Raw genomic sequence first — 288,358 nt, 5'->3', positions numbered from 1 at the left:
TCCGTGTGTGTGTCCTGCAGTGGAAGTGCTGTGGGGTGGTAGGGTACACAGATTGGCACGAGGCCCTCAAGGAGAAGGTGGTGCCCGACCGCTGCTGCCAGGAGCACTACCAGGAGTGCGGACGCAACTCCACCAACATGTTCTGGACACGGGTGAGTGGGCACACTGGACACCAGGCGGACACAGGGCAGTCACTGTCATGAGATGTGGATCCTCTGGAATAAATTGGAGGCTTATAGGTCATATATTAAACAATCAAATGTGATCAATGTCACAAGCATGGGAAACCAAATAGCATTTTAACACCAGAAAAGCCTGGCCCTTTGACCCAATGACCCTTTGACCCAACAATGTAATAAATACATTTCATATACGGTATCGGAAAAATATATATATTTTTTGTGTTTATGAAGGTCTTGGGTAACATCAGAATATGACAACAAAAAAATTGAACACAATAGCATTTTCAATAGTTTAGGTTACTGAGGCACATGCTCATGTTTGGAGTGCATGGAACAGTGGCTATCATTGGAAAACATTTTATTGGGAAATAGATCTTATCTCTTTACTTTTGAGAGTTATTTGGCAATGGTAAGTGTTTTGGTAACCTCATAATCTGATCTTTCTGATAATATATAGAAATCAAAACATTTTACCTGCATGTAACTATGTAGGAGGATTTGAAAAAGTTATTTTTTTGCGCTCAAAAAAAATAAATACAAGAAATCCTCTTGAATCTGCTTATAACACATTCCGTTTGTGATATCGAAATATTTTTTTGTTACAACATATGTGAGTTAAATAGACTTATATAGGAAAAGTCAAGGACGGAGGGTGGCATGACGTAAACATGGACTCACTCGGCTCTTCTAGTGCCAATCGAAGAGTGCACAGATTCTTTCTGCTCAGACAAAAGGTGCATCTAAAAGAAGTATATATTTCAAATGACTATACAATAGTTACTTTGCAAGTGCGTTGAGGTAAGGCTTGTATTGTTTTGAACATCATTTTGATTTTAAGTAGCCTAACATTGCTTACTTTGCATTTTGGTCACCCTGCAAACTTTTGCTTTCATTATGCCTAAAACAGCAGTTTGATTTTACAGCACAAAACTTCAGGGTCTACATGTTCCCTATATTTCTGTACTGCAGAATGGGAGATTCCCTATAATAAGAGGTGTGCAACCTGTGCCTAAGGATGGGTTTGAGTTCCATGTAAATCTCTGCAATAGAAAGTTGGAGACTTTTATTTCCCTCACCAACTTCAAACATCAACTATCTGAGCAGCTAACCGATCGCTGCAGCTGTACATAGTCCATCTGTAAATAGCCCACCCAATCTATCTACCTCATCCCCATACTGTTTTCATTTATTTACTTTTCTGCTCTTTTGCACACCAGTATTTCTACTTGCACATCATCATCAGCTCATTTATCACTCCAGTGTTAATCTGCTAAATTGTAACTATTCGCTCCTATGGCCTATTATTGCCTACCTCCTCATGCCTTTTGCACACACTGTATATAGACTTTCTTTTCTCTGCTGTGTCATTGACTTGTTTGTGTTATTGGCTTGTTTATTGTTTACTCCATGTGTAACTCTGTGTTGTTGTCTGTGTCACACTGCTTTGCTTTATCTTGGCCCGGTCGCAGTTGTAAATGAGAACTTGTTCTCAACTAGCCTACCTGGTTAAATAAAGGTGAAATAAAAAAATAATTTAAAAAAGCCCCTTTTCAAATGTTAACAAACGGTTTGTGTTTTTAACTAATGCAAACATCACCATGTGAAGATACTTGTAAATGTGTGTGTATGTATGTGTGTACAGTATACTATATATTATAGGTATTTTGTTTTATTAGTTGTATTAATAGTTCTAGTTGTATTATTCGTTCTAGGTCTATTAGTAGTTGTACAACAATGTACAACAATGTATTATTATTATTATTAAATTGTTATTATTATTAGATACTAGTTGGCAATACATTTGCAGAATGACCACTTGTCTCTCAAATACATCATTACAGTTCGCTAGCTAGTGAATTTTTTGCCATATTAGCATTGACATGAAATCAGTCAAAACACCTCAAAAGCTGACTCTGCCCCATGGAAGCACGCACATTGTTTTCGTGACATTGTCAGCCAACCCATCTATTGCAACAGCTGAAACTGTCACTAACTTCCCCGCCACATGGTTGTCACTAGTTAACACAGCTACAATGTCATAATTATAATAATACATCATAATAAGAATACATTTAATTTGAATAGAGAATTTCATTACAGAGTTGTCTCATCATTAGATTGCTACAACCTAGCTTATAAATGCAAGTTTACAACGTACACTAGGTTCACAGGTCGAGAGAAATTTGAGTAACCAAGTTGACAGACATTGACACATTCAATACTGCCTTGCACACCCTTGCCTGCATCTAGATGATCTAGGGTGTAATCATTAGTCCAACAGTTGCAACGAGAGTTTCTATTGGGCAAATTCAGGTATGTTCATCCCCGTTTCGTTCCGTTTGCTTCCTTTTAAGAAATGTTTTTCAACAGAATTGATTTAATGAATACACCCCTGATCACACGCAAACATAATTCACTTTCATAGCAGCCACATACTGTAGCATGATCCCTTTGGTAATTGTATCATTTCATCTCGCATCTATGCGCTCTCCTCCTCACCCTTCGCTTGTGGACTTCCGTGCACAACATGTCAGCTGTCTGTGACCGCTACACACAGCCTACATCACTGTCTCCATATTATAACGTCATAGTCAACATAGCTACTAGAACTAACACGTTAGTAAACCCGCAACAATCATGCAGTACAGTGTACAGTCAGCAAGGAGGTTAGCAGTTACAACGGCAGGCCCTGGTGGCAAGAAATTAATACAACCAAAAGCTTACATGGCAGAGTAAAAGTGTTGGAAAGCCATAGGCAGCTAGCTAAATAACGTAGCATCCCTCTCTGTTTGAGCCGGATGTTTGAGTAGGCTAAACTAGCTAGCTGCATTCGCTAGCTAAGTAAGGGAAAGTGAAAAAAATATGAAATATACAGTAGCTAACTCTCTCGCTTCTCCTTCCTTTTTGAAAAAAATAATTTACTCAAAACTGTTCAACTATTGTCTTTCTCTCTCTTTGAGTCAAGTACTCACCAAATCTTATGCACTGCACTGCTGTGCTAGCTAGCTGTACTTTTGCTTTCAGTACTAGATTCATTCTCTGATCCTTTGATTGGGTGGACAACATGTCAGTTCAAGCTGCAAGAGCTTTGATAGGTTGGAGGATGTCCTCCAGAAGTTCTGATAATTACTATGCAAATCTATGGAAAGGGGTGAGAACCACGAACATCCTAGATTTTGTATTGAAGTGAATGTACCCAGAGGAGGACGGAAGCTGACTGTCCTCCGGCTACACCATGGTGTTACCCTACAGAGTGTTGTTAAGGCTACTGTAGATCTTTATTGCAAAACAGTGTGTTTTAATCAATAATTTGGTGACGTGAATATGTTTAGTTTTATATAGTTTTACATTTAGTAGAGTGTATGGCTTAAACAATTTTCCGGGCCTTCCTTCCACACCGCCTGATACAGATGTCCTGAATGGCAGGGAGCTCGGCCCCAGTGATGTAGTAAGCTGTCCGCTGTAGTGCCACGCGATCGATGGCGGTGCTATTGCCATACCAGGCAGCGATGCAGCCAGTCAATATGCTCTCAATGGTACAGCTGTAGAACGTTTTCAGGATTTGAGGGCCCATGCCAAACTTTTTCAAGTAGTAGTGACCTGTGAATGAACCTGTGATTGATAACATCTAACAATATACATGAACCAGAGATGATAGCTACAGAAGGGCCACTTCAGTGATTTTACTATCTTTCCTCCCCAACAACCTTGTGCTTCCGAAATATTAAATGTCTTGCCATATTCAAAATTGAACGATCCAAAGTGTTTTCCATTTGCTGTTTTTGACAGAACGTTATTTATCTCCATCGAGTGACTCTTACTATTCTTCCATATTTCCTCCATCACCCCCTATTCTATCTTTCTTCTATCTCTCTCTCTCTCTCTCTCTCTGTCAAGTGCTAGTGTCCGCTCACACTTCTATTGTTGTCCCTCTGTCCCCTAGGGCTGCTATGAGAAGGTGGAGGAGTGGCTCGATGACAATAAGCATCTCATGGGAACCATTGGCATGTGCATCTTGGTAGTGCAGGTAAGCAGCAAGCTCTCTCCATGAAGTGTGTGTGTGTGTGTGTGTGTGTGTGTGTGTGTGTGTGTGTGTAACCTCACAGCCATACACTCCCTCTCCCTGTGAGAGACAGGCCAGTAATAAAGTCCATGCTCAGTGGGCGTAGTAGTATCTACACATTCTGCCGTACTGAAATATCGAAGATGGTGTCTGCTGTTCCCTGGTCCTGTCTGAGAAAATCAAAGCACCTTGGCTCTGTGCCCAACGCTGGAGCCAGACACCAGGAAGTGATATAAGACCTGATAAAGAGATCTCAGCATGCTGCATCCCTATGTTCCTCCTGTCTGTCCTTTCTGTCTGACTCTCTGTCTACCATAAAGTACCTGTCTGACTATCTTTTCTCGTGGTATGTCTCTCTGACTACCCTAAAGCACCTGTCTTCCCAACCTGTCTGCCTCCTTGTCTACGCTTCCTGTCTTGCCTACCTGTCTAACTCCAGCTGCCTCTCTGCTCTTCCCTACCTACTCTGTGTCAGAGGCAGGAAAGCCCAAGCTCTTTAACGTATAGAAGTAGAGTTGTCACCATGATTTTAGACTGTACCACAGGGCTGGTCTGCACTCTCTCTGCTCACACACATTATCAAATCCCAAACACGCCTGTTGCATAGGGTGTTTTTGAGAGAGGGATAGAAAGAGAGCAGGAGAGAAGTAGAGAAAGAGAGAATGAGAGAGATATAATGAGGAAATATAGAAGGCTGAGCCTGCAGCAGCAGAAGGATAATATACTGTACATAGTTTACTTTTCCTTTGACCTTTGGCCTGACCCCACCAACTAACATTCCCCAGCCTATTACTGAGAGAGTAGCAGAAATGGGTCTCATTAAAAGGCAGTCTGCAGAGAGATGGCCTGTGTGGTCCAGCGGTTAGTGTTGGCACACGTGTATCCCTGTGCCGGCATGGGTTTGAATCCGGTCCACTGCCTACTGCCCTTTGACTCAAACTCCTGTCTTTTCTGTATTCACACTATTGTCCTATCTGCTTAATAACAAACTATGGAACCTAGAATTATAGATAGACTTTGCTTCAGACCTCTACTTTGCTCTGTAGAGTAAGCTGGAGAAAGCTGGGGAGAGTCCGCATGAGTTAAAAACCTCTCTGGGATATGTGGGACGGTAGCGTCCCACTTGGCCAAATGCCAGAGAAAATGCAGAGCGCCAAATTCAAATAAATTCCTATAAAAATCTAACTTTCATGAAATCACACATGTAAGATACCAAATGAAAGCTACACGTGTTGTGAATCCAGCCAACATGTCAGATTTCAAAAAGGCTTTTCGGCGAAAGCAAACAATGCTATTATCTGAGGATAGCACCTCCATAACCAGAAGAGAGAAAACATATTTCAACCCTGCAGGCGCGACACAAAACACAGAAATACAGATATAAATCATGCCTTACCTTTGACGAGCTTATTCTGTTGACACTCCAATATGTCCCATAAACATCAAATGGTCCTTTCGTTCGATTAATTCCGTGCACATATATTCAAAATGTCCATTTATTTGGAGCGTTTGATCCAGAAAAACACCGGTTCCAACATGCGCAACGTGACTACAAAATATCTCAAAAGTTACCTGTAAAGTTTGCCAAAACATTTCAAACTACTTTTGTAATACAACTTTAGGTATTTTTTAAAGTAAATAATTGATAAAATTGAAGACGGGATGATCTGTGTTCAATACAGGAAGAAAACAAACTGACGCATGCTTTCTGGTCATGCGCCTCTATCAAACAGTACACATGAAGTGACCCTCGTTCAAGATGGCCGTACTTCTTCATTACACAAAGGAATAACCTCAACCAATTTCTAAAGACTGGTGACATCCAGCGGAAGCGGTAGGAACTGCAAGAAGGTCCCTTAGAAATCTGGATTCCCAATGAAAACGCATTGAAAAGAGAGTGACGTCAAAAATAAATGGTTTGTCCTCAGGGTTTCGCCTGCTACATAAGTTCTGTTATACTCACAGACATGTTTCAAACAGTTTTGTAAACTTCAGAGTGTTTTCTATCCAAATCTACTAATACTATGCATATCTTATATTCTGGGGATGAGTAGCAGGCAGTTGAATTTGGGCATGCTTTTCATCCAAAATTCCAAATGCTGCCCCCTATCCTATCCAAAGCCTCTGCCCTACAGGTGCATCCCTAATGCAGACATACTGAACAGGGTGTGTGTCTGTGTGTGACAGGGTTGGGGTTGGAGTTTGATCTGTGATGTGTGCTTGGCATTGCTCAAGAGCCTGGTATAATAACTGTTAGCTTTTTTCACCACACTGTGTTAGATATTAGGTGGGACTGGCAGGAGTTTAAGAAGGTATCCCTAAGCATATGGACCCAAGTTTGTCTGGAACGAAAGGGAAAGTCAGCAGCAGCTTATGCTAATCACAGTAGCAAAATACTTCCTACGGTAGCTAGCGAGCTAACTTCCGGCTACAGTAAGTGTGGTCTGCATGTGTAACTGACCTGGGTTCAAATACTACTTGAAATAATTTATAATATTTTATCTGGGCTTGACTGAGCTTTCCTGGCACAATGGAACCAATAGAATAGTAAAAAAAAACACAAACCCCGCCCATAGGGCACTCTGGGCAGGCTAACGTTGTTTTTGAAAGATTTCAAATAGTATTTGAACCCAGTTATGTTCTGTAATAAAGAGTTTTACTCACTCCAGTCCTGACTGCTTCAGATAATGGCTTTAGGATCAGCCTCCCGACTTTGATGTGAAAGTAGTCCTACGTATCACAGGCTATTCCTTAATGGAAAACTTCAAAGAATAAACTTTTTTTTCATAATTTACCTCATTGACATAATGTGCTCACTTATCTCACGGTATTTCATCAGTGACATACAGAGGCATGTTGTTATATTTGATGTTTCAAGACGGCCTGAGAGAGAGAGGTGGTAGCCAATCTCTATCCATGGTTTGGAAATAGGAAAATGTGGGTTGTTTTCAAACTCTGCTGGAGGATTTTTCTTCAGTGTCATAAACTCAACACAAGCCCAGAAGCACTAACAGTGAATGTATTTCACCTAGTGTAGCAGAGTACATAACACAGGAGTTTGCTCACATCACTCAGAACTGGCTGCACTGTACCATTCACTGTGTCCTCTGACTTTGATACAGTAATGATAAAACATCTTTATAGAGACTTCAAAGACCAAATTCATTTTTCTCCCTCTCCTTCTCTGCAGCTCCTGGGAATGGCGTTCTCCATGACACTGTTCCACCAAATCCACAGAACAGGGAAGAAGTATGACGCTTAGCGTGGGACAGACAGCACACAGGGAAAGGAGCCCCATGTACTGCCTGATGGGATAGACTCTGGATGCCCCCCCCTCCCCCATACCTCCTGTATCACAAAGCCTCCCACTCCCCACTCTTCCCAGAAACCCTGTACAGACTGCAGCTATGTCACCCTTGTCCTCTTCTCTGTCCACTCCACCATTCATTTGCCAAAGATAAATGGGACTGGAAGATGTCTTATGTCGTCTCTCTCCTGTTCAGAAGTAAATATAAATGTTTTGGGCGCTTGGACTAATAGTTTTGCGGGAGGCTTTACTAATGCTCACATCCTCCCCCTGCAAGGCGAAGAAAGCGGTGAAAAGAAAGATTAGATTGTAGTCTCCAGGTTTTCATTGATTTTGTCGTGTTGATTGTTCATGTTAACTTCCTCTTTCCCTTGTAAATGATGAAAGGCTCCGACATGCTATGCTAGTTTTCTACTCCCCGGAACCCTTTTTCATTGAAAATGTCAGACAACATTTTTTCCCCCAATACAGTATGAATTGTTTCTTCTAAAGGTGTCCTTTATGCTCCTATGAAATGGAGTGTTTGATATGCTAAGTCAAGACTCTCAAACCCTGTTCCTGGAGAGCTACCATCCTGTAGGTTGTCACTCCAACCCTGTTCCTGGAGAGCTACCATTCTGTAGGTTGTCACTCCAACCCTGTGTCCTGGAGAGCTACCATCCTGTAGGTTGTCACTCCAACCATCATCTAGTGCACCTGATTTGTATAATTGGCTGGTTTATAAATTGAATCAGCTTAGTTACAACTGGGGTTGGAACAAAAACCTACAGGAGGGTAACCCTCCAGAAACAGGGTTGGAGAGCCCTGTGTTATCTGTTGTCAGAGGTGTGGAATGGATGAGATGCACAGGAGGCTGCTGAGGGGAGGACGGCTCATAATAATGGATGGAATGGAGTGAATGGAATGGTATCAAACTAATGGAAACTATGTGTTTGATGTTTTCGATGCCATGCTATTTAATCCGTTCCAGACATTACGGCCACCTGTGATGAGATGTGATGAGTTGCTGTGGATCAGGGATGGGCAACTCCAGTCGTAGGGGGGCGAACTGGTGTGACACTCTTCTCCTAGCCCTATAGCTAACACACCTGATTAGACAAATTGCATGAATCTAAACTGAAGACTATGGGCGCGTTCCTCTGCCCAGGCGTTGCTGACGCATGCCAGATCTTACAATGCCTGGATAGGTATTTTACTTATCAGCTAAACACATCATATGGTAAAGCAATCGGTCAGTCTATGACACAGTCAATGATCAGTTGATTATTGGAGTCTGGTGTTAGCAGTGGCTGGGGAAAACGTGTGTCACCAACCAGGCCCCCGAGGACTGGAGTTGCCCATCCTTGCTGTGGATGGTCAGGGGTTGGGGTGGGTCGTAGGTCAAGGTTGTAATGCCATGAGCCCTAAGTGGGTGGTGCCCTGGATTCGTAGAGGTGTTTCCTGTGATGGAAAGAATTACACTTCAGAGGAATCAAGTTAAGAGTGCAGGGCTCTCCAACCCTGTTCCTGGAGAGCTACCCTCCTGTAGGTTTTCGCTCCAACCCCAGTTGTAACTGACCTGATTCAGTTGATCAACCAGCTAATTATTAGAATCATCTGCACTAGATTAAGGTTGGAGCAAAAACCTACAGAATGGTAGCTCTCCAGGAATGCCTGAACTCTTTAGTTTTTATTCCCTCTCTTTCTCCATCTCATCCTTTCGCTCTCTCTCTTACTTTTTACATGTCGGAACGGCAGGGGGGCGAGACAAGCTCTTCACAGTCCACATTTTCACTGACATTCCTGCTAGACTAAGTGATGATGTGTCTACACCTGTAGTCTGGATTCTGCTGCTGTAGTTTTCAAAGCGCCTTCCCTGCGTCAGTCAGTCACAGAGTGGGTGGAAGGGAGGGAGTCTGATCAGGCGAAGCTGTGGTTCGGATATGGCAACGCGCCCTGTGGTGGCCTATGTGCGGTTCAACAGCAGGAGTCCTGTTTAGTACAAGAACAAGGGTAGGTTTCAGGGTACGTAGATAACTACACTCTAAGCTGCTTGGGAGGGCTTTACCAACAGGGTCATGTTCATTAGGCACTGGAACAAAATGGACTGAAACAGTTTAGGACTACCTGGATAAGAAACATTTTTGTAGCATAAACATTTTCCTTTACATGCCCTAATGAACATGGCCCCGTTTTCCTTTAACATGTCAACATGCAGAAGTAGAGGGAACTTAAAGAAGCATTCACTTGCAACCTTCTGCTTGTAGTAATCAATTCATTGACTTATCGTTAACATAAAGGAGGGGAGGTTGGCTGAACTGACTGGATGTTTACTGTACTTTGGGGAATTTGGTTAGAAGTTCGATAATCGGGACCAGAAGTGTCTCAGTTCTAAAATCTCATCCTACAATTGCAGGAGGGTTAGAGGCTAGGATGCTGCTTGGGATAAGAGGTGTAGGAACTCTGACATTGCTGCTACATGCAGATGTCGTGTGAAGGATCGAGGAGGCGGCAGGAGGTAAAGGACATTTAGCCAAACGCAGTGACACTGCGTCCTTCACACTCTGTCTGCATTAAGGATCATCTTCAGGACCATCTAAGGTCATTCATTAAATCTTCATTTGAACATATTGGGATGTACAATACTCTACATGGTGGTAGATGGCAGCAGATGTGGGTTTTGTGCATGGCTGTGTCACAGGCTCAGATAGTTGTTGTTGACCTTTCTGTCTCTGATTCACTGGATGCCCCATCATAATCCATGTTTTACAACCACAGGAAAAACATGACAGCTGCTGATGTAAAGCACTGGCATGAGCGCTTCACGTCCTCTGCCTGGAGGCATCCACAAACATTCGGCACAATTTATCGCTCCAGCAAATGCCGCGAGGTACACGCCAGGGTCGACATTTGTAGAGATGTGGTTCGTACCCTGTGTACCTACATCCGTGTGCCCTCTGCCACTTTGCTTGCTCCCAGAAGTAATACTGCATCTGATAATCATAGACTAAAGAGCACATTCATCTCAGCTGATCAGATCTGTGATCATTATTGTATTGTGAAAGTCTGACATTGCGACATTGTGTGAAGTGATTTGGGGTGGAAGGGTTAGATGTTGAATGAAATGCAGAATAGCCACTCCAGCATGAAGATAAATATACATGATAAAATCCTGATACAAAACCGGCTTTACACAGTCCATATGTCAGACTTCGTTCAAGAATCATTTCAAAATCCCAAACAGTTTTTCCCGTTGTCATTCACGTAACGTGTAACTGCCATCTCTGAAGTGTCGGTTTTCTACCGTTTGACATTTTTCTGTTCTTCGGAAAGGAATCCATTCAAGTCTTTGCTTCCTGCATTCTCCCACCGTCAAGTGGTTTTTCAGTGTTTTATCAAACATATGTTGTTTGTTCATGTTCATGGAGGAGAAGAAGTCTATCACTTTAACACTAGTGTTTTATGATGTTGTGTCGTTGTACATGAGCTGTTTTTGTCTCTTGTTTTCATACGATCTGCTCTTTTACTGTGTTCTACTTGGCTTTGTTGTGTCAGAAGCTCACTGTCAGTCATCTGGAGAACATTAGGATTATATCCTTGGGATTATAGACAGATAGTTAGACGGGGGAATTGAAGACAAACAGGAACGTAACATTATTCCTTTTTAAGGTGCAATTAAACCACCTTCCTGTCTCGACTTCGCCGCAGGCATTTATTCCAGTCCTGTTTTGAGGGAGGAACATGCCGTCTGAGTAGGAGGATCAATACATACTGCATGTTTGCTGGTTTGTTTTCTCTATACGGAGAGCTGGATCCAAACCGCATCGTAAAAGTATTGCAGAAAATCAGAGTTTTAGGTCGATTTAAATTTAAAGTCAATATTCCCGCATTCACATGTCGGGTCAATCTGAAATGACCTTACAAATGTCATCCATTTTGTGTACATTAGGATGTGCTATTCTATTATCTGCGGTATGTCTTTAACCATGCCTGTACCGTTCTTGTAAATGCCTGCCCAACTCTGCCCTATGGAATTCTTCTTACTGCATTACTGTTATTCTAGTCCTGGGAGTAACTGATCAACAGTTCTTGTTGCACCTCTGCAATAGGAAGGACCCCATTAACCTAATGCCCATGATATTGACAGAAGATGATATGAACATCCACGCTCTCTCTGAACTGTTTATTTTTGGACGTAATTTTCTTAGCTGTACGGGCGTTAACTAATTTCCTACCCATTAATTCATGTTGTTCATCTTTTATTTGTTTGATAGATTGTTTGCATTTGTACTTTTTAATTCAGGAGCATTGTAAAAGAAAATGTAAATGTGTTTTTTTTTGGGGGGTTAGTACTGTATTGCTAGTTTAATTTACAGTATTGCAGCTTGTAGTGAGAAATAGGATACATTTGATTCGTGGATTTGGAATGAGCAATAAGTATTTTTTTCCCCCTCTCTTCACATGGAAACACTGCCACAGACTGGAGATGGAAAGGGAAGAATGGTTATTGGGGGTTTTGTCTGCTATGGAAGCAGCTCATTTCTACCACCTTTGACATATTTTTATAATCTCATCACTAATCCCTCACAACTAAAGCTGACTATCTGAGCGGTTCTGAAATGTAAGCTCTTGAATGGTGTGTTTGATGTAGTGTCATGGCAAACCGCAGTATTATCTGCTACATGTCAGCCTTGTCCTGTGGATTTTTTTTGTTTTGTTGCTACATGTAAAAGAACTCTGAATATCTATATTAGGTGGTGCACTACATTTCATTCTTTAAATCCTAATCTTTTCTAAATAAAGGAAAGTGTGTCGCAAAATCCCACTATACCCTGTACGCTCATTTGGCTTTCATGTTTGAAGACTGACGTCATTGTGTTGCTTTTTTCTTGGCACCGCTAAGTATAGTTTTTAAAATTACGTTTTAATTCGGAATCATTTATAATATTTTGGTATATTGAACGGAGCGAATCAGTGAGCTGTCAGAAGTTAGGCTACATCAAGGGGGGAAACCGTGAACAGCATCTTCCCTTAAAATGTGTGCTCGTTTAAAGATAATGCAACCTAAAGGGCAGCTACTGCAGACAGTGTGATGAACTAATCACAATAGAAACTCAAATGACACAGTCGTCAGGCTTTTAAGTTGTATTAGTGGTATGTACGGGATGCGCTTGGTATACATTGTCCAGTGAAATGCTTACTTGCAGGTTCCTTCTCAACAATGCAACAATAAGAAATAATAAAAGATATGAACATAAAATAAATTACAGCAGAATAGAATAAACATTTTAGCATAAGTATAATACAGGAAAGCACAATTTATAGTCCAATATTTACATGTGTATTGGTGAAGGGGGGAATGGGGAGGAAGTGTATAAATTGAGCAGTATAATAAGTCTGAGCCATATATAGATATCTCTATATACTGTATCTCACTATATCTATGGCTCTGATTTTCTTCAAGTTGGTTTCTACAGATGTGTCCTATAAAATTGGCAATTTTATCTAGTATTTTTACTGTTTGATGTGAGCACAAGAGTATTTTTCTACTGAGCTTTACCCCCTGAGTTAGGCGTAGATTCAATCCATAGCACTGAAGATCCACACTACAGCGTGGTTCAAATATAAAGGCAATGCTCCCACGTCACAGTAAACGCAGCATATGTCGGCTCAATAGGAAATGACCTTAACATTTTAATCTCGGGAGAGCACGGATCATTATCGCTACAGATTGAATCTAGGCCTTGGCCTATCTGTTCTCCTTCTCTCCTTTCTGTTTGGTAGTGAGTAGAGTTTACTGTGCCATTCCATTCTGGCTTTCTTTAATCTCACTGATCCTTCTATGCAAAAAAAAATACCTATTTTAGCCTTTGTACAGACCATTTTGTATTAGTAATATGTACTGAAATAAAGTGATTAGTGGTGACTGGGGATATTCTGTTTGATTTTCCAAAATACATTATTTGATATCTTTAAAAAAAACACAAAAAAAACATACTTACACAATACCAGTCAGAAGTTTGGACACACTTACTCAGCTTTGCATTCTCTCAACTAGCTTCATGAGTTAGTCACCTGGAATGCTTTTCCAACCACCTAGGAGGAGTTCCCACATATGCTGAGCACTTGTTGGCTGTTTTTCCTTCACTCTGCGGTCCAACTCATCCCAAACCATCTCAATTGGGTTGAGGTTGGGTGATTGTGGAAGCCAGGTCATCTGATGCAGCACTCCATCACTCTCCTTCTTGGTCAAATAGCCATTTACACAGCCTGGAGGTGTGTTTTGGGTTATTTTCCCGTTGAAAATCAAATGATCGTTCCACTAAGAGCAAACCAGATTGGATGGCGTATCGCTGCAGAATGCTGTGGTAGCCATGCTGGTTAAGTGTACCTTGAATTCTGAATAAATCACACAGTGTCACCAGCAAAAAAACTCACACCATCACACCTCCTTGCTTCACGGTGGGAACTACACATATGGAGATCATCTGTTCACCCACTCTGTGTCTCACAAAGACGAGGCAGTTTGAACCAAAAAATCTCAGATTTGGACTCATCAGACCAAAGGTCAGATTTCCACCGGTCTAATGTCCATTGCTCGTTTTCTTGGCCAAAGCAAGTCTTTTCTTATTATTGGTGTCCTTTAGTAGTTTCTTTGCAGCATTCGACCACAAAGGCCTGATTCACACAGTCTCCTCTGAACAGTTCATGTTGAGATATCTGTTACTTGATCTCTGTAAGGTTCAATCTGAGGTGCAGTTAATTGCCGATTTCTGAGGCTGGTAACTCTAATGAACTTATCCTCTGCAGCCGGTGGCGTCCTCATGAGAGCCAGTTTAGTTTCATCATAGCGCTTGGTTTTTGCGACTGCACTTGAATAAACTTTCAAAGTTCTGACCTTCATGTCTCTTTGCTTATATGAGCTGTTTTTTCCATAATATGGACTTGGTCTTTTACCAAATAGGGCTATTTTCTGTATACCAACCCTATCTTGTCACACAGCAGCAAACTTTGTGAAAATGTATATTTGTGTCATTCTCAAAACTTCTGGCCACGACTGTACATTAGTGTCTAGTTTGAGAAACAGATGCCTCACAAGTCTGGCAGCTTCATTAAAGAGTACCCGCAAAACACCAGTCTCAACATCAACAGTGAAGAGGCAACTCCGGGATGTTGGCCTTCTAGGCAGAGATCTTCTGTCCAGTGTCTGTGTTCGTTTGCCCATCTTAATCTTTTCTTTTTATTGGCCAATCTGAGATACAATTGAAGTCGGAAGTTTACAAACACCTTAGCCAAATAGATTCAAACTAAAGAGAAAGGTGGCCATTGTTACTCCCGGTCCTAGTGAAAAGCCAACTGTCCCGGTTGATATATTATCAAATAGATATTTGAAAAACACCCTGGGGATTGATTATAAAAAACGTTTGACATTTTTCTGTGGACATTATGGATATCATTTGGAATTTTTGTCTAAGTTGTCGTGACCGCTCTTTCCGGTAGATTCCTGGGCATAACGCACCAAACTAACGGAAAAAATATCTTTATGGAACATTTGTTGTCTAACTGGGAGTCTCGTGAGTGAAAACATCTGAAGATCATCAAAGGTAAACGATTAATTTGATTGCTTTTCTGATTTTCGTGACCAAGTTACCTGATGCTAAGTGTACTTATTGTTTTGTCGAGCGATCAATAAACTTACACAAACGCTTGTATTGCTTTCGCTGTAAAGCATCATTTCAAAATCTGAGACGACAGGTGGATTAATAAAAGGCTAAGCTGTGTTTTGCAATATTGCACTTGTGATTTCATAAATATGAATATTTTCTAGTAATATTAATTGACTGTGGTGCTATGCTATTCAGCGTTGCTGATGACAATTACACCGGATCCGGGATGGGTGGTTCAGAGAGGTTAACAAGTCACATAAGTGTCTTTAATAAATGGTGTTTAACATGATTTTTGAATGACTAGCTCATCTCTGTACCCCACACATACAATTATCTGGAAGGTCCCTCAGTGAAAATGTTTGTACATTTATTGAAAATTAAATACAGAAATATCTCATTAACATAAGTATTCACACACACGAGTCAATACTTTGTAGAAGCACTTTTGGCAGCTCTTATAGCTGTGGTTCTTTCTGGCTAAGTCTCTAAGAGCTTTCAACACCTGGATTGTGCAGCATTTGACCATTATTATTTTCCAAATTCTTGTGAACATGCAAATGGAGGGCTGAGGGGAAGGGCGTGATTTAGGATTCAGCCAATGCGGATACAGTGGACTTATAAGAGACATTTTACTACCATATGTAGATGCAACAGCTACAATGTGGGCACAATCAAAATTGTTCCAGTTGCCTGAGTGTGAACTGCTTGATGACCTCACTACCTTTTCCTGTTCAGTCTCAGACAGGGTCACCTGTCAACCAGCCAGGATGAGCCTAAGAGCATCCAGGGCAAGATCCAATAACCAGCACAGAGGGAATCACACACTGGGGTTCAAGGGGACCACAACACCCCAACAGCAGGTGTTAACTTATGTCTACAGGGAGAGAGAGCAGGACATGAGGATGCTTTTTTTAATAGGTCAAATGTACATTTCCACATTGTTGAAGGCCACTTTCATTGGGTAGGCCCATACTAAGAAATCAGAAAATGTGATACAACACCAGAGCATTCTCTGTAGGCTAAAACTTCGGCCAGGATTCCATCAGAGGCCCTTTGTCGTCAAGCACATTGCAATACCATGTGCCTTTTAAAGGCAATTTCCCTGACATTCACAGAGATCGCATTTACGGTAAAACGCTGAAGACTAAAAAAGCAATTGCTTTAGATTCCAGCCCCACTGTCAATTCACAATGTCCAGCCCCTAGGGCCTAGACAACCTATATGTACTGTATATACACTGCTCTAGAAAATAAAGGGAACACTAAAATAACACATCCTAGATCTGAATGAATTAAAATTCTTATTAAATACTTGTTTCTTTACATAGTTGAATGTGCTGACAACAAAATCAGACAAAAATTTTCAATGGAAATCAAATTTATCAACCCATGGAGGTCTGGATTTGGAGTCACACTCAAAATTAAAGTGGAAAACCACACTACAGGCTGATCCAACTTTGATGTAATGTCCTTAAAACAAGTCAAAATGAGGCTCAGTAGTGTGTGTGGCCTCCGCGTGCCTGTATGACCTCCCTACAACGCCTGGGCATGCTCCTGATGAGGTGGCGGATTGTCTCCTGAGGGATCTCCTCCCAGGCCTGGACTAAAGCATCCGCCAACTCCTGGACAGTCTGTGGTGCAATGTGGAGTTGGTGGATGGAGCGAGACATGATGTCCCAGATGTGCTCAATTGGATTCAGGTCTGGGGAACGGGCGGGCCAGTCCATAGCATCAATGCCTTCCTCTTGCAGGAACTGCTGACACACACCAGCCACATGAGGTCTAGCATTGTCTTGCATTAGGAGGAACCCAGGGCCAACCGCACCAGCATATGGTCTCACAAAGGGTCTGAGGATCTCATCTCGGTACCTAATGGCAGTCAGGCTACCTCTGGTGAGCACATGGAGGGCTGTGCGCCCCCCCCCCCAAAGAAATGCCACCCCACACCATGACTGACCCACCGCCAAACCGGTCATGCTGGAGGATGTTGCAGGCAGCAGAATGTTCTCCACGGCGTCTCCAGACTCTGTCACGTCTGTCACATGCTCAGTGTGAACCTGCTTTCATCTGTGAAGAGCACAGGGCGCCAGTGGCGAATTTGCCAATCTTGGTGTTCTCTGGCAAATGCCAAACGTCCTGCACGGTGTTGGGCTGTAAGCACAACCCCCACCTGTGGACGTCGGGCCCTCATACCACCCTCATAGAGTCTGTTTCGGACCGTTTGAGCAGACACATGCACATTTGTGGCCTGCTGGAGGTAATTTTGCAGGGCTCTAGCAGTGCTCCTCCTGCTCCTCCTTGCACAAAGGCGGAGGTAGCGGTCCTGCTGCTGGGTTGTTGCCCTCCTACGGCCTCCTCCACGTCTCCTGATGTACTGGCCTGTTTCCTGGTAGCGCCTCCATGCTCTGGACACTACACTGACAGACACAGCAAACCTTCTTGCCACAGCTCGCATCGATGTGCCAACCTGGATGAGCTGCACTACCTGAGCCACTTGTGTGGGTTGTAGACTCCGTCTCATGCTACCACTAGAGTGAAAGCACCGCCAGCATTCAAAAGTGACCAAAACATCAGCCAGGAAGCATAGGAACTGAGAAGTGGTCTGTGGTCCCCACCTGCAGAACCACTCCTTTATTGGGGGTGTCTTACTAATTGCCTATAATTTCCACCTGTTGTCTATTCCATTTGCACAACAGCATGTGAAATTTGTCAATCAGTGTTGCTTCCTAAGTGGACAGTTTGATTTCACAGAAGTGTGATTGACTTGGAGTTACATTGTGTTGTTTAAGTGTTCCCTTTATTTTTTTGAGCAGTGTATATATACCCACATATGAATATTGATCACAGGGACTTGGTTTGACTAGATGTTTCTCTGGTTGTAGGCTACTCATAAGGCTACACTGTAGTCCTTTACTGCAGCCTGGTCATGCTATGGATCAAGATGGTCATGCTATGGATCATTTAGCTATTTGATTTAGTATTTTAGGACCCATTTAGATATCCATATATATTTTTTTTAAAGACCAGGTTGTTTATTGAGAGTGACAGGCAGCCTCAGTGACAGACAGGCTGACAATACATTAAAGCTCCTGGGCCAATGGGCCATTCAGCAGCACTGAGGCCACAGATATTTTGTGTAACCTGATTCCTGGGCTTGCAGGACAGTTCTGGTGCTTACCAGCCATGGCAGGGCAGCGTCACAGCTGCTAGCCCCCCTTTTTAGGCAGCAGCTACTGCAAACTTTACACAGGGGGCTGATTTGTATGGTGGTCAAATATCTCTGGGTTGGACTAGGCATTTCTGTGTTCGCTTTTGGAGGTTTTTATTTCATTTATGAACTTTTATTTAACTGGGACGTGCCATTGAGGTCAGAAGACCTCTTTCCCAAGGAAGACTTAAGTTTTCTGGGTATATTTACTTTTTTTTTGGAGCATAGAAGAGAACAAAAATGGATAGGAAATTGAATCTTAACCGAGCCGAGACTTTTTCCTTCATCAACCCTTGGATAAGGTACTTCCTGTTCTTTTTCAGCTTCTTGTTCTGGGTAAGTGGAGCCACTCGGCTGAAGACCTCTAACATACTCTAACAAACGTAAGCCCTAAGCAGCAGTGATCTGGCTGTGGATGTGTGTAATGTACAGTAGGCAGTGTACAAACCACTGAGCAACAGAATGCTGCACTTCTAAAACACAGAAATACGCTCTCAAGCTAAGCACTCATGAATTAAACATGCAGAGATATAACTCAGAAAGGATTCCTGGGCTGCAAATAGCTGGCAGACGCTCCCTGTTCAGATGATTCACAACTGTAAAATGTCGACATTCACAGCAACAATATATCAATCTGACACGTTGTAGGTGAAATTTACTGTCTCATTTCAATGGTTCTTCATGAACTTTGCACGATTATTTATTCCTCAAAACTTGCTGAAAGTCTTAGGGGGGGGGGTGTAAAATGTCCACTAAATTGTTAAATGTGATGAGGAATGGTTATCTTTTACATGACCAAAAGTTCCACGTTTGTTGTAGTGTAGACCTAAAGCCTACAGTCTAAGCTATTTAGCCAGTATTTTATTATTTTATTGTTTATTCAATGAAGAGCTTGTGTGTCTGGTAAATCTTCAACACCACCCGTTTGTTAAAGAGCATATTGTCGGATGTCTCCTATAGACTGATTATCTCTTCTACCAAGCACAGGGGCTGAATGGCTGTCCTAAAGCTCACATGACCATGTCGTCATTGTGAGTGTGCGGCCACGCGGCAGATAGACAGGGGGCTTGATGCTGGTGCATGGTGTTGAAGCCATAGAGATAACACTGGGGTTTTATCTCATTGGGTGAGCAGACAGCCACAATAAGATAGAGGATAGGGGAGAGATTATGTGATAGAGGAGAGACGAGGACACTCACGGGATGGGAGTCGCATTCAAGTTCCATTGGCTCTTTGTGCAGGAGCAAATCCCATCGGGAATATATTGCAACCTGTGATATCACCGCTCTATCAATCCTTCTTTATCCATGTCTAGGAAAACAGAGGACAGAGATGTGCAGAGTGTGTTATTGAACCGTCCAGGCCAGGGGACCGGTGGCAGCCAAACAGCACTGGGCTAGTTGTGTGTGTTTATCTGGACAGGCCCTGAACTGCAGTGCTACAGCCTTTTGTTCCAGTCTCGTCCCCCTGGCTTGGCTCAGCTGAGTCAGGGGCTCAGGCCGCCCCAACACAATCCACCCAGGATACAGGACCGTTTCTCCCTGTTCAAAGCCTGGGAACATATCTGGAATACTTTCACCAGTGTACCTTATTCCCAGCACAGACCAACATTTTTTTATTTGATTTTGTCTCCCCAATTACGATCTTGTCTCATCCCTGCAACTCCCCAACGGGCTCAGGAGAGGCGAACGTAGAGTCATGCGTCCTCCAAAACATGACCCGCTTAACCAGACTTCTAAACACCTGCTCTCTTAACCCAGAAGCCAGCCGCACCAATGTGTCGGAGGAAACACCATTCAACTGGCGACCGGGGGTCAGCCTGCAAGCACCCGGCCCACCACAAGGAGTCGCTAGGGCGTGATGAGCCAAGTAAAGTCCCCCCGGACCAAACCTAACCCGGACGACGTTGGGCCAATTGTGCGCTGTCCTATGGAATGAACCCGGGTCTGTAGTAACACCACTAGCACTGCGATGCAGTGTCTTAGACCGCTGCATCACCCAGGAGGCCAGCACAGACCAATTCTATACAATAGGCATGTTTCAGCCAGCCAGCCAAGAGGGCATCACAGGCAACCTAAGAGCAACAATTACAGTACTAATTCATTTGACGATCTTGAAAACACTGGAGCTCCAATCAAACTGTGTTGTGTGTGGATGTATTATCTAGAGGTCATAAATGGAAAAGTACACTGTTGCTAGGTATTGCTCTCCAACCAAGGCGGTTATGACAGCAACTCTTTTCAGACGTTGATGATTCCATGACTGAAAGATAGCGCACAACAAACCATTTTAATTCTCTCATGTGTCCTCCTCGCAAACAAACCATACTATCTATCAAGCAAAGACATCTATGATTGTTAATGGTCAATGCAAGTCTCTCTTGCAAAACACATTTTTTTATTTCAACGAGACAAAGCAGTATGAGACAACCAATTTTGTATGTTTAAATAGGAGCTTGTGCAATTAATTTCACAGAGAGATCCTACGGTGTACAAGCTCTCTCAGAACCACACACTATTGGCCATCAGGAAGCCAATCAAGGGGTCTGTAAACTAAAGACAAACCATACAAATCATCATTCAAGGTGGTATAACAATCATGTAGGGAAATAGATTTTGAAAACAGAACTCTTAACGCCTTCAGGGCTGTGCTTTTTGACAGAGTACACATCACCTACTGACACGGGCTAGCTCCAAGGACTCTAGCTCCAAGGACTCTAGCTCCAAGGACTCTAGCTCCAAGGACTCTAGCTCCAAGGACTCTAGCTCCAAGGACTCTAGCTCTAAGAATAGGGTAGCCAAATGTCTGTCTGCCAAAAAAGAATAGAAATACAATGACGAGCTGGAACAACTATCAAATCTTCTGTCTGAGATTAGTTTGGCAAAGAAGAAACCACACAGCAAAAGCTGACAAATGAACTAGACAATTCCCCAAAAATAAATGGAGAAAAATTGAAGGCAAGCCTCGACTGATTTGATGAATAGCCCTAAGCCCAAGGTTGAAAACCATAGCTGCAAAAACAAAAAACAGCATTTTAAGGGCTCTATTCAATCTGTCAGGCGGAAGCGTAATGGATTCCACCATAGAAATGTAAAAGGTCATTTCGGATTGAGCCGACATATGCAGCGTTTATCATGAATGCGGTCTCCGCTAAAGCGGGAACATTGCCTTTAAATTTCAATCACGCTGTGAAGCTGAGCGTCTGTGTTGCGGATTGAATAGAGCCCCAAGTTATTAACTGTTAAGGGTTTCCTGATCTAAAAAAAAAGTTGTATTAATACTATTTTAAGGAGATTATATGCATATCTGATTTATTGTCCTCTTTCAGGTCTTCTCCTTGCTGATTGTTGCTATAGGGGTATATGCAAAGGTTCAAAAAGCAACAGGTATGACCCATTTTATTCGGCATATTCGAAGCCATACATCTGTATCTGAAAATATGCTTTCTGCAATCTTAACTTCATGACATGGTTTGCCTTTCATTCATTCCATAATCACTGTGAAACGAATCCCCAGTAGAGGTGCCCAGAAAGATCCCCCCCCCCAGCTCATAGTAGGTTGTGCTAGTGTGTCACACCACACGGTTGTCTGTGTTCGTCTCTTGCAGACACGGTCAGAGACACGTTCCTGATCGACCCAGCGGTCATCCTGATCGTAGTGGGCGTGGTCATGTTCTTCATCACCTTCTGCGGATGCATCGGAGCCCTGCGAGAAAACATTCACCTTCTGAAGACGGTAAGGCCAAGCTTTTCATATTCAAGCCACCTTTAAACAATACATATGAAGACGGTCGGAAGAAGGTGCTCCTAAACGATATTCAGTTCAACAACGTTTTCCCTCTATTGGAGAACGTTAAAAGGTCAGGACTGGAAATAGCACTTATGGGAAACTCTGTACCTACCTGCCTCTGACAGAATACTATCTCTGTAACGTCTCTTCTTCTCCAGTTCTCCTTCAGTCTGACTCTGGTCTTCCTCACTCAGCTGGCCATAGCCGTCCTGGGCTTCTTCTATTCAGACCAGGTACTGTTTCTACACTTCCTGGGGTCTGGTACTGCGCCTACAGCCTGGTGTCTGTCTAGTTCCTACTCTCTCTCTCTGTGCTATCTTCGTGTCTGCACTCCAGTCGCTGCTAAAACAGGGCAGTTTAACCACCCTCCCAGCATCCTCTCCCCATCCGCTAAATGATTCAAATGCTCTGTCACTTCAAAGTGGAACCAAATGTTCAATTTCAACAAGATCTCTTCTAGGACGTTTGCCGTTAATGACATTCGGGAGGTGCCTAGAGGCATACTGTGGGTGACAGACAGAGAGGAAGGGAGGTAGGGGGAGAAGGAGGAGATTCTCCAGGGGGACCGTGGGTGTATTACCACTCTAAAGCATATGTTATTACAGCCGTCATAGCACATTAGGAGCCATCTATTCCAGCCCCAGGGCCCCATACTTAAAGCTCTCTCAAAACATCCCCCAGGGGCCATTCCCATAATCAAACAAGCCGATTTACATGAACATAGTACTTTACATACCTATCCTCCTTCTACTCTGTAACCCCAGACACGAGACGCTCTGGGGAAGTTTGTGAATAAAGCCATCGTGCACTACAGGGATGACCTGGATCTGCAGAACCTCATGGACTACATTCAGAGAGAGGTAATCTATTCCACTACATTCAGAGAGAGGTCATCTATTCCACTACATTCCACACTTACATAACATGCTATGTTCTCTTAAGTTAAACCACATCACACCCGGGTTGAGTTCATTACAGCGAGTCCCAATATGCACACAACGCCATTTTGAAGTCTTTGCAACTGACCTGTTCCCGTTGGGGAGGTTGACTTAACATGTTAACCAGGACACCACAGAGTGACCTCAGATCAAAAGTTCTGTTACCCCAGCTTCAATCAGGCTTCCCACATGAAAGCCCCTGAGTAACATGCTGTTCAACGCATTCTGCATCTCCCCTCGCGTGTTCACCCATCTGCACGTACGGGCACACTTCGGCTGCTGGCGTGTTCACCCATCTGCATGTACGGGCACACTTCGGCTGCTGGCGGGTTCACCCATCTGCACGTACGGGCACACTTCGGCTGCTGGCGGGTTCACCCATCTGCACGTACGGGCACACTTCGGCTGCTGGCGGGTTCACCCATCTGCACGTACGGGCACACTTCGGCTGCTGGCGGGTTCACCCATCTGCACGTACGGGCACACTTCGGCTGCTGGCGGGTCCTCCCAGGAGTGGAGAGTGAGAGAATGTACCAGACAATGTTTCTAATGATCCCTTTTCCTTATATTTCTCCTTCTCTCAGTTCAAGTGCTGCGGCTGGAACAACTACACTGACTGGTCATGGAACCTGTACTTCAACTGCACCCAGGGGAACCCCAGCTCTGAGCGCTGTGCGGTCCCTTACTCCTGCTGCACCCCCGTACCAGGAGAGGTGGGTGGGGGCTCAAAACATACATACAGTGCATTCAGAAAGTATTCATACCCCTTTACTTATTCCACATTTTGTTGTCACAGCCTGAATTCAAAATGTTTTAAAATATATATATATATATATAATAATAATAATAATAATAATAATAATCTACACACAATACCCCATAATGAAATGTTTGCCAACTTATTGAAACTGAAACACAGAAATCCCATTTACATAAGTATTCACAACCCGTTAGAATTACCTTGGGCATCGGTTACAACTGGGAGTCTTTATGAGTAAGTCTCTAAGAGCTTTGCACACCTGGATTGTACAATATTTGCACATTATTATTTTTTTAGTTCTTCAAGCGCTCTCCAATTGGTTGTTGATCATTGCGAGACAGTCTTGCCATAGATTTAAGCCGATTTAAGTCAAAACTGTAACTAAGCCACTCAGGAACATTCAATGTCGTATTGGTAAGCAACTCCAGTGTACACCTTAGTGTATAAAACATTAAGAACACCTGCTCTTTCCATGACAGACTGACCAGGTGAATCCAGGTGAAAGCTGGACATTTTATTCTGTACAGGCTTCTTTTCATTCTGTCATTTAGATTAATATTGTCAAATCAAATTTTATTTGTCACATACACATGGTTAGCAGATGTCAATGCGAAAGTAGCGAAATGTTTGTGCTTCTAGTTCCAACAATGGATTAATATCCAACGAGTAATCTAACCTAACAATTACCTTATACATACAATTATAAAGGAATGAATAAGAATATGTACATAAAAAACTATATGAATGAGTGATGGTATAGAACGGCAGAGGCAACATGCAGTAGATGGTATAGAGTACAGTATATACATATGAGATGAGTAATGTAGGGTATGTAAACATATGAAGTGGCATTGTTTAAAGTGGCTAGTGATACATACCATATACTGTATCTTGCCATCTTGATGTAATGTATCACTAGCCACTTTAAACAATGCCACTTCATATGTTTACATACCCTACATTACTCATCTCATATGTATATACTGTACTCTATACCATCTACCACATCTTGATGTAGAGTACAGTATATACATGAGATGAGTAATGTAGGGTATGTAAACATTATATGAAGCGGCATTGTTTAAAGTGGCTAGTGATAAATTGATGTAATGTTTCCATTATTAAAGTGGCTGGAGTTGACAGCAGCAGACACTCAATGTTAGTGATGGCTGTTTAACAGTCTGATGGCCTTTAGATAGAAGCTGTTTTTCAGTCTCTCGGTCCCCGCTTTGATGCACCTGTACTGACCTCGCCTTCTGGATGGAAGCAGGGTGAACAGGCAGTGGCTCGGGTGGTTATTGTCCTTGATGATCTTTTTGGCCTTCCTGTGACATCGGGTGGTGCAGGTGTCCTGGAGGGCAGGTAGTTTGCTCCCGGTGATGTGTTGTGCAGACATCACTACCCTCTGGAGAGCCTTACGATTATGGGCGGAGCAGTTGCCGTACTAGGCGGTGATACAGCCCGACAGGATGCTCTCAATTGTGCATCTGTAAAAGTTGAGTGTTTTTGGTGACAATTTGAATTTCTTCAGCCTCCTGAGGTTGAAGAGGTGCTTGCTGTGCCACCTTCACCACGCTGTCTGTGTGGTTGGACCATTTCAGTTTGTCCGTGATGTACGCCGAGGAACTTTCTACCCTCTCCACTACTGTGGAGTAACTACAATGTTGTTGATCCATCCTCAGTTCTCCTATCACACTCATTCAACTCTGTTTTAGTCACCATTGGGCTCATGATGAAATCCCTGAGCAGTTTCCTTCCTCTCCGGCCACCGATTCGATGGACGCCTATATCTTTGTAGCGACGTAGTGTATTGATACACCATCCAATGCGTAATTAATAACTTCACCATGTTCAAAGGGATATTCAATGTTTGCTTTCAAATGTTTCTACCCATCTACCAATAGGTGCCCTTCTTTGTGAGGAATTGGTTAAATCTGTGTTTGAAATTCCCTGCTCGACTGAGGGAAATTGCATGTGAGGGGTACAGAGATGAGTTAGACATAAAAAAATTGTGTTAAACACTATTATTGCACACAGAGTCCATGCAACTTGCGACTGCTTAAGTAAATGTTTACTCCTGAACTTATTTAGGCTTGCCATAAAAAAAAGGGTTGAATACTTGACTCAAGACATTTCAGCTTTTCATTTGATTACCTTGTAAAAAATATTATTCCACTTTGACATGTTGTATGTGTATTTTGGGGGTATTTCTGAATGCACTGTATGTACGTTAACCGAATGACCAGGCTGCTGTCGGGTTTGGGTCCCTTGGTGTAACAGTTAAGGTGTTGGGTTGACAGTCGCTGGACCTGGGTTCGTGTCCCGGTAGGGGCCAATCCCTGAATTCGCAGCGTTGGTGTCAGAAGTGGGATGGGTTAAGGTCACTAAACTTACATAGCTATAGACTTACACACACACACACACACACACACACACACACACACAGGTCAGTATGTATAAATGCTGACATCACCCTCATTACTGGAGAGAATTAAAACACTTAAATGGAGATCTACAGACAAAAGCATAGATGATTTCTCACTCTGGATAGAATTACACTGACCGTTTACAACGCGATCAGAAACCCAGTAACTAAACACAAGAACCAAGGTAGTGCTACAACCTGCAGTTCACATGCTGTAACTACATGGCAATTATAACAGATGAAATGAATCACAATTCATTTAAGTCGATGCGGTTGATTTATAATTCAACTCGTATGTTATTACAATGTAATTATCTGTTTTGAGTCAACAGCGCATCACGATTGCTTATGTATGAAGTCTTAATGTTATTTTGTCTCTGTACAGGTTGTGATCAACACCAAGTGTGGCTTTGGGGTCCAGACTCAGAACTACCTCGAGGCCACCAAGTCCATCTATCCAGTGGGTTGTGCAGACCGGGCGGTTCGGTGGATTGAGTCCCACCTGCTATTGGTGGGGGCTCTAGCTCTGGGTCTCTCCCTGCCTCAGGTAACCCATGCACAAGGGCTACATACAGGAGGTGGAGTGGGGAACACCAGCCTTCTCATAGTGGGTTTGCATACAACAGAAATGAGGCACAGGCAGATTTTAGATTCAGGTTGGGATGATAAAACCCACCACTGAGTTGGTGGCCTACTTACCACATCATGTAAGATATTATCCATGCCTATATTCCCTCACATCCTGAGTGTGAGACACTCATGAATCACATCCCTATAATAGCCTTGAAAGCTTTCAAAATGTGGGATAATTTAAGTTGGTGTTTAATTAAGTTGCATGACTCACCCACTCTTGTCTGCTGGTACAGTAGCTCATTTCTCAGAGTGCTGTGTGCAGTTTGTACAGTCACTAATGAACGGGGCTGCTCACTACTCTCATCTGTCACTTCTCTCTCCGCCTCCAGTTTCTCCATCTATCCCCTTTTCTCTCTATCCCTCGCTCTGATATTCCACTGATTTGGTCTCTCCTCCGAGAGGGAAGTGTGCAAATTACCCACGAGTCACGTCAAAACAATTGCCTTACAATTCCGACAGCTTTGATGTGACGTCGTATTGAAGAGCAGGAGTCAATGCCTACTTTCCCCGTCTCTTCATTTATTTAACTGTTGTTTACATCACCCGATGCTGTGATCACTTGCACAAAAAAAGCTCCTATTGATGCATGTTAAAACAAACACAATGTGTTAAGGTCAAAGAATAACTATCAGACTCTGCAGTCTGTTTTCATGCAGATGTTAGATGAAATTTGCTAAGCAATAGAATTGTATCCACTGTGCATGGTAAAGCCACGCAAGTTTTGACCTTCAGAGACTGTTCTTAGTAAGCCATATTAAGCTTTATCTAAGAGTGGCGGTGTTGGGAGTGAGTTAGCACCCAGCCTGCGACTCAAATGAGACCCTATTCCACATACTGGGCTCGGAACAAAACTAGTGCACTGTGTAGGGAATAGGGTGCTATTTGGGACGCAGACAGAGTGTGTTCTTGTCTCTGTCAGATTGCAGGCATTGTGCTCTCCCAGATCCTCATCTCTCAGATCCAGGATGAGATCAGCTCAGTGTTGTGAGAAGAGGATGGCCCGACCGACACAGAAAATAACAGAACAACTAGGAGAGAACAGAGAAGAAGTACTGGCCACCCCAGTTAACAAAGGGCATCCATCTACGGTTACATTACACAGCCTTCGGAGCATCTGATTTAGTGGTGTGCTGTATAGACCGGATGGAAGTGTGTCATTATATGCTGGACTTAGATGACTAGGCTGACATTGGAAGTGTTTATTTATTACATTATTTATACATGATTTTAAAATATGATTTATATTGACATGAGGATATTATTTTCTGAAAAGGATGTATTATTTATATTTCAAAGTGTGATTGCTAATATAATTTGCTATATGACACTGTAAATGTTGTGTTACAGAACATTCAATTGAACATACTTTTTCACAAATGTTGAAGTTATAGAAATCATTGGATATTGAACATTTTGATAATGGACCATGCTGATGATCATTTCTATTAGGTCCACGTAACTGAAGAATAAAGGCCACATTCTTCAGCCAAACATCCAGTCAATTTGGGGAGGGTACCTCTGCAGTAGCCCCTGGTCCAGACTCAGTGACATCCAGCTTTAGGCCCTCTACCCAGGCTACCCAGGTTAGGCATGCAGGACATGGGCTCTCTGGATCAGCCGGTCAGTGAGGGGCGAGTTGGGCTTCGTTGCCTCACGCTCCACCAACAAACATCTCCAGAAGGACAACACAAGACAAAAAAGGACAGTTCTAGATTGAGTTCTTTAGAGTAGAACATCTAACTGGAGAACAAAAGGCACTCTGCAACGGTAATCAGTATATACAGTACACTGTATACAGAAAATTGTGTACTGTATTGCACCCAGACACACTTGCATTTCACAGACTTCAGGGGGTGTCAATAAGGACAAGCTTAGCCATGAGAACATACTGATGAAATTCAACAGTCAAGATATTGTTTCTTCTACTCCCCTAACGAGGGAGCACAGGGAGCAGAAGACGAGAGAAAATAAAATCTTACTGGACAGAGGACCATTTTCTTCAGTCATGTGTATTATATTGTACAGAGAAATCAATATTGTGTATTTTAGCCATTCGCTTTTGTTGGGTTCTAACTTGAAAAACGTATTCCTGTCATTATATTAGAACTTATTGATTATGTTGCATGTATAATAAATGCACGTGTCACGGATCAATGAAAGGGTGAATAGGAACTCTGTGTATGAAAAGTTACTATGGGAGAAAAGGGAAACAGAGTATGACATCACTTGTAAACATTCTGGAGAAGTGACGGGATAAAGAGCAGCTGCTACCAGGCGGCTCGATCAACGAAGACGACAGCACAACCGTTAGGCAGTATTGGGCAACAGATAGCAGTTGAGAAGTTGCACCCCTAATCTCATCTGGACATATAAATGGTTGTTCAATCATGTGCAAAGTGTGATTGCAGCTGAGGCACCCAGTGGGTTGAATAAAATGGGTTAGAGCTTTTACTAGTTGTGCGTTTGAGTTAACTCCTGTTTGTTCAGAACCCAACACTTTTTTTTCTCATCGATGTCTATTTTGAGAAAGAAACATGCTCGGCATCTACGTCATTGTCCAATCACAGTGACACAGCATTGAAGTGACCTCGGGGTTAATAACACAGCAAATCGGAGTAAAAAGCCTTTCAATTGGAGGCAGCCCATCAATGTATTTTACCTGGCTAATTTCTGGTGATGAGTCACTCCTGACTTCATTGCTGCGTGAATCAGCAGCAGATTAAAGACGTCTCTCTGAGAAATGGAACAAACAAGGCAATTACAATACACACTAGACCCAACACATGTTTTTACCACCGAACATACTGTGTCTACCCCTCTGGATCAGGTTCACTAGGGCACACCATTTCAAAAAGGTTGTGCAACGGAGAAAAAAACATCTTATTGGACAAGTTCGGGTGGCACCTGCCCGTTTTCTTCCGGTTCTTCCCAAGTGAATACGACCCTGCTGTTGTACCCATAGAAATAAGAATGAATAGAAAGGGCATCTCCATTCAGGTCAATGATAACATAATGGGTATACTGGCAGCCATTTTGAGTGTACAGTACCCATGCCAGGAAGAGTACCCTTCAATCTGTGCTGTGATTTGTTGAGTCATCTCTACTGACATTACATGAGCCACATCGGTTAGCATCATTTAAAATGTCAATCCAGCATCAGTTGATGGAACATTCCAAATTACCATGGAAATGATTGCATCACAATACCAGGCCGCCATTGAGTGTACCCATGAGTTTACCAGTAATTGCCAGGGTAAGAGCTTCCAAGCCCATTCATTCTTAGTTCTATGGTTGTACCTAAATAAGGATCGTTTCCCTATGAACAGCGCCTAAGGACGATTGTATTGTGGTTAAATTAACACCGGGTTAAATGATTTATCACTCATTGCATTGTGCTTTACATTCCCATAGGCCTATTAGAAACACAGACTGCCATAGCCTGAATGCCTCAGTGAGTGTTCGTCAAAGGTCCTTTTTTCTGACATAGATTATATCTATTCCTGGTCTAAAAAGCACTTCCAAAAAGGACATTCCCCATTGAACATGCTTTTCACTCCAGGCGTAGGTTTGAAAGCCCAGAAAACCCCCCGATGGTTCACAAAATGGGGGCTCACCTGCGCGTCACTGCCTCCTATCTCCATCATGCGGTAGCGTATGGGCTGCAGGAGCTCCACGGCACGGCTGTAGTTGCCCTGGTCGTACTCCAGCAGGGCCTGACACATGGGCAGCCCCACGCTGCCAGCCAGCAGGTGCTGGTAGTTCTCCTCTGGAACACTAGACACACAGCAGGAGAGAAGATCGAAGACAATAGAGATGTCAAAAGCCCTATTATACTTACAAAAAAAATAAATGTATGCTCTCACTGAACTGTATGTGATCCCTGCAGAAATGGTATCACCATGGTGTTACTAGCAAAATGAGTTCTGAGGTTTATTCTGTACTGTCAAATACAGTTCATGACCAGAAGCTTCAGGGCATCACCCACACACAGCCAGACTAAAAGGTAAATTGGCTTTACAAAACGTTGTAGGATTAACATCTGATAATAGATACTGTAGGGCATTACTGCATGTGATTGCAGAAGAGAGAAACGCGTGAAACTGTCTAAAACGACAACACATCCCACCAGACAGAGTTGCTTTCATAAAATCTCAAGACTAGACCATGCATTCCAATATGACTCCTAGACATTGGTGTGAAACAGGGTTTGCATTTGATCACCTATTCTGTTCTCAATGTATATTTATCATTTTACTCTGGCCATCAAAGCCCTAGAAAAAGGTGTCCGTCTAAACTATTTTATATGAAAATGGCATCGTATTGAGCTCTGAAACTGAAGATGAGCTTCAAGAAAATGGTAAATATTGTTAACTGGTGTGAACAATGGAAACTGAATATCAATGTAGACAAAAAGCAGTACTCTATAGAAAGAAAAAAAACCTAGAACACCTTTAAATGTTCTCTTGCCATATTAACGGTGTCAGTGAGCACAAGTATCTGGGGTTGATTATTAATGCATTTTTGGATTACAATGTGTCTGTTAAGTATGAAGCTAACCATGTGAATTGTGCCCTTGGTGCCATCATTACAAAGTGTAAAGCCATGAGTGGCCTACCTTTTAAATGTGTATGTACTTTCTGTAATGATGGTTCCGTTGAAACCGAAGCTCGTACAACGAAATAAGGGATGATCTTTGTCAGCTGTCCAGCCAAAATTAACATTTTCACGGTCTTGATGAAAGTAAATAGTGACGTTTTATCCAGTAACAATAATGGAAATGCCCGCGCCAAAGCCTGCCACCGTATCCTCCAACGGAGAGGTTTCTTTAGAATTGTCCTTTCATTCACTTTACTTTGCTTATGCAAACATGTATAGATGATGTAATGCATTATAGATGACGTCTGTACCATGTTTGATTTTTGAGACACTATAAACTCAATTTGAGTGGTCTACAATGTGGTTTTAAAGAAATCAGGTTTTTTTTTGTATAATAGTGGCGTGATGTTTTCTAACTCTGCATGCATCACTGTTCACAAAAACGGAAACAAAGGAAGCCTCAAAGGAATCAAATAAACGATGAGTATCATTTTTGGTAGCCTACTCTGTCACAGTACTTATATTTTGGTATTATTTGGGAAATTACACTCGACCACTAGGACCAGACAAATGGTGGTGGTAAACATCAGGCCATCTGTAAAGACACATGGTGTGTGTGGCTGGGGATCTCACCAAACAACACAAGAAACACCAAATAAGATAAAGGATTTTACTACAGTCAACTCTACGGCTCAACACACATTTAAGATCGCAGTAGTGGTTAAGTTTGAGGCTCATAAAGAGCAAGTCTATTAGCTACCATCCACTCACCTGGTGACATTGGCTAGTTAGAACTTTTTTATTTTCCAGAATTTTATTTGACCTTTATTTAACCAGGTTGGCCAGTTGAGAACAAGCTCTGACAGCTGCTGCTTAAAGTTAGACTCCAGCTTCAGTGATTTTTGCAATTCGTTCCAGTCATTGGCAGCAGAGGACTGGAAGGAAAGGCAGCCAAAGGAAGTGTTGGGGATGACAAGTGAAATATACCCGTTGGGGCGCGTGCTACTATGGTGACCAGTGAGCTGAGATAAGTCAGGGCTTTGCCTAGCAAAGACTTATAGATGACCTGGAGCCAGTGGGTTTGGCGACGAATATATAGTGAGGGCCAGATTTGGGTTCGCGCCCAGGCTCTGTCGTAACTGGGTTCGCGCCCAGGCTCTGTCGTAACCGGCCGCGACCGGGAGGTCCATGGGGCGATGCTTAATTGGCCTAGCGTTGTCCGGGTTAGGGAGGGTTTGGCCGGTAGGGAAATCCTTGTCTCATCGCGCACCAGCGAATCATGTGGCGGGCCGGGCACAGTGCACGCTAACCAAGGTTGCCAGGTGCACGGTGTTTCCTCCAACACATTGGTGCGGCTGGCTTCCGGGTTGGATGGTGCTGTGTTAAGAAGCAGTGCGGCTTGGTTGGGTTGTGTATGGGAGGACGCACGACTTTCAACCTTCGTCTCTGTGATAGCAAACTGGATGTAGTCTGAGTAGAGTGTTGGAGGCTATTTTATAAATGACGTCGCTGAAGTCAAGGATCAGTAGGATAGTCAGTTTTACGAGGGTATATTTGGCAGCATGAGTGAGGGAGGCTTTGTTGCGAAATAGGAAGCTGGTTCTAGATTCAATTTTGGATTGGAGACACTTAATGTGAGTCTGGAAGGAGAGTTTACAGTAACCAGACACCTAGGTATTTGTAGTTGTCCACATATTCTAGGTCAGAACCGTCCAGAGTAGTGATGCTAGTCAGGCGGGGGGGTGCGGGCAGCAATCAGTTGAAGAGAATGCACTTAATTTTACTAGCATTTAAAAGCAGTTGGAGGCCACGGAAGGAGTTTTGTATGGCGTTGAAGCTCGTTTGGAGGAGTCCAAAGAAAGGCCAGCTGTATACAGAATGGTGTCGTCTGCATAGAGGTGGATCAGGGAATCACCAGCAGCAAGAGCAACGTCATTGATATATACAGAGAAAAGAGTCGGCCCGAGAATTGAACCCTGTGGCACCCCCATAGAGACTGCCAGAGGTCCGTACAAAAGGCCCTCCAATTTGACACACTGAACTCTGAGAAGTAGTTGGTGAACCAGGCGAGGCAGTCATTTGAGAACCCAAGTCTATTGAGTCTGCCGATAAGAACGCTGTGATTGACAGAAAGCCTTGGCCAGGTCGATGAAGACGGCTGCACAGTATTGTCTTTTATCGATGGCGGTTATGACATTGTTTAGGACCGTGGAGCGTGGCTGAGGTGCACCCATGACCAGCCAGGTGGAAAGCATGGCCAGCCGTAGAAAAATGCTTATTGAAATGATCGATTATCGTAGATTTATAGGTGGTGACAGTGTTCCCTATCCTCAGTGCAGTGGGCAGCTGGGAGGAGGTGCTCTTATTCTCCATGGACTTTACAGTGTCCCAGAACTTTTTGGAGTTAGTGCTACAGGAAACCATTTTCTGTTTGAGAAAGCTAGCCTTCGCTTTCTTAACTGACTATAAATCGGTTCCTGACTTCCCTGAAAAGTTGCATATCACGGGGGCTATTCGATGCTAATGCAGAACACCACAGGATGTTTTTGTGCTGGTCAAGGGCAGTCAAGTCTGGGGTGAACCAAGGGCTATCTCTGTTCTTAGTTGTACATTTTTGAACGGGGCATGCTCATTTATTTAAGATGGTGAGAAAAGCAGTTTTGAAGAGCAACCAGACATCCTCTGTTGACGGGATGAGGTCAATATCCTTCCAGGATACCCGGATGCAAATTGTCATAACAGAAAGCATTACGCAAGCAAAATTAATTGACCAAAAGCGCATCTGAAAGAGCCCAGTCGGCCAATTCAAAATAGAATTGAGTTTCTCTCCTCACTTTGGGAATTGATTTTTCCCCTCTCAAAAAGCTGCATTGGCCCAAAGGTGCCTTGGCTGCCGCCACGCTACATTTTCCTGTTACGTAACAATCAGAAACATGACAACTGCCCAGGATTGGATTTTTTGGCAGAAGGGGTTGTTCGCTGAGGAACATAGTGTATAGAGCCTGTGGTCAGGGGTGTCAGAACACATTACAGCCACACACGTAAACACCACAACCTGTGGGAGAGCGCAACAGAGAGCGAGCAACCCTGAGCTCTCTCTCCACTCTGAGGCTTATCCCTCTCACCCCACCAGTCATACTCCCACTCGTTTTCTCCTCGTGTGTTATGTAAGGGGGCTGTGTAGGAGTTTCATAAGCCAGCGGTGGTGTGGTGCTCACTTGGCCCGCTCCCGGAGGCCCTCCAGCAGGCGCTGGGACTGGGCCGCTCCCCCGGACTCCTTGGCTCCCAGCGACGACATGAGGAAGTGGAGGTCGTTGAACAACAGCACATGGTCGTCAGTGTGGGGCTCTGTGAGTTGTTGCAGCTCCCGCCAGCGGTCCTTCACGCACACACCTGACACACAGGAAGAAAGTAAATCAAAAGACACAAACATTGAACACAAGCCTATCGATAAGACACACACACACACACACACACACACACACACACACACACACACACACACACACACACACACACACACACACACACACACACACACACACACACACACACACACACACACACACACACACACACACACACACACACACACACACACACACTAGATACTATGTGTAAGTTGAGTGCACGTAACAGTAAACTTGAGCAGTAAGCATGTCTAACCCTCCATCTCCAGTCTGTAGAGTAGAGAGCAGGCGTCCACAGTGTCCAGCATGGCCCCTGAAGCCCTACCGCGCCGAGACACCTGAGGGGAAACAGTCACTTCTGTTCAGTACACAGCCGTATGTCACAACCTGTGACTTCAGCCGTATGGGTAACTATGTGTTTAAATGCCTCTCCAACAAGGGAATATCAATTTGCTCATTTTTTTATATTACCTTTATTTAACTAGACAAGTCAGTTAAGAACAAATTCTTATTTTCAATAACGGCCTAGGAACAGTGGGTTAACTGCCTGTTCAGGGGCAGAACGACAGATTTGTACCTTGTCAGCTCGGGGATTTGAACTTGCAACCTTTTGTTTACTAGTCCAACACTTTAACCACTAGGCTACCCTACCACCCCATACTTGCTTTACTTTCTAGAATTGATACAGTAGTTCCCTATCCATTCCCAATGTACCAATAAAATAATAAGGGCAGACTTGACTGCTGTATTTAAGCAATAAGGCAGGAGGGGGTGTGGTATATGGCTGTTCTTATGCACGACGCAACACGGGGGGCTTGGATTGGCCATATACCACAAACCCCCGAGGTGCCTTATTGCTATTATAAACTGGTTACCAATGTAATTAAAGCAGTAAAACTATACGGTCTGATATACCACGGCTGTCAGCCAATCAGCATTCAGGGCTCGAACCACCCAGTTTATTTAGCATATTATACATTTACAGCATATGTTCCAGAGACACAATGTAGCTTTACTGTTCATATTTTCCAGGGCCGTAACTACATACGAGGACACATGTTTTCTAATAAAAATAACAGAATATATAACACACAGTCAATAGACACACCTAATCATTCAAGGGCTTTTCTTTATTTTTTACTATTTTCCACATTGTAGAGTATGAAATAACACATATGGAATCATGTTGTAAGAGGAAAAAATATATATATAAAAAGTGTTAACCAAATCAAAATATATTTTACATTTGAGATTCCTCAAAGTAGCCACCCTTTGCCTTGATAGCTTTGCACTCATTATCTCAACCAGCTTCATGAGGTAGTCACCTGGAATGCATTTCAATTAACAGGTGTGCCCTCTTAAAAGTTCATTTGTGGAATTCCTTAACTTCTGAATGCGTTTGAGCCAATCACTTGTGTTGTGACAAGGTAGGGGTAGTATACAGAAGATAGCCCTATTTGGTAAAAGACCAAGTCCATGTTATGGAAAGAACAAATAAGCAAAGAGAAACAGCCCATCGGTCAGTCAATACGGAACATTTAAAGAACTTTGAACGTTTCTTCAAGTGCAGTCGCAAAAACCATCAAGCACTATGCTGAAACTGGCTCTCATGAGGACCGCCACAAGAAAGAAGAGCCAAATTTACCTCTGCTGCAGAGATTAAGTTCATTAGAGTTACCAGCCTCAGAAATTGCAGGCCAAATAAATGCTTCAGAGTTCAAGTAACTGACACATCAACTGTTCAGAGGAGACTGCATGAATCAGGCCTTCACGGTCCAATTGCTGCAAAGAAACCACTACTAAAAGGACATCAATAAGAAGAGACTTGCTTTTGCCAAGAAATACGAGCAATGGACATTAGACCGGTGGAAATCTGTCCTCCACATTTTAGGTTTTTGGTTCCAACCGCTGTGTCTTTGTGAGACGCAGAGTAGGTGAATGGATGATCTCCGCATGTGTGGTTCCCACCGTGAAGGTGTGATGGTGCTTTGCTGGTGACAGTGATTTATTTAGAATTCATAAGGCACACTTAACCAGCATGGCTACCACAGCATTCTGCAGCTCTACGACATCCAATCTGGTTTGCACTTAGTGGTACTATCATTTGTTTTTCAACAGGACTACTACATGATTCCATATTTGTTATTTCATAGTTTTGATGTCGTCAATATTATTCGCCAATGTAGAAAATAGTAAAAATAAAGACCCTGGAATGAGTAGTTGTGTCCCACCCACCCAAAAGTAAGTACATCCTCCCCTCTTTTGGGAAGGCTTTCCACTAGATATTGAAACATTGGAGTTTTAGTGAGGTCTGAAACTCTCTGCAGCAACCTTAGTTACAGCACTGATCCCCCCCATTCGCTTTGGATTTACTCTTTGCCCATAAAAATACCACACCGCAATCATGTTGTGAACAAAAACCGATTGAACTTCTATTTTTGACTTTAGACCTGAATGACACACATTGACCCCCAGTCTGCAGCACAACATAACCACACCATATAGCTTTAACTCTGCTCCCATACAGTAAGTGCTGCTACAGTAGGATTCTTGGAAGGCCTTTGGTACGCCATCTGCGAGGCCAAATTAGTCTTGATGAGAACTTATTAAGAGCACTAACCTGGCTGTCAAATATGTTCAGAGCTGCATCATAATCTCCCTGCGGGGGAGAAAACAGAAACAAAAACAAAGTCTTAAAGTTAATTACACAGATAATGCACACTAATACAAACATGTCCAACTGTAATCAACTTCACACTTCAGAGAACCCACGGAAAGGTACAACAAATATAAATTGCGATTGGAGTATCTCATTACAATCTGTACCTTTTCGATGAAGTATAGTGCCCAATGCCAGTAGTTGTGACAGGCTAGCATGTCACATCCCTGCAAATTAAAACGTCAAAGTTAATTACGTATTTACACAGATAGTTGAAGCCTAGCCTGGTGCCAGAGCTGTATGCATTGGCATGACAATGACTATAGGAGTTGGGACGGCAGGTGGCCTAGTGGTTAGAGCGTTGGGCCAGTAACTGAAAGGAAGCTGGATTGAATCTCCGAGATGACAAGGTAAAAATCTGTCGTTCTGCTACTGAAAAGGGCAGTTAACCCACTGTTCCTCAGTAGGCCTTCATTGTAAATAATGGATTTGTTCTTAACTGACTTGCTTAGTTAAATAAAAAAGGTGGGTTTTTTTTTCAAGGAGCTGGGAAGTCAGCACAAACAGATCTGGTACCAGGCCATATTGAGGTGTTGAATGACACAACATGCAGCAGATGGACTCGTGATGAAAACCCACCGCCCAGTCTTTCTCTGTGCTCTCCATGAACTTGAGGCCCTTTTCCACCTCAGCCTTCATCTCGTAGACGTGGGCTACAGAGTGGACACACCAGGCATCCTCCGGGGTTAGAGCCAGGCCCTGAGGGTTAGAGGAGAAGATTGTAGATTGAACTACCTCATGGTAGCACATTGGTCAGTCTAGTTGATTGCCTACGCAACAGAAACGTCTGCACAGTAATAGACATCTTCTGAATGTGGTTTGATTGCCATCAAGGTTGGACAATTTAACCAGCGGAGGTCATCGTTGCATGACGACAGAATTAATGATTTACAGCTCCAAATCATTTCCATGGCAAATTGACACCGCCAGAAACATCTCACCTCTTTAGCTATTTTCTCAGCCTGGTCATAAAAATGAGTCTCCAGAAGTCCAAAGGAATATAAGCCCTTTAGGTAGCTGCAGGAAAAAGCAAAGAAAGTGCAAGTATTAAAGCAGTGCTACAGCAATAGCAGACCCGAGGCAAGCTAGCTAGGTCAATATTCGTGTAGTGCATTTAAGGATGAATTATAACGCCCTATAATAAAATAGCCATCCATTTGTTTTCGGGGGAAAAAAGAAAAGAGAAAAAAAAAAGGTTGAAAATGGGATCATTCGATTTGAAATCGACTGTTGGGACTCATGGTCTGACTGCCAGCGGTGATTGTTGATCACAGTAAACACTTATATACAGAGGCAATTACTGTCTAGCCGAGAGGGAGCCTATGATGAAATACTAAGAGTTATTTAACAAGAATGGCCCTCAAGAGTTCACATGATATGAAAAATACAGTATTACAAAGGCTATATCTGACTGAAACCTTGCATCTCAGTACTTGAAAAAAACATATATATAAGGAAATCAGTCAATTGAAATGAATTCATTAGGCCCTAATCTATGACCTTCACATGACTGGGAATATAGAGACGCATCTGTTGGTCTGATCCCTTAAAAGCTACACGACATCTCCTTCGCATAGAGTTGATTAGGTTGTTGATTGTGGCCTGTGGAATGTTGTCCCACTCCCTTCAATGACTGTGCGAAGTTAATGGAAACTGGAACACGTTGATCCAGAGCATCCCACACATGCTCAATGGGTGACATGTCTGGTGAGTATGCAGGCCATGAAAGAACCACTATTTTCAGCTTCCAGGAATTATGTACAAATTCTTGCGTCATGGGGCCGTGCATTATCGTGCTGAAAAATGATGTCAGCGGATGAACGGCACGACAATGGGCCTCAGGATCTCATGATATCTCTGTGAATTCAAATAGCCGTAGCTTATGCCTGCCGATACCATAACCCCACTGCCACCATGGGGCACCCTGTTCACATCAGCAAACCGCTCAATCACACGACACCATACACACTGTCTGCCATCTGTCCGGGACATTTGAAACTGGTATTCATCCATGAAGAGCACACTTCACCAGCGTGCCAGTGGCCATAGAAGGTGAGCATTTGCACACTGAAGTCGGTTACGACGCTAAACTGCAGTCAGGTCAAGACATTGGTGAGGATGGCGAGAAAGCAGATGAGTTTCCCTGAGACGGTTTCTGACAGTTTGTGCAGAAATTCTTTGGTTGTGCAAACCCACAGTTTCATCAGCTGTCCCGTTGGCTGATCGCAGCTGATCCCGCAGGTGAAGAAGCAGAATGTGGAGGTCCTTGGCTGGCGTGGTTACACGTGGTCTGGGGTTGTGAGGACAGTTGGGAATACTGCCAAATTCTGTAATACAATGTTAGAGGCCGCTTATGGTAGAAAGAGTTACATGAAATTCTCTGGCAACAGCTCTGGTGTGCATTTATGAAGTCAGCATGCCAGTTACACAGTCCCCCAAAACTTGACAAAACTGCACATTTTTGACTGGACTTTTGTCACCAGCACAAGGTGCACCTGTGTAATGAGCATGCTATTTAAAATCAGCTTTTTGATAATCCGTCCACCTGACAGGCAAGGAATATCTTGGCAAATGAGAAATGCTCACTAACATGGATGGAAACAAATTGCACAAAAATCAGAGAAATAAGCTTTTTGTGCATATGCAACATTTCTGGGATATTTTATTTCAGCTCATGAAACCAACACTTTACAAGTTGCATTTATATTTTTGTTCAGTGTAAATGCCATGACCCTCTTGGTACAGCTAACAATTGCATATCCTCAGAGTAAAAAAAAGACCCATGTGCAATTGTGTAATGACTACCTATAGAGAGGGGGGGGCTTCCAATGAGGCAGCACCTACCTATAGAGAGGCATGTGGGGCTTCCAATGAGGCAGCACCTACCTATAGAGAGGCATGTGGGGCTTCCAGTGAGGCAGCACCCGGGCCACGGAGTCTCTCATCTGGATCTGGGCCCCTAGGTAGAAGAAGCCGTCGTGGGCAAACTTCAGGGCGAGCAGGTCAGTAGGGTGTTCCACCAGGATCTCCTCCCAAACATCACACGCCTTAGGGAAATTCCTACAGGGGACAGACAGTAGTTATTCTCTGTTGTCTTAAGTCACATTAAAACCACAGGAACGCAATGAAAGCAAATCAACATCAGATCAAATGAGAGATGTTACCTTGGTTTTAGATTGGAGTTGTGCTACTTAATTGTGCTCTTGGAGATTCATATTATTTCTCTATAGCTTAGATGTATTTGTAGACTTAAGGAAGGAACTGTTTTTAGAAGCATGTGACCAAGTCATAAGGCCGAGTCGCCTGGTAAAAACAAAGATACTGGTGTGTGAATGGTCTGTTTTGCTGGGTGACCTCAATTCTCCAGGGTATTCCTTTGACCCTGTTCCAAGGCTATTACACAAGACGAGCCAAACAGATGTGGTTTTGTTTTCGCTTGTGGAATCTCTTCTGCTGTCCAAAATTTGGACCTCAATATCAGTGCAGGTACAGTTCTATTGTCCCCTGGGAGCAATAAAGTAAATCAGGGCCCGTATCCACTAAGAGTCTCCCGAGTAGAAGATGGGAGGATAGAGACATTTTACTCTTACGGGTAAAAATCTATGCATGAAGCTTCTTTCGTCATCAGCGTCACACCTAGTCAGATATTTAGGAGACCACATGAGCTATCCTAACCAGTTAAGTGTTACTAGCAGGTGTCTTGATAATAGAAAAATGCAGCGAGTCAGTGGTTCCTCCACCACATGCAAATTCTTTGGAGTTCTTAAAATAATGGTTTTGATACTTCTATATGATCAATCCATAATTAACTTAGACCTACAGTACCAATCAAAAGTTTGGACACACCTACTCCAAGGGTTTTTCTTTCTTTTTACTATTTTCTACATTGTGAAATAATAGTGAAGAAATCAAAACTAATGAAATGACACATTTGGAATCATGTAGTAACCAACAAAATAAGTGTAAATCAAAATATAATTAATATTTTAGATTCTTCAAAGTAGCCAACCTTTTCCTTGACAGCTTTGCACACGAGGCATTCTCAACTAGCTTCAACTGGAATGCTTTTCCAACAATCTTGAAGGAGTTCCCCATATGCTGAGCACTTGTTGACTGCTTTTCCTTCAGTTGTTCAACTCCTCCCAAACCATCTCAATTGGGTTGAGGTTGGGTGATTGTGGAGGCCAGGTCATCTGATGCAGCACTCCATCACTCACTTTTCCTGTTGAAAATGAAATGATGCACAAACCAGATGGGCTGACGTATCGCTGAGGCGGCCATGATGGTTTAGTGTGCCTTAAATTCTAAATAAAATCACTCAGTGTCACCAGCAAAGCACCCCCACACCATGCTTCACAGTGGGAACCACACATGCGGAGATCATCCATTCACCTACTCTGAGTCTCAAAAAGACACGGCGGTTGGAACCAAAAATCTCACATTTGGACTCATCAAACCAAAGGACAGATTTCCACCGGTCTAATGTCCATTGCTTGTGTTTCTTGGCCCAGGCAAGTCTCTTCTTATTATTGGTGTCCTTTAGTAGTGGTTTCTTTGCAGCAATTCTAACATGAAGGCCTGATTTACGTAGTTACCCCTGAACAATTGATGTTGAGATCAGTCTGTTACTTGAACTCTGAAGCATTTATTTGGGCTGCAATTTCTGAGTCAGGTAACTCCAATGAACTTATCCTCTGCAGCAGAAGTAACTCTGGGTCTTCCTTTCCTGTGGCGGTCCTCATGAGAAACAGTTTCATCATAGCGCTTGATGGTTTTTGCAACTGCACTTGAAGAAACTTAAAAAGTTACTGAAATTTTCCGCATTGACTGACCATGTTTTAAAGGAATAATGGACTATCATTTCTCCTTGCTTATTTGAGCTGTTCATGCCATAATATGGACTTGGTCTTTTACCAAATAGGGTTATATTCTGTATACCACCCGTACAACACAACTGATTGGCACAAACGCATTAAGAAGGAAAGACATTATACAAATGAACTTTTAACTAGGCACTCCTGTTATTGAAATGCATTCCAGGTGACTAACTCATGAAGCTGGTTGAGAGAAAGCTTTGCACACTCTTGGCAGTCATCGATTTAGATTTGTTTAACACATTTTTGGTTACTACATGATTCCATGTGTTATTTCATAGTTTTGATGTCTTCACTATTATTCTACCATGTAGAATGTAAAAGAAAAACCCTTGAATGAGTAGGTGTCCAAACTTTTGACTGGTACTGTACATCTTGCACTTCCGACTATGATTTCACGAGGCCTATTAAATTATATATATACCTGAATACTTATAACCACTAAGCTAATAAACATGTCTGGCTTTTTTATTATTTAATTAGCTACATCATGTTATTTCAAATTATCCTTTTGGAGCACAACATCATTGTTAAAAAAAAGATGTCTACATTGGGTATGCCTAGAAGTTGGGCAATTGAAGTCATCTAGGGCTTATGTTAACGTTGTATGCAACATTATCGGCAAGTGTAATCATTATGCCGATTTGCAAAACATCTTGCAACAGAAACCAGTCACTCCAAATGGAAAATGCAAACAAGAGTTTCTATTGGACAAACTCAGGTAGGGCCCTCCCCGCTTCGTTCCGTTTAGTTCTTAAAACGGTAAACAGTTTCTTTAATAAATACACCCCTATTGTACCAAAGCAATTTGGAGATGTTAAACGGGAGTGACAAGTGTGTTGACGGTATTATTGTCCAAATTCTGCTTTTAACAACCATCAGCATTGGTTATGCAGGCCAACATATTAGGCAATAATTAAGAGTAGGCAAAGTGATCGTGCCAGGTGACAATTAGATCAAACATTTTACCATTGCAACATTTGATGTAGTCACATTCACGTGGTTGTCTGAAGAACATTACCTATAGAGTCCACAGATGGCGATGTCGTACAGCAATTGGATATTCCCCATCATTTTGCAACAAAGTCAGAGCGTCATCACCAGCTTTCCTTTGCGGTAACTCAAACTGTCGGGATGACCAGCTGAGAAACTTATAGGAGTTGATTTTACTCCTGGCTTAGAGTTTGTCTGGGCAGTGTACTTCCATCAGCCTAAAAACCTACCGTTAGCTGGGTGTTTGTTGTCGTTTAGGACTTTTTCTGAGATGTTTTGTGGCTACAGACCCAGATCGCTCTCAGATCTCCAGTGGTTCCCTGGTTCTCACCCCTTGGAGAAGTGCTCCATGGCCCTGACGTGCAGCCTCTCCCTGGTGGTAATGTCCTGCTGGATCTGGCCGAGCTCTACAGTCCTCTTCACCGCGCTGGCCAGGCGCTCGTTCAGAAGAACCGAACTCCCTGTCCCCACCAGCTCCATCCCCGTGCTGATCACATGACCCATCACTACAGGGCACAGGGACACTTTTGGTAAGTCTGAAGGCCTAGTCAACCCCTAGATACTCATTCACTATTCTCTCCAAAGCTACAGTAGTCGTGATAAATGTAGACCCTCAGACTTAACATCGGATAGTTGGAATTCAACCTCATAGCTCCAATCCTAGACACTTCTCAATGATCTGAAAGAATTGTATGGATGTAAAATAATATGACCATGCCTCCACCTCGTCATCTGAAAGGAAGGTAGAATTTCCACCAGATTGGTTACACCCATCCGCTCCGTTCAGATCTATGAGAAGTGTCCTGACATAAGGCTAGGGTTGATTTCAGACTGGGACGCTCACAGCACTGTACTACACTTCAATGTTAGCTTAGTCCTCAATGTTACAATGTTGTACTGTATTTAGACTGAAGTCCTGAATGTAGCCTAGTGAGTGTCATTGCTATAGCCTTAATGCTCCAGTAACCTTTCGAGTGCTTGTTAATAATGTATCTTTATAGGCTGAATAGGATTCTGTGCAGGCCTACTAAGGGTTTAACACCCATACAATGCTATCTTTTTATGAGGAAAAATTGATTACCAGAAGTCTATGTTCTTACATACCAAAGTCAGGGTCAGCGGACTTGACTGCAGACATGCATCCCTCGACTCCTCCAAGGTTCTCATCATTGCGCCAAGTTACATACTGGGATTTAAGATAACGCACAAACCCCGAAAAATTTAACAGAATGTGTTCAGATCACAAAAAGGAACATATGTCTCTCTCTGGTAAGTTGTAAGGTTTATGTCAGCAATTATACACAATGACCATTGTTACTTTTTTTTGTCCACAAGGAAAAAGGCCATTTTAGGCTTAGGGGTTAGATTCAAGGTTACAACAGTGTAGGCTCCTTAGAGGAGGTAAGGGAGGACCATCCTACTCAGTGAATTTCACAAAAATGTAAAGTGAAACATTAAAAGTGATCCTTTTTACATTTTAGTCATTTACCAGACGGTCTTATCCAGATCGACTTACAGTTGGTGCATTTAAGATACTGTGATGTGTGGTTGTCCCATCTAGCGAAGTACATTTTATTCAATAAAGTAGCTATCAGCAAAGTCAGTAAATTGTGAGTGTTAGGTCACAAAAGGCTATTTTTGTTGATACAACTATACTTAACAAAAATGTAAACGCAACATGTAAAGTGTTGGTCCAATGTTTCATGAGCTGAATAAAAGTCCCCAGAAAGGTTCCAAATGCAATGAAAAGCTAATTTCTCTCACATTTTGTGCATACATTTGTTTACACCGATTTAGTGAGCCTCTCTCTTTTGCCAATATATCCATCCACCTGACAGGTGTGGCATATAATTGTAATTTTTATTTAACCAGGCAAGTCAGTTAAGAACAAATTCTTATTTACAATGACGGCCTAGGAACAGCGGGTTAACTGCCTTGTTCTGGGGCAGAACAGATTTTTACCTTGTCAGCTTGGGTTTTCGATCTAGCAACCTTTCGGTTACTGGCCCAAAGCTCTAGCCACTAAGCTAATTAAACAGCATTCTCATTACACAGGTGCAACTTGTGCTTGGGACAATAAACAGATGTCTCATGTTTTGAGAGAGCATGAAATTAGTATGCAGGAATGTCCACCAGAGCTGTTGCCAGATAATTTCATGTTAATTTCTCTACCATAAGCCACCTCTAACATCATCTTGGAGAATTTGGCAGTATATCCAACCGGACTCAAAACGCAGACCACGTGTAACCACGCCAGCCTAAAACCTCCACATCTGGCTTCTTCACCTGCGGGATCATCGGAGACCAGCCACCCCGACATCTGATGAAACTGTGGGTTTGCACAACCGAAGAATTTCTGCGCAAACTGTCAGAAACGGTCTCAGGGAAGCTCATCTGCGTGCTCGTCGTTCCCACCAGTGACTTGACCTGACTGCAGTTCGGCGTTGTAGCCGACTTCAGTGGGAACATGCTCACCTTCGATCGCCCCTGGCACGCTGGAGAAGTGTGCTCTTCACGGATGAAGTCCGGTGTCAACTGTACCGGGCAGATGGCAGACAGCGTGTATGGCGTTGTGTGGGCGAGTGGTTTGCTGATGTCAACGTTGTGAACAGAGAGCCACATGCTGGCGGTGGGGTTATGGTACGGGCAGGCATAAGCTACGGACAATGAACACAATTGTATTTTGAATGCACAGAGATACAGTGACGAGATTCTTTGGCCCATTGTTGTGTCATTCATCCGCCGCCATCACCTCATGTTTCAGCATGATAATGCACAGCCCCATGTCACAAGGATCTGTACATAATTCTTGGAAGCTAAAAATGTCTGAAAAAAGAACTGCATTGGGATGCTCTGGATCAACATGTATGACAGTATGTTCCAGTTCCTGCCAATATCCAGCAGCTTCGTTCGCACGGCTATTGAAGAGGAGTGGGACAATATTCCACTCTATGCGAAGGAGATGTGTCACGCTGCATGAGGAAAATGGTGGCAACACCAGATACTGACTGGTTTTCTGATCCACGCCCCTACCTATTTTTTAAGTTATCTGTGATCAACAGATGCATATCTGTATTCCTCGTCATGTGAAATCCATAGATTAGGGCCTAATGAATTTAAATGGACTGATTTCCTTATATGAACTGCAACTCAGTAAAATCGTTGAAATTGTTGCATGTTGCGTTTATATTTTTGTTCAGTGTAATTATATTCAGGTCATCAAATAACTGATTAAAACAGTTGCAATGAAAGTCTACAGCAGCCTCAACAGAACCCTCTAGGGTAGCACCATGGTGTAACCGGAGGACAGCTATTATCCATCCTCCTCTAGGTCCATTGACTTCAATACAAAACCTAGGAGGATCATGGTTCTCACCCCTTTCCATAGACTTACACGGTACTCATGACGACTTCTGGAGGACATCCACCAACCTTTCAGAGCTCTTGCAGCATGAACTGACATGTTCATCCAATCAAAGGATTTAGAGAATGAATCTAGTTTTGAACGCATGAGCTACAGCTATCTAGCACTGAAGTGCATAACGTGTGGTGAGATGACTCAAAGAGAGAAAGACAATAATTGAACAGTTAAAATAATTTCTTAAATTAAGAAGCAGCAGCGATGACTGAGAAAGCGAGAGCTAGCTATATTTCATTGTATTTTATCTTACCTTTCACCTTCTTACAGTAGCTAAATAATGCAGCTAATTTAGCCAACTCAACAACTTGACTCAAACAGAGAGGAATGCTATTCATGTTAGCCAGCAAGCTAAGACTAGCCAACACTGCATCTCTTCTAAGTCAAGGTAAACTTTCTATTTTATTAATTTATTGCCACGAGGCCCACCGGTGTAATTGCTAAACTGTTTGCTATACTGCATGATAGTACACATGGATTGGATTGTGGGTTTACTAACGTGTTCGTTCTAGTAGCTATGTTGACTATGACGCTAGCTAATACGGTGAGAACGATATAGGCTGCGTAGTGGTTAGCGTTAGCAGTTATGGTATGAAGGTTGGGCTTAAGAGAGGTTTTTCACCTGGTCACAGACAGCTGTTGTGTTGGGCATTGAAGTGACAAGTGAAGGGAAAAGGTGAGAGAAGGAGAGAGTGTAAATGCAAGAAGGAATTATACAAGAAGCAAAGTGATGACGCTGCATGCGGCTGCTACGAAAATGTAATCTGTATGTGCGGATGATCGGGGGTGTTTTTTATTCCAAAACGTTTATTAAACTGAAGCAAACGGAACAAAACGGGGATGGACCTGCCTGAATTTATCCAACAGAAACTATCGTTTTAGTTAACTGTTTGGACTAATGATTACACCCCAGATCAGCTAGATGAAGGTGGTATTGAATGTGTCACCTTGATTACTCTAATTTGTCTCAACCTTTACTTTATAAACGTTCATTTGTAGGCTAGGTTGTAGCTACCTTATGATGGGTATTGGGCAAATTCAAGTATCATGTAGTAGCATAAACCTATCGATTGTTACATAGAGCTGAGTGAATGGAATATCCAATATCATCCAATATGCTGTAATAGAAATAAGGCTATCCTCCCTAATCTTAAACGGCACCAACCGCCGCTGGGCTACAATTAGGTTTAGGGATAAAGGTTAAGGGAAAATAGGATTTTTCATGGGAATCAATTGTTTGGTCCCCACAAAGATAGTAAAACAAATGTGTGTGTGTTTGTGTGTAGACAGAGCTAATAAAATGACTACCTGTGTGAGTATAGCATCATACATTTTGCAGGCCTCATTGCTGGATGTGGACAATGGTAGACCCTCTGCCCTCCAAGCCTAAGGAAATAGAAAGCGTTTATCACAATAACCTTACGTCCCTTGAGAGGAAACTAATCGGTTTGCCTTAGGAGACTTTTGTTATCAAGCGGGATTTTAGTGTGTGGAGGAAATTGTCCCTCGGCCAAAGTCTATCTAACTTCAACAGTTCATGAAACTCTAAACATTTTTATTGCCTACAGACACCTTCACTGCCTAGGCTACTGCAATAGAAAATCGTTTATCGCGATAAAAATGTAGCCTACAAAGGTTACAGTAGCCTATGCAGCTTGCCGTCATGCACATTGATGTTATCGACAAAAGACAGGACAATAATGTAAAATGTCATTTATCCATTGTAAATAAAACAGTTAACCTCTATCTGAAATTTGGCATGGCCAATCAACAGCGCAGTAGCTTAATGGAAGGAAACAACCTGTGGGATGTAGCCTATTTTCTACTTTCCCGATAATCATAGCCTATTGAATTTAAACAATAATAATATGCAATCCAATACATAACACGCAGCTCTGGTCATTGGTTAATTTACCTGACAATCCCTGAAACTAGACGCAATCATTTCTGCTAACTGCAGCGGTCTTCTTTTTCCTTGCGCGACTAAAAACTTTTCCGTTTCGACTGCACACACCCGCCCTTTGTACTGAGGAGATAAACACAAATACCGGAGTGGACATTTCAACCAGCAAGTGGCTTGGGTCTAAATCTGTCAGTGTGTAGAGACTAGACGCCAGGTTTCTTCCTTGACGCGCCTATATCCCAATTGGAGTACAGCGAAAGGGAAAATTAGGCTACCTTTCAGCAAATATGTCACAGGTAAATGTTACACATTATGTAGGGTAGATTCTGAGAAAGTTGCCCTTATTTGATGTAGCCTCTATGTCAAATCAAATCAAATCAAATTTTATTTGTCACATACACATGGTTAGCAGATGTTAATGCGAGTGTAGCGAAATGCTTGTGCTTCTAGTTCCGACAATGCAGTAATAACCAACAAGTAATCTAACTAACAATTCCAAAACTACTGTCTTATACACAGTGTAAGGGGATAAAGAATATGTACATAAGGATATATGAATGAGTGATAGTACAGAGCAGCATAGGCAAGATACAGTAGATGGTTTCGAGTACAGTATATACATATGAGATAAGTATGTAAACAAAGTGGCATAGTTAAAGTGGCTAGTGATACATGTATTACATAAGGATGCAGTCAATGATATAGAGTACAGTATCTACGTATGCATATGAGATGAATAATGTAGGGTAAGTAACATTATATAAGGTAGCATTGTTTAAAGTGGCTAGTGATATATTTACATCATTTCCCATCAATTCCCATTATTAAAGTGGCTGGAGTTGTGTCAGTGTCAGTGTGTTGGCAGCAGCCACTCAATGTTAGTGGTGGCTGTTTAACAGTCTGATGGCCTTGAGATAGAAGCTGTTTTTCAGTCTCTCGGTCCCAGCTTTGATGCACCTGTATTGACCTCGCCTTCTGGATGATAGCGGGGTGAACAGGCAGTGGCTCGGGTGGTTGATGTCCTTGATGATCTTTATGGCCTTCCTGTAACATCGGGTGGTGTAGGTGTCCTGGAGGGCAGGTAGTTTGCCCCCGGTGATGCGTTGTGCAGACCTCACTACCCTCTGGAGAGCCTTACGGTTGTGGGCGGAGCAGTTGCCGTACCAGGCGGTGATACAGCCCGCCAGGATGCTCTCGATTGTGCATCTGTAGAAGTTTGTGAGTGCTTTTGGTGACAAGCCGAATTTCTTCAGCCTCCTGAGGTTGAAGAGGCGCTGCTGCGCCTTCTTCACGATGCTGTCTGTGTGAGTGGACCAATTCAGTTTGTCTGTGATGTGTATGCCGAGGAACTTAAAACTTGCTACCCTCTCCACTACTGTTCCATCGATGTGGATAGGGGGTGTTCCCTCTGCTGTTTCCTGAAGTCCACAATCATCTCCTTAGTTTTGTTGACGTTGAGTGTGAGGTTATTTTCCTGACACCACACTCCGAGGGCCCTCACCTCCTCCCTGTAGGCCGTCTCGTCGTTGTTGGTAATCAAGCCTACCACTGTTGTGTCGTCCGCAAACTTGATGATTGAGTTGGAGGCGTGCGTGGCCACGCAGTCGTGGGTGAACAGGGAGTACAGGAGAGGGCTCAGAACGCACCCTTGTGGGGCCCCAGTGTTGAGGATCAGCGGGGAGGAGATGTTGTTGCCTACCCTCACCACCTGGGGGCAGCCCGTCAGGAAGTCCAGTACCCAGTTGCACAGGGCGGGGTCGAGACCCAAGGTCTCGAGCTTGATGACGAGCTTGGAGGGTACTATGGTGTTGAATGCCGAGCTGTAGTCGATGAACAGCATTCTCACATAGGTATTCCTCTTGTCCAGATGGGTTAGGGCAGTGTGCAGTGTGGTTGAGATTGCATCGTCTGTGGACCTATTTGGGCGGTAAGCAAATTGGAGTGGGTCTAGGGTGTCAGGTAGGGTGGAGGTGATATGGTCCTTAACTAGTCTCTCAAAGCACTTCATGATGACGGAAGTGAGTGCTACGGGGCGGTAGTCGTTTAGCTCAGTTACCTTAGCTTTCTTGGGAACAGGAACAATGGTGGCCCTCTTGAAGCATGTGGGAACAGCAGACTGGTATAGGGATTGATGTCATAGATAAAACAAGCACTCCTGGTTTTAATTGGGCAAGTATTCAAACTGATATTTTCATTAGAGAATCCAGACCAAGTTCAGTAGCCAAAGGTCGCAGATAGAAATGCATAGAGCAGGGGTGATTTCATATTCTACATGTCCGAGAGGCATATTTGTTCTACATAGCACATTTATCTGATTGTTGCCTCCTGCTGAATTTACACCAGATGTGCTAGTTCTGGAATATACAAAATAATTGGAAATGACAGGGGGCAGCATGCTATGCAGGACAGTTCTCTTTCAAGTATTCTTTTCGGCATTTCACTTATAGCGTGTTTGTCAAAAGCCTTTATTGAGTTGTGTGTGTCGGGAAAGGGTGTCCCTCCTATCCCACAAAAAGGTCAAACGCAGCATCTCTGGGTCATTCAAAACCTTCTTCTCATCAGAAAGCTTACTTCAACATGACAGCATTTTCCACAACTAGCTGAACTGTCCAGAGAAGTGAGTTTACAACTCGCTCGCTGGGCGCTATTCTCGGGACTGGTGGTGACAATTTTACTTTCCCTTCACCATAGTTAGAGAAATTATTTGAGGGAGGAACGGGTACAGCTGTGACACGGCTAACTCATTCAAGACCAAGTTAGCTGTATCGAAACACTGACTAGTCGTTAGCAAGTTAGCCACCACGCTAGCTAGCTTTTGTGGTTTTACTTCGACAAGAAAAGTTTTTAGTAACTACACCAAGCTATCTTTTCTAACTTCTTGTTTCGGAAACGGTATCCGGCCATCACACTGGAGATAACCCACTAATTGCTAGCTATCGGACTAGCCTACCACGCTAGTTTTTTTCCAACAGCTAAAAACAGAGCATCCAAGCTATGGCGACAAAAGCATCTCCCACCCCAAACAAGGAGGAGCTCCCAGCACGAATCTGTCCCTGTGGAAACTAGATATCAGTCAAAGACACCCACTTGGTGTGTTCAGCTTGCAACGTGCCCAGGAAGCCTTAGCCACCCTTGGCTCCTGTCCACATTTCACTGTGAAGAGCCTCTGTTGCAGGCTAGCACGCCAAGCTAGCCTGAGTCAACAGGACCTCAATATGGAGGCTGGAGCCCGCGATGGCTCACCAGGGACAATGGACATCCCCACAGGGAACTGTGGAGGGACTGCTAGCGCTCGCTGGGCTGACCAGCTCAACGCCACTGCCCCGCTGTTGGAGGACTCCAACAATGACCTCCCGGCCTCCCTGATTGGAGACGATAACAACGGCACAGGGTTTTTCAACAGCCTCCTTTTGGAATCATCGGATGGAGACAAAGACTCCTTCGTCCCCTCAGGCCAGGCTACCAAGCCTCCTGCCGGGAATCCAAAACCGGTCAAGTAGGCAGGGCGCCATCCCCACCAGTTCTCAGTATAGACCTTCAGGTTGTGTGCAAACGTGCTGCGAATAAACTGGTGGCCCATTGCAGTAGCAGAGACCCCCATGTCCCGCTATGAGGGTAAGAGGCTACCCAAACGGGTAGCCAGGCAACTACTACCAGTCTTCCCAGAATGCCTGGAGGAGGTTACCCATACCTGGACTACACCTTTCTCCTCCAAGAACCCTGTCCAAGGTAGGTTGGTGTTAGACTGTGTTGACATGGCAGGGATTGGGCTTGCCCACATGGTCCCCCATCGAAACCCTGGTGGCTTCCCATCTGCATCCCAGCCAGAAGTCCTCCATGACCTCGACTACTGGCCCCACCTTCCCAACCAAGTAGGAGCGCTTCCAGTCCTCTGCGACAGAAAAGGTCTACAGGTCAGTCGCCACAGCGGTGAGGGCTCTCAGTACACACACGGAGCTGGGTCTGTGGGATAAGATCTGTATTGACCTCAACCTGCGTCTGCTGAAAGCCGCTGTCTAGGTGTCAGGAAGAGCGACGGGGCTCATGATATCCCAGGAGAGGAGCAACCTATCCACAGTGTCTGATAGTGAGAAGCTGAAGATTCTGGATACTCCAGTAGACCCTAAAGGCCTTTTCGGTCCCACTGTCAAGATGATGCAGAAACGGTGCAAGGAGAAAGAGGGTGAAATCCTCCAGCTCTGTCTGCCCAGGAAGACAGCCCAGTGTCTCTCCTGTGCCGCACCTTTGCCCAGGCTGCAGCAGGTCAACCCCCCTTCGACCTTTAAGATCCCCAGATGCCCAGCCCCCCAGGCTGCGAGCCCAGGGGAGCAGAGAACCTTAAGGCCCCTTGGTCTAAGAAGCATCCTATCCCATCCATGGCACCAAGGAGCCAGCCTGCCCCTAACCCCACCCAGGGGGTGAAGAGGAAGAAGCGGATGGCCTGACAATGTCCCCATCGCCAGAGAGGTGAGAACGGCCTCACCCAAGCGCAGTTCTACCTCCTCCGCCAAGCCTGAGTACTTGGCGTATCGGGGGTCACAGGGTACAGACCAAAGAGAAGAGACAATGTTCGGGTGGATGCTCCTACAAGGCCCCCCTTTTGTCTCCAACACTACTTGTAATAGGTTTTATATAAAAGGAGACAACATATTTTTTAAAATAACTGCATGGTTTTATTGCCGTTTCAGCATACATCCAACACTCTATGCATTTTCGCTACATGAATAAGCATTTACATATCTGCCATGTGTTTTAAAAATTAGGATTCATTTTTCTTTACATATGATACATTTTTGCACACATGTTAATAAATATCAATACAATCTGTCAAACGTATCACACACCATCTAAAACACCAAGCCTTGAAATGTTGTAACTTTTTAAAATCTATTCACAGCTCCGTTTAATTCTTACACATATTCTCACGGTGTGTAACTCTATACAGCAACAACAACAAAAACGGTGACCAACCAAAGGTTTACAGTTTGGCAGAAAGGCCAGTAGGTTCGTATGACAAACAAATGTACATGCTCCTGTGACTGAATAGAAGCGGTTTACTTCGAGCAGTAGAGCAGCCTCGTGTCTCCACTTCTACTCATGACTGCTGTTTGGCGAACTGTAGTTGTATAAAAAGGATTAACAAAAAAGTTAAATGTACCCTGGTGGGATACATACAAGTTTGAAACTCAAAAGAAAACTGTAAAATATTAAAACAAATGAAAAAGGCATTTTGCTCCAAAGCAGGTCATATACCTCAGCCCCAGGGATAGCGAAGCCAGAGGCTGTGTTTGAGTTCTGTGGTTTATCCCCTTTGATATTGCAAAATATTCACTGACACAACTGTACTGTGACACCAGTTAGTGACGTGTCAGTTCACTTCTGGTATTATGATGATAACACGATGCACTGATATACTGTGTAAGTCCAATAAGACAAGGCCTCTTCTGAGATCAAACTAACTCGACTGCTATGTCTTTCTCTTTTTAACATTTCATCTACACTGAGGATATTTCACGGTACAGTATATGCCAATTAGTATTGAATAAGGGCAACTGATTATATAAACTGACATTTTTATGTGATATACAGGGAAAGGCATCGTATGGAGAAGGACACATTATCACTCAGAACTAGGAGCCTAAGAGATGTGTCAAGTGGGTTGCTTGCTGAAGTGTGCATGTGTCAATTAATCTATGCTACAGGTTAGAGCATCAAAACCGTGATGTATCATGGGTAAATAGTGACTGACTGAGCTACAAATAATATTGAGTAGTTATTTATGATGCAAGTTGATTTGTAGATCAGTCAGTCCCGACTCGCCTTTAAAGTCGGCTGCAATGACAAAACGTGCACTTTAACACATGATATGCTTCTATATGAGTCTGCAGCAGCATACAGTCCTGACACGCACTGGCTTCTGGGTGATGGAGTTTTCCATTAGTTTCCTTGCTGTCAATGTCATAAAGAGAGCACAAGTGCATTCTGTTGAGCCACCAGTTCAGGCACTCTCTTCCATGAACGAAAATGCCAAAAACAGTTAATTCAGGTTCTTTGTAAAAACAATGCTAATAAATACACAATTGAAAACGACTAAGTGACCAGATTCCAATGATCCTTAGCGTTGACTCTTAGTGTGAATCTCTGTGCAAAACAATTACGGGCCTTTTAGAGTGTGATCCTCATTGGCTCCTCAGAACATGGAAGCCACTGTGTAATTGGAGAGAAAGCCAGCTTATGCAGAGGATGTCCCTCCCTCAGTCAGCATTCACAATGGCAGAGGATGTCATGAGGTTAGGATGAGAGAGACCAGAGGCTTCGGTCCACTCCTCCCCTTTCTACAGAAACTCTAACAATCGATAGATAAAGGGCCTACCCTCATCTACAACCACAGCTTCTTTAATGTGTTGTGTTATGCACATTCAATACACAGAAACTGGTATCATATATTGAATTCCTTTACATCAGCAGGACCAAACCTCTTTCTTCCCTTTGTGTGATCGAGATTAAAAGAAATAAAAAATAAAAACATTCTTCCTAGAGGAGGTAAGTTCCCCCGTTCTGGAGAATCACGTCGAAAGACCTTCTGAGGTTTTGAGAAAGTCCAGGCTGTAGTTGCTCCTCCCACCGTGAGGTGAGATATCACTAGGTAATGATGCCTGCCTGGTGGCAGAGTAGATATGTAAACATTTTAGACTGCTCCAACAGAGGAGCCATGATAGGACAACTCTGCGCACATTCGCCAACAGAAGGGCCGTGAAAGGACAACTCCGTTCTGTACGCATGGAACCGTGATTTAGGTCTTCACTGAGCCCGGACACAGGGGAGGGGTAGTGTATTATCTGAGTGGGGGTGGATGGTGCGTCTAGTGTCAGGCCCAGTTGAGGTTGAAACCCTTCGAGAGCATGACAGACTCCAGGTCCTTATCCTCCTCCTTCTCCCTGAGCCTCTGCTCCTCCAGGAGGGCTACCAGGGAGTCTCTCTGCTCCACCACCTCCAGCATCTCATTCAGGATGTGCTTCTCCTGCGCCAGCTCCACCTCCGTCTTCAGGTGGTCTGAGGATGAAAAAGAGAGAAAGAGGGACAGATAAGTCAGGAGCTCACATGTGGAGAGGAAAGTGAAAGGAGTCTCACTGAAATTTGATGAAACCATGGATGTTGTTTCACATTGTCCCGCTTTTCCATGTTTTTTTATGCTGCACACAAATTGCCCTTTGGGTACAATAAAGATGTATTGAATTGAAAAATGGCGATCCTCACCTTCAATTGCCATGCGCTCCCTCAGGTCCTGCTGCAGTCGACTCTGACGATCCTCCAGCTCCAGTTCTCGTGCACTGGGGGACAGAAAGACAGACTTACGGCCCAACTATTACACCCGTGGACCTGTATTATGTCTGAAGTCTAAATGATGTCGGTCTACTTTTTGTTACAGTAGCGTATTTGGATGCAGAGTTAACATTCAGTAGGCCTATAACAAAGGATATCAATGGTCAACTCACAATATCATCAGCTCAGATTCGTATCGCACCAGGGCGTTTTTCTCCTGGACCAGTTTGAACCACTCCTGCATGAGCTTGGGGTCGTCCTTTTTCCCCATCCCTGGAAGAAGCAGCAACACGGAAAGGGGAGTGAGGGAAACGGCAGGGCAGAGGAAGCTCTAGGTGGTTCTGATGCAGACACCGACACGGGCAACGCATTGACAGCCAAGCCAAGATGTCTTTGTAATGGGAATGGATGATGAGGTGGGTATGATTGACCGGACTGTTGAGCAGGGGTCAGGATGGTCTGGCCGTACGGCTCACAGAAGATGGCGTGGAGGATATTTCAACTTTGGGTGTTGCAAAGTTGAGAATTTGTGTGTCACTCAATCTGGACTTCTGAGACAGACACCCCTGCAACTGTACTATGATATAGTAATAATAATAGTAATAAATGGCATTTAGCAGATGCTTTTATCCAAAGCAACTTGCAGTCATGCCTGCATACATTTTTATCATTCGGGTGGTCCTGGGAATCAAACACACTATCCTGGCGTTGGAAACGCCATGCTCTACCAACTGTCCTCCAGAGGACCACTGTATGTTCAGAGCAGTGGACGTCTCCTACCAGTGTGTGTGTGTCCCTTACAGAGAGGGCCATAGGTAGGGAGTAGAAAACCTGGCTATTCCACCACATTGTACCCATGGAACCTATGGACTTTTTACACAGAGATACAACTATTCTGGTGTTCTATCTCAATGGAAGTTCGACATCCCTACATGCAACAATGAACCACCAGCAGAAATAAAGGATTTTGTCGGATCCTATTTATGCGGAGTGGTTTCATAACACCCATGTTATGAATTATTTCATACTCCCCACAGCTTCTACTGGGTCAAATGGTGACGCCGATCTGTCATTTCGACCAATAGTGAAGCTATCACACTCTCCTATTAGGTCTGCCTGAGAGGGAAGCCTCTACCGGCATTTGGCATGCATTACTGCAGTCAAGGGCCAATGCAGCCAGGGGCCGCAGAACCTTTTTCCTTGTGCCACTGTAAAGGCGGCCAGTCCATGCTATGCTATCTGTCGCACGCAGGTGGAGCCAAGCGGTTTCAATGAGACACTGGGGGGGGGCAAACCATTGATGCAGCATGACGTACTTAGCTGGAGTGGTTGAGTCTCTTGCAAAACGAAAAGGAAAAACACAGTACACACATAAATCGAATGGCTGTGCTCTTGGGTGCTGCTGCCGGTTTTCACTGATTAACAGACAAGGACAGAGAGAAGCAAAGCAGGGTTCCTCAGACAGGACAAAGAAGAGATGGAAACAGGTGGATTTGCTAACTTATCCAAAAATGTGCTTGCTTTTCTCTCCCTCTCTCTTTGCGCCTCGTCCACCACCACCCTCAGCCCAGGTTCCCAGAACACAGGAGAGAAGAACCACAGAATTAGCAATAAAAACACACCAGCCTGAAAACCCGATCGCACAGAACACACACAGGCATGTTTTGTTTGCTACATTGATCAGCAGGCTTCTCAAGAAGTTCCACTTATCTCCTAATCTGTATGTTGGTAGAATATGCAAAACTGAGACGTGTCAGACGTAAGCATTTCGTTTTCTTTCCCACAACCACGTCACACACGGTCTAGTTGCAACACACTATAGTCGAGGGACAGAGGCTGTCTGACAGCCTTCACACACTATAGAGAGACTAGACCATTCAGTCGTGCAAATGTCCATTAGTTTTACAGCAAACAGAGGACATGCTGTTGATTGAAAACACTTCACACTGAAGTAGAGGAGGTTTCCCCTTTAGCTTTAGCTGCAGCTACTTAGAATGATGGAAAAAGGTGTGTACGATAGTTGTTTACTAGGGTTGAGGGCTTTGACCCATGTTCTGCCTGAGACTGTTAAACTCAAGGGCAAGATCATCTGGGAGAGGGTCTATAGAAACGTCAATGTATATATGGTTGTTTCATGACAGTCACTATATAAACCTTTTAAAAGTACTATTGTTGGCAATGTGAACTAGGTTTCTGAGTATCCTTAGCTCAACAAACCAAAAGTACATCAGTAGCATAGACATGTCCTGTCCTTATGTTCTACACCGTTCCAGCAAGTTCCCAAATATCTACATAACAGTGTGTACTGTACTGTTGAATGTAGTGTGATACGACTATGGCAGATACACAACGGTGACATGAGGAAATCTACTGAGCCTGGGCACACAGAGGGTGAGGAGGAGGAGAGGGAGGAGTAGTTTCAGGAGACCAGGTGGGAGGAGCCCGGCTCTGTGGATCCTGGTGGTCGGTTGCCATGGTAACCCGCAGCAACCGGATGCAGCGGAGGCAATAGATTACGTTACCTTCAGGGGAACAGCAGGGGCAGAAGGAGATAGGTCTTCGGCGAGGGGTCCCGACAAAAGGCTCAACTACTTCCACAACGTGGTGAAAGAGTGCCAAGGAGTAGAAGAGTGGAGGAAGAGGAAGAGGTGATAGACACAGAGAAGAAAGTGTAGAGGGCATAAAGCGTGAGAGGAAGTGAAGGAGGGGGGAAGGTGAGGAAGAAACAACAGTGAGGATAAAAATCTAAAAGAGTGAGAGCACTAGGGGGGAGAACTGAAAACACCTTGAGAGAGGAGGTGAGAGAGATCAGTTGTGTGGAGGGAGGGAGGGAGAGTAAAAATAAAGGGCTAGAGAACGGAGGGAAAATAATCTTGTTCTTTCATCTGTTCATCTGAATAATACCCCTCAAACTCAGCAAGACAGTATTGTGTCCACAGAGTTCTATGGTGCTATACAGGAGCTTTTGCAACATCAATGTTGTGTGATGTGTTGACAATGCTCTGCAAATTGGATTCATCCAAATAAAAACAGCTTTATATTCATCATCACTCGAAGGTTTACAGAAATAGAAAATAACTATTTCCCGCTCAGATGATTTCATTATTCCATCCTTGAAAATATTTCAGCTCTTCCAGGTAAACATAACTTGTATTTTTTGACGCTATTGCGGCTATTTTGAAGTGCAAATTAGCATTTCGTAGAAATGCATGTGAACCTCTATGAGAATGTTCTCACAGAAAATGAGTTCATACTATCTGCTGGATATAGTAGAGTTAGTAAAGTGGAAAATAGACAAAATAATTGAATTTTCTCAACAAGGAAGAGCCTTCTATCCCAGGAACACACAATGGGAAGGATCTTGATAGGACACGTGAAGAGGAGGGATGGTGTCATCGACTGTCACACACCGATACAGACAGGAAACTCACACAATGTACTGAAAAGTCTGAGACCTGGGGTGAAAGAGCTGGGAGAGAATGGAATGCGGGGAAATTGAACCACAAGGGACTATCACAGAGGATAGGAGGAGGATGTGTCGGAAGAACTACCATGTAGAATCATCGTAACTCTCGACTCAAACAAGAAAGGCTATCGCTTATACACTCACTGTGGGCAGATTTTAGAGCGAATTACTTCTGCCTCGCACCTCATCATGAAATCAAAGTTATGTAACAGAACATGAATATGAATTTCCAAATCATTGAGAATCAGTGGAATGTGAAACTAGCATGCCTATTGGAGGTGATTATGGTCATAAATGGAGTGATAGACAAGATGTGTCGCTGCAGTCAACCCTGCTGGCCAAAAGCGAGAGCATGACAGTTTTGTTCGCTAGCTTTTAGCACCCCCTGCAGGGCTACTACACACACAGCACAGCCATGCTGCTTCTCACAACAGCCTGTGTCGCGGAGCACGACTCAGCCAGAGCCAGTCCGATGGATTGCCAGCCCACATCACTTTACCAGACAGGCCAACACTGCCAGACCAGCCCCAACCTGCAGAATGCAGACCATGCACACCTTCTCCTCCACACAGCCCAAAAGCTCGAGACCACGGAATTCAGTTTGGAGGATCAAACCAAGTGTCAATGGTGTCTTCCAGAAATACTTACCTTCTGTGCAATGGATTCCTTATCTCAAGAAACTAAACATTTATGATGGTGGCATGCAATTGAACCGAGGCACGATAAACCACAAAGTGAGAAAGTGAAGAACAATCGTCAAAGGGGGCATGAAATTCATGAATGTGATCATATTAAAATCGGGGGGGACAACAGCCAGATAGATTTTTCCCGGTGTTACAACACTCCACACCATCTCCTGTCTAATGGGTGGGGACAACGACAACATGGCTGGACAGCATCATCACAGAGAGAATAACAGTCCAACAGTCGGATGGACACACACCACATCCACCCTGGGTCAATAAGACGGAGACTCTGTTGGACAATCACAGGTTGTGTCCCAAATGGCACCCTATTCCCTATGTAGTGCACTTCTTGACCAGAGCCCTATGGCCCTGTGTGGTGCACTATTTTTGACCAGGGCCCAAACCCTTTTCCCGATGTAGTGCACTACTTTTGACCAGCGCCCTATGTGCCCTGGTCAACTGTAATGCACCATATAGGGCCCTGTTCAAAAGTAGTGCACTATATAGGGAACCGGGTGCCTTTCAGCACGGACACATACAGTACAGGGAGTTATGCAACGGGGCAGGTATGGTAGAGGCCGAGGAGCAGTAGCACCAGAGCTGGGACTACAGGGATGGATTTAGTACCACTGCACACAGCTCTAAGGTAGTAGGGATGGGCTAGGGGCTAGTCAAGGGCCAGGCCATGGGTTTAGTTAGGAGTTTAGGGGTCAGTAAGAGGTAGGGCTGCACTACTTTCCAGTTGGGTGTTGGCATGCGTGAATTTTTATTTTGTCGATGTGATCATTAACTTGTACACAAAGCATAAAGGCGTTGACGTTTACCACCGCCGTAAAATCATATGTCATCAATGCAGTGGCGTTAACGTTACAATGTTCAAAGAGGCTTTGAAAATGATCAGGCTATCTTAAGAAGACGAGATAAGTGTGTGATCTTTCGGACTGTGTGTGCTGGAAGTACAACTGAAGGGATCAGAGGGTGAGTCGGCTACTGCAGCAGCAGGGGACGTAGCTAAGAGGAAACAAGCTCCAGACCGATAGCATAGCTGGGGGAAGACAAATAGGTGGGTTAGCTGTTAGTTAGTTGGAAGCGACAGATTTGAAATACATACCGCCCAGATGCAAGTCCAGGATTTCACTGTAATTAGACTCTCCCCAATAGTCTACAACAGGGATATATTAGAGATATGAGTTATTGTACACACACACACACACACACAGCCACCACTGGGCTACACCAATCCTCAACAACAGGGTCATGCATGTGATTGCATACACGTCACATTCACACACAAACACACACACACACTACAACATACACCCAAGTACTCACCACAAAACAAATGCAGTCAAGTACACATATTGGCTTGTACTACATGGCATTTTCCGTAATGACAGGATGGGTACATAGATTTGCTGTATGGCTGGGTACTGCCTCTGTGTACAAGTTATGAACAGTGTGTGTAGGAGGCAACACCAGCTCTGGAGAGTCATTGTGATATAACCCAAAGGGTTGGTGGGTTCAAATTTCTTGTAAGTATCCCCACTTTTGATTATTGACCATACCAACAGATAAAAGACAATGTTGCACGATATGGAAGCCCTTTGGGGCAAAATTCAACTCAATCTTGGCGCATATGACCCCTTCTAGAAAGAGGCTATGTGGACAACCACATCCAGTGTGAGCACACACAAATCTATGTTGAAACAGACATCCTCCTAATCGCATGCAGCTCAAGACGATGACCGACAGAAAATAAATGAGAGTACAAAGATCAAATGTTCAGAGATGGAAGACTGTTGCAGGGTCACCACTAATGGCATGTACAGTACGGGTCTTGTGTTAAACTACAGTGAGTCTAATACCTGATCGTCTTTTGTGTTGTTTTGGTATAGTACAATAAGTCCCTTTATACAATCCTTTAAAAGAGTAGACAATAGAGAGGTTAAAGTCAATTTGAGAGAAACAGTCAATTTGAGAGAAATTTGATGGGGGAAAAAAAGTTTTAGTAAAATAAGAACAATGACCAATCAAGATCGACTCCTACACCTCAAGGGTTGTCATTCAATTGGTCTCATTCTTGGGGGGGTGTAGAAAATCACCATAACTATTTTATAAGCAAACATTCACCAGCTTGTGTCGTATTCAGCAAGCATCATGTAGATGACAAGTAATTAGAGATTATTGAGACTCAAATGTATCCCTCGAAAAGTGACCGATTATGTTCTAGCTATGCTATACTTTACATGCATTGAAACCCTCCTAAAGCTGGGCTAGCATTGTATGTTCATGTTCTACAGTAACCAATAATGACTTCTTCACCGAGCGAAAGTACAGATGTCTGTGATAGTCCCTTGTCGTGCACGGTTTGAATGCATCGCTTCAGAGTAACAGATACCGCAGACGCTGCATATCCGAGAGTAGGATTTCTATAAATGTAAGACATACTTTCATTCATTACAAAACCTGGGTGACTGGGTTTGTGAAAAGCATCACTTTTAGAAGTCTAGTCTGCTGCTATCAAAACCACTTTTATTACGTAAAAGGGAGGTCAACGCATGTTTCGAGGAACATTGTTACACGGTCAAGAAACCCTCAGTAACAGCGTTTGAGAGTGGTTGAGTTGATTTAGAGGGCAAACAGTCAAATCTGTACTTGCAGAACAATAATGTATTTAGTATACAAGCAGCGTATAGTAGCATTTAACATATAGAATTGTAAAATAGAGATGAACATATTCATCAACATATTGCTGAAGAGCATCATCTCCGCCCAACTAGGACACTCGTACATCAACAAACTGAATGAACATCTCCAAACTCTTTCCCCAATCCCAACATTTAAAATGCATGACCACACCCCACAGGCGGGCCCTTGGGGTATGTAACTCAATCAGAATAAGAAGACATAAGAGTGACAGATATATACCTGCTTCCCCTCGCAGGGCTTTCTCCACAGCCACACCCCTCTCCTCCAGCTGTCTCTGTTTCTCCTCCACCTGCTCCAGCTGCCTCTGGATGGTCTGAAGGAGGAAACAAACAATTCAGCACACACACACACACACACACACACACACACACACACACGGTCTGGGAGCCCACAGATCCAAAACATTTGAATGAACCGACACAGTTCCAACAGGCAATATTTTTTTTTGTATGAGAAGAGTTTAAAGGTCGTGTCTGAAACCCTCTTAATAATTACCGTCTCAAAGTTGGATCCGTTTTTGTTCTTCTATAAATAGGCTTACTTTTTGTCTTATCAAATATTCATGAGCGGCAACACCGAGGATGCATAGCTAATTAGTATTGTCTTGATCTCTGCATGGGAGTTCTGTTTTGATGATCTTCAAAGACATCAAATTGGGGCTTGCTAAAATCATTCATAATTCACAGCGGTCTTGGTTCACCGGTTAAACACTCCTGTGCAGTCTGGACTCATACACAAGTTAGTTAATCCACCCACAAAGTCCCCCCCCCCCGAACACAAAATATCCTATTGGCTGCTTACCTGGGCTCTGTGCAGTCTCTTCAGCTCCTCCTGCTTGGCCTGTCGCCGGGCAGCTTTCTGTACCCTACGTGTCAGCTTGGCATTGAGCTCCTCCTCTGTGTAGGTTTTCTGAAACAGCATTACAACCATGTCAGAGGCCTTTGACTGATGGCCCATCCAGCTCTGTGGGAACTAGGCCCTTCACAAGACAGGACAGTGGAACCGCTCTGTTCACAGAACGTTCAAAGAACATTCACAGATCATTTTCTAAAGTGAAGAGTCCAGCGAGCGCTTACAGGGGTGACTGATATGGTCTAATGAAATCAACAATCTATGACATCGCAGGAAAACACCAGAGAACAATAGCACTCCTCCTCCACAGTGGAATTAAATAGAAAACTGGTGTTTCTTTCTAGGAGGTGGCAATCACTTATACCAAAGTCTACCATTGAGAGTACGAGAAGAGCTCGTCAATTCTAGAAATGGCATAATTAGGACAGGGCTCAAAGGGTGAGACTAACTACAGGGATCTTATAGATGGGGCAGCTACCACAATCTGCTCTAGTACAACCTGAAGTTCACAACACACAATCCAAACTGAACAGACAAAACTACAAATATATGATATACCTTAGATTTCCTTCTATCACTTCTCCAACTCGCAATATTTCCCCAGTCTACAAGCCTATAAATTATCAGAAATGTATGGAACATTTTCCAACACATTTTATGAGTTGGTCTATGTACGTTTAACGAGGTTCTTGTCCTCTTTCAGCTCTTACTTTTATGCAATAAACATTTGAATTTGGAGTGGGTAAAAAAAAGTATAAAAACAAATTAAACATTTAATCTTTTTTTTTTTTTTTTTTTAACTGGAGTGATCGAGGAAAAGAGATAGTGGTAAAGAAAAGGAGCAGACTGCAACAAGGAGAGGGAGCTAGAATCCAAGTGGATCTGACAGCAGCGCTGGAGAACAGTGGGTTAACATCAGACCAGTAGAGACAAAACATAAGGTGATCAACAACAGACCGGAGCAGACAGAGGAACAGCACGGGTAGGCATATTGAAAAGTTGTCATTCATTGTGACCCGAAGACTTAGGACTGCAGTAGTTTGGACCTCCAGCAGAGGGTGAGGGCGCTGTGGCATGCATCTGAAGAGTAATGGTTAGTTATGCGGTCACGGTGGCCACTGTGGCAAAATGGACGTAGATGGTTAGGGTAGTAGTGCAATGGTTGGCGCATGCGCTGGGGTAATATGACGTGGGCCAATGGACATGTGTGTACACACTACCTTGGTGGCGTACGCTCTCTTGAACGCCAATGCGTGAGGGACATAAACAGACTTGGGGAAAACAAAACAAACAGAAAAAACAAAACAAACAAATGGAATGATTAAATGGGTACAATCAAACAGGCAATGTTAAAAGCCCCCCCCATCAACACAAAGATGAGGGTGCAGTGATGAGTGGTGAATCTACATTTCTACCATGAATTATTCATCAAACATTGAACTCAAATCATTTGTATTTAAAATAGATACCCAAGTGGTCCAGAGACAACGTGAAGAAAACATTGACGCAAAACAGCTGATTGTATTCATGAGAAGAATTTGCTCAAAAATATACTGAACTAAAATACAAAAGCAACAACTTCAAAGATTTGAATTACAGTTCATATCAGGAAATCAGTCAATTGAAATAAATGAATTAAGCCCCAATCTATGGATTTTCACATGACTGGGAATACAGATTTGGGGTGTGGGGGAGTCGGTATCTGGTGTGACCACCATTTTCCTCATACAGCGTGACACATCTCCTTCCCATAGAGTTAATCAGGCTGTTGATTAAGGCCTGTGGAATGTTGTCCCACTCCTCTTCAAAAGCTGTGTCAAGTTGCTGGATATTGGCGGGAACTGGAAAACACTGTCGTACATGCCGATCCAGAGCATCCTAAACATGCTCCATGAGTGACATGTCTGGTGAATACGCAGGCCACGGAGGAACAGACATTTGGTGATGGCAGCGGGTAAATGGGGCGATGGCGGCGGGTAAATGGCACGACAATGGACCTCAGGATCTCGTCACGGTATCTCTGTGCATTCAAATTGCCATCGATAAAATGCAATTGTGTTTGTTGTCTGTAGCTTATGCCCACCCATACCATAACCCCACCACCACCATGGGGCACTCCGTTTACAACGTTGACATCAACTAACCGCTCGCCCACACGACACCATACATATGGTCTGCGATTGTGAGGCCGGTTAGACATACTGCCAAATTCTCTAAAAAGACGTTGGAGGCGGCTTATAGTAGAGAAGAAAACATTACAATTATCTGGCAACAGCTTTGGTGGACAATCCTGCAGTCAGCATGCCAATTGCACGCTCCCTCAAAACTTGAGACATCTGTGGCATTGTGTTGTGTGACAAAACTGCACGTTTTAGAGTGGCCTTTTATTGTCCCCAGCTGTGCAATGATCATGCTGTTTAAACAGCTTCTTGATACACCAAACCTGTCAGGTGGATGGATTATCTTGGCAAAAGAGAAATGCTCATTAACAGGGATGTAAAAACATTTGGGCACAGAATTTGACAGAAATAAGTATTTTGTCGGCTAATGAAAAATGGGACCAACACTTTACATGTTGCGTTTATATTTTTGTTAAGTGTAGATTAATCTGCACTGCTACTAGCAGAGCAGTCTGAGACAAAAATAAGTGACAATTACATACAGTAGACTTCCTATATCAGTGAGAAGTAAAGGTACTATTTCACTCCACAGAACTGACATTAAACTACTCAACGTCTCTAAAAAACAACAAAACACTAAACAAACCACAGAACACCAAAACTAATTGAGACTATTCTGGATAAATGATCCCTGATGTTCCTCAATGAGCGTCATAGGGCCAGATCCCTTGTAGTGAAAAGATCCACTGTTAACGAACATGAAATTACATTTAGTTATTTTGTTGTTGTTGCTAAAAACACGTTTTATGCTGTACTATCAGACATATTCAGTGTTGGAGCCATGAGCGAAGTCATGCTTGCCATGCCCATTGAGGCTCCGATACACGTTCAGAGTCTGTTGAAATCAGAACCGCGGGCAACACATTAACGACGAGTTGTTTTGGAAAGTGTATAAAAAAGGTTCGCATGAGGAATGCTTGCCTCTGGCCCTGAGCTCCATCCATTCTAATGGATAAACCTCCACAGATACAGAGCAGCAGCAGCTGTGGAACTAAACACTTTTGAATTTGCCAGACACTGCATATTTTGACTGTTCACTGATACAAGTAAAACTAATTCAATTTAACTCCTGTCCTTGATCAGGATTTCACAAACTCGGTCCCGGTGTCCCCCCTGGCTGCCCGTTTGTGTCAACTCTACACAGTTCTGTGAGTGTCACTGGGTAGGCTGATACTCCATTACATGGGTGCAACATCCATAGGTTAGGCTGTACAGTGCATATACACCGAGTGTACAAAACATTAAGGATACCTTCCTTATATTGAGTTGCACCCCCCCCCCTTTTGCCCTCAGAACAGCCTCAAATCGTCAGAGTATGGAATCTACAAGGCGACGAAAGCGTTCCACAGGGATGCTGGCCCATGTTGACTCCAATGCTTCCCGCAGTTGTGTCAAGTTGGCTGGATGTCCTTCGGGTGGTGGACCATTCTTGATACACACAGGAAACCGTTGAGTGAAAAACCCAGCAGCGTTGCAGGTCTTGACACAAACCGGTGCACCTGGCAGATGCTACCATACCCTGTTCAAAGACACCTACATCTTTGGTCTTGCATATTCACCCTTTGAATGGCACACACACACACAATCAATCTCAATTGTCTCGAGGCTTAAAAATCCTTCTTTAACTTGTCTCCTCCCCTTCATGTACACTGATTGAAGTGGATTTAACAAGTGACATCAATAATCGATCATAGCGTTCATCTGTATTCACCTGGTCAGTCTATATCATGGAAAGAGCAGGTGTTCTTTATGTTTTGTATACTCTGTGTACACGGTCAGTATGCCCCCAATGCAATTACAAAGTCTAATACTTTCACAGTGCGATTTCAACTGATTTATATGTCAAATTAACAAACTATTGTATTTTGTTGAACTTTCAATGGCGGGCTTTTATTTTAAAGGCAAATCGCAAATTCCACTATTGTGGCTAATCCTTATTGCGGCTAGCTTCACACAGGCAGAGTTGTAACTGACAAGTAACCTGTAAGTCTATGTCGTTTTTTGTTTGAATTGTTTACGTGTTCGCTATGCGGGGGAAATGATAAGACAAGCGGAACTACGTAGCTGTAACGTAGTTGTAACGGGGACAGTATTGTAGCAACACACCTTTGGAGGGGAGGCAATCCCACGCTGTGTTAGCTAAGTTTTCATGTCATCGGGTGAAATTCGTAAAGGTTGAAGTGTGTATGTTAGGATGGTAACATTATAATAATTAAGGATGAAGTGTGAATTCATGCCAGGAATAATAAGTGTGAAGTTTGATTTCCTCCCTTCTGTAATAAGCAGCCAATGAGGTATTTGTCCTTTATTCATGTGTTTAATCTGATACTGTTATAGCTCCGGCTAAACTGTTTATGTGTGTAAGCACTTCAGAGTTATACCAAGCTAATAAGTCACTCGTAAGATAAGGTTGTAAGAGTGTGCTTAACTGTATTTTCATTTACTTTATAGTTCTCACGGAAGGTGATAATTCTGACTAAAACTACAGAATAAAGCCGCCAGTTAAAATCAAGGAACGGTTGTGCTCGTGGTTACTGAAGGGAGCTACAAGAGTTGTTGAACATTTTCATCAACATTGGTGTCATATTGGCTTTGATATGATGGTATGGAGATTTTCATTTAACATTGAACTTCAACCAATCCCTACTATTAATACCAATACTATACTAATAGTTTGTTACTTTGCTTGCAGACAGAATAAAATGGCAAAAAAAATCTTCAGACCTATCTTGATTCATTTTATAATACTGTTTTAGGTTGAGTTAGGGTGTCTGGGATTCTAACCAGAAAATAACCCAAAAATGAATAGTAATTTACATTCAACATTTGAATTGTTATGCTTGTTTGAAATTCAAAAGCATTCATCCCACTGTAGCACCAAGTATAGTACCTCCTCTTCCTCTTTTTCTATGATTCGATCAAGGTCCCGACCTCTTTCTCTTTCTTTTCCCCTCTCCCTTATTTTCTGCCCTTTTCTCTCCCCCGCTTTTTCCTCCTTTGTCGTTTCCTTCTGAATGCCTGACACTAGGTCAAAGATGTCCGTATGCCGCTTGGAATATAAAGGATTTAAAACAGCATATGAAAACACAACAAAATGACCACAGTTGGGGTGAGGTTTTCAAGTGTGAACCGGTGATGGATGAAAATAAAACTCTGAGTGACAAGCATGACTCACGTCTGTCCTAGACCTCTGAGAAGACCTTTCCAGCACATCATCACATGACAGATCCGAGTCCTCAGAGAAGCTCAGGTTTCTGCGCGACTTCAAATCTGTAATGGAAAAAACAAAGACAGCATAACTAACTTATTTCTCTCTGGACTTGATGTGACCATAACTAAAATAACTAGCCAGGAACATATAACCAAAGGCCGACATCAAGACTAAATGCCTTGCTCTAAGCAAGTGGTATATGGTAAACTACAGGCCATGGTATACCATGGTAAACTTTAGACTCCATGACATCCTGTGTTTCTCTGTCAGTCTCACCTGACGACCTGCCGAGAGGCGACAATCGCTTCTTCCCTGAGTCGTTGGTGTTGGAGCTGGATGGCGTGCTGGGACATGACTTGTCCTCCTTATTCTTCTTCTTGTCTTTCTTGTACCCCGAGAACACAGCCTTCCACAGGGACTTGTGTTTGGGCGGCGACGGCGTCTCGTCTGTGCCGTGCTTGACCGAGAGCTGGCTTTCATTCTTGGCTTTCTTCTCCTTCTTGTTCTTGCGAGGTGAGAAAAGCGAGCCGCGCTTCTTGCTCTTGCCCCCCGAGGCGGAGCCGTCGGAGGAGACGGTCGAGCTGTCCAGACTCTTGTTACCCTGACTGCTAAAGAAACGCTCTGATAGAGTCTCAGCCTTCTTTGACTCAAGAGATTTCACTGCATACGTCTTTGGAGAACCGGATGACTTCTTAGTACTTTTCCCGAAAGTCTCTGATGAGGCCACGTTCCACACCACTTTAGCCGTGGCGGCGGCGCCCTTGGCAGTGTCCGTCTCTTTCATCTTGTTGAGCTGCTTGGCCATGGCTTCCTTCAGAGCTTGGCTCTTGATGGACTTCTCTCTGGCTCTCATCCGTTCCTCTGCTATTTCCTTGGCCTCAGGGGAGAACTGCTGGGCCTTCTGGCTCTTCGAGGCCTGCTGGTTCACAGGAAAAATGGGCTTTCCGTTTTCCATGGCCAGGGCCAGGTGCAGGGGACGCTTCTCCCTCTCCCTGTTGGGCTTGCTGCTGGGCGGAGTGTAGAACCTGTCCATGGTTGTGTCCGGCGTCCGCTCGTCGTACGTGTCCTCCACATCGTCCGCAAACGGGATCTCCGCCACACACTCCACGAATGACTTCCTCACCTCCTCCCGACGTGTTTTGCTGCTCTTCTCCCGTCTCATGACCACCAACGGAGTGACCGGAGCTGTGACCGGCGAGGTGACTGGCGAGGTGACCGGTGTAGTCCTGGGGGCAGGCTTGGGCGCAGATACTGGCATAGACACAGGGCTGAGTTGGGTCCTTGGTGAAGGCACAGGGCTGTTGGTCTTGGTGGGTGCCACCTTGGTTGGCTTCTTGGCTGGCTCAGGTGTAGTGGGGCCATCGATCCCATTGTCCCAGGACACCTGGTGCTTCTGCTGCTGCTTGAGAGTAGCTGGCTCCTCGTTGGGCGGGGGCGGCGGGGGGCTGGATGGTGGGGTGAGCATGGTGGAGTCGGAAGTGTGGTAGCTGTCACTGGCCGCCTGGCTGGTCTGGTTGGTGGCCATGCTGCCGTTGAGGCCTAGGCCGGAGCTGCTGCTGAGGTCCCTCCGTTCTGAGCCAATGCTCTTGGGCTCCGCAGGGGAGATGACCTGGCCCTCCACCGTAATGTTCAGCCTGCGAATGACCGAGCGACCGGTGAAGGGAGAAGGGGAAGGCCTAAGCTCCTCTGAGAGATCCTCTGGGGTATAGGACTTGGTCGAGGGGGAGTCCGGAGTGGGCACCTTACCCACAGTAACATGACACTTCTCTGGGGCTTTGCTGCTGCTGCTACGGTCCAGTGGGGTGAGACCCAGGCTCTTCCTGATCTCGGCACTCTTCAGCCAGAACTCCTCAATGATGTCAGTCTTCTTCACCGGGGTTTCGTCTGTGAGGTCCAGAGATTTTTGAGGCTCGGGGGTAGTCCTGTCAGAGGAGGCTGGTTTGGCTAGTGGAGTGGAGGTGATGGCAGGGACAGGCTGAGTTCTGACAGGGGAGTCCGAGGTGAGGGGTGAGGAGGGCTCGTGGCAGGGCAGCGGCTGGGCACAGATGGGAGACAGCGGGTTCCCTGTCGGGGGGCAGGAGCAGGGTGGAGAGTTGACAGGGGATTTTAGGGTGACCGTCTCAGGCAGTGGGATAGGCTGGGAGCGAATAGGGGATTGAACAGGGGAGTGAATGGGGGACAGGGCATGGGTAGCGTATTGGGGGCTCTTGGCATTGGGAGTCTGAACTGTCCTCTGGGGTATTGTGACATTCTCCGATGCCAAGGGATCTGGGAAAAAGCGCATTCCGGGTGATTTGACCAGGTAGGAAGGAGACGTGTGAGACATCTGGAACACAAGCAGAGGAAGAGGAGCATTTAGCCTTTGACGAAGTCATTAAATGCCAAGAACTAATGGCTAACAAGTAGATGAGAGGGAAACATTTCTTACCTGTAAATCAGGCTGTGGAGTCGGTGGTTTGACTGGCGAGAGCACAACTTCCGCAACTAACTTCACCGGACTGACACTAGGTTGTTCAATGCTATAGGTGATCCCCTGACTCTGCGACTTCTTGTCCTCTTCAGGAAGCGCATCACTGAGCTCTGACTGGTGCAGACGAGCCTCCGCCTCCGCGTCAGAGGGAATGTCCTCTGTAATAATATAGGCAAGATCAGTGTTGTTAATAAGCCTTCTGTGACGCCTCAATAAAGTATTAGATACGAAATAGTAGAGATTTGCTGAATAAGTTGGTTTAATACCCTGGTCCATCTCGGTGCCTGGCTCAAAATCATGGCTACCCACTTCTGCTTCCGGGTCATCATCCTCACAGGGCTCTGAAGGCACAGGAGAGATACAGTTAAACAGGGGTATCAACTGAGCTTTCAGTTAGGTTCAAACAGTCTAATGGGTCGTTCCATGTCATTTCAGAAAGTCATGACACCCACGATCACAGATTGTTCTGAAAAAGTTTCTGTAGTTAGCAACAGATAAGATAAGCATTCCTACAACATGATTTCATTTAAATATAATTTGATCTGAGAAATGAAGCTATTGATTGCATCCAAATTGGCCATTTGAATTTATAGATCATATAATATTCAATAAATATAGTACACAACATCCAATTTCTACCAATAACAAATACATTACATAGTATTAAAAACAATACCACAAGCCGCAGCTCCATACTACTTGTCAGAAATATACAGGTTTGTTGGGGTGGGATTGTCACAGGTGTGGGGGGGGGGCAGTGGGTGGTTTTCAAATTATTTATGTTTTTGATTACCCATGTCTTACACATTGGTGGAAAAAAAGTTTGGTCCAAATAGGATGTTGGGTAGTATATTTATTGAATATTATTTGAATCCTATACATTTAAAATGGCCAATTTGGTTGCAATACAATTAGCTTAATTTCTTAGAGATCAAATTATATTTCAACAAAATAATGTAGCAGGAATTCAGAACAACTTGAGAGGGTGGGTGTCAAAGTCCTCTTTCTTGTTGCTTTTTGAAGGAACCCTAATCTGAACCCTCTCCATGTCTGACCTCCGAGTAAAAAGATAAGAAACAAAGTGTTATTAAACAAATACTTAAGAAAATGCCTTTGGGTAAATGTGAAGCTTGAAGAACAGGAATGAGATAAAAGCAAACGAAAGGGGATTATTGAAAACTATGCTATAACAACTACTACAGACTAGGCTAAGGAAAGGTACACTTCTGGGACAAACTTTAAAAATAGATTTGTGGTTAGATATTAACAGACACGTCATTATAACATGTAGACATAGTTGCACATAAACACTAAGACAAAAAGAGGAGCATATATCATGGCATGATTAGTGGTATGAGACATGCACTGATCCATTTCTGCAAAACATGATGCTTGCATCAAGCAATTGCACAACCAAAACGGGTTAATGGCATCACATGTCAGTGGACAAGCAAAAGTATCCCTCCTCCAAAGCGGCCTTGTGAGCTCGATACACTACAGGTGTAGGCGAGAGAGTTACTAGTTTGTATGTTTTTTTTGTGTGTCAAGAACGAAACCCCTCCAAAAAGCTTCAAATGTGAGTCACCCGACCTCAGAAACATACAACTGTTAATATCAGAGGAAAACAACTATTCCAGAGAAATGACTGCGCTCTAACTGTCAACTCCACCCTCATTCATTCCCCACCTAGTGACACCATTGTGCAGGCAGAGGCAACCTACCATAGACTTGCAACAGCTCTGGTGAGTGTGACGTGTAGCCTACAAGAGAAACTCATTCTAATGTGTTATCAGCACAGCTTAAAGAGAACTTTACCCTGGCTGGCCTGGCACACTGTGAATGATCTGACTCTCAACCCCAAACACATCCTGACCTCCGACAGACAGGCTTTAACACGACCTATACCCAACCCCAGGCAGAATAACACTTTTTTAAAAACTTTTACCTCTTTTTCTCCCCAATTGGTAGTTACAGTAGCTGCAAGTCCCGTACGGACTTGGGAGAGGCGAAGGTCGAGAGCCATGCGTCCTCCGAAACACAACCCAACCAAGCCGCACTGCTTCTTGACACAATGCCCGCTTAACCCGGAAGCCAGCCGCACCAATGTGTCGGAGGAAACACCGTACACCTGGCGACCGTGTCAGCGTGCATTGCGCCCGGCCCGCCACAGGAGTTGCTAGTGCGCGATGGGACAAGAACATCCCTGCCAGCCAGACCCTCCCCTAACCCGGACAATGCTGAGCCAATTGTGTGCCAACCCATGGGTCTCCCGCAGCGACGCCTCTTGCACTGAGATGCAGTGCCTTAGACCACAGCGCCACTCGGGAGTTCATTCTCTTACATTCTTGATGGTGCTTGCCGCTATAGATGTGTCAAGTCTAGAACACCTTATGCAACTCGTCTCCACTTCTACTCCTATTTGCTGTAGTTACTGTATCGTCCGATGCACAGGGAAGCAGGGTTGGGTGGTGAGTGAAGTGGTAAAGGTAGTGCAAGTGTTGGCTTCACCCCAAGAGAGATGTGTGGCATCATTCCGGCATGCATGCTTGTGAGTGTGGGTCTGTGTGAGTGTGTGCTGCCATGCAAGGCCGGTATACAGTAGCATAGAGTTACGAGCTAAAGTATATAGGGATCATCATATAGAATGATCACATATATCGCTCTGCACTACCTCCGGACACCGACTCCAACCAGACTCGCACAGCCTCATGACGAGTGGATGTGTGGGCGGGGGCTACATTCAAAACAAACATTGGGATAGGAAATGAATGTAAAACAACAGACACTTGGGAAAGAAACAACAGAACAAAACAAAGCCAAACTAGACAGTATAAAAAGAATGAGAAAAATAAATGAAGGAAGCCGGGGTGTGATTGTTGACCTTTGACCTGACCCAGTGACACCGGTGTCTTTGTCCACCAAGTCACAACCCCAGACCCCCGCAATAACAATTAGACACAACATAAAAGGCTGGACAAAAATTAGACACAGAAAATAAAGCAGGTCAATCAAAACAAATCACAGACGATTATAGACAATATGTTTGTTAATGTTGGGGTTAACAGGGTGGCTCCTCCTGGCTCAGACACACAGAAGTAGCCGGTCTGATGAGAAACACTGGTCTCTTCCCTCAACCTGGAGACCCACAGCCAAGAAGCCACGGGGCCAGGTCTGGTAGTGTACCCAGGGATCAGCTCCTCTGGGCTGGGTTACCTGTGAAGGGGGACTGGGTGAGTGTGGTGGATGGCTGGGAGGCTGAGGCAGGAGGCTCCTCCTTGTCCCCCTCTGACAGTGTGGAGACTCTTCTGAGATTCTTAATGCCCGTCGGATCCACAGGCTGCAGCACCTGCTGGATCTGCAGGTTTCTGGCTGTATGGAGGTGTAGGGGTTGGGTCATATACATGTGATGGTGGTGTGTGTGGATTTGAGTTGCAGAAGGGTGAGAGAGAGTAGAGGAGAGACAGTCGTTGAGGAAGAAGGGTGGGAATACAAAGGGAAAGGAGAACAGACAGAACGGGAGAAGGAGAGAGAAGGCAGAGGGGTGATTAAAGACCAGTAGGAGACAGTAGAGTTGTATATGATATACCACAACCAGGAAGGTGGACGCTGCATGCACTAGCATCCTGGAACAAGAGTAGCAACTTAAGAGTAAAAGTATTACATTAGGAACAAGACTTTAACAATGTTTATCATCACACCACTCTCTATCATGCTAAAACTGTAACGACTAAAACTGACTCTGTACATTTTCTTAGTATTAGTCGATTAGTACAAAGTTGAAAGATAAAAATAAAAAAAAGTTCATTTGAAAAACGTTAAAAGTTAGGGTAAAACGGGAAGTCATATTTCAGCTTGAAAATGTAAAACAGAATGAAAAATAAATCACTCTTACTCTCTTCGAAATAGCAAACATAAGCAAATCAGACAACATAATAATGCAAACAAATCACTCCTGGAGAAAGCCTGGTAAAAAGAAACAAATTGATGAGAATGTTTCTTCACTCGTAGTTATTATGTTCAGTGTACAAACTGCAAAACTCATCCGCAGGCAGTGGTGCTACCTTTAAATCTACAGGTATCCTCTTCGTCTTGGAGATTCTCCAGCCATATGCCTGACTGGAGCTCCTGCTCCCACGGGCAGTACTCCCCCTCTACCAGTTGGGGGAGACATCGCCCACATAATAACACACACACACACACACACACACGCGGGAAAGACACAAACGCATTCAGACACAGACGTCACACACACAGGAAGGGAGACACATGGTGGGAAAGAGGAGGAGAAGAAGAGGGAGGAAGAGAGATGGAGAAGATGAGGAAAACAATGACTTTACAATGACAGGTGAAAAAGGTACACTTTTCTACAAGAAGCAGATTCAGTCTGTTTTGAGATAAATTGTCACAGAGCTGGGATGAAGACTGAATGCTCACATACATATGGGGAGGAGGGATGAGGAAGACCTCATAAGGGAAAACATTGACATCCCTCTGGCTCTGACACCAGTTTACTGGAGGCTACCTCTCAGAACCCACTGACTGAACACCTAGAAACAGCAGCTACATTCAGAAATGTCATATTACTACCTTGACATTGAATCAGAACAGACAGAATATCAGGGATCGGCACACCAACAGGACATCTGAAAACATCAGACAAACTGCATAGATGTTTGTGAAACTTCAAAAAAATTTTTACCATCAGTCGATTCCGCATCATCGTCCTCCTCTTCTTCGTCATCTTCCTCCTCCTCCACTTCTAGATCCCTAGCGATGTGACCATGTGTCTCGTCCTCTCCCTCACCGTCCTCTCCCTCACCGTCCTCTCCCTCACCGTCCTCTCCCTCAGCCCCTGGGTCGCTGTCAGTCTTCAGCTTGGCATGGAGCTCCACTGCCTCCTTCCAGGGTACTCCTCCCAGGTCTGAGGGGCTGGGGGGCTCCTGCTGCTCCTCCTCATGTTGCTCCTCTTCATCCTGGTCCTCCTCCTCCATGTCAGACTCTGAGCTGCTGTATGAAAGCAAGGGAGGGAGGTGCAAGTTAGAGCAGGCAGGGTTGGAGTCATCATGGAAGGGGCTATATACCAACAACACTTACTGGCACTGTATGTATCCAGTACTAGAAAACCACTGACCATAACGATCATCACATACGAACATGCAATATTAAAATGATCATTTAAGTATCTGCCATGCTTTGTATACATGACTATATATAGACCTATGTTAAATTGCTGAGATTCAACAGTTGTTGCCACAGTTCACCCCATGCAGAGTTGACTGTTCCTCTGTGGTCTCACCTGGAGCCCAGGTCTGCGTGCGCGTCCTTGTCCAACACACTGCTTAGGTTGTGTTCGGCCAGCGTCTCCTCTGGCACCTCCTCTAGGTCCTCCTCCCGCTGCAGAGACAGACGGTAGTTCTCCAGCTCGATGCGCTCCGGCGTGCCCCGCAGACGCTTAGCCAGGCTGGGCTCCTGCAGCCCGTTCACCTCCGGGACTGGGGTGGACCGCGGAGGGGGAGAGAATACAGACAGGCAACTGAGAAATCATAGGTAGCATGGTCGAGGAGAGGAGCAGGAGGGATACCGCAGCACAAGAGCCATGCGAGGCTTGTAGACACTAGGCAGGCTCAGCTTTCATTCAAACTGGGGCTATGCTCCTCTGCAACTTCTCTCAAGGTTTGCACTATACCATCGGACCAGTATACTGTGTCTACTGTATAACAACGTGCTACCAGAAACCAGATCTCTTCCATAATCACGTTTCCATCCATGTTTCTTCCATGACTATAGTTGGGCACGGATTTATTGTGGCTCATTTTCTATCAACTGATTTGTGTCACGTTTGAGACACTTTTGTTTGGTTTATATACACATTTCTTTTGGAATCTAGGAAAAACAGACAAAAACACAGCCATTCTAATCATTTATTGCAGAAATGTTTGTTTCCTACAGTGTCTCACAAATCCAATATATATATAGTGTATATTATTTATACTTTATAGAATTATATAACATTCTATATGCAACAGGGTAAAGGTTGGTACTACTTTGCCTGTTTCCCATCCCAGGAAGCAACTCTTAAAGCTGACAGACACTGAAAGTCTAAATTTGAGGTGAGATTATACAATAGCACAGATGTGGTAAAGATGTCAATGGAACACAGGACACTGACGCCGTCATTGAGGCACATTCAACAAACCTGATATAACAAAGTGGATATTCGTCAAATCCGTAAGGATTTATACACAGAGTGTACAAAACATTAAGGACACATGCTTTTTCCATGACAGACCAGGTCAAAGCTATGATCCCTTATTGAGGTCTCTTGTTAAATCCACTTCAAAAATCAGTATAGATGAAGGGGAGTTTAAAGAAGGATTTTAATGCCTTGAGACAATTGGAGACATGGATTGTGTCTGTGGGCCATTCAGAGGGGGAATGGGCAAGACAAAATATTTAAGTGCCTTTGAACGGGATATGGGAGTAGCTGCCAGGCGCACAGGTTTGTGTCAAGAACTGCAACGCTGCTGTTTTTTTCCACACTCAACAGTTTCCCGTATGTACCAAGTGTGACGACCCTCCCACTCTGTCTGCCAAATTCTTTCCCTTTGCTCTTGTTTTCCTTAATAGGATGTCGGTGGGCGGACAAATGGGACACACCTGGGCTTGGGTGTGTCCCAGGATAAATGTACCTCTTCCCCCATTCATTGAGGAGACTCTCTCCATGCAGACACTGATAGATTTTGGTCGTGGCATTTTTGTGGCTGTTTTTCTTTGTTTGCGTTGGCACCTTTTAACACCCCTCATTATCACATTTATGCACGCAACCACTCACACTACTGACTACTGACTACACATACCATTGTTAATTGTATTTAGGTTACTTAAGTTAATAAATATATTTTGTTATTCCTTATCTCCACGTTGTCTCCCTTTTTTCCCGAACTTTGAGCCGGTTCGTGACACAAGAATGGTCCATCACCCAAAGGACATCCAGCCAACTTGACACCACTGTGGGAAGCATTGGAGTCAACATGGGCCAGCATCCCTGTGGAACGCTATTGACACCAGAGTACATGCTCCTGATGAATTGAGGCTCTTCTGAGTGCAAAAGGGGAGGGTGCAACTCAATATTAGGAAGGTGTCCTTAATGTTTTCTACACTCAGTGTATATTGTAAAAGGCCCACAATGTGGTTACTGAAGTCAGATTGTGATATATTTGGCTATTTTCACTGCATAACATTTAGAAGTGACCGCTAAATGCTAACATTAACTCCCGTTCATATGAGCTAGTAGGATAGCTAGCATACCTAAATTAGTCGCGGTAGTCAAAGTAGTTTAACTGTAATGCAGTTGATAAGTGATATTGACATCCATACAATCATTAAACTCAGATTTTTACCTCAAAATATTGTGAAATACACATACAGTATAATCAACAGCCTAAATGACGGCTAATTCTGCTGGTGAGCAATGAGGGGATTGGGGATCTCTAGCCCACGCATTTCCAAAGCGTAAAAATGGTTTGGGTCATGTTCCATTGACCTTTTTACCACATCTACAGGGCACAGCAACCCTTAGAAATGTGTTCTTTAAAATTCTAAATGTAGCTTATAAGTTAAGGGAGTGAGAAACTTACCAACAGACAATGTGTTGTAAGCAATGACCTTACGCAACACTCACCAAAGCATGGTGTGGTAGTGAGTGTGATATTTGATTTGTTTTCATGAGCTGGTGCTAGTGGTGACAGTTCATGTCAGATGAGTGAAACTGAAGAATGCAGAACTCAGGTATCACAGGGGAGCATTTAGAGGGCAATTACACTGTCTGCATCATGAGACGATAGATTCTCGAGCCAATTCGTCTTATTCCACTAACCTCTAAAGACTATAACAGAAATGATAGGGATTCCCAAAGGTCAGCATGTGTTACGAGATGATCAAGGTCATTGCCATTATCAGGTAATATATGTCATGTCTGCGGCCTGCCTATATCTTATATAATATATCTTAGTTCCAAGTATAAATGTGCTAGTAGTTGGGGGGTGAAAGCCTTATATTTACCTAAATTATAATACTGGCATAGTAGGCCTACAGATGACCTATTAAAGTAATCTAAGATACAAACTTCCCACCTCGGATCATTCGCCTGACATTAGATATATCAAGCTACACGTTTCAGCTATTACATCTATGACCCCACAGTACATGCAAGAGAAATGTAACATTTTAGGAAAGGCAGTAGAGGTGTTCGTATGCAAAGAGAGAAGGTGGGAATGCAGGAGGACAGACAAGACAGCCACTGACAGTATGGTCAGAGAGGAGAGGGTGGATCTCACAAGGGGCCAATCACAAGCACTGTTTCAAGCACTAGCTTTTGGCTTCGGGCTGCTCTGATAGGAGGGTGAAAAGGTAAAGCTTACAGAGAACCAATCACAAGCACTGATACAGGCACGCTCTAGTCAGCGGGTCAAAAAGGAGAAGGTAAAGCTAAGAAAGTCACAGGCCACTACAGGTTACAATCACAAGTTTGGCTATCGATTAAAGCACAGGCAGGCAAAAGAGCACATCACTTCTTGAGTAATATAACATGTTAAATAAATGTAGATAAATACGACTATGTATTTAATGTACATAACTACAGGTTACAATTCAACAGGTTACTGTTAAATTACTAATAACCTGTTAAATTACTATAAGTCAGTGAGAAAAGGTAACTGGAGTATAATGGTCTTAAAAACCACAGAGGAAAACAGCGAAGGCTCATCATTTTGCCTGACTGTTATTTTAATTTCCAGGCCGAGAAATGAAGAAGAAGAAGATGCACCATTTGTTTCAAATCTAGCTGACAGCCGGGCTACTTTACGAGCCAAAATCAATCCCAAATTGGATGCGAATGAGAGGGAATGCTGCATCTTCAAGAAATAAATAACACCACACACACAGAATCACAAGATTTACATCAACAGGACAGCAAGTCAACAAGCTATATGAAAGACGGATAGAGGATGCTAGCTTAGATCTATACAGTTTCACTCAGAGTAATTAGTTGGTGAAGTGAAGTCAGAGGTCATAGGGAGACGGGATATGTTATACAAAGCATTGTGGGTACTGTAGTACACCATGCTACAGGTCATGCTAGGAGATTGAGCAGGGCGTTGAGGGTGAAACAGCAGAGGAGGTAGACACAGTAGGTACAAAGGAATGGCGAGTCGAAGGGGTTTAGTGCCACCTGGTGGCAGGTCCAGGACAGGGTCCGGCGGAGGGTGCGCAGGGGCCACTCCCCACTCCCCCGGGCCAGCGGGGCCAAGCAGGGCAGTGGCACCACAGCTAGAGGTGAGGAAAGCGGGATAGTGGGGGTACCTGAGGACCGGCGCTCGGTGGGGGAAGGGGATGCCATCGCCCCCCTCCCAGGGGAGTCCACAGTGACCGCCGCGGGCAAGGAAGCCTGGTTGTCCTGGAGACGAGACAGAAGTGCAGGGGAGGAGGGGGTCAATACACATCCTACACTTCCTGATTATCCTACGATCCAGTGTGATAGTGAGAGGTTGAGAGGAATCCATTTACAGAGCTGGAGAGAGACATGGTAGAGCTCAGAGAGCTAGTCCACACAATACAAACAGAACAAACCCACAAAACAGACCCCCCCCAACAAGACCTGGAGGGCAGAAGGTGGAGATGGACGGCCGTCTGAGAGAGCTGGTCGCTCTACGGACTGGGGAGGGAGAATTTAAGAGTCACACATGGCACTGAAGGAGGAGGTGAGAAACCTGAGGTGTGACAGAGAGCAGGGACTCTCTCCCAGAGAAGCCAGCGGAACAGCCCACCCCAGACCCCAACACAACAATGGGACAGGACCCACCAACCCCTCCTAACAGCCCCCTGTCAACTCCCCTGATTGCTCTCTTGACAACCCCCACACATCCACTGAGGACACACAAAAGCCAGAGATTGTGCTCCTCATTGACTCAAATGGCAAATGCATTCAATACACAAAGTGGCTAAGCTCTGGTGCCCAAACACTAGGCATGCCCTGGAGCTGTTGTCAGAGGACAGACTAGGGTCCCCCAGCCACATCATAATTCACACGGGCACAAATGATCTGAGGGCCCAGCAGGAAAGGGTAGCCACAGCACCCTGCTACCACGAAAAGACGTTTACCCTGCCATTACCATACAGCGGGTGAATGCAAGAATTTCGCGAGACTGTTCCTCAAAACCTAATGTCTACCTGGCCCACCACTCCAGCCTGGACTTGAACAGCCTTTACAACCAGGTCCACCTCTACAAGGCAGCCATCCCAACTTTTGCCAGGACCATGACGGACGTCACCCTAAACTGTAGCCCCAGCACTTCACAAAGGAGCAACAGAGCAACGGACACCCCGCCGAGACACCCTCCCAGACCTGCAAGACCCCCTCCTGAAGGACCTGCACTGAGAGAACCCACGCCAAGAGGACCTACACCCAGGCCACAGCATCACCAACCACACCCCAACCAGCTAAGACCACCCCAAACAAACCCTGGCCACACTCTATATAGGCCCCCCCATATCATACCTATGCCCCTTCTGTCCACCCCATAACCCCCACCCCTGCGGCAAAGACCTCAACATGATAGCAGGACATATGCCCAGGCTGTGAGCAGAGCAACAGGTCCAACCCCCACTATTACACCCGCCCAACCCCCATCCTGCTACCTAAGAGATATGTATCAGATGCTCAACATGCTCTGCTCACACCTACTGTGATGGTCCGGGCCTAAACCACACAAAAACAGCACTAGACACTACGGAACACAAAGCTTTTACTCTCTCATCCTGGAATATACAAGGTCTGAGGTCATCTGCCATTGGCCTAAAGAGCAGGAACCCAGACTTCATCAAAGAAATTGGAAATACAGACATTGTCATCCTACAAGAAACATGGTGTAAAGGAGATGGACCCACTGGTTGCCATCTAGGTTACTGAGAGCTGGTAGTCCCATCCACCAAACTACCAAGTGTGAAACAGGGAAGAGACTCCGGGGGTATGCTAATTTGGTATAGAGCAGACCTAACCCCACTCTATTCAATTAGTCAAAACAGGAACATTTTACATCTGGCTAGACATAAGGAAATTCTCTCAACAGAGAAAAATATCCTCATGTGTCCTACCTATATCCCCCCCAATAGAACCCCCATTAACGATGGCAGCTTCTCCATCTTAGAGGGGGAGATCAACAATTTCCAGACCCAGGGTCCTGTACTAGTTTGTGGCGACCTAAATGCCAGAACTGGACAAGAACCTTACACCATCAGCAAACAGGGGGACAAGCACCTACCTGGAGGGGACAGCATTCTCTCCCCCATATGCCCCCCTAGGCACAACCATGACAACATAACCAACAAAAACGTGTCACAACTCCTGCAGCTCTGTCGCACACTGGGTATGTACATATGGACCACAAAGCTTCTACCATCTCATCCTGGAATATACAAGGTCTGAGGTCATCTGCCTTTAGCCTAAAGAGCAGGAATGGTAGGCTTCGAGGGGACTCCTACAGTAGGTACACATATAGCTCATCTCTTGGCAGCAGTACTGTAGACTACTTTATCACTGACCTCAACCCAGAGTCTCTCAGAGCGTTCACAGTCAGCCCACTGACACCCCTATCAGATCACAGCAAATACACTCTACTTGAACAGGGCAATACTCAAATCATGAGCCAAAGGAGGTGAATAATATATATTTTTTAAATGCTATAGATTGAAAGAGAGTAGTGTGGAAATCTACCAAAAAACAATCAGGCAACAACAAATTCAATCCCTTCTAGACAATTTCCTGGACAAAATGTTTCACTGTAATAGTGAAGGTGTAAACTTGGCAGTAGAAAACCTAAACAGTATATTTGACCTCTCAGCTTCCCTATCAAATCTAAACATTTCAAACAGAAAACCTAAGAAAATGAACAACAACGACAAATGGTTTGATGAAGAACGCAAAAACCTAAGAAAGAAATGTAGAAACCTGTCCAACCAAAAACATAGAGACCCAGAACACCATGGAGTCTACACCTTCTTTATGGTGAATCACTAAAACATCACAGAAATTCACTACAGAAAAAGAAGGAACAGCACGTCAGAAATCAGCTCAATGTCATTGAAGAATCCATAGACGAACCACTTCTGGGAAAATTGGAAAAAACTAAACAAAGAACAACAGGAAGAATTATCTATCCAAAACGGAGACGTATGGGTAAACCACTTCTCCAATCTTTTGGCTCTATAACAAAGAACAAACCGCAAAAACATGAACAAATACAAATCTTAGAAACAACTATTAAAGACTACCAGAACCCACTGGATTCTCCCATTACCTTGAATGAACTACAGGATAAAATAAAAACCCTCCAACCCAAAAAGGCCTGTGGTGTTGATGGTATCCTCAATGAAATGATAAAATATACAGACAACAAATTCCAATTGGCTATAATAAAACTCTAACATCATCCTACAGCAGCACCTAGATCTTCTGCACAGATTCTGCCAGACCTGGGCCCTGACAGTAAATCTCAGTAAGACCAAAATAATGGTGTTCCAAAAAAGGTCCAGTCGCCAGGACCACAAATACAAATTCCATCTTGACACCGTTGCCCTAAAACACACAAAAAAAAACGATAAATACCTTGGCCTAAACATCAGCGCCACACGTAACTTCCACAAAGCTGTGAACAATGAGAGACAAGGCAAGAAGGGCATTCTAATTCTGCAAAAAATATCCTCCGTTACAACGGAGCAGAATTAGGCCGATACCCGCTAATGATCAAAATCCAGAAAAGAGACATTAAATTTTACAACCACCTAAAAAGGAAGGGATTCCAGAAACCTTCCATAACAAAGCCATCACCTACAGAAATTAACCTGGAGAAGCAAGCTGGTCCTGGGGCTCTGTTCACAAACACACCCCACAGAGCCCCAGGACAGCAACACAATTAGACTCAACCAAATCATGAGAAAACAAAAAGATAATTCTTTCCAATGTGTCAAGTAATTAACAAAAAAAACAGGACAAACTAGAATGCTATTTGGCCCTAAACAGAGAGTACACAGTGGCAGACTACCTGAACACTGTGACTGACCCAAACTTAAGGAAAGCTTTGACTATGTACAGACTCAGTGAGCATAGCCTTGCTATTCAGCCTATAAGCTCACTGCCCACAAAATTAGGTGGAAACTGAGCTGCACTTCCTAACCTCCTGCCAAATGTGTGACCATTTTAGAGACACATATTTCCCTCAGATTACACAGATCCACAAAGAATTTGAGAACAAACACAATTTTGATAAACTCCCTTATCTATAGGGGAAAATACCAGTGTGCCATCACAGCAGCAATATTTGTGACCTGCTGCCACAAGAAAAGGCCAACCAGTGAAGAACAAAAACCATTGTAAATACAACCCATATTTATGTTTATATATTTTCCCTTTTGTACTTTAACCATTTGCACATCGTTACAAGATTAAATGTACAAAATATGACATTTGTAATGTCTTTATTATTTTGGAACTTCTATGAGTGTAATGTTCACTGTTCATTTTTATTGTTTATTTCACTTTTGTATATTATCTACTTCACTTGCTTTGGCAATGTTAACATATGTTTCCCATGTCAATAAAGCCCCTTCAATTGAATTGAGGGAGAGAGAGAGGGTGAGAGAGAGAGAGGGTGAGAGAGAGAAAGGGTGTGAGAGAGTGAGAATGAGTGTGTGTGAGGATGTGTGTGTGTGTGTGGGGGGAGATGATGGGTCAGTAGTACCTTAGCATTGAGCAGAGCAGGGGTCGGTGCTGGCCTCTTCCTCTGAGCCTGACCAGACGAACGGTAACAGTAGTGGGGCTTGCAGTAAAACTTCCCTGTAGGAGAGGAGACAGAAACAGAGAAGTACTAAACCAGTGCAAAACAAACATACTGCAGACTGCATTAACCTCATCTGACTGTTGCATACTCTTCAGTACCGTGAAAGCCTGTGTGTGTGTGTGTGTGTGTGTGTGTGTGTGTGTGTGTGTGTGTGTGTGTGTGTGTGTGTGTGGGTGTGTGTGTGTGTGTGTGTGTGAGAGAGAGAGAGAGAATGCTGTACATAGAAAGACAACATTTTGTCCTCCCTCCCTCAGTTCCTACTGGGCATTCTGGAGTCTGCTTTACCAGTGGGATGACTGGGATCACAAACTAAAACTGGGAGAAACAGCCACTCTTGTCATTGCGAACAATTTGCTACTTGTTCAATGAGCACAAGAGAGGCCTTGTGACACTCAGAGAGAGAAAATGAATAAATCATGCAGCAGACACTGAGGACAATATGATGACTCTTACTGTGACCACAAGGACAAGGCTTGGCATAGCGCGTGTGTGCCTATGAGTCAACACTTTTTACAGTACCTTCATCATGTAACAGGTGCCTTTGAGTCTAAATTGACCGTATTGTGTGTCAGAAATGTCTGTGCCCTGTTTGAATTTAGTCAAAACAAAGTGATTGTGTCATTCAGCGGGATGTTTCGGTGAACATATCAACAGTGTATGCAAGCTATATCTATTCACATGTGCACTCAGTGTACAAAACATTAGCAACACCTTCCTAATATTGAATTGCACCCCCCTTTGCCCTCAGAACAGCCTCAATTCACCGGGGCATGGAATCTACAAAGGTGACGAAAGCGTTCCACAAGGATGCTGGCCCATGTTGACTCCAATGCTCCCCACAGTTGTGTCAAGTTGGCTGAATGTCCTTTGGGTGGTGGACCATTCATGATACACATAGGAAACTGTTGAGCGTGAACAACCCAACAGTGTTGCAGTTCTTGACACACTCAAACCGGTGCACCTGGCACCTACTAAAATACCCCGTTCAAAGGCAGTTCAATCTTTTGTCTTGCCCATTCAGCCCCTGAATGGCGCACACATACAATCCATGTCTCAAATTGTCTCGAGGCTTAAAAAACCTTCTTTAACCCGTCTCCTCCCCTTCATCTACACTGATTGAAGTGGATTTAACAAGTGACATCAATAAGGGATCATAGCTTCCACCTGGATTCACCTAATCTACCATGGAAAGAGCATGTTTCCTTAATGTTTTGTACACTCCCAGAACTGTTTGTATGACGTTACCAACTCCTACAGTCATTCAATGGGAAGACAGCACAAACATATCTGTACTGAGCGAAAAGCACACTACACATTGTAACCACAACAGGTGGCTTTAAAGTAGGGTCTTCCTCCACGTACCGTCCTCCACATCGAAGGCGTAGGACGAAAGTCGTAGTGTGGTGCCGCAGTAGTCACACTTGAAGCAGCTGCGGTGGAAGAACTTGCCCTCGGCACTCAGCCGCTCCATCACGTACACACGCTTCCGGCAGAAGAAGCACACGTCACTGCCCCCGATGTTCTGGGGGAACTCCTTCCTCAGGGAACTCTGTAAGGGTGAGAGGACGAGAGGAGACAGTATTAGGGGCTGGGGAGAGGTAAAGAGAGATGAGGAGAGTGGGAGGCCATTTTCCTGAAGCCCCCGGCTTCACAACTAAGTGGGAAAAATCTAACTGGTAGAGAGTTAGGGGATATGGGATCAAATGTTCCATTGATATCAAACCATTCACAACCTAGTAGATTATGGCTGTGAATTAGCCACTGACATTTTATTTATTTATTTATTTTTAACACCAGGCAAAAGATTTTCAGAAACACCTGAGATTATAGCCACCACAAAAGGCCACAACGCTTAAGTGGGGTCAAATGTTTCACACACACACACACACACACAATTACAATCCGTCTCTAGAACTAGAAGGAAGTCCTAGTTACACTCATCATCACCAAACACCACATTTACGTTCTCTAGCTGGAGTCACTTCACTCTTGGGTCTACAACATGCCTAGTGTCCTACGATGCCATTGGCTCTTACCAACTCCCTTTTGTCAAGTAAGGGCTTAGGTTCCTCTTGAGGCTGAAGCTGATTGGCTATCTGCTCAGCCAATAAGCTCACTTCCCCTGTGTACATCTTTAAATAGCTCTATCGAAGGCAGAGAGAGAGAGAAAGAAAGGACAGTAGGATGAGAAAGATAAAGAGAGAGGAAAAAGAAAGACATGCCAAGACAAAGGGATACTTCGGGATTAGTGCAATGACTGGAAGTCTATGGTATCTCCTAGCAATGTAGACGATACCATAGACTTCCAGTCATTATGCTAAGGCTAGTTAGCAATTGCGCTAGTGCTAGTTCACAACTTCCTTCAAACTGCATGCCAAGACATACAAATGGTATCCACGAGTTCATCTGACTCTGGGGAAGGAGATAAAAGGGCCTCATTGCGAACATCCCGAAGTATCCCTTTACGGATGAGAGAAAAGACATGCAAAGGAATGTGAGCAAAACCAAATGGCAGAGTAGAAGGAGTTGTATGAGGAAGAGGGGTAAACTATGATGGGAGGTGAGGTAGTACACTATGTAAGGCACTAAAGGACAAAAATATTCAACTGATCGTGAGAGGGAAACTAGGCCATGTTCGGTTGATCGGCCCACCAGCCCCACCCAATGAACTGCTTCGAATGAGTGTTTTCAACAGAAGAGAAATACGTGCAAACCAACTGCATACAACTCTTGAACCCGCACAAAGAAAGCCATTACCAACACCGCGCCACATGCAGTGTCCGACAGAAAGCCTATTTGATTTGAACCAATAAAACACATGTGATGTGTACACACCATTACTTTAATGAGGAGCCAAAGCTGTTGACTGGCTCTGTTAGGCTGAGTATGATCCTGGACTTTGACTGTGGCTATATGCGCTTATACCCATATACACAGGCACACACACACACACACACACACACACACACACACACACACACACACACACAGTCAGATTTATGGTGTTAATGTTTCCTGCGCTACCCTTTGGCTAATAAAACAAGAAAGATAGTTGGTCACCGTGGACACAGGAAGTTAGGATCAACTGTGCACATTCAAAAGAGCAGAGATTCACTGTAATATCTCAAATGCGCTTCAGCTGTAACCCTAAAATGGCCCGGATTAGATCAACAAAGATCCCAAAATAACATTTATCCTGCAGAGAGACAGAATTGAGGTCAGTTAGCACAGCGTAAGCCATAGAAAAGAGATTGAAATATTTTAAAGTATGGCTGATTTACCGTAAATATACCATGGTGTATTATAGTGGCACATCTCTGGGGCGTGATTACACCAGCCCAGTTGGAACAGAACAGGGCTTATAAACATGAGGATCAAATTAAACTGTATTGAGGCCAAAACATCAGGCAAGGACTCCCCTAAGCACAGAGACCACAAAACTGAAATGCAATGCAGGCCACACCTAAGGGACTACTTACAGCAATCTATTGGAACATAAATCAATCGTATGGCTATGACTACAGTACACTCTCTTCCACATTTCAGTGTCATCACACTTTTCACCACAGCAATCTAAGTAGTATCTTTGACTAAAACGGCAGGATGCGTTTTTACATCCATACATCATATGAACCATTCCTGTATGCAGTGTGAACTTGCTTGTTAGGACACACATTGGAGATCAGTTCAATTACATATCACAGGCCAGGCAGTGAGTTATTTGGCCCGTCTTCAAGAGCCAGTGAGTGTTAGGGTGATTTCAACTGTCAATCTTCCCAGAAGGGAGGGGCTACCGGTCTCAGAGTTTCAGGGGAGGAGAGGGGGCTCTCTGGGTTCTGGCTGTGGGACAGGTTCCCCTTTTGTATACAGAAATGCAAGTTTTTTTTCCGTGTATTCCAGGGGGAAAAAGAGGGAAGAGAAAGGGCAGTTATTGCAGGATGACTTGGTTAGAGAAAAGACAAATGAGGAAAGATGTAAAAGAAGCTGATATGAAAATCCCTCATATTCCAATTCTACAGAACAGTAATGACCGATACTGAGCAAATAGTATGACTAATCAAAACCTAAGTGTTTTTTATTGATCAGTTTATCGCTCCATCTGACATTCGTGATAAATTGTAAAGTGACTAAAGAGGTCAGAGACTAGGCCGGTTCCTTGGTAGTCGTAAAGTCCTTGACTTGGAATTTGGACTCGGGGCTATCGAGCGGTGGTGGCGTACAGTATATCACCTGTGGATTTGCCAGCTTGCCTTGAAACTGCGAGGCTCGCTGCTCAGCCCTCTCCTGTACACTAAAGGCACGTCGTGACAGTTGGTCATCAGAGCGCAGCGGTTCCATCTCCTGCAGAATAAGTCATTATTCGTTTACAAAAGAATAGCATAGAAATGGAAAGGCAGAGTTTAGACATGGAATGGCATTTTTAGTGCTGTTCTACAAAACAGCCCGTGCTCCACACAAGACCCTGACGTTATTTTGCTTTTATTTAACCAGGAAAGATCGTCGAGGTTTGCGTTAGTGGTTGAAGTGATTTTTACGTGACAGGTTTGCCTGACCTATGCATACTAACAAGGATGTCACGAATGCTGCACCTTCACATCCCTTATCAACCATTTTTCATTGATCTCCATTTGCCATGCAGTAGAAACACAGGGGCAAATTCAGCCTCGGTCAACTTATGAGGTTAGCAGTCAGAGAAATGTTACAATGCAGCGGTCCTTAATGGCAGTAGATCTATCTTAGAGATGAGTGCTGTATAATTCTAATCGAGCCAATCTATGGAAATCAGTGTAACGGTGGTCGTGTTTCCAGGAAGCAGAGGTGTGTTAGTGCCAGCTCCACACTGCAGGTCTTTAGTCTCCAGGCACCTGTCCAAGAGCTTCAGTACCTGTCCAAGAGCTTCAGGGGGGGAGAAGAGGCTTTGTGTGTTCTGGCTGAGGGTTCTGGCTGACAGGTGCCACTGTTCTACTAAGAAACACGAGGGCTTTTTCTTAAGCTCCAGGGCAAAGGGAGAGGACAGAGAAATGGGACTGTTAAGAGAAGGCAACAGGAATGAGAATGATCAGAATGATGAAGTGTACTGGAGTAAACCAACACTAAAGACACAAACTATTCACAAATGCAATACATCTAGTAGGCCTATCACTTACAGATAACGGATTCACTGATTCTAGACAGCACGGTTTGGTATTCACCTTTAGTTTCTCAGGTTTACCCTTAAACTTAGCGACTAGCCACGCAGACCTCTCCTGGATGCTAGGGATGTGAATAGGCTCTGGTTCCTCAAGCTGCACGGATTCCAATTTCTGCAGAGCAAACCAAGGTAAGCCTTGTGTGTGTTTACAGTCTGTTTTCCCCAAAACTCGATGACACTGGTTTGATGCAGTTAGCTGGTATGGTTGGCCTAGAACCCTATGAAAGGCTATTAAATATGAGACCATTAACGACAAAAAGGGCAGACATATTATGTATTCATACTGTATATGAGTTAGCATGGAAGCACTGCTATGGTACAAGAAAACAAACAACAACCGTGCCCAAATGAAACTAGCCCTGAAATGGCACAAGTCATCACCTGCTTAACCCTTTGATTGTTGTTCGTGCCAACCATTATAGTCTGCTCACAATAATTCCTTCCGTTCTCCCCCACACAATCCGTAGAGACATCCAGTCACACACACTCTGTCTGGGTTGTTCGTTCCCCAATGGTTAGTATTGATTACAGCAGGCCCATGCAACCATGGTTGTTACCCGGTGAGCTTGAGGTGTCTGGACCTGTGTGGTCCCTTCCTCCTCCAAACCTTCTCTATCACAGTGCTTAAGGACACACACACAGACACACACACACACACACACACACACACACACACACACACACACACACACACACACTGAGAGCTAAGACCATATTTCTCCGATCTAGGCCTTCATAAGCAAACCACAGCATGCTATATACAGTATCAGATCTTCCACTGCAGAAAGTATGGCAACAAGGCCCCAATCTACACACTGGTCAGCCACAACATAAGCAAACCCTCTTAAAGTTAACAAAAAGCAACCCACTGACGGGAAGAATGTAAACTAAGACTAGATAGTTTATTTTAGTTAGATTGGAAGTTGTCTAAGAGGAAGGGGAGGAAGAGTCAAGCTTTCTACTTTGACAGCACATTTGGAGAACTTATACAAAGGTAAGACCTGAGAGGAAAGGTATTGGATCGACAAGGAAGAGGACAGGGGAGTATGTCTGGTCTGGTAGGGCACAGACTGGTCACCTGTGAGTGAAGAGAGAGCGAGGAGGTGGAGGAAAGCAGAATGGTTTTCTTAGGGCAGCTCCGTGAGCCCGAACACCACTCTGTACCGCTTCTTGGCTTGAGTGAGGAGAGGAGGACAGGCCGTCACTTGCTGGTGTCACCGAAGTCCACCATTTAACACGCACATTCAAATCGATACCATTCAAGGTATCATATTACCTCATCTGAATTCACTTTTGAACACACACATTTACATTTTAATATCAATTTAACTCGTGATTCACATCCACTAGGCTAAAACAATCATCTGCTACAGGGCTACCCTCACCCACACACTCATTCACATTACTACCAGAGGCATTCTACTACACTAAACACTCACGCAAACACTGTTGAACGACACACCAGAACACACACAGTGCACAAAGACCACCCACTGGATGTATGTGGAAAATGATGGCGAATAAACCACATTTCCCAACTCTAGTTAGAATACAGTTAGCAAGCATGAGAGCAAGCATTTTTTTCCCCTTCAACAGCCACAAAAACCTTGTGGATGAATGGGGGAAAAGAGGGTTGAGGGAAAAAAAATATTATAATAATATATATATTTTTAAATCGCATGAGGAGGAAAGCATGAAATACTGTGGAGAGTGAGAGTATACTTATGCGAGTCTAAAGAGCTACTAAAACAGGAGTACTAACCACTGAAAATGAGTGTGTGAGATGGAAATGTGGTATTGGAAGGTTCTCACTGTCCACTCAGTCTAAATGTTAAAGGTAAACTTAGCTAAAGTACTTTGCCACGAGCAGCACCGCAGATATTGAGATGAACGAGATGCAAGATATCATACACGTATTCCTATAGAAAACTACCGATGGCGTATGAAGCCGGAAGTATTTGAATTTGAAGCGCCATATTGCTGAATGGGGCTGAATGGCACAACAACAACAAAAAAAACGCTAAGGATCATGATGAAAGTGGCCCTAACTAGCAAAGGATCATGGTCGATGTCGTTTTCATCCTGCCTGAGAGACACGTACAAAGAGTGTGAATGAACCTCCTCGTAGCCTGCCGGCCTTTGATTGGTCTGTGTCTGTACGTGGTCCTGTGTGACGGCAAATGTAGTAGTCAGAATGGATCAGTATTTAATTAAATATCTCAATTTATAGCAAGCTTTTAAATAATTCACTGTGGGGATCGAACTTGATCACAATAAAACACATTTTAGAGCCCAAAACAGCAGTCAAAAAAGGGGCACCAAAACACCAGAGAAGTTGAGCCTCGCACTTCAACACTCTTAGTTGTTGTGGAAACTGTTCCACTATGCTGTTTACTTTCTGCATCTACATCATAATCGCTGAGTCTACCTTTAATGGCTTAATGGTGTGTTAACTAATATTTCCACAAAAAAAATCTATATTTTTTTTAATTGCAGACTATATCCAGCAAATTAACTGAGGATTAGTTTTCAAGGGTCAATCAAGCACAGCTCTGAACTAGCCATGTGTCTCAAACTATTAGACTCTGCATCTATCATTTAAAAATAACTACACAGAAACGACAAAGAAGCTACAATGATTAGCTAACTAAGCTACATCTTTGATTATTAGCACAATTAAGCTAACTGAGCTCATCTAAAGTGAAAGCATGTCTGTCTATGAAGGCATGAGATGCTAGGCTAGCTAGTAGCTAGCACTGATAGCATGGTTAGCTGGTAAGCTGGAGAGGGGAAATGGCCTACTAGGCATGGACTACTACAGCGTCAGCCAGGCCAGCAGTACCTGCTCCCCTCTGATAGGTAGGATCTGACACTTGACCGTCTCCTTATAGCAGAAGCTGAGCTGCTCCTGCTGCTGGGTGCGTTTCTGAGACAATACGGAGGGAGTCCGAGAGGGGAGAGGGAGAAGGATAATCCACACGAGACAAGAGAAAACAGGGGAGAGAAAGAGATCGGGACAGGGGAGATGGAGAAGAAGATGGAGAGGGACAATCCACACGGGACAAAAGAAAACACGACCGTCACGTCACACACCATCTGGGCCGAAAAGTCAATGGACGGCACCCACGCACAGCTGCTTATTCTGGCAATACACACAAAACTATCAGATCCAGAAGTTTTAGAACACATACTCTGACCTTTTCTTGTTGTTGTCATTAACAAAATCGAAACTACTGGTTTCACCACTCCAAAGTCTACAGAAAACAAGACATGCTATGTCTATGATCAATAACAGTTAGTAAGCTACAATCTGGACACAAAGCTATACAACTGTCAAACACAGCAGAGGCAAGGTTGCTTAGGGGTTAGACTAGGGTCTAGGGGAGGGAGGTGAGGCGTCCACTCTTTACCTGTCTCCATGCAGGGACCGGAGCTAGGCGGACAGGCTCCCTGGGGGGGCCCAGGGAGGCAGGGGGAGGGGGCAGCGCCAGGACGACACCCAAACTGGGCAGAGAATCCCCCTTTGACCAGTGGAAGATGAGTGGAAGATGAGTGACAGCCAAAATGGTCAATAACAGACCAGGACACGGTGAGCAATATCCCCATGAGTCACAGTCATGATCCATGGTGGGAGGAGAGGAGATGTTGGAAGAGAGGAAAAATAGAGAGAGGGAAGTGAATCACGAGGAGACATGCTGGTTGGAAAAAAATGTAACTGGGAGAAAAAGACTCAAAAGGAAATGGAGTTTGTCATAAGAATAGCATGCTGCCTGTGTGTAACGTAATATGACTACAACATGACATGCATGATTATTGTACCAGCTGGACCCATCTTAGGCTTATAATTGACTACAGAATTAAGAACTGTAATATGGACACTGTGGCAAATACATTATCAGTATTTCATGCAAAGAGCAGAAGGGTCAAAGATGGGGTGAAAAAGTGAAGCCCACTGGTTGGAAACACACACACACACACACACACACACACACACACACACACACACAGGCTCATCTTTCAGCCATTCTGGTGGAACAGACACAATTCAATTCAACACAGCAGCAGCAGAATACAATGTGATATTACCACCAGTGGGACTCATTGTAAGTAGGGCTTAGCTCCTATTAAACAACATGTACATCGTCTTTCGATGGGCCATTTGTAGCTGGTTATTATACCATTAGGAAAGATGACAACTAAAGACTGGTGAATCAATCATATTTTACATTGTACAAATATGTGACCAAAAGAGAGATCTTTCAAACGTTCGGCACAAAGCTTGTTCACTCGGCACACCACTTGACCTGGGCCATGCTATTCACTTCTAACGTTTCATCTATTCAATTTACATGAACCAAGTGGTCCTCAGTATCAGCGATCTTAGCAGTTGTAGCGATTGCAAAACGCACAGCCCAAGCAGGCATTGTGGAATGGCAACACTCTGGAATGCTGCCTGTGTCTTTCTATGTCAACAATAGTGGCTTGTGTTCCACTAACCCACATAGCCTTCCCACAGCTCCAGGCCAGCAGTGTGGGCCTCTCAGGGTGACTGACCCAGGATCAGGTCTTAGACTGGCTCTGTAAACCCCATTCACGACCTAGTCCTGGAGGAGCAAGCCAGTCAGCACAATCAGCACTTCTGTTACCAAGGAACTATATCCTGCCAGGCCTGGGACACGTTAATATTAGCATTCTGGGCCCCGTATTCACAAAGCGTCTCTCATAGTAGGAGTGCTGATCCATCTTTATATCAGAATTATTCATGACCTAAAAAAGGGAAAACTGATCCTAGATCAGCACTCCTACCCTGAGAAGCCTTCTTTATACAGGCCCTGGTGTTCAACACAATAATACAGTTGTACAGTGCTCCTACACACTCGACATCACGAGACTATTAGTCATGTTAGACGCCGTGAGATGAAATAGATCTGCATATTTACTATTTGACAAACACAACACTGTGTGCAAACAGAGCCGTCACCATGTGATCTACCATCCAGGAAGGCCAGATCCCAAGCAACAGTTCTCATGTTTAAAACAGTTCACTGTCGTCTCTTCCCACATCCAGGCAAGCAAGACTACCCCTTACACCCACCAGACACATAGGAGTCTCTCCATACCTGTCTTTTGAGGCCCTTGGATTCGGCGGGGGCGTTCTCCTCAAACTTGGCGAGAAGCTGGGTGGCCATGGACTTGACTTTGTTGTGGTTCCCTAGAGCTGCTGACTCTTCCTTCATCTTCCTTTCTGTCAGAGCAGTACTGTTAGATGGCCTGTCGTCACGGTTACCCCTCAAAACCTCTTCCTGTTACAAACACATGGACAGGAAGAGACCAGTCGGAGAATAAAGTTTACGTGACAGTTTCTCTCAGTTTGCAAAGCTCCGAAGTGGAGTTCAGCGTCTGAGTTTGAACCCTTGAAAGTGTTACCCACGTCTTCAGAGTGGTCAGCCTGGCTGGTCTTCCTCCTCTTCCCCACACCATCCACCTCCTTCTCCTTTTTGTCCTGTCCATCACATGATGTCACTGGTTATTTCAGGCAGACACCTACTGATTCCTACATTAGCATTAAAACGTGACAGAAACACAGTAATCCGTGTTAAAGGGAATGAGACTGCTGACATTGATGTAATGGGCTATGAGTCCTGGCCACTGTGCTTTTCCTACTGCTGATGTAAAAAGGGCTTTATGAAATCCATTTGATTGATTGATTTGAGTCCTGACCTTGGGGTTACGCTTCCGTGAGATAGCGATGCTCTGGCCCAGCTTGCTGAGGAAGGAGATGGGGGACTTTGTACTGTTGATCAACGCAGCCTTCTCCTCAGGGCTCATGTTCTGGTCCCCTGAAAATGTAACAGACAGAGAATGTAAGGCCGTACACCAGGGTCACATTCAATAGGGCACACTAATTTAAACAAGTATTTCTCATTGGACAAGTTCAGGTAGGACACTCCCCAGTACAGTCTGTTTGGTGCCGAATGAACATCGAATCAAAGTCTTCTTTTTTGTCACATACTTCGTAGACAACGGGTGTAGATTAACAGTAAAATGCTTACTTAGGTGCTCTTTTCCAACAATGCAGAGTTAAAACATTATAACAACATATACAAATAGTTATCAAATAAAATAACATGGCTATATATAGGTAGCAGAAAATATGTATGCATGTTACGTTTACATTTACGTCATTTAGCAGACGCTCTTATCCAGAGCGACTTACAGTAGTGAGTGCAGACATATTTTCAGATTTTTTCAAACTGCTCAACCAACTGAGCCACACAGGACCTGTGCGTGTGTGTGTGTTGGGGTGTCAGTGTAAGTATGTGAGTGTGGGGGTAGAGTCCAGTGTGGCTTGGGGTAGAAGCTGTTCAGGGTCCTGTTGGTTCCAGAGTTAGAGAATTTGTACTGCTAGCCGTGAGGTATGGGGCTGTGCTCTGCCCTCTGTTTCCTGATCAGCTCCTTTGTCTTACTGACGTTGAGGGAGAGGTTGTTGTCCTGGCACCACACTGCCAGGTCTCTGACCTCCTCCGTAATACACTGTATCACTGTCGTTGGTGATCAGGCCTACCACTGTCGCGTCATCAGCAAACTTTAGGATGGTGTTGGGGTCGTGCACGGCCACACAGTCGTGGGTGAACAGGGTGTACAGGAGGGGACTAAGCACGCACCTCTGAGGGGACCCCGTGTTGTGGGTCAGCATGGCAGATGTGTTGTTGCCTATCCTTACCACCTGGGGGCGGCCTGTCAGGAAGTCCAGGATCCAGTTGCAGAGGGAGGTGTTTAGTCCCAGGGTCCTTAGCTTAGTGATGAGCTTCAAGGACACTATGGTGTTGAATGTTGCACTGTAGTAAATGAACAGCATTCTCACGTTCCTTTTGTCTAAGTAGGAGAGGGCAGTGTGGAGTGCTATAGAGATTGCGTCATCTGTGGATCTTTTGGGGCGGTATGTGAATTGGAGTGGGTCCAGGGTGTCTGGGATGATGGAGTTCATGTGTGTCAGGACCAGACTTTCAAAGAATTTCATCATCGCAGTGCTAGCTGTGCCACTAGAGATTCTGGGTTCGAGTCCAGGTTCTGTCGCAGCCGGCCGCGCCCGGGAGACCCATGGGGCGGCACACAATTGGCACAGCGTCGTCCGGGTTAGGGGAGGGTTCAGCCAGCAGGGATGTCCTTGTCCCATCGCGCACTAGCGACTCCTGTGGCAGGCCGGGCGCAATGCACACTGCCACGGTCGCCAGGTGTACGGTGTTTCCTCCAACACATTGGTGCGGCTGGCTTCCGGGTTAAGCGGGCATTGTGTCAAGAAGCAGTGCGGCCTGGTTGGGTTGAGTTTGGGGGACGCGCGGCTCTCGACCTTTGCCTCTCCTGAGTCCGTAGAGGACAAGGCTGTAACTACCAATTGGATACTACATAATTGGGGAGAAAAAAAGGGAGGTAAAAGTTTTTTTAAATAATTTTAAAAAATAGCATTTTATGGATACAGATGTGAGTGCTACGGGGGCGATAGTCATTTAGGCAGGTTACCTTGGCATTCTTGGGCACAGGGACTATGGTGGTCTGCTTGAAACATGTAAGTATTACAGACTGGGTCAGGGAGAGGTTTAAAATGTCAGTGAAGACACTTGCCAGCTGTTCAGCGCATGCTCCGAGTATGCTTCCTGGAAATCCCGACTTGTGAATGTTAAACTGTTTAAAGGTCTTACTCACGTCGGCTATAACATTTCATTCAACCTGCACCCCAAAAAACGAAGTTACAAAACCAGCCAAATACAGTACTTACCTCCGGCCCCAGGGGGCACTGTGTCCTTGAACATCTCGTAGAACTGGCTGAGGTACATGACCATGGAGAGCTTGTCAGGCTCCGCCACCTGGGACATCTCCTTGCCAGTCATGCAAGGTGAGATGCCAAACTCCCTCTCGGCCACGTCAAAGCCCAGCTGATTGTTCTTCTGCTGGTCCCGCTCATCCAGGGAGTCAAAGTCACTGTGGGGCAGAGAGAGTCAGGAAAATACCTGGAGTCAAAATGGGAGTCAACACAACCATCAGCACTGTGAATGTAAACATCACTTGACTTTCCCCAATAAACATGACAAACATACGAAGCAGTGGATGCTGTGGTTGTATAATCTTTATACACTGAGTGTACAAAACGTTATGAACACCTGCTCTTTCCATGATATAGACTGACCAGGTGAATACAGATTAACACTATGATCCTTTATTGATGTCACTTGTTAAATCCACTTCAAATCAGTGTAGATGAAGGGGAGGAGACAAGTTAAAGAAGGATTTCTAATAAGCCTTGAGACATGTGCCATTCAGAGGCTGAATGTACAAGACACAAGTTAAGAGCCTTTGAACGGGGTGTGGTACAAATCAGCTGATGTACGAAGGGCTATATAAATACATTTGATTTGGATTTGATTTGGTAGTAGGTGCCAGGGCCGCACCGGTTTGTGTCAAGAACTGCAACGCTGCTGGGTTTTTCACCTTCAACAGTTTCCCCTGTGTATCAAGAATGGTCCACCACCCAAAGGACATCCAGATGACTCGACAGCATCCTTGTGGAACGCTTTTGACATCTTGTAGTCCATGCCCCGACAAATGAAGGCTGTTCTGAGGGCGGGGGTATTAGTAATAATTAAGAATGTCCTTACTGTTTTGAACATCTTCAATTGACATCCACTAATGATGTGGATGTCAAAGGTTGTGGGTGATAGCATTGCATATGAAAAGAAAAAAAAACATTTAGTATACTTGAAACATCTGTATACAACCTCACCTCTATCTATATAACCAATTTAAAACCATTAGCATGTTACCCCCCTTCTTTGTATGTTTAGTGCTGCAGCATTAGTGATGGGAAGTGGGAACCAATCAGAGTTGTATGGGAGTGATTGTGAGAGCATATTTCCCCATCCATGTAGCCCCCGATCATCCTCCCACCATCATCTGGACTATGAAAGCCAGCAGAGGAGAACAACCGCGTGGTAAGGTCAGTCAGAAGACAAATGGGTTATAATGCTAATTGCTGTGGAGCCAGGAGAGGGTAACAACCCCATCTCACCCCTCGTTAGGCAATGTGTCAGTCTCTGCTGTGTGTGTGTGTGTGTGTGTGTGCACATATACACCCTTTTCCCTGACTCATCAGGCAGTTTGACTGTGAGCTGTCACGTCATTTAGTATGATATACAGACTGAACCAAGGCCTGGACTGCCAAAGCCAGGAGATAAATAACACATGCTACTAACAAACAACGTCGTAAACACAGCAGATAGGACATTCCAGTCCAAGGACCATGACAGTTTTAACCCTTTCCCGCCATCCTGTATATATCTGTTGAAATTGGCAGATTAAGTCATTGGTAAATCGCCTAAATTGGAACGCAGTGGCTGTACAGTAAAATGCTATACATGACATCAGAGCTCAGGTTCTCCGTTTAACAGTGCTGTGTGGGTTTTGACTGACAGCCATTATAAACTTGAGCACAGCGCGCGACAAAGAGATGCCCCCATCCCTCCCGCCAATTTTGCACATTTGTCGTCTGAGTGAGGGAAATGCTGTAAATCGAGAGGAGTTGATGTGCTCTCAAAGATGAGACATTGAGGATTATAATAAATACAGGCGAAATAAGTTCAGAAATACAACATCCAGATTAGAGGTCGACCGATTATGATTTTTCAACGCCGATACCGATTATTGCCGGACCAAAGGGGCCGATACCGATTAATCGGCTGGTTTTGTGTTTTTTTGTAATAATGACAATTACAACAATACTGAATGAACACTTATTTTAACTTAATATAATACATCAATTTAGCCTCAAGTAAATAAGGAAACATGTTCAATTTGGTTTAAATAATGTAAAAACAAAGTGTTAGAGAAGAAAGTAAAAGTGCAATATGTGCTATGTAAGAAAGCTAACGTTTCAGTTCCTTGCTCAGAACATGAGAACATATGAAAGCTGGTGGTTCCTTTTAACAGTCTTCATTATTCCCAGGTAAGAAGTTTTAGGTTGTAGTTATTATAGGAATTAGGACTATTTCCCTCTATACCATTTGTATTTCATTAACCTTTGACTATTGGATGTTCTTATAGGCACTTTAGTATTGCCAGTGTAACAGTATAGCTTCCATCCCTCTAGTTAGCACGCGCTAGCCATTTCACTTCGGTTACACCAGCCTCATCTCGGGAGTTGATAGGCTTGAAGTCATAAACAGCGCAATGCTTGACGCAAAACGAAGAGCTGCTGGCAAAACGCACGAAAGTGCTGTTTGAATTGATCTTTACGCGCCTGCTTCTGCCTACCACCGCTCAGTCAGATACTTGTATGCTCAGTCAGATTATATGCAATGCAGGACACGCTAGGTAATATCTAGTAATATCATCAACCATGTGTAGTTAACTAGTGATTATGATTGATTGTTTTTTATAAGATAAGTTTAATGCTAGCTAGCAACTTAACTTGGTTTACTGTATTCGCGTAACAGGCTCCTTGTGGAGTGCAACGAGAGAGAGGCAGGTCGTTATTGCGTTGGACTAGTTAACTGTGATGTTGCAAGATTGGATCCCCCGAGCTGACAAGGTGAAAATCTGTCGTTCTGACAATGACCAAGGCAGTTAACCCACCATTCCTAGGCCGTCATTGAAAATAAGAATGTGTTCTTAACTGACATGCCTAGTTAAATACATTTTTTTTTTATTTTTATTTTTTTAATACCGATTTCAGATTGTTATGAAAACTTGAAATCGGCCCTAATTAATCGGCCATTCCGATTAATCGGTCGACCTTTAATCCAGATGTGTATATGTGACTCACATGAGGTCAGGTCTGTAGCGGTGGATGAGGGCACACAGGGCCATGCCACTCTTCCAGGACATGGTGAGATCAGTCACACTGACTTTTCTGTAGCCCTCAGTCTGCCTCTGACACCAGCTTAGCAGCTTGCTGGAGCGAGCTATGGATTCTGCGAGGGGAAGAGCAGAGGATTTTTAGACCACTTTTGGTTATTGGAGATCATTGTCATACATGCAGTGCATTGGGAATGTTTTCAGGCCCCACGACTTTTCCCACATTTTGTTACATTACAGCCTTATTCTAAAATGGATACAATCAAATACATTCCTTGTCAATCTACACACAATACTGCATACTGACAAAGCAAAAACGGGTTTTTAGAAATTTTTTAAAATTAAAATGATTAAAAATTAAAAAACAGAAATACCTCATTTACACAAGTATTCAGACCCTTTGCTTTGATGCACCCTGTTTCCATTGATCATCCTTGAGATGTTTCTACAACTTCATTGGAGTCCAGCTGTGGTAAATTCAATTGATTGAACATGATTTGGAAAGTAACATACCCGTCTATATAAAGTCCCACAGTTGACAGTGCATGTCAGAGCAAAAACCAAGCCATGAGGTTGAAGGAATTGTCTGTAGAGCGCCCAGGCAGGATTGTGTCAATGCACAGATCTGGGGAAGGGTACCAAACAATGTCTGCAGCATTGAAGGTCCCCAAAAACACAGTGGCCTCCATTATAAAAGGAAGAAGTTTGGAACCACCAAGACTCTTCCTAGAGTTGGCCGCCCGGACAAACTGAGCAATCGAGGGAGAAGGGCCTTGGTCAGGGAGGTGACAAGAACCCGATGGTCACTCTGACACTCTCCTCAGTAAAAGGCACATGAAAGCCTGCTTGGAGTTTGTCAAAAGGCACCTAAAGACTCTCAGACCATGAGAAACAAGAATCTCTGGTCTGATGAAACCAAAATTGAACTCTTTGGCCTGAATGCCAAGCGTCACATCTGGAGGAAACCTGACACCATCCCTACAGTGAAGCATGGTGGTGGCAGCATCATGCTGTGGGGATGTTTTTCAGCGGCAGGAACTGGGAGACTGGTCAGGATCGGGGGAAAGATGAATGAAGCAAAGTACAGAGATCCTTGATTAAAACCTGCTCCAGAGCATTCAGGACCTCAGACTGGGGTTCACCTTCCAACAGGACAACATGGACACATGAATACAAGAACATTCATGCAAACACTACTCACCATTTCGGGTGAGCTTGGGTGTTGACGAGTTGACTACATTCTCCATTTCGATAAGCATTTCCCTACTTGAATCCCCTGTGTCTATGAGGTGTCGTACCTGAAAACAGTGGGGGAAGGGGCAACATACCATTAGGATTTCACATTGGAAGATGTCCTTAGGTCAAAGCTAGGGCCAGGGTTTTTTACCAGGTCACATATCTGAGCCGGGAAAAAAACTCTGGTTCTTAGTTACAACCTAGGCTGGAGTATCCCTGGTCAGGTCAGGTGGTCAAGATAAACTCCTGGCCCACCTCAAATGGGATATCATGCACAGAAAGGTATGGGTACTTCAGTACTAGAGGTTGACCGATTAATCGGCATGGCCAATTTCATATTTTCATAACAATCGGAAATCCGCCTTTTTGGACGCCGATTATGGCCGATTACATTGCAATCCACGAGGAAACTGCGTGGCAGGCTGACCACCAGTTACGCGAGTGCAGCGTCAAAAGGAACTTGTGGCTGAAAAGATCCATGGTAAGTTGCAAGCTAGCATTATACTTATCTTACAAAAAACAATCAATCTTCACATAATCACTAGTTAACTACACATGGTTGATGATATTACTAGGTTAACTAGCTTGTCCTACGTTGCATATAATCAATACAGTGCCTGTTAATTTATCATCGAATCACAGCCTATATCAACTTCACCAAAAGGGTGATGATTTAACAAAAGCACATTGCAGAAAAAAGCACAATCGTTGCACAAATGTACCCAACCATAAACATCAATGTCATTCTTAAAATCAATTTTAGTTCAAAGAAATGAATGTTAGCAGGCAATATTAACTATGGAAAATGTGTAACTTCTCTTGCGTTTAGTGCAAGCAGAGTCAGGGTATATGCAACCGTTTGGACCGCCTGGCTCGTTGCCAACTGTGAACTAATTTTCCAGAATTCTACATAATTATGACATAACATTGAAGGTTGTGCAAGGCAACAGCAATATTTAGACTTAGGGTTGCCACCTGTTCGATAAAATACAGAACGGTTCCGTATTTCACGGAAAGAATAAACGTTTTATTTTCGAAATTATAGTTTCCGGATTTGACCATATTAATGACCAAAGGCTCGTACTTCTGTGTTTATTATATTATAATGAAGTTATGACTTGACATTTGATAGAGCAGTCTGAGCGGTGGTAGGCAGCAGCAGTCTCGTAAGCATTCATTCAAACAGCACTTTCCTGCGTTTGCCGTTTGCTTGAAGTACAGCGCTGTTTATGACTTCAAGCCCATCAACTCCCAAGATTAGGCTGGCAATATTAAAGTGCCTATAAGAACATCTAATAGTCAATAGACGCGTCAATATTTTATTGGGAATATTGAAGAACTGGAATATTGAATCACCAGCTTTCATATGTTCTCATGTTCTGAGCAAGGAACTTAAATGTTAGCTTTCTTACATGGCACATATTGCACTTCTACTTTCTTCTCCAACACTTTGTTTTTGCAGTATTTAAACCACATTGAACATGTTTCATTATTTATTTGAGACTAAATAGATCTGATGTAATATATTAAGTTCAAATAAAAGTGTTAATTGTTCATTCAGTATTGTTGTAATTGTCATTATTACAAATACAGTTGAAGTCAAAAGTTTACATACATTGGAGTCATTAAAACTCATTTTTCAACCACTCCACAATTTTTTGTTAACAAACTATAGTTTTGGCAAGTCGTTAAGGAGAGCTACTTTGTGCATGACACAAGTGATTTCTCCAACAATTGTTTACAGACAGATTATTTCACTTATAATTCACTGTATCACAATTCCAGTGGGTCAAAAGTTTACATACACTAAGTTGACTGTGCCTTTAAACAGCTTGGAAAATTCAAGAAAATTATGTCATGGCTTTAGAAGCTTCTGATAGGCTGATTGACATCATTTGAGTCAATTGGAGGTGTACCTGTGGATGTATTTCAAGGCCTTCCTTCAAACTCAGTGCCTCTTTGCTTGACATCATGGGGAAGTCGAAAGAAATCAGCCAATACCTCAGAAAGAAAATGTAGACCTCCACAAGTCTGGTTCAACCTTGGGAGTAATTTCCAAACGCCTGAAGATAATACGTCCATCTGTACAAACAATAGTACGCAAGTATAAACACCATGGGACCACGCAGCCATCATACCGCTCAGGAAGGAGACACCTTCTGTCTCCTAGAAATGAATGTACTTTGGTGCGAAAAGTGCAAATCAATCCCAGAACAACAGCAAAGGACCTTTGGAAGTTGCTGGAGGAAACAGGTACAAAAGTATCTATATCCACAGTAAAACGAGGCCTATATCGACATAACCTGAAAGTCCTCTCAGTAAGGAAGAAGCCACTGCTCCAAAACCACCATAAAAAAGCCAGACTACGGTTTGCAACTGCACATGGGGATAAAGATAGTACTTTTTGGAGAAATGTCCTCTGGTCTGATGAAACAAATATAGAACTGTTTGGCCATAATGTCCATCATTATGTTTGAAGGAAAAAGGGGGAATCTTGCAAGCCGAAGAACAGCATCCCAACCGTAAAGCGCAGGGGTGGCAGCATCATGTTGTGGGGGTGCATTGCTGCAGGAGGGACTGGTGCACTTCACAAAATAGAAGGCATCATGAGAAAGGGAAATGAAATGGATATATTGAAGCAACATCTCAAGACATCAGTCAGGAAGTTAAAGCTTGGTCACAAATGGGTATTCCAAATGGACAATGACCCCAAGCCTAATTCCAAAGTTGTGGCAAAATGGCTTAATGACAACAAAGTCAAGGTACAGGAGTGGCCATCACAAAGCCCTTACCTCGATTATATAGACAATTTGTGGGCAGAACTGAAAAAGCGCGTGCGAGCAAGGAGGTCTAAAAACCTGACTCTGTTACACCAGCTCTGTCATGAGGAATGGGCCAAAATTCACCCAACTTATTGTGGGACGCTTGTGGAAGGCTACCTGAAACGTTTGACCCAAGTTAAACAATTTAAAGGCAATGCTACCAAATACTAATTGAGTGTATGTAAACTTCTGACCCACTGGGAATGTGATGAAAGAAATAAAAGCTGAAATAAATCACTCTACTATTATTCTGACATTCCATTTTCTTGTGAAAAAAAAGTTGTGATCCTAACAGACCTAATTTTTACTAGGATTAAATGTCAGGAATTGTGAAACTGAGTTTAAATTTATTTGGCTAAGGTGTATGTAAACTTCAGACTTCAACTGCATATAAAAATTGGCCAAGTAATCGGTATCGGCGTTGAAAAATCATAATCGGTCAACCTCTATTCAGTACATCATGCTCCAATCATAGTCATACAGTCATATGTTCTCAGTGTATACCCTACCTGGTTGGGCCTGAGGAAGTGGAGGCTAATATTAGGGTAGCGCGTGGTGGGGTCCACACTGTAGTGACTGAAATTCTTATTGATGTTCTCTGGCGTTGTCTGAGGCAGCAAGCGATATATGCTCTCCCTAAAAAAAGAAAAAAAGGGGAAACCATGATAATTGAATTATAGAAAAGGCACATGGGAGAAGAACAGACAATTCAACACATTCCATTCAGAGCTCTAAAAGCTCTTATTCTATTAGTAGTACATTAATAGGGGAGGGGCTGACAGTGGAGCCTAATGCAGACGCTTTTCCTGGTAGAGCACTCAGAGATAACGGAGTGTGTGTATATATATATATATATACAGTGCCTTGCGAAAGTATTCGGCCCCCTTGAACTTTGCGACCTTTTGCCACATTTCAGGCTTCAAACATAAAGATATAAAACTGTATTTTTTTGTGAAGAATCAACAACAAGTGGGACACAATCATGAAGTGGAACGACATTTATTGGATATTTCAAACTTTTTTAACAAATCAAAAACTGAAAAATTGGGCGTGCAAAATTATTATTATATGTCTGTGATTTAATTTAGAATTCAAGGCACACTTAACCAGCATGGCTACGACAGCAATACACCATCCTATCTGTTTTGCGCTTAGTGGGAATATAGTTTTTTTCCCAACAGGACAATGACCCAACACACCTCCAGGCTGTGTAAGGGCTATTTGACCAAGAAGGAGAGTGATGGAGTGCTGCATCAGATGACCTGGCCTCCACAATCACCTGACCTCAACCCAATTGAGATGAGTTAGACCGCAGTGAAGGAAAAGCAGCCAACAAGTGCTCAGCATATGTGGGAACTCCTTCAGACTGATTTGTTTAACACTTTTTTTGTTTACTACATGATTCCATGTGTTATTTCCTAGTTTTGATGTCTTCACTATTATTCTACGATGTAGAAAATAGTAAAAGTAAAGAAAACCCCTTTTTTCACCGCTATTGTATATATTAATATGAGAGAGTGATAGAGAGAGGGGAATCATTTGAAAGCTTATTATTATATTGCCAACATGGCTAGCTAAGTTATAAAAGAAAATCTTACAGTGTTAGGCTTACAAAAGTATGTGTGTGTGTGTGTGCGCGCGCATGTATGCGACTGTGAGCATGTGGAGTGCGTGTGTGTATAGTATGTGTGTGAGTTGAAGTATGACGTGGGAGTATAATGTGTGTGTTATAACATGTCCACTCCCTCACCTCTCAGCCAGCACGTCCAGAGATGTGTTTCCCTGGGCCCAGCTCTTCACCATCCAGCCGGAGTCCATGGCTGCCAGGAAACCCCGAGCTATACCAGTGCCCATGGGCCAGAAGGGCTGGAGAGAGGGACAAACACAGTAACATGGTGAAGTACGCATACACTTTTTTGGTTACTACATGATTCCATATGTGATATTTCATAGTTTTGATGTCTTGATGTCACTATTATTCTACAATGTAGACAATAGTACAAATAAAGTAAAACCCTGGAATGAGTAGGTGTGTCCAAACTTTTGACTGGTACTGTATACAGTATACACACACGTTACATTTTATATATAAAATTGTCTGTTTCAAGCAAGCAAACGTCAATACTGAAATCGCTCTCTAAATTCACTGACATTTTTCCCACACTCTTAGTCACGCTGATTTTCACTCCCTTTCCCATTTATTGTAAATAAATGAGCCAGTCAGACTCTACCTTATCCACAGTGACTGAGAATATACCTTCTTAGTGAGACTGAAACACCCTCCACCTGGTAGACCCCCCTCACCTCCAGTAGACTGTCCCCCACCAGAGACACCAGTAGCTGGCGCCCGTTGCGTTGGCGTACCAGCGCCGCGTTCTCGGAGGCGTACATGCAGGTGAAGTCGAACATGGCCACGTCGGGCTGGCCGTAGTGGTTGATGGCAAAGTCCAGCGTGGGCAGCTGGTGGTTGGTGGAGAAGTCTGCGGCCTCACGGGCGTAAGATAGCAGAGCTGCCTGGTCCACGTTAGCCCTGGAAAGCAGCATCTCTGTGTCCGCGTAATCCTGGAGACATGAAGAAGTGAAGACGGCTCAGATGACGAGAGGAAGGGAGAGACACTAATAAGAGACTGTCACGCACAGAGAATGAGGCATGACATCCATGCAGTGGTATTTGGAGGAGAAGATATTTTCCACAGGAGGTTAGCCTGCACCACCAAAGCAGAACTTTGATTCCGAATCAAGTCAATAACATTCAAAAGTTATATTGAATTGAATCACTTTTGGCCCATTTGCAATGTCTCCAAAAACAAGTATTTTAATTCCCAATATAAAAATCTAAACACCCCCATAGTCAATTATACTTTACTGTCTCCGATATGTCGCATGAAATGAAGGCATGCTCTAAAGGGACTGTTCTTGGAAAGAGACCGGTAAGAGGCACATTCTTTTCCTTTGACTTTCCCTGGCTAGGCTGGGTCTGGCAGTGTCAGGCTGGCTGACTGGTGAGCCGGATGGGTGGAGGGGAGGTGAAGGGTGGAGCATTTGGAAGATCTGAGAGAGTGACTTTCTATTTCACGGTGCTAGGGGGAACAGTGTTGACCCGACCCAGCGCACCCCTGCCTGCCAACCCCCATTTATTTAAATGGTGCATTAAAAAAAAGGGACTATGGAGTGATTTCCATTGATATGAAAGGACCATGACTGGAAGCAAGTCGTCTTTTAGGAAACTTATCTATGGGCTAGGATACATACCGGTACATCAAACCACTGAAAACTCACCGGTTTGTTATGGTCCTAATCACGGAATGACATATAGAACCCCTATTCCTTCAATAGGATATCTATGGGCCTAGTCGGTAAAGATTTGTCATGTAACTTCTAATATGTATGACCTTTTATTGTGGCATAAACACAACCGGTCATGATGTTGTCATCTGATTGTCAAACAATAACTTCAACGTTCTCCTTTACTAAGCCACCTGCTCCCGTTCATCTACCGGCATCATATTCCAGCCTCCGAACACAGTGATGAATAGAAAGAGACATCTGTTACACCAAACACCACAAAGTGTCATCGGGCCAGGATTTATGGGTCCGCTGTTGTCCGTGCGCGTCTCGGTGTCATCTTTTGCCACGTTCACGTGCTAGTCAGAACTAGGACATTTCCAAACATTTTAACTGGTTGTAGCTGTGCCGTGTTCAACCAGTTAGCAAGTCGAACGATTCTGAGTTCCTTTGTTCCGACTAGCACGTAAACGCGACATCTGCCTTGGCAAAAATGTCATTGTCCCCATCGAACCACATTGCATTTTGGAGCATAGGAAATACCACCCGTTTTCAAGTCCATTCTCTCATTTTTCATGCCTCTGCCAAAATGATAAAAAGTGGTGTAATAGCCTACAGCTTTCTTGACATTTTGTTTAAATTATTGTGATAGGCTCATGTTTTGCCAGTACGGTGAACCCCCAATATTTATTTTGCCGGGATGCCGTACCGGGCCTCCTTACTTTCACCCTTGATCATGTCCCTGCTCAGCCTGCAGCCTGACCCGACTCATCAGGATCAGATTCATTAGTGCACACTGTAGCAAAACTTTTGCAACGGAAAAGTAAAACAGGCGTTTGTTATTGGACAAGTTCAGGTAGGCCCTCCCTGTTACAGTCCATTTTCTTCCCTTTGGTGCCTAATGAATAAGACCCAGCACTGGACCTACAGAGCCTGTTCAGCCATTCAACCTCCTACTGTACTGGCCCGATGACCGCTGATTAAAACACACATTCGGGTGCCAATCTGATTATCAAAAGGGTTAGCATTCCCAATTACTCAAATGCCTTCATAACGAGTGTTTGATTGGGTCTGTAAAATATTACCAAACCCTTTTTTCCCTCCACAAAGTCAGATCGAAATACAGCGGCAACTTTACTGGAACATGAAAGCTGAACTTCTAAAAGAGGTCCTGATGTCCTAAAAGCGTCCTAGAGTGACTGCCCACTCTAGTCAAAGGAAACAGCAGTGTTATGAAGTGTGGGGACACAAACTCTCATTAAGTGTGGTTGAGCTGGCAGTTTGTTCCTGGTACAGTTTTGGCTTGGTCTGGCCATTAGGCAGGAACACAGGCACACAGAGACGGAAAGTGACTGAGTGAGTGTACAGTTCTGAATGTGTGTGCATGCATGTGTACGAGAGAGACATCTCCAGACGTGTGTCTCTCTCTCACCCTCTGATCACTCACATGCAGAATGACTCCCTTCTCCAGCAGACTCTGTTTCTTGGCGGTCATGACAAAGTAGTGCGTGTCATCCTTGTAGTAGACAATGTTTTCCAGGTCAATTCCTATCAAATCAATAGAAAGAGAATTTTGCGATTTATTTTTGGTAAACCAATGTATTTTCTACGGTTGCTCCTATGGCTCCTCCATTGACAGTCTCTCTGGTTGTCTTTGTTAGAGGAATGTTGGACAATGAACCCGAATACCCAACCTGGGACCCGAGTGGTTCCGGCTTCAAATTTCTAACTTTTCCCTTGGGTCTGGGGTCGGGTCCTGTCCTGTCCTGATTGTTATCGGATCTCAGGTCCATGTAACTACAGCTGATAAACGAGAGGACCCGAATGGACCTGGCCACGGCTCTGCATAGCTTATAGCATATTTATTTTATGCTACTAAGGTGAATTTATTGACTTATAGAAGGCCTAGCCAACATATAAATATCTATTTGTTAAGCAGAAGAGCAACTTAGCTGATAATGTTTTTTTGTCACTCTGGTCCAATCGGGTCGAGGACTTCTCTCTAACCCATGGATGAACCATGCAGATAGGAACTGACAGGCTCTCAGAAAATACATGTGTATCACCTAAATCCATACACTCCTAATATATAACAATCTGTAAAATGTTACTTAGAGCCTACAGCTGTAATGCTTAATAACTTATTATAAGCACCTATGAGCCTTTATAATATCTCATAACGACAGTTATTACATGTAGTCTCCCTATGGAGCAATAACTGACCCGTGGCTTCCCGGAGGTCCTGGAAGAACTTCTGATTGAAGATGAAGGCCACTCCGCTGATCTCCTCCACCTTGGCCTCGGCTGTGGTGTTCCTGTTGATGAAGTTGGCTGTAATGGCGATGGCCAGCTTGCCCCGGAACTCCTTCCTCCTGAACCCTGTAGGGGAGAGAGGCGGGGGTCAAGGGTTCATTATGTAGACAGTGAATGAGTCAGGGGTCAGACGTCGAGAGAACAAATGAGCCACGTTAACAGTTGCCTTGTATTACAAACTCACGTTCGTAAAAGAGAAGAGAACAGGACAAAAAAAAGGTTGCACCTGTTAGGCTTTGATGCACACCATCAGTGTCTGTTCGATCAATACAACCAGCCATTCTTTTAACCATCTCATGTAAGACTGCAGGCTGAGAACGATCATTGCATGCAGTGACTACTGGAAGCAGTTTCCCTCAGGGCTAGATGGGTCACAGCAGTCCACACACTACAGGGCACCCAGAGCGGTTGTGAGGGCTGTTAGCTCATACAGCTCATACAGGAAACAATTCACCCGTTCATGCTTTGCTCCAGAGAGAGAGGCCATGGAGGAGTGCTCTCTAAAGATGGATGGAGTGAAGGAGGGCACAACATGTGCACAACAAAGCAGCAGGAAAAGTGGAGGGCGAGAGAGAGGGGGGAGAGCAAGAAAGAGGGGGAGAGAGAGAGAGAGAGAGAGAGAGAGAGAGAGAGGGAGAGAGAGAGAGAGAGAGAGAGAGAGAGGGAGAGAGAGAGGGAGAGATAGAGAGGGAGATGGAGAGAGAGGGGGGAGAGAGATGGAGAGAGAGGGGGAGAGAGAGATGGAGAGAGAGGGGGAGAGAGAGATGGAGAGAGAGGGGGAGAGAGATGGAGAGAGAGATGGAGAGAGGGGGAGAGAGAGGGGGAGAGATGGAGAGAGAGATGGAGAGAGGGGGAGAGAGGGGGAGAGAGATGGAGAGAGAGATGGAGAGAGAGATGGAGAGAGAGGGGGAGAGAGAGAGAGAGAGAGAGAGGGGAGAGAGAGAGAAGAGAGAGAGAGAGGAGGAGAGATGGGGAGAGAGATGGGGAGAGAGATGGGGAGAGAGATGGGGAGAGAGATGGGGAGAGAGATGGGGAGAGAGATGGGGAGAGAGATGGGGAGAGAGAGAGAGAGGGGGAGAGAGAGGGAGAGGGGGAGAGAGAGAGGGAGAGAGAGATGGAGAGAGATAGGGGGAGAGATAGGGGGAGAGATAGGGGGAGAGATAGGGGGAGAGAGATAGGGGGAGAGATAGGGGGAGAGAGGGGGAGAGAGGGGGAGAGATAGGGGGAGAGAGGGAAGAGAGAGGGAAGAGGGGAGGAGAGGGAGAGATGGAGAGAGAGATGGAGAGAGGGGGAGAGAGAGAGGGGGGAGAGAGAGGGGGGGGGAGAGAGATGGGGAGAGAGATGGGGAGAGAGATGGGGAGAGAGATGGGGAGAGAGATGGGGAGAGAGATGGGGAGAGAGATGGGGAGAGAGATGGGGAGAGAGATGGGGAGAGAGATGGAGAGAGAGATGGAGAGAGAGAGGGAGAGAGAGAGGGAGAGATAGGGAGAGGGGGGAGAGAGAGATGGGGAGAGGGGAAGAGGGAAGAGAGAGGGAAGAGGGAGGAGAGAGGGGGGAGAGAGGGAAGAGGGAGGAGAGGGGGGAGAGAGAGGGAAGAGGGAGGAGAGAGGAAGAGGGAGGAGAGAGAGGGAGGAGAGGGGGGAGAGAGGAGAGGGAGGAGAGAGGGAAGAGGGAGGAGAGAGGGGGAGAGAGGGAAGAGGGAGGAGAGAGGGGGAGAGAGGGAAGAGGGAGGAGAGAGGGAAGAGGGAGGAGAGCGGGGAGAGAGGAGGAGGGAGAGGGAGAGAAAGGGGGAGAGGGAGAGAAAGGGAGAGAGATAGGGGAGAGAGATAGGGGGAGAGAGATAGGGGAGAGAGAGAGAGGGGAGAGAGATAGGGGGAGAGAGATAGGGGGAGAGAGAGATAGGGGAGAGAGATAGGGGAGAGAGATAGGGGAGAGAGATAGGGGAGATAGGGGGAGAGAGATAGGGGGAGAGAGATAGGGGAGAGAGATAGGGGAGAGAGATAGGGGAGAGAGATAGGGGAGAGAGATAGGAGGAGAGAGATAGGAGGAGAGAGATAGGGGGAGAGAGAGAGGGAGAGAAAGAGGGGGAGAGAGAGAGGGGGGAGAGAGAGAGGGGAGAGAGCGAGGGGAGAGAGAGAGAGAGGGGGAGAGAGAGAGGGAGAGATAGGGAGAGAGAGAGAGGGAGAGAAAGAGGGGGAGAGAGAGAGGGGAGAGAGCGAGGGGGAGAGAGAGAGGGGGAGAGAGAGGGGAGAGAGAGAGGGGAGAGAGAGAGGGGAGAGAGAGGGAGAGAGATAGGGAGAGAGAGAGGGAAGAGGGAGGAGAGAGGGAGGAGAGAGGGAGGAGAGGGAGGAGAGATAGGGGGAGAGAGATAGGGGGAGAGAGATAGGGGGAGAGAGATAGGGGGAGAGAGATAGGGGAGAGAGATAGGGGAGAGAGATAGGGGAGAGAGATAGGGGAGAGAGATAGGGGAGAGAGATAGGGGGAGAGAGATAGGGGGAGAGAGATAGGAGGAGAGAGATAGGGGAGAGAGATAGGAGAGAGAGATAGGAGAGAGAGAGGGGGAGAGAAAGAGGGGGAGAGAAAGAGGGGGAGAGATGGGGAGAGAGAGAAAGGGAGAGAAAGAGGGGGAGAGAGAGGGGGGGGAAGAGAGAGAGAGGGAGAGATAGGGAGAGAGAGAGAGGGGAGAGAAAGAGGGGATAGGGGAGAGAGAGGGGAGAGAGCGAGGGGGAGAGAGAGAGGGGGAGAGAGAGGGGGAGAGAGAGAGGGGGAGAGAGAGAGGGGGAGAGAGAGAGGGGGAGAGAGAGAGAGGGGAGATAGGGAGAGAGAGGGAGGGAGAGGGAGGAGAGAGGGAGGAGAGGGAGGAGAGAGGGAGGAGAGCGGGGGAGGGAGAGAGAGAGGGGGGGAGGGAGAGAGAGAGAGAGGGGGGAGGGAGAGAGAGAGGGGGAGAGGGAGAGAAAGGGGGAGAGAGGGGGGAGAGGGAGAGAAAGAGGGGTCGGAATCGTAAACGAACCACAGCTGTGTTTGAGGGCTTCAGCTCTCAGTGTTTTACACAACTCATTTTAAAACATCTGTTACTTTGTTACTTTCTACCTGCCAACGTGTTTCTCCTCCCATCTGCCCCAATGATGACATCAAACTCCAACTCGTTGACTGGGTGTGTCCTGGGGAGGACCTCAGCCCTCCACCCTATCCCTGCAGGAACACCACACGGGGAAATACACAAGACGTGTAACTGTGTCTTATTTAACATACGACTTGACTTCACTGACAGCAATGGGAATATTTTCCAATAGAGACCACTCAGTTAGCACTGTCACATACAGTAACATATGGCCCTTCCTTATCCCCTTAATGAGAAGTCGTGTCTTGTGATGGCTCTTAACGCAGTTCCATAAACACATCTCTTACTCTCGTTCTCCTGGTCCTCGGGGGGCTCGATGAGACCCTTGAACTCCGCGTTGACGTGGATCTCGATGCCCAGGAGCAGGGCCACCTTCAGCAGCATCAGCTGGAGCTGCCGGATACCTGCACAGAGAGTCAGACTAGATTAGAGGAGAACGTCAAACAAGAACTATTTATTAGCTTGGACGACCGAAAAGACTGCAACGTCACAGCTGATCCATGGTCCTGGCAAGCACCAGAACTATTCTCTTCATAGATCATATTAGATCACAAAGCAAAACGTGAAAGCAGTTCAACCGTTTGATAAAAGATGGAGCGCAGGAAATGGGCGTAGTCTTATCCACTTACTGATATGGTCGATGGCTCCGGCGCAGAACTTTCCATAGAACTTTTTGGCCCCGAGTCCCCGGAGGTCCTGGATGGTGAAGGGCCACAGGTGCAGCACATTGTTCCTGGAGAAGGCATCCCTCTTCTCCAGCAGCACCACCTTGGCGCCCAGGAAGCCCAGCTCAATGGCCGTCCGCAGGCCACATGGTCCTGCCCCGATGATCAAACACTGTGGAGGGGGGAGCATGCCGTATCTCATATACAAGAGTGGGCTGATATTACTGTTAATCACAAAATATAATTTAAATCGCAATATTTAACAAGGGAAAATAGACAACATGAAAATGTGGATATCGCCCTACCCTATTATATAGAGAAATAACTCTAACTCTCTATATACAGAAATAATACTCTCTGAGGTACTTTGAACAAGGATATGAGACAAGATACATCATCACATACCTTAGAGTTGGTACATGCACGTCCTTTCTTGTACTCCTTCTGGCCGGCCCGCTTGTCAAGCTTAGCCCAGAGTGCCTTGGCCTTCCAGTAGTTGAGACGGGACTTAAGCTTGTGGTAGAAGACCCGGTACTCACAGGGCTTGAGCTCCAGATGGTCACAGAGCTCCTGGAAGGCCTTGAGTGTGACCTTGCAAGTGGAGGCCTGGACGAAGCGGTCAAACAGGATGTGGGCCGGGTTCACCCTCTCCCCTGTGGTGGTGAAGCCTCCCAGGTCCCCCATGGTCCCCATGGACCTCCCCCCCAGTTGGGGGCCTCTGGGGGTCTCTGGTCAGGCCCCAGCCCCTGGCTCTAGCACACACTCTGCTCCGGTGAAGTCTTTATCTCCCCGTCTCAGGCATCCTCATTCTGTCAGGGAGAAAGAGGAGAAGCGTCGTGAGTTATGACAATGTTTGCATATTTCACAAGTTTATCATGACACATTACCGAGTTTGATTTGGAACGTCCTTGAATGATCTTCCTTAAACAACTTGTTAGAAAGACCTCTGGCTACAGTGTAGACCAGTGACGTGTAGTCAGTGCTTACTCTGTAATAATCTCATTTTAAAAAGCTGCTGTGAAAAGCCAAATCTAAAAATGTTATTATAACGAAAGAAAATATATTGATATCTAATCTGTTTCTGAATGATTCTGATGGCTGTTATGCTCAAAATCTCAACATTTTCTAAAACTGCAACAAAACCTCCCGAATAATAGGGTATTCATGAATAAAGGTTATATCTATGTTTAAAAATTCATGACTTTCTTTCCATCCATTTGAATCCATTAAAATCCTTGACGTGCGCGGCCTTCATTAGTCCAGTCACCGTAATGGACAGGGTCTGCATTTGGTGCTGAACAAAGATTGCTAGCATCCCTGAACTGCTAGATTTCTAGCAAAAACAACTTGACATACGGACACTACCTCTATACTGCACCTCAAACAACTTTCCAAGTTGGAATAATCATGGAGGTTTCGAATAGTGGAACATCAACTATAATGAAAGTTAAGACCAGACAAGGGGAGCATACAGCACGTGACTATATTCATGACAATGCAAGGCAACCACCATCTCCCTCGCGGTCAGGCAGGAGAAACAGCGAGTACTGGACTGTCCACTTGTGGGAAACATTTCAACATGTACTTTGTCGACATATTGGGAACGGGGCTTCTCCGCCACTCAGTGCGGGCCCGAGCCTTGGCTTCTACAAGATGGATGCGACTAAATATGTGTGTAATAATATCACACGGAATATTATTGTGTGTGTGCACGCCGCGCATTGGAAGAATTGTAAATCCATTGTGAAAGGCGTGTGTCCATATATGTGTCCATATATTGGTCTTTTAGTACCACACCTATCAGTTGTTACTCTGCACGCTACAACGGGTCTATGGCTGAGCTGAGTCGAGCAGTGTGTTATTTGGTCGCTTGTGTATCTCGACTACATTGGGATTTACATTTGGTGAAAATGTTTGTACAGTTAATGTTAATAGCCTATGTCACAATGGTTGTCGGTTTTATGGTAAACCTGGGCTTCATCAAGGTTTATTTGATTAAATCTGGCTTTGATAATAGCCAGTTCCTACCCAGCCACCGACCTCACCACACGTCACTGGTGCAGCCTATCCCCTATGTTGTTCTATTGACAGTCTTGAAGAAGTGATCCAACAGGATCCAATGGGATATCATATCCGCTGCATCAAAAACAGGAAATTCATAGATTAGCCGAATCAGCTATAAACGCCAGAACATCAAGCACAACAAAATATCCAAGCGCTGATTGTGTACCGCAATTCAATTCCATTGACGAATCCATATTCACACAGGTATGCAAGGATGAAGAGAAAGCATGAGACAACGTAATCAGGTCAGCAGTGAATGACAGGCAACAGCCTCTGTACTGTACTGCGTGTGATCCAACCATTTTTGCAGAGCAATGGGTATATTGTGATGTGCCCGGTTCGCATAAAAATCCCCAGAGGCAACAGGGAAGAGAGCTGACGTCCCTGGTTAGAAGTTGGAGCAGGGTTCACAATTATGTTCACAGATAGTGCTTCAGTAGGCAGTAGGATGGATCACATTTCAGACCAATCTGACCACTGGACAACTAATACATGTTTTAACCTCCTGAATGGCAAATTGCATTGTGAAGGGCACAGTAAAGAGTTTTAATGTCTCAGTTCAAAATGATCGTTGACTATTATACAATGTGGTGATAGTTGCGCATTAAGAGTGATACACACTTCACATAGGCCTATATCAATTTCGTGTTGAATGTGTCACGGCAAGGCTATTAGCTACTGATATAAAACGAGGAAGACACAGTTACTGAGATACCGTTAAAGCGCTTTGGACTGTATCGGTTGTCTGAGAGGTCAGTGCGGCAGACTGCAGTGGGTATGATGTCTCTCAATCCTTTGATCCACACAGCAGGGATCTAAGTCGTCAGATCATATTCCAGGACAGAGCTTGCAGGCAGGAGTGGACAGAGACTGGACACTGACCTAGAGCCTGTAAGTGTCCAACTTCCCAGTGAGGGGACGGATGTGACAAATTCATCAGAATTAGGCTAGCCCATATAATTCCAGAATTCAAAACCTTTTCAACAATAATATGAACCGCCATAGTTCATTCCTTAACAGATCTAGAGTAAAGTCCTGCATCTGGTCAGATATCCACGGTTCCCTGCAGTTGACCCGCAAAAACATGAAAACATTATTTTAACCCGTGGGTCAACTCCCAGTTTAGAACAATTATATTGAGTGTCGGGAAAACGTTTTAAATCAATCATTCATTTTTACAAATCCAGGAGCTTGTTGTGTTGGGAATTCCATTCTGTGGGCAGCGAGGCAGACATGTAGGCTACCAGCCACGAATGCAGTGGATCAGGGAACTGTCCATTATTTGTGTGGTGCTGAAACTTATGGATTCATCCCCCCCACGTGAAAATATGTTGCCAAGTAAGTTTTCTTGGCTAGCCTAGCTCATATGAAAATGGCTAACGTAGGTCTAACCGGAAAAATAAAAAGAAAGGTTATGAACAACACCATCTAGGAAACAGGTGCTGTGTGAGTGAAATCCCCGGTTTGGTTTGGAAGGTTTTTGGAGTCATTGTAGACAAAAACCTGGTAGATGGATACACAACCTGCAAATAGTGCAAGCAGGTATGTTTACGATAGGCTAATTCAGTTTATTATCAGTTCATTATTCAGGCTTTCGTTCACTTAAACCATAGGCAGAGCAGGCCATATCAAGTTTAAATTGGTGCAGCTGGTAATAGTTTGAGTATAGCCTACTAAATAAATGTATTTTTACAGCCTATATTCAATGCTGGAAATTGTTCATTTAACTTTGGATTAAAACTATACTGAACAAAATATAAACGCAACATGGAACAATTTTACTGAGTTACAGTTCATATAAGGCCCTAATTCATTAGGCCGTAATCTATGGATTTCACATGATTTCCCACTGGGGAGCCAGGCCCAGACAATCAGAATGAGTTTATCATCACAAAAGGGCTTTATTACAGACAGAAATACTACTTAGTTTCATCCGCTGTCCGGGTGGCTGGTCTCAGACGATCCCACAGGTGAAGAAGCTGGATGTGGAGGTTCTGGGCTGGCATGTTTATACGCTATTTGCAGTTGTAAGGACGGTTGGAAGTACTGCCAAGTTCTCTAAAACGATGTTGGAGGCAGCTTATAGTAGAAAAATGAACATTCAATTCTCTGGCAACATCTCTGGTGGACATTCCTGCAGTCAGCATGTAAATTGCACCCTCCCTCAAAATTGAGACAACTGTGGCTGTTAGCGTTGTGAAGCATAAACTAAATTAACTTCTCTAGGGTAGGGGGCAACATTTGGAATTTTGGATGAAAAGCATGCCCAAATTAAACTGCCTTCTACTCAGGCCCAGACGATAGGATATGCATATAATTGGTAGATTTGGATAGAAAACACTCTAAAGTTTCCAAAATTGTTAAAATAGTGTCTGAGTATAACAGAACTGATTTGGCAGGCGAAAACCTGAGAAAAATCCATTCAGGAAGATGGATTTTTGTTGTTGTTGCAGTTTGATTCAATGCCATTACAGTATCCATTGACTTAGGACTCAAATGGCAGTTCCTATGCCTTCCACTAGATGTCAACAGTCTTAGAAATGGGTTCAGGCTTGTAATCCGAAAAATGAGGGAGTAAGAGCAGTCTGAATGAGTGGACCCTGACGTGTCACAGAGCTTTTTCATTCGCGCGACCAAGAGAGTGCCTTTCTTGTTTACCTTTTATATTGACATTTTATATTGACGAAATATTATCAATTATTTAGGCTAAAAACAACCTGAGGATTGATTATGAACATCGTTTGAAATGTTTAGACGAACTTTACGGATACTATTCGGATTTTGTGTCTGCCTGTGTGACTGCGTTTGAGCCTGTGGACTACTGAAGAAAACGTGCAAACAAAACAGAGGTTTTTGGATATAAAGAGACTTTATCAAACAAAAGGAACATTTATTGAATAAATGAATGTCTTCCGAGTGCAACCATATGAAGATCATCAAAGGTAAGTGATTAATTGTATCTCTATTTCTGACTTGTGTAACTCTTGTACTTGGCTGGTTACTGTTTGTAATGCTTTGTCTGCTGGGCTATGTTCTCAAATAATCGCAAGGTATGCTTTCGCCGTAAAGCATTTTTTAAATCTGACACCGTGGTTGGATTCACAAGAAGTTAATCTTTAAACCTATGTAAAATAGTTGTATCTTTTCTGAATTATTAAAATGAGTATTTCTGTATTTGAATTTGGCGCTCTGCAATCTCACTTGATGCTAGCGTCCCACATACCCTAGAGAGGTTTTAACACGGAATCCGTTGACACACACCGAAAGCCGGGACTCCACAGATCATGAGGATATCATATTTGTCTGCCTGTGACCTACCATTATTGACCTCCAGGCCCGAGAGTCAAAATGTTTATTTTACACGTTTTCACCAAACCTCTTACAAGGTAAGCTTCGGTTTGGCCTGTGTTTGAGCTATAGCTACATGGGGATAACAAATGAATCCTTAGGTTGGTAGAAACAAATCTAGCCTATTGCCAATGTTATATGATAATGTATGACTTAATGGCAACATCGAATGTCCCCCGAGTGACTATATCTTTGCGCATCAAAAATATGACGTCGCCTGCTTAGTATTTTTGGAAGTGGTCTGCTTTTTGTGCTTTGGATTTAGTTGACATAGGCCTGTGTAACAAGTCATTTCAATGTTCTATCATTTCAAAGTAGTTATTTTCTAAGTTTCATCCTTGTATCTTTGTAGAGGCCACTACACTCTCATGGCCATTGTTTATTTGAGTTTCTCACCTCTGCCTGTGTCTCCAAATTGTTACTGTTTGCATTGTGTGTGTGTGTGTGTGCTTCACACCTTCCATGTGAGTCACATTACAGATAACGTTTAGGCTTGGTGTTTTTACTTCATAGTAATGTCATTTTGTAAATTTAGTCAACTGTAATTTTGTGTCTTACAACAATATATCCCTTTATTTGAGCAACCTCACAACCATCACAAGACACCCCCCCCCCCAAAGACTCATCACGACATGCACAAGCTATGGGGAAAGTGAAATCCAATCATCTACACCTGGGATGTAAAACCAACACCGTTCATAAATAGTTCAGCTTGTTTCTATTTTTGCACCTTCTTTAGTGAAGGACATGTGTGTAACCAAGTTTGTTTGATCAGACATGATTTTGTTTTTTAAATGCATGTGTGTATATGTTGCTTTTATATTGTTTTTGTAAACAGTTCATTTGTATATAGGCCCAAGACATTGGACATGCCTAGGCTAAACGTTCAGGCACTTTGGAGAGTTAAAAAAAACACAGCACCACAATGTTTGAGAGGGGTTGGTGTTGTAGAAATGTCGTTTTTATAGTGAATAATAACTTTTAGGCACATCCAGTGTGCCAAAACTGTGCAATTACCACATTGACACTTTGGAGAGGTTGAAAGGACACTGAATTCCCCATTACACCACCACAATTTTTGAGTGAGGTTGATATGGTAGAAATTATAGCATTTAGGGATTGCAAATATGTAATAGCACTGTAATTATCTAACATATGCCACTTCGGAGAGGTTTAGGGAGACTTGGAAATGTCCCGTGACCAAACGTGACACCACTTACTACAACATCTGCCCATTTCCATTATTAGGTCTATCAAAACCATATTGTTTTCTGATATTAATCACGTGGAAGCCATCGGATGTGTTTTCAGCTCTGGGAATCAATAATTCACTTATAGCTTGTCAATGAAAGATGGTTATTTTGTGTGTGCTTGATCTTGTGTGTTCTGTACTATGTAACTCCTATCTATCTTCTGATCATTTCCTCATATTCACCCAGATGTGGTATATTTGGAATGAAGACGTTTTTCAGAATGTCAGAATCAGGTAATTACACATGAATAGCAGCTACTTTTGGGTATGTCTTTTTAGGCGGAAATCTACATTTTGCCATTACATTTAAGAGGTTTATCAGCTTATATGCCATGCTCATAACAGGGATGTAAACAAATTTGTGCACACCATTTGAGAGAAATAAGATTTTTGTGCTTTTCAGGTTTTATACATTTCAAATACCCTCACAAATGCATGGAAGGGGATCTCAAGAGCACTGGATTTGACACAATAGCTTTTGTGAAGGGGCCTTTTTCAAACATTTGCTAAAAACCTGTATGCTACCCAGCCAGCATAGATGTTATCTGCATATGAGAGTTTATGTAACATTTATGGGATCTTTTTATTTCAGTTAATAAAACACTGGACCAACACTTTACATGTTGCGTGTTATATTTTTGTTAAATGTTTCACACCCTGCCAACTACTCACCGCTGTCAAAACAACTCTCAGCTCTGGAAGTGCAGCGCCTGCAGAGGTGGCCTCTCCACAATGGCCCACATATCCCTTTCCCTGGACACCACCACCTACATGTTTCCACTCTCCCTAAATACCTCAAAGGGCTCCTTGAGAAGGCCGTCTGCAGCTGTGGTATTCAGTCTGTGTGGGTTCCCCAGCTGGTGTACACTACCTACAGCCACCTTCAGTTCCTCCCTGTACCTTGGATAACCTCTGAAATACACCGGCAGGAGACAGGAACACACTACAGTAACTATGAACCAGGCTCCTCCTCTGGGATCCTCTGTTCATACACGGTGTATGTTTCCTAACACTGAAAGTAGTGGAACACCTCAGCAGTTACAGTCCTCAACTTCCAAAATGACATTTCTGTGTGCCCCTTACTGCCCTATATGGTCTCATCTAAGAACAGTGGGTCAGAATCAGAAAAAAAAAAGGGGCATTTCCAAAAATGTCAACTTCATATTCACCATCTCCAGCACCACCCCAACATATGTGGAAATAGTTTCTAAGTTTTGTAGTAAAAAAATAAAGAGGAAGATAAGTGTTTCCAACGCCTAGTCATAATTGGTTAAAATAACATGATTCACACCAATGATGTCATTGGAAACACTTATCTTCCTCTCTCTTTTTTTACTACAAAACAGAAACGCACTATTTCCACATATGTTGATGTTGGGGTGGTGCTGGAGATGGCGAATATGACGTTGAATGGTGTTAAGCAGCACAGGACAGGGGAGGAGAGAACAGTCTCTCTAGCTACTGGAACACTTTTGAGGCCAAGGATAACCAGAAACACAGAGAAGTTTCCCAGACACCATGTGGACAGAGTATCCCAGTTTCCTTTTGTTTTGGCAGGACAATAATCCCCCTTTTGAAACTGACTGGAATTGAGCAGATCCTGAAAAGGTGTTCTCTCTGTGGTCATTTCCACACTGACTGTTCATAGGGACTGAAGGATTTACTCTCAAGGTCCTGAAAACCCAAACCGCTATATCCTAGTGTGGAGGGAAGGACACGTCATAATGGGGGAGCATCAATGGAGCAAAGAGCATTTCACCAGAATCACAGCCCCATGGCACACTTCACCTCACTTCTAATGAAGCTATAAACATTTTACAACCCAGAAACGACTCAAGGTCTGGAGGGGGGTGGCGGTTGGCCGGGTGATTCAAGCCAGACAGTCAACACAGGATGTGCCATGTCACCGGTGCGCCGTATGCTAGTGTTCCAGTTCCCATGTGAAATGCTACACTGCACTGCCATGCCTGGCCATTTCCAGACCAGATAAGACTATACAATTATAGGCTAGAGTAATGTGGATACTATCCACGCAAACGGAAATACTGTGCAATGTATTTCTGTTACATAGAGTAGGTATAAATTAAACTCAGGACACTAAGAAAACACTATCAAGTCTCAGTGACGGAAACTTAACTTCATGGGCATGATTAGAAATAGCTAAGTGACATCGAGAGAGAGAACGGGTGGGATGGGAGATACAGGAATGGGCCACTCAATGCAAACAATTCAAGCTTTTCCAAAGCCGAAGCCCGGAAATCAAGACGTTTCCTGTGTCGTCGGCTTATTCAGAAGGTGTCCTTATTAAGACCCCCCCGCACAGGGCTTTTATTGGGAAGAAACAAATGAAAGACCGAGAAGCAGCAAAACATGCATCATTCTCTGCCACACAAAGCAAATACCTTGTGGCATCTAGATATATGACAGGCTTTCACACACACATTACAGGCTACCATGGCTATGCCCCATATGAAAATGCCCCCAACCACAGGGCACGAGTGGTCACTGTATGGTTTGATGAGCTTGAAAATGATGTAAACCATATGCCATGGCGGTCTCAGTTACCAGATCTCAACCCAATTGAACACTTATGGGAGATTCTGGAGCGCTGGCTGAGACAGTGTTTTCCATCATCAACAAAAACAACAAATTATGGAATTTCCTGTGGAAGAATGGTGTCGCATCTCTCCAATAGAGTTCCAGACACTTGTAGAACCTATGCCAAGGTGCATTGAAGCTGTTCTGGCTCGTGGTGCCCAAACACCCTATTAACACCTGGTTGGTGATTCCTTTATTCTGGCAGTTACCTATAGCTCATACACACACAAATGTAAGCGTTCTCACTCACACACACACACACACACACAGCTTTGAGGTTGGATTATATCACTTTCTATTCTAAAACGTGTTTGAATGGAGAGGATCTTGAAGACTTAGACCCTTGTTCACACTGCAGGCCTTAATGCTCAAATTAGTTTCGTTTTTCAAATCTGTTTTGGAATATTGACTGTCCAAACAGCAAGTTGCAAGTGACCAAATCAGATTTGTGTGTTCAGACAGCAGTCATTTGCTGACATGGCTACTCTAGTTGGCATAGTAACGACGGGTGTGCGCATTGGTGTAGGCTGATTGGTGGTGCAGGTGTTTTCCATCACTCAGAAGTTATGTAGCAAGCGAAGGTGCCTGCCATGGACGTTTGAATGTTCAACATCAGTGGAAGAACGCTTTTTAATGCCTCAAAGGATAAGATGTCATTTTTGGCTAGCCACATCAGTCAACTAGCTAGCTGTTCAGCTTTCCAGCGCATTCACTAATTTGTTTGTGAAAAACAAGCTATTTAGCTAGCACATGTTCTTGTCAAAGCTGTTAACAGAGAAGCTAGCAAGCAACAAGTTATGCCAAATAACAGCCTAAAAAGGGCAAATAAATCAGATTTGACTGTTCGGACACAAGTCGCAGGGTAATCAATTGGTGGTTTGAAATATCCGATTCCATCACTTACAAAAAAAACATTGCAGTTTTGAAACTGTAGTAAAAGTGCAGTAACTGCAGTCGACTGTGGTATTATGGACGCAGTAATCGTGCATATGGACCCATTACGGAGAATAACCAAACTCCGCATATGAAATTAAGGACATGCTCAACAGTTTTCTGTGTATCAAGAATGGTCCACCACCCAAAGGACATCCAGGCAACTTGACACAACTGTGGGAAGCATTGGAGTCAACATGGGACAGCATCCCTGTGGAACGCTTGACACCTCGTAGAGTCCATGCCCTGACGAATTGAGCCTGTTCTGAACAGAATGAGCCTGTTTGTCTGTTCACTGCGGGACACGCACATGAACGCACTCATGACTTTCTATGCGCACCAAAACAACAATCTGTTTCTCTGAATTTCCTTATGAAAGACTAACACTGTAAGATCGTATTTTATATCTTAGCTAGTCATGTTGGCAATAGAACAAGCATTCAACTGATCCCCACCTGACTCCTATTGCAATTTATAATGGGACTTTTTGGATTGAGTAAACAGTAATAGTGTGACGTGAAGATCCCTTTAAAAAAGGTCACCAAAAGTGAAGTTCTTACAGTAGGCCCCCTTCCATGTGTTATGGCCTCTGTATCATATAGTCCACTGGTCTCTATGTACAGATCATTAAGGCTGGAGCCTACTTCCACCAGAGACTGAAGTCCACTGCCATGTAACAGGAAAATGTACTGTAAATAATGTTCATTTACAAATCAGTAGCCTACAATACAAGAGGACAGCGGCAGGTAGCCTAGCGGTTAAGAGCGTTGGGCCAGTAACTAAAGGTTTGCTGGTTCGAATCCCCGAGCTGACTAAGTGAAAAATCTGTTGATGTGCCCTTGAGCAAGGCACTTAACCCTTATGTCTCCTGCAAGTCGCTCTGGATAAGAGAGTCTGCTGAATGACTAAGATGTAAATGGAAATGAACAAGAGTTATTTTCAGATAACCTAGTCAAACAATGGATTTCAGCTTTACAACGTTGAGTGAAAATGTACAATAAATCACCTCAATCATCTAATTCCTTCATCCCCCTCCTTTCTCTACTGTCCCTTTTCCAGACTATGCTTCCCTCTGTCCTTCCTCACTCTCCTCTCTTTTCCTTTGTTACAGAGAGAAGCACTCTCCCAGTGAACTCTGCGATGGAAGCCTCCAGAGACAGTTCCCGGAAAGGGATCCCGATGCTCCAGGAATCACTAGCCCTGACACTGCTGTCTGAACTACAACACAGTAAGATGACAGCATGATGTCATATCCCCTCTACGGAGCAGTCAGGTGGTGTGGATGAAGTGAACCACACCTTGGGGACCAGGGGAATCCCAGTGGCGCAGCTAGTGTGTGGTCACACAATCATCTCTGCTGCCCTTCTCTTGTTGCTCCTGGGATGAGGCTGTGTTTAAGGTATGGTAGTATCAGTGACAGACGAATAGCTGGCAAGCGCACGCAAAATGTGGTTCTGTGTTCAGAGTATGTGAGCAGAGTGGAGCTGGAGTGAGGAGTGTGCCTAATTGACTGGAGGCTGAGCGAGATTCCAAAAGGCTGGAGCGTCGGCCTTCTCGCCCGCTCCAATGTCACTCCAATAGCGCTCACTTCACGAGATCAGGGCATGCCCGTCCAAGCATGCATTTGTAGTCTACTTGTGTTCTGCTATCTATAGCCCCTTGCTTTAGCTAAATCTTTTCATAAAGAAACCGATCAAACACACAGGTGCTAAATCAAGGTGACTTACAAAGATGAGGATCAATAGCAAGAGAGGGAGTGCAGTGATGTGATATACACAACTAAATAATCATTGTGGAACCTGAAAAGACACATATCCCGAAAGCATGATGGCGTACTTACTATGTGCACATGCTAAAAGTAAGGAACGAGGTGGGTAGCTAATTGTTTCATTATAGCAACGTGGTGGGTAGCTATGTGTCATTATAGCAATGTAATTATAAACAAAAAAATCTGTTCTATGATCTATACAATAGGCCATAGTTGATTTTGGTCCAATAGGTCTGGCATATTATTTCAAGGAGCTTTCCATTTTGATTGGGTTATTTAGCCTAAAAACCTTCAGGCCTACCTATAGAGAACAAAATGCATCCCTGCCCAGCCAGCAAGAGTGGCATAAAGGGTGTTTATCATCCCCAGTGGCTCTGCAGGTGTGGAGAGGATATTCTCCACTGCTGACCTGCTCTCCAGGAACCATCGCATGGACTCATTTTCCTTCTTAGTCTCCCCGTCTGGCTCCTGACCTATTTAGAGTTTTTATATGCTGTTTAATATGACATGTAACCTATTTGAAATTATGAGCGCTTATTGCATTCACCTTTCATGTTTATTATAATACTTTCCATTCAAATCATATGGTTTGGTTTCAATACTTCCAAACCAAATGGTAAGTCCAGGTAGTGTCAAAAAATTGATGGGTGTTGGTTAATTTGTGATTTTGATGAATGGAGCGGTAGTTGTTTGTCCTGTGATTAGCGGTGAGCAGGATTTCTGACAGCTCAACTCCTCTCACATGCTCTGTCTGGGATTAAAGGCAGAGGAGGGACTGGGTGGTGGAGCAAAACGTACCAAGGCTGGCTGGATTAGTACGGTCCGGAGTGGACACAAAACACGTTCAATTCTTGCTCACGTTAAGTGAATTACTTTTCGCCAGGCAGGTGGTTATGAAAATCAGAAATGTCATGGAGTTACAGTCAGTTCTCATCTGCACAGACCGCCACCCTCCAGCCAGCCAGACAGACGACAAGGACAAGATAAAAGGTGTGATTATGAACAGGCTGCGGAGATTTGGCTACAAGGGAATGCGTGACCGCAGCAGCTGTAGGGCTCCACACTAGTTAAGATAAAATGACACACAGATGGTTATGTGGAAGCCAGATGAAACTCTGGTTCCACAACAAATGCTTTATGAAAGCATTATCATGTCCTTATCCAACATCATATAAACATTATCTGTGAAAATGTGGAGCTATATTAGACCTTAAAGTTATCAGAACATTTATGGAGCACATACTGACCTGGGCAGACTATACTACGGATGTTCTATATCATTTTTTTGCCCATGTCAACATTATTAGAGCCCTGAAGTCAATAGGTGAATATATGGGGGTTGGCCTAAGCCCTGGTCACTAACCATTATGTTCTAAATCAAATATACCTTTTGTAAGCCTGTCATCCCTAACATCTTACATCTCCACACACAATCACATCACAACTGCTGCCACCAGACTCTGATTTGCTATTGCTAATACTGCAAAATTTAAAACACTTGCCCCATAATCCCCCCCTTCCCTGATACACGTGTAAATATTGGACTATAAATTGTGCCTTCTGTGTATTATACTTCGGCTAAAAATGTATTCTATTCTAGTGAGCCATGTACTACATGTTCATTTACTACATGTTCATTTACTACATGTTCATGTACTACATGTTCATTTACTACATGTTCATGTACTACATGTTCATTTACTACATGTTCATTTACTACATGTTCATGTACTACATGTTCATGTACTACATGTTCATTTACTACATGTTCATGTACTACATGTTCATTTACTACATGTTCATGTACTACATGTTCATGTACTACATGTTCATGTACTACATGTTCATGTACTACATGTTCTTTTCTTATTGGTGTTGCATTGTCGAGGAACCTGCAAGTAAGCATTTGGTTGGCCAGTGTATACTATGTGTATCCTGTACATACCACTAATAAAAGTTAAAACATACAAGGGCAGGCTCAACCCTTTCCCTTTTTCAGTTTCCATTGCAGGAACAGATGGTTGTCTAGTCAAAAAGCTACGAAAAGACAAAGATTCAGAGCACATGGAGTACACAATTGTTGTTGACTGTAACTAAAAACCACATCTGGCAAAGACCAACTTCGAACCATCTGTCTTTCACATCTTATATGAAGCAAAAACATATATTTCAGGCTGTGATGGTCATACTTCACAAACCCCTGCTCTGATTTTGATACAAAACCACTTGCGATAATGTGTGGGGAATTTCACCTCCACGCCAGACTGGAAAACCATTTCCATCCAGACAAACTAATGCTCAGCAGAATAACAGACACCTCTTGGGCATCTAGTCCGATCTATCATCATTTTCTCTAACTAGGCTGTCTGGTTATGTTCACATGTTCAGGCGGTCAGGTTTCAGCCAGCCTGTGCTGCGAGCCTGTCCTTCACCCAAAAACCTCTCGACCCATCTCTTCCACAACATCAATTGTCCTACAGCTCACGCAAACAATATTCCATATGGCACCACTGGGTCAGACACTGGACTGACCCTTCACGGAGGGAACTAAGGACAGAGTTGAATTCCATTTCAGTTCCTGCCAATTTAACTGGACATGGGATTTCTTCTGAATTGGAAAGCGATTGAATTCCAGATTTTTCTTTTTAAAAAATCATCCCATCCCAGACTATGGGTCATCGGATTTGTTAGGGAACTCAGTCAAAGCCATGGAAAGAAATGAATTACTCTACAGTAGTAACTCAAAATCTCTTCACTCAAGGGGAGTATTTAGCGCCAACAAAGGATTGCTCCTTTTAAATTCTATTAGTACCAGTAGCTGTATAATCGGATTGAATGGCCAGTGTGTTTTCATCTACATGCTCAATTACAGGAGCCTGCCAGGCTAGTCGCCAGTCACTCACCTGGTGTAGGCTACCTCTCAAATGACTCAGACACCACCTCCTTCCCAGCCCTGGGTTGCCCCAGTCATTACAGCTGCCAATGCCATCAACACACACAAAGGAACACAGAGGAAGATAGGAGCAAATACAGGAGAAAATACAGGGCATTAATAAATAGAGCCACAAAATCAGCATCTGTTGCTACTGCATGTCATAAATCCATTTGGTTACACGGTTCCAGGGATTTTGATATCTGACTATCTTTCCAAGCATTTGCATACTTTAGGGAAATAGCAGGGTGTGTGGTGGCGTATCTCCAGTTACTCATTAGATTGGGTTTCCTAGGGATCTAACCTGAAACCTGTAAGCAAACAGAGCCGTACAGCGAGTAGTTTCCAAAGCTTAGTCACGTCAACTGTGAAATGGTGGAGCCGGAGAGGAGGAAGAGGCCTCAGACTAGGTACATGTTTGCTTTTCATCTATAAGCCTTCTGCTTGTGAAAGAGTCGTTTATTGTGTGGGCTCGAGCCATAATACTCCTCCTAACCAGTAGCAATAATATTACAACAGACTCTCGCTTTCTCTCGGTTTTACATTATGAAATCTCACTTGCCATTCAGAGAGTTCAAGTTTTTCGTGACCATGTTCATGATTCAAAACACAACAGCAGCTGTTGATGAAATACATTCTTGGTTGCAGAATTGCTGTAGAATAAGTCAACTAACAGCAATGTTCCACTGAGCCACACAAAGTTCAATGACACGCTGCATTTCAGTATGGCTCGAGGATGGGGTAAATCCACTTGAATTCAATCACTCAATCACCCCTTTTGATTTGAAAGAAACATTCCATACATATTTGCCCATTGTAGACCTGAATGCCCAAGCATTCAAAGAGATAAAGCTGCTCAAAGTTGACCCATTTTGCATAACCCACCATGCCATGAGACATCCATGTCGTCATCACTGGAAAAGATAAACGGTTGAGATCGATATCATTTATAAGCTTGCAAACAGGGTTGTCAAACAATTTGATATTAATGTTTATCAAAATGTCATTTTTTTCCCCCTTTGACATCAATTATCTTAAAAATGTGTAAACTCCAATTTATTTCATATTTCACATTATGTTGTAGCTTAGACCCCATTTTACATCATCTAAGGATTTTGTGTTGTGCCTGTCATCAGTTGAGACAACATGACCTTGGATACAAGGTGGATGTCATGTTTTGGTTAATTAAATGTACAATCATGGGAATACAATTGAAATGTCAACTTACAAATCGTACCACAAAGACAGTTGGAGGTCCACACATCAGAGAATGTTGACTTGAATGGGAATATCCGTTTTAAAAAAAGGAGTGGTGATTGAATTCGTTGCTAAAAATGCAGGACATGATTGTATGGTTGCGGGATCTAGGACAAAGGGACAAAATTCATGACTGTCCCACACATTTGGAACATGTGGTCAATCTTGACCATGACCCTGTTGTCATGGAATTACCATCATTGGAATGAATCATTTCTTATAGGCTAAGCAGATGCAATATATCACTTTCGAATGAGAATAACATTGTCAGTTTAATAGTTTAATTGACTGACATTGTCCTTTTGCCAATGTTTGTAATGTGGGACCTTTGTTCATAGGGTAAATCCATTTGAATTAAATCACTTTTTGACAGCATCCCATTTGATTGAAACTTTTAGCTACATTTTTGCCCATGGAAGAAGTGGTCAGAAAGTGCATTTTTGGACCTGAATGCCAAAACATTCCGTAGATAAAGGTTCCTCATCACTGGAAAATATAAACGGTTGAGTTTGACAACACTGTTTGTAAGCGTTTAAATTATATCAAACAATTGTATTATTTCTTGACAAAAATGTGCTTTAATACAAAAATACGTTATTAAACTTTTAACTTCAATTGTCAAAAAACACATTTTTTTTCTATATTCGCATAGCTTAGACCCCATTTCCCATCATCTGATGTTTTTGTGTTGTGCCTGCCTTCGGTTAAGACACAACATGCCCTTGAATGCAGGGTGGGTGTCATTTCAATCCTAGAAATATAATTCATAGAAAGGACCTACAGTATCCCTTCAGACCACTGCAATTTAGCTGCCACAGCACTGACATTTTACATTTAATTGAAATTGTAACTTCTAATTACTACCACAAAGAAGACTGCCAGTCCAGTCCACCGCTGAATGTCATCTTAAATGGTCATGTCAATTCTAGTATCCACATTTCTATGATCTCAATAGGTTTCCTGTGGAGGGTCGACATTATTATTTTAAAAAGGTTGATTTGTCCACGTATTTCTGTCAGACATTCCAACCGGTCTCTTGCGGTCACTGTACTTATGGAAAGATATATAAATCATAAGGATGTGGTACTGGTGATGTTAAAACACTTCTCCAACCGTTGTTGAGAGCTGATATTCTGCACAGCGCAGGACGAGACGCATGTAATAGGCCTATTGTCAACCATCACATTACCTCAAATCCTTTTGGACTATATTCAAGCTAGGCTTGGAGGACAGTTAGGCCTGACCCTGGGTCTCGACCCCGCCCTGTGCAACTGGGTACTGAACTTCCTGACGGGCCGCCCCCAGGTGGTGAGGGTAGGCAACAACATCTCCACCCCGCTGATCCTCAACACTGGGGCCCCACAAGGGTGCGTTCTGAGCCCTCTCCTGTACTCCCTGTTCACCCACGACTGCGTGGCCACGCACGCCTCCAACTCAATCATCAAGTTTGCGGACGACACAACAGTGGTAGGCTTGATTACCAACAACGACGAGACGGCCTACAGGGAGGAGGTGAAGGCCCTCGGAGTGTGGTGTCAGGAAAATAACCTCACACTCAACGTCAACAAAACTAAGGAGATGATTGTGGACTTCAGGAAACAGCAGAGGGAACACCCCCCGATCCACATCGATGGAACAGTAGTGGAGAGGGTAGCAAGTTTTAAGTTCCTCGGCATACACATCACAGACAAACTGAATTGGTCCACTCACACAGACAGCATCGTGAGGAAGGCGCAGCAGCGCCTCTTCAACCTCAGGAGGCTGAAGAAATTCGGCTTGTCACCAAAAGCACTCACAAACTTCTACAGATGCACAATCGAGAGCACCCTGGCGGGCTGTATCACCGCCTGGTACGGCAACTGCTCCGCCCTCAACCGTAAGGCTCTCCAGAGGGTAGTGAGGTCTACACAACGCATCACCGGGGGCAAACTACCTGCCCTCCAGGACACCTACATCACCCGATGTTACAGGAAGGCCATAAAGATCATCAAGGACATCAACCACCCGAGCCACTGCCTGTTCACCCCGCTATCATCCAGAAGGTGAGGTCAGTACAGGTGCATCAAAGCTGGGACCGAGAGACTGGAAAACAGCTTCTATCTCAAGGCCATCAGACTGTTAAACAGCCACCACTAACATTGAGTGGCTGCTGCCAACACACTGACACAACTCCAGCCACTTTAATAATGGGAATTGATGGGAAATGATGTAAATATATCACTAGCCACTTTAAACAATGCTACCTTATATAATGTTACTTACCCGACATTATTCATCTCATATGCATACGTATATACTGTACTCTATATCATCGACTGCATCCTATGTAATACATGTATCACTAGCCACTTTAACTATGCCACTTTGTTTACATACTCATCTCATATGTATATACTGTGCTCGATACCATCTACTGTATCTTGCCTATGCTGCTCTGTACTATCACTCATTCATATATCCTTATGTACATATTCTTTATCCCCTTACACTGTGTATAAGACAGTAGTTTTGGAATTGTTAGTTAGATTACTTGTTGGTTATTACTGCATTGTTGGAACTAGAAGCACAAGCATTTCGCTACACTCGCATTAACATCTGCTAACCATGTGTATGTGACAAATAAAATTAGATTTGAACTACTTACAAAAAGTGCACTTCTGACAAAGAGCTACAAAAGTCATAAATGGCCGTATTAGACTGAAAGGTAATTTCGTCAAACTCTCCATGCTTATTAGTTGCTAATTCAAAGCACAGTATTTGTTGCTACTTCACTCAATCCCTTTTAAAAGTCTCCCGCCCTAACTGTTTTACAGTCCCTGAGACCAACTATGTTTCCTTGGCCAAATATTTCCAGATTTTCATAAAAACAGCATGTGGTCTCATTTCTGCATCACCAAATTTTGCACGATGCAAAAGAGTAAGCTAGGGGCAGCAGGTACCTACCCTGGTGGGTAGGAGCGTTGCACCAGTAACCGAAAGGTTGCTGGGTTGAATCCCCAAGCTGACAAGGTAAAAAAAATCTGTCCTTCTGCTCCTGAGCAAGGCAGTTAACCCACTGTTCCCCGGGCCCCCGATGACATGGATGTTGATTAAGGCAGCCCTCCGCACCTCTCTGAATCAGAGGGGTCAGGTAAAATGCGGAAGACACATTTCAGTTGAATGCATTCAGTAGTAAAACTAACTAGGTATCTCCCTCTTGAGATTTTAGTATGGTTAGCTGACTAGTCTTTTTTTTCTTTTTATTACCAGGCAGACAAAAATCAACCGGGCACACCAATAGGCAGCATGCTCTTGGATTGAAACAAAATACAGGAAGTCTAATAGTTTGTTAACACCATCTGCTCTAATTGGCTCAGGAAACAGTCATTCAAGAAGATCTTAATGCATCTTCCCATGAAACTGATTGAGATCAAATGATTGGCATATCATTCACGTTTGACAGTGATGATGGCTCCCTCAAAACAAGTAGGCTACACTGACCCGCAAACTCATCCGCTTGTCCCAAATTTGGGTGTTTTAAATGTGGTTACCTTATCATGGCCAGTAGTGTAGTGACTAGCATTTACTGCTCAGGCTTTCAACATGTCTGTCCCGTGCCACACACACATTCCCAGAGCACAAGCCATAATCCTGCAGCCTACAGTACAGTGCAGTACACACACACTTTAACCCTACTGGATGAGTGGAAATATGAGCAGCTCAGAGGGTACACCATCAGTGGACCTATGGTCCATCATAGAATGACCAGACAGGCAGAGAGAGGTTGGCCCCACCAGCCCTCTGCCCCCAGGACCATCGACCTATGGAACTGTTGGAACCCTCCTGCCCCAGCAGGCCCCCAGGCAACACTGGAGGAGTCTCCTCCCACAGACTATTTAAGATCTCCCCTCAGCATTTCACTTAAGCAGCAGTGGAGTGTTCAGTCACCTACCTCTCATGAGGAGGCTCCAAGCCAAACACCAGGCCAGGCCAACCTGGCCAAGAGAGACAGGAGAAGTGGGAAAGGCCTATTTTAGCCTGTGAATTGCTTCCCTGCCTACTACTCAATGCAAGAGTAACATGCTGACCACACCTCTCACGTTACAAAATAAAATGTAGACATACATGTTATTCAATCATTGCATCCAAACTGCTCATGCGCGTCAACGACCGTCTGCATAGCCCGGCGCTAAAATAGAACTTGGTTCTATTTGTGACTCTTGATGCACTACAAGTCCCACCTCTCCCATTTCCTTATTGGTTTATAGGAGCAGATACCCACGTGGGTGATTGAATGATGAACTGAGGTCCACACTCCAGTCCAGTTGGTAGTGGTAATGCACCTTAAAGTTGCTTGCCAACCGGCATATAAAGTCCAAAGAATAAGACTGAAGGAGGAGAGATTACTAGAAACTAACTTGGTTTACCCTTTTATCTGTGGATTAATTGTCAGAGTAGAGGACCTTGTGCATTTCAGGTAAAATAACAACCCAATGTTTATATCCCAGGACAAATTAGCTAGCAACAGCAAGCTAGCTAGCTAAATTGCCATGAATGTTTAATGCTTTTCGACCTAACCCCCAAATTAATATAGTTGGTTCAGGGTTCGTTTTGATATTTCAACCTGCGTGTCCTGATCCCATCTGGTGTGGATGGACAAAAATCAACATGCGCACTCGCGCCCAGTTTAGTAAGAGACGCTGCTGCCAACTCTAAACACCCAGGGCCATAGGAAGAAAGGCTTTCCCTGTGTGAATGAAGCAGCTCTGCTGTCGATTCATTCAGTGGGAAGGTAACCAAACCCCTGCACCATGCCGAGCCGTCAAACACGCTGATAGCTTCACCTGAGAGCATGAAAAAAAAGATTCCTCCTGAATTACACTTTAATCCCAAACAGATTTTACGTGCAGCAGGGGCAAGTTAAATTAACGCTTGGCCAGACGTCGTGTGAAGAAGCCAGCCTGTGAAAAGTGGGTTCTTTGCTTCTTCTGTTTCTCATTCGTGAATGTCACTCAAGAGTTTTGGGGTTTTTGTACATCCGCATTAAGTAGATTTCAAGTATCTGAACTGCATATGGTTAAAGTGATTTCACTTGAGCAAGTGCTCCTCCAGTAGAGTTCTAGATATCGAATGTAGCCAAGCAATGTGAGGTGAATTAACATAGGCCATGTAGTCTTGACAGCTGTCACAGTGGTCAGGAAGACAGCACATGCAGCTCTGCACCTGAAGAACAAAGAAAAATACATAACATATAGAAAAAATGCATAATTCTTTGACCTACAAAACAAAGCCCAACTCCTAATACATCTATGGATTCCCACTCATTGCCTCACATGCTTCTGTGCCTTCTCCTATTACCATCTCTCTCTCTGCCTGCCTGCCCCCTCGCCTGGCATGCCAGACTACCGTCGCTAAGGAAGTAAGGAACAGGAGGAGGTGGAGTGGGAGGAAGTGCCTCATTGCCTCCCGACCGTGTGCTTTGATGTGCAGCAGGGGGGCAGTTGGGGGCGAGGGTGGCAGTGGCCTGGCACTGGGGGAAGGTTATCTGTGAGACACAATATGGTGGGCAGCACACACGGCCCTGAGGGGTGGGCCACCATGAGAGCAAGTCTGACATTGTGACAAACAAGCACAGTTCTGTTAATCTGTTCCATTATGATGTTCTCTCTAGATAAGAAGGTAATGGGGGACAGGGAGCACCTTGACATGCAGAGGGTTAGCAAATGTGAAATATGATGTGGTCTCAAGAGATGGGCTTGAGTTGGGCAGGGGTGTTGTGGGAGAAAAAGTTGCACATGCTTGCAGTATAGCCTGTTATCGATAAAGCACAGTGGCCTTATCAACTATTAACTTACAACAAAGAGGAACATTTTAAAATACGGTTAAACAGAGAAAAAGTGTTGGATGCCTGTGACTTGAAAGGTAGAGTCAGCGTAATCTTGAAGGGGAAGTCAGCTGTGTACTACACCCAGGGGTGTCATTGCTCCCTGGCCTCAGTGCAGGCAATGGTATATTAATCATGTAGTCTTCAGGGTTTGTGTCGTACAGCCATGGTGTAAAAGGAATAATCAACTAGGGGCGTGCTATGGAAAATAATGAACAACGTGGACGGTGTGTTCCACGACGCACTAGTGGAGTGGAACTGACCTTCCATGGAGTTGTGTTGCACTGTTTTCCAGAAAACGCTTAGAGCCCCTAGTTGATTGTCCCTTTTATACCATGGCTATAATTGAACACATTTGCCACTAGAAATGTGTTCATTTGCCAGTATACATTTTTCCCCACATCCATTGAAGTAGCTAGCACGTTTTTACTAGATAGACACAGCAGTTGCCATGGTCACCAAACAAACAGACTTGCTAGTTTAGCTAGCAAAACCACCAGTCCTAGCTTGCTATTATGAGAATCGAATTCAGCAATACCAACACTGTTTTCAATTCGACTTTTGCTTTCAAAAAGCAGCTCAAAGGCAACATGTAAAAATTGACTATAGTCATTGAATTCTACCGTGCAAATATACCCCAAGTTAAAGGGAAATGATTCACAAATTTGGACATCATACAATAATAACGAATTGCAGACCCTGGATATTTAAAACAGAGATTCTGCATTTTATTCCACACACATAATTGTCTTCAATTGTGCAAGCATCCATATAGAGCTCAGAGAAGTATCATGCTTTTGGGCTGAACCCTTAAAACAAAAACATCTGGTCTTAAAATGGTAAAAAGCCCACATTACCTGTATGTCCGGTTTTCATACAGCTTAACAAAAACCACTGCGGCTGCACTGGAAAAGTTCAAGGGTCACTTAAGTGGCTAAATGTAAACAGCTTCGTCTGACTTGGACATGCTTGTCACAGTGACCCAGTCCTGACCCTCAGAGCTCAAAAACTGGTACACCCTAAATCACCATATCAAAGCTTGTAGAAACAGCATATTATGTCCTCAGGCCTATGGCAATTCAACAAAAACAGAATTACACTTTTTTTTTGCCAGACAAAAACCATTGATTTCAAAGTTTAACAAACCATACAAGTCCATGCAAAAAGCCTATTTTGAACTGTTTATGCAGAAAATGTCACAAAAACACATTTACTGGCAGAAACGTACAGATGCAAAGTTTGGTAACAGAATTACAGTAAAATCTCCCTCAGTTTTTTAATGCAACCACGTTTTCCCAATTAAGATTCAAAAGATGTCTGCAGAAAGAATGGGGTGTCAGCTATGACATGACACCTTGAGTTTGAAAAATATATATTTGATTATTGAACTACAGCAGGTGAAGTGGATTTACATCCGGTAACAGAATGACATCATGGGTCCCTGATCTATACTGTACAGAAATGCATTATTATGGATAGGAATATCATTCCCTTCATGGTGATGTATCCTGTACACAAAAGTTAGAAAAATGCAATATCCTTCTTTTGCATATTTGGGTAATATTCTACACACTGGCTAATATTGTAATGAGCTCTGCCCCCAAACAAGACCACGTTTGGTTGGTCCAGACCAAATCTGAAACAACCATAGACGTCTATGTTTCACAAGTTTGGACAGCACAGTAGAGCACAGCAAAGTACAGTACAGCAGAGAAGAGTTCAGTACAGTACATTATACTATACTGTCCAAACTTGTGAAACATAGACATCTATGATTGGTTCAGATTTGGACCGGCCAGTGCGGACTGACCAAATTTCAACCACTTTTCAACATCCATGGACGTTCACTGTTGGTTGGTGCTCAGTAGGTGAGGATGCTTGTTAAAGTAAAATTGAAAGAGGGTAGGTGTCATGGTAAGTGTCAGTAAGAACTGGGACAGGTGACATTAACTGGACGGAGAAAGGAGAGAGGGGCAGAGTGAGAGCGAGAGAGGGGGGGGGTTGTCCAGAAGGTTTTCAGTCTTGCTTTGGCATTCAGACAACAGAAGGGGAAAAAACAGTTATGAGCTGAACATAACAGTATGCCAGTGGAAGAGATGACAGTAGCAGGTCACCCAACAGTGGTCTGTGACTTTTATTGATTTCCCAATTTGGTAACAGAATTACACATTTAATCAATTCATAAACAAAAAGTAATCAGTAAATACACTAACTAATTGGTAGGTCTACCTTTACTTGTTACTTCTGTGAACATTCATTATCCTCCCTCATGAGAAATTACAAAATATCATCAAGTTATGTAGGTTTTTGATAACGGAAATACAAGGTTTCTTAAATTTACAGAAGGCAGAATTTTTTTCTTCCTGAAACTAAATATAAAAGATGTTGTTTAAGACCCCTTTTCCATCTGTTTGACCAGAAATCAAAGCCTTTGCTTATTCCTAAAAGGGAAAATGGTTGAAAAATGTATATATGCCTTAATTTCTCTAAAATATAGACTTGTTTTTCATTTGACATGCTCCTATGCTCATGGGTCCTTTTACATGGAAATGCCCCCAAGCAAGCAATTGACCATTAGATTTCATGCTTTAAACAGACAATCAGCAATGCCTTTGCTGGCACAGCTTTTACCACATTCTTGATGATATAATGACATTTCTAATTCCAGCTCTTTAATATTTGATGGCATACTTAGATATTTGGTTAAGTTGGCAGGAAGCTAAGTGCTTTAGCGTAAAAGTCCCTAAGGTCTGCCTATTTTGATTAAGTTGAAGTTGCCCTCGAAGAACCGATGAAAAAGTGAAATATGACAACAATGACCTTCAGAAGGACATAAAGGGTTTGAAGAATGAGAATCAGTAAACTGCAGTCAATGTATAGATTAGTCAAAATAGCCTACACTAACTGGCTATAAAAGGTGAGATTGTGACTGACCAACTACATGTCAAGAACAACTGATATGTCCTGTATATTGCCCTCAATGGGAAAAGCACAATTTTCATTCAAACTTGACAGTATTATTGTTCATTGGTTCTGGTCTGGTACTGGATAGGACTACCTCAGTGTTCCTTGACGTTATCAGTTACTACTATAACTGCCACATGAACTCCACCGTAGGCTGCTTTTACATGGTATGTCCTTTTCCATGAGCCAAAGGAGATTGTTGGCTCAACACTCTTGAGATAATGGTCGAGGGTGACCTCATTTGGAACACTGGACAGATTTTAAAATGAAAGATGGCCGCTTGCTCAATAAATTCCTGAGGTAGCTGTTACAAAACATAACATCAACCATAACAGTTGCTGGCACAGGCATGGGCATCAGACATATCCTTTTAAGGCTAACCAAACACACTAGGCTGGGGGGGTCAAGTTACCATGCTTTTCAGGGGAAATCTGACAGTCACTTCCAGCTGTTTACTTCCTCCTCTACCGGAGTTGACTTTAAACACTTGCTTTCATCTTCCTGGTGTTCCCTTCCATATCCCAGTCAGTCACTTTCTGTTATAGGTCAGAGGAGCACAGGGACACTCTCTCCCTGGTCATATTAACTAGGGCACACCATAGCAAAATGTTCTGTAACAGAAAACAAAAATGTGCATTTCTTATTAGACAAGTCCAGGTAGTCTCTCCCTGTTCTAGTCCATTTTCTTCCGTTTGGTCCCTAATGAACATGACCCCTGTGTGAAGTGGCATAGTGAGAGGTGATTCTATAATCTAGCTCCAACCTGTCCAACTAGACTGCAACAGCCTCTTCCTTCAAAATCAGCTGGAAAAGCTGAGTCAGCCTGCAGACTTCCTCCTCTGACTGTATCCCAGGTCTCTAGGGAAAGGGACTGCAGATCTATAGTAGCACAGACCAGAGGGGCCTGGGTTAGCCCAGGCACTTAGCAATGTATTTATCACCTATGAACACTGACCCAAGACCTTTGTTCTGGCCTAGGATGACCAGAGCATACAGTACCTAAATGGCCTGGCTAAATGCAGCATAGTGGAATCAAGCAAAAATCTAAATCAATGATGTAGGCTAAATGCAAAGGATTGCTCTGCTAAGAAGGCGTAAGAACCCATTTGTCCACAGAGGAAACGTCTGTCAGGTTGAGACCTTATCACTTAGCCACAGACTGATTTTTGGGTATGTGCGGATGGTCAAATCTGGGTCAGAATGAGTCATGTACAGTACATTAAGCTAGTATTGCAAAGATTGAGTTACCCAAAATGGCATTTGAGAGTCAAACATGGTTTGACAAGGGCACATATTAAACAAAATCCGCTGATTGATATGGAACATTTTGACCGAATTTTCTAACATTGAATGGGGCCGTTCTGTTGTCCTTGTGCAATATTTCCCATTCATTGTGCCTAGGGACGTCAATGCTTTGCAGTAAGTCTCCCTCCTGTCTTGAATAATAACATTTTCCAGTGTTTCAGTGTAACCCTGTTGTTGACCTGCATTTCCATAATCTGCATAAATCAATTTGAGATTCCTAGCTTTGAGCAAGAAAACAAGTTGCATAAGAAGCCAGCCTACATCTCTCCCTCAAATAGAAAACGGAGACATACCAACAGCCTGGTCTAGGGGTGATGAGGACAGATGTCATGGTAGACTTTTTAGTCCACTTTCTTATAGCCTATAAATAGCTCAGTCTATACCGTCTACCAGTTACTAATATGAAAAAATGGGAGTGCATTAAAAATGTGTAACCTACTGTGTATATAGGACCAATAATGATCATAGCCAATGCAGAAAGGTCTACCTCATCTCGTGCGTAACAGAGAATTGTTTCATGCGAAATTAGACAATGTAACAAGCCGGGTAAAATGTCAACCACTTGCAGTACATGAAACGTCGATATGCATACATAATAGCCAATCATTTATACAATTTAGCTCTTTCATGTGTTACAATGTGGCAAACCAACAAAAATCGGCAACTGCTAATGTAAACAACGAGTGAAAATGGTATTTTGCAGCCGAATGCACGTCAATTTTAGAGGAGAAACAGTTCAGAAAAGGTAACGGATGTGAAGGAGTTGATTATTTAAACAATTTAATCACCAAAGCGTGACATTCCGAAACGTGCAGGAGGAGTAGCCTACTTACCTAGCTCCTGTTAGCTAGCTAGAATCTCATAAAATCGGCACTGTTACAAACGATCCGCGAATGCAAACAACTCTTAGCTTTGGTCCATATGTTTATTGAATCCAGCCGTATATCCGGGAAGATATGCTATTTCGATTATTCTTGCCTTCTCTATATTCCGCCTGGTATGTATGTATGTACTGTAGCTATGTTTTATGTGGGCTATACCGCAGCTTGGTTGGGCACATTCAGCGAGAAGACGCAACTTGAAAACTGACAGAGGGAGAGCGCATAACGATGTTGAGGGGGTGGCATAAACCCTCGACAAGAGAAGCGCTTTTCGAAGACAACATATTTGCGCAAGTATTCCAATGACATACATTAAACCACTATATAGAAAAACTAGATTGCTGTAATCAAAGGGAATAGTTCTCATTTTGTTATACAACTCTGAATGTCAGACAACTGCAACGAGAAACCCCTTCAACTGTTCAAAGTGAGACCGTATGTTTTAACTCCGTTTAATCCGATTGGTTTCTTCGAACGTGACGCTAGAGTGGGATGCAGTCAATAGACCAAAACATCAGTAGAGGCAGCAAAGCCTTGTGGAATTGTTTCACCTGTCTGTTTGATCGCTAAGATCAATATGTGTATGCAGATACCTGCGATGCTGTGAGACATTTGTATTTGATGAAAGTGGGCGTGTAGGTGCAGGTAGGTGCTCCAATAAAGTATTATTGTCACCTAGTCTAGAGTCTATCTGATGTGGCAGGGCGAGTTTAACAAACAGTGAAGCACAAAGAACTATAATGGTTTTGGTTATTTAACGTTAAACTGTAGATGAGAAAAGGCTGAGCGGGCGCAATGCCTCTCATCAAACTAAAATTACTGTGTGAGAAAATGATAGGTTTCCCATTTGATCCCACTTGGCAAGACATCGGATGAAAAGGCCCAGTGCAGAGAGAGACATTACAGACAAAAATCAACATTGTCACTGTTACACTACTCCTGTTGTTCTTTGTGAATCAAGCATCCAAGAAAATGACGGTGTCAAGGATCCTAAATTGCCCTGCCAGAACAAACACATCAGAGATTCATTACCCTAAAGATCATCAGACCGATAGGCCTCTATACGACCACCATAAACTCACATTGCCTCTTGTACTAATAGCATTGAAGTGTCATGACTGTTCCAAAGGAAAGGTCAATGGCATGCCGGTGCTGGCTGGCCCTTAATAAGACACACTTCAGTATCAAAGTGACGTGTGTTGCAAATGTACAAATGTTCACAAAGGAGAGGCAAGACCGGGACAGAACAACCGCTCCAAAATGTGACTTGTTGAGATAAAGCCAAGATAAACGTATCACAAATAGGCCCTTATCTGTTCTAACGTGAGTGTTCAGGGGGATTGAATGCAGCTGTGAGCCCACCAAAAACAAGAGTGTATTATGTTGGCAGGAAGAGCCCCTGTAACACACACATACAGTGCATTCGGAAAGTATTCAGACCACTTTCCACATTTTGTTACATTACAGCCTTATTCTAAAATTGATTAAATAGATGTTTTCCCCTCATTCATCTACACACAATACCCCATAATTACAAATCAAAAACAGTTGTTTTTTTTGCAAATGTATTACATGTTTTTAAACTTCATCACATTTACGTAAGTATTCAGACCCTTTACTCAGCAAAGCACCGTTGGCAGCGATTACAGCTTCGAGTCTTCTTGGGTATGATGCTATAAGCTTGGCACACCTGGATTTGGGAAGTTTCTCCCATTATTTTCTGCAGAACCTCTCAAGCTCTGTCCGGTTGGATGGTTAGCGTCGCTGTACAGCTATTTTCAGGTCTCTGCAGAGATGTTAAATCGGGTTCAAGTCAGGGCTCTGGCTGGGCCACTCAAGGACATTCAGAGACATGTCCCGAAGCCACTCCTGCATTGCCTTGGCTGTGCGCTTAGGGTTTTTGTCCTGTTGGAAGGTAAACCTTCGCCCCAGTCTGAGTTCCGGAGCACTCTGGAACAGGTTTTCAATCAAGGATCTCTCTGTACTTTGCTCCATTCCTCTTTCCCTCAATCCTGACTAGACTCCCAGTCCCTACTGCTGAAAAACATCCCCCCCAGCATGATGCTGCCACCACCATGCTTCACCGTAGGGATGGTGCCAGGTTTCCTCCAGACGTGATGTTTGGCATTCAGGCCAAAGAGTTCAATCTTGGTTTCATCAGACCAGAGAATTTTGTTTCTCATGAGTGGCTTCCGTCTGGCCACTCTATATGGAGATGGTTGTCCTTCTGGAAGGTTCTCTCATCTCCACAGAGGAACTCTGGAGCTCTGTCAGAGTGACCATCAGCTTCTTAGTCACTTCCCTGACCAAGGACCTTATCCCCCAATTGCTCAGTTTGGCCGGGCGATCAGCTCTAGGAACGGTCTTGGTGGTTCCAAACTTCTTCCATTTAAGAATGATGGCGGCCACTGTGTTCTTCGTGACCTTCAATGCTGCAGACATTTTTTGGTACCCTTCCCCAGATCTGTGCCTCAACACAATCCTGTATTGGAGCTCTACAGACAATTCCTTTGAACTCATGACTTGGTTGTTGCTCTGACATACACTGTCAACTGTGGGACCTTATAGAGACAGGTGTGTGCCTTTCCAAATCATGTCCAATCAATTGAATTTACCACAGGTGGACTCCAAGTTGTAGAAACACCTCAAGGTTGATCAATGGAAACAGGATACATCTGAGCTCAATTTCGTGTCTCATAGCAAAGGGTCTGAATACTAATGTAAATAAGGTATTTCTGTTTTTCATTTTTTATAAATTTGCAAAAATTGCTCAAAACCTGTTTTCGCTTTGTCATTATGGGGTATTGTGTGTAGCTTGATGAGGGGGGATAATTTGATCCTTGTCAGAATAAGGCTGTAACGTAACAAAATGTGGAAAAGGGGAAGGGGTCTAAATACTTTCCGAATGCACTGTATACACACGCACTCGCGCAATTACACACACATATATACGTACACACACTATCAGCTATCTGCACATTAGAGACCGTGGCTGCTCTCTCTAGGACCCAGAAAGGCAGACACTCTTCTATCATTGGATGTACTGGAGGGCCAAGCTGACCTCCAAACTCAGATAAAGGTTCTCCATCTCTGCCACTGATATTGATGCTGCATGAACTTCCACTCGAAATGTTGACTTGACGCGACATAGCATGTGTGTGAGAGGCTAATTTGTAATTACCTTGCCACTAACCTGGTGGCTTTCTTATAGCATTGATATTTGGGGCGGCAGGTCACCTAGTGGTTAGAGCGTTGGGCCAATAACCGAAAGGTTGCTGGATCGAATCCCTGAGCTGACAAGGTAAAAAAGGCAGCACTGTTCTCCGGAAGGCCGACATTGTAAATAAGAATTTGTCCTTAACTGACTTGCCTAGTTAAATAAAGGTTCAAATTAAAAAACATGATCTGTTATTTCATTGGACAGTGGATGTAAGAAATGTGTGTTAAGCAGAAAATATGGCCTAGGCTTTAAATTCAGGGGTGACCTAGTGGTATGAGCATTGGACTAGTAACCGAAAGGTTGCAAGATTGAATCCCCGAGCTGACAAGGTACAAATCTGTCGTTCTGCCCCTGAACAGGCAGTTAACCCACTGTTCCTAGGCCGTCATTGAAAATAAGAATTTGTTTTTAACTGACCTGCCTAGTTAAATAAAGGTAAAATACAAAATATTCTGATAACGGTAAAGTAACAGAGAAGAGAGATATGACCAGGTAACTATGCTATAATGCACTAAAGGCCTGCTGTATGTCTCAACCACCACGTAAAGTGGTTAAACTGTCACCTCACAAGTAAGCAATACAAATAGAGAAAAGGGTCATAGAATTTGAAAGCCACTGGAAAAAGCATGAAGAAAATACCAAAATGAATCACACACACTGCTACCTCCATGTATTTCTTATCATGCAGATGATCTGATAGAGGTTTAGGTAGGCCTACAGTACAATGGTAGACAGATGGGCTACACACACTCGCACACTGACTCCGAGTTAAGTAAAAACAGTAGCCAGTTTAGTAATGTTATCATTAACGTTTAAACTACCAAACACACAGTGAAAGGTCCTGTGTGACGATTCCATATGAAGTCAAGTAAACAGAAAACGCTGTTCTGCCGTCATACATTAGTTGCCATTTACAGAGCTATGATAATTACACAAAATGGGGGAAAACCAGCTTCTATGAAAAATCCTGCTGTCAAATAAATGACATGACTATACTGCAGTTCTGTATTATGTGTAGATTGCATGTTAATAATAATTATATTTTATGGCGATAATGTTATGCCACATTAGCTGTGCTAAAACAGCATATTCATTGGCTAGGGTTGAATAGATTTCAAATTGCTGCTCTCACATATCTTAGGTTAAAAACAGTTTGCATAATGGACAAATCATCTGCACAGTCTAATGACTCATTGACACCAGTGATCCTACCTACAGATCCATGTCACACACTAGTAGTACCAGCTGTGCTCCCCATAGTGAAGGAGAGCACGTCGTCTCCAGTCTCTTGCCATCGTCACAAGGACATTCCACATATTGGGCCTCAGGTTGCCCTAGTTGTATCTGCAGGGTTTTGCTAGTTAAGCAAACCGCAGGGGGCCCAAGAATGTCAACTGACTCCAACTGACTTGAGAGGGAGAGATCTTGCTGGGTGAGGAGCTAATAAAAGAGAGCTACTGAGGTAGAAAAGAGGAGTTGCACAGCCCACTGAGAGGATGACAGTCATTACGAAACATCAGAGAGGATCCACTCAGATCTCTGCAGGTGACATCATTCAGCTGTGACCGTCCCTCTTTTTGTTTTGTTTTATGACACCTCTCTTCCAGTGAAGATCTGTCCACTACAGACACAGATCATCTGTGAGATCTCACTGACTCCTGTAGACAAAGGACTCTTACTTATGACAGAGAGTCCCTCACACATTCCACACGTAACAAAGGAAACATGCATGATGTCATCCCTGCAATCTTCAAAGACATCTACCGGGTAGGACATTGCTCATAATAAACACATGTTGTCACTCGTGCAGCAAATATACATTCAGCGTGCTGGGTGTGTAGGAGAGAGTGGTGACAGTACTTACAGAGGAAAGGTGCGCAGCATAGGTGTCTGGGGTTTGTTCTCTTGCTCTCCCGCCCTCTGTCTATCCTCCCTCCTCTTCTCTTCCCTTCTCACCACAGTAAGATGCTGTCTGGACCAGTGCACATTGTCATGGCAACCCGAAAGAGGGATTCTCACGTGACCTAGTCACCGAGCTCAAGGATTGGCCAGACAGGGGAAAGGGGGCCCCTCCTCTCAGCGGTGAGATCACACGACCAGTGGCTCACAAAGGGAGGGCTCCCGGGCCGCCTGTAAAGAAACACACAATGGGAAGTCTTCAGAAGGGGTGGGGTAACTGGAGCTAATGCACCAAGGCAACAGGGAAGGACTTGACTGATCTGAGAGGTGTCTGTCTCGTATGTCTGCCTGCCTGTCTGTCCACTACTACTGGGCTAGGCTTTGTAATGGGGTGGGCACAAAATGTACTCCCAATGCTCCCAGCCTGAATGTGAGCTGTGATCACGGTCCAGGGTACACCCTGATTCACCCATATACATATATACAGAGAAACCAGATAGATGCACTGCTGTTGTTCAGTTAAATCTACCGTATGTGTAAATTATACTCCGTGAGCAAATGCGAACACTTGAACAATGCACATTAGATACCTGTGAATGGTAAACAATAGATCACATGCTCAGGCAGATGAACACATACACACCCTGATAATGTATTATATACTATCGACTTGACTGAGGCATTGAACAAAGACCAATGTCAGATGATATCCCCCATGACAGAACTCATTGTGTCTATACACTCAGTAGCACAGACCAAGGTTTCTGTTTGAAGTAAGGTCAAATAGTATTGATTGTCCTTTGCTGATAACTCATATCTAACAATAAGTGGTGCATTATGCATAATGGTGAGTTTCCAGAATGAGCAGATTACTGCACACTTACTTTCATCAAAAGAATACATTTGCCAGAGCCTCAGTTGAAAAGAGTGAAACAAGCAAGAAGCCCAATGGACCCACATAGGACAGGCTGCTGAACAGCATAAGTGCCATAATTACATAATGATAAGAACCTGCTTTAGATTTGCTGACGTTTTACAGGCAAGAAAATTGGAGTTAAGGCTTGTGGGACTTGGACCAAGTGCAGCTAGCAATTGGAGTGCAGTTAGCTGGTGGCTGGGGAGCTGGGAAAGAACATTCATTCCACTGTTCATGGTGGAAACAAAAGAATTTGAAAAGCGGGTCGGGAGGATTTTTAACTCCATTTTGGGAAAGAGGGTGTCATTCTATTTCACTGTCCCTCCAAAGGATGACATATGTGAGCTGTGATCATGGTCCAGGGTACACCCTGATTCACCCAGGCCACAGACACTGAGGCAAAGACAATGGTCTGTGATTGGTCCAGTTTGCCAAACCCGGGAGGAGATGTGAAAGTGTTTCTGGGACATACCGGTGAGGTCATTGTGTAGTCTTTGCCACGAACACACTCATTTTCAGAGCATCTCCAGTCTTCGTGAAAGGCACATTCAACACAGAGTTGCTTCCTGTCCATTGAATACTGTAATGGACTTCAATGACATTCCTTTCTGAAGGTTAAGTTTGACAATCACAACAACAAATACAACCGTTTTCCCAAGAAATCAGGACCACTCCACACAGACATACACAAAATGACCATGCACTGCTGCTCGAATAAGGTTCAGCTAAACTTCCCAGGGTTTTCGGTGAACAATTCATTAACTGTCTTGTTATCTCTGATCTGTGTTTGCCAGAGTGAACATACAGTCTCGTGATTGGCTGGCTCTGGCTGAGCTCTTGTTGGGACAGCGGCTGTCACAGCCAATCAGAGAGATTGCTCAAACGCAGCACTCCAGAGTTATGTATTTTCACTTCTAATGCAATACTGTAGCTGGGCAGACAGACTGGTGAAGTGTTAGGCTTACTAATAAAACGTGCTCTCCCTGTAACCAAAGCATCCATTTCTCCAAGGGAACAGCCGAGTAAAATGAAAGTGTAACTCAATATAACATTAATGAAGCATTATAGTATACTCTGTAATGTTACGTTTTTTAAAAAATGATTCGTCACACAAAATTCTTGTTTTCCATTTAGATTGAGTGCCTTTGTGTTAGGTTATTTTATGGTTTGTTGCCATGTAAAGTGGTAATGTTAGAACTGTACGTGGCTTAGTGGAGTAAACTGTAGAGACAATCCTACATGAGACGATTACCTCAGCAGTCGAAGCCCTTAGCCCTTAGTAAAGAGTGGTCCATCCTGTTGGTCACACGCACGCACACACACACACACACACACACACACACAAATCAGTCGCAGCCAAATGCATGAAAATCCATTCATTTTCCAGTTATGTTGACTTTTCCAAAGAGACAGAGAAGAGCTTTGATCATCAGCATAAAAGAAGGTGTAGAACAAAAGACAGTACAGATGTTTTCCTTCCTTCCTAAAGTCAGAGAGTATCGACTGTACTGTAACTGTTGTGGTTTAAAATGAACTGTACTGTAACTGTTGTGGTTTAAAATGAACTGTACTGTAACTGTTGTGGTTTAAAATGAACTGTACTGTAACTGTTGTGGTTTAAAATGAACCTTTGGTGTAACTGTTGGTTTAAAATGAACTCTACTGTAACTGTTGTGGTTTAAAATGAACTGTACTGTAACTGTTGTGGTTTAAAATGAACTGTACTGTAACTGTTGTGGTTTAAAGTGAACCTTTGGTGTAACTGTTGGTTTAAAATGAACTCTACTGTAACTGTTGTGGTTTAAAATGAACTGTACTGTAACTGTTGTGGTTTAAAATGAACTGTACTGTAACTGTTGTGGTTTAAAATGAACTGTACTGTAACTGTTGTGGTTTAAAATGAACTGTACTGTAACTGTTGTGGTTTAAAATGAACTGTACTGTAACTGTTGTGGTTTAAAATGAACTGTACTGTAACTGTTGTGGTTTAAAGTGAACCTTTGGTGTAACTGTTGGTTTAAAATGAACTCTACTGTAACTGTTGTGGTTTAAAATGAACTGTACTGTAACTGTTGTGGTTTAAAATGAACTCAATATCAAGTCCATGAATAAAGTGGAACACAATGACTCTCGATATCAAAAGCCAATTTGATACATTTTAAGTATAGATTGAATGTGTACTGTGGTGGGTTTACAGTCCATTAATGTTAGTGTTCTCCAACTTTATTGGTCTCGGTGTCTATATTTGAAGCATATCATGTTATGAGTACCAGGCATTTGGTAGTAGCTTGCTATCTTGTTTCTGGAACAGAAAGCCTAGTATCCTCTTTATGTACTGTATGTGGATAAACCCAGCCTCGATATGCCCAGCGTATGCCAGGCCTGCCTCCTCAGCCCTATTGCTTTACATATTGGAAGTGAGTAGGGGATTGACGGGCTCTTTAACATGTGTGAGTGGGTGCTGGTGGGCTCACATTCCATTCAGGCTCTCAAGAAAAAAAGGTCAGTGTGTGTAGATCTACAGTTACCACACTGCCTTTAGCCCTGAGTGGAACACACATTCACACACACACACACACACACACGGTTGACGCCCTCACACAGTATGAGCCCATGCAGCATTGCCTCAGGGCACAACCAGGCTATCATCTCCACTATGTACAGTTGAAGTCAGAAGGTTACATACACTTAGGTTGGAGTCATTAAAACTCGTTTTTTTTCAACCACTCCACAAATGTCTTGTTAACAAACATAGTTTTGGCAAGTTGGTTAAGACATCTACTGTGTGCATGACACAGGTAATTTTTCCAACAACTGTTTACAGACAGATTATTTCACTTATAATTCACTGCATCACAATTCCAGTGGGTCAGAAGTTTACATACACTAAGTTGACTGTGCCTTTAAAACTTGGAAAATTGGCTTTAGATGCCTCTGATAAGCTATTTGACATAATTTGAGTCAATTGGAGGTGTACCTGTGGATGTATTTCAAGGCCTACCTTCAAACTCAGTGCCTCTTTGCTTGACATCATGGGAAAATCAAAAGAAATTAGCCAAGACCTCAGAAAATAAATTGTAGACCTCCACAAGTCTGGTTCATCCTTGGGAGCAATTTCCAAACGCCTGAAGGTACCACGTTCATCTATACAAACAATAGTATGCAAGTATAAACAACATGGGACCACGCAGCCGTCATAACGCTCAGGAAGGAGAAGCGTTCTGTCTCCTAGAGATGAATGTACTTTTGTGCGAAAAGTGCAAATCAATCCCAGAACAACACCAAAGGACCTTGGGAAGATGCTGGAGGAAACAGATACAAATGTATCTATATCCACAGTAAAATGAGGCCTATATCAACATAACCTGAAAGAACGCTCAGCAAGGAAGAAGCCACTGCTCCAAAACTGCCATAAAAAAGCCAGACTATGGTTTGCAACTGCACATGAGGACAAAGATCATACTTCTTGGAGAAATGTCCTCTGGTCTGATGAAACAAAAATAGAACTGTTTGGCCATAATGACCATCGTTATGTTTGGAGGAAAAAGGGGGAGGCTTGCAAGCCGAAGAACACCATCCTAACCGTGAAGCACGGCGGTGGCAGCATCATGTTGTGAGGGTGCTTTGCCTCAGGAGGGACAGGTGCACTTCACAAAATAGATGGCATCATGAGGCAGGAAATTATGTGGATATATTGAAGCAACATCTCAAGACATCAGTCAGGAAGTTAAAGCTTAGTCGCAAATGCGTCTTCCAAATGGACAATGACCCCAAGCATACTTCCAAAGTTGTGGCAAAATGGCTAAAGGACAACAAAGTCAGGGTATTGGAGTGGCCATCACAAAGCCCTGACCTCAATCCTATAGAAATTGTGTTGGCAGAACTGAAAAAGCGTGTGCGAGCAAGGAGGCCTGCAAATCTGACTCAGTTACACCAGCTCTGTCAGGAGGAATGGGCCAAAATTCACCCAACTTATTGTGGGAAGCTTGTGGAAGGCTACCTGAAACGTTTGACCCAAGTTAAACAATTTAAAGGCAATGCTACCAAATACTAATTGAGTGTATGTAAACTTCTGACCCACTGGGAACGTGATGAAAGAAATAGAATCTGAAATAAATCATTCTCTCTACTATTATTCTGACATTTCACATTCTTAAAATAAAGTAGTGATCCTAACTGACCTAAAACAGGGAATTTTTACAAGGATTAAATGTCAGGAATTGTGAGTTTAAAGGAATTGTGAGTTTAAATGTGTTTGGCTAAGGTGTTTGTAAACTTCCGACTTCAACTGTATTTACAGAGAGGCCTGGCTAATAGATGCTAAAGCTAGTTTCCTGACAGATCTGAAATGCTATGGTGTGATGATGTGCTGTGACACCCTGTGTTGCCCCCAACAACGGGCCTACAGAGTGTTGTATGCTGTAGGAGATTTGCAGGCCACATAGGGACTATCGAGAGCCACACCCTGGATGTCTGAGCCTCTTACTGGCTGTGCTCCCCACCTGTCATGGCTGATTTACACGGCAGGGCCCCTCCCATCTGGGTGACCAGACTGGAGGCTCATAAAGGGTGGGTGTGCTGATGAGAGCAGGGACACTAATGGGCATGCTCATCAATGGGCCAGTCATTAGGAGCTCAGACACGGGCTACTGAGCATGGAGAGCACACTGCACAGGGCTGCTGGGAATGCAGAGAGAGGGGAGAGCAAGAGCGCTGCTGAGTCCCCATGTGTTACTTATTTGGGGACACACACAGTTTATTGTGAGCCCCGTTTTATCGGATAAACAAGCCTTCCTTTACACACTGAAAAACCAATAAATAACAGAGCAGAGTAAGATTAAATTGCCATTGCCTAACAGTCTGAATCAGAGACAAGGATTTGGGGTCATTCTGTCCGTGACCTCTTAATACTCATTAGTCTAAGAGGGAGCCATAGAACGAGATAAAGGGATGAGTACATGATGCAAGGTGACCCTCCCCTCCTGCAATGTATTGTCGGCTGTCCGGTTTGATGTGACTGTGTTGGTTCTTCCGTAGGGCCCATAGACATATAATCACTACTGGGAGCATATGGGCGGGAAATGTCGTTAAAGCTTAACAAACACTCAAATGACACGAGGAGCTCTTCTTACAGACTTGTGTTTGAGTTCTGCTGATAAGAATGATAGAATTCCTGGTAGACAACAAGCAAACCTTGGAGGATCATCTATTCAAACTAAAACCAACTGCACCAGTTCTTATGTCATTTAAGTCATTCATCAGATATGTGTACACCGGGAGTTCAGAATTATGACATAATAGGTGCACTTTAGTTTTGTCTCAACATGAATCCGGGCCGGCCTCATAGAGTTTCATCCTTAAACAACATAAACACTTAAACACACACAAAACATACACACACCAATTGTACATTATGTGCAGATGTAGGATCTTAATTTGATCACTCTTGTGATGCTGCTATCCAGACTAAACCTGAGACAACACTCCATAGTCAACTCCAGTCTGTCTGAGGGGCCAAGACCCAGCAGGCTATCCTCCAGAGAGAGATAGAGAGATAGAATGAAAGAGACAGATTCAGTCCAAGTCAGTCAGTGGCTTTCTGTGGTCAGTGTCAGAGCTATATTTATTTAAGTAGACCTCAGACAAGGGCTGTGACAGGGCAGGGCTGACACAGCAGTAGTGGTCTGGCAGCGGCCTCACTGACTGGACCCAGTCCTCACACGGCCTGTTCTTTATTGGGTCTCTGGTTTCAGTATCGATAGGCCCTAGCCAAGACATAGAGAAGTCAGAGAGGTCAAAGGTCGTGGTCAGTGGTCCAAAGAAACCTCTCCATTTTGGACTTACAGTACATAACTTAATATAGGTACTGTACAGAATAACAGAGGGTGTCGAGGATGGTAACTGATGCCTTCTACAGTTATACTTCCAGATACAGTACTATTCAACACGTGGAGGGGGCAAAGCTTCATTAGGCACCAAACAAAAGGAAACAGACAGAGAGGGACTTTCTGAACTTGTCCAATAAGAAACAATTGTTTTCGCTTTGCATTACAAAATGTTGTGCTACGGTGTACCCTAATGAATACGACCCTCTTGTTCCCACCAGCCCTGTGGTCAAGCACAGAGAGAGACTCAGAGCACATGCTGTTCCCAGCATACAGGACCCATTACAGGGTATTGATCAAGACGCATTAGTCTTTAACTCAACCAGCAGCAGAAACAAAGACAGGCAGCGAGACACTAATTGAATTAGGAGCAGCTGTTCGGTTCCCATTGGTATTCCTCCTCCACTCATGTCACGTTGAGGACAGGGCAGTGGCAGAGCAAGGTTGGGACATGACAGGAGAGTGGCCTTAGTAGGATTTACAGAGGCTCTCGCCATCTCGCTCTACAAACAAGCAGTAGATGGAATACTAATCACCATGGTTTGATCTGGAGTACAGGGGTCCATGTTCTTATTATCCAGTACAACTACAGTTATACAGTGTAGTTAAGAGGACCTTACTCAATATTAATCATTTTAAATAAATCGCCGGATACAATTGAAGCAGGCATTTATTTTGAGAAACTGTATATTCTGTCATGTGTGCGTTCTTGTGTGTAGAGGTGGTTTTGTGGGCATTTGTGTATGTGTGCAATGCATTGTTTATGTATACTGTACATACACTGTATGTATGTGTGCAATGCATTGTTTATGTATACTGTACATACACTGTTTGTATGTGTGCAATGCATTGTTTATGTATACTGTACATACACTGTATGTATGTGTGCAATGCATTGTTTATGTATACTGTACATACACTGTTTGTATGTGTATACATGTGTATTTGTTTGTGTTCTAAGTGTATTACGCCAAAGCTTTATGTCTTTGTGCCTCTCTCAGCCGGCCAATCACAGGGTGACCGTCTGCTGTGGCTCAAAGCTCTACCCCACGCCTGGCAAACACGGCTTTAACACAAGATCAGTCACCATGACAACCAGATCTTCCCGCCGTGGCCTGCGTGAGGATTCAGAGCCCTGTTGAAACACTGTTGGTGACGTCACTCCACTGGAAAGAAAGAAAGAAAGTCTGTCTGTCTGGAGCGCTGATCTAGGATCAGGTTCTCCTCTTTCCATCTGTCAGACAGTCAGACAGACAGACAGACAGACAGACAGACAGACAGACAGACAAAGACAGACAGACAGACAGACAGACAGACAGACAGACAGACAGACAGACAAAAGCACACACAAACTGTTCCTGCCTCCTTCAACTGCTTTTCCAAGTATAGCTCACATTGTCCAGACACATCTATGTGTTCATTTGCAGATGGCGGGGGTACAGCGACAGAGACAGACAGAGGTAGGATAATAGGCATATTCCCTGTCCAATCCAACCTAATGACTTTGAAGTTATGCTGAGTCACTGTCTCATACCATTCTTCTAAGAGGATGCATGCATCTCTAAATGAATTAAAGATGAACCACATCAGGAAATACAGTATGTCAGTGGTAATATCAACTCAAGATGATACTTTGATGAGGACGAAGGTTACTTGGAATTCCACACAGAGCCAAACTGAGTCCATATCCATAAAGCATTTTGAGTAGGAGTGCTGATCTGGGATCGGTTTAGCCTTTTAGATCATAAAAATAAGAGTAGATGGAAAGAGGAGAACCTGATCCTAGATCAGCGCTCCTATTCTGAGACACTTGATCCACGATGTCATAGGTTACATGATGTGTTGAGTTGATGGTTCACTTCACTTCCATATAGGCGATGGATACGCCATCTACAGCTAGAACCTTCACCACGCCTTAGTGAACATCGCTGTCTGATCTGCCAGAAGGAGAACGTGCCTCCCGAATCATTCTAAATGAACAGTGATCCACTTTACAAGTTCCTTAAATGATAATGGACTTAGTCCTGCTGGAGATGTCATGAGGTTCATGACATAACGGAAACACTTTGAACGTACACCTCATGCCATGCAGATTTGAGCCTGTTGCTACAGCAGGAAATCCTGCAGTAACTGGAAATGTGAATTATTATGTGGATTATAATTAATGGACTTTTGTGTTGGGGGGTTGATACATTGTTTGTTAGGGCAAATCATCTCTGAAATTCCAAAGTGGAAATGACAAGCTTTAGAAGCCTCAAATACACTACACGTTTGCATTTGCTGCTGTGCAGGAAAATTCTCAACAACAAAAGAGTGATCAAATTAAGATCCTACATCTGTAACTAATGTACAATCGGTGTGTGTATGTTGTGTCTGTGTGTGTTTATGTTCATGGATAAAACTCATCGATTCATCTATGATGCATGTTTTAGTGGACTCTCAGGCGATATCAGTGATGCGGTGTAGCCTGCCAACCCAACCTTGCATGTGATGACGCAATGGAGAGTAGTCTGCTCTCACACAAACTACCCACCCTCCCCAGTGGGGCTTTTTACTCTGCGTCCTTGACCAGAATTTTAATTGCATTCTTGACCACTGCCAACTTGTCCCCTCTCTCCTCCATCTTCTATATCTCTCTCTCTTTTTCTCCACCACCCTCTCTCTCCCTATTCCTCTCTCACTCTCTATTGCCTGGAGAGTGACTGGAAGAGAGAGGGTGGTGGTCTTATGTAAGCATCGTCAGCCATTCTCTGCCAGCCTGTGCTAACATAAGTAGCAGGTAGCACTGAGGCAAAGCCCTGGACAGAACCTTTCACTAAAACTCTACAAAGACAATTCAGACCTCTGTGGTTACAGGTTACACAATGACTTTAATGCACATCACAGAAAGTAGCCTGGACCAATTCCAAATCAAGACATTGGCCTGGAGGTCAGGGAGAGCACTTTGATGTAGTGTCCTTTGTAATAAGACACATTAAAATAAGAATACCTTTCTTTGTATAATCAAAGTTGTATAATCAGTTGTTTAAATTTGACATTTGCTTGAACTTGACTGTCGTCTCAGCAGACATCTTTTATCATGGATATTCACACATTATATTTCATTTTATATTAGACTCAGACTAAACACAAGTCTGTTTACTTTGTCACTACGAAACAGACTGAGGTCATGGTTTCAGTGAGCAGTGTTTGACACGGACCCATGGCAGCCATGACTCTCAAATTCAACAACCTGGATCCAAGTTCAGCCCAAGGACAGTAATCAAAGACCTCTCAAACACACACACACACACCACTGCTGAAACCCAAGCTATGTCATAAAGGTTTCACCCCGTTTCTCACAGTGAATCATAACCAAGTGGTCTACAGATGAAAGTACAGCCTTCCTGTAACTGTACGTACTTCCACAAACAAGCAGTGTACCACAGAGACAGACAGTCAGACAACCATGCCTGGGCTGGTATCTGCCCCTCGTTCCCAGGGCAAGGGGCTTCTCTCACCGCTCTGCCTGGACTGACTGTCTACTGGAGCTCCCCGACCAGGCTCCAGGCCTCTGTTTGACGGCTGAGCACCTGCCAATGTGTCTGGGATGCCACAAGACATGTCTGTCTGGAGGGTCACTGGGACTCTGGTCAAAAGTATATTCTAGGGAATAGGGTGTCATTTCAGACACACCCTGGGACAGTACTGTACATTCTGGGTTAGGGGAGAGTGGGGAATCTTGAGCCATTTTTTACATTCAGCATCACTACGTCAAGGGAAATATAGTATTTTTTCTAACAAAGACATATACATATTTCAGGATGTTGTGAATCCCAGGAAATAATGTAAACATAGCTTTGTCCCCCAAAAAGTATCTCTTGGCACAACTTACTCAGGGTATGGTGTAAGTTGAGCATAGGGACAGAGTAAGTTGAGCCGCCTTGGGGTAAGTGGGTGATAGCTTCCTGTGACAGTGGGTGATGGTGCTGGTAGGTCAAAGTTGAATTCATGGAATGGGCGTGTGGTATACTGTATATCTTAAATGCATGCTTACATTGATACAGATCTCTCTGTTCAATATCACTTACCCTTCCATTTCGACCAGTTGTCTGGGAAAGCAATGTTTTTTCGATGTGCAAATTTTTCGATGTGCAAATTTGTTGTCAAGTTCTCTGCATTGGAAGGCTACTGAGCACATGAACCTGGTCCGTGAGATTCTTGATATGTTTAGCAAGATCCGACTCCATGTCACCAGATAAGACCTTGTTCGTCTGCAACTCTATCATAGCCTCTCTTTCAAACAGGCACATGTTTGTTTTATTTTTTGGTCAATGTACCTCCAGTGTCATTCCGTCTATTTGTTCGTCCCTTGCTGCTGCTCAACAGGCTTCTATCTTTTCTCACTTCCTTGGCTGCTCTCTCAAGAATCTCAAGGTGGGCCAGACCCCTGCTTGTTTTATGTTTCTATACACGGGCATGAAGATGTCTGCTCTATAACAATAAGAATGCATCTTGAGTTCATATGCATGACACATTGCAAAATAAAACAGACTACATGTAATTATAATTTGTATGGGGTATGGTGGCCATTGGCTCAACTTACCCCATGGCCATTGACTCAACTTAACCCAAGGCCATTGACTCAACTTAACCCAAGGCCATTGACTCAACTTAACCCAAGGCCATTGACTCAACTTAACCCAAGGCCATTGACTCAACTTAACCCAACTATATTAGCCCATACAGCTACAAGGATAAACTTTCATGCTAAGTTTATTACCCAGTCTCAATGCTTAGAAAGCACGTGTCCTATGACTGTGTGTGTAGAGTGGGAGGACAGCTGGGTAGGAAGGTAAACAGACAGGGTAATGCTGAAGCCAATACAAATGTTGACAGGTTGACTTTAATGAGGTTAGAACAGACTGACTACAATAGAGCTGTCACCGTGTCTCATACACAGGTTTTAAGACATGATCTATGACTGCTGTTCTATACCCTGACAGATCCGTCTTCACTGGAACAGACCTACTCAATGATTGGTTGGTAGGTGATAAAGGAATGAATGTGTCAGGAATCTCTATCATTTGACAGTTTAGCATGACTTAGCCTGGCTCCAGGTCTGTTTGTGCCGTCTTGCAAATTTGGTGTGACAATTACCATAGGAGTTTGTGCACAACAGATCTGGGAGACAGGCTAACCATGAATACCTATGCATTATGAACTGGAGTGAGGACAGTGTTGAGTAACATGTGCCCGTGACTGAAGAAAACAGCTAGGATCAGGTATGAATTCCCACAGTCATCCCCTATCCATCCTCCACTACCACAATCCTGCTACTCACAATCTCTGCCCTCCCTCCAGTGCTGATGGAGTACTGCAAACGCACACAACCAACGATGGGCTGCAGCTGTTCAAATATTGTGACGTGATCTCGGCACAAAGGGATCTTTTCAATGGGACTAGGAGACAAAGGCTGAGAGGACAGGCTGCTCATCTGAGAGGCCCAGCTAGCTGTCCCCACCTCTGGACTACTGTTCACCAATGGACTGCATTGTGTTGGAGAGGCACGCAGGCATGCACACATGTACACACACGTACACACACGCACACACATGTACACACTTGCACGCGCAGGCACACACACACCAACACGCATGCCCCTTGAACTGAACCCCTCCCTCTGCACCTCCGCCACACTGTACCACAACACGGGGGCCCCTCAGGGGTGTATGCTGCCTAGTCCCCTCCTGTACTCCCTGTTAATCCACGACTGCGTGGCCACACATGACTCCAACACCAACATAAAGTTTGCTAACAGCACTACAGTGGTAGGCCTGATCACCAACGGTGATTAGACAGTCTACAGGGAGGAGGTCGGAGACCTGGCAGAGTGGTGCCATAACAACAGCCTCTCCCTCAATGTCAGGAAGACCAAGGAGCTGATTGTGGACTACAGGAGAAAGAGGGGAAGGCAGGCCCCCATCCACATCAACAGGGCTGTAGTGGAGCGGGTCGAGAGGTTCAAGTTCCTTGGCGTTCACATCACTAAGGACTTAAAATGGTACGGGAGCATCAGCTCTCAGACCAACAGGCTCTAAGACAGCTTCTACCCCCAAGCCATAAGACTGCTAAATAGCCAGACTGCTAAATAGTCAATTAATGGTACCTGAACTATCTGCACTGACTCTATATTGCACTGACCCTACGTACACTCACTAGACTATACTGTATATACAAACCATATACACACTTACTCTCACACACACACACACACACACTTCCCCTGCCAATCAGACTCCCCACGGGCCAGCAAAACAAACAGCCGTGTCACAGGAACAGTGAAGAGGGATGATCCACATAAACCGTGTTGAATAAGCATTGCATTAAGAGGTGGTTTAGACCGAAAAACAAAACGGTATAAAGTAATTGTGAAGAGGGATGATCCACATAAACCGTGTTGAATAAGCATTGCATTAAGAGGTGGTTTAGACCGAAAAACAAAACGGTATAAAGTAATTGGATTCCTTATTTACAATAAGGAATCCAATTACTTTCCTGACACCTCCTGTCCTTCAGCCCTCCACTGGATCATACAGCACAGGCATCAGGGCAGAGGGCCCAGCATTCTGCCATAATTACTTTCCTGACACCTCCTGTCCTTCAGCCCTCCACTGGATCATACAGCACAGGCATCAGGGCAGAGGGCCCAGCATTCTGCCATAATTACTTTCCTGACACCTCCTGTCCTTCAGCCCTCCACTGGATCATACAGCACAGGCATCAGGGCAGAGGGCCCAGCATTCTGCCATAATTAAGTTAAAGTGAGCAGCAAGCGTGAGAACTCTTGAGTTGTGAAGGACATCGAGAGGCTGTTAGTGCCAAGATGCCTCCCTGTCCTAATCACTGCATAGGTTTCTGACAGCTTTATGTAAGATTGTGATTTATGACGCGTTGGATCCACATAGAAACATAAATACTAGTACTGCGTTATTTGTATTGTATTTCGTTATTGCCCATTCGGACTCTATTTATACTGTATACCACTCTGTCTCTATTTAAAGAACTGAAGAAATAATAGTATGGTCTGTTTACGGTGGATGATGAATAAGCAAAACATCTTACAAAAACAAGGAGAGTGTGGTCAATTAAATCTACGTTTGGCAGCACAACAGTGCAACTCATCAACGGCAGGAGTACTGTATCTTGTATTGGAACGCACTAGTGCTGTGTAAACTCCTTACGTGTCCCCACAGTTATGCAAGCCGAGAAGCTTCACTGTGAACATCATGACAGCCAAATGGATCTAATTGTACAATGAAACATGGATTGGTACACACACACACACACACACACACACACACACACACACACAATTACAGTAGAACATAAATGTCATTGCCCAAATATTCCAATAATCCCAAATTAGGGTATGACTGAACTCTGAAGAGGCCTTGGGTGTCATCTTCACTTTCCATCTCGGCTCGCTGACGTTCCAGAGATGCTACTTTGATGTGAGGGGCCTCTACCACTTGTAATTGTTCCAATGGACCAGGATATACACATACAGCCATGGCTCAGTGAAGTTCTCACTAACAAACCTGTTTCTAGTAAGGTTCTGGAGAAATCGTGTTACGCTGCAGAGGAAGAGGTGAGTCGTCTTCATGTTGGATGGATAATTAGATGTTATAGCAACTAGCTCCTCACTGTTCCGTGCCATAACATACATGTAACATGTAAAGTTCATTTAAATCTCAGAAGCCAAAACCAAATCTACCAACAACAACAAAAAAATCCTGCTGCTCCATTCATGGGACAGTCTGTCACGAGAGACTAATGTTCACAGAGCTGAGCGCCCCTGTACATCTTTTCCATCACAATGATCACTATCCATACAGTGGAACCTAACTGGTTAATTGAAAAGATGATTGACAACCAATCAGTAAACTGCTTTCTTAGAGGAGCTGCTCAGGATTGGCCACAATATTGTAAACGGACCAAAATCAAGCAGAAACTGGCACAGGAAGCTGACACAAATGACAGTACTACTAGATGCCCGCTGATGGAAAGTCAACTAGTTACAGCCCAGAAAAAGACAAGTATTTTTTGCTTTTCTTAAAGATTTCTCTGGTATTACTTAGCCAATGCAGTGAGACATTCAAGCCTACCAGCTATTTCCAATGAATGCTATTCATTTGGATCTTTGATTCAATTCTGTTTTCCATATTGGGTCATGAGAGGCTGCATATTGAGTCTTTAAATGTGTGTGTGTGTGTGTGTGTGTGTGTGTGTGTATAGTAGGACTTTGCTGACAAGTTGCTGAAATACCATCCCCTCCTGTCACCCCTGAACAGCCTGAGTTATCAGTGCAAACTTGTTGTGCTGTTATTTGGTATTCTCGGCCATGTACATACAGATGTAGGATCTTAATTTGAGCCAGTTTTCTACAGCAGGAAAATAATCCTGCATCAACTAGAAATTTGATTATTATTATGTGGATTATAACTTTAGAAGCCTTTTCAAAATCAAAATAAACTACAAGTTTGCATTTCACAGCAACAAAAGAGTGATCAAATGAAGATCCTACATCTGTAGTACGTGGACTTCAGATTGCAGGCTTGCATTGTAAAAAGACAAAGCAGCTAGCAAGGTCCTGCTCTGTGTCAGCTGTCATGGGCAACCTTGCTGTGTGGAGAAGAAGGTGCCTGCTGTGTGGAGAAGAAGGTGCCTGCTGTGTGGAGAAGAAGGTGCCTGCTGTGTGGAGAAGAAGGTGCCTGCTGTGTGGAGAAGAAGGTGCCTGCTGTATCCATAAGTGTCCAGATATTCATGACGAAATGTTTGAATCCTTCTCAACTGTAATGAGATTTGTGGATTCAAATAAAATATTTAAAATGTGTGTGTGTGTGTGTGTGTGTGTGTGTGTGTGTGTGTAAACGCATATCCGTGTGTGAGTATTGTGTGAAGCCCGCAGTGTTCTTCCTCATGGTCTGACTTCAGAATTGAGGTTCATGAGCCCAGAAGATCTCTCCCTCACTCTGTGTGAATGAATCATGTTTGGCTCGTGCTCTGATCATGACATAACTCCTGAACTCTGACCTCGTTGTTTTTTTATCTCGCTCTTTTCCACCAGAGTCCTTATCATGTAGTGCAGATTCCGAGAGAGGGAAACGGCTTTGCGTAAGCTCCTAGGAGAACTGTACTATTTCTGTCAACGTGGATCCATCAATCATAACAGTGCAGAGAATGTGACTGTCACCATGGGGCTACAAGAGACGAGACCATCTTTCACTTTCAACACAAACAAGCTTATTCTTGATAGCCAGATGGTTCAAAGCAGTGTGTCTCTGACAAGGTGGATGGCACACAGAAGAACAACAGACATCTGCCAGAGCACGCCTATCCTATCATTTCCTCATCCTCCAGGGAGGGAGTGGTCCAGGAATACATACAGCACTGGATTGGGCAAGGTCAAGGCTACAGCGGTGACTGAGTGTTACTATGACAACCCTGCTCAGACACTGCAGTATATGGCTCTGAAGGGCTTCGGGCTAGACGAGTACCGTACCTCTACCACATCATTTACACCTCGCTGCCCTCGTTTGACCTTCAGTCAGAGTCAGACGGACAGGGAGGGGAAGGGAGAAGGAGGGAGGCCTGAGCTGAACCCAGGGTCTTCTGCTGAGGGAAGGGAACAGGGTCCTCTGACAAAGCCACTCCCAAACTCCACCCTACCAGGCTCCAAGAGGAGCACCACAAAGGACCTATGCACCAGGTCACCCTAGAAAAGTACTTACTTGATCATCTCAATGGGACTGCATGGGCAAATAAAGGCTCAATAAATGTATGGTAATGTTTGATGTATGCTAATATTTCAATATTTCCCACTCTGCCTAGTCTGAGTGACTTCACCTCTTTATCTCTGCTGTGTTTTACCTGCTTGAGTGCTCAGCTGGAATCCCCCTGTCCCAGTCTACTCTATCCTAATCCCCTAATAAAGCCATAGTTCTGGGAGACCTCTCTCTCTCTGGCAGCACCCCGAATCCCCCTGTCCCAGTCTACTCTATCCTAATCCCCTACTAAAGCCATAGTTCAGGGAGTCCTCTCTCTCTCTGGCAGCATCCCGAATCCCCCTGTCCCAGTCTACTCTATCCTAATCCCCTACTAAAGCCATAGTTCTGGGAGTCCTCTCTCTCTCTTGCAGCATCCCAAATCGCCCTGTCCCAGTCTACTCTATCCTAATCCCCTACTAAAGCCACAGTTCTGGGAGTCCTCTCTCTCTCTCAGCATCCCAAATCGCCTTATCCCAGTCTAGCCATCCTCTCCCTCTCTCTGGCAGCATCCCAAATCGCCCTGTCCCAGTCTACTCTATCCTAATCCCCTAATAAAACCACAGTTCTGGGATTCCTCTCTCTCTGGCAGCATCCCGAATCGCCCTGTCCCAGTCTACTCTATCCTAATCCCCTAATAAAACCACAGTTCTGGGATTCCTCTCTCTCTGGCAGCATCCCGAATCGCCCTGTCCTAGTCTACTCTATCCTAATCCCCTAATAAAACCACAGTTCTGGGAGTCCTCTCTCTCTGGCAGCATCTCAAGTGGCCGGTCAAAAGTAGTACACGGCCCTGGTCAAAAGTAGTACACTGCATAGGGAATAGGGTGCCATTTGGAACACAGCCTCTCTCTGCTGACTGGCTGGTCCTGCCATCATCCAGCTCTACAGAGTCCTCCCTGGGGTGGTTGTGTGATAGACATTAGCATGGGAAGACAAAGGCCTCCAGACCAGGACATGTTCAGAGCTCCGACAGTGCTGTGTCAGTCACACAGGCCCTGTGAGCAGCCCGTTCTCTGGAACTGCCTTCATGAGTAAGGCTGGAATACTCCTAGTTAGCCTGGTATCAGATCTATTTGTGCCATCTTGCCAACTCCTACGGTTGTAAGAGTTGGCTGATGCAGAGCAGGGACTAGGCTAGCTGGCTAGCTGCTAGTGTGTTTGTGAGGAACACTGAGCCTGGTGGGGTAACTCTCCTTCACCCCACTGGAGGAGGCTGTGTAACTGACACCCCCTCTGTTTCGACAGAAGATCTTGGTGGGATTTTAACAGAGCGATGCTGACAGCTGCACTGGTGATCCGGGATCCGTTCAAGTCTGGACCAGCTACTGCTACACACCAGTCACTGTGTGTGTGTGTGTGTGTGTGTGTGTGTGTGCATGCGGGTTGGCTCACACACACACGTACACAAGGATCACATAATCTATCCTTGAACTTCACTAAAGCAGAATTCCATGGTTCACCTTCTCTGTGATCCATGACCACTGTGCTTCTACACCTGCATTGCTTGCTGTTCGGGGTTTAAGGCTGGGTTTCTGTACAGCACTTTGTGACATCGGCTGATGAAAAAAGGGCTTTATAAATACATTTGATTGATTGATTGATCACCTCCATAGACAAAAAGCGTAGAAAGATAAAACAGACAGATAGATAGACAACTCCATATGTTTAAAATCGGAGGAATTTCTCTATGATGAATAATGCTAAACGCCAAACTGGCCATTATCTTAACACTAAGTACCACACATGGGACTTTGTTCTCCAGACACAACAAAAAGGTGCTGTTGAGTCACCATTTATACGTTGTGTGTGTGTGTGTGTGTGTGTGTGTGTGTGTGTGTGTGTGTGTGTGTGTGTGTGTGTGTGTGTGTGTGTGTGGATCTAGAAATCAAGTCAAAGCACCAGCCCAGAAATGATGACTGTATTGTTCAGCAGAAAGCAGAGAGGTCATATAACATAGAACAGTCAATACAGTAATCAGATAATTATATGGTCTCTATATGGTCCCAGAATAACAAACCTATAGCTCATAAAAAAGGTCTGAGCATTTCACAAGAAAAGAAGGGCAACCATTCATGTCTTGACAGTTTCCTCAGCTTCTAATACGCTGGACAAAACAGGAAACACATTTTTCAACAACTCAACATGAAGTGTCAGAAGTACAATATGTAATGAAAAATACATAGTTCAATACTAACGGCGGTAGATCGACCTCTTCTACCATCTCCTAACCAAGTTAACATCAATGTCTCCTCATGACATTCCCTCCTCCTGTCTCCTCATGACATTCACTCCTCCTGTCTCCTCATGACATTCCCTCCTCCTGTCTCCTCATGACATTCCCTCCTCCTGTCTCATGACATTCCCTCCTCCTGTCTCCTCATGACATTCCCTCCTCCTGTCTCCTCATGACATTCCCTCCTCCTGTCTCCTCATGACATTCCCTCCTCCTGTCTCCTCATGACATTCCCCTCCTCCATGTCTCATGACATTCCCTCCCTCCTGTCTCCTCATGACATTCACTCCTCCTGTCTCCTCATGACATTCACCCCTCCTGTCTCCTCATGACATTCACTCCTCCTGTCTCTGTCATGACATTCACTCCTCCTGTCTCCTCATGACATTCACTCCTCCTTTCTCCCTCGGGACATTCATCAACATTCGTGAGAGCTTTAAGAACACCCTTCCAACTGCCTCTTACGCCCAAATAGACAAAGTCATATACCTCCTGAACCAATCAGACCTGAGCTGAGCTGCAGTTGCCTAGTTTCCCATCCAGCATGGTCTCTGTATCTGTGGTTGATTAGAAAATACCTGAGCTAGCATAGTAAGATTTTGGTCGGTATGATAGTGTGAAATGGTTCATCAACAACAGGAAGGCCCGCACACTGCAAAGACCTGTTTCGGATCAATACGTTGTCATAAAGCAGTGAATTTGGAGCATAAACAGTGTGCGGGCCTTCCTGTTCTGTACGGGAATTCTTTATTAGCCCGGGCACCTACGTTTTTTTAAGGATGTGCGTCTGACCACAAACTTTTCAAAAGAATAATCAAGACCACAATCGTGGTGGAGGAGGGTAGAAATCTCCATTAGTGTGAATGGACATAACAAGTGGGCAAAATGTAGCATGGGATGTTACAGGTATCATATTTCCTGTTTGAAATAGGCTTTTTCCCCTCTAAAGAAGGGTTCATGGCCACATTAAAGAGTCTGTAAGGTAAACACAATATTATCGTAAACTAACCGCTAAGTTAACACCATCCTCCATGCCAATCTACACAGACTGAGCTAGCGCTGCTGTGTGGTTCCTTGTCTGGTGCTATGTGACTGGGGTAGATGCCAGCTTCCAGTGCTCTGCTGGTGCTATGGTTGTTGTTGTTGGATGAGAGAACTCACCTTGTGTTTGAGCAGTATTTCAATTGGACCGTGAGACACTGGCACCAACCTGCTTAGTGGTTATTGAAAATGGTCTCATGTCAGAACATCACAAAGTAGAGTGGGGGAGAGCAGAGGAAGGCCAACGCTCAGGGAAAAGTGCTGCTCGTCTAACAACGGAGTCCAAGACAGCCACCCCCAGAGCAAAACAAGGCAGCAGCAAACATGTCGTCACTTACGAATGATGCAGATCTAAGTGATTGAAGTCAATGAATCTGCAGGTCTTAATGACTCTTCTTGCTTGATGAGCTTGTTTTTAAAATATGAACGTCTCTCTCTCTCTGTCTCTCTCGCTCTCTCTGTGTGTAGAAGCTTTGCTCAACTCCACAGCTCTCTCTCGCTTTCTCTCAGCTAGTTCCACAGCTGTAAAAGTTCCCTGAAGAATATAGAGCTTAAGGCTAATCAAACCTGAGCTTGAGGCTAATCAAACCTGAGCTTGAGGCTAATCAAACCTGACTAAAGTTCCTCACACTCCTATTCCAACTGGCCGCTGTTCTTGTCAAGCTGTTTCTAATTGAGAATATCCATACTATTGTACAACGCTTGCCGGCTTTGCAGGGAACAAGTAGGGAACAAGAGATCCTTTCATTACACATTGTCATCCGTTTGAGATTTTAAGACGAAGCACCAGAAACTCAGAGGGAAATGCTGTTGCAAAATAACAAGAGCAATATAACTGGATAAAACTCCATATTTCAGCAAGCACTCCAGCTGAGACTCAGGGGACGAGAGAGAGAGAGTCTGATAAACAGAGAGAGAGACTGATAAACAGAGAGAGAGACTGATAAATAGAGAGAGAGAGTCTGAAACAGAGAGAGAGAGAGAGAGAGAGAGATAGACTGATAAATAGAGAGAGAGAGACTGATAAATAGAGTGAGGGAGAGACTGATAGAGAGAGAGAGAGAGAGACTGATAAATAGAGTGAGGGAGAGACTGATAGAGAGAGAAAGTGTTAAATAGAGAGAGAGAGTCTGAAACAGAGAGAGAGAGAGACTGATAAATAGAGTGAGGGAGAGACTGATAGAGAGAGAAAGTGTTAAATAGAGAGAGAGAGTCTGAAACAGAGAGAGAGAGAGACTGATAAATAGAGAGAGAGACTGATAAATAGAGAGAGAGACTGATAAATAGAGAGAGAGACTGATAAATAGAGAGAGAGACTGATAAATAGAGAGAGAGACTGATAAATAGAGAGAGGGAGAGACTGATAGAGAGAGAGAGAGAGACTGATAAATAGAGAGAGGGAGAGACTGATAGAGAGAGAGAGAGACTGATAAATAGAGAGAGAGACTGATAAATAGAGAGAGAGACTGATAAATAGAGAGAGAGACTGATAAATAGAGAGATAGACTGATAAATAGAGAGAGGGAGAGACTGATAGAGAGAGAGACTGATAAATAGAGAGAGAGACTGATAAATAGAGTGAGGGAGAGACTGATAGAGAGAGAGAGAGAGAGACTGATAAATAGAGTGAGGGAGACACTGATAGAGAGAGAGAGAGAGAGAGACTGATAAATAGAGTGAGGGAGACACTGATAGAGAGAGAAAGTGTTAAATAGAGAGAGAGTTAAATGAGGAAGAAACTGAGCTGCACTTCCTAACCTTCCTAACCTCCTGTCCAATGTATGACCATATTAGAGAGACATATTTCCCTCAGATTACACAGATCCACAAAGAATTCCAAAACAAATCCAATTTGGAAAAACTCCCATATCTACTGGGTGAAATTCCACAGTGTGCCATCACAGCAGCAAGATTTGTGACCTGTTGCCACGAGAAAAGGGCAACCAGTGAAGAACAAACACCATTGTAAATACAACCCATATTTATGCTTATTTATTTTATCTTGTGTCCTTTAACCATTTGTACATTGTTAAAACACTGTATATATATATAATATGACATTTGTAATGTCTTTATTGTTTTGAAACTTCTGTATGTGTAATGTTTACTGTTAATTTTTATTGTTTATTTCACTTTATATATTCACTTTATATATTATCTACCTCACTTGCTTTGGCAATGTTAACACATGTTTCCCATGCCAATAAAGCCCTTGAATTGAATTGAGAGAGAGAGACTGATAAATAGAGAGAGAGAGACTGATAAATAGAGAGAGAGAGAGACTGATAAATAGAGAGAGAGAGAGACTGATAAATAGAGAGAGAGAGAGAGAGAGACTGATAAATAGAGAGACTGATAAATAGAGAGAGAGAGAGACTGATAAATAGAGAGAGAGAGGCTGATAAATAGAGAGAGAGAGAGACTGATAAATAGAGAGAGAGACTGATAAATAGAGTGAGGGAGAGACTGATAGAGAGAGAGAGAGAGAGACTGATAAATAGAGTGAGGGAGACACTGATAGAGAGAGAAAGTGTTAAATAGAGAGAGAGTTAAATGAGGAGGAAACTGAGCTGCACTTCCTAACCTTCCTAACCTCCTGTCCAATGTATGACCATATTAGAGAGACATATTTCCCTCAGATTACACAGATCCACAAAGAATTCCAAAACAAATCCAATTTGGAAAAACTCCCATATCTACTGGGTGAAATTCCACAGTGTGCCATCACAGCAGCAAGATTTGTGACCTGTTGCCACGAGAAAAGGGCAACCAGTGAAGAACAAACACCATTGTAAATACAACCCATATTTATGCTTATTTATTTTATCTTGTGTCCTTTAACCATTTGTACATTGTTAAAACACTGTATATATATATAATATGACATTTGTAATGTCTTTATTGTTTTGAAACTTCTGTATGTGTAATGTTTACTGTTAATTTTTATTGTTTATTTCACTTTATATATTCACTTTATATATTATCTACCTCACTTGCTTTGGCAATGTTAACACATGTTTCCCATGCCAATAAAGCCCTTGAATTGAATTGAGAGAGAGAGACTGATAAATAGAGAGAGAGAGACTGATAAATAGAGAGAGAGAGAGACTGATAAATAGAGAGAGAGAGAGAGACTGATAAATAGAGAGACTGATAAATAAATAGAGAGAGAGACTGATAAATAGAGAGAGAAATAGAGAGAGAGAGAGACTGATAAAGCTGATAAATAGAGAGAGAGATAAATAGAGAGAGAGAGACTGATAAATAGAGAGAGAGACTGATAAATAGAGAGAGAGAGAGACTGATAAATAAAGCTGATAAATAGAGAGAGAGACTGATAAATAGAGAGAGAGAGAGAGACTGATAAATAAAGAGAGAGAGACTGATAAATAGAGAGAGAGACTGATAAATAGAGAGAGAGAGGCTGATAAATAGAGAGAGAGAGACTGATAAATAGAGAGAGAGACTGATAAATAAAGAGAGAGAGACTGATAAATAGAGAGAGAGAGAGAGACTGATAAATAGAGAGAGAGACTGATAGAGAGAGAGACTGATAAATAGAGAGAGAGACTGATAAATAGAGAGAGAGAGTGGCTGATAAATAGAGAGAGAGTGGCTGATAAATAGAGAGAGTGATAAATAGAGAGAGACTGATAAATAAAGAGAGAGAGACTGATAAATAGAGAGAGAGAGACTGATAAATAGAGAGAGAGAGAGAGAGAGAGAGACTGATAAATAAAGAGAGAGAGACTGATAAATAGAGAGAGAGAGAGAGAGAGACTGATAAATAAAGAGAGACTGATAAATAGACTGATAAATAGAGAGAGAGAGAGAGACTGATAAATAAAGAGAGAGAGACTGATAAATAGAGAGAGAGAGAGATAAATAAAGAGAGAGACTGATAAATAGAGAGAGAGAGACTGATAAATAGAGAGAGAGAGGGAGAGAGACTGATAAATAGAGAGAGAGACTGATAAATAGAGAGAGGGGGCGAGAGAGAGAGAGAGAAGGACTGATGAGAGTGAGAGAGAGAGGGGGGAGAGACTGATAAATAGAAGGTGAGAAATAGAGAGGGGGGGAGAGAGAGAGGGGGGTGAGACAGAGAGAGAAGGTGAGAGAGAGAGGGGGGACAGAGAGAGGGTGAGAGGGTGAGACAGAGAGAGAAGGTGAGAGAGAGAAGGGGAATAGAAAACTTTCCCAGGATAGTCCAGGGTCTCCTGTTCCTCAGACAAAGGATGTTGGTTGTGAAATGATGAATAGTCTCTGTTTGGAGCCTTTCCACACACAACCAGTACAGAGTAAAGGCAGCTTCCAGCTACGCATTGCCCTTGACTGACACATAGGGAATGAAAGACTATGCCCATAAAAATGAATGTAGGCTATAATTGAAGCATATTTCATACTGGCAACACTGTTCAAATCCTTAAAATGCCATGCCAGCATACAAAGGCAGAGCACTACAGGTATTCATTATTATCATTATAGAATTGAACCAATTCGGATACCATGTTTGTGCATTTCTAAAGCAAATGTTTCCCCAAACATCCTCAAACTTGTCCTGCCTACCTCTTCTGTACGGATTACTGGGCAAGAATCATGGCTCTGAAACACTACATCTGTAATTGCAGCACAGTGGAATTAGTCATTTAGTCCACAACCAGATGGACCCCTCCCTCCACCCCCCAAAACACACACCCACACACCCACACACCCTACACTACAAAGAGAGGGGTGTACCAACACACCCTTCCCTGCACCTGTACATACACCATCAGGCTGACAGCGCTGACATCCCAAACACGCAGAATATCTCCCGGACTGTCAGGACAGGACAGCAGAGAGAGGAGAGGAGAGGCCTGCCGACGGGGATTAACCTTGTCAGTAGATCAGCTGATATACAGTAGCTGTATTTATTCCCTCCATGGCTGGACCATCGATACCACCTCCACGCGAGCTACTCCTTTACAGAACCACATCATCATCTATCTGTGGAAGACCGTTTCCCATAAAATGCCTGCTCCCCGAATTCGATTTTGTTTGTCCTGACGTCCAGAATCTAGAATTTCAATTGAGTTGAGAAGGGGGGTGAGAGAGAGAGAGGGAGAGCTAGATGGACATGCCAAAAGGTAGACCAGGAGGACTAATGACAGCAAGAAACATCAAGTACAGCTTTTACCCAGGGTTGCTTGAGAGAGATGACACAGAATTCAGTAAATAGACTATGACACCGGTGTATAAACGTGGTATTGGGTTATGGATGAATGGATCTGGTACAGAACATTGTCCATAGGAATGCGGCCGTGGTGCCGTGCTCTCTCCTTTGTATTTACCCTTCTCTTTTTCCAAATTGACATCCACCACATGTACTGCAAACGGAGTAAGGGCTGAATGTCCACACTGTCCCTCCATCTCTTACCTTTCTCTCTCGCTCTCTTTTGCGCTCGGTCTCTGACTCTCTCTGGGGGTCAGATCTATTTTCCGCCCATCCCTGCAGTGTGTCTGTGGTTCTGTTCTGCAGTGTGTGTGTGTGGCTCTGTTCTGCAGTGTGTGTGTGTGGCTCTGTTCTACAGTGTGTGTGTGTGTGTTGCTCTGTTCTGCAGTGTGTGTGTGTGGCTCTGTTCTGCAGTGTGTGTGTATGGCTCTGTTCTGCCGTGTGTGTGTATGGCTCTGTTCTGCAGTGTGTGTGTATGGCTCTGTTCTGCAGTGTGTGTGTGGCTCTGTTCTGCAGTGTGTGTGTGTGGCTCTGTTCTGCAGTGTGTGTGTGTGGCTCTGTTCTGCAGTGTGTGTGTGTGCTCTGTTCTGCAGTGTGTGTGTGTGGCTCTGTTCTGCAGTGTGTGTGTGTGTGGCTCTGTTCTGCAGTGTGTGTGTGTGGCTCTGTTCTGCAGTGTGTGTGTGGCTCTGTTCTGCAGTGTGTGTGTGTGGCTCTGTTCTGCAGTGTGTGTGTGTGGCTCTGTTCTGCAGTGTGTGTGTGTGACTCTGTTCTGCAGTTGTGTGTGGCTCTGTTCTGCAGTGTGTGTGTGGCTCTGTTCTGCAGTGTGTGTGTGTGTGTGGCTCTGTTCTGCAGTGTGTGTGTGTGTGTGTGTGTGGCTCTGTGGAGTCTCCTGAGGCTGTAGCATAACTCCTCCACCCACCACTCAGCTCTCCTGCTCACCTCCAAACACAGCATTTCATAACTCCTCAACCCACCACTCAGCTCTCCTGCTCACCTCCAAACACAGCATTTCATAACTCCTCCACCCACGGCATTCCCAAATGTTCCCAGAATGCACACCACATCAGCCAGAAAAATGAGAAATATGACCCAATTATAGAGTAGAGATAACCTGCCTAGGGGGCCGGGGGAGGAAGTAGGAGGAGGGAAAGTAAGGGGGGTAGAGGAAGGCGGCATTATCATATGTAACTCATGTGCAGCTCTAACAACAGCAGACTGCGATGATATCATGATATCACTGCAGGATCAAGGTCTGGTGGCAGAGGAGAAGAAGGGAGGAGGAGAAGAGAAAGAAGGGAGGCCTTGCTGGACTGGTATCTAAGGGCTCAATCTAGTGTTTGGGTAAACAGCAACTGCAGAGGTATTTGATGTGTGGAGCCCCCAAATGGGTGGTATTTAGGAAACAGTGGTATTCATATCATAAACAGTACTGAGGTTGTAAATGAAACTAAGTGGCTGAAGCAGAGTTATACCAGTTAAATGAATGGATAAATACTGCATTGGGAGAATGCTTCTGCTGCAGTGTCTTTCACTAACTGCTCACAGTTAGTTCGTTTAAAGTGCATCCACATCAACAGACTCTTTGAATCTTACCCAGTTGATTAACTCACCCACTCGCCCAAATCTTAAATGCCCAGATAAATCTACCCTGATTGATTTGATATTGACAAATGTTCCACATAAATATTCTGCGGTTGGTGTTTTTTGTAATGATTTAAGTGACCATTGTGCTGTTGTTGCTGTTAGAAATACTAAGGTTGCTAAAACAAACCCATGTTGTATTCGTAAGAGAAATGTGAAGTGTTTTAATGAGCAGGCTTTCTTTCATGATTTGTTTTATTTTGACTGGAGTAAGATTGAGTTTATCCCTGATGTGGAAACTGCCTGGAAATTCTTTCATGATGGTTTTTCCCAAATAGTAAACAAACATGCCCCATTCCGCAGGTTCAGGGTTAAAGGGCGGGATAATCCATGGTTTTCTTCTGAGCTGTCTTGTATTATTCACGACCGTAATCTAGCCTGGGCTAAAGCAAGGAAATCATGTTCTGATGCTGATTGGTTTATTGTTAGGCAGTTATGAAACAAGTGGTCTTTTCTTCTCAGGAAGGCAGAGTCTGAATATTTTATGTCTGTTACCACTGATAACCTGAATGACCCTAGAAAGTTTTGGAAGGCTATTAAGTCTATGTCTGGAAACAGTAATGCTAATGAATTACCATCATGTGTTTTGAAGGACTCTGTTGCTGACAAAACTGAAATGACAAAACTGAAATGCTGAATTGTTTCAATGAGCACTTTGTATCATCTGGTAGGCTGTTTGATTCAGTGTCCTCTGTCTCTGTACCATCCTGTGTGGATGAACCAGTGAGAGCTTGTCAAACTTTTAGCTTTTTGCCATTCTCAGTGCAGGTGGTACATAAAGCCCTGAAATCCTTAGATCAGAGAAAGCCTGCAGGTCCTGATCTTTTGGATCCCTGCTTTTTAAATCTGGCAGCTGATTTCATAGCTGAACCACTTACATCTCTGTTCAATCTAACCCTGGAATGTAATGAAATTCCAAAGATCTGGAAATCAGCATTTATCCTACCACTTTTAAAAGGGTGAGATCCAACTCTTTTAAATAATTATAGGCCAATCTCAAAGCTGTTACCCCTGGTGAAAATACTTGAAACCTTGTGAGTGAACAGCTAAAATATTTTTTATTTACTAACTCTATTGTATAAATGTGCCAATCGGGCTTCAGGAAGAAGCATAGCACAATTACAGCAGCCATGAAGGTTTTAAATGATATCACTGAAGCCATTGTCTCACTTTTTATTGATCTCTCTAAGGCTTTTGATACTGTTGATCATGCAATACTAAGGCAGAGATTGTCGAGTGTAGGTCTTTCAGAGCATGCAGTTACATGGTTTGCTAACTATCTGTCTGATAGAACTCAGTGCACTCAATTTGATGGGCTTATGTCTGTTAAATTGTCTGTCTTGAATGGTGTGCCCCAAGGCTCTGAACTTGGTCCTCTCTTATTCACTATTTATATAAATTATTTAGACAAAAATGTCTAAAATGCACAACTTCATTTTTATGCTGATGATACTGTTATTTACTGTTGTGCCTCGCCTCTTACAAAAGCTTTCCAGAACTTGTAAACTGCTTTTTTATACTGTTCAACATACCTTGTGTTAATTGAAGCTTATCCTCAATACTGACAGAACTAAACTAATGGTGTTTTCTAATGAAAGAAATAGAACCTTTCACCTATTACTACCTGTCAGGGCAAGGAGATTGAGGTTGTAACCTCATATAAATATCTTGGAATTTTAATTGATGATGGCCTCTCTTCTAAATTGCATATTCAACAACTTACAAAAAAATTGAAGCTGAAATTGGGATTTTATTTTAGGAATAAGGCCTGTTTTTCTTTTGAAGCCAGAAGGAGGCTAGTATCAGCTACATTTATGCCTTTACTAGACTATGGGGATATTTTATATATGAATGCACACACCTGTCCCTATAAGGTCCCACAATTGACAGTGCATGTCAGAGCAAAAATCAAGCCAAGATGTCGAAGGAATTGTTGTCCATAGAGCTCCGGGACAGGATTGTGTCGAGGCACAGATCTGGGGGAGGGAACCAACACATTTCTGCTGCATTAAAGGTCCCCAACAACACTGTGGCCTCAATCATTCTTAAATGGAAGAAGGTTGGAAACACCAAGGCTCTTCCTAGAGCTGGCTGCCCGGCCAAACTGAGCAATCAGGGGAGAAGGGCCTTGGTCAGGGAGGTGACCAAGAACCTGATGGTCACTCTGACAGAGCTCCAGAGTTCCTTGTGGAGATGGGAGAAACTTCCAGAAGGACAACCATCTCTGCAGCACTCCACCAATCAGGCCTTTATGGTCATGTCTGGAGGAAACCAGGTACTGCTCATCACCTGACCAATACCATCCCTATGGTGAAGCATGGTGGTGCAGCATCATGCTGTGGGACATTTTTTCTGCGGCAGGAACTGGGAGACTAGTCAGGATTTAGGGAAAGATGTACAGAGAGATCCTTGATGAAATCCTGCTCCAGAGCACTCAGGACCTAAGACGGGGATGAAGATTCACCTTCCAACAGGACAATGACCCTAAGCACACAGCCAAGACAACGCAGGAGCGGCTTTGTGACAAGTCTCTGAATGTCCTTGAGTGGCCCAGCCAGAGCCCCGACTTCAACCCTATTGAACATGTCTGGAGAGACCTGAAAATAGCTGGGCAGCGTTGCTCCCCATCCAACCTGACAGAGCTTGAGAGGATCTGCAGAGAATGGGAGAAACTCCCCAAATACAGGTGTGCCAAGCTTGTAGCGTCATACCCAAGTAGATTCGAGGCTGTAATCGCTGTCAAAGGTGCTTCAACAAAGTAGTGAGTAAAGGGTCTGAATACTTATGTAAATGTGATATTTCCGTTTTTTAATACATTTGCAAAAAATTCCTAGAAACCTGTTTTTTCTTTGTCATTATGGGGTATTGTGTGTAGATTTCTGAGGGGGAAAAAACTATTTAATACATTTTAGAATAAATGTGGAAAAAGTCAAGGGGTCTTGAATACTTTCCAAGGGCACTGTATGTCACTCCCTTGTGGTGACAGAAATAGGCCTAAGTAGAACAGTGCAGTACTCTGATTGCTGCATAATAGAACATCATCCTGGGTGACAGAGAGGGTGAGGAGGCTGTCCCCATAAGATAACTCTTTCAAGAACCCTTTTTGGTTCCAGGTAGAACCCTATTGGGTTCCATGTAGAACCCGTTCCCTAGAGGGTTCTACATGGAACCCAAAGGAGTTCTACCTGGAACCAAAAAGGTTCTTCTAAGAGTGTACAAGCACAACAACAACAAGGGTGTTTCTCTGCTGCCGTCACTGCGTAAACAATATGCCAGCGATTGTCAGCATTACACAATTATTTATTACTGTTATTCCACAACAATGATTCTGTTTCACAAGGATTTGCCACATAGTCAACACAATTGCAACAATCACACAGCCATAACCATGTATAAACAATCGTACACACAGAGGCAGACACACACAACCTCCAACACACACACCCTCCAACACACACACCTTCCCACCCGCATGCACACACACACACACAAAACACATCCCATGGTTACAAAAGCACTGCCCATCCAGTCTCTGTTAAGCAACTGTTGTCTCTGTCGCGTCCATAAATACTTGTGCCATTGCTCTCCTTCAGAACATAACAACATACAGCAGCATAAGAATTATAATAACAATAATACTAATGTAATGAAGCAGCACACACAACATGCAAACAGCTACACAACACATCACTATGGCACAGAGGAACGACACACAGACTTACAGTGCTGTATCCTGTGCTGAGGCTCAGTGAAAAGACTGCTATCTCCCCTTTACTCTGCATTACTGTTTGACTGGGATGGCTGCCAGACGCTTCTCTCACTCACTCACTCCCACTCCTCCTCCTGTCTTTCACCCTCATAGGAAGAATAGCAGCACACACAGAGATCTGCAGTGCTGCTGGATCTGTGGCAGTATGCTGACGTCTCTGCTCTCTCTCTGTGCGTCTCTCTCTCTCTCTCTCCTTCCTTTCTCCAAGGTCAGGGAAAGATCCGCCTAGCTATAGGGGTGACTCCTCCCACAACGGAGCAGTCAGTTACGCTGCAACCTCTAGCTGTCCCCCCTTCCTCTTCCTCCCTCCATCCCCACAACCATCCAGCAGCGTGGAAGTAATTACCCCATCATGAGCCAGATTAACCCAGCCTGCTCTCCTCTTCTTCTCCGATGGGCCACGGCCACCTCACAGACAGACAGGATTACGACAGGGTTGGGATGGTATGCAAATTGAAACAGTCTAGGGTTTCTGGGATTATGATATTGATAATGGTGTGAGCCATGCCCAGCCTTTCGAAGCACTTCATGGCTACAGACGTGAGTGCTACGGATCGGTAGTCATTTAGGCAGGTTACCTTAGTGTTCATGGGCACAGGCACTATGGTGGTCTTCTTAAAACATGTTGGTATTACAGACTCGGACAGGGAGAGGCTGAAAAGGTCAGTGAAGACACTGGTCAGCGCATGCTCGCAGTACAAGGGCAGCTCTCCCTTTATAGTCTGTAATGGTTTGCAAGCCCTGCCACATCCGGCGAGCGTCAGAGCTGGTGTAGTACGATTAGATCTTAGTCCTGTATTGACGCTTTTCCTGTTTGATAGTTTGTCGGAGGACATAGCAGGATTTCTTATCAGCTTCCGCTCCTTGAAGGCGGCAGTTCTAGCCTTTAGCTCAGTGCGGCTGTTGCCAGTAATCCATGGCTTCTGGTTGGGGTATGTACGTATGGTCACTGTGGGGACGACGTCATTGATGCACTTATTGATGAAGCCAATAACAGATGTGATGTATTCCCCAATGCCATCGAAGGAATCCCGGAACATATTCCAGTCTGTGCTAGCAAAACAGTCCTGTAGCTTAGCATCTGCTTCATCTGACCACTTTCTTATTGATCTAGTCACTGGTGCTTCCTGCTTTAATTTTTGCTTGTAAGCAAGAATCAGGAGGATAGAATTATGGTCATATTTACCAAACGGAGGGTGAGGGAGAGCTTTGTATGAGTCTCTGTGTGAGGAGTAAAGGTGGTCCAGAGTTTTTTTCTTCTGGTTGCACATTTAACATGCTGATAGAAATTTGATAAAATGGATTTAAGTTTCCCTGCATTAAAGTCCCCGGCTACTAGGAGCGCCGCCTCTGGTTGAGCGTTTTCTTGTTTGCTTATGGCAGAGTACAGCTCATTCAATGCAGTTTTTGTGCCAGCCTCTGACTGTGGTGGTATTTAAACAACTACGAAAATTACAGATGAAAAATCTCTAGGTAGGTAGTGTTGTCTACAGTTTATCATGAGATACTACCTCAGGCGAGCAATAGCTTGAGACTTCCTTAGATATCGTGCACCAGCTATTATTTACAAAAATACATAGTCCGCCATTGCTTGTCTGACCAGACGCCACTGTTCTATCCTGCCGGTACAGCGTATAACCAGCCAGCTGTATGTTGATAGTGTCATCATTCAGCCATGTCTCCGTGAAGCATAAGATGTTACAGTGGTGAATGTCCCGTTGGTAGTTTAATCTTCTGCGTAGGTCATCTATTTTATTGTTCAAAGATTGCACGTTTGCTAGCAGAATGGATGGAAATGGGAGTTTATTCAATCGCCTACGAATTCTCAGAAGGCAGCCCGCCCTCGGGCCCCTTTTTCTCTGCCTCTTCTTCACCCAAATCACAGGGATCTGGGCCTGTTCCCAAGAAAGCAGTATATTGTTTGAGTCGGCCTCGTCAGACTCGTTAAAGGAAAAACATGATTCTGCCAGTCCGTGGTGAGTAATCGCAGTCCTGATGTCCAGAAGTTATTTTCGGTCATAAGAGACGGTAGCAGCAACATTATGTACAAATAAGCAAAAAAATAAGTTACAAACAACTCAAATAAACAAGAAAAAAAACACAATCGGTTGGGGGCACGTAAAACATCTGCCTTCTCCGGCACCATCTTACTGTATGTGCTAGTACTGTGAATTTGTTGTCAAGACTACATTGCACATGTGCTGCTTGACATGGCGGTGCAGTATGTTCAGATCTGGGCAGGAGTTTTACTGGATCTGAGTACCGGCACCTCAAATGTTCTACTGCTTGAGCTCTTGTTCATCTTCTAAAATATTATCTCAAAAGTATTGTGGAGATCCTGACCCTAAATGTAAACAGTACCGGCACCCAAAATTAGTACTGCAGCTATTTCGGTCCAAGTCAAGCACTGTGGTTGTTACTGTAACTTTGATAATGTCAGAAATGTGAGTACCGGTCAATCAGTACCGATCAACAGGTACCGGTCAATCAGTACCGATCAACAGGTACCGGTCCATCAGTACCGATCAACAGGTACCGGTCCATCAGTACCGATCAACAGGTACCGGTCCATCAGTACCGATCAACAGGTACCGGTCAATCAGTACCAATCAACAGGTACCGGTGTCACGTAGAGTAGGCCAGATGGCTAAACTGGATAACCTAACCTCTATAAAAAATAAAAAGATGGCGGGACCACAAAAGTTCTTCTGTGCAAAGGTGTTTATTTACAAGTGATTCCGGAACAGAAAACAACAGTACTGCCATCAACGTCTACCTTATGGGACAGCTTAACAACAATGCTGCCCCATCCACAGCTCAATCCAAAAAATCCCCCTTAGAGACTGGAGAGAGGCTCCTTTTGTAGGGCTAGCCCCTCCCCTCAGAACAATTAACCCTAATTAATTAATCAATTAACAATACAAACCTACATTTTCCATGAACTAAACATACTAAAGGATATACATTGCAACACGGTTTTAAACAATATCACAACATAACATTTACAACATTACATCATTACTGACAATATCTTTCAATATGCCCATATGCATTAATGAGCCATTTGGGACAGGCACTATAAAGCCAACCCAATTCCCTTAGCTCAGGTCCTTTTCCAGCATACCCAGAAGCTACAGAGATGGAGAGAGAGGAACAGAACAAACAAACAATGCGCTCATCCACAACATTGATAAGTATAATAATTATTGTATCTCTCAAATATGAACATTGACAAGTGTGAAATGCATGCACCAAGACAGAAGTTAAATTGTGTGTCGACCCACATTGTTAACTTATGGTATAATGGCGCAGGGAGGAGTGATGAATATGTGTGTGTTAAAGAACCAAATGCTGCCCGCGGCCAGTGACGGACTTCTACGTCACAACCGGTCAATCAGTACCGATCAACAGGTACCAGTCCATCAGTACCGATCAACAGGTACCGGTCCATCAGTACCGATCAACAGGTACTGGTCCATCAGTACCGATCAACAGGTACTGGTCCATCAGTACCGATCAACAGGTACTGGTCCATCATCAATAACTGGAATTTGAGTTAGTGAATAGGTGCTGCCAGCAATAGACAATGTACAGGCAGAATATAGACACAAAGACAACCTACTGTAGTCAACATACAGGATATCCAATATAAATACAGTGAACATAATACATAAAACTCTGGAGTAAAGCTGATTTACAGAGAGGATATAGAATTTACCGAGGGAATATGCAGGATATATGCAGAGGAAGGGATGCTGTCCCGGCTTGCAGCAGTGAGGCTGCTTACCATAAGGCCTTTCAACTTAATATGGAATCTTTAGTTTAGGCATGCCTTTTGTATTTTTCATTTTTGTATACATTTGTTTCCGTCACCATCTGAACATAATAATATCCTGGGCTCACCGACCCAAAGGAATCAAGACAGGGCTGGCCCTGGACCTAAGGTAAGGTTGGTGTCTCCCTGGGCACATGTGCATCCAACACTGTCCTCACTCCCTGATTTCTCAAATAAATGCACACATACATTCAGGTTAAAGACCATGTAACTAGGCCTAGGACCCCTAGACAAAGCGAGTGCACCAATACCCGTAGGCTAGTATTTGGTTTCAAACCAGACAATGATTAAAGAGGTGAGGATGGACTCAATGATGGAAGTGTAGAACCGAACCAGTAACGACCGTGAGAGTTTGAGTTTCTTCACCTGACACGGACAGAAGATTCTCCAGTGAGCCTTCTTGGTCACCGATGTAATGTTGTCTTCCCACTTGAGGTTGTGGGAAAAAATGCTCCCCATGAATTTGAATGATTCAGCTGTGCTAATGGCTGAGCCATCAATCTAGAGGGTGAGACATATTGTGGGACGTTTTCTGAAGTCCACCACCATCTCCACAGTTTTGACTATGTTGAGTTCCAGGTTGTTGCGACTGCACCAGGCCACCAGTCGGTCAGCCTCACCTCAGTACTTGGACTCGTCGCCGTCGGAGATGTGACCGACCAGGGTGGTGTCATCAGCAAACTTGAGTTGTTTGACGGATGCATCGTTGGAGGAGCAGTCATTGGTGTAGAGTGAGAAGAGTGGGGGGGGGGAAGCATGTATCCTTGCGGCGCCCCTGTGCTGAGGGATAGGGAGTGTGAAAGGTTTGACAGGAAATCAGGGATCCACCGACAGATGGAGTTGGGTACGTTCATCTGGGTGAGTTTCTCCTGCAACAGCTGTGGGATGATGGTGTTGAATGTAGAGTTAAAGTCCACAAACAGTATCCTCACGTATGTCCTTCGGGATTGTCATGGTGCTGAAGGATGTAGTGGAGGCCCATGCTGACAACGTCATCAGCAGACCTGTTGGCTCTGTAAGTATACAGCAGAGGGTCAAGGAGGGCATCAGTGATGTCTTTGAGGTGGGATAGGACGATGCCCTCAAAGGAGTGCTACAGGTCTGTAGTCCTTCAGCCAGGGTACTTTCTTGTTAGGCACAGGCACGATGATGGATGATTTACAGTGCATAGCTAAAGTGATTGATTGAAGATGTCTGTGAATAAAGGGTTAGAGCTGGTCAGCACCGTGTTTCAGTGATGCTGGGAAGACCTGGTCTGGGGCTGCAGGTTTCCCACAGTCCTGTTTCTTAAAAAGCCTGTTGACTTCTTGCTCTGATGACATGGGGTGGGGCACGGCAACCTGGGACAAGCAGGGGGTTGTTTGAAACTTGGGGGGGGTCTTTTGTTTGCAGTTTGTGATCTGAACGAAGACCCTTCCAGACAGACAAGCAGTCATTGGAGAAGAATTGTTGTTCTAGCCTCTCCTTGTATTGTTATTGGTTGCCTTAATAGCCTTATTCAGTTGCTGCTGTGCCATTCTGTATTGGTCCATAATGCCACTCCTATGTGCCTCCTCTTTGGCAGAGTGTAGGCCTTTTAGCTTCGCATTGAACCAGGGTGTCATTGCTGGCTGTGACAAAAGTGACATGGGAATACAGTGTTCCTCACAGACACTGTTGTAAGATGTGACCCTGTCAGTGTAGTTGTGAATGGTGGAATTGTCATCTTCAAATCCCTCACACAGCTTGTTGAGGACGTCGTTTTGTAAGGCTGAGGAAATGACAGGTCTTGTTCCATTCAATAGGAGACCGCCGTGCACTGTGAGAAAAGCATGTTCTGCCCAGTACAGTTTCAGTGGTCCTTCGCATCCGTTGAACTCAGGCCATCCTTCCTGACCCAATGTCATGACTTTGAGCGCACACTGTCAGCTTGGAGCTGTTCTATCAAATTGTCCATGTAGGAAACAGTGGCTGGAAGCTGTTCCAAGATGGCATCCACGTAGATATTTGTTCTCTACATGAGATTTTTTTCTGTAGCAGTACCTTTGGCTTTGACTGGTGCACATGACAGTCTGTCTGCAGTTGACAGACTCTTTCCGGGGAGTATCACATCAGACTCGTCCCGAAGTGCTGGATTAGTGGGGGAAGGGTGTCCAAGGGTTAGACGGCTCAGGAGAGGTTTTCAACTGAAAGTGTTGACCAATGAGAAAGTCTCTGAATGTTTCACATGCCCATGTCAGCCCCAGAGCTTATTTTTCCACTTGAGTGTATCTCTGCTCCACAACGGTTCTCCATTCCTCGCTCTGCTCCTGGAGCAGCTCCTCCTAGTCCGTAGGAAGATGCATCTGCTGCACACGGGTGTGGATGTCAGCTCCTCCTTCAGCTCATTGAAGGATCGGACTTGGTCGGCGCCCCCAGTGCCAGTGGTTTTTCTTTGAAGGTAGGTCTCTGGGAGGTTTGTCCTTTTCAGCTAACTGGGGTTTGAACTTTCAAAGCTGGGAAGCTCCGCAGCTTGTTGATGTTGATTTTGGATGGCTCCGCCATCTCCGAGACAGCCTCTGTGTTTGTCAGGTTGGGCTGTACTACTTTGTACAACATAATATGGCCAGGAACTTCACTTCCTGCTTTGACAGGTCACATTTGTCCATGTTCAGAGTTTATTTTATTTTGTATTTTATTTAACATTTACTTAACTAAGCAAGCCAGTTAAGAGAAAATTCTTATTTACAATGACGGCCTACCCAGCCAAACCCAAACCTGGCCGGTTATGACACTGCATGGAATCGAACCAGGGTCTGTAGTGATGCCTCTAGCACTGAGATGCAGTGCCTTAGACCGCTGCAGGACTCGTTAAGCTGACCTTTTCCAGTTGCAACATGAAATGAAGTCTTGTATCATGCTCCACTTGTGTTTGACCCCAGAATAACACACCATCCATGTGACACACAACACCTTCCAGGCCTTCATTAAACTCTGTCACCATTCTGTTCTGGAAGTGTTCAGGTGCTGAAGTGATGCCGAAGGGCAGGTGGTTGAAGCAGTAATGTCCGAAAGGTGTGATGAAGGTTGTTAGCTTAACTGACTCCTCAGCTAGCGGAATCTGCCAGAAGCCCATGTTCGCGTCAAGCTTGCTGAAGATCTCCACCCTGGCTAGAGAGCCACGGGTCTGTTCGACAGTGGGAAATATGCATTTTATTCTACACACTGACCCATTGAGACTGGTGAAAATGGGCACATATCCGCAAGTCCATGTTCTTCTTTGGAACAACCACCAGGCCGGCACACCAATCTGTGGGCTCCTAAACTCTAGAGACAACCTTGAACCCTTGCATACGCTCTAGCTCTTTCTTGACGTTTGATATCAATGTCAGAGGAATCCGTCGTGGACTGTGGAGTGAGTAGGGCTCTGCGCTGGATTTCAGCTTGATGGTATATGGTTGTTGTGCTGAACCAAGACCGCTGCACGTCTTTGGATAGCTTTCTTTCATTGTCTGTCAATCAATGCTGTCGAGTCGAGCAACTAGCTCAAGCTTTGTGATGGCTGGTCTGCCTAGTAAAGCGGTGTGTAGATACACATCCTCCATTGTCTCCTCTTCTCCCTTTCGTAGAACCACACTTACGATGCCGATCACGTCCAGCGAACGCTCTTCCTGGTTCTAGTGGTTTTGTTCATTTTTGCAGAGGTGACTTGCTGGTTCCTGCAAAAATGTGACTGGACACATTGTCTGGGATAACAGTCACATTGGCACCCGTGTCTATTTTGAATTTCAAATTCCCTGTCCATCACTTGGATATCCATCATTCACGGGTCACCTCCTGTTGCCATTTTACTAGGAAAATGCTATTCTTGAACCTTGTTTACTGCTCTTGATTTTAGAAATACATGTTGGTGATGTCAATGTTTTTTCACAGGAGTGGCACTACTTCCTTAGCTGGACACTGTGATCTTGGATGTGCAGGGCTTTTGCCACAGTGTTGACACCGACTGCTTTTTCCTCATTAGCATCTCCATGGCAAGCTTTCTGTTTCCACTGATACTGGCTGCCTTTCTACATAACTCTATCCACTGAGCATGCCTCTTTTACCATCACTGTATCACTTTGCTAGATCTTCATCTAGCTCCATCAGCTTTGACAGACGCATGTCTGCTAAACTAAGGACTAGCCTGTCTCTAATTAGCTCATCATGCAAAAGTCCATAGATGCAATGTTCATCTAGGGGATATAAGACTGTGGCAAAAATACTCCACTGTTTCATTTCCCCCGTCTCTGCATGGTAAAGCGGGCTCTCTCATAAATCACGTTACTTTTCACAATAAAGAATGCATGAAATCCGTTTCTTACTTGTCCATACTGTTGTTGCTCGAGTTTGTTTTGATTCAGCTCCCTCAAAATGTGTGCTAAATGTAGCACTTCACAAGTATCTGGCTCACCCCCACAGAAGCTCACCTCAACCCTCCAAAGCTCACTTGATGTTTTCCAGCCTGCTGGCATGATGCCATAGTGCAGGTGGCCACCCAGTCTCTCTCTGAGTTCTCCAGTTGTGAGACGCAATGCTTGGCCCGGTGCAGGCAAGGGTTGAATATTTTCCTGGTATTTTACAAATGTTCCATCCTCACTTTTCTCCCGGGTAACCCGGTATTTCCCGCCAAAACTGGAAGTGTCATTCAAAATCCAATAAAGCATATAAATACTGTAGGCCTATGTATGGATTTGATTAGAGCTTCGATAAATAATTCAAGCCTGACGCTGCCTGAGCCTGAGGAGCCCTACATTAAATACATTTGATGAGCCCGACATTAGACATTTTATGAGCAAACGCCAAGAATGCTCAAATAACACATATAGGCCTATGATATACAGTGCATTCAGAAAGTATTCAGACCCCTTGACTTTTTACACATTTTGTTACATTACAGCCTTATTCTAACATTTACTAAATCGTTTTTTTCCTTCGTCAATCTACACACAATAGCCCACAATGACGAAGCGAAAACATAAATACCTTATTTACATAAGTATTTAGACCCTTTGCAATAAGACTCTAAATTGAGCTCAGGTGCATCCTTGAGCTGTTTCTACAACTTGATTGGAGTCCACCTGTGGTAAATTCAATTGATTGGACATGATTTGGAAAGGCACACATCTGTCTATATAAGGTCCCACAGTTGACAGTTTTGGCAAAAACCAAGCCATGACGTCGAAGGAATTGTCCATAGAGCTCCAATACACGATTGTCAAAGCACAGATTTGGGAAAGGGTACCAAAACATTTTTGAAACATTGAAGGTCCCCAAGAACACAGTGGCCTCCATCATTCTTAAATGGGAGAAGTTCGGAATGACCAAGACTCTTCCTAGAGCTGACTGCCGTTCCAAACTGAGCAATCGGGGGAGAAGGGCCTTGTTCAGGGAGGTCACTCTGACAGAGCTACAGAGTTCCTCTGTGGAGATGGGAGAACCTTCCAGAAGGACAATTATCTCTGCATCACTCCACCAACCAGGCCTTTATGGTAGAGCAGCCAGACGGAAGCCACTCCTCAGTAAAAGGCACATGACAGCCCGCTTGGAGTTTGCCAAAAGGAACCTAAAGGACTCTCGGACCATGAAAACAAGATTCTCTTGTCTGATGAAACCAAGATTGAACTCTTTGATCTGAATGCCAAGCATCACATCTGGAGGAAACCTGGCACCATCCCTCAACATCATGCTGTGGGGATGTTTTTCAGCGGCAGAGACTGGGAGACTAGTCAGGATCGAGGGAAAGATGAATGGAGCAAAGTACAGAGAGAATATTTCAGGACTTGAACCCGATCGAACATCTCAGGAGAGACCTGAAAATAGCTGTGCAGCAATGCTCCCCATCAAACCTGGCAGAGCTTGAATGGATCTGCAGAGAAGAATGGGAGAAACTTCCCAAATACAGGTGTGCCAAGCTTGTAGCGTCATACCCAAGAAGACTCAAGGCTGTAATCGCTGCCAAATGTGTTTCAACAAAGTACTAGGTAAAGGGTCTGAATACTTATGTCAATGTAATATTTCAATTTTTTATTTCTAATAAATTTGTAAAAAATTTAAAAAACCTATTTTTGCTTTGTCATTATAAAAAAAACGATTTAATAAATTTTAGAATGAGCCTGTCACGTAATTAAATGTGGAAAAAGTCAAGCGGTCTGCATATGCTACAGCATATTACTTCCGACAAAAAACAGCTATTTGCTCTCTTGGGTAAATACTGTAAATGAAACAAGCTCCAGTATGCTAATATTTTTCTGTATGAACTACTTTACTGTACTGGGCTCAAACCCTACACCCCAACCCGAGCACTCTGTTCTGCCACCTCAGGTCTCTTGGCCCTCCTGCTCCACCCAGTCCAGTCCAATCTCTTCTCTGTACTGAAGCTAGGACAGCATAATCCCTGCCCATCTTCTGAAAACATCTGAAACCCTACCTCTTCAAAGTGTATCTTAAATAATCATCCTCAAATCAAAATCAAAATAACCAGCACTTGACCCCCTTTCTATGCCTGTGATATGTGGTTGTCCCACCTAGCTATCTTTTATTATATATATATATATATATATATATATATATATTTTACCATTTTTCTCCCCAGTTTCCTGGTATCCAATTGGTAGTTATAGTCCTATCCCATCGCTGCAACTCCCGTACGGACTCGGGAGAGGCGAAGGTCGAGAGCTGTGCATCCTCCGAAACACAACCCAACCAAGCCGCACTACTTCTTCACACAATGCCCGCTTAACCCGGAAGCCAGCCGCACCAATATGTTGGAGAAAACACTGTACACCTGGCGGCTGTGTCAGTGTGCACTGCGCTCGGCCGGCCACAGGAGTCGGTAGTGCGCGATGGGACAAGAACATCCCTACCGGCCAAACCCTCCCCTAACTCAGACGACGCTTGGCCAATTGTGCGCCACCTCATAGGTCTCCCGGTCGCGGCAGGCTGCTACAGAGCCTGGACTCGAACCAGGCTCTCTAGTGGCACAGCTAGCACTGCGATGCAGTGCCTTAGACCACTGCGTCACTCGGGAGGCCTGTTACACCCGCCTCTGTGAAGAGGGAACGCAACACCCTGCTACAACTCAACTCCCTGTGAAGTGAAAGAGGTATGGGACTGTAGGTACGAGTAAGGATGACAAAGGCAGAGAGAGTGGTACCGTTAACAAGGAATTTATTCCGTCACACGGTAATATGGGGAAAAGGGGCTGGATGGAACTAAAGCAAACAAAGTAAATCTCAAAGCCCCCCCCCTCTCCTACCTTACCTGCCTACCCACTACTTACCTCATTTAGCACCACCTGGTGCCCTGACCAAAATACAGGGGGTGGTCCGCCCAGGTCTTACCTAGTGTGCCTAGACAGTGAATATACTACGGGTATATGTATGCCTGTGGGCCTCTTGCATAAACACTCCCTAGGTGCCTTCCCCTTCCCCCCTGGGAACAAATGAAACAAAAAAATACAACCTACTTCACAACAAAACCTGAGAAAACACTATCTCAGGACTTTAAAGAAGCTCTATATCTGACTGAGCAACAAGCTAACACAGAACATACCAAAGCTGTTCCCAGCAACAACTAACAGAGTACATACCAAACCTCTTAGCAAAAAGCAACATGATATAACCCTCAGCCATCAACCTCCTCTCTCAGCAATGATCTCTCAGCAATGATCTCTCAGCAATGATCTCTCAGCAATGATCTCTCAGCAATGATCTCTCAGCAATGATCTCTCAGCAATGATCTCTCAGCAATGATCTCTCAGCAATGATCTCTCAGCAATGATCTCTCAGCAATGATCTCTCAGCAATGATCTCTCAGCAATTACCTTACAATCAATCTCTCCTCTGAGCAACAGAACACTGGCTTATATAGCTTCAGAAGGAATCTAATTAAAGACAGCAGGGTCCTGACGAGGGGGCGGGGTCAGCTCTCCAATCATCAATTCGGGGCTGACCAATCAGCTGCTTGGGGAGAATTTCAGGAAGCCATTTCCTGAAACACACACTCAAATACACAAACGATAACACAGAAACTGGGGAACGTAACAAGGCCACACCTAGCCATCTTAAGATGAATGCACTATCCAGAGCTTCTGCTAAATGACTCAAATTTAAATGTATTAAACTGTATGGACTGGAATTACGCAGCTCATTCAAACCATGGTAAAGCTGGGAGAGAACATACAATTCTGGTGCAGTACATGCTAAATAGATGTACATTTTGAAATATAATTAACCTATTTATATAATTTGTAGGCCGATATATATATATATATATATAACGTATCTTTCATTATAAACATATCTTTCATTATTTTTCCCATAATGTTATTAGCCTACCTCCTCTTTCTCTCTCTATTGTTGCTTCATTCCTTTGTCGCTTTCAACAGTTAAGTGAAATAAGTTTTATTGTCCTTAACTTCAACATTCTAATTACATTGTCACGGATCCCTCTGGAACTTTCATTGCGCACACCTGGCCCCTATTCCCACTGATTGTGTTTGAATATATGTGCCCTTTGTTCACCATGGTGCTGTCCATTATTGCTACAATGTCCGTTGGTGCGTGTGAGTACCTGTGCTTTGGGCTTTCGTGCCCTTGTGGATTGCGCAGAGGATTACGGGTCTCGTCCCATGTGTTAATCATTGTGCGGGAGTGTTGTTTATTCGATGTACTCCTCGCTCTTTTGTGTGGGTTTCATCCCTGTGTTTTGTTATGTGTTTGTTTGGTCTTCGTCCCCGTGCCTTTACACGGCACACCGTCATTTGGGGGAGGGGGGGGGGGAGTACTGTCACGGATCCCTCTGGAATTTTCATGACCCAATGTTCAATCTTGGGAGCATGTCATGGCTTTAGAAGCTTCTGATAGGCTAATTGACATCATTTGAGTCAATTGGAGGTGTACCTGTGGATGTATTCCAAGGCCTACCTTCAAACTCAGTGCCTCTTTGCTTGACATCATGGGAAAATCAAAAGAAATCAGCCATGACCTCCACAAGTCTGGTTTATCCTTGGGAGCAATTTCCAAATGCCTGAAGGTACCACGTTCATCTGTACAAACAATAGTACGCAAGTATAAACACCATGGGACCACGCAGCCGTCATACCGCTCAGGAAAGAGACGCATTCCGTCTCCTAGAGATGAACGCACTTTGGTGCGAAAAATGAAAATCAATCCCAGAACAACACCAAAGGACCTTGGGAAGATGCTGGAGGAAACCGGTACAAAGTATCTATATCCACAGTAAAACAAGTCCTATATTGACATAACCTGAAAGGCCGCTCAGCAAGGAAGAAGCCACTGCCCCAAAACCACCATAAAAAAGTCAGACTATGGTTTGCAACTGCACATGGGGACAAAGATCGTACTTTTTGGAGAAATGTCCTCTGGTCTGATGAAACAATAATAGAACTGTTTGGCCATAATGACCATCGTTATGTTTGAAGGAAAAAGGGGGAGGCTTGCAAGCCGAAGAACACCATCCCAACCGTGAAGCACGGGGCTGGCAGCATCATGTTGTGGGGGTGCTTTGCTACAGGAGGGACTGGTGCACTTCACAAAATAGATGGCATCATGAGGATGGGAAAATTATGTAGATATATTGAAGTAACATCTCAAGACATCAGTCAGGAAGTGAAAGCCTGGTCACAAGTGGGTCTTCCAAATGGACAATGACCCCAAGCATACTTCCTAAGTTGTGGCAAAATGGCTTAAGGACAACAAAGTCAAGGTATTGGAGTGGTCATCACAAAGCCCTGACCTCAATCCGATAGAAATCTGTGGGCAGCACTGAAAAAGCGTGTGCGAGCAAAGAGGCCAACAAACCTGACTCAGTAACACCAGCTCTGTCAGGAGGAATGGGCCAACATTCACCCAACTTATTGTGGGAAGCTTATGGAAGGCTACCCGAAACGTTTGACCCATGATAAACAATTTAAAGGCAATGCTACCAAAGACTAATTGAGTGTATGTAAACTTCTGACCCACTGGCAATGTGATGAAAGAAATACAAGCTGAAATAAATAATTATCTCCATTATTCTGACATTTCACATTCTTAAAATAAAGTGGTCATCCTAAATGACCTAATACAGGGAATTTTTACTAGGATTAAATGTCAGGAATTGTGAATAACTGAGTATTGTGAATAACTGTTTAAATGTATTTTGCTAAGGTGTATGTAAACTTCTGACTTCAACTGTATATATATATATATATATAACTACCAATCAAAGGTTTTAGAACATTTACTCATTCAAGGGTTTTTCTTTATTTTTACTATTTTCTACATTGTAGAATAATACTGAAGACATCAAAACTATGAAATAACACATGGAATCATGTAGTTACCAAAAAAGTGTTAAACAACCAAAATATATTGTTATATTTGAGAATCTTCAAATAGCCACCATTTTCCTTGATGACAGCTTTGCACACTGTTGGCATTACCTCAACCAGCTTCACCTGGAATGCTTTTCCAACAGTCTTGAATGCAAGTCTCTTCTTATTGGTGTCCTTTAGTAGTGGTTTATTTGCAGCAATTTGACCATGAAGGCCTGAACAGTTGATGTTGAGATGTGTCTGTTACTTGAACTCTGTGAAGCATTTATTTGGGCTGCAATTTCTGAGGCTGGTAACCCTAAGGAGCTTATCCTCTGCAGCAGAGGTAAGTGGGTCTTCCTTTCCTGTAACGGTCCTCATGAGAGACATTTTTTATCATAGCGCTTGATGGTTTTTGCGACTGCACTTGAAGAAACCTTCAAAGTTGAAATGTTCTGCATTGACTGACCTTCTTGTCTAATGATGGACTGTTGTTTCTCTTTGCTTATTTGAGCTGTTCTTGCCATAATATGGACTTGGTCTTTTACCAAATAGGGTTATCTTCTGTATACCACCCCTACCTTGTCACAACACAACTGATTGTCTCAAACACATTAAGATGGAAAGAAATTCCACAAATTAACTTTTAAGAAGGCACACCTGTTAATTGAAATTCATTCCAGGTGGCTACCTCATGAAGCTGGTTGAAATAATGCCAAGAGTGTGCAAAACTCATCAAGGCAACAGGTGGCTATTTGAAGAATAATATATTTAGATTTGTTGAACACTTTTTTGGTTACTAATCAAATCAAATCACATTTTATTGGTCACATACACATGGCTAGCAGATGTTATTCCGAGTGTAGCGAAATGCTTGTGCTTCTAGATCCGACAGTGCAGCTATATCAACAAGTAATCTAACAATTCCACAACAACCTAATACACACAAATCTAAGTATAACGGGATGGAATAAGAATAAGTACATAGAATTATATGGATGAGCAATGACTGAGCGGCATAGGAAAGGTGCAATAGATGGTATAAAATACAGTATATACATATGGGATGAGTAATGCAAGATTTGTAAACATCATTATTAAAGTGGCAATTATAAAGTGACTAGTGATCCATTTGTTAGAGTGGCCAATGATGGTCTCTATTTAGGCAGGAGCCTCTCTATGTTAGTGATGGCATTATTTCTAGATGGTTCCTTGTGTGTTATTTCATAGTTTTGATGACTTCACTATTATTCTACAATGTAGAAAAGAGTACAAATAAAGGAAATCCCTTGAAGGAGTAGCTGTGTTCAAACTTTTCACTGGTACTGCATATACACTACCGTTCAAAAGTTTGGGGTCACTTAGAAATGTCCTTGTTTTTTAAAGAAAAGCTCATTGTTTGTCCATTAAAATAACATCAAATTGTTCAGAAATACAGTGAAGACATTGTTAATGTTGTAAATGACTATTGTAGTTGGAAATCTAATGGAATATCTACATAGGTGTACATAGGCCCATTATCAGCAACCATCACTCCTGTGTTCCAATGGTCCATTGTGTTAGCTAATCCAAGTTTATCATTTTAAAAAGCTAACTGATCATTAGAAACCCCTTTTGGAATTATGTTAGCACAGCTGAAAACTGTTGTTCTGATTAAAGAAGCAATAAAACTGGCTTGAGTATCTGGGGCATCAGCATTTGTGGGTTCGATTACAGGCTCAAAATGGCCAGAAACAAAGAACTTTCTTCTGAAACTCATCAGTCTATTCTTGTTCTGAGAAATGAAGGCTATTCCATGTGAGAAATTGCCAAGAAACTGAAGATCTCGTACAACGCTGTGTACTACTCCCTTCACAGAACAGTGCAAACTGGCACTAACCAGAATAGAAGGAGGAGTGGGAGGCCCCAGTACACAACTGAGCAAGAGGACAAGTACATTAGAGTGTCTAGTTTGAGAAACAGACGCCTCACAAGTCCTCAACTGGCAGCTTCATTAAATAGTACCCGCAAAACACCAGTCTCAAAGTAAACAGTAAAGAGGCGAGTCTGGGATGTTGGCCTTCTAGGCAGAGTTCCCCTGTCTAGTGTCTCTGTTCTTTTGCCCATCTTAATCTTTTATTTTTGTTGGCCAGTCTGAGATATGGCTTTTTCTTTGCAACTCTGCCTAGAAGGCCAGCATCCCGGAGTCGCCTCTTCACTGTTGACGTTGAGACTGGTGTTTTGCCCGAAAGAGAGATGGAGATGTGTACATTTAGACATGCATTCGGGCCTTATATTACTGTATCATAGGCTATGCTGCATCAAATGTAGGCCTACCTGTCACAAGAAATAACTTACTATCATGAGATGATATGTCTACATGCATTGTGAACTGCGCTCCATACTGAGATGGGATGTCTGTCCCCACCCTGAGCGTTGATGATTCATCATGCAGAGAGCAGAGAGAAGGCCCTAGAGAAGCCAGATTTAGGCATCACATATAATTAAACAGTTCCATTTCACGTGATGGTGTTCATATAATTCATTTATTATAATTTACCTGTTTCTTGCAGTTATTTACCAGGAAAGGTGAGTTTTTTTGGGGCGGTAAATCTCGGTAACCGGGTTCCCCGCCATTCAACTGTAGTACAGACAGACAGCTGGGATCCAGTACTACAACCTTCTCCTGTCTGAGCAGCAGAAATGGTTTCTGGCCTGCTACCTCCAGGAGGCGCATCGCTAAGTTCTACAAGAGACTCAGAGAGGCTGAGGGGGAGGACACTGATGAAGAGTAGGAGGATGAAGAAGATGTGGAGCCTCTAGGGTGTCCAATCAAAGCGAAGAGTCTTTACATTTTTCAACCATTTTCCATCTTAAAAACAAGGCATAAGTAAAGATTTGATTTCTGGATAAACAGATGGAAAAGGGGTCTTAGAAAACATCGACCAGAAAAGTCTTAAAAAGGTATTAAAAATACATCAAAACATAATACTTTTGAAGTAAAGACCCCTGCCAACTAATATCAACATTTATACTTATTATTTGCCTTCTGCTTTTTTTATTTGTATGAATTATTAAGCGATTAAAAAAAAAATCAGTAACTGAATTACCACAAATAAATCAGTAATGGAATTCCTGCAATTGAATTGGCTACAATTGGAAATCATAGTAGTCACAAACCACAGTTAAGTCACCTACTACAGTCCTTCCTTCCAATAGTATACTGTTATGTTCAGCTCATAACTGTTTTCTTTCTCTTTCTGTCTGGTGGTCAAAGCAAGTGTCACTCTCTACCTCTCTCTTCAGTTAATGCTACCTCTCCTGTCATATATAATTGATGGTTGTTCATATGTCTCTGAGGTTAAATTTTTTTAAAGTATATTTGTAGTGGGGAAAAAAAGATAAACTAGCAAGTTCTATCTGCCTAAACCCATTTGAACTGCAATACAATCACAAGCCTGAACAAATACAGACTGACCAATGAAACACATCCCACTGGGCACGCTTGAATCAACGTTGTTTCCGCATTATTTAAATGAAATTACATTGAGCCAACACGGAATAGATGTTGAATTGACGTCTGTGCCCAGTGATTCGTTGCTGTCTCATGGTTGTTCAGTGATGACAGTCATTCGTCTTATGATTAGAATACATTTCTTAACGCATTGGATGATCTGTTTTGACCCTTTCTTGGTAAAATAGTGTTATTTATAATTGATGTATTCAAATAGCTAGTTTTCTTCAAAACTGAACATGTCTAATTCAGAAGTGTCAGATAGAACCTATCTGCAATTACACACCCCCTAAAAAACGATTAACAAATGTCTCAGGATTTTGATACACTTTAGGTACCTTCAAGGTCAGGACCTTAATGATTCATGAAAGAACAATTCACTAGAGAACAGTTCTGAGATCTGGGATGTGAAAACCTTGATGCTCAATATCTCAGCTAATGATTTGCGCAGATAGAACCTTATAGTCCCAAGGTCATGCTGTGTAGATTATTCACAGTAGTCTTAGTGTATGGTTTGGTATACTTTGAAATCAATGGTTTTTGTTTGGAATACATTTTAAAGTGAAAAATCTTAGTCTCAGCTAATTACATTAATTCACGACTGAAATAATAGATTTAAGTAAAAATGTCACTGTTATTCTACACCTGTTGTTTATGAAGCATGGGGAATTGCCCTACAGTAAACCAACTTCTGGTAGGCCTGGGTTGACTTCCACTCATAAGTGAGTGGAATGGATTTACATTGGTAACAATGCATACAGTCTTACATTTTAAACAGTCATCAATTGACACCTTTGCTTGTTCCACAAGTCTCTTATGACAATTCTATTAATTGCAACACAACCACCATTTTGTTTATAATTCAACTCAGCACTTTTCCACCTACATTGTTTATCACTATGGTTGAAAATGACATTATGATGCCTGGAGGTTACAGTTCCTTATGCTCTTTCAACCATTCTTACATAACCCATTCTCATCACTTCCTCATTGTTGCCATTGTCTAAAATATTTAATGGTCTACTCATCCTCTATTGTTCCGGTAAGCAAGGGTGGAGGCCGATGACATCACTAATTCCCATCAGACCAACTCCTTGAATGCCCTAGTCCTTGAAGTTTGCAGTGTGTACTTTGCTGTATTTAAACAGGGGGATATTGCTTTTCAACAGTGAAACTTCAAAAACTGCAGGATGAGAACATTGTATACATTCTCAAGTTTCGGTGGTAAATGATGACACACACACTCACCTGTCTCGCAAGAGCGATGACATCACCTGCAACAGAGGAGCATTCTCTTTGATGAGAACTGAACAAACCTCACCACATGGTCTTTTGTTATGAGATGGCACCACCCTGTGGTTGAATCTGGTACTTCTCATCTTCAGACTATTGCAGTAGCCTATGAAAAACACAATTTGATGGACCTCCCCTAGGAGGAAACAGCACCGCTAAGAAAATTGTAATAACAAATAAACTGCATACACAGAGAAATGGTGTGCTCGGCAAAATAAATAATGATAATTTTACAAAACTACTTCCAGAGGACAAAAAATGTCAACAATAAGCAGATATGTGAGAATGCAATATGTTTTGCTCCCTAATCATTGTTGCATGTAAGACGCATGGCGTTAGAATACAGTATGAAATAACTTAGGACACATGCAACTTAGGTTTCATCGGTTTTTAAAAGCTATCATTTTTTTTCGGAACAGCGTGGGCAACACAAATGGAAAACAAACCACACACAGCCTTACATGAATGACACATGCAACTCTACAAATAAACACGTAAAACAAAGTTGGGCCAGCCAACATAAAGTATGACCTTCACAATACAACAAGACACAACAGCCAAACATAAAGGGGGAAAAAAACACATGAACGACATGAGGTGCAGTGGGGTAACAATACCAGCAGGTGGAGGCATAGAGTACAGGACAGTACAGTATAGTACAGTGCCGTGATCGAAGCCAATCACACCAACCAGAGGTGAAATCACTTCAGGTAACTCCGTTTACAATCCAACTGCATGGGAGTATATCTTCGACTACATCCAGAAACACTGTTTAAATAAGCACTGGGCTTAATTAACGACGACATACTGTAGCATCACCTGCTAAGACCAATAGAACCATTGTTGAGAGAAAATCCTTTTAACAACCTTCCAACTACAGTAGTTGCAAAATGCCATACAGTACTGTACTACGATCCCATACAGTCAGTGCTTGTTGGAGTGAACAGAGCCTGGTTAAGACTCCATCTGACAGGCAGGCAGGCAGGCAGTGTGAGACAGGATGGTAGACATTAGTGGGAGACCATCAAAGGGAGGGCGGATCCATAAGGCACATGTTGGAAACGTTCATTCAACATCTATTCCATGTTGGTTCAACCTAATTTCATTGTAATGACGTGGAAACCATGTTGATTCAACCAGTATGTGCTCAGTGGATAGTAAGTAGTGTGTGTCTGCTGTACATGACAGTAGCTGGTGCAGTTTGGTTCCATATTTCATATTTTCTCCGTTTGTTTTTGTGTTATGGCGGTAACCTTTGAGACAATGTTCAACACTGGTATATTATTACTTTGTCCAAGTCAGTGAATAAATGTCGTTTTTTTTCTCAACCCTGCAACCAAAATCAATACTTTCTCTTTTATTTCATTTAAATAAAATATCGCTTCAATCCCCACAGCATAGCAATGTGTGGGGAGTTTCCGTCAAATGTAATCGAACAAAATTAAATAAAAAAAATATTGAACAAAGACACATCGAGGAGGAACAAAAAAACATGAGGCAAGGTCATCCAAGAATTTAAAAAAACCCATGAAACACACAACACATCTGACGCTGACAGGTTAACTGTGAACAGTAAACGTTGAATAATTACAATACAGTACATGAGTTCCAGATTCCTTTCAAACTCTGAAAATGCGGTGGCTAAAGAACAGCGTTAAACATTTCAATACTGCATTGAAAAAGGAGGAAATGAAATAAGAATAACCCTAGACTGACAGTGTGTGACCACTGGCCCTGTTTCTCAGCAGGGAAAAGACAGCATTTGCTTGAGCAATACAATGCTTCATTGACCTGTGACCTTATGAATCTTTCATTGAATGACCTATGAATCTTTCAACTACATTTGAGTTGGTATGGCCTGCAGGATATTCACTGGGAAAAGCCAAGGTGCACCCAGTAATCTGTATACAGTGCATTGAGTGGATAAGAATGCGTGGTCGAATCTATCCACTTCATAAAATAGAGAAGACACTGCAATTCCCTAGTACAGTCCTGTCAATCATTTTGATTTAGGCCTGCCGGTCAGAAAACATTATAAAATGCTACAAATGAATTCATAAATTAATGATTATACATATTTGGTCTTGTGCGCTCAATAAATGACCTTAGTATAATATATAGAGAAAAACTATAATACTGTGGTCCTACTGTCTATACTGAACAAAAATATAAACGCAACATGTAAAGTGTTGGTCCCATGTTTCATGAGCTGAAATGAAATATTTCCATACACACAAAAAGCTAATTTCTCTAAAATGTTGTGCACAAATTAGTTTACATCTCTGTTCGTGAGAATTTCTCCTTTGCCAAGATAATCCATCCACCTGACAGGTGTGGCATATCAAGAAGCAGATTAAACAGCACCTTGTGCTGAGGACAGTAAAAGGCCACTCCAAAATGTGCAGTTTTGTCACACAACACAATGCCACAGGTGTCTCAAGTTTTGAGGAAGTGTGTAATTGGCATACTGACTGCAGGAATGTCCACCAGAGCTGTTGTCAGAGAATTGAATGTTCATTGCTCTAACATAAGCTGCCTCCACTGTTGTTTAAGAGAATTTGGCATCTCGATCATCTGTGACCAGCCACCTGGACAGCTGATGAAACTTTGGGTTTGCAAAACCGAAGAATTTACACACAAACTGTCAAACGTCTCAGGGAAGCTCATCAGCCTGCTTGTCGTCCTCACCAGGGTCTTGGCCTGACTGCAGGTCGGTGTCGTTACCGACTTCAGTGAGCAAATGCTCACCTTCGATGACCACTGGCACGCTGGAGAAGTGTGCTCTTTGTGGCTGAATCCCGCTTTCAACTGTACCAGGCAGATGGAAGACAGCGTGTATGGCATCAAGTGTTAGTGGTTTGCTGATGTGAACAGAGTGCCCCATGGTGGTGGTGGGGTTATGGTATGGGCAGGCATAAACTACGGACAACGAACACAATTGCATTTTATCGATGGCAATTTGAATGCAGAGAGATCCTGAGGTCCATTGTCGTGCCATTCATCTGCCGTCATCGCCTCGTTTCAGCACAATAATGCACGGCCCCATGTCGTAAGGATCTGTACACAATTCATGGAAGCTGAAAATGTCCCAGTTCTTCCATGGCCTGCATACTCACCAGACATGTCACCCGTTGAGAATGTTTGGGATGCTCTGGACTGACGTGTCCGACAGTTTCTTCAAGTTACAGCCAATATCCAGCAACTTCGCCCAGCCATTGAAGAGGAGTGGGACAACATTCCACAATCAACAGCCTGATCAACTCTATGTGAAGGAGATGTGGTAGCAAATGGTGGTCACACCAGATACTGACTGGTTTTCTGATCCACGCCCCTACCTTTTTATTAAGGTATCTGTGACCAACAGATGCATATCTGTACTCCCAGTCATGTGGAATCCATAGATTAGGGTCTAATGAATTTATTTCAATTGACTGATTTCCTTATATGAACTGTAACTCAGTAAAATCTTTGAAATTGTTGCATGTTGCGTTCATATTTTTGTTGAGCGTAGTTTACCATACATGGGTATTTAAAGAGTCTTAATATTAATACGGTAGCATCATCAGTAACCTGGATATATTAGTACAAACGTGGACATTGTGCTGAAGCAACACAAAATCTAAACAAGGCTCACGTAGAGTGGGGCGAGTGACAAACTAAACCTAGCAGTGCTCAGTCATTAAATATCTCTGGTTCCACGACTGCATCGGTAGAGTTCTGCATGGGAGTTGCTGCAGTCTGTTTATTGCAGGTCTCTGTCTGTCTGTATCCAGTGTTGTCTGCTCTGAACTCTGATTTGAGCTGTACAGTAGATGGAGACCGTTGAACTCCCTCACGCTGTCATAACACAAGGCATTGTGTGGCTCGTGGCGGAAAACAATGTAATCCTGCACCGGGGGCGTGTTTTGACAGAGTTGCGCATATCAATATCATGACGGAAAACACAAAGCGTAGAAAGAAGCACCAAAGGAAGATGGAGGAGAAGTAAGAAGCTCTTCAAAAAACTAAAATATACCTCATGGTAATGGTAAGATGCCTCATTGTTAAAGGTAACATAGGTATCAATGTTTGAGCCGAAATGACAGATGTCCTACTGGTAGAGAAATTCCACTGTAGGGTAAAATGTTGTTAGGATGTCAAGGCAGGATGAGAGAATCAAACCACATTGCTTATTATCGTCACACAGAGAGTCTAGAATGCGGTTTCAAAAGAAAAGAAAGCAACAACACCTCAAATAAAAAACGGGGCTAGGATCAGCGGTCATGGCCAGGCTTAGGCAGAGATACCTTGGCCAACGCTGGAGAACAAGGGACCATTCACCTTCTCCTTCTAACCACTAGGGTCATTTGGTCCAGTATACTGTATGCCATAGGACAGTCTGGGTTAAGAAAGCCAGAGGCTAAGATCCAGAGCCTAGAGAACAGTTCATTCATATTATGATTTTAGCCATGCTTACGCTACCAGCTGGCATATGAAACAACCTCCTCATTCTACCCAGCCCAGCAGATAGGTGCAATAAAATGTGTTGTTTTCCAGGGTCAGCCATTTTTAGTATGGCTCCCTTGGAGCAAATGAGGGTTAAGTACCTTGCTCAAGGGCACATCGGCAGATTTTTTTTACCTTGTTGGCTCGGGTATTCAAACCAGCAACCTTTCGGTTACTGGCCCAATGCTCTAGCCGCTAGGCTACCTGCCGCCCCAAGACAGTACGGTCTTGTCTTTCTCCTCCTGTACAACGGAACTTCCATGGGAAGCATTGCTAGGTTGGAGCAGGCAGGCAGGGGCAGTGGTATGACTGGTGGATGTAGACTTAGAGGTTAAGGTTCAGTGAGGACCAGAGGAGGCCATCTGTGATCAGCTGTGGTAGCTGGGCACGGCTTGCTGTTTCTGGGAGAGGCGCAGCAGCTCCTCCCTGATGGCCTTGATGAGGGAAGCAGAGGAGTGATTGGGGGGAGAGCAGGACTCCTCTGGAGTGTAGCCGAATCCGGTTGTGTGTGTGTCCAGGTGGGCCAGGGGGGATGAGGGCTCCCTTAGTGCACTTCTACTAGGCATCTGGAACATAGAGGAGGAGGAGTAGTCAGGGTAGCCCAGAAGAACCTGACGCAAACAGGGAAGGAGGGACAGAAGAAGAGGGAAAAGAGAAGAGAAAGAAGTTTTAGGAGAAAAGAGGAAAGTGTGTGTTTTTACATTGCTTATTTCACTACAGTTCTCAATAGATCATGGGAACGTTCATCTCTACAGATTGACAGCTAGGAGGTAAAGTAACTACAAATGCAGGATCTTAATTTGCACCAGTTTGCTACAGCAGGAAAATGATTCTGCAGCAACAGCAACAGGAAATGTGAAATATTATGTGGATTATAATTCATGGACCCGTTTCAGGAAACTAGGCGTTTGTCGCAAGTCACGACTTCAAAGGAGAGCCATTTTAGCATTAAAATAAATAAAAATAAATCGAACATTTGAACTTTTATGTGCCTTAATAACAAACGTGTATGCCATCTGTAAATGTGAATACAATTGTTAAATTATGAGCCTTGTTGGTTAAGCCAAAGAAAAAAGTCAGCAACCTTCCCACTAGCCAAGATTGGCTGAGATAATGAGTGGGCTGGACATGCCGAGACAGAAGTTCGGATTGGTCTGCCATATAGATTGCTTCTGTCTATTTGAGCTGGTCAGTCTATGTTGGTAATCCTGTCAAGCGCGGCATTAAAAAAATGTGTAGTGTAATGGAGCTGCATAAACGTTGCTATCCACTTTCTGGAGGATCAAGTTTTGAAATCAGTGGAATTAGAGTATGATAGCTAAAGAGATGGAAAAAACACCTGTCTCCAGATTACATCAACAAACTAAGGGCAAACGTGGCATAGCATCCGTGACAGGGAGACGCGTCCAACATGCATGATGATGTATGCGGGTAAGATAGTCTAGCTAGCTACATTTTCAGATGTTACACGTTTCTAATTTTGACATAAAGTGGTTTCATTTCAAGCTAACGTGTACTGTTAGCTAGCTAGCTAACATAAGCCGGCTCTCCCTAGCTAACGTTACGTGTATGACGTTATTATTTGTATCCCAGAACGTTTGCTTTGTTAGTTAAAGCCTAATGTTAGCTAGCTAAAATTGAACTTGGTTGGTTAACTCCTAGCAGATTCATTCAGGGTAGTAACGACATGATTTAGCACTATGCTCATTGTTGTTTAACTTAGCTGGCTGGCTCGTTAGCTAACGTTACATGACGTGTGTGATCTTACAGCTAGGTTCATTCTTGACCTAGCTAGCTAGCTAGCTACATGTCTTAGGCTAAAGTGTATAACACCCGTTGAATATGGCCAGAGTCAGTAAACGTCGGCAAAAAAGCATAATGAAATTATTGCCAGCAGAGCTGGTTGGGCTGTTTTCATGTTATCTAGAGGTAAACAAATCATCGGCCAGACCGTCAAGTGTGTGCTCTGAACGCTCCGAAAGCAAAACGAGATGGGTGGGTCTAAAGCTTAACTTCTTCGTGACAGGGGGCAGTATTTTCACATCCGGATGAAATGCATGCCCAAATTCAACTGCCTGCTACTCACCCCCAGAGAATAAGATATGCATATTATTAGTATATTTGGATAGAAAACACTCTGAAGTTTCTAAAACTGTTTGAATCATGTCTGTGAGTATAACATAACTTATTTAGCAGGCGAAACCCCAAGGACAAACCATTCAGATAGTTTTTATTTTTGGTCACTCTCTTTTCAATGTGTTTTCATTGGGAATCCAGATTTCTAAGGGACCTTCTTGCAGTTCCTATCGCTTCCACTGGATGTCAACAGTCTTTAGAAATTGGTTGAGGTTATTCCTTTGTGCAATGAAGAAGTACGGGCATCTTGAACGAGGGTCACTTGAAGTGTACTGTTAGATAGAGAAGCGTGACCAGAAAGCATGCGTCAGTTTGTTTTCTTCCTGTATTGAACATAGATCATCCCGTCTTCAATTTGATCGATTATTTACGTAAAGAATTACCTAAATTGCATTACAAAAGTAGTTTGAAATGTTTTGGCAAAGTTTACAGGTAACTTTTGAGATATTTTGTAGTCACGTTGCTCAAGTTGGAACCGGTGTTTTTCTGGATCAAACGGGCCAAATAAATGGACATTTTGGATATATATCGACGGAATTAATTGAACAAAAGGACCATTTGTGATGTTTATGGGACATATTGGAGTGCCAACAAAAGAAGCTCGTCAAAGGTAAGGCATGAATTATATTTTTATTTCTGCGTTTTGTGTCGCGCCTGCAGGGTTGAAATATGCTTTCTCTTTTGTTTACAGTGGTGCTATCCTCAGATAATAGCATTGTTTGCTTTCGCCGAAAAGCCTTTTTGAAATCTGACACCTTGGCTGGATTCACAACAAGTGTAGCTTTAATTTGCATGTGTGATTTAATGAAAGTTTGATTTTTATAGTAATTTATTTCAATTTGGTGCTCTGCATTTTCCCTGGCTTTTGGCCAGGTGGGACGCTCCACATATCCCAGAGAGGTTAAGAGGGTGTGAACAATGCTGAATGGGTGTAGACAAAGAAGAGCTCTTCACTAGATACCAAAACATTCAAAGGCCATTTTCTCAAGTGAGTTTACAAGTTTATCAACTTTCAAAGCAGGATTACTTTCCCATTGTTCCTTAACTGTGGTGATATACCATTTTGTAGCTCTGAGTCTCTACTTTTATCCAATGAAAAAAAAACACAATTTCAAATTGTGCTACATGAGACCAAATCCAGGTGGTGAGATACATTTTTCTTCTGACATTTCAAAGTGAAAATTACAAACTTCAGAAGCATTTAAGGTTTTATATATATATATATATATATATATATATATATATATTTTTTTTTTCTTTTTCTCCCCAATTTCGTGGTATCCAATTGGTAGTAGTTACAGTCTTGTCTCATCACTGCAACTCCCGTACGGACTCGGGAGAGGCAAAGATCGAGAGCCATGTGTCTTCCGAAACACAAGCCAACCAACCGCACTGCTTCTTGACACAATGCCCATCCAACCCGGAAGTCAGCCGCACAAATGTGTCAGAGGAAACACCGTACACCTGGCGACCTGGTCAGCGTGCATTGCGCCCGGCCCGCCACAGGAGTCGCTGGTGCGCGATGAGCCAAGGATATCCCTGCCAGCCAAACCCTCCCTAACCCGGACGACGCTGGGCCAATTGTGCGCCGCCCCATGGGCCTCCCGTTCATGGCCGGCTGCGACAGAGCCGGGACTCGAACCCAGAATCTCTGGTGGCACAGCTAGCCACCCGGGAGGACCCAGAAGCCTTTTTAAACCTCAAATACATCACACGTTTTCCATTTCCTGGGTTCCAGGCAAGTTCTCTTGCAACAGGGTGATCAAATTAAGAACCTACATTTGTACAGTGAACCAACATCCATAACTACAGAACTCAAATTGATATGCAGCAACATAGAGTCCAGAAGAACAAGAGCATGCCATTGTACAGTATATTTGGAGATCTAGAGAGGCTAGCTGGAGGAGGAAAGGATTAAAAACGGAGGTATAGTAAGTCTCATAAGGAGTTGTGAAGTCAGATCAGGACTCACAGGGTCTCTGGTGGGTCTGAAGTCATCGTCAGCGTATGGCCCCCACCCTGAACCTCCAGTCTCCAGTCTGGGGGCCCTGCTCCCCGCCGGGTACCCCCCGTTGATCCGGCTCCCAAGACCCATCTGGGTCAGGTGATGGAGCTGGGCACCTACAAACAGATGCACGCACAAATCAAATCAAATTTTATTTGTCACATACACATGGTTAGCAGATGTTAGTGCGAGTGTAGCGAAATGCTTGTGCTTCTAGTTCCGACAATGCGGTAAAAACTAACAAGTAATCTAACCTAACAATTTCACAATTTCCTTTACACTTATACAGACAAGTGTAAAGGAATGAAGAATATGTACATACAAATATATGAATGAGTGATGGAACAGAACGGCATAGGCAACATGCAGTAAATGGTATCGAGTACAGTATATACATATGAGATGAGTAATGTAGGGTATGTAAACATTATATGAAGTGGCATTGTTTATGTAGCTAGTGAATAGTGGCTAGTGATACATTTATTACATCAATTTTTACATTGTTAAAGTGGCTGGAGTTGAGTCAGTATGTTGGCAGCAGCCGCTCAATGTTAGTGATGGCTGTTTAACAGTCTGATGGCCTTGAGATAGAAGCTGTTTTTCCAGTCTCTCGGTCCCTGCTTTGATGCACTTGTACTGACCACACCTTCTGGATGATAGCGGGGTGAACAGGCATTGGCTCGGGTGGTTGTTGTCCTTGATGATCTTTATGGCCTTCCTGTGACATCGGGTGGTGTAGGTGTCCTGGAGGGCAGGTAGTTTGCCCCCGGTGATGCGTTGTGCAGACCTCACTACCCTCTGGAGAGCCTTGCGGTTGTGGGCGGAGCAGTTGCCGTACTAGGCGGTGATACAGCCCGACAGGATGCTCTCGATTGTGCATCTGTAAAAGTTTGTGAGTGCTTTTGGTGACAAGCCGAATTTCTTCAGCCTCCTGAGGTTGAAGAGGCGCTGCTACACCTTCTTCGCCACGCTGTCTGTGTGGGTGTACCAATTCAGTTGTCCGTGATGTGTACACCGAGGAACTTAAAACTTACTACCCTCTCCACTACTGTCCCGTCGATGTGGATAGGGGGGGTGCTCTGCTGTTTCCTGAAGTCCACGATCATCTCCTTTGTTTTGTTGACGTTGAGTGTGAGGTTATTTTCCTGACACCAAACTCAGAGGGCCCTCACCTCCTCCGTGTAGGCCGTCTAGTCGTTGTTGGCAATCAAGCCTACCACTGTAATGTCGTCTGCAAACTTGATGATTGAGTTGGAGGCGTGTATGGCCACGCAGTCGTGGGTGAACAGGGAGTACAGGAGAGGGCTCAGAACGCACCCATGTGGGGCCCCAGTGTTGAGGATCAGCGGAGTGGAGATGTTGTTACCTACCCTCACCACCTGGGGGCGGCCCCGTCAGGAAGTCCAGTACCCAGTTGCACAGGGCGGGGTCGAGACCCGGGTTCGAGACCCTGGGTCTCGAGCTTGATGACGAGTTTGGAGGGTACTATGGTGTTAAATGCTGAGCTGTAGTCGATGAACAGCATTCTCACATAGGTATTCCTCTTGTCCAGATGGGTTAGGGTAGTGTGCAGTGTGGTTGCGATTGCGTCGTCTGTGGACCTATAGGGGCGGTAAGCAAATTGGAGTGGGTCTAGGGTGTCAGGTAGGGTGGAGGTGACATGGTCCTTGACTAGTCTCTCAAAGCACTTCATGATGACTGAAGTCGTTTAGCTCAGTTACCTTAGCTTTCTTGGGAACAGGAACAATGGTGGCACTCTTGAAGCACGTGGGGACAGCAGACTGGGTTAAGGATTGATTGAATATGTCCGTAAACACACCAGCCAGCTGGTCTGCGCATGCTCTGAGGACGAGGCTGGGGATGCCGTCTGGGCCTGCAGCCTTGCGAGGGTTAACACGTTTAAATGTTTTACTCACGGTGGCTGCAGTGAAGGAGAGACCGCATGTTTTGGTAGCGGGCCGTGTCAGTGGCAATGTATTGTCCTCAAAGCGGGCAAAGAAGTTGTTTAGTCTGTCTTGGAGCAAGATATCCTGGTCCACGACGGAGCTGGTTTTCTTTTTGTAATCCGTGATTGACTATTCCCTCCGCAAGGCAATCAAACAAGATAAGCGTCAGTATAGAGACAGAGTAGAGTCGCAATTCAACGGCTCAGACACAAGAGGTATGTGGCAGGGTCTAGTTTGATTGATTGCCTTGCGGAGGGAATAGCTACACTGTTTGTATTTGGTCATGTTTCCGGTCACTTTGCCCTGATTAAAAGCAGTGGTTCACACTTTCAGTTTCGAACAAATGCTGCCATCAATCCACAGTTTCTGTTTTGGGAATGTTTCAATAGTTGCTGTGGGTACGACATCGCCGATGCACTTGCTAATAAACTCGCTCACCGAATCAGCGTATTCGTCAATGTTGTTGTTTGATGCAATGCGGAACATATCCCAGTCCATGTGATCGAAGCAATCTTGAAACGTGGAATCAGATTGGTCGGACCAGCGTTGAACAGACCTGAGCGCGGGAGCTTCCTGTTTTAGTTTGTGTCTATAGGCTGGAAGCAACAAAATGGAGTCGTGGTCAGCTTTTCTGACAAACACGCGCACACACAAAAACATACCTATCAACCCTCAGGCATATCTGACATTTAATCCGCACTGGCCTGTAATACACTTTGATGCAGTTCCTTCAATTAACATGCACTCTCTGTGCAGCAGCAGCACTTCATAAGGCAGAGTCCATTTATATTAGTGTATCTCTCACAGCACACCAAGACCCAGACTATTTAATAATTCAATAGAGACTAGGCTGTTTGAGGCTGACAGGCTCATGGGAGAGAGGTGAGTGGTCTGGGTTAGACACACATACATCCAGTGACTGTTGAGCTGTGTGTGTGTGTGTGTGTGTGTGTGTGTGTGTGTGTGTGTGTGTGTGTGTGTGTACCTGTGGTGCCCCCTACTGGTCGTGGCCTGGCTGAGAAGGGGAGGTCTTCAGTGTACAGGCCCCTGGTGGAATAGTGGCTGTCTGGGGGGAGCTGGTCAACATGTCCTGGGTCACCTGGTGGCAGGTAGCTGGAGCCCTGGCCCTGTCTGAAATACAGTACAAATGTCAAATAGAGGTCCTATTGTATAACGTCATAGCTTCTATGATGTGCATCAGCTGCAGACGTCGGTCATTGTTTCAGTGTGTGTGTGTGTGTGTGTGTGTAAATCAAAAGAAGATCAACCAAAGCAAATCACCACCATCTCTGTCTTTTATTAGGTAGTTAGGAGACTGGATCAATTAAACCAGTGTTTCCCAACTCCGGTCCTCGAGTACCCCCAACAGTACATATCTTTGTTGTGGCCCCGGACAAGCACAGCTGATTCTACTTGTCAAATAATCATCAAGCCCTTGACAAGTTGAATCAGGTGTTTTTGTCCAAGGCTACAAAAAAAATGTGTTCTGTTGGGGTTACTCGAGGACTGGAGTTGGGACACACTGCATTAAACTACTAAAATAAAGATGAATCATGTATGAGGACAAGTCCCTGCCCTCCGCATGGACACACGCAAAGGAAAACAACCCCCCACGAAAGATCTGGGAATATGAGACCATAGATTCAATGTATGGCTCAATGTAGCCTACAGTATGTATGGCTCAAAGTAGCCTACAGTTGTGGGGGTAAACGTAAGAAAAATTAAAATGCTCTTCCTATCCTCTCAGAGTTAGTTAGCTACACATACTATTACATTATATAACAAACAGTTGAAGTCGGAAGTTTACATACACTTAGGTTGAAGTCATTAAAACTCAATGTTCAACCACTCCACAAAATCCGTTAACAAACTATAGTTTTGGCAAGTTGGTTAGGACATCTATGTGCATGACACAAGTCATTTTTCTAATAATTGTTTACAGACAGATTATTTCACTTATAATTCACTGTATCACAACTCCAGTGGGTCAGAAGTTTACATACACTAAGTTGACTGTGCCTTTAATCAGCTTGGAAAATTCCAGAAAATGATGTCATGGCTTTAGAAGCTTCTGATAGGCTGATTGACATCATTTGAGTCAATTGGAGGTTTACCTGTGGATGTATTTCAAGGTCTACCTTCAAACTCAGTGCCTCTTTGCTTGACATCATGTGAAAATCAAAATAAATCACCCAAGACCTCAGAAAAAAATGTAGACCTGCACAAGTGTGGTTCATCCTTGGGAGCAATTTCCAAACGCCTGAAGGTACCACGTTCATCTGTACAAACAATAGTATGCAAGTATAAACACAATGGAACCACGCAGCCGTAATACCGCTCAGGATGGAGACATGTTCTGTCTCCTAGAGATGAATGTACTTTGGTGTGAAAAGTGCAAATCAATCCCAGAACAACAGCAAAGGACATTGTGAAGATGCTGGAGGAAACAGGTACACAAAAGGATCTATATCCACAGTAAAACGAATCCTATATCGACATAACCTGAAAGGCCGCTCAGCAAGGAAGAAGCCACTGCTCCAAAACAGCCATAAAAAAGCCAGACTACGGTTTGCAACTGCACATGGGGACAAAGATCATACTTTTTGGAGAAATGTCCTCTGGTCTGATGAAACAAAAATAGAACTGTTTGGCCATAATGACCATCGTTATGTTTGGAGGAAAAAGGTGGGCTTGCAAGCCAAAGAACACTATCCCAACCGTGAACCATGGGAGTGGCAGCATCATGTTGTGGGGGTGCTTTGGTGCACTTCACAAAATAGATGGCATCACGAGGCAGGAAAATGATGTTGATATATTGAAGCAACATCTCAAGACATCAGTCAGGAAGTTAAAGCTTGGTCACAAATGGGTCTTCCAAATGGACAATGACCCCAAGCATACTTCCAAAGTTGTGGCAAAATGGCTAAAGGACAACAAAGTCAAGGTATTAGTGGCCATCACAAGGCCCTGACCTCAATCCTATAGACAATTTGTGGGCAGAACTGAAAAAGCGTGTGCGAGCAAGGAGGCCTACAAACCTGGCTCAGTTACACCAGCTTTGTCAGGAGGAATGGGCCAAAATTCACCCAACTTATTGTGGGACGCTTGTGGAAGGCTACCTAAAACGTTTGACCCAAGATAAACAATTTAAAGTCAATGCTACCAAATACTAATTGAGTGTATGTAAACTTCTGACCCACTGGGAATGTGATGAAAGAAATAAAAGCTGAAATAAATCATTCTCTCTACTATTATTCTGACATATCACATTCTTAAAATAAAGTGGTGAATTTTTACTTGGATTACATTTCAGGAATTGTGAAAAACTGAGTTTAAATGTATTTGGTTAAAGTGTATGTAAACCTCCGACTTCAGATGTAGGTATTGTATCTCTATGGTAAGCTACTCACCGCTGTAGTAAGCCTTGGACTGAAGGAGGGGACATTCCTAACTCAGCGTATCTCTGAGGAGAGAGACATTTTGTCAGGACAAAGACACACAGACACTGGGATGGACAAGTAAAGATTACAGGGACCTCACTGAAGCGTGCAGATCATGTACAATCAAAACCGATATCACCCACTAACACAGTATATATCCAGATAAAGCACTTTACACATAAAAGGCTGGAGCATAATATTGCTATTTATGTTGATTGAATTTTACATTACGCCATGATAGATTTTGGCTGAGAGTCTAACATCGTACAGCACACTAAGCGTTGGTGTTTTGCTGGGAGACATGGAGAAATAGCCTATGGGATTCTCTTGTTTCAGCTGGATGTTGTTTTCCTGCTCTAAAAGTGACCTTTCAGAGCACATTAATGCACTGAACCAGAACAAGCACTGAGAATGGCTTTTATGAGAGCACAGATGAATTTAGAGCTCTCTCTACACCTGAGGTAGCCAACTGTCTTTATTGGGCTGGTTTTAGACAACAGAGCTATTACTCTGCTAAGACGTCTGTATGAATTTAAAATGACTGGGAGTGAACTTTATAAAACTAAATAGGAAAGGTCAAAGAAAATGTTCATAAAGAAAGCTGAAGAGACTAACCTTTATTTGCTCTTATCAAATAAATGAAGGTCTGCTCTTGCCTCACATGCCCTAAAATCAACTTTGAACAGCAGAAAGTTCTATATTTAAGAAAGGAATGCAGTGTACATTTAAAGCACTGGCATATCCACTACTATTGTATTATACATATAGTGCTGGTATTTGTTTGAAGAGGTTGAATCTGGACTGGAAACTCCCTAATATATGTAATTCATGATAAACAGCTCCTTTCTCACATTTGAATGTATATTATATTGTAAATCTTCCTAATATGATCAGTGTAATTGGGAACACACACTATAGCAGTAATCTCATATAACCACACGTAACACAATGCAGTATCTTATCATTTAATTAATTAGCATGGTACCGCCTTGAGGGCAATTACGAACTGGTCATTTTCTTTTTTTAAGCACAGTCAACGGGTTGCTGCATTGCACGTTAAACAGAGGACTGTACTGTAGTGTTTTGTTGCGCCTTATGGTAAATAACCATACCAAACCTCCAGCAGCCTTACGTCTCATATGGTTGGGCTGTGCAGCTCACATGTCCTAAGATTTAGGAGTTTGTTAGGAACATATGTGCAGTATTACTGTAGACTTATGGCTCGCGCAATGTACTGTAGTAGTGTGCAGCTGCATGAAGGTGTGCTGTAGTAATGTAGAGTTGAGTGGGGTCAGGGGGCTGGGTGGGCGAGACAGATGGAGACTTCCTTCACTGATTAGTAACTAAGAAGATCTAATTCAACCGGAACATGTTGTAAATGCAGTGTGTCTGTGCGGAGAGTCAAACTGACAGTGAAAACCTGAGAGTGGCGAGGTAAAGGAGGAAAAAGAGTCAATCGTGACGTATGTAACAGTTATCCATATTACATTAGGAAAACGGTGCACTGCTGCACCTCACGCTTACGAAAGCCAGTGAAATCCCCCCCAAAAACCTCGAACTTACGAGACACCCTTCGGTGTCAATTGCACTCGTCTGTAGCAGGACAAGGACCAAGCAGGAGAGCTGTCAGTAGTCCCCAGAGGTGTTAGTGAATCAATAGAGCTGTGGAGGGGGAGGTCATACAGACTCACCGAGGAGAAGGGGCTGAGTGCTGGGTAAGACGAGCCCCAGGGGCGGGTTCCACCGCGGGGTGGGGGGCTGGAGCTGGGGAGGTTGGAGTTGACACCAGTTTGGGTGAGGCCGGCCGTGCTGCCCTGGGAGTTGGGGGAGACCAGGGCAAAGGCATCGTCCAGCAGAGAGTGCATCTGCTGCCGGGCCTCCTCGATGGAGGGCTGAGGGGGCATGTAGGGGGGCGGAGGAGGGGCATGCCCCGGAGGGGGCGAGTTGGGGCCCAGGAAGACGTCGTCGTTGGGGGAGGGGGTCCCGGACTCTGGGGCCTGGTCAGGGTCCGACTGGGAACAATAAGAGACTAGATTTGACTAATGTATTACTAATGTAAAGAAGGGAGGAGAAAGATGGTCATTAGCCAAAGCCATTATACACATCATGACTCTAATATTCATTCAGATCAGTTTGGAGTTTGAAAAAATATATATACATAAAATGAAAAATTATTATTGTTATTTAACTTTTTTTAATCACAAAAATGTGATTCTGTTATATTTTTGTAACAACGCCAAAAAGAACAGAAATGTTTTATGTACGTTACATCTGGACCCCGACCAAGAAGACATTGCTCTCCGTTGACAACATAAAAGCACCTTTTACTCTCTGACTGAGATTTCTATTGTGTGTGTGTGTGTGTGTGTGTATATACAATATGCTCCACAGGTATACCCACCACATAGGCCACGTTGTTGACCCCAGGGTATTTCCTGTAGGTGCCGTCGCTGTCGTTGGAGATGAGGCGGTCCTTGTCTGCGTCCGTCAGGCTGCCGTTCAGCTGGTGCTTCTTCTTCTGCTTGGGAGAACGCCTCCCCCTGCCACTGAGAGAGAGAGAGAGAGATGTCAATACAGAGTAGCAGCACATACAGTATTATGGAAGGGCAAACAAACACCCACTAACACACTGAAATGGCACCCTATTCCCTACAGTTAACTATTTTTGACCAGTTGGTCTAAAATGGCACTAATCTTTATATAGTGCACTACTGTTAAGCTGCACTCAAAAGTAGTGCACTATATAGGAAATAGGGAGCCATTCCCGACGCAGAGACAGAATCAAAGGGTTTAGGCCTGGACTCTTATCTACTGGTCGTTTGGAATGGAATGGAGGCCCGGCAATCTGAAAAGACATCAAACGTGAGGGCTTTTTATTCAATGGGAGACATCTTTATCTTTCTCCCTAAAATGTTAGCAAACTGAAGGTGCATTTTTAAAAACTCCCTTCTACTTTTCCACTGTCTCAACTACTCTCCTACCGGTAGGAGACTTCTCCTCATTGTGACTGCAAAAAACACCGGAAGTTTCTCCCAAGTTCAAAGTGATCAAAGCAAATTAGTCTAGATGTTTCTGGGGGGCGTACAGCTCCAAAAATGAATTTTCTCTGTCAGTCATCAGTGAAGAACAGCTGGATGACATTCTCTTGAAAAAAAGTTCAGAATCGTGGTATCTTTTATAATGAGAAACATACAGCAGCTCCCTCAGGTACATTTACTGCACAACCACGCATGCACACCCCTCACTGTGTGCACCCTACCCCTCCCAAACCCCAAATAACTGACCTCTTTTTAGGCTCCATGAACAGCGAGGCCATGTGGATGTCGGGGTCCAGGATCTTGTCGATCTGCATCTGGGCCTTGTGGTAGATGCGGTCCTGGTCCTTGGGGTCAGTGGTCAGACCGTTGTCCACCAGGTCGTCCATGGCAGGGAAGTCATAGTGACCCTTCCTCTTGGCCCGCAGGCGGATCTTGTTCCGGTGGTGCTCGATCTCAGACTTGTGCCTCAACGCCACCTGGGTCTTAATAACAACAGCCAGACATGACTGCAGTGACTCACTTGGCCAGATGCAGCTTTACTATACGTACTGCACACTTCATTTGACCTTGATTTATACAGGTGAGTCTGACTGAGGATGACATCTCTTTTGTCTGTACACTCTTCAGAGAAAAAGGTGCTATCTGGAAGCTTAAAGGGTTCTTCGGCTGTCCCTGTAGGACACGGGCGTCAAACTCACTCCAAGCAGGGCCATGTGTCCGTGGGTTTTCGCTCCTCCCTTGTACACTAATTAGTAAGGAACTCCCCTCACCTGGTTGTCTAGGTCCTCCGTGGAATGTGTTTGACACCCCTGCCATTGGAGAACCCTTTGAATAAAGCCTTTTTTGTTCCAGGTAGAACCCTTTTGGGTTCCATGAACCGTTTTTGGTCCCAAGTAGAACCCTTTTTTGGTTCCAGGTAGAACCCTTCTTTGGTTCCATGGAACCAAAAAAAGGGTTCTACCTGGAACCAAAAAGGGTTCTCCTACGGGGACAGCCGAAGAACCCTTGTGGATGTCCAGACAGTGGGGAGACTAGAGAGGATCAAGAAACTCATATTAGAATCTACTGTTCATTACTGTAACCTGCATACATGTGTCTGAGGAAGGGTGTTAGTGGGTCCTAGAGGTTCAGCGTCTCACCTCCTTGTTGAAGATGTTGTGTGTTTCTTGCCCACTACCATTGATACCGTTGACAGTTGCACCGTGGTGCCGGGCTGGGAAGGCCATGGGCTGCATGGCGATCAGCTGGATCTTATTGGACAAGCGGCGGCTGTCATCGGCCGAGCGGGACATGCGGTCCACATGCTCGAAGATGGAGGCCGACGACAGCTGCTCATCATGGCCGTTCATGGGTGGAGGACCTGAGGGGGACCAGGGAGGAAGACTAAGGTCAACATCACAGCCAGGCAAGTTTGTGATAGAACTTACAGGTGTCATGCAACTATTTTCACCACCAGGGGGCAGATCCTTTGAAATAGATTCACTGAACAGTGGACTTACTACACAGGCATGAAACTGCATTCAATCGGATTACTACTTTTAACATGATCAAGATATGTTTATATATGTATTCCAATGTAAGCTAATGTTTTTTTTTGGGGGGGGGAGCTACAACAAGACAAAGGCAAGTTCATGGCAAAGCTAACGTTAAAACTACTGTTGTTCAAGAACATTCATTGCTCCCCATCTCTGGGACGACCCATCTGACTTCTGAATAGTGGTGATTGATGAGAAGCACGACACAAAGCAACCACGACACAACGGACGTCACGTCACGGTCGCACAGACAGCAGCTACAGGTCCCAAAAGCCTCATGTCTACTTCAACACCGAGAGAAGTTGAACTGACAGAAAGCAAAACTCTTACCAATTCTATTCTTCCCTGAAAGCCAAAACAGACAAGACAGAGAAAGTGAAGTCACGGGAAAACAACAGACAGAAAGATTCAAGTTAAACAGATGACAAGGTAATTCTGTTTAAAACATATCCATATAGGCTAAAGTCTCTCCCTACCATTTCTACGGGACTAAGTCAGCGGCAGACCCAGAGCAGATACTGGAGGAGTCGGACATCGCTCTGCACTACATCATCACTGGTGTGTATACACTACTCTGAGTGCTATGTCAGGTCTTTGACCATCCACAGCAGAGGGTCATTTAGAAGAAGAAATTCCAGTGCTGATAACGTCCTGTCTCCTGGCCTCAGCCAAGCCTATTTAGACTGTGGAGAGAAGCGAAGGAGCCTCTGTTTAGCATGTTGAGTAGCAGCCCTGAGAGGTAGTGTGTGTGTGTGTGTGTCAGTTTGTGTGTAAGTACTGTAGCGTGCAAGAGGAAGGGCTTTGAGGTCGTACTGCTGGAGCCATTCCTCTGTGGTGAGTCAGGTTCAGTCTGTGCCTGGCTGGCGTTGTCTCGGTCTCTGTCTGCACAGTGTACACACCCAGCAACCAGGCCAGAGTGGTACTACACAGGTCTTTCAACAGACTGTCAGACATACTACCTACCTCGCTTTCACGCTAACTCAGTCTCTCCCCCTTCTCTTGCTCTCTGTCCCTCTCTGTTCCTCCTTCACTCCGGGTCTGTCTATCAGTTGCTTGTTTCTCTTCCTCTAAGTCTCTATTTCCCTTGTTTTTCCTCTCTCCCTCTCTGCTCCCCTGCCCCGCCTCCTCTTCTCTCTATGTTGCCATGGACACTTGCCATTTAAAACATTGATGGGGATCTTGCGGGCCTGCTTGCTGTCGTTTGGCATGGCGATAGCTCTCAGGTTCTCCTCGGCTGACTCCCTCTCACGATCACTGGACCCAGCACTCACCATGGAGTCCCCGTCCGATGGAGAGATCCTGTCCCCGGAAAGCCACACACAAACTTGTCATGTTCGTACAAACATGCGAGCACGCACACACACAAACATGCTTACACACGTATACACAATTCCGAAGCTCTATATACTATATAGAATGAAAACAACAGTGCTTTTCAACAGTGCTTTTCATTTGTAGTGGCTTTTTCTCAAAAGAAAACAGCTTTTTTGTCATAATCTATCACTAGGATTATTCCCATTGACAGCATAATTAAGTTCCTAACTTGGTAGAGCAGCTCTCCAGAGTCAAGGACGTCAATATCAATCCTCTCTTTCAATCATTACCACTCTAATCCCCTACATTAGTGACAATGTGACAGCAAACTATCACACATCACCGGATTCAGAATGCTGACTGCCACTCCTGCATTCAAGCCTAAATGATCTGCTATTAGCTGAAGCAATTAGCGAGGAGAAATGATCTTTCAGTCAGAGCGACCATTCTCCCGTCTCACAAGAATAGACCATCACATATTGACACCACTGATTTAGCTGTGACGGTTCGGCAGTGGGGAGGCCAGCGATAGGCTACTCTACACAAACTGCTAACCCTGCTGTGTGGGTCATGGGACAGAAAATGAACTGAGCTGTCCACAGTAGGTCAGAAAGGAAGTACAGTGGGGAGAACAAGTATTTGATACACTGCCGATTTTGCAGGTTTTCCTACTTACAAAGCATGTAGAGGTCTGTAATTTTTATCATAGGTACACTTCAACTGTGAGAGACTGATTCTAAAACAAAAATCCAGAAAATCACATTGTAGGATTTGTAAGTAATTAATTTGCATTTTATTGCATGACATAAGTATTTGATCACCTACCAAGCAGTAAGAATTCCGGCTCTCACAGACCTGTTAGTTTTTCTTTAAGAAGCCCTCCTGTTCTCCACTCATTACCTGTATTAACTGCACCTGTTTGAACTTGTTACCTGTATAAAAGACACCTGTCCACACACTCAATCAAACAGACTCCAACCTCTCCACAATGGCCAAGACCAGAAAGCTGTGTAAGGACATCAGGGTGAAATTGTAGACCTGCGCAAGGCTGGGATGGGCTACAGGACAATAGGCAACCGTTGGTGCAATTATTAGAAAATGGATGAAGTTCAAGATGACGGTCAATCACCCTCGGTCTGGGGCTCCATGCAAGATCTCACCTCGTGGGGCATCAATGATCATGAGGAAGGTGAGGGATCAGCCCAGAACTACACACCTGGTCAATGACCTGAAGAGAGCTGGGACCACAGTCTCAAAGAAAACCATTAGTAACACACTACACCGTCATGGATTAAAATCCTGCAGCGCACGCAAGGTCCCCCTGCTCAAGCCAGCGGATGTCCAGGCCCGTCTGAAGTTTGCCAATGACCATCTGGATGATCCAGAGTAGGAATGGGAGAAGTTCATGTGGTCTGATGAGACAAAAATAGAGCTATTTGGTCTCAACTCCACTCGCCGTGTTTGGAGGAAGAAGAAGGATGAGTACAACCCCAGGAACATCATCCCAACCGTGAAGCATGGAGGTGGAAACATCATTCTTTGGGGAGGCTTTTCTGCAAAGGGGACAGGACGACTGCGCCGTATTGACGGGAGGATGGATGGGGTCATGTATCGCGAGATCTTGGCCAACAACATCCTTCCCTCAGTAAGAGCATTGAAGATGGGTCGTGGCTGGGTCTTCCAGCAACCCGAAACACACAGCCAGGGCAACTAAGGAGTGGCTCCGTAAGAAGCATCTCAAGGTCCTGGAGTGGCCTAGCCAGTCTCCAGACCTGAACTCAACAGAAGATCTTTGGAGGGAGCTGAAAGTCCGTATTGCCCAGCGACAGCCCCGAAACCTGAAGGATCTGGAGAAGGTCTGTATGGAGGAGTGGGCCAAAATCCCTGCTGCAGTGTGTGCAAACCTGGTCAAGAACTACAGGAAACGTATGATCTCTGTAATTGCAAACAAAGGTTTCTGTACCAAATATTAAGTTCTGCTTTTCTGATGTATCAAATACTTATGTCATGCAATAAAATGCAAATTAATTACTTAGAAATCATACAATGTGATTTTCTGGATTCTTGTTTTAGATTCAGTCTCTCACAGTTGAAGTGTACCTATGATTAAAAATTACAGACCTCTACATGCTTTGTAAGTAGGAAAACCTGCAAAATCGGCAGTGTGTCAAATACTTGTTCTCCCCACTGTATATGTAACTGCTTTTACATTTTCTACCAGGATTATGTATCATAATATTTAATTTGTAAAGCGCATTTCCCACGCTCAATGTGCACAAGGTAGAAACCAAAACACAAAACAAAGCTCAGCAACAATACATCAAAACAATCGCAATATATCAAACCATTACCTACTAAAATATAGACTATATGGCATTTCTATAGAAGGAAACCCCTTGAACAAAATACATCAAATGTCTAGTGTACTGCATTAATAATTGATTAAGATGGGCTTTTGTGAATGGAACATCTTTCAAAACCTGTCTACTGGAATCTCCCTGCTGAGGTGAATGAGGCAGAGCTGCACAGCCAGCCAGCGCCACACACACACACACACACACACACACACACACACACACAGACAGACAGACAGACACACACAGTGGGGGCTACTGACCTTCCTCGTCTGCGTGCGCTGCGGGAGGCCTTGGTGGAGGAGACGGAGGTCCCCTTTGACTTAGGGGTGGGGACCTCGCCGTACTCAGATGCGGCTTCCTTGGAGCTGAGGTTGGGCAGGGGAGGGCCGGGGGCGCCGGCCTCCTGGATTACCATGATGTCATCCTTACTGTGCTGGCCCAAGTGCAGCTTGGCAAAGTCAAAGCCCTTCACACTGGGAGCCTGGAGCTGGCAAGGAGGAGGATAGAGGACACACAGAGGAGGAATGGCGAGACAGAGGAGGGAGGGAGATGGAGAGAGAGAAAGAGATAAACAGAGGGAGGAGGGAGAGAGGAGGGGGATAAAAGAGAGAAGAGAGGAACAGGAGCAGGAGGATATATAACAAGGAAAATGGAGAGATTGAGAGTGGAGGTGAGAGGGAGAATAAAAACAAATCAGTCATCGATTTGCCAGCAGCTTTCAGAGTCGAAGGACGATGTCATCAGACAGATATACGACCGCAGCGGGAGGGAGGACAGACAGACAGAAGTAGGCCAGGCAGGCTGCCTTTCCCCCCAGGAGAGAGAGATGTGAGCGAGCGAAGCGACAGAGAGATGGAGGGGTAGTGAATTGTGAGTGACTGGGGCTGACTGAGTGATGGGGAGAGCGCAGGGAGAGTACAACAGGCATGAATGAATTAAAAGCAGAGGGATAGTAAAGTGGGGTAAACACAGGACTGTCTCTCTGTCTGCTATCCTCAAGGGGTTTGTGCACTGGAGTCTAAAGCCTCACGGGCTGTCTCGCAACACAGGAGTAGACAGAGAGACCTGAGCTGTGTTAAGTTAGTGCAGTAAGTGGGTTTCTGGTGTTAAGAAATCAGTCAAGTTACAGGGATTCCTTATAGAATATTGAATGAAAAAGAGGAGACTGGTTGACACTGCCACCATCCCACACTAGAACCCTCGACAGCCTACATTAAATCGACATATGGGAATTGATTCTTCTGGTGGATCACACCACTTTCTCTAAAATGTCCTGCTCTGATGGAGTGAAACATGGATGGCTTCACGAGAGGCTTGTTCGATGTGCGTTTACCACTGGGTCCACTGGGAAGCTGTGTGCTGCTCTGCCTCTCTCCTCCCCATCACTCTCTATTCTGCATGTTAATAGCTAATATCCCCTCAACATCAGACACCTTCTAATTTCAGACACTCTCTAGCTGTTGGAGAATGTGTGTGTGTATATATATATATATATATATACAGTGCCTTGCGAAAGTATTCGGAAAGTAGTGTCTCGATGTTCAAAACTGATAGAGACATACCCCAAGCGACTTACAGCTGTAATCGCAGCAAAAGGTGGCGCTACATACACTTAGGTTGGAGTCATTAAAATGTCACAAATTTCTTGTTAACAAACTATCGTTTTGGCAAGTCGGTTAGGACATCTACTTTGTGCATGACACAAGTAATTTTTCCAACAATTGTTTACAGACAGATTATTTCACTTATAATTCACTGTATCACAATTCCAGTGGGTCAGAAGTTTACATACACTAAGTTGACTGTGCCTTAAAACAGCTCGGAAAATTCCAGAACATTTTGCCATGGCTTTAGAAGCTTCTGATAGGTTGATTGACATCATTTGAGTCAATTGGAGGTGTACCAGTGGATGTATTTCAAGCATTACCTTCAAACACAGTGCCTCTTCGCTTGACATCATGGGAAAATCAAAAGAAATCAGCCAAGACCTCCACAAGTCTGGTTCATCCTTGGGAGCAATTTCCAAACGCCTGAAGGTACCACATTCATCTGTACAAACAATAGTATGCAAGTATAAACACCATGGGATGCAGCCGTCACACCGATCAGGAAGGAGACGCGTTCTGTCTCCTAGAGATGAATGTACTTTGGTGTGAAAAGTGCAAATCAATCCCAGAACAACAGCAAAGGAAAGGACCTTGTGAAGATGCTGGAGGAAACGGGTACAATGTATCTATATCCACAGTAAAACGAGTCCTATATCAACATAACCTGAAAGGCCACTCAGCAAGGAAGAAGCCACTGCCCCAAAACTGCCATAAAAAAGCCTGACTACGGTTTGCAACTGCACATGGGGACAAAGATCATACTTTTTGGAGAAATGTCCTCTGGTCTGACGAAACAAAAATAGAACTGTTTGGTCATAATGACCATTGTTATGTTTGGAGGAAAAAGGGGGAGGCTTGCAAGCCAAAGAACGGCAGCAGGTAGCCTAGTGGTTAGAGCGTTGGACTAGTAACCGAAAGGTTGCAAGATCGAATCACCAAGCTGACGGTACAAATCTGTCATTCTGCCCCTGAACAAGGCAGTTAACCCACTGTTCCTAGGCTGTCATTGAAAATAAGAATTTGTTCTTAACTAACTTGCCTAGTTAAATAAAGGTACAAGGTACACCATCATGTTGTGGGGGTGCTTTGCTGCAGGAGGGGCTGGTGCACTTCACAAAATAGATGGCATCATGAGGCAGGAAATTATGTGGATATATTGAAGCAACATCTCAAGACATCAGTCAGGAAGTTAAAGCTTGGTCACAAATGGGTCTTCCAAATGGACAATGACCCCAAGCATAATTCCAAAGTTGTGGCAAAATGGCTTAAGGACAACAAAGTCAAGGTATTGGAGTGGCCATCACAAAGCCCTGACCTCAATCCTATAGAAAATGTGTGGGCAGAACTGAAAAAGCGTGTGCGAGCAAGGAGGCCTGCAAACCTGACTCAGTTACACCAGCTCTGTCAGGAGGAATGGGCCAAAATTCACCCAACTTATTGTGGGAAGCTTGTGGAAGGCTACCTGAAACGTTTGACCCAAGTTAAACAATTTAAAGGCAATGCTACCAAATACTAATTGAGTGTATGTAAACTTCTGATCCACTGGGAATGTGATGAAAGAAATAAAACCTGAAATAAATCATTCTCTCTACTATAATTTTGACATTTCACATTCTTAAAATAAAGTGGTGATCCGAACTGACCTAAAACAGGGAATGTTTACTAGGATTAAATGTCAGGAATTGTGAAAAACTGAGTTTAAATGTATTTGGCTAAGGTGTATGTAAACTTCCAAATTCAACTGTATATATATATATATATATATACACACACATTTTGTGGGACACGCTGTATATTGTACAATTCGAATGTGCAGCAGACCACACTATTTAATATACAACTTTTTTTTTACCTACATGATTCATACTAATTCAAATGTTAGTATTACACTTTTATCTACTTTCTCAAAACACAAGATTCATCTGTAAAACAAATAATGAGACATTATTTGGTTACAACACTAAAGAAGATGTGGGTGAAGAACCATTTTTAAGAGTCTACAGGAGGGCGCAGCGGGCTGCGCAATGAAAAGTTGACAGGCAAGTCTTTTTTTACTGGAAGGTTAGCCTAGGATCAAGTAAAACACTTCAGATACGAGGTTGGTGTCTCTTTTTTGAACACAATTGAAATGGATATATCTTGTAATAGAACAAAATAGTAAGGTGGCCAATAACTGGGGACCGTATGCCAATAATACGGGGCCGTATTTTTATTTGCTAAACCTCTTATCAAAAAGCTGATAGTAGTAGTACTTCAACTGAAATGTCAAACATGCTAATTGCTACCACGTTAGCGAACATTTTTGCAACATGAATAATCACTAGACATTGATGGTTTGATCAAAAGATAACCCTGCTGAAGGTTCTATATTTCTTACACGCTGTTGAATATGCATATAATACAGGGTGCTACGCTAAGCTTTTGTCCAGTATGATAAACCGGGCATGCTAAGCAGTAAGCAGTAAGCAGTCTTACAGTCACCAACTGAATATCTAGGTAAAAACATCACTACCCCACACAGATCTAGACTATGCTACTGATTCTACTCACACACTATTCACTAAGTCGGGAGATAACAAAAGAGAAAAAAAAATATTGAAACCTTGGCCTAGTCTAATGGGAACTACAGTACTTACTAAAGACTGATACAGTACATGATAGTATGGTATCCATCCAATATATGGCCTGGAACTACAAAAACTATGATGATAAGCATCAAAAACATTGAAGCCAAGTATTCAAAAAATACTTTGTTTTATTATATGTAAACATGACTACTGCGCCAAACTAGCTACCATCTCTGTGTGTCTGACCAAACGCTCTCTAAGGCCTGGAAACAGGCCAACACGTCTAATAAGGAGAGGACTACTTCCTTTATACAGTACATTGTACCTTCTGTTTTGCCTTCTTCCCTTTCAACACTGTTTTCTCTTTCTCCTTTTTCTCTTCCTCCTCATAGCTCTCACTTTTCTGCGTGGGCTTTGGTTTTGGCTTGGGAGGAGGAAGCTTTGGCCCCTGAGCAGATGGAGATCGATACATGTGATGAGTTGACAAGGTCTCTGGGTGTTCACTACCATGTTCACTTCATTGCCCCTTTAGTACAGGGACAATATGCTACCATCCTCTGCTCACAACAACCAATGGATCCAAGTTCACTACACACTACATAACCCATTTTCTTCAGGGTCTTCTACAAACTACTTGCTTCTACTTTGTACCTTCCCCTTTTTCTCATATTCCTCCTCCTCCTCCTCTTCTTCTTCCTCCTCTTCCTCCTCTTCTTCTTCTTCCTCATCCTCTTCCTCCTCACTCTCACTAAAGGTTATTTGCCTCTTGATTGAAAGAGGAGACCTTGATTCCCTGAATGGTGATCCCCTGAATGATGATCCCCTGAACGATGATTGAGTGGACTGAACAGAAACAGGAAAGAGAAATAGAAGTGGAAAGAGGGGATGTGTTATGTGATGATGGATGATAGAGGTGTTGGGCAGAGGTAGGGAACGATAGATGTGTCTGATCATCAATGTGTGTGTGTGTGTGTGTGTGTGTGTGTGTGTGAGGATAGAGATTAGACAGCCCCCAGCAGCAGCAGCAGTAGGCAGAGCAGGTCCTAACTGTCTGGATAGCAATGAGTGTGTATTATGCAGGGTGTCTGTGTGAGCGTGTGCATGCGTATATGTGAGTGTGCGCATGTGTGTGAGTGTGTTACTGTCAGCCAGGGGGATCTTGCAGAGCTGTGTAGAGCTGCAGTACAGCAGGGGCAGCCATGGGCAAGAACACAGCCGCTGTGCCTTACAGCAGTGAGAGCCAATTACTGTCGGGCTTGCCTGCCACATAGGGAGCTTGTAATCCTCTCTAATGCATGGGATGCTGCCACATAGGGAGCCTGTGATCCTTTCCATGAATACACTGGATCACTGGACAATAGGGGAGGGAGATGAGCTAAACTATATGGGAGTATAGAGTAGTAGTACTATCAGCACAAGGGCAAAACTCCCACTTAAGTCACATTTTCACTTAGTCTCCAATTGACACCAAAACAATTCTACTTAAGTTGTAGGATTCACCCCAGAGACCCAGCCTGAGACTACCACAACCACCCTATATGGCGAGAACTATAGCCTTCCAATCATGGGGTGGCAGGGTAGCCTAGTGGTTAGATTGTTGGACTAGTAACCGAAAGGTTGCAAGTTCAAATCCCGAGCTGACAAGGTACATATCTGTCGTTCTGCCCCTGAACAGGCAGTTAACCCACAGTTCCTAGGCCATCATTGAAAATAAGAATTTGTTCTTAACTGACTTGCCTAGTTAAATAAAGGTTAAAATGTTTTTATTTTATTTTTTTAATAAATAAATATGTATGGAGGAGTGGGCCAAAATCCCTGCTGCAGTGTGTGCAAACCTGGTCAAGAACTACAGGAAACGTATGATCTCTGTAATTGCAAACAAGGGTTTCTGTACCAAATATTACGTTCTGCTTTTCTGATGTATCAAATACTTATGTCATGCAATAAAATGCAAATTAATTACTTAAAAATCATACAATGTGATTTTCTGGATTTTTGTTTTAGATTCCGTCTCTCACAGTTGAAGTGTACCTATGATAAAAACGACAGACCTCTACATGATTTGTAAGTAGGAAAACCTGCAAAATCGGCAGTGTATCAAATGTTCTCCCCACTGTATATATCCATCCCCACTGTATATATCCATCTGCAGCATCTCTGTGCATAGTACATTGTACTTTTAGTTATCTCTGATACTGACAGCTATTTGTCCCTCTCTACCTTCACACACAGCATAGAGAGTGATGTGTTATCAGCCAGTCGACTCCTCTGTGTCTCCACTGCTTGTGTTATACTGCTTGTGTTATATCTAAAAAATATATCTATGTTCATATATCTAATAACTACACAGACAGACCAGACAGACTGATCCATCAGAGAGACAGGATAACCCCTAATAACTACACAGACAGACCAGACAGACTGATCCATCAGAGAGACAGGATAACCCCTAATAACTACACAGACAGACCAGACATACTGATCCATCAGAGAGACAGGATAACCCATAATAACTACACAGACAGACCAGACAGACTGATCCATCAGAGACAGGATAACCCTTAATAACTACACAGACAGACCAAACAGACTGATCCATCAGAGAGACAGGATAACCCTTAATAACTACACAGACAGACCAAACAGACTGATCCATCAGAGAGACAGGATAACCCCTAATAACTACACAGACAGACCAAACAGACTGATCCATCAGAGAGACAGGATAACTCCTAATAACTACACAGACAGACCAAACAGACTGATCCATCAGAGAGACAGGATAGTCGTGTAGAGTAGGGCCATTTAAGACCGTGGTTATGGACAAAGAGACAGGCAACATAAACATGTAAGACCCAACACACCCAGACATGACAACAGGTTAAAAGAGGTGAATAAACTCTAGGATCATGCTCCTTGGCACATCGTCCCTCCTCCTCCCCTCCTCCCCCCTCACCTTCAGTCTCTTTATTTCTATCAGGTTTTTGATCACCTTCTGTCTCTGCTGGACAGTGGTCATGGCGTCGGGCTGGAACTCCAGCTTGTCGGTGCGACACAGCTTCCAGTACAGGATGGAGATGATGACGACGGCCACACCTAGCGGCACCACCACGCCGACAATGATCCACACGCTGGTGTTCTCCGTGTCCGTGGGAGGGTAGCCCGCCACCTTCTCCACAGCTACAGGGCCATAGAGACATACTTAACTTCTTAAGCTTCCCCCCTACTTTTTCTGAAATTCTGTTAAAAATCGCGCAACATTTTGGCGTCCTGCTACTCAGGCCAGGAATATAGTATATGCATATGATTAGTATGTGTGGATAGAAAACACTCAGACGTTTCCAAAACTGTTTAAATCACGGCTGTGACTATAACAGAACGTCTGTTTCATCGAAAAGCGCAGGAAAATCTGATCACTGGAGATGGAAAAAAGTATCCATGCGCCACTCCCATGAATTGTTAAAGGTGAACCGTAATATATTTGGCCAAGCTTGCAGTACCTACAGCTACCACAGGATCTATAGAGTCTCCTCATTTGAATCTGAATTGATTCTTGGTAGATCCGCCCAAAGGGAACCGATTCTCTCCGACCACCGACCCGAGGCATTGTCTGCCTTTTTCTCCGGACATTTTTTCCACACGGCAGGCTATCGAATTTACATCGCCTCCTGATGATTTTTATAGCTTATTAACGTGTAGTTATACCTAAAGTTGCATTAGAAAGGTATTTCGAAGTGTTTTGTAAAAGTTTATCGTCGAATTTTTAACTTTTAAAAAATGACGTTACGTTATGAAACGCTCTTTTTTTCCGTTTTCCACACAGTCTTCATAGATCGATATCTAGGCTATATATGGACCGATTTAATCCAAAAAAGACCCAGTATTGATTATGGGACATCAAGGTGTGCAAAGAAAGAAGATGGTCAAAGGTAATTAATGTTTTATATTTTATTGTGCGGTTTGTGTAGCGCCGACTATGCTAATTCTTTTGTTTACATGCCCTACGGGTCTTTTGGGGTGTTGCATGCTATCAGATAATAGCTTCTCATGCTTTCGCCGAAAAGCATTTTAAAAATCTGAAACGGTGGCTAGATTCACAATGACTGTAGCTTTATTTTAATACCAAACATGTGTATTTTAATGAACGTTTGCGTTTTAACTAATACCATTAGCATATAGCGTCGCGCATGTGCATTTCTAGAGCTCTAGGTGAGACGTCTGCGTCTCAAGTAAGCTCAAGAGGTTAAACGTAACATGATATAGAATATTGTATGTGTGTGTAATCATGTATGTGTAATTATATGCATATGTCTGCCTGCCTGCCTGTGTCTGTGTGTGTGTGTGCGCGCATCTGTCTGTGTTTATATATCCCCATCAGAAATCCAAACTAGCACACCAAGTTAATTTCTAAACAGCTAGAGTAGATGCACTGCATGGTACACACTGTGTTCCACGCACAACATCTTTAGGCTGTCGGTTCCCCTGCTGTAACCAAGGGACTTCATTAGGATTAATTAAGGCTTGTCGTACCCCTTGGGAGAACCCTTGCCTGCCGTAAGATGAGTCTTACAGCAGGGACAGAAGTCCCCTGAGGTGCTCTGACCGTGTGTTAGGCTTTCATCCCGAACATGGGTATATAATGAGGTTGATAGACATTTGACACAGTCTATAGGATAAAGTCATTAGTTGAGACGCTGCTATAAATACATGTCAATATATACTGAGAAAGCAATTCATTAGTATTCTCTTTTTATCCTTTTTTACTGTGCAGATTCACTTTACTATGATCAGGAGCTCCAAAAGCTTAATGAACACGTTCTGTGTCAATGAATGCACTGGTGCATGGATATGTGCCTGAACAAAGACAGGATGGATAAAATCGATAGGATAGATAAAATAGATAGATAAGATAGATAAAATAGGATAGATAAAATAGATAGATAAAATAGGATAGATAGATCAAATAGATAGATAAAAGACAGGATAGATAAAATAGGATAGATAAAATAGGATAGATAAAAGAGGATAGATAGGATAGATAAAATAGGATAGATAAAATAGACAGGATAGATAAAATAGGATAGATAAAATAGACAGGATAGATAAAATAGACAGGATAGATAAAATAGACAGGATAGATGAAATAGACAGGATAGATAAAATAGACAGGATAGATAAAATAGACAGGATAGATAAAATAGACAGGATAGATAAAATAGGATAGATAAAATAGGATAGATAAAATAGACAGGATAGATAAAATAGGATAGATAAAATAGACAGGATAGATAAAATAGACAGGATAGATAAAATAGACAGGATAGATAAAATAGGATAGATAAAATAGGATAGATAAAATAGGATAGATAAAATAGATAGATAAAATAGGATAGATAAAATAGATAGATAAAATAGGATAGATAAAATAGATAGATAAAATAGATAGATAAAATAGGATAGATAAAATAGATAGATAAAATAGACAGGATAGATAAAATAGACAGGATAGATAAAATAGACAGGATAGATAAAATAGACAGGATAGATAAAATAGACAGGATAGATAAAATAGATAGATAAAATAGATAGATAAAATAGATAGATAAAATAGACAGGATAGATAAAATAGACAGGATAGATAAAATAGGGATAGATAAAATAGGATAGATAAAATAGGATAGATAAAATAGATAGATAAAATAGGATAGATAAAATAGATAGATAAAATAGGATAGATAAAATAGATAGATAAAATAGATAGATAAAATAGATAGATAAAATAGGATAGATAAAATAGATAGATAAAATAGACAGGATAGATAAAATAGGATAGATAAAATAGACAGGATAGATAAAATAGGATAGATAAAATAGACAGGATAGATAAAATAGATAGATAAAATAGGATAGATAAAATAGATAGATAAAATAGACAGATAATAAAATAGATAGATAAAATAGGATAGATAAAATAGATAGATAAAATAGGATAGATAAAATAGATAGATAAAATAGATAGATAAAAAATAGGATAGATAAAATAGATAGATAAAATAGATAGATAAAATAGATAGATAAAAAATAGGATAGATAAAATAGGATAGATAAAATAGGATAGATAAAATAGGATAGATAAAATAGACAGGATAGATAAAATAGGATAGATAAAATAGGATAGATAAAATAGATAGATAAAATAGATAGATAAAATAGATAGATAAAATAGATAGATAAAATAGGATAGATAAAATAGATAGATAAAATAGATAGATAAAATAGATAGATAGAAATAGATAGATAAAATAGGATAGATAAAATAGATAGATAAAATAGATAGATAAAATAGGATAGATAAAATAGATAGATAAAATAGGATAGATAAAATAGATAGATAAAATAGGATAGATAAAATAGATAGATAAAATAGACAGGATAGATAAAATAGACAGGATAGATAAAATAGATAGATAAAATAGGATAGATAAAATAGATAGATAAAATAGACAGGATAGATAAAATAGGATAGATAAAATAGACAGGATAGATAAAATAGGATAGATAAAATAGACAGGATAGATAAAATAGGATAGATAAAATAGGATAGATAAAATAGATAGATAAAATAGATAGATCAAATAGACAGGATAGATAAAATAGACAGGATAGATAAAATAGGATAGATAAAATAGATAGATAAAATAGGATAGATAAAATAGACAGGATAGATAAAATAGGATAGATAAAATAGATAGATAAAATAGGATAGATAAAATAGATAGATAAAATAGGATAGATAAAATAGATAGATAAAATAGGATAGATAAAATAGATAGATAAAATAGACAGGATAGATAAAATAGACAGGATAGATAAAATAGGATAGATAAAATAGGATAGATAAAATAGAATAGATAAAATAGGATAGATAAAATAGAATAGATAAAATAGGATAGATAAAATAGGATAGATAAAATAGATAGATAAAATAGACAGGATAGATAAAATAGGATAGATAAAATAGACAGGATAGATAAAATAGACAGGATAGATAAAATAGGATAGATAAAATAGGATAGATAAAATAGGATAGATAAAATAGGATAGATAAAATAGGATAGATAAAATAGGATAGATAAAATAGGATAGATAAAATAGGATAGATAAAATAGGATAGATAAAATAGATAGATAAAATAGGATAGATAAAATAGGATAGATAAAATAGGATAGATAAAATAGGATAGATAAAATAGGATAGGATAGATAAAATAGGATAGATAAAATAGGATAGATAAAATAGGATAGATAAAATAGATAGATAAAATAGGATAGATAAAATAGATAGATAAAATAGGATAGATAAAATAGGATAGATAAAATAGACAGATAGATAAAATAGGATAGATAAAATAGGATAGATAAAATAGGATAGATAAAATAGACAGGATAGATAAAATAGGATAGATAAAATAGATAGATAAAATAGGATAGATAAAATAGATAGATAAAATAGGATAGATAAAATAGATAGATCAAATAGGATAGATAAAATAGGATAGATAAAATAGACAGGATAGATAAAATAGGATAGATAAAATAGATAGATAAAAGACAGGATAGATAAAATAGATAGATAAAATAGGATAGATAAAATAGATAGATAAAATAGATAGGATAGATAAAATAGATAGATAAAATAGGATAGATAAAATAGATAGATAAAATAGGATAGATAAAATAGATAGATAAAATAGATAGATAAAATAGATAGATAAAATAGATAGATAAAATAGATAGATAAAATAGATAGATAAACTAAATAGATAAACTAAATAGATAAAATAGGATAGATAAAATAGATAGATAAAATAGGATAGATAAACTAGATAGATAAAATAGATAGGATAGATAAAATAGATAGATAAACTAGGATAGATAAAATAGGATAGATAAAATAGATAGATAAAATAGATAGGATAGATAAAATAGATAGATAAAATAGGATAGATAAAATAGGATAGATAAAATAGATAGATAAAATAGATAGATAAACTAGATAGATAAAATAGATAGATAAAATAGGATAGATAAAATAGGATAGATAAAATAGATAGATAAAATAGATAGATAAAATAGGATAGATAAACTAGATAGATAAAATAGGATAGATAAACTAGATAGATAAAATAGATAGGATAGATAAAATAGATAGATAAAATAGGATAGATAAAATAGGATAGATAAAATAGATAGATAAAATAGATAGATAAACTAGATAGATAAAATAGGATAGATAAAATAGGATAGATAAAATAGAATAGATAAAATAGCTAGATAAAATAGGATAGATAAACTAGATAGATAAAATAGGATAGATAAACTAGATAGATAAAATAGATAGGATAGATAAAATAGATAGATAAAATAGGATAGATAAAATAGATAGATAAAATAGGATAGATAAAATAGATAGATAAAATAGATAGATAAAATAGATAGATAAAATAGATAGATAAAATAGGATAGATAAAATAGATAGATAAAATAGATAGATAAAATAGATAGATAAAATAGATAGGATAGATAAAATAGATAGATAAAATAGATAGGATAGATAAAATAGATAGATAAAATAGGATAGATAAAATAGGATAGATAAAATAGATAGATAAAATAGGATAGATAAAATAGAAAGATAGATAGATAAAATAGATAGATAAAATAGGATAGATAAAATAGGATAGATAAAATAGATAGATAAAATAGGATAGATAAAATAGATAGATAAAATAGATAGATAAAATAGGATAGATAAAATAGGAAGGATAGATAAAATAGATAGATAAAATAGATAGATAAAATAGGATAGATAAACTAGATAGATAAAATAGGATAGATAAACTAGATAGATAAAATAGATAGGATAGATAAAATAGATAGATAAAATAGGATAGATAAAATAGATAGATAAAATAGGATAGATAAAATAGGATAGATAAAATAGATAGATAAAATAGGATAGATAAAATAGATAGATCAAATAGGATAGATAAAATAGATAGATAAAATAGGATAGATAAAATAGGATAGATAAAATAGGATAGATAAAATAGGATAGATAAAATAGATAGATAAAATAGATAGATAAAATAGATAGATAAAATAGATAGATAAAATAGATAGGATAGATAAAATAGACAGATAGATAAAATAGGATAGATAAAATAGATAATAAAATAGATAGATAAAATAGATAGATAAAATAGATAGATAAAATAGATAGATAAAATAGGATAGATAAAATAGATAGATAAAATAGGATAGATAAAATAGATAGATAAAATAGATATAAAATAGATAGATAAAATAGGGATAGATAAAATAGATAGATAAAATAGATAGATAAAATAGATAGATAAAATAGGATAGATAAAATAGATAGATAAAATAGGATAGATAAAATAGATAGATAGATAAAATAGATAGATAAAATAGATAGATAAAATAGATAGATAAAATAGATAGATAAAATAGATAGATAAAATAGGATAGATAAAATAGGATAGATAAAATAGGATAGATAAAATAGATAGATAAAATAGGATAGATAAAATAGATAGATAAAATAGGATAGATAAAATAGATAGATAAAATAGGATAGATAAAATAGAATAGGATAGATAAAATAGGATAGATAAAATAGGATAGATAAAATAGATAGATAAAATAGATAGATAAAATAGGATAGATAAAATAGATAGATAAAATAGGATAGATAAAATAGGATAGATAAAATAGGAAGGATAGATAAAATAGGATAGATAAAATAGATAAGATAGATAGATAAAATAGATAAAATAGATAGATAAAATAGGATAGATAAAATATATAGATAAAATAGATAGATAGATAAAATAGATGGGATAGATCAAATAGATAGATAAAAAAAGATAGATAAAATAGATAGGATAGATCAAATAGATAGATACGATAGAGATAGAATAGATCAAATAGATAGATAGATAAAATAGATGGATAAGATAGATCAAATAGATAAGATAGATAGATACAATAGATAGGATAGATCAAATAGATAGATAAGATAGATAGGATAGATAAAATAGATAGATAGATAAAATAGATTAGATAGATAAAATAGATAGACAGATCAAATAGATAGATAGATAAAATAGATAGATGGGATAGATTAAATAGATAAGATCGATAGATTAAATAGATTAGATAGATAAAATAGATAGATAAGATAGATAAAATAGATTAGATAGATAGATTAGATAGGATAGATAAAATAGATATGATAGATAGATAGGATAGATAAAATAGATATGATAGATAAAATAGATAGATATATAGGATAGATAAGATAGATAGATAAAATATATAGATAGATTAGATAGATGAAATAGATAGATAGATAAAAATAGATTAGATTAGATATATTAGATAGATAGATTAGATTAGATAGATACTCTATAGTCAAGACCATAGGAGTTGGCAAGACAGCATAAAGCGATCTGGGACCAGGCTGTGGCCTGGAACTTACGTGTAGCCAGGATGCCCTCCACTCTGTATCCCAGTATGATGGCTGCCCTCTGCACGTCAAGACGGTTCAGCAGGTTGGCTGTAGTGATTGCAGGCTGCCGCTCCCCGCTGGGACCCTCCACAAAGTACACCATCTCCAGGGGGTGTTCCGCTCCCACCAGCCTGGTCGTACTCACAATCTGAAGGGAGGAAGATGTGTGATTTTTGAATGACTAACCCCATACATGTAACATCTGTATGGTCCCTGCGTCAACTATTGAATTTTAAAGACAGATTCAAATAACAAAGATCAGTGAGCTTTTCGAAAGCCTCATAAGAAAAGGGCAGTGATTGGTAGATGGGTTACAATAACAAATCAGACAAAGAATACATCTTTAAGCATGCTGAAGTTATTCATTCTGCTGTGGATCATGTATTAAACCATCCAGAGACATCAAAGATACAGTCATCCTTGAACTGAGCTGCAGGACAGGAATGAGACTGCGTCAGGGATGTTACCATGAGGCCATCGGTGATGTTAAAACAGTTACAGAGTTCAATGGCTGTGATGGGTGAAAACTGGGGACGGATCAACATTGTAGTGACTCCGCAATAATGAAAAGAAGAACACAAATACAGAATTAAAATATTCCAAAACATGCATCCTGTATGCAACAAGCACTAAAGTAATACTGCAATAAAAACACAGCAAAGGAATAAACTTTTTGGCCTGAATGCAGAGCCTTGTGTTTGGCTGACCTTTTTTTCAGAAGAATAATGGGCAAATATGGCACAATCCAGGTGTGCACAGCTCTTATAGACTTACCCATGAAGACCCACAGCTGTAACCGATGCCAAAAGGTGTTTCTAAAATGTATTGACTCAGGGAGCTGAATACTTTTTCTAAACTACTATATTTGCCTTTTTCTTCCTCTTCGACATTAGAGTATTGTTTGTAAATTGTCGACCAAAAAAGTACAATTAAATACATTTTAATCCCACTTAGTAACACAATAAATTGTAATGCAATAAAACGTGTAGCTCTGCAGCGACAATGCCTGGTACTAGCTTCCAGTGGTTTAAATGTGGTTTCTATTCTGCCTCTACTTTTCTTTCCCCATTACCCAATAATAACATAACAATACTCTGTAGAAGGGTATTGGTGCATGTGGTTGCAAACAGAGTGGACTATACGGTGTTAGTCACATCAACTGGTAAAAGCTTCCTTCCTACTAATTCAGTGGATATTATTCCTTGTGGTGAGCTCTCTATGAATCGGAACAGTGAGACTCATTATCAAGGGCTTGTAGTCTTTTCTACCCAGAGCACCACTGCTTTACTAATCAAGCTCGGCCTTTTGTGGAGCTCCACAGCACCTGCTCTACTCTACTCCCCTCTCTTAACAACATTCAGGGGACAGGATAGGCCAGAGTATCCATGGCAACTCCACCTACAGTATTCATCACAGCGCCAGCCACTCAAAGACCAACCACCAAGTCAAATTGTCTTTCTTTCAAGACCCGTTACTCGACTGCTGTGTGCACCAGTCGCTAATAGCAGATCAATTATTAATTCTCTCTCTGCCTGGCAGCTGGAGTTATTATAAACCCAGGAGGTGTGTGTGTGTGTGTGTGTGTGTGTGTGTGTGTGTGTGTGTGTGTGTGTGTGTGTGTGTGTGTGTGTGTGTGTGTGTGTGTGTGTGTTTGTTTTGGAAGGGGGTGGTTCAGGTGGGGCCACACACTGTTCATCATTCCACTCTAATAAACTTGGGGACTGGATGTGGATTAGAGGCTGGCTGAGGGAACACAGGTTGTATTTCTGTGTCAGATCACACACGACCCAGACTTACTCTCTTCAGTAACACAGTACCTAGGGCAGCCTAGACTAGGGGCTATTACCACAGGGGGAGAGCTGTACTTGCTGTACTTAGAGTTATGGTAAAGCACAACACGAGATAACTGTAATTTGAGTTCTCAAATGTAATGCATCGTGTGTGTGTGTGTGTGGTATGTGTGTGTGTTCATGACTTATTCTGTATAAATGTCTCTGAGTAGCAGTACACTTTTAGAAAAAAAGGTGTTACCTAACTGTACACACACATCTACCTGTGTATAGTATAGTGCAGGGGTATTCAAAACTTACCCTATGAGGTCCGGAGTACTGCTGGTTATCTGTTCTACCTGATAATGAATTGCACTTACCTGGTGTCCCAGGTGTAAAGGGAACATTGAAAAAAGCAGTGAACTGGCTTCAAGGTCCAAATTAGAATTTGATGGGTATAGTTGCTCCGATGTGGTTACCTGAACACTGTGGTTAGCCACGCTGGTGGCTCTCTTGGTGCGCCTGGCCGCCCCCAGCACTTCTCCTAGCAGCAGGGCCACACGACGTTCCATCTTGGCCTGGAAGGTCCGCTCGTCCACCCCCTGATCCAGCACACCCAGCAACACTGGTCAAGGACAGGAAACAGAGAGTTATGATATCACTCACAGGACAGGAAATACAGAACCAACACATAGCCTATCACACAGCCAGAACATAGGCCCTACATGTGTATGTCTTTCAATCCATCCTCTTGCTGCAGTTGAGATTTAGATTGGATGGAATATTTAAAGGAGTGTTTCCCAAAGTCAGTCCTTGGGACCACAAGAGGTGCACGTTTTGGTTTTTGCCCACAGCAGATTCAAATAATGAACAAATAATTCTAACAACCAAAACATGCACCCCTTGAGGTCCCCAGGACTGAGTTTGGTAAACGCTGACCTAATGTCAGAGTTGTTGACAAGGGGAAGCATACCTGTTCTAACCCAAGACGAGCGAAGCAACTGGGTGGTGTTCAACTCCGGGTAGTGGAAAGCTATTGGGAAAGAACAGAGGGAAACCAGACAAGTACAGACAACCTGAAAATACTCTCTATTGAGGTTAAAATAGGTGTATAGAAGGTGAAGCAAATTGGCTAATAGAATACATTTGATTAGAATATATTTATTTTTCCCCAAGTGAACTTCCCTCAGGAGTGGCGTTTGGCATAAAATCCCAATCCATTAGACAATGATAATAGACTCACGCTCGGCGATCTGCAGCACGGGGAAGCCCAGGTAGTAGCTGAATTCCACCATGTTGAGCAGCCTCAGGTGGTTGCTGACCTCTGACCCCTTCAGGTAGCCTATGGCCCCACGCACCGCAAAGGTCACGTCCACCGGCTCCCTTTGCTGACTACTTGGCTGGTTCATGGTGATGTTCAGAATCTAGGAAAATATGACATATCCACACGTCTTTGAGCTAGGGATGGATATCAAAAGTTCAGTAAATGGTAAAAAGAGACTGTCACCAATAAACCATGTGAGCATACACTGCAGTGTGATGTTCGCAATTTGCCACACATTTACTTATTTATTTATACTGGGCAAAGATGTAAATTTAACATTGAAATACAGAAATACCTTATTTACATACAGTCAGGTTCATAAGTATCTGGACAGTGAGACAATTTGCATAATTTTGTCTCTGTACGCCACCACAATGGACTTGAAAGGAATCAAGATGTGCTTTAAGTGTAGACGTTCATCTTTAATTTAAGGGTTTTGTCAAAATGATTGTATGAACAGTGTAGGAATTACAACCATTTTTATACATAGCCCCCCAATTTTAGGGGCTCATTAGTAATTGGACAAACTAATATAATTATAAATTAAAGGACCAAAAGTAATTGGACAATTGGCTGCACAGCTGTTCCATGGTCAGGTTTGTGTTATTCCCTCATTAGTGAATTTACAAGTAAGCAGATAAAAGGTCAAGAGTTGATTTCAAGTGTGACATTTGCATTTGGAATCTGTTGCTGTTAACCCTCAATATGAATTCCCAAGAGCTGTCACTGCCAGTGAAGAAAGCCATCATTAGGCTGACAAATCAAAACAAACCCATCAGAGAGATAGCAAAAACATTAGGTGTGGCCAAATCAACTATTTCATACATTCTTAAAAAGAAAAAACGCACTGGTGAGCTCAGTAACACCAAAAGGCCTGGAAGACCATGGATAACAACTGTGGTGGATGACAGAATAATTATTTCCTTGGTGAAGAAAAACCCCTTCACAACAGTTGGCCAGATCAAGAACACCCTCCAGGAGGCAGGCGTATCTGTGTCAAAGTCAACAGTCAAGAGAAGACTTCACCAGAGTAAATAGTGACGGTTTACCACAAGATGTAAACCATTGGTAAGCCTCAAAAACAGGAAGAGCAGATTAGTTAGCCAAACAACATCTAGAAAAGCCTGTACAGTTCTGGAACAACAGCCTATGGACAGATGAGACAAAGATCAACTTGTACCAGAATGACGGGAAGAGAAGAGTATGGCGAAGAACTGCTCATGATCAGAGCATACCACCTCATCTGTGAAGCATGGTGGAGGTAGTGTTATGGCGTGGGCATGTATGGCTGCCAATGGAGCTGATTCCCTTGTATATATTGACGATGTGACTGCTGACAAAAGCAGCATGATGAATTTTGAAGTGTTTAGGGTTATATTATCTGCTCAAATTGAGCCAAATGCTTAAAAACTCATTGGACGGTGCTTCAAAGTGCAGATGGACAACGACCCGAAGCATATTGCGAAAGCAACCCAATACTTTTTAAAAGGCAAATAAGTATAATGTTCTGCAATGGCCAAGTCAATCACTTGACCTGAATCCAATTGAGCATGCATTTCACTTGCTGAAGGCAAAACTGAAAGCAAAACACCACAAGAGCAAGTAAGAACTGAAGACAGCTGCAGTAAAGGCCTGGCATCTTTTACCAGATCTAATGTGTTATATTCTCCAACATTGATTTCACATTTCCACAAACTTCAAAGTGTTTCCATACAAATGGCATCAATAATATGCATATCCTTGCTTCAGGTCCTGAGCTACAGGCAGTTACATGTCATTTTAGTCAAAAATAAAGCTGAAAGTCTACACTTTATTGAATTAATTCAACTCCAATATGCTGTGGTAGACATCTAAAATAAGAATAACTTGGTCAATGTCCAAATATTTATGGAACTGACTGAGTATTCAGAGCCTTTGCAATGAGACTGAAATTGGAGACTTGATTGGATACCACCTGTGGTAAATTCAATTGATTGGACATGATTTGGAAAGGCACACACCTGTCTATATAAAGTCCCACAGTTGACAGTGCATGTCAGAGCAAAAACCAAGCCATGAGGTCGAGGGAACTGTCTGCAGAGCTCAGAGACAGGATTGTGTCGAGGCACAGCTCTGGGGAAGTGTAGCAAAACATTTCTACAGCATTGAAGGTCCCCAAGAACACAGTGGCCTCCATCAGTCTTAAATGGAAGAAGTTTGGAACCACCAAGACCTGGCCGCCCGGCCAAACTGAGCAATTGGGGGAGAAGGGCCTTGGTCAGGGAGGTGACCAAGAACCCGATGGTCACTCTGACAGAGCTCCAGAGTTCATCTGTGGAGATGGGAGAATCTTCCAGAAGGACAACCATCCTTGAAGCACTCCACCAATCAGGCCTTTATGGTAGACTGGTCTGACGGAAGCCACTCCTCAGTAAAAGGCACATGACAGTCCTCTTGGAGTTTGCCATAAGGCACCTAAAGGACTCTACATATGGGCAATTCCCCCCACCCACAACTTCTCACCTGAAGGCATTTGAAGGAGGTTGGACAAAGGCTGAAATTGGGGTTGAGAGTTACCCTTTAACGTAATTTCAGTGAAATGACGTGGAAACAACGTAGATTCAACCAGTGTGAATATACAGCAGAAGAGCTTGGGTCAGATTGATCTCATTTCATTTGCGGAATTGAAATTGAATGTGAATTGAAAATTAAATGACCAGGCATAATTAAAATGGTGTTCTCCAGATATTAATTTATTATCCAGTCTAATCCGTTAATTTCCTGAGTATGAAACCTACAGTTGAAGTCGGAAGTTTCCACACACTTAGGTTGGAGTCATTAAAACTCGTTTTTCAACCACTCCACAAATTTCTTGTTCACAAACTATAGTTTTGAAGTCAGTTAGGACATCTACTTTGTGCATGACACAAGTAATTTTTTCCAACAATTGTTTACAGACAGATTATTTCACTTATAATTCACTGTATCACAATTCCAGTGGGTCAGAAGTTAATATACACTAAGTTGACTGTGCCTTTAAACAGCTTGGAAAATTCCAGAAAATTCTGTCATGACTTTAGAAGCTTCTGATAGGTTAATTGACATAATTTGAGTCAATTGGAGCTGTACCTGTGGATGTATTTCAAGACCTACCGTCAAACTCAGTGCCTCTTTGCTTCACATCATGGGAAAATCAAAATAAATCACCCAAGACCTCAGAAAAAAATGATAGATCTCCACAAGTCTGGTTCATCCTTGGGAGCAATTTCCAAACGCCTGAAGGTACCATGTTCATCTGTACAAACAATAGTACGCAAGTATAAACAGCATGAGACCATGCAGCCATCATAGCGCTCAGGAAGGAGACGAGTTCTGTCTCCTAGAGATGAACGTACTTTGGTGCGAAAAGTGCAAATCAATCCCAGAACAACAGCAAAGGACCTTGGGAAGATGCTGGAGGAAACGGGTACAAAAGTATCTATATTCACAGTAAAATGAGTCCTATATCAACATAACCTGAAAGGCCGCTCAGCAAGGAAGAAGCCACTGTTCCAAAACCGCCATTAAAAAAAGCCAGACTACGGTTTGCAACTGCACATGGGGACAAATATCATACTTTTTGGAGAAATGTCCTCTGGTCTGATGAAACAAAAATAGAACTGTTTGGCCATAATGACCATCAATTATGTTTGGAGGGAAAAGGGGGAGGCTTGCAAGCAGAAGAACACCATCCTAACCGTGAAACACGGGGGTGGGCAGCATCATGTTGTGTGGGTGCTTTGCTGCAGGAGGGACAGGTGCACTTCACAAAATAGATGGCATCCTGAGGCAGGAAACTTATGTGGGTATATTGAAGCAACATCTCAAGACATCTTGGTCACAAGTGGGTCACAAATGGGTCTTCCAAATTAACAATAACCCCAAGCACACTACCAAAGTTGTGGAAAATGGCTTAAGGACAACAAAGTCAAGGTATTGGAGTAGCCATCACAAAGCCCTGACCTCAATCCTATAGAAAATGTGTGGGCAGAACTGAAAAAGTGTGTGCAAGCAAGGAGGCCTACAAACCTGACTCAGTTACACCAGCTCTGTCAGGTGGAATGGGCCAAATTTCACCCAACTAATTGTGGGAAGCTTGTGGAAGGCTACCTGAAACGTTTGACCCAAGTTAAACAATTTAAAGGCAATGCTACCAAATACTAATTGAGTGTATGTAAACTTCTGACCCACTGGGAATGTGATGAAATAAATAAAAGCTGAAATAAATCATTCTCTCTACTATTATTCTGACATTTCATATTCTTAAAATAAAGTGGTGATTCTAACTGACCTAAGACAGAGCATTTTTACGAGGATTAAATATCAGGAATTGTGAAAAACTGAGTTTAAATGTAGTTGGCTAAGGTGTATGTAAACTTCCGACTTCAACTGTATGTGTCTGAAAACTTTCCATACCCTTATGGTTTGCTACATTCAAGAACAGCAAACCCGAACAGCGAAATAAGCACTTTCTCAAGCATCTGAATACTTTTAATAGTGGAATCAAACCTGATTCAATAAACCAAAGCTGGTCATTTTGGTCTTGAATGAGTGACCACTGATCTAAAGACTTGTGTGCTGGAGACGGAGACCAACACTTAGGTTGTATTATTGCAGCACACACAGTCACGCAACCATACATTTCAACCATTACTCCCTGTCGCTCCACAAGCTTTAACAATTGTAATATAAAAGTCGAGCAGCTCCTGCCTCTCTTTCTCTCTCCAATCCGAAGCAAGCCCCTGCAGCTGCAATCGGATTACTGCTGGTGCAATCGTTAGAGGCAATCCCAGTCTATGTTTGTCGAAGTCAGCAAACAAGCACCACCAATTAAGACTGCAGTCTAGGCCAGGGGTATTCAACTCTTACCCTACATGGTACAGAGCCAGCTGGTTTTCTGTTATACCTGATAATTAATTGCACCCAGGTCTAAATCAGTCCTTGATTAGAGGAGAAAAATTAAAACCTGCAGCGGAACTGGCTTCAGGGTCCAGAGTTGAGTTTGCGGGGCCTAGGTACTGCATTTGCACACAGTAACCCAATTAGTTTCTAACTTTCTTGGCCTCAGCCAACTGACTCTCTTGGAAAATCAGAGCTTTTCTCTCTTTTCCTTTCCACTTCCAGACTTATTTCAGCAGACGCTGCTCTTATCGGGCTCTCGCAGTAAGAGCATAGCTAAAGTACACGGCCAGTGGTCTTTAGAAATAACAAATGTGTGAGCTAAGGGTTCCTGACAGAAATGGGTTGCGATTAGGGGTGATTCCAGACAATCAGTACCAAGGCGTTGGACTCTAGGGTTGAAAACCTTGGAAGGAGTAAATGACTGCTAATGATAACAGAGCATTAGAAGAAGCTCTACTCTGTTCTAGTTGACTGGAGAGCTAAACTGTATTCAGTCAGTCTCCACTTACATCCACAGTGAAGTTTGTGGACTCCTGTGAGCGCCGGCGCACTTCGGCATACGCCATGGTCAGGCCTTTCTCAATGCGCTCGCTGAAGTTGCAGACGCGCACGTCAATGTGCCTGGGCACAAACTGCAGCACTGGATGGGAAACAGAAGAGAAGAGTTACATTCAGACACACACTAACAACATAGTACGTACTGGGAATGCACTATTCAAATCTCCATTTCAAAAGGAGCTTGTATAGTTCGATACCAAACAGTGCTCTTACCTGAGTGGACCTGGTACTGGTGGTCTGGTACCTTCCAGTAGTGTGAGATGGACAGGAAGCCTCGATTTGATTGGCGCAGGGCGTTGATGACTGATATGGCCGTGTACACCACAGGACCCGACACCGCCCGGAACACAAAGTCTGGAGGATTCTTAGCAACCTTTACCAAGACACAGAAAAAAAAACACAATTATAATTTCTCTTCCTAGCAAGAGTTATTTTAATGTTTAGATGTATTCTTTCAATTCAACTCTGTCTTTCTTTTTGTCTTACTTTCAACTTCTATCATCCTCCAAGTGCAGCTGAATATCTCTTATTCAGATCTGGCACCATGAACTACGAGGTACTGTATGTGTATGCACACTACCGTCTCCTTTTGCACTGTACAGCATATAAACCTTTAAAAGGTAGACAGTTTCTTGAGGTCACTGCCTCTCTGCTGGGCCATGAAGTGTTGGGTGTGCAGTTAGTCATTAGTGTGGTTTGTTTATCAAAGAGCCTGGAGATTAAGAGTCCACAGGAAGTGGGCTGTCCTTCCTGGTGCGTCCCATCCCTATACCCCCACACACATGACCTGGGCCATTACACAACAGCCTCATACCCACTGCTGCAGCTCCCTATCGCTTGATTAAACTCAGAGCATGTTGCAGCTGTTAGGCGGTTTCTTAGGGAGCCTGCGCTTTCTAATGTAAAGCTAACAACAGTGCCAGCACTTTGAGGTCAGCCCTAGTTGTCATGTCAGACCACGATTATGGACTAATTTATATACAGTGCCTTTGGAAAGAATTAAGACCCCTTGGCATTTTCCACATTTTGTTACATTACAGCCTTATTCTAAAATTGATTGATTAAATAAAACTCAGCAAACTACACACAATACCCCATAACGACAAAGTGAAAACAGGTTTTTAAACATTTTTACAAATGTATTAAAAATTAAAAAACAGATACCTTATTTACATAAGTATTCAGACAGACCCTTTGCTATGAGACTCAAAATTGAGCTCAGGTGACCTGTTTCCATTGAGCATCCTTGAGATGTTTCTACAACTTGATTGGAGCCCACCTTTGGTAAATTCAATTGATTGGACATGATTTGGAAAGGCACACCCCTGTCTATATAATGTCCCACAGTTGACAGTGCATGTCAGAGCAAAAACCAAGCTATGAGGTTGAAGGAACTGTCCGTAGAGTTTCGAGACACAGATCTAGGGAAGGGTACCAAAAAAATAATGCAGCATTGAAAGTTCCTCAAAACAAAGTGGCCTCCATCATTCTTAAATGAAAAAAGATTGAGCAATTGGGGGAGAAGGGCCTTGGTCAGGGAGGTGACCAAGAACCCGACGGTCACTCTGACAGAGCTCCAGAGTTCCTCAGTGGAGATGGGAGAACCTTCCAGAAGGACAACCATCTCTGCAGCACTCCACCATTTAGGCTTTTATGGTAGAGTGGCCAGATGGAAGCCACTCCTCAGTAAAAGGCACATGACAGCCTGCTTGGAGTTTGCCAAAAGGGACCTAAAGACTCTCAGACCATGGGAAACAGGATTCTCTGGTCTGATGAAACCAATTCAAACCTCTTTGGATTGAATGCCAAGCGGTGAAGCATGGTGGTGGCAGCATCATGCTGTGGGGAGGTTTTTGAGTGTCAGGGAATAGTCAGGATCGAGGCAAAGATGAACGGAGAAAAGTACAGAGAGAACTTTGACGAAAACATGCTCCAGGGCGCTCAGGACCTCAGACTGGGGCAAAGGGTCCCCTCCCAACAGGACAAAGACCCTAAGCACACAGCCAAGACAAGGCAGGAATGGCTTCGGGACACGTCTCTGAATGTCTTTGAGTGGCCCAGACAGATCCCGAACTTGAACCCGATCGAACATCTCTGGAGAGACCTGAAAATAGCTGTGCAGCAACGCTCCCCATCGAACCTGACAGAGCTTGAGAAGATCTGCAGAGAGGAATGGGAGAAACTCCCCAAATACAGGTGTGCCAAGCTTGTAGAGTCATACCCAAGAAGACTTGATGCTGTAATCGCTGCCAAAGGTGCTTTAACAAAGCAATGAGGTAATGGGCTGAATTCCTATTACAAATGTGATATTTCAGTAGTTTTCTTTGTAATACATTTGCAAAAATGTTAAATGTAACTTTTTGCTTTGTCAATTATGGGGTGTAGATTGATGAGAAAAAAAAACATTTACATCAATTTTAGAATAAGCCTGTAACGTAACAAAAATGTGGAAAAAGTCAAGGGGCCTGAAAACTTTCCAGATGCACTGCATAACATAACTTTATCTATGTAAAGACTGAAGAAAAAGTCTGCTTTTTCAGTTCACTCTTATCTCGACCCATTTCATGAGGTATTGAAGTGAAGAATAAACCCCAATAAAAATGCCCCATGCTGCATAATAATGTACCTGCAGTTCAACTGACTTATTGAATTCTGTCTTCAGGACATCTCGGACCTGGGATTTGGCATATCCAACAGTGGCCCCAGGCGGAAAACCTGCATAGGAAGATGGAAGTACACATAGGTAGTAAATCTCATTATCAGATCATTATCTCATCTCACATTAGCTCATCTCTCATTGATAAATGATGTTATAGATTCATTTAGTGGACAATATTATCAAAACATTACATCACAAACCATGACTTTCATACTAAAATGGATAAGACATAGTTTTTGATTATATCTTAGCAACATTGATTAGGGTGACATTCCACATCATGTTGCTGCATTAAAAAAGTATATTAATACGACAGAGGTAATACAACTTACCGACTTCAACAAAGTACACAGGCTTGGTGACGTTACAGAGGTACTGGCGGCCTATGGTTGTAGGTGGGCTCTTAGTAGTAGTTAGGAGGGTAGTGGTGGTGGCCAGAGTGGTGGTTGTAGAGGCCTCAGTAGCGATGCTGGTAGTAGTAGTGGTGGTGGTGGTGGCAGGATCAGTTGTGGAAATGTCTACACCGCTAACTGTAGTCTGGCTGTCATTGGTCACTGCTGTGACAGGACTATCAGTAACAACGCCTTGGTCAGCCATGACTGACACCGGGGGGATGGTGGTGGCATTGGTGGCTGGTTCTGTCGGGCCTGAGGTGACATTGGGGGGTAATTCTGTCTGGCCGGGAAATGGGGAGAAGGCGATAGAGGTGGTCACCACAGGAGTTACGGGAGAGGTGCTGAGGAGGGCCGTCTCTGTGGCGGAGGGAGAGACGTACCACAGGATGTCTGTCTCCGAGGCAGTAGCACTAGGCTGCACTGACACTAAGACAGAGCTGTTGTCCAGTCCGACACTGGAGGTGGCCACAGGGCTCGTCCATTCACCGGATACCTGATCAGTGACACCCCACAGGGAGGACAAGAGGTCCATGGAGGGAGTTGGCACTACTGAAGCCTCCAAGAATGGCACTGAGACATTCAGCGGAGTCATCTCCATAGTGTTTGCTATGGTCGTATTCAGAGGCTCTGAGCTGGAGATATCAGTGGAGGACTCTTCGATCCAGGAAGTGTTATCAGAAGGCTGGACCTCCACTCCATCCACTCCATAGAAGGCTGTAAGCATGTGGCTGAGGTCCACAGTGAAGGTGCTGGTGGCCACGATGTGCGTGGTGCTGATGGACATCAGTGAGAAATGCCTGGAGGTGGTGGTCACGTTAGTGCCCCTGTGTTCTTCTGAGTCATCCTTGGTCAGCTGGATGGTGTAGTACTCCAGGCTATTCATGTCTGGTAAGAGGAGGTCTGTTGGTTCAACCATAAAGGTATCTGTCCAGTCAACATCTGAACCTCCTGGTAAATCCCCTTGAGGTGTTGGTATTTGTGTTGAGGCTAGCGTGGGGTGACTGGGAGAGGGATGGATGGGGAGAGGAACGGACGTGGGGGCCACACTTCCGACGCTAGAGCTGTAAGCCGCTGTTGTGAGACTAAGTGAAGATGTCATGTGACGCATCGAGGAGAAGGACACGCCGACCCTGGAGGGGAAGGAGGTGTCGTAGCTTTCCGCGTTGGAGTCCTCCAGGTCGTACATGTCCGTGGGCAGATTGGTGACCAGGGAGAAGTCGTCCCTTTCCAAGCCCATGTAGGACGCAGTCTCCGGGTAGTCTCCGGAGCCCCAATCCACCACCATGGTGTTGGTGGGGAAGAAGTCCTCAGGAGGGACCATGGTGGGCTCGGACGAGAATGACGTGGTGTGAGGGTTCAGAAAAGGCACGTAGCTGGGAGCCAGCTGCATCTCAGGTGATGGTTTCGGGAGCATGTGGATATCCTGAGCAGCATCGCCCTTCTGCATGAGCTCACTGCTGGGACGAAGTTGATCCAGATAGATTAACCTACTTGAGGGATCAAGGGGCAGTTTGGGAACCAGCAAGAGATCGCTTAAACTCTGGGACATGTCTGGATTAGGTTTAGACTCTGGCCTGGCTTGGTCTGACTGGGCTTCCACATCTACCAGATCGTCAACAGGCGGTCTAGGCTGGCCGAGGGGTCCAACAGGAAGTGATGTCATAAATGCAGGGGTTGTCTGTTTTGATGCGTCTTGCTGGTTGCTGGGGGATAATAATGGAGGTTCATCTGGAGCTCTCTCATTAGAGTTTGGGACAATGAACTGTACCAATGTAGTCCAACTGGTGGCTGTAGAGAAGTTCAAGGGTGTTGTGGATTTGTTGGACTGTGGTCCGAGAGGTTTCTGGTGTGGTACTGTAACAAGGGTTGGAGAGAAAATTGCCATGGTTGAGTCAGGACCATAGAGCTTCAGCTCCCTTGAAAGTCTGGTAGGGCCTTTAGGTTGTTGCTGAAGGCCAACCACAGGCTCTGAGGAGCTTAAAGTGGGAGTGGAGAGAGGGTCTGGACCAATGGGGAGGGGATCTCTAGAAGTCAATGATTTGGAGTTTTGAGAAGCTGAAATACCCCATTGAGTAAGTGTTAGTGTAGATTCAGGTGGTAGGTGACCAGGTGAAGGGAGAGCTGTAGTTGTAGTGTCATCTGGGTGCTCAGAGGCCTCAGTGTGTGAAACAAATAAGGCTGAGGGTGATTCAGTCCAGCTTGGTGCTTCTTCCCGAAACTCATCCAACACGGTGGGATCCAACGAAGAACAGTCCACTGAAAAATAAACAACATCAAACATGAACATGAACGGCAAATTATAGATCAGATAAGTTATCTGTGAGTAGCCTAACTACGACTGCACTGAAATAAAGTACTGTGGAAAATAGCGTGCTCTTCAAATGGAGTAAGAGATCAATATGATCTCATTCTCATTGAAGACTTGTTGTTGATATACAGTGAAGCTGTTTCATTTCATTTTCTTGCTCAGTGAGTTTTGGCAACAACAACCTTTGGAAATGACCAGGAAGGAAGCCATCCATCACTCTTCAGAGAACAAAGTAGGCTATAAATGTTGAACAAAATTGCAGGATCAAATCAAACACTGGATAAAGTCAACCGATTTAGCCTAGTGACTCAAAGGGGAAAAGCTGTGGGGGTATTTCCACACAGGCATATAATTATAGACATTTCCTACATCACATCAATAGGACTCAAATATGTTCTGCCAGGCTCTTTAGCCTTAATTAGTAGGCAACTTTTCTCCATAGAATAAACATTGATCTGTGACTGTCAATAAATAACATACAAATTAATGAGAAGAATCATGAATGGTCCCAAGGACATAATATAGGATTACCATTTATCATCGGAGGGCTCCATATGGGCCTAATCTGATCCTCACCTCTGGAGCAAAGGTTATGGGATGATTATTGGATGCTAAAGGTACAAAATTGAGGCCTATTCTTCATCTGTCGTGGTCAGGGATGGGGAGTAGGCCTACTCAATTACATATAATCTGATTACAAAAAAACTGTGACTGTAATCAGTTACTTTACCAGCAAAAATATTGTAATCAGATTACAGATACTTAAAAAAAAAAATGAAATGATTACTTCTTGGATTACTTTTAAATTCAGAAAGGATGTGTGCTGAGAAAAAAATACATTATGACACCTTTCTGTTTTCTCAATGACATTCAATTCAGCATCGGAAAAAAGGTGCAAGTTTAAGTTTGTTCCACCTGAACGAGTCTGACCACAAGCCAGAGACCACTATGATGACATACGAAATGTGTTTGATGGATCCTTTTTGTCTTCTTCTAATGCCTCTTAAGGGGAAAGTAATCCAAAAGTAATCAGATTATGTTACTGAGTTTTAGTAATCCAAAAGTTACATTACTGATTCGGACTATGCTACAATTTTAGACAGGTAACTAACTAGCAACTGCAACGTAATAAAAGTAATGAAATCCACACTAAAACGTCAACTTAAGTCAACCTAACCTTAACGTCAACCTAATTTGAGTAGGCCAGTTTATGTGCAAAAAGACTCCAACTAACGTTACATAAAATGTACAATACCACTTATAGGCTGCGACATTGTGTTTGTGCACTTCTACAAAATCACTACAGTGCCTTAGGCATCAGGCTAATCACTAGTCTAACTAATGCAGTACCATTTGCCAAAGTGGCTGTAAAATGGAAAAATCTATTCAGAACCACAAAACACTGTTACAGCCCAGTGTGACTGGATGCACACAACAATGACAGATAAAGATATCCACAGAACCCTCATGGAACAGCTTTAGCGTGATCCACAGCAGTGAATAAACAGGTCAGACTATCTCACAGTGCACATTTTGTGATGGTGTACTATCATTTAATTTGTGTGTATGATAATACATGTTGTTTGTATAGCCTAATTAATGCTATGTGTGGATGAGGATATATGGAGACCATATGTTCCAGGCTGAAAACCTCAGGTCATTCTAGTTTAAGGGTCCAAAGTGAGCTACGTACCAAAGCACACAAGTAGGAACAACTAGCTAGTTACCATAACATTTTCTGGTGCTTGACCTTCGTATGTCCCTATTCTCCCTCATCACAAGTAATTGTATATTATATTCAAAAGCCATCACAAACCTAACAGGACTAATTCTAGTCATTTTGTAGAGTGGGGTTTTGTTGGGCACTGAAGTGCTGTAATGGACCATACGTCTTCGCTGATGCAGTGAGTATGTTTCTGACTAACTTGCCAGACTAGAGAGTGCTAGAGAGTGCCTTTCTTCAGTAATTTGCTTCTTGCGTAACTTAAGCATCATGCATGATTTAATTGGGAACTGCCATGATTACACAAGTCACAGTCTAATACACGTGTGTGTGTGACCTGTGTTTTGTGTGTATATGTGCGTGGGTGCGTGTGCTTGTGTTTCCGGGGCAGGGTCTGTGTGTGAGCTGCCGGGAAGCCATGGGTGCCACGCTACAACACTTTGAATAATTCATAGTAGTGGGCCTTCAAATCGGGTTCCAAAGAGCTGTATCAGTTTGCCTAGTTTATATTCTAAACCGTGTTCTATAAATGTTCCATTAGAATCACGCTTAAAGTCCAAACAGAGGCTTGTGATGTTGAATCGGGGAACTTTGAGAACCAGAAAGCTGTATTACCCTGCCATCAGACGAGAGGTGTACTGTATGTCATCCCAGTTAGATTACTAGGCAGATCAGACAGCTGTATTACCCTGCCATCAGACGAGAGGTGTACTGTATGTCATCCCAGTTAGATTACTAGGCAGATCAGACAGCTGTATTACCCTGCCATCAGACGAGAGGTGTACTGTATGTCATCCCAGTTAGATTACTAGGCAGATCAGACAGCTGTATTACCCTGCCATCAGACGAGAGGTGTACTGTATGTCATCCCAGTTAGATTACTAGGCAGATCAGACAGCTGTATTACCCTGCCATCAGACGAGAGGTGTACTGTATGTCATCCCAGTTAGATTACTAGGCAGATCAGACAGCTGTATTACCCTGCCATCAGACGAGAGGTGTACTGTATGTCATCCCAGTTAGATCACTAGGCAGATCAGACAGCTGTATTACCCTGCCATCAGACGAGAGGTGTACTGTATGTCATCCCAGTTAGATTACTAGGCAGATCAGACAGCTGTATTACCCTGCCATCAGACGAGAGGTGTACTGTATGTCATCCCAGTTAGATTACTAGGCAGATCAGACAGCTGTATTACCCTGCCATCAGACGAGAGGTGTACTGTATGTCATCCCAGTTAGATCACTAGGCAGATCAGACAGCTGAGTTGAGGTGGTCTCCTAATGGTAACTGAGATGGTATCTGGAAGAAAGTAGATTGTTAACATGAACCTTCTGGAGGAATACTGTGAGTGTGTGAGTATCAGGTTTTGTTTACACTGAGGTGAACTCATGGCAGGTAACCAACAGGAAGCTGCTGAGGGGAGAACGGCTCATGATAATATCCGGAACGGAGCAGAATGGAACGGCATCAAACACCTGGAAACCATGCCCTTTCAGAAAGTGTAGCCATAGCTTATTCGCAAGAGATCTTATTGATTTTATGGGCGAGATAGAGAAACGTTGAGTCCACAGTTTCATTTGAGAGGACGCATTAAAGAAAGCAAAATACGTTAGAAAAAGGGTCCGACTTTCTGCAATTCTTCTGTAACATAGGCGTATCTAATGTAAACTTAACAGGGATCATCATCTATTCTGTTGGGTGTTAAAGCAGTGAAGTGAGCTTGATCGGGCTATGGGCTTCAGTATGCCATGCTACTGTAAATGTTTTATACTGTCTGTGTAAGTCATGCTTGAGAGAACATTAGAGGGACTTCAGAGTTCAGACCCTGACTAGGCATCACTAGCAGCACAAGCCACAAACAGACTCATCATATGGAGTGACTCAGCAACTGCCTGCCATGTCTCTGCTCTCTGTACGAGCTCTCTACACATCAAAACAACCACAGTACCAGATGACATCTATTTATACAAAAGAAAGATAGAGGAAAACTCTTAAAACACACACATCATCATCATACAACCCAAACTACCAAGAACCAGTGAGAGATCCAGCCAAATAACCACAGCTGCTCAGACATCTAGACTGGCTATGATGTATCTGAACTTTGTTTGTGGAGATGAACTTGAACTCAATCAAGGTGCTCTTTTCGCCGGAGAGGGAGTATACGTGACAGTACCCCCTCCCTGACATGTGGCTCAAGGCGCATGACGCAGACCAGAGGGACGATCCCGGGGACCAGGAGCAGGCCGATCGCTTCTGCTGAGGTGCTGGAGCCTGACGAGCCGGGTGAGGCACGGGAGCTTGATGAGCTAGCTGAGGCATCCTCGGTATACTCGGCAACGGACACTTGGCGGGGCAGCCAGGTCTTGTAAACCTGACAAGCCGGCTGAAGCATGGAAGCCTGATGGGACAGCTGAGGCATCCCCGGTTGCTCCACTAGTGGCACCCGGACCCGACATCACCTACACTAACAAAAATATTTATAAACAAAATTGTCATGCACCTATGCACTTAAATAGCGAATGGAGGATGCTTTTCCCATGGTTCATTTTCATGCCAGACAGGTAGGCTATACTTCTGTTGTAAAGTGAAGCAATGTGCTTAATATTAGGAAAGTTGAGAAATAAATATAGTAGGCCTAGCCTATAGAAAGGCGATGGAATCCTCCTCTTTTTAATAGAGGCCATCAAAACTCTTAACTTCACTAGAGTAGGGGGCAGCATTCAGAATTTTGGATGAAAAGCGTGCCCAAATTAAACTGCCTGCTACTCAGGCCCAGAAGATAAGATATGCATATAATTAGTATATTTGGATAGAAAACACTCTAACGTTTCCAAAACTGCTAAAATAATGTCTGTGAGTATAACAGAACTGATATGGCAGGCAAAAACCAGAGGAAAATCCAACCAGGAAGTACCAGGAAGTATTTTGAAAGGCTGTTTTTCCATTGAAAGCCTATCCACCATACAAAGACTTAGGACCCAGTTCACGAGCTCTGTGGCTTCCTCTACATGTGGCCAGTCTTTAGGCATTGTTTCAGGCTTTTACTCTGAAAAATGAGGAACATACAGCACTTTCAATCAGTGGCCAGTGGAAATTTCCATTCATCAGCCATGCGCTCTGATTGTGAACGCGCCTTTCTTGTTTCTTCTTTCCTGTTGACAAAGTTTTTGTCCGGTTGAAATATTATTGATTATTTATGACAAAAACAACCAGAGGATTGATTATAAACATCGTTTGGCATGTTTCTACTAACTTTTGTTGAACTTTAAAAAAATATATTTCTTAAAACTTTCGTCTGGAATTAGTGCACGCACCTTCTGCATTCGGATTATTGGACAAAACGCGCGAACAAAAAGGAGGTTTTTGGTTATAAAGAGGGACATTATCGAACAAAACAAACATTTATTGTCTAACATGGAGACCTGGGAGTGCCACCAGATGAAGATCATCAAAGGTTGGTGATTAATTTTATCTCTATTTCTGCTTTTTGTGACTCTTTGGCTGGAAAAATGGCTGTGTTTTTCTGTGACTAGGTACTGACCTAACATAATCGTTTAGTGTACGTTCGTCGTAAAGTCTTTTTGAAATCGGACACTGTGGTTGGATTTACAAGAAGTTTATCTTTAAAATGGTGGATAATACTTGTATGTTTGAGGAATTTTAATTATGGGATTTCTGTTGCTTTGAATTTGGCGCCCTGCAATTTCACTGGCTGTTGTCGAGGTGGGACGCTACCATCCCACTGGTGCCAGAGGTTAACTTGCATAGCCTACAGAAATGTTGCGCAACATGAGCTCATAGGCTCTCATGAGGTTTTGTGATTTTTGATTGCATTTGCATTGACGTCAGAGTGATTCTTTGTATTTGTATTTATTATGGATCCTCATTAGCTGCTGCTTTACTCTTCCTGGGGTCCAGCAAAATTAAGGTAGTTTATACAATTTTAAAACATTACAATACTTTCTCAGGTTTTACAACACACTGTGTGCCCTCAGGCCCCTACTCCACCACTACCACATATCTACATGACTAAATCCATGTGTATGTATAGTGCATATGTTATCGTGTGTGTGTGTGTGTGTGTGTCTGTGCCAATGTTTGTGTTGCTTCACAGTCCCCACTGTTCCATAAGGTTTTAATCTGTTTTTTTAAATCTAATTTTACTGCTTTGCGTCAGTTACTTGATTTGGAATAGAGTTCTATGTAGTTATGGCTCTATGTAGTACTGTGTGCCTCCCATAGTCTGTTCTGGACTTGGGAACTATGAAGAGACCTCTTGTGGGGTATGCATGGGTGTCCGAGCTGTGTGCCAGTAGTTTAGACAGAGAGCTCAGTGCATTCAACATGTCAATACCTCTCATAAATAAAAGTAGTGATGAAGTCAATCTCTCCTCCACTCTCAGCCAGGAGAGACTGACATGCATATTATTAATATTAGCTCTCTGAGTACATCCAAGGGCCAGCCATGCTGCCCTGTTCTGAGCCAATTACAATTTTCCTAAGTCCTTTTTTGTGGCACCTGAACCTCTGTGCAATAATTGTCTTTAACATGATTTTTGAATGACCACCTCATCTCTGTACCCCACACATATAACTAACTATCTGTAAGGTCCCTCACTCGAGCAGCAAATTTCAAACACAGATTCAACCACCAAGACCAGGGAGGTATTACAATGCCTCACAAAGAAGGGCACCTATTGGTAGATCTTTTTTTTCTTCTAAAGCAGACGTTGAATATCCCTTTGAGCGTGGTGAAGTTCTTAATTACACTTTCGATGGTGAATCAATACAACCAGTCACTACAAAGACACAGGAGTCGTTCCTAACTAAGTTGCCGGATTTCACCATGGTGACTTTAAAACAGTTACATAGTTTAATGGCTGTGGAGAAAACTGAGGATGAGGATGGTTCAACAACATTGTAGTTACTCCACAATACTAACCTAGATGACAGAGTGAAAAGAAGGATGCCTGTACAGAATACAAATATTCCAAAACATGCATCCTATTCGCAATAAAACACCAAAAAATCTGGCAAAGAAAATGACTTTATGTCTGGAGTACAAATCCAACACAACACATCACTGGGTACCACTCTTTATATTTTCAAGCATGGTGGTGGTTACATCATGTTATGGGTATGTTTGTTATAAAAATAAATGGAATAGAGCTAAGCACAAGAAACATCCTTGAGCAAAACCTGGCTCAGTCTGCTTTCCAACAGACACAGGGAGACAAATTCACCTTTCAGAAGGACATAAACCTAAAACAAGGCCAAATATACACTGGAGTTGTTTACCGAGAAGACATTGAATGTTCCTGAGTGTCCTAGTTACAGTTTTCACTTAAATCTGCTTGAAAATCTAAAATCTTTCTAGCAATGTTCAACAACCAACTTCACAGAGCTTGAAGAATTAAAAAAAGCATAATCTGCTAATATTGTACAATCCAGGTGTGCAAAACTCTTCGAGATTTACCCAGACAAACTCACAGCTGTAATGACTGCCAAAGGTGATTCTAACATTGACTTATGTAATCAAAATGAGTATATATATATATATAACATTTATTTATTTATTTTATTTTTACAAATGTTAGACTTGACAAAAAGACAACACTCAAGTATTTTGTGTAGCTTGTTGACAGAAAAAGACAATTAAAATGATTTTAATCCCACCCTGTAACAATTGTGGGTTTTTTTTTAAGTCAAAAGGGTGAATACTTTCTGAGGCACTGCACATGTTTTTCTATGGTTTCATTTCCCATCTTCAAATAGACTAGAGGGTGGTAAGAGTACAGAAACTAACAGAAAAATGGACTTAATGAATAACCGAAATAGCCTAGCAAACAACTGAATTATGATGCCCAATTTTGCTGATGTTAATAATTAACAAGGCAAGGTTTTACCCACTGAGCAAAAACTGGTTGAATCAACGTTGTTTCCATGTCATTTAAACCCCCAAAATCTATGTGATGACGTTGAATCAACTAGGAAAAGTAATTGTATTTGTAAAAATGTACCAATGTAAAATTAATCAACATTGAGTATGTTCTTCACCCAACTTTTAACCCAAATCCAATCACATGGCAATGTTTTGGTTGTTGAATTCACATTAGTTGACAACTCAACCAAATGTAAATCAAAACTAGACGTTGAACTGACATCTGTGCCCAGTGTGTAATTTGACCGAGGACAACGCAACAGCAAGCAGACGGACAGGTGACTTGGGTTGACATTACAGTAGGCACGGCTGGACAAAGGGTTACAGGACAGAGTACCGCTGCCACCTGCTTGCTGAAACACGAGCGTTTTGCGCACCACTGGGTTTCATCAAATTAACAGGCATGGAACGCACGCACGGAGACACCTTCAAATATCCCATCATCGTAGCACAAATGTCAAGTGCGTGAACTGGCAAGAGAAGTGTGCCATAGGACAGGCTTGATGAAGTACACCTCTTTTGTGAAATAGGCCTAGTCATGCTCTCAAAAGTAATATTTGATAAAGAAATGTCCTGTTTTTATCAAAATATGACAAATTATGCCAATGTTTCTTTATGTAACTTGTGGTTAAATTAGCATAATATTCAAACGGAAGGACAACAAGGAATGTGGACTATTATACTGTACAACTTTATGGTTACTGTTTGGCTAAATAATATTTTTTATTCCTTCATTAAAACAAAATAACACTGAAATAAGCCCTGGTTTCATTAAAGGCTGACAGCATTCTTGAATTAATGTGGTGGGAGGTTAATTCATTCCTTACATGAAAAATCCCCTAATAATGAGATTCCAGCTGCACATGATGGGGCCTTGAGGTGTCTCATTGCATCAACACACAACATCTACATACTGACACAAATTGTCTTCATAACAAATATTGGTCTGCCTCCTCACTCCTAAAGACTTTGTGGATGAAAGAGTAGCTGAGACGATCATAACGTCTACTAGCAACACAGGCCCATTCATATGACAGAATTATTCAATCAGTTTGAGCATCGGAGTAGCTGGCAGGTGGCCTGCACAACAGGAGGATTATCAGTGCTGCCAATGGCTGATCCTACCATTTCTTGTCATCCTAATAACATAACAAGAGATACACATAGCCAGAGAGAGAGAGTGAGAGCAGGAGAAAAGTGGGACACAAAATGGGACAAACACCCAATTGAGACTGCATGCAGAATTCTGCTAAAATATACTTTATTTACAACGCAAAAACCCCAAACAATGCTTTAGAACTATACCCACTAGTTATCAGCATCCAAAAAAGAGCTGTTCAATTCTACAACCACCTAAAAGGAAGTGATGCCCACACATTCCACCACAAAGCCCTCACCCTGCACAGAGATGAACCTCGAGAAGAGTCCCCTCAGACAGCCAGAGCCGCAGGACAGAAACCCATTTAGACGCAACCCAATTATGAGAAATCAAAAAGATAACTAATTGACACACTGGAAAGAATCAACCAAAAAACAGAGCACATTGGAATGCTCTCTGGCCCTAAACAGAGAGTATACAATGTCAGAATACATGACCACTGTGACTGACCCTAAATGTATAAAGTCATTGACTATGTACAGACTAGAGTTCGACTGATTACTCATCATGGCCGATTAATTAGGGACGATTTCAAGTTCATAACAATCGGTAATTGGCCTTTTTGGACACCGATTATGGCGATTATATTGCAATCAATGAGGAGACTGCGTGGCAGGCTGACCACCTGTTACACAAGTGCAGCGTCAAAAAGAGCCAAGGTAAGTTGCTAGCTTGGATTAAACTTATCTTATAAAATACAATCAATCTTCACATAATCACTAGTTAACTACACATGGTTTATGATATTACTAGGTTAACTAGCTTGTCCTGCGTTGCAAATAATCAATGTGGTGCCTGTTCATTTATCGTCGAATCACAGCCTACTTCGCCAAACGGGTGATGATTTAACAAAAGCGCATTTGCAAAAAAAGCACATTCGTTGCACAAAATGTACCTAACCATAAACATCAATGCCTTTCTTAAAATCAATACACAGAAGTATATATTTTTTAAACCTGTATATTTAGTTCAAATAAATGCATGTTAGCAGACAATATTAACTAGGGAAATTGTGTCACTTCTCTTGCGTTCAGTGCAAGCAGAGTCAGGGTATATGCAACAGTTTGGGCCGCCTGGCTCGTAGCGAACTGTTTCTTCCTAACAAAGACCGTAATTCATTTGCCAGAATTTTACATCATTATGACATAACATTGAAGGTTGTGCAATGTAACAGCAATATCTAGACTTAGGTTGGCCACCGTTCGATAAAATACGGAATGGTTCCGTATTTCACTGAAAGAATAAACATTTTGTTTTCGAAATGATAGTTTCTGGATTTGACCATTATTAATTTCTACGATTGGTATTTATGTGTGTTTATTATAATGAAGTTTATGATTTGATATTTGATAGAGCAGTCTGACTGAGCGGTGGTAGGCAGCAGCAGGCTCTTAAGCATCGATTCAAACAGCACTTTACTGCGTTTGCCAGTAGCTCTTAGCAATGCTTGATGCACTGCGCTGCTTATGACTTCAAGCCTATCAACTCCCGAGATTAGGCTGGCAATACTGAAATAAAAGTGCCGATAAGAACATCCAATAGTCAAAGGTATATGAAATACAAATGGTATAGAGAGAAATAGTCGACGCGTCATAATTCCTATAACTACAACCTAAAGCTTCTTAACTGGGAATATTGAAGAACTGGGAATATTGAACCACCAGCTTTCATATGTTCTCATGTTCTGAGCAAGGAACTTAAACGTTAGCTTTTTTACATGACACATATTGCACTTTTACTTTCTTCTCCAACACTTTGTTTTTGCATTATTTAAACCAAACTGAACATGTTTCATTATTTATTTGAGACTAAATAGATTTTTATTTATGTATTATATTAAGTTAAAATAAAAGGGTTGATTGTTCATTCAGTATTGTTGTAATTGTCATTATTACAAATATATATATATATATATATATATATATATATAAATAAATAGATAAATAAATCGGCCAATTAAACTGGTATCGGCTTTTTTTGGTCTTCCAATAATCAGTATCGGTATTGAAAAATCATAATCGGTCAACCTCTACTACAGACTCAGTGAGCATAGCCTTTCTATTGAGAGAGGCCGCCATTGGCAGACTTGGCTCTCGAGAGATGACAGGCAATGTGCCCACTGCCCTCAAAAAGGTGGAAACTGAGCTACACTTCCTAACCTCCTGCCAAATGTATGACCATATTAGAGACACATAATTCCCACAGATCACACAGACCCACAAAGAATTTGAAAACAAATCAGACATTGATAAACTCCCATATCTGTTAGGCTAAATACCGCAGTGTGCCATCACAGCAGCAAGATTTGTGGCCTGTTGTCAAGAGAAAGGGGCAACCAGTGGAGCACAAACTGCATTGTAAATACAACCTACATTTATCTGTTTATTTATTTTCCCTTTTATACTTAATATAACATCTGAAATGTCTATATTCTTTGAAAACATTTGTGAGTGTAATGTTTACTAATGTTTCCCCTTTTGTTTATTGTCTATTCCATTTGCTTTGGCAAGGTAAACATATGTTTCCAATGCCAATAAAGTCCTTTGAATCGAAAGAGAGAGTGAGAGAGAGAAATAAAGAAAGGGAGAGAGAAATAGAGAGAGAAAGAGGGAGACAGAGAGAGAGAGAGAGGTGGGTGCATCATCGAAAGATCTGAGGTGAGCCTTGTACACACATTTCACTTGCACATTTTGTGTAAAAAAAAAAAACATTCTGTGGAAAAACTCTATGGATCCTGGCCTGATGCGTAAGGATCCTAATCAAGACCCATTGCAGAGGTATGCTACCACAAGAGTTCTACAGGAAAGGGAGTCATAAGCTCTGTAGTTTCCCTCATCCTGACCTAAATGACTGGCGATAAAGACTAAAAGCTACATTATCTTTCTAATGCCAGGGCGCTGTGGCTATAGTAGACTGCATAGTGATTAGACGATGGAAACAAATATCAACTTTGTGTAGACATTTCCAGATTTAGGAAATGTATTTTAAAAGGGGACATTTGAAAGCTAGTTTTAGGCTAGGCTACAGACAACAATGTGTCACACAAAATTTCACATGACATGACTGGACACAAATTGCTTAATTCAACATTGTTTCAATGTAATTTGTCAATGTATTCTGACATGGAATGTGGAAAATACACTGGATTTGAAAGAGTCATCAAAGTAAACTGTTGCTTTAAGGATGTCATTTCAACCATAGGATTATGGTAACCAAATTTCAACATAGACAAATCTTGTAAGATGTTGAATTTGTACTTTTAAAACAGGGGATGTCAAACTCGTTCATATGTCATATTGAAAAAACACAAGGAATTTGCAGGCCAGACATAAACTAATATGTTTGTTTTAACACCAGATGAGCTGACAGCCGTTATGCACTGTTTCGCTATGGCTTTAGTCATCAATCTAGCAAGAGGGCAATATTTTATTCATGTAGTAGTGTCAGCGGGAAAGCAATAAAATAGGCCAATGTAAACATACACATATTTTAAGTCATTCTAGCTCCCGATGTCGGGGACTGTCAATAAAAAAATAAAAAAATGTGCATTGGCCTACAACTGCGACCCAAACTGGCCATTGTTTAATCCAGAAAAATATAGCTCTTTATAATGTCCACTCATCTACAGTTGAAGTCAGAAGTTTACATACACCTTAGCCAAATACATTTAAACTCAGTTTTTCACAATTCCTGACATTTAATCCTAGTAAAAATTCCCTGCCTTAGGTCAGTTAGGATCACCAATTTATTTTAAGAATGTGAAATGTCAGAATAATATTAGAGGGAATTATTTATTTCAGCTTTTATTTCTTTCATCACATTCCCAGTGGGTCAAAAGTTTACATACACTCAATTAGTATTTGGTAGCATTGCCTTTAAATTGTTTGGGTCAAACATTTTGGGTAGCCTTCCACAAGCTTCCCACAATAAGTTGGCTGAATTTTGGCCCATTCCTCTTGACAGAGATGGTGTAACGGAGTCAGGTTTTCTTTAGGTTTGAGGTCAGGGCTTTGTGCTGGCCACTCCAATACCTTGACTTTGTTGTCCTTAAGCCATTTTGCCACAACTTTGGAAGTATGCTTGGGGTCATTGTCCATTTGGAAGACCCATTTGCGACCAAGCTTCAACTTCCTGACTATTGTCTTGAGATGTTGCATCAATTTATCCACATAATTTTCCTGCCTCAGGATGCCATCTATTTTGTGAAGTGCACCAGTCCCTCCTGCAGCAATGCACCCCCACAACATGATGTTGCCACCCCCGTGCTTCACGGTTGGGATGGTGTTCTTCTGCTTGCAAGCCTCCCCCTTTTTCCTCCAAACATAATGATGGTCATTATGGCCAAACAGTTCTATTTTATTTTCTCATCAGACCAGAGGACATTTCTCCAAAAAGCATGATCTTTGTCCCCATGTGCAGTTGCAAACCGTAGTCTGGCTTTTTTTAATGGCGGTTTTGGAACAGTGGCTTCTTCCTTGCTGAGTGGCCTTTCAGGTTATGTCGATATAGGATTTGTTTTACTGTGGATATAGATACTTTTGTACCTGTTTCCTCCAGCATCTTTACATGGTCCTTTGCTGTTGTTCTGGGATTGATTTGCACTTTTCGCACCAAAGTACATTCCTCTCTAGGAAACAGAACGCGTCTCCTTCCTGAGCGGTATGACGGCTGCGTGGTCCCATGGTGTTTATACTTGCGTACTATTGTTTGTACAGATGAGCGTGGTACCTTCAGGCATTTGGAAATTGGTCCCAAGGATGAACCAGACTTGTGGAGGTCTACAATGTTTTTTTCTGAGGTCTTGGCTGATTTCTTTTGATTTCCCCATGATGTGAAGCAAATACGCACTGAGTTTGAAGGTAGGCTTTGAAATACATCCACAGGTACACCTCCAAATGACTCAAATTATGTCAATTAGCCTATCAGAAGCTTCTAAAGCCATTAAATAATTTTCTGGAATTTTCCAAGCTGTTTAAAGGCACAGTCAATTTAGTGTATGTAAACTTCTGATCCACTGGAATTGTGATATAGTGAATTATTAGTGAAATAATCTGTCTGTAAACAATTGTTGGAAAAATGACTTGTTCAATGCACAGAGTAGATGTCCTAATCGACTTACCAAAACTATAGTTTGTGAACAAGAAATTTGTGGAGTGGTTGAAAAACGAGTTTTAATGACTCCAACCTAAGTGTACGTAAACTTCCGACTTCAACTGTACATAGGATGCTGTATGTAGCATTTTAACATATTAAAACAAAAGAAAAGAGAAATAGTATTTGTCCAGCCTTTGCTGCAGTGCTTGCAGATGTGCATAATATGCTGTGACCCTAATCAAAAAGTGTTTAATAACTCCAAACAACAACAACGCAGCTAGCTTGTAACATTTAAACTTAGAACATGTCACCGGTGGGGATGAAGGCAGCGTTGCTGTATGGTGCAATGTCTCGTAGTTGAGTAGCCAGCCGAGGCTACTGCTCAAATGTTGCTGTAATAAGCCTACATGTATTCATTGTCACGCTTTAACAAACCAAAGCTCCTCTGCGCTGTAAACAGGACACATGAAAGCAGCGCAATTTGTCTTTGAATTCACTGATGCGAGCACATCAGGCTACACTTTCATGAAGTAAATGACTCAACTGTTGACTCATTTATACTCGCTTGTGTGTCCTATTGTCGTTTGGTAGTAATTTATGCCCGCATGTGAATCTTTTATAGGGCTGTCCACGAATAAAACAAATATTGGTCGACCAAACAATATACAGACATACCCTATGTGTTTTAATAAAATTAACTATATATGCATTGAGTTTGTCTGATGCTATAAGCTCACTGTTTGATGAAATATAACACACATTACTCAAGTGGGAGCCAGAGATCAAGATAACCTGCAGAAAAAGACTTGACCTGTCCCGACCATCCTCCTCCCGCTCCTACTGGCATTCGCAGATTCTGCCGTTACTCTCCTGAAGTAGCCAGTAATAGGCTACACGAGGAATCTGCAAACTTTCTCATGTGGAATGACCATTTATCTTCCCAATTCAGGCTGTTGCGCAGCAACTCACTGCCTTCCTGAAGACAAACAATGTATACGAAATGCTTCAGTCTGGTTTTAGACCCCATCATAGCACTGAGATGGCACTTGTGAAGGTGGTAAATTACATTTTAATGGCATCGGACCGAGGCTCTGCATCTGTCCTCGTGCTCCTAGACCTTAGTGCTGCTTTTGATACCATCGATCACCACATTCTTTTGGAGAGATTGGAAACCCAAATTGGTCTACACGGACAAGTTCTGGCCTGGTTTAGATCTTATCTGTCGGAAAGATATCAGTTTGTCTCTGAATGGTTTGTCCTCTGACAAATCAACTGTAAATTTTGGTGTTCCTCAAGGTTCCGTTTTAGGACCACTATTGTTTTCACTATATATTTTACCTCTTGGGGATGTTACTCGAAAACATAATGTTAACTTTCACTGCTATGCGGATGACACACAGCTGTACATTTCAATGAAACATGGTGAAGCCCCAAAATTGCCCTTGCTAGAAGCATGTGTTTCAGACATAAGGAAGTAGATGGCTGCAAACTTTCTACTTTTAAACTCGGACAAAACAGAGATGCTTGTTCTAGGTCCCAAGAAACAAAGAGATCTTCTGTTGAATCTGACAATTAATCTTAATGGTTGTACAGTCGTCTCAAATAAAACTGAAGGACCTCGGCGTTACTCTGGACTCTGATCTCTCTCTTGAAGAACATATCAAGACCATTTCAAGGACAGCTTTTTTCCATCTACGTAACATTGCAAAAATCAGAAACTTTCTGTCCAAAAATGCAGAAAAATTAATCCATGCTTTTGTCACTTCTAGGTTAGACTACTGCAATTCTCTACTTTCCGGCTACCCGGATAAAGCACTAAATAAACTTCAGTTAGTGCTAAATACGGCTGCTAGAATCCTTACTAGAACCAAAAAATTTGATCATATTACTCCAGTGCTAGCCTCCCTACACTGGCTTCCTGTTAAAGCAAGGGCTGATTTCAAGGTTTTACTGCTAACCTGCTAAGCATTACATGGGCTTGCACCTACCTATCACTCTAATTTGGTCCTGCCTGTTACGCACGCCTCTATGAAGAGGGAACGCAACACTCTGCTACAACTAAACTCTCCGTGAAGCGAAAAAGGTATGGACTGTAGGTGCAAGTAAGAATGACAACAGGCAGAATGTGGTACCGTTTACAAGGACTTTATTCCTTTACACGGTAATATGGGGAAAAGGGGCTGGACGGAACCAAAGCAAAGAAAGTAAATCTCAAAGCCCCCCCCCCCTCTCCTATCTTACCTGCCTACCCACTACTTACCTAATTTAGCACCACCTGGTGCCCTAACCAAAATACAAGGGGTGGTCCGCCCAGGTCTTACCTAGTGTGTCTAGACAGCGAATATGCTACGGGTATATGTATGCCCGCGGGCCTCTTGCCTAAGCACTCCCTAGGTGCCTTCCCCTTCCCCCCTGGGAACAAATGAAACAGAATATTAAACAATTTCAAACAAACTAAGAAACAAAAGGATGTCAAATAAGCTCTATCTGAGCAACAAACTCACAGAACATACCACTTTCCAGCAAAATCAACCTCTATCACAATCAATCTCAGCAATCCCTACCTCCAGCAAAATCTCTACCTCCAAAAAGAAGAGATCTTCCCCCTGAACAGAACACTGGCTTTTATATAGTGTCAGAAGGAATGGGTAATTGGAGACAGCTGTGTCTTGACGAGGGGGCGGGGTCAGCTCTCCAATTAGCCCTGGAGTCGACCAATCAGCTGCTTGAGGGATTTCAGGAAGCCATTTCCTGAAATAAACACATGCAAATACACAAACTACAACACATAATCTGGGGAACGTAACACTGCCGTACATACCTACACGTACGCTACGGTCACAAGACGCAGGCCTCCTAATTGTCCCTAGAATTTCTAAGCAAACAGCTGGAGGCAGGGCTTTCTCCTATAGAGCTCCATTTTTATGTAACCGTCTGCCTACCCATGTCAGAGACGCAAACTCGGTCTCAACCTTTAAGTCTTTACTGAAGACTCATCTCTTCAGTGGGTCATATGATTGAGTGTAGTCTGGCCCAGGAGTGGGAAGGTGAACGGAAAGGCTCTGGAGCAACGACCCGCCCTTGCTGTCTCTGCCTGGCCGGTTCCCCTCTTTCCACTGGGATTCTCTGCCTCTAACCCTATTACAGGGGCTGAGTCACTGGCTTACTGGGGCTCTCTGGAAGGGGTCCCTGGAAGGGGTGCGTCACCTGAGTGGGCTGATTCACTGATGTGGTCATCCTGTCTGGGTTGGTGCCCCCCCTTGGGTTGTGCCATGGCGGAGATCTTTGTGGGCTATACTCAGCCTTGTCTCAGGATGGTAAGTTGGTCGTTGAAGATATCCCTCTAGTGGTGTGGGGGCTGTGCTTTGGCAAAGTGGGTGGGGTTATATCCTTCCTGTTTGGCCCTGTCCGGAGGTGTCCTCGGATGGGGCCACAGTGTCTCCTGACCCCTCCTGTCTCAGCCTCCAGTATTTATGCTGCAGTAGTTTATGTGTCGGGGGGCTAGGGTCAGTTTGTTATATCTGGAGTACTTCTCCTGTCCTATTCGGTGTCCTGTGTGAATCTAAGTGTGCGTTCTCTAATTCTCTCATTCTCTCTTTCTTTCTCTCTCTCTGAGGACCTGAGCCCTATTATTATTCGACCATGCTGGTAATTTATGAACATTTGAACATCTTGGCCATGTTCTGTTATAATCTCCACCCGGCACAGCCAGAAGAGGACTGGCCACCCCACATATGCTCTCTCTAATTCTCTCTTTCTTTCTCTCTCTCGGAGGACCTGAGCCCAAGGACCATGCCCCAGGACTACCTGACATGATGACTCCTTGCTGTCCCCAGTCCACCTGACCGTGCTGCTGCTCCAGTTTCAACTGTTCTGCCTTATTATTATTCGACCATGCTGGTCATTTATGAACATTTGAACATCTTGGCCATGTTCTGTTATAATCTCCACCCGGCACAGCCAGAAGAGGACTGGCCACCCCACATAGCCTGGTTTCTTTCTAGGGAGTTTTTCCTAGCCACCGTGCTTCTACACCGGCATTGCTTGCTGTTTGGGGTTTTAGGCTGGGTTTCTGTACAGCACTTTGAGATATCAGCTGATGTACGAAGGGCTATATAAATAAATTTGATTTGATTTCTACCGATCTGTGTTGCGTGCCAGTTATGGTTTTCACATGCACATTTTCGTGGAACATTTTAATTTCATTTATAATAATGTCTTCGTATCTCAAAATCATTGTCATGTGATTAATCAAAACTCTATCCAAATCTACACTGACCAAAAATATAAACAGAACATGTAAAAAAAGCTTACTTCTTATATATTTCATTCACAAATTTGTTTATGCAAATGCAAATGAGAAATACTCACTAACCAAGATAATCCATCTACCTGACAGGTGTGGCATATCAAGAAGCTGATTCAACAGCAGGATCGTTACACAGGTGCACCTTGTGCTGGGAACAATAAAAGGCCACTCTAAAATGTGCAGTTTTGTCACAACACAATGCCACAGACATCTCAAGTTTTGAGGGAGCGTGCAATTGGCATGCTGACTGCAGGAATGTCCACCAGAGCTGTTGCCAGATAATTTAATGTTATTTCTCTACCATAAGCCATCTCCAATGTTGTTTAAAAGAATTTAGCAGTACGACCAACAGGCCTTACAACCGCAGGCCATGTGTAACCATGCCAGCCCAGGACTTCCACATCCGGCTTCTTCGCGCTTTGCGCGAAGGTTGTCGTTGTGAACAAAGTGCCCCATGGTGGTGGTGAGGTTATGGTATGGGCAGGCATAAACTACGGACAATGAACACAATTGCATTTTATCAATGGCAATTTGAATGCAGAGATGTCATGCCATTCATCCGCCATCATCACCTCATGTTTCCGCATGATAACGCAAGGCCCCATGTCGCAAGGATCTGTACATAATTCTTGGAAGTTGAAAATGTCCCAGTTCTTCCATGGCCTGCATACTCACCAGCGACATTGATCACGTTTGGGATGCTCTGGATCAACGTCTACGACAGTGTGTTCCAGTTCCCGCCAATGTCCAGCAACTTTGCACAGCCATTGAAGAGGATTGGGACAACATTCCACAGGCCAAAATCAACAGACTGATCAACTCTATGCGAAGGAGACGTGTGACGATGAATGAGGCAAATGGTAGTGTCACCAAATAGTGACTGGTTTTCTGATCCATGCCCCTATCTTATTTTTAAAGTATCTGAGACCAACAAATGCATATCTGTATTAATGTGAAATCCATAGATTAGTGCCTCATTTATTTATTTCAATTGACTGATTTCCTTAAATGAACTGTAACTCAGTAACATCTTAGAAATGGTTGCATGTTGCGTTTATAATTTTGTTCAGTGTATTTTAGCATATAGCATTTGTAAAGTCATCAACAGCAGTTTTAATTCAACCCAGAATTAAACTAAAAATAGACAATTCAATAGGCCTAGGGTTTTAAGCTCTGGTTGATATCAAATGTTATGATATTTAGTGATATTGACTTGTCAACACAACCAAATACAAACATTTTAATGAGATAGAACTATCTATGCCACTAATTATTCTGGCTTTAATTCCAGTATTTATTCAAATGAATAATTGATATGTTGAATTCATGTCTCCATCTCAACCTAAAATCAAAGTTAAAAAATAGGATCAAATCAAACTTTATTTACAGTTAATTTAAAGTTTGATTTAGTACTATTTTTTAACTTACATTTTTCATTGAGATGTAAATCCAGCATATCAATTATTCATTTGTAGACAAACTGGAATTAAAGCCAGAATAAGTCAGTGGCAGAGACGGAACTATCCAAGCAGAAGATAAATCTTGTTCAAATGTTGCTATTTGGTTGCGTTGACAACCAAACACAATTCAATATCTTTTGACAAAGAATAAATAGCCTATTAACTTGTTTAGAAGTTAACAAATTATATGTTGGAGTCCTGTCTCCAAGTCAACCAAAAATAAAAGTTAAAGAATGGGATTTAGCTACTGGCTCAGATGGAACTATGCAAGCAGTAAACACATCTCCTTTAAAATGTTGATATTTGGTTGCAATAAACGCAATTCAAAATGACTTTTGTAACACAGTAAACAGCCTTACAAACTAATGTAACGTTCAAACTTGGCCACATTTTGAGGTTGCTGTAACTATACATTTCTTCTGACGTAATCATATAAAGTGTAGAGATCTTCACAATTGCTGTAATAATCTGTGCAGAATCTCGAACAGCATTGATCACATTCCCCATGTACTTTTATACTCAACTGCAATTCAGGACACTTGGTTCTGCTATTAGATGAAGCACAGTGATATCACATTAACATGTTGTATAAATAAACAAAAGATCTTACATGATGTAGTGTGCCCAGTGGGCGGGCTATACTTTTCACACGGATGGATTTTCATACAGTGCTCCCATTTACTAGTTTCTGTCTTGGGCACAAACCGAGATGCTGTGTTGAGCTCAAATCAATATGAATCATTCGAGCGAAACAAAATGTAATTTACCCCTCCCACATGTCCTACTGATCCCAGCTCCGAAATATAACTAACCTGATAAGGCCCGTCTGCAGAATCTCTTGATGTCTGTGACGTTCAGTGATTCGATCACAACCCATCCCGTTCTCTCTACACATCCATACCCACCACTGTAGGCTTGATAGAAAAAGCAACAGTATTGCCAGCTATGCAGAGTTTTTCTGTTCTGCCATTTGCAGGACAATATAAAAAAAAGTTTAAAAAACACATCTCAATATTTGTGAAACGCAAAGGAAGATAAATGGTACCTTTTAGATCAAGGCCCATTTTCCTGAAAAATATAACTGCATTCACGACTCTAAATAGGTCTTCGTCGGGCTTCCCTATGCTGAGAACATTTAGCAGAGATAGTGTTGGTGTCTGCGAAAGCTGGTATGCTATAGCTACAGCCAAGTCTGAGTGGAAACATATGTATTTAGATGAGACTAATAATCTATTTTCACAAAATCTGTGAAGCATTCACAACTCTGAATTGTCTTCATCGGGCTTCCCTGATGAGAACATGATGTAGCTCGGAGAGGAATACTGGTACTGCGGAGCCAAAGGCAACCCGTGTGAGTCTGGGTTTGAGGCAATGACAAAACTCACTAACTAAACAAACACACACACACACACACACACACACACACACACACACACACACACAGAGCTCCGAGCAGAATACCACTGAACCATCCAGTACACTCATATGGGTCATTTTATGAGAACCCACCCCACCTTTCATGATCAGAGTCACATTACAAATTATGTTTTAGCCAAGCAGCTATGAAACACACACAGACATAGACAGGGCCCTAGCTTATATGAGCTGCTGGGAAAGCTGAGATCCGAATTACAGCCCCCCCCAATGATATCATATCCTTTGTTTGACAGGCCCCTTAGAGCAAAATAATACGTAATTTAATGGGTTGTGCAATTTGAAAAAAGGAAAGGGTGGGAGAAGAAAGAAGTATTTTGGTATTAACGCTAACTACAAACCCACACATGGTTCTGTTTTGAGCAGAGCCCCTCGCGTGACTGGCTCTTCTGAGTCTGGCAGTCGGCTGCGAACCCAGAGTGCAATAGAACAATCAAGACATGTCTGTGTTCACGTTTGCTTTATCTGAGGAGCTTTTGAGGTGGGAAAGATTCCATTGTTTTGATTAGTTGACTTTCATTAGATCTAGCTAGATCCCAGGGAGAAACAGCCGAGCTCTGAGCAGACCCCCACTAAAAGTCAATAGTTTCGTGTTATAGGATCAGCGTTATCGTTGATCAATTGCTTTCCCACATGCTCACTCACCGCTCACATTTGCTTAGCTTATGGATGTAACGATAAAATCAATATCGTATGGTGATTCAAGTCCTCATGACAAGGGAGAAATTAGAATAGAAAACCGTTTTAAGTCTTTCCCTATGGAGCTAAGAGAGTGAACAAGTGAGATAAAATAGTACTGCTGGTTATTCTACTTTAAGAAAATAACATGAAAAAAATGTGGGTCCATGTTGTAAAAAAACATCACTTAAATAAATCCCTTTTTAGAAGCAACAAAAGAGTAGTAGAAATAAGTGATGTCCTTCACAGACAAAAAGGACATTTCTATCCTTACAGAACCTCTGGCAGTAGAACGTCTATAATAAAACACTATCAATGACAATTAGCTTGGCACTATCAACAGTTTAACAGGCCATGGTGAATTACATCACCGAAAATGACAGCTAGCTAGGGTCCGTGACAGATGACCACATACTGTAGCTTAGCAGTTACAGAGTGGTTTTAGTACAACCTAGGGATGCAAAGCTACCAGTAATTTACCAAAGTTAACGGAATCTTCAGTCATTGTGGTAATTAACAGAAAATCTTGGTAATTTATACTTGAATAACTTTTATAAAATGTATTCATATATAGTATTCTTTTTACATCTGTGACCATATTGTCCATGATGTTTGGTGGATAGGCCAGATGGTACAAGAGAAAATAGCATCTAATCAACAATGGCATTATTTTCAATTACCTTGATGAAGTCTTATCACATGAATATACAATATGAAATAATGACATAAGATGATAATAAAAAAATAATAAAAATAGAACGACAAAGTTGTAAAACATTATTCTAAATATAAACCATTAACTTAGTGAATAACATTGGTGTTTCGGCATGAAATAAGCTGTGTATTTGATTTATTTGACTGTGTCAGTATGTACTTGTTGTCAATGTTTTTGCATCAAACTGGTGGCAGTTGTGAAAAAAAGCCTTTTTCACCACGTACATAATTATTTCATATTATACATGTATGTGATAAGGCCTCACAATGGACCAGAGATAGTTACAGACACCTGTGATAATCTGACGTACCCAACAGGGCTACTAGATGTCTTGTGATAGATTACATCAAATCCTTGAAAGATACCACAATTCTGGTAGTTTACTGGTAAACTTCAAAAGTTTGCCCTTTGCAACCCTAGTCCAGCCAAGTGCTCTCGTCTGGGCTGCCCAGCCAGATGGAGCATGAGTGTAGACCTGACTGAGGTCATGCCTGCATTTCATCAAATATTCATGGAGCCCTTGTGTTTAATCCTCTGGGAATCCATTTTAAGATAAGACATAGAGAGGAAGAGGGGGAGGGGAGTCTGTGTGAGAGGGAGACCAGGAGAGAGGAAGAGAGATACAGACAGAGAGAGACAGAGAGAGAGAGAGAGTTAGTTTACTTAGCAACCACATTATTTTCCAGTGGTTTTCTCCAGAGAAGCAGACTTTTCCATTGCCGGAATATCGTGTAATTCATTGGAGAAGACTGAACTTCCCCATGCGTCTTCTCCCACTCCCCACCCCCCTCCACTCCCCACCCCCCTCCACTCAACCCGGCCCAGATTTTCTTCGAAAGACAAGAAGGCAAAGGGAGGCTTGTAACTAGAGAAGCCCTGAGGACTGTGTCATTGGGACCATGGGTGCAAATTCGCTTTTGGCTAACCCCGGCACATTTACATGGACGTGGCATTATTGTAATATTGATGTTGATTAATGTGCATTGTCACCTAAATCGTTTATTTGTATTTATTTAAAAAATAATTGCACTCCTCTAATCTGCCTCAGTCTGGCCCTGGATACAACTGGGGATTCTCAGGCCTGCTCCTAAGAAAGCAAACACTGTTACTGGGACAGAAAAACACATGACCTCATAAAGGAAATCATTCTTAATCAATGAAGTCGGCTATATAAGCCTGAGAGGGTGGTTTATTGCTATGTTGGGTGGCTGGGTGAGTCTGGCTACTTAAGGGTGCAGGCCAGGGTGGATGAGGAACCAAAACAACAATCCACAATTTACCCCACAGTACCTCAAAAGAGGCCGGACCGAGCGGTACCATCTGCTGAGAGAAACATATAAATAATTTGTGGCCATTCGTTGAAGTGTAGAGTGATTTGCACCCAAAGCAATATGGCCTTAGTGTTGCCTTCTGCCAAATTTGGAACTTTGCCTCCGACAAAGTTCACAACAGTGATGTTTTTCTTTTCACACCCCATTGAAAGCACCCACATTTATTTTGAGTATTTCTCCATGCCTGTGTGATAACAGGAGCGTAAAACTAGGATTGTGGTAATGGAAAACTAAAGACCCTCTATTCATTTCTATTCAAGTCTAAGTTCAACTGATTTGAAAGGCTCAAGTTAGAGTCCCCAAATGCTGTTCTTTACCCTACTGACACTAATGACATCACAATCTCTCTGTTATCCAACTGACACAGCCAGGCTTCCATTCGGAGTAGTCAGTTTGTTATCAGGTTTGATTACAAACTGAGACATAATGGTCTTACCTGCAGAGAGAGAGAGAGAAAGAGCTATTGAGAAAGGCCGCCGTCGGCAGACCTGGCTCTCAAGAGAAGAAAGGCTATATGCACACTGCCCACAAAATGAGGTGGAAACTGAGCTGCACTTCCTAACCTCCTGACAAATGTATGACCATAGAGACACATACTTCCCTCAGATGACACAGATTGAAAGAATTCGAAAACAAATCCAATTTTGATGAACTCCCACATCTACTGGGTGAAATACAGCGGCAAGATGTGTGACCTGTGACCACAAGAAAAGGGCAACCAGTGAAGAACAAACACCATTGTAAATACAACCCATATTTATGTGTATTTACTTCCCCTTTTGTACTTTAACTATTTGCACATAATATGACATTTGAAATGTCTTTATTCTTTTGGAACTTTTGTGAGTGCAATGTTTACTTTTAATTTGTATTGTTTATTCCACTTTGGTTTATTATCTACTTCACTTGCTTTGGCAATGTTAACATCTGTTTCCCATGTCAATAAAGACCTTAAACTGAATTGAAATTGAGAGATAGAGAGAGAGAGACACAGAGAGAGGCTTTCACTTTGGAATACTCCGTAGCAGAAATACAACAGGAAACAAAGCCTTGCACATGGAGTCACTGAAAAAAACCTCTAGCCAGGGCAATTCAGACCTTACTCATACAAATACCATCAATAAAGGACTATTTTATGACCATCAACGATGGCGTATGATCCAATCACATAGATGAGCACAAGCAGGCCTAGGACCACACAGTCCAGACCTGGACATATACAGTAGGTCTACTGATATTACCCACCAACGTCTATAGAAACAAGTCCCCCAGATAAACATCCCTCTCATTTGTTACATGACATTTAAAACATTGTAACCTACTACACGCCCACGCCCAGCCAAAGACCAGCCACCTGGGACTCCTTGATTGCCCTGGATCACTGTCAACCATCGTAAGTACAATAAACAAAATTTAGAGGTGAACATTTTGTGGGACTGAAAAACTGCAGAGGAAGATGACCTTGTTACAAACAGAGCCAAATGGTGCTCACCTTCACACACCAGCTTCATACGGTGACCTATGCTATATTACTGCTAGTTATATTGCAGCTAATATGGCTGAAAATGTCCTGGTAATAAGCAGCCAGGAGAAGAACAATATTTAATGCTCTTACTGTAGCTTGAGGGGCAGTGTTATACCGTCCATAACACAACTAAAAGGCACCCGCATACTAGGTTCGGTTTGCTCCTAGCAGAACTGGGCTAGGCGAAGCGAACGTCTGTACCTCACACTCCCTTAAAACACCTTCGCTTGAAAAGGACACAAAAAAGTGGCAATATTTCTGTTGAGATGCTGTAGCAACAACATAGCCAGTTCCTCAAAATACAAATCTGCAATTAATTTAGACGCTTTTGCAGAGGAGGTTTTAGTCACACAATTTTACATCTCATTAAGACGTTAGGTGCAGTACTTCACAAGTGAAAAAATATGCATGAAAACTAGTCGTCTCCCGTTGAATGACAAACACTTTATTGAAGAATCCTGTCCACTCCTACTAAGAGTAGTACTGTTGACCAATCACCAATGAATGGGTGTAGACGTCGGCCAACAAACTTTTACTTGCCTCAAGAACATTTTTTTTGTGTGCGCGAACAGCTGAAAAAAACCCTGCTGGACACCAAAACGAATAAAAAATGTCACAAAATGTCATAAAATAAGACGGACTGTTTCAACTAGGAAGCAAGTGACAGGCTTAGAGGTAGGGAACATTTTCACAGAAATATCCAAAGACGCCTACCTACTTACAGTATTCACATTCATTACAAATACATGCCATTTGTTTATAGATTATTGTAATATGATCTTGTAAATTGTAGCATACTTCTAAACCCCATTCCATTGCATTGACCTGTCCTTGACCAAACAAAAGCAGACTACCGCTCTCCTCAAAAGCGATCCCTAAGCCAAAGAATGCAGCTTCAAAGGGCAGAAAAAGATAGCAATACTGGGGTTGTGGTTCAATAAAACTGTTTGGTTGTGCTACGGGGCCTGGCGACAGCATCAGCACCCCAGTGTTTGGCTTTTGATGGCTGCTGCCCATTGATCTGTCTCTGGCTCCCTGCTCTAATGAATAATGAATGGCTCCATTGTCATCCAGCATGCATCACATTACACATGGCAATGGACGCTACTCATAATTAGCCAGAGCTTAGGCTAGTTTGGACTTAGAGCGTTGCCTTTCTTTTTCTAGCCTATAGTGTGATGCTGCTGGAAAACGCACCAGCCCCGATTTCATTCACAGCGACAGAGAAAGAAGCAGAACTAGGACCTATAAGGAAGTCAAGTAGAACAATTACTCTGCTGTGTCTGGGGGAACAATTATGCCAGAGTCATCATGGTCAATTTGACCTAGAAACTTTTTCTCTGAGCCAGAAGGAGGAAAAGCTGATAGCTGACTGCAGAAACAGAGCATGGAACTGTTCTCATCACTTTTCACTGTGCTGACGTGAACTGTATGGTGATAAGTAAGGATTATGTGCAGCTCTCCACACAAAGGGAGGCCAGACCCACAGATAGCTGAAATATAGATCACTGTAGCCAATATTCCTCCCTTTACTGCTACTGGTCTTGGGATGGCTAAAGTAAAGAAATTGAAAATACTGATTCAGAGTTAGCCTAAAGATGGTCCAGTTCAAGGTTAGTTCACTGTCACTTTAACTGTCTGTTTGGGGGGTGACAATGTTTCCAGTGGGCAGAAAACTGATATAAAGAAGTCTGAGGGAGCTGACCTACACTGTGTGGCTGTAAAATGATAACACCAGAGGGAAAATGAGTCTGGAGTAGACTACTCAGTATGGTGATTTCATCATCAAAGCCACTTCATTAATGCCTAATTGAAAGAGGCACTGCTGCTGCTGAATCTACGGAGTCTTTCAGCGGCGACGGTACACAATGAGTCTGCTGAATACGGTGGCGATCTGAATACGATGGCGATCTGAATACGGTGTCGATCTGAATACGGTGTCGATCTGAATACGGTGTCGATCTGAATACGGTGTCGATCTGAATACGGTGGCGATCTGAATACGGTGGCGATCTGAATACGGTGTCGATCTGAATACGGTGTCGATCTGAATACGGTGTCGATCTGAATACGATGTCGATCTGAATACGATGTCGATATGAATACGATGTTGATATGAATACAATGGTGATCTGAATACGATGGCGATGTGAATATAATGGTGATCTGAATACGATGGTGATGTACATCTGTGGTCCCCATCAGCCGCTGGGGAGAAGGCAGGAGATTCCAGAGGCTCCTTCACTCACTACTGCTTCTACTTCCAAGTGCCAGACTCTTGGACGATGTGATTCAAGTTGTCACTGTCACCACTGCTCCTCAATTAAGGCCCCACCTACAGCCAAGCAGGAGCCAGTCAAGTGGAAAGCAAAGCAGCGGGCAGGATAAGAAAGACTTATTTATAGGAGTGCTGCTCTGCCAATCCCAGAGGGCCTAGCCCCTGATGGAATTTGTTTTAAATATTCTTCCTCCCTACCAAGAACACAGATTACAGTAACGTCAAATATGTCAGAGGCACGGTAAACTGAAACAACTAGCCTAGCTAAGTACTGGCTGAGGCTAGCTCGTTTAGGAGTTAGGGTAATAGCAATGCTGCATGTTGCTGTCTTGAAGGATCATTCAACCATGTCTTTACTTTATGATAATAGTGATGGGTGAGTAAATAGCCTATGCATATGATATTACTGTGGGCAACCATAAAGCTAATAGTTCGACCATTGTGGATATAGCCCTCTTAGGGCCCTATAGAATCTGCATCGCGGAATCCAGATATTAAAACTGAATTCAACTATGTTAACAAATGTATTGAACTTAGTAGGAAAGCAACTACATGTGTTGAACTTAGAAGTGGCATTGCCTAAAATACAGTAGAATAGAATACGGTATATACATATGAAATGAGTAAAGCAGTATGCAAACATAAAACATAAACAAAATGATTCGTATTGTCCTTCAGCTTTCTGAAGAGGTAACGGCACAGGAATGGTCCTGTCTGTGTATGCACGTTTGTTTACCACTTTGTGTAGCCGTTAGCGATGATGCTAATGTAATGACTGGTAAATGGAAAGGCTTCCCCAAAAACAATCTCAATTCAATTCTACCTACAAAGTAATCTATGCCTACCCGGAAGAATGATATCATGATTATATGCATCAATCCAGTGGCCATATGTTTTTGCAAACTACACGAGCGCTAAAGAAACATTGCTAACCAAACAATGGTCTCTGGCTGGTGAATAGTTGACTTAAAGGGAAATGACACCCAAAAAATGTAATGTATTTGATGTGTAGTCCTGATGTGGTTAAAGCATTGTTGTGGACTTACAACATCCAATTTAGTTGTTTTTCTATGGAAAAACTGAATTTGGGAGAAAACTAAACGGAACAGATTTGATAGGGCCCTACCTTCTACATCAGACTCAAAAACCAAGGCCCCCTCTTACAATGTTCATTTTCAGAAGGCCACGCAAAGAGAGTTCCATTCAGAACACAGGCAAAGAAATGCAGACCAGAGCTTTCCTTTGTCTGAAGGCAGTCCAAGCCATTGGTGATAAATATGCACATGCAGTGGTTCTCTGCTCTCCCTGCCAAGGGGAATCATCCCAGCCCTAGCGAAGCCTTGCTCCAGCCAAGGCTTGCAGATCCTAAGTGTAAAGTGGTGGGCTTGCTGAAATCATCAAACGAGCGAGGATAGACACACATATTCATTTCCCTCCACGGGCCTAGATTATAAAACCAGCCTCTCTCATCCTACAACTCACTTCCAGCAGGAGAGGAAGCCACTTTGATGAATCTCTCTCTGCACAGCACAATCCCTTCTTCCGCCGATGTAATTTCAACCCCTCGTGGGAATAAGCCTGGGCCTGCATCATCTGCAGAGATCCAGAGGGCCAGAGTCAGTTATCAGAGTTATCAGCTAGAGTCGGGGTCCTCTTATCTGCAGGCAGGAACTAGCTATATATGGGCTATATCTGGGCTATGGCACACGTCTACAGACACTGAGGCACATCTAGATTCTAAAGACCTCCCATCTCTTCACACCTCTGATAACCTCTTTAGAGCAGATGGGAATGTTTCTGAGGGCCTCTTGGATGACAAGCAGGCGAGACAAACACTGTAGCATTGCCTCTACTGTAGTTCTAACACAGCTTGGTAGGCACCTACATACTTTGGCAGCGTAGAACAATTTCAAGACTACAAAGCAATCAAAACGAGGCACGGGTGAGCGCTTGTCGATTGTTAGGGAGGTATTAAAAAAGGATTGTCTTTTGGTAATCTGATTGAGCTGCTTGCAAAATGTTTGGCGATGTAACAACCATTCCGGTTTCCCAGACGTGTGCACAGCAGTGCACGTAGGCTACTGTGGATGCAGCTCATCTCTACAGGGGGGGCATGAGCTGCCCCTGCCATGCCTGCTTGCTGCCTACTGACTGTACTGAACTTTTCACAGCCATTCAAATGCCTGATTGTGCAGAACAAGAGTAGGCAGCACTAATAGGAGATCATAACCAGCACTGGGCAAAGCTCACGTGAACATGGGCCCTACTGAGTAAGCTATGTTGGGAATCTTTTGGATTCATCCAATTCTTAGCCCTTTCCCCAACAGCTCTTTCTCTGTGTCCCGGGATAACTTTTTTAGGCTAAACATTGTCGTCGGACCATCCTCAACACTCTCACTACAGTCTCTCTCTCTCATCCCAGTCCAACACTACTACAATGGGAGGCAGGGGGAATAGGATACCCCTCTGTCTGCCAGTGAACAGTTATGTTTAACAGGTGTTTAATGGTTCAAACTGCTATTAGTTAAACAGTTGAAAAATAAGTGAGTTGTTGTGACTGGCCAATGGCCGGGGAAGTGTGGCCATGATTAGAGCTGAATGAAAAGGAATACAATTTTATAATTCCTGAGTTCCTGGGGGGGAGGCTTCCCTCAGGCGTTCCAAATTAAATCCTATTACCATAGTTTCATTAGTTTTTGACAGCTCTTTAAAAAGCCTTTTTCATGGCACATGATAGATGGAGAGGAGGGGAGCTCAGGACATGATCTATAAAGTAGCCCAGAGTAAACAGCCATTTAAATTTCTCTCTTTCTCCTCACGACAGGAAATTGGTTTAAAAGTCAAGCTTTTACTAAGGGACCATGCCAACCCTCGTCTCTGAATCCTCTCTTTATTAGGAGTACCAGCATCAAACAAGCCCTCTGTCCACACTATGTAAATCACACCACCATGCAGGCGGTGCCCCTGGATCCACTAAATCCAATGTGGTGGAGTCACATCACTCATCAGAAGACAATGGTTTGCAAAGGTTTGTCATTCAGTGAAATACAGAGGAACTGTGTTCAAATCTGCTAAATTAATTTCCTAAATAGGCAGGTAGGCCTACTCAGCAAATACTTGTCTGAGCCCCAACATTGATCAAGGTCTGACAAGTTACAAAAATAGTAGCCTATCTATTCTTGGTTCGGTCTTGATGTTGCTGCTGATATTGTGAGCGCACAAGCAAAATAGGACAAAATAACGATGATTCTGTTATTTTCGGTAAGTGACCCCAATCCAACCCTCTGAGTTATGCCACAGGCCAACTTTAACAAACCCACGTAACTACGAATGAGAAGCTCCAGCAACTCCAGGGTAGTGGTTCTTAATTAGCTTTTTGTTAGCAGGAAAAGCTGTGCAAACACTCAACAACAAAAAATACTTGTCATACAGTCCACTAAATAAAGTAAAAGACTATTCGCATCATAGCATCAAGGCAAGACCAAGAACAAGCTACTAAGAGTAGGTCTAAATGGAATATCAATAATGCATTGTAGACATTTCATGGCACAGTAGGTATAATAATAGAACCATTCAACAAAGCCAGAGCAACCCTAAAATAGGATCAGAGAATTCAGAAGAGCTGTCATTGTTGAAGCCTGGGGGGAAAACTAATCCATTACGATTTTAATCTTGAAATGACATCGCTTTCATATCAAATAAACTGCAAGTTAGCATGAATGATGCAGACTGTTTCACCACCAAATCAAGTCATTGTGGATAGGATAACCTCATTGCTTTGACATCAGAAGTTATGAGCAGTGATATGACAACCATATAAACTACCGAAATCAGTCTTCTTAAAGCGCACTTCTGATTGTTGTGTGCTAGCTGCAGTCTTCTCCATCATTGCGTCTTCAAAACCCCTCGTTCCTGCTAGGCTATAGCCTAACTCATATAGGCTATTAGTCTAGCCTGGGGCTGTTGCGGTGACCGTATTACCGCCACACCTGCGGTCACAAGTCATGAAGGCAGTCAAATTCAACCTGACCGTTTAGTCCCGGTAATTAGTCTTCTCCTAGCGCTGATGCTGCGGATGGTCATTGGTAGCCTACCAAACTTGCTAACTGCCTGGTACTCAGCACTCTATTGTCCATTTAATCACTCAGACATGGATGCAAATGTAATCGGCTATGCAATTGCACAAGAAAACAAGAGTGATGGCTTTCTTAATAAGAGGAGGATTCCATCAGCTTTCTATGTTTACTATATTTATTTCTCGACCTTCCTAATATTAAGCACATTGCTTCTCTTTACAACAGGAGTATAGTCTAGTTGGGAAAAGCGTCCTCCATTCGCTATTTAAGTGCATAGATGACATGTCATTTTTTCCACCTGCCCCTGTTCCCGACAGGTGCATGATAACGGTCCATTCTAAATCCAAACTAATTTCACACATATATTATTTAGCCTATGTAAAGACAAGATCAAATCAAGAATAGTCTGATGGGTGACAATTAGCCTATCACTTGTGAATGATATATTATCACTTGTGAATGATGCCCAGAGTAAGGCAAGAAACGATGCCTTTTCCCCTCCTTTAAAAAAACACATAGTCCCACACACATCATGTAGCCTAGCCCATGGGCCTATATGTTTTGATAAGGTTTGTATCACAACTAAAGTGGCCACATAACTTCTTAAAATTAAGCACATGAATCCGTGAGTTTCAAGTTTGGGGAAAATCATTTTCACCATAAAAATGCACCTTTTATAATAAAAGCATTACATGCATAATCACATTTGTGGTCACTTTTGATAATGGTGTTTTCCACTAATGGAACATTCACACTTATAGCCTACTGCTGCGTGTGCATTGCTGCGCTTATAATATGAAGACATTTTAAGCTAAACGTTCTCATCTGTTGCGTCAGCCACATTGCGTAAAAAAGTATTTTTGATGCTGGTGGTTATATTAATTTGGGATCTATCGCATCCTACAACTGTCCCAGAATATAGAATAGATCAACTTTTGTACTATGGGGGGTAGTAGATTGACATAGGCTAGTGCTTTTGCTGTTTGTTAGGCCTACTCATCTAGTTGGCTGACGAAAAGTAAATGTGGACAGTTCTTCCAATATCTTCAATATGCACCTCGGAATTGGATAAGGACGCATGCAGTTGCGTCCCTGAGAGGTGCTTCCGGGAGCAAGGGCACGGCACTCCGGGAGAAGGGCACAACGCAGCACTCCGGGAGAAGGGCACAACGCAGCACTCCGGGAGAAGGGCACAACGCAGCACTCCGGGAGAAGGGCACAACGCAGCACTCCGGGAGAAGGGCACAACGCAGCACTCCGGGAGAAGGGCACAACGCAGCACTCCGGGAGAAGGGCACAACGCAGCACTCCGGGAGAAGGGCACAACGCAGCACTCCGGGAGAAGGGCACAACGCAGCACTCCGGGAGAAGGGCACAACGCAGCACTCCGGGAGAAGGGCACAACGCAGCACTCCGGGAGAAGGGCACAACGCAGCACTCCGGGAGAAGGGCACAACGCAGCACTCCGGGAGAAGGGCACAACGCAGCACTCCGGGAGAAGGGCACAACGCAGCACTCCGGGAGAAGGGCACAACGCAGCACTCAGGGAGAAGGGCACAACGCAGCACTCCGGGAGAAGGGCACAACGCAGCACTCCGGGAGAAGAGCACAACGCAGCACTCCGGGAGAAGAGCACAACGCAGCACTCCGGGAGAAGAGCACAACGCAGCACTCCGGGCCAAGGGCACAACGGCCACTGGCTGCAATTACGGCCACACAAAGGGGATGCCACCAGGGGATTAGAGGCATTATCAAGTGCTTGTCAAATTGTGAATGAGAGACTGATGAAGTGTGTACAGCCTGCACAAAAAAAAAAAATCAGAGCTCATGCCTTTCAAGCGACTTTTTTCAAAGCATCATTAGAGTCGCAAAATGCAGCCTTACAATGTATAAAAAAATATAAGCATATAGCCCAATATTGGTACAATGACTAAAGTTACATTAATAACTCTAAATGAAGCATATAGGAGTACATTTTTCTTTGTTAATTAACCACTCAACACAGAAAAGCCGCATGTGTGCACTCCCACAAATTGTTTGGAGAAAATATCCTTTCTATTTTATTCAGCTGTGTTCAATTGTTTTCTTCATACTATAAAATAATATAAAATAATGCAACAGAATTCTAAGAAAATCTTGTCTGCTAAATGAACTATTGTAGCCCACAGCCATATGGCATAGCCAGATCAGGACCTAACATAAGGACAACTCAGAGGATGCTATTCTGTTCTCCTGAAATAGACTACATTCTCTTCATATCATGTTTCTTTAGACCTAGATTTATTGTGAAGGAGTAGGCTATATTACATAGATTTATTAGACTTTTAAAAATGTAGATGTTCCAAAGGTCTGCATCAGTGGCTTGTAGGCTGTGTGTGGAAGCCAGGAGATGCTAAATGCGTTTGTTAATTAATGGTCAATTACAATGAGACCAACAGTTATTTGCTTGACAATCACCAGATGACAACATTTTGTGAGCGCCACAGCCCTAGTCTAGCCTACACTCTTAGAAAAAAGGGTTCCCTCGGCTGTCCCCATAGGATAACCTTTTTTGGTTCCGGGTGGAACCCTTTTTGGTTCCAGGTAGAACCCTTTAGGGTTCCACGTTGAACCCTATGTGGAAAGGGTTCTACATGGAACCCAAAAAGGTTCTACTAGAACCAAAAGGGTTCTACTAGAACCAAAAGGGTTCTACCTGGAACCAAAACGGGTTCTCCTATGGGGACAGCCGAAGAACCCTTATAGGTTCTAGATAGACCATTTTTTTCTAAGAGTGTACACAAAGAGAAGGCATCCTAAGCAATAAACAACTGTAGGCATCATTACCATCAGAGCATAAGATGTAATACATTAGTGTTAATAACCTAGCAATCAACATCCAACAAGCCACAACAAGGTGCAGATAAGGATAAGCTTAGGGTAGCCTAGTGGTTAGAGCGTTGGACTAGTAAGGTTACAAGTTCAAACCCCCGAGCTGACAAGGTACAAACCCACTGTTCCTAGGCTGTCATTGAAAATAAGAATTTGTTCTTAACTGACTTGCCTAGTTAAATAAAGGTAAAATAAAAAATAAAACTTACCCATTCACATCTAGGCTACGTAGCATATTGTCTTGAGTGTCTTCTTCAAAACTATAGCAGCAAAACTAATAGCACACGGGGCTGTAAAACCCTGTGTGGGTATTGGGTACAGTGGTTGGGAATAGCAACACCCTCTAGTCGATTTCATATGTCTAATTCCCTATTAGTGGTTACAAAAACTGCCACTCATACAAAAGGCAAGCATGCCATTAGTCACCTGAGTAAAAGCTAGCGTGATATGCCGTAGACTACAGTACATTGTGCATAAATCCAGTTAACCGAAGTGCAGATTAAAATATGAGAAATCTTTCAGAAGGAGTTGGCTGGACTTCATTTGAGTGCTATAGATTTTCCTGATTTATGGACTGACACTTTCAATAGAACAAATGACTGTGGTTGGTAACATGTTCCATCAGAAAGCATGATCATACAGCAGGCTATCATATCAAAAATGGAGATATTCTTTCAAAAGATCAATTCAATAGCGTTTGACATAGACTAGTAACACTGATGGGTGAACAGACAGTCCTGAACGTAAGCCTTTAAAGCATGCTCAGTTACGAGCCAATAGCTCAGACCTACTCCCTATTTTTCACATTAGGGATGCATTATTCTTCATTTCAAAGAAAATGCTAGGAATTCTGTTATATTTACATCTGACAAAATTAGCCAAGAATAACAGCTACTTGCCTAGGTCCATTTGATAAACACAAAGACAGGCATTTCAACAGACATATAATTCTCCATGGCCCAATTTTTGTTTGCACCAATTCAGGTTTGAGGATGCACTATGAAGAAATGTCTCCGCCATTTCCTGGTTGCTAGAATTCTAAAAGTTTGCTTAATTTTCAGCTGGTGTACAAAATCGAAAGTAAAAGACACAAAAATGTAACTTAGGAATGAGAAGCATAGAAATGGCGTACATAGAACATATCTACCCCTTCTTAGACTTGCTTTCAATGAGAATGACAGATCTATAACACACATTTTTATGTGCATTTGGTTGGGCCGCCCAAAAAGTTACATATTGCAGCTTTAAGATCAGGCAATAGGCTACTTTGCCAAGGACATCATTCAATGTTCTCATACCTGTATAGTAATACTGTAATTACAAATAGTGACAATATTGTATTAGCCTAGATATAGATAAATTATGAAAAAGGGGCAATATAGAAGAGTGAGTCAAGCCAAACAGGCCAGTAAAATGCCTGTCACTCTTTTTGTTAGGCATTGACAATAGCGCCATTAAAATATGAGTGTGCACTATCTATCTCTGAATGACTCTTGTGTGTGACACCCACTTAAGAATGCAACTGCCTGATTCAGACCATAATGTGACTCCAAACAGAAGTGGCCGTGTCCTACTCCTCTTGTTACTCAGCACAATCAGAACAATGTCCCCATGTTCACAATTGCTTTTCTGTTTCAGTGCTTTCAGAAAGTATTCAGACACATTTACTTTTTCCACATTTTGTTACGTTACAGCCTTATTCTAAAATGGATGAAATTATTTTTTTCCCTCATGGATCTACTGTGTGTAGCCCATGACAATAAAAAAAAAATATATAATTCCTATTTATACAAGTATTTACTATGAAATTGAGCTCAGGTGCATCCTGTTTCCATTGATCATCCTTGATGTTTCTACAACTTGATTGGAGTCCACTTGTGGTAAATTAAATTGATTGGACATGATTTGGAAAGACACACACCTGTCTATATATGGTCCCACAGTTGACAGAGCATGTCATAACAAAAACCAAACAATGAGGTTGAAGGAATTGTCCGTAGAGCTCTGAGACAGGATTGTGCCGAGGCACAGATCTGCGGAAGGGTACCGAAATTATGCAGCATTGAAAGTCCCCAAAAACACAGTGGCCGCCATCATTCTTAAATGGAAGAAGTTTGGAACTACCAAGACTCTTCCTAGAGCTGGCTGCCTAGACAAACTGAGCAATTGGGGGAGAAGGGCCTTGGTAGGGGAGGTGACCAAGAACCTGATGGTCACTCTGACAGATCTCCAGAGTTCCTCTGTAGAGATGGGAGAACCTTCCAGAAGGACAATCATCTCTGCAGCACTCCACCAATCAGGCCTTTATGGTAGAGTGGCCAGACGGAAGCCATTCCTCAGTAAAGGGCACGACAGCCCGCTTGGAGTTTGCCAAAAGGAACCTAAAGACTCTCAGACCATGAGAAACAAGATTCTCTGGTCTGATGAAACCAAAATTGAACTCTTTGGCCTGAATGCCAAGCTTCACATCTGGAGGAAACCTGGCACCATCCCTACAGTGAAGCATAGTGGTGGCAGCATCATGCTGTGGGGATGTTTTCCAGCAGCAGCAACTATGAGACTAGTCAGGATCAAGGGAAAGATGAACGGAGCAAAGTACCGAGAGATCTTTGATGAAAACTTGCTCCAGAGTGCTCAGACTGGGACAAAGGTTCATCTTCCAACAGGACAATGACCCTAAGCACACAGCCAAGACAACGCAGTGGCTTCTGGACAAGTCTCTCAATGTTCTCGAGTGAACCAGAGAGATCCCAGACTTGAACCCAAACGAACATCTCCGGAGGGACCTGAAAAGAGCTGTGCAGCGACGCTCCACAATCAACCTCACGGAGCTTGAGAGGACCTGCAGAGAAGAATACAGGTGTGCCAAGCTTGTAGCGCCATACCCAAGAAGACACGAGGCTGTAATCGCTGCCAAAGGTGCCTCCACAAAGTATTGAGTAAAGGGTCCATGTTTATTTGTAATAAATTTGCAAATATTTCTAAAAACCTATTTTTTGCATTGTCATTTTTGCTTTGGTATTGTGTGTAGATTGATAAGGGGAAAAAATGATTTAATACATTTTAGAACAAGGCTGTAACGTAACAACATTTTGAAAAAGTCAAGGGGTCTGAATAATTTCCGAATGCAATGTAATGTGATATTTCACCAACTGTGAATAGGCTATTGTCAATATGGCAAATACAATTAAAGGTTATTCAACTGAGGGTTAATACACTGACATTTTCACTTAGTATTCCATAGCATTTCCCACCTGTTGATTTGCCATCTGTCTGTTACCAGGCATAGGCTACTTGCCCATACTATGTGAAGTTATCAAACATTAATATAACTTTACATACTAATGGAAAGTAACATGCTATGTGTGTAATAACACACAGTAGATGGCTCCCTACAGTTAAGATTGACTTGCCATCCTCATATGACCTTCAAAACCCATTGAAATGTCTTATTGGTCCATGGTTGTTACATCATGACTGTATAGGTTTGTTACATGACATCAACGCAGTACAAACTGGTGGTAAATGCTGTCTGTGAGAGGTGTGCCTGCTTACCTGCTGCAGGTGAAGCTGCTGTGATCATCGTAACCAACACGATCAGCCCCAGGACCGCTGCACCAAAGCATTGAATGCGCAGCAAGGTCTTGGGAATCACCACTGAACCCATAGAGAAGCTTAAACCCTCCATTGCATGGAAGTCAGGGCATTTTATCCACTTATGAAGAGAATAATCATCCCAGTATATACCGCAAACTTGAGAATGCAGGTCTTGCTTGTGTGAGCTCCCTCAATGTGCCCCTTCTTCCATATGATCTGCTTTTGGTAACAGAAGGGTGATTAAGCTGTGTGCAAAAAGAAACGACCATGTCAGAGAAATGCAATACGTTATGCGAGCATAGACAGAAGTCCGTCCGTCTACCAATCTGAGGACATAACAAAGCAAAGAATATAGGCAATAAATATGCAGGCCAAAAAATATGAACACACACAATACGGAAAGACAACACACATTAGGCTAAAACGTTCTGTTTATCTCAAAATCACTCAATCTTAATGACCCTGACCTGATGGTGTGCTAGGCTGGACACAGGCATGCTAGTTAGGTCAACCCTGGCTGTGGGGGGGGGGGGGGGAGAGTTCAGCTGCCTGGTTATGTCCTTTGTTCTCTCCTGGGTTAAGTTTTTATATTGGAGACTTGCACTTGCAACTTATTAAGAAGACACTCATCTGCAATAACAGGCCAGGCACTTGGCAAAGGTGATGTAAATGCAAAATAGGGATTAGCTACAGTAAATTGCAAAGTGCGGGGGAATTTACCTGCACGTGCCAAAACCAGTTACAATGTAACATAACAATTGTGAATATGTGTGTCTGACTGGCAGCACTAGTAAATACTAATATTCTTCTTATTTACTATTTCAGTTGCTTGGATTCATCAGCTGGAATTGTAAGAGTTGTTGCCCTTGTCCCCTTCTCTGTGATTTGTCATTCTAATAGAATCCAGAAAGAACAAAACCCTGTCCATCAAAATGGGCAAATTTATGGGCAAAGACACAAAACATCCACATCGATTTAAATATTTTTCTTGACCAAATAACATGGAAAATCACTTTTTTTGTGTGCAGTATTAATTCACCCTTCTTACAAACCACTTAATGTCAATGTACTTTTGTGTACATAGGCTGGTCATCTAGGGTACCTGTTGACTTTCCATTACCATGAAGAAAAATGTCACAAAAGTAGTGCACTGGGCCTTTACTAGTCCTGTATTAGCAGACTGATATAGACTACAGGATTTTTCCCCTCCTGCTCTCCCAGTCAAAAATCGCTGCACCCCCACCCACAAACTACTTCCCTCGGCTATGCATAACGGGTCTCAATGGGATATTATTCTCGTTCACTACTAACGTTAGCTAGCTAGCCTGCTGCCTGGCTGGCTGTCTCGTCATCAGGTTGTCTCCTTATCCTCCGTCCTATCCCGACCCGTTTCCTAAATACCACTTGAAATATCTTATGATTAAATAAAACAAGTTATACTTTGTTTTTCTCATTAACAATCGTGAGTCAATATTCAACAACTGAAACAAACCATGGACACGTTATAAACAGTTTAGCTAGCTAGCTTGGTAGGGCTCGGTGTTAAAATAGATAACCGGAATCCTGTGCCCATCTATCCCATGCATTTACTACGTCCCAATCACTGACATAGCAGAGCACACATCCTCTTACCAAAACGGAGCTTCACGTTCTGTTTCTCTTTGTCTGGACGTTTTCATACCCATAAAAACAATAACATGAAACCGGAATAGCTATCTAAATACCACTTGGAATAGCTAGCAAGTTAGTTAAAGATCAAGGAAAAATATAATTTCCCTTCCCGTTTTCTTTCAGACATCTCTAGCTCTCACAGTGACCACTCGTCAAGAGGATTGCAATAACTCCTCCCCCTGAACCCATATTCGATGTCTATTTTGTCAGGTCCCACAGCCATTGGCTGCAGGGGCAGTCCTTCAAATAGGTCATTCGGTTGTCCAATTCAGTGGTCCTGTTGGGTTGTCCATCTCTGTCGGCGTCTGTGGTTTCACGGCAACGTCGCGACGTACCCAAGCCCTTGAGCGATCTGCATGGGATCAAATTAAATGGGCAGACAGACACAGACTGAAGGATCAATTCTGAACTACATCATACAGAAAACGTTGACCTTTTATTTTCCTTAAAGCATTGTCAGGGAAGGTAAGGGCGTCTGCTAAATTGCTCAAATGTAAGTGTATACAATACATTATTTTCCCTACATCGAATATTTGTGAGCAAAATCAATAGACAGACCACTTATAGGCTGGGATATTGTGATTTTATAAGAAACAGCGCATGTCAACAAATATAGACAAGACTATTAAACACTTTGAGTTAAATATGCAAATAGAGGAAAAAACTGATTTGAC

General features: G+C 43.0%; 5 protein-coding genes across 20 annotated transcripts in view; 2 read left to right on the top strand and 3 right to left on the bottom strand.

Annotated features, from left to right (window-relative positions):
* The window catches only part of tspan9a (tetraspanin 9a), a 281,777-nt gene extending 268,320 nt beyond the window's left edge, over positions 1 to 13,457 (top strand). For all 4 annotated transcript variants that reach the window (XM_024423877.2, XM_024423878.2, XM_042323281.1 and 1 more), the window contains 3 exons: positions 21 to 152; positions 4,126 to 4,209; positions 7,436 to 13,457. In XM_024423877.2, coding sequence (XP_024279645.1) covers positions 21 to 152; positions 4,126 to 4,209; positions 7,436 to 7,507 — 288 coding nt within the window. In that variant the 3' untranslated portion in view covers positions 7,508 to 13,457. The remainder of the gene's footprint in view (positions 1 to 20; positions 153 to 4,125; positions 4,210 to 7,435) is intronic.
* Positions 13,458 to 18,382: 4,925 nt separating this feature from the next.
* tspan33b (tetraspanin 33b) lies at positions 18,383 to 29,401 on the top strand. 2 transcript variants are annotated; one of them, XM_042323279.1, is made up of 8 exons: positions 18,383 to 18,741; positions 21,734 to 21,791; positions 22,013 to 22,140; positions 22,353 to 22,427; positions 22,959 to 23,054; positions 23,717 to 23,845; positions 26,703 to 26,864; positions 27,870 to 29,401. In XM_042323279.1, exons 1-8 carry the CDS (start codon positions 18,646 to 18,648, stop codon positions 27,936 to 27,938), a joined length of 813 nt encoding a protein of 270 aa, XP_042179213.1. In that variant the 5' UTR covers positions 18,383 to 18,645; the 3' UTR covers positions 27,939 to 29,401. The 2 variants fall into 2 exon arrangements, with proteins under 2 accessions (XP_042179213.1, XP_042179214.1); XM_042323280.1 differs by lacking the exon at positions 22,959 to 23,054.
* ttc38 (tetratricopeptide repeat domain 38) lies at positions 28,485 to 49,019 on the bottom strand. Its single transcript, XM_042323278.1, has 14 exons — positions 48,876 to 49,019; positions 48,269 to 48,346; positions 44,647 to 44,728; positions 43,874 to 44,048; positions 40,562 to 40,735; positions 38,617 to 38,692; positions 38,255 to 38,374; positions 37,783 to 37,842; positions 37,577 to 37,615; positions 35,213 to 35,294; positions 34,765 to 34,939; positions 30,565 to 30,724; positions 29,610 to 29,683; positions 28,485 to 28,622 (listed from the first exon to the last, which is right to left on the bottom strand). Exons 1-14 carry the CDS (start codon positions 48,903 to 48,905, stop codon positions 28,535 to 28,537), a joined length of 1,413 nt encoding a protein of 470 aa, XP_042179212.1. The 5' UTR covers positions 48,906 to 49,019; the 3' UTR covers positions 28,485 to 28,534.
* A 4,494-nt stretch (positions 49,020 to 53,513) lies between these two features.
* LOC112252562 (protein-methionine sulfoxide oxidase mical3a-like) lies at positions 53,514 to 178,107 on the bottom strand. Of its 11 annotated transcripts, XM_042323267.1 has the most exons (46): positions 177,877 to 178,093; positions 147,383 to 147,648; positions 115,539 to 115,942; positions 115,098 to 115,305; positions 114,756 to 114,872; positions 114,438 to 114,539; positions 111,258 to 111,413; positions 110,482 to 110,582; positions 108,054 to 108,311; positions 107,500 to 107,615; positions 106,259 to 106,385; positions 102,893 to 102,989; positions 101,660 to 101,807; positions 98,621 to 98,823; positions 96,565 to 96,683; positions 96,275 to 96,346; positions 95,964 to 96,146; positions 94,254 to 94,364; positions 93,686 to 93,769; positions 91,922 to 92,017; positions 91,401 to 91,466; positions 90,845 to 90,955; positions 90,538 to 90,645; positions 89,883 to 89,993; positions 89,447 to 89,509; positions 87,689 to 87,796; positions 87,015 to 87,201; positions 85,554 to 85,648; positions 81,121 to 81,214; positions 77,057 to 77,252; positions 76,460 to 76,767; positions 75,822 to 75,911; positions 74,974 to 75,129; positions 74,432 to 74,494; positions 72,027 to 72,101; positions 71,719 to 71,918; positions 69,567 to 71,616; positions 69,255 to 69,349; positions 65,120 to 65,170; positions 63,849 to 63,956; positions 63,267 to 63,360; positions 62,204 to 62,257; positions 61,450 to 61,500; positions 56,360 to 56,459; positions 56,121 to 56,194; positions 53,514 to 55,916 (listed from the first exon to the last, which is right to left on the bottom strand). In XM_042323267.1, the coding sequence occupies exons 3-46, from the start codon at positions 115,824 to 115,826 to the stop codon at positions 55,732 to 55,734; spliced, it is 7,479 nt and encodes a 2,492-aa protein (XP_042179201.1). In that variant the 5' UTR covers positions 115,827 to 115,942; positions 147,383 to 147,648; positions 177,877 to 178,093; the 3' UTR covers positions 53,514 to 55,731. The 11 variants fall into 11 exon arrangements, with proteins under 11 accessions (XP_042179201.1, XP_042179202.1, XP_042179203.1 ...); XM_042323268.1 differs by lacking the exon at positions 62,204 to 62,257 and having other exon boundaries at positions 177,877 to 178,092; XM_042323269.1 differs by lacking the exon at positions 91,401 to 91,466 and having other exon boundaries at positions 177,877 to 178,092.
* Positions 178,108 to 200,261: 22,154 nt separating this feature from the next.
* si:ch211-1e14.1 (UPF0606 protein KIAA1549) lies at positions 200,262 to 287,855 on the bottom strand. 2 transcript variants are annotated; one of them, XM_024423871.2, is made up of 21 exons: positions 287,646 to 287,855; positions 285,972 to 286,258; positions 245,445 to 247,763; positions 245,080 to 245,168; positions 242,667 to 242,826; positions 242,405 to 242,535; positions 236,895 to 237,075; positions 236,625 to 236,684; positions 236,131 to 236,276; positions 233,853 to 234,030; positions 226,282 to 226,469; positions 219,376 to 219,602; positions 216,601 to 216,743; positions 215,049 to 215,269; positions 214,156 to 214,391; positions 213,273 to 213,417; positions 212,563 to 212,883; positions 210,842 to 210,894; positions 208,417 to 208,562; positions 205,453 to 205,601; positions 200,262 to 201,955 (listed from the first exon to the last, which is right to left on the bottom strand). In XM_024423871.2, exons 2-21 carry the CDS (start codon positions 286,102 to 286,104, stop codon positions 201,713 to 201,715), a joined length of 5,469 nt encoding a protein of 1,822 aa, XP_024279639.1. In that variant the 5' UTR covers positions 286,105 to 286,258; positions 287,646 to 287,855; the 3' UTR covers positions 200,262 to 201,712. The 2 variants fall into 2 exon arrangements, with proteins under 2 accessions (XP_024279639.1, XP_024279640.1); XM_024423872.2 differs by having other exon boundaries at positions 200,262 to 201,910.
* Between the last annotated feature and the right edge of the window lie 503 nt (positions 287,856 to 288,358).

This window comes from Oncorhynchus tshawytscha, linkage group LG06 (genome assembly GCF_018296145.1).
Source record: "Oncorhynchus tshawytscha isolate Ot180627B linkage group LG06, Otsh_v2.0, whole genome shotgun sequence".
Taxonomy (NCBI): domain Eukaryota; kingdom Metazoa; phylum Chordata; class Actinopteri; order Salmoniformes; family Salmonidae; genus Oncorhynchus; species Oncorhynchus tshawytscha.
Note: the sequence above shows the minus strand (reverse complement) of the source record. Positions and strands in the feature narration are given on the sequence as shown.

What these genes read in the sequence shown, in the direction of transcription:
- tspan33b (XM_042323279.1), top strand. Translation starts at nt 18,646, where the DNA reads ATGGATAGGAAATTGAATCTTAACCGAGCCGAGACTTTTTCCTTCATC. An exon ending in TGGACTACATTCAGAGAGAG is followed by an intron (nt 23,055 to 23,716) that starts GTAATCTATTCC and finishes TCCTTCTCTCAG; the next exon opens with TTCAAGTGCTGCGGCTGGAA. An exon ending in TGGGTCTCTCCCTGCCTCAG is followed by an intron (nt 26,865 to 27,869) that starts GTAACCCATGCA and finishes TGTCTCTGTCAG; the next exon opens with ATTGCAGGCATTGTGCTCTC.
- ttc38 (XM_042323278.1), bottom strand. Translation starts at nt 48,905, where the DNA reads ATGATTGCGTCTAGTTTCAGGGATTGTCAG. An exon ending in GTCCGCTGACCCTGACTTTG is followed by an intron (nt 44,049 to 44,646) that starts GTATGTAAGAAC and finishes TGTGCCCTGTAG; the next exon opens with TGATGGGTCATGTGATCAGC. An exon ending in CTGAGAAAATAGCTAAAGAG is followed by an intron (nt 38,375 to 38,616) that starts GTGAGATGTTTC and finishes TCTAACCCTCAG; the next exon opens with GGCCTGGCTCTAACCCCGGA.
- LOC112252562 (XM_042323267.1), bottom strand. Translation starts at nt 115,826, where the DNA reads ATGGGGACCATGGGGGACCTGGGAGGCTTCACCACCACAGGGGAGAGG. An exon ending in TACTTGACAAAAGGGAGTTG is followed by an intron (nt 87,202 to 87,688) that starts GTAAGAGCCAAT and finishes TCACCCTTACAG; the next exon opens with AGTTCCCTGAGGAAGGAGTT. An exon ending in GAATCTGAGCTGATGATATT is followed by an intron (nt 56,195 to 56,359) that starts GTGAGTTGACCA and finishes TCTGTCCCCCAG; the next exon opens with TGCACGAGAACTGGAGCTGG.
- si:ch211-1e14.1 (XM_024423871.2), bottom strand. Translation starts at nt 286,104, where the DNA reads ATGGAGGGTTTAAGCTTCTCTATGGGTTCAGTGGTGATTCCCAAGACC. An exon ending in AGCAGCTTCACCTGCAGCAG is followed by an intron (nt 247,764 to 285,971) that starts GTAAGCAGGCAC and finishes TTTATTTTTCAG; the next exon opens with TGGACTGTTCTTCGTTGGAT. An exon ending in TCAGACCCACCAGAGACCCT is followed by an intron (nt 201,956 to 205,452) that starts GTGAGTCCTGAT and finishes TGTTTGCGTCAG; the next exon opens with GTTCTTCTGGGCTACCCTGA.